Consider the following 258,856-nt stretch of genomic DNA (forward strand, 5'->3'; position numbering starts at 1 on the left):
GCAGGCGGGCAGGTGGTTCCAGTCTGAGCTGGTCTTGGGCAGGAAAGAATGAAAGTACTGGTTAGTTCTGCAACTTGGAACATTTACTTTGAATCGGTGATCAATACGGGATGATACATAACTTGGAGCAGTGAAAAGAATTTGTTTTAATGATTCATTTGTGCAATATATTTCGTGGAAAGTTAAAAGTTTGGAAAGATGACGCCGCAGTGAAAGGTCTGGAAGGTCTAGAGTTCGCTCCATGAGTGTGCCGCTAGACGAACGAGAGTAGTTAGACAAAATAAAACTGGCTGAACGATTCTGAACAGATTCTAAGGCATTAATCAGTGATTTGATGTTAGGGTCCCGTACGGAATGCGCATATTCTATGTTAGATAGAACGACCGTTTTATACAGAAGTAGTTTTAAACTAACCGGAGCAAGTGAAAAGTTACGGCAAAGGAAACCAAGCATGCGATTAGCATCGTTAGTTATGTGCTCGATATGCGTTTTCCATGAGAGGTCATTGGTAATGTATACGCCAAGATACTTATATGCAGAAACAAAAGCTAAGGGGGAGCCATTTAGAATATATGGATGCGGGTTAGCTTTGTAAGGTATTTGTGTTACTTTCATTGCTTTACATTTAGATGCACTAAGCTTCATTAGCCAAGTGTCGCACCAAGTAGAAATGTTATTAATGTCAGATGGAAGAACTAAGGTACCAGATGGGTTGGAAATTTCTCTGTAAATTACGCAGTCGTCAGCAAACAGCCTGATAGATGATGTTATGAGATCAGGAAGATCATTAATATAGATTAGGAAAAGGAGAGGCCCTAGAACAGATCCTTGAGGAATGCCCGATGTTACTGAAGAAAGATCAGAATTATGGTCATTAACTGTTACATACTGAGTACGACCGGCTAAAAACACTCAATCCATTTTAATACATTACTATCTATGTTTAGTTTGCCACGAGGATGAGAGACGGTATCGAAGGCATTAGCAAAGTCAATGAAAATGCAATCAATAATCGAAGAACGATCCAAAGCTGAAAAAAGGTCATTAGTAAATGCGATTAACTGCGTTTCACATGAATGATTTCTTCGAAAAGCATATTGATGGGTTGTAAAAAAAGAATTGGACTCAAGGTGACTCATGAGGGCAGAATAGATTACAATTTGCATGGAATAGAAGTTAATGATATTGGTCTGTAGTTTATAGGGCCGTGAATATCACCATACTTTTGTACTAGAACCACCTTGCCCACCTTCCAGTCGTCAGGGAGCGTGCCGGCCTGCAATGACTGAGTAAAAATTTCGGACAACATAAGTGAAGAATAAGTAATAGTGTTTTTCAACATCTTGTTGCTGATACCATCAGCACCTGCAGAAGATGACATTTTAGCATTATCAATAAGTTTGTAAATTCCCTCCCAGTCAATGGTGATGGCATCCATCATTTGGGAGTCAAATGTAGGCATGTCACAAAGAGTAACAGGTGTAGTTGTTACGAAACATAGAGAAAATGAACGATTTAATAATGTGCAACATTCGTTCAGTGGGATCAGGGCACCTTGGTTATTTTTCAGTATGAGATCATATTGCTCATATTTCAGTATCATATTACTCATGAATTTCACGTGGAGTTTATTTAATTTAAATAAAGTTAAACAATGATGTGCCTTGGGCAAAAAACTAACTAAACAAGAAGAAAAACTTCGTACTGGTTATTTCTTGATGCTTGATTAAAGTATAACTCATACACATTGTTCATGAAACTTAAAAGTGCAAAACAAAGAAAAAATTTTTGTAAATTTTTTAGAGACATAGTTCTGCACTAGACTGGAAAATTCAAGGGGTTGTCACATACAGAAAATTTTTTTCCTGAGAGATATTAGGGGAAACTGCTTCTGACAGCTCAATAAAGAGCCCCAAATTTTTTGGAAGAAATCGGAGAGGGTTGAGCGCAAACTCTGGTGCGTTTGGCATGGAATACCCTATGGTTAAGATGTTTACCTTATTTATGATGTCTGCCTACAACGGCATTATAGCGAAACCACATCTACATCTCAAAATGACATTTTTTTTAAATTTTGGTTCACATTCACTCAAACAGCCTATATATTCTAAGAGCCCTGAATTTGGGGTGTTTAAAAGGTGCGCTGCACACAGCTGTGACAAAAAACAAGCACATGTTGTGCAACTATGAAGCTAACAAGTAAAGCGTCCACACTTTTTGTAAAACCGACCAAATTAAATGAAGGTTCCTTAGTTTTAATCACCTAAAATACAGTGTAAGTTCACAGCAGAAAATTGCACACTCAACAACAACAACAACAAAAAAACACTCGTCAGTGCAAGTTCCACGAAAACACCCTCACTGTGGGAGATTTTTAAACGCACTGAGTAAGGTTTTCAGGAGAAATGCATGAGGAATGAACAATCGAAGGTGCTCACGCACACTGCACATGGCAGCAGACAGTGTGACCGGTCGCTGCCATGCACAGCATTCCAGCTAGAGCTCCTGGACGAGGCCTAGCAGCATTAACAAGCCACAGAAGTCAACATGTCACAAACTTATTGGTGCACCTTAGACCTACAACTTCACACGCAGGTGGTGAAAACAAGTGTCATTTAACGTACATGGAAACGACATGTCACCATAAAAGACAAAGATGGCACTGCCATTAACAACATGGATAAAATAATTAAGGCAGTGAAAGAATTCTTTATGAATAGTACAATACTCAAAATAACCAGAGAGCTGCACCTGTAACACCGAAGTCGCAGTTGCTGTGGTTGTAACTAAAGAAGTCAAAAAAGCTTAGGACCTAGTGTTTGTACATTTGATGAAAGAGAGCAGAGATACAGTGCTAAAAAAACTTGCACCCTGCCTTATGACTTTAGAGGTACCAGAGGCATGGAAGAATACAAATATACTACTAATTCACAAGAAAGGTGGTAATAAACACCTGGAAAACTACAGATCCACTAGCTCACTATATGCTGTGTACTAGGCATTTACCAAAGTAATAGCCAATAGGATCAGGGCACTACTAGATTCAACCGTCTCATGGAACATACAAATTTTCAGAAGAGGTAATCGACAATAGATCCCACACATCATCAATCAAGTCATAAAGAAATTATTACAATACAAGGCATCTTTATATAAAGCCTCCCTAAGTATGAACAAAAATTTCTGGAAACAGCAGCAGTCAAGCAAGTGTGGTGAAACTGAGGCATAAAGAAACCACATGTAAAGTTGTTGAAAATATGCACAAGGACCTTCGCTCTTCACAAGAGGACTGAGAGAGAGGACAACAGTCAAAAGGGGTGACGACAGGGGTACACAATTGCAGGGTGTGTGGTTTGTCTAGCGGCATGGGTAAGCTAAAAGCTAGGGCATTAGTGGGAGGGCTCTGGATGAATCTCAACTATATGGTGTTCTTTGATGTGCACCGAAATTTTAGAACAAAAATGTTTTTTTTTGTATTTTTAAAAAGCAGCGACCACACTCTGGAGTCAACCTGCGAATTGATGCTCAGCAGCACAATGCCACAGCCACAACACCTCAGCAGCAGGTTTACAGTTTCACATCACTCACAACAGTGGGCTGCCTCACACATGCCTCAACAAAGCTTTTAAACTTTTGCACAGCACTAGTCACCTGCAAAGGCTGGTGCTACTTATCCAAGATATTTGTATGTTACAGAGCAGTTACTTTTTCTGGTGACCATAATTAACATTAATGTTAACATTAATACACTGTTCCATCACAAATGCGTAACCAACATGCCCAAGCTGCTGTCCTGGCAGATAGCCCACAAGCTAGTTTTGGAACGTTAATCCTCACTTACCGTGCCAACCTAACAATTACTTGGAGAGCTAGGAGTGCAACATTAAAGTCCCAAAAAGTATACATACAATGATTTAAGTAGTTTATTCAATGAATTACAATGAATTATTCAGTTGTAAGCCTCGTCTGGCCTAGCTGTTATATGTGCAGCAACAATAAAGGGTAAACCATGCTGCCTGGAGTGAAATACAGAAGTGCACAACTGGTGCGAACAGTGCAATGCATGAGGTATGTGCAAATACAACAAGCTACAGCTGGTGAACTTGGCTCATTCCTCGTCTGGTAAAGAATGAACTCTCTTTTTCAGTTGGTTTCTTGCCTCGCTTCGGGTCGTGCTTGAAAAAGGACTGGATTGATGCCATGCCAAGCTTGGCTGCACCATTCTGATCTTCTTCATCCCTATTGTACAAGAAGCAAGCGTACTATTAGGCTTCATTAATAGGACACACGATTAGTATAAGTGATACTGCTAAATGATGCATCACCTGGAAAGACTAGTCATTCTAGGTACAGCAGCCACTAAAATTTTTATGTACCATTATTACAGATTGTTATGTCCTGCAATCAACAATATCATGTGTAAAAAGTTCTATTCATGCAACATTAGCACATCGAACGACACTGTATAATAAAGTGGAAGGTTTCTTTGCTTCCTCAAAGGAGCTCTGATGTAAGTGGTGGCATGACCTTCAGAAAATGCCATCCTGAAAGGAATTACCAAAATGTCATGTGCAGCTGTACGTAGCCGTTAGGGCAAATATTTCTACCATCCCTTCCTTAATTTGTGCCTCCAACAAAACCTCTGGATGGATCATCTGGATGGGACATGGTTCCAGGTTCAAATGTGTTACCTACATTTCAAATGTGGTTGGGACGGAGCAGATAGCTATGCTTGCCTCTTAGTTTGACCATGCACAGCAATATATTTCATAAGTGTTTCCAGGTAGCATTAGGCAGACGGTTTTAACAGCTCCACATGTGCTGTAGATGACATACTCGTGCAGAGCACAGCACAGACCACGAGAATGGCTTAAGGTGATCATAACCAGAAGCTGGAGAAGCCACTCAAGAGATGCAGAGAACAAAAAATCTTAATTAACGTGCAGAATCTAAAGGTGAGTGACAAAGAAGTGCCTTTTTCAGGTAATAAACTGACAAGCAAAGGACTTGTTGCAGATCGTTAAAAGGTCAAAGATGCCACCAACCACAGATGTCAAGAGAGTCCTTCAATTGCTTTGGTTTATAGGAGTTTGACATCCCAAAGCAACTCAGCTTATGAGGGATCCTTCAATTGTGGGGCATGTTGAACTGCTATGCCAGATTTTTACAAAGCATTTCTGAAGTCAAGGAGCCAATAAGGAGACTGAAGGCAAATGAATTAGCCAAGTGGGCATGGGAAATTGAGCAAGCACAAGAGTTTGAAGCTGTGAAACATCAGTTCACAGCTGCCCCAGTGCTAGCCTTCAACAATGAAGGAGACAATTTACCATACAGTGAGGTGAGATTGAAAGGGACTTCGAGCGGCATTGCTTCAAAAGGGATCATATGTCTTTTTTGCCAGCCGAGCACTTACCCCAAAAGAAACGATGTACAGTCAAGCCCACTTATAACAGCCGCTGTTATAACAAACACTCATTTATTACAAACGTGGTTGGTGCTACAGTCAAAATATGTGTTACAGCAATTGCACTGTGCCTCAGATACAATGAACAACTGTGATAGCGCAACTCGGTTAAAGCGAACAAGGAGGCGCCGTAAATTCAGCCCCACAGTAAAGAACATGTGCCTCACCCTGGCATGGAGACTGAAAACCCAGAAGCTACGAAACACACTATGAAATTTCCAACAGTATGCATTAGTCCAGCACATGAAAGTGATCACAGACCACAAACATTTTCTGAAAAACAAACATAAGAGACACGCAAAACAATCTGTTGACTGCAAAAATACAATAAAATTTTGCACTGAAACCGCTGGCCAAGCATGCAGCGATGGGCTGCTGTGTCATTCGGTGCATGCACATGAGCTAGTTGGTCTCAAGCGGAAGTAGAAGCAAGGTGCACGCAAAAGAGGGCCAGTGTTGAAAGCAAAACAAGCGCACGAGGTCAATGAAAAACCAATGGCAGCTATATGAGAAGTTTGACTGTCAGTCACATAGTATACCTTGCTGGCATGACCGGTCACATAGCGTGTGTTCTCCAATCGGTTCTCACTTCAATGCTCCTGCCAGCGAGACGCCGTGCGCATACTAATAACGCAATCGATACATTCTGCATGTACGTGCATTGCACTAGCTTCCTCGCTGCATCCGTACAACTTTGTCGAGGATTGAAGGCCGACCTACCGCCAGTTGCCATGACCGCTTATATCATAATTATGTAGTAATATTGCGTCCCTAAACAAGTTCATTGGCAGGATCGATTTTTGACGAGACGCGCATGACCACTCTGTACAGCTTGGAACACGCTATAGAACCTGCATGAAGAGGCAAGTGCGCATAAAGGAGCTTTGCCGGACTTTTCATTTTTTGCTATAATAGAGGAAGTTCACGTACTACAAACCTCATATACAAAGAATGCGATTGCCGTGACCATGAGGTTTGTTATAAGTGGGCTCAACTATATTCTCAGGCTGAATAATAAAAATGTTTAGAGCTGTTTTCACACTGTGAAAGTTCCACCAGTATGCATTTGTCCAGCACACGAAACGGACCACAAACAATTTCTGAACAGTAAACTTATGACCTGAGGATAGCAAGGCGAGCTAATTGCTACAACCAGAGTTGTACGACATTGAGCTTGAATAATGCCTGGGCATGGATACACAGAAGTAAGTACATAATGTTGCATGCCAACATGTAAAACAAGAAACTCTGACAAGATTAGAAGTTTCACTGGAAAGGATGTCACAATGTGCAAGCTGATGAGTGCTGTCCTAAAAGGTTGACTGAACAATACAAAAAGCCTTGCTTCTGATGCCAAACAGTACTTCACATTCAGAGATGAACTCGTAGTAAAAGATATAACAGTGTGCAAGTGCCAGTGTGTCATCATCCCTGTAAGCATGCATGCTGAAATCATTAGAAGACTGCAGTTTTCTCATACTGGAACTGAAAGTTACCTCAGAAGGCCATGGAATGCGTTTCCTGGCTACAAATGTACCAGGAAGTGAAGGAACAATTAGCTACATTTGTAGTATGTCTAGTACACAACAGGATGCAGCAGAAAAGAAAAAAAAACCATCAGCCACACCCAGCATTAACACAGCTGTGGAGTCGGCATCTATGTAGTGCAGATGTTACCATCGATGATTACTTTTGATATTTTACTCTAATGAATGCTTTTACTGGGTGGGTGGAGGTGGAGTGGGGAGGTGGGTCTAGGGTGGGGTTGAGAGGTGGCTGATGGGTGGTGCTTTTGGAAGGCAGCTGTCTTTTCCACTGCATCTTTAAATTCGATTTCACCATCGCCTTTTTGTTCCACTGCTGCGTGGGCTTCTAGAGGATGTCATTGTGTGAGTGGACATCCCCCTAACAATATATATAATAAGTGGTGCTCCTAGGGGGAGGCTTTACTCACTGAGGCTTCACAGAGATAATGTCAGAATTTTTGTTAAGTATCACTATTACTCCTATCGAAGTAAAACAAGCACTTCAAAGCACATCATATGTGATGAAAGAAAGCACAATGAAGGACTTGTGCCTTTTCAGTGAATGAGTATGAGCTGATAACAAGCACTGCATGAGCACCAGCAGAGCTCTGATCTCAGCAAGGAATCTTTCCTACAGACACATGACTGGAGACTCACCACACTATAGTTGCAGCATGGTCTTCAAGCAACTTTTCTGCTGTCGACCAGCTGAACCGCACAATACCAGGAAATCCAAATACCACATCCATATTATCTGTCAGGAACTTCTTCGTCAGAGGATCTGCATCAGACAAAGCATGAAGTCTGTCATAGCACAACAAGCATCTTAATTTTGGTTGTTTTATTTTATCATTTGTTTGAACACAGTTGAACCTTGCAGATACGTTCCTGGTTCATATGATGAAAATCGTGAGCAATGAAAATGTCTCATGGAGCTAAACTGATCTTCTTCTGACTAATACTATCTGGATAATACAATGTGCCAGTAAGTATGCTAAAAATTTCGCCAATTTGGATCGTATAATGCATTTAGTTCAGTTCGGTTCAGTTTTATAGGTTTTAACGTCCTAAAATGACTGAGGCTAAGAGAGACGCAGTAGTGAAGAGCTCCGGATAATTTCGGCCACTTGGGGTTTTTTAGCACGCACTGGCATTGCACAGTACATGGGTCTCTAGTATTTCGCCTCCATCGAAATGCGACCACTGCAGCTGGGATTGAACCGCGCCTTTTAATACAGCAGCCTAGCGCCATAACTACTGAGCCACCACAGTGGCTAATACGTTTAGTGGCCATGCGAACGTGTGTGAACATACGAGTGGCCCAAGCCTTGGCGCATGCGACATCAGCAGAAGCTCTATGGCAGGCAGCCGCCAGAGTGGCTTTTTCACAACACATTAATGCAATGGGGGGTGAAGCATCTGAAAATAACGATGCGCAGGAGCGGCCAACCAGGGGGCATGTGACACAATCACAAGTGTAGCGGCAGTCAGCTGAGAGAGTGGATTTAGCGCACAGCATACACGTAACAGGGTGATGCATCTGTAAATGACAACAGTGACAATGAAGAGGTCGCGGCTACTTTCACCTTTGCTGTAGGCCGGTTCGGATATGTTGCCAAACGTGTTTCACACATCAAACTCAAACATGATAGAAGTCTCTCAGCACTATAAAAGCTCTTCAGATCTTGTGCCAACAAGTGCTAAGAAACCTTTACAAGAAGTGAAAGTGCTTGAGTCACATTTTTCCAAACCTTGCTGGCTTTGGATCATACGTTTTACTGGAAAATACCCCCGCATATTTTAAAAATGTATCAATGACGTTCTACAGAATATACATGGCACTGTCCATGACACAGAACAAAACGAGGTTGTCAGTCATATGACAGGGCCCTGCTCCAACTGGGTGCAGCAGCCTCACTAGTAGAGACTATAAAGCACATCACACATCCGTAACTATAATACATCCCCCTACAAAATGTATGCACCTTAGAGAATGTGAGAAGAGAAGAACAAACTGTTTCTGTTGATGTGGTGTAAATATCTTTTTTTGTGTGTGTATTTTGCAAGCTCAATTTTCATAAAAATTTGGTCCACACTGAAATTTCAGAATAATTCACCGATACAATTTCGTGAGCTTCCTGGATATTACATGGCTGCTAGCCTTGATTAGGCAATGAATAATAGTTTAAAATGAAGCCCTCCAGATAACCAGAAAACATAGCATTTGCTATTTTATCCACACTAACAATAGAAGCTATGCTGCCAAAATGACAGAATCACTGGATGCACTCATAGTGGACATACACCATTTGGATCTAAATTTTGCATGTGCGACAGCATGCAATGCTTGTAGGACGAATTCTTCATGTACTGCTAGGATTCATAAAGATTATAAATACTAGCCAAATATTGGCCATCTACAATATTTCCCTGGTAATCAAATTAGTCACACAATAAAGATCATAAAGTGCAATTGTTATAGAGCACACTATTGCTAATTCAAGAGTCATACAGTACACACAAAAATTGATTTCTGCCATCCTGAATAATAATTGTTATCTGGATGCAGAAATACTTTTCAGCCCCTGGTGTCACTAGTACCCCCTCTGCACATAAAAAAGCCTGCTTTGTGGAATAAACCTCAGCTGAAGTCCGGTGTCCGTGGTGTCTACTTTCTTTGCCCGTGCGTTTTTGTGCACTGGAATGATGTCTCATAATGATAGACAAAAGCAAAACTCCCAAAACTGCATAGCCGCCTCTCACCATTTGGATATCCAGAGCCATAGTCCCCTGGTTTCACATTTATGCCTTCTGGAAACTGCCAAGATCGAACAGCTCGATCTCGAGCAACCTGAAACAGGAAGTTGTAACAATATCATCTGTGTCATCTAAAATGGCAAATAAAGAATAATACACAACTTTGTTAAATTCAAATAAGTGCCAAGAAAATGCCAGGCTTGCTTTTCATTTAATTCATGAAGGCTGCAAAGTAATGACAGTGAGAAGGGACACTATGGGAAGATGAAGCAACTTTAAATCACCCCAGTTTTCTCCTGTGTGTGACGACAAGAGTATTTCACAAGGAAGACCACCCTGGGCTCTTAAATACGAAAAAAATTTTGGTGCCTGCAAAGAAATTAAGCTCAAGGGAGGAACAAACTTCTCCAGTTTTATGGTTTATGGGGGATTTAACGTCCCAAAGCGACTCAGGCTATGAGGGACGCCGTAGTGAAGGGCTCCGGAAATTTCGACCACCTGGGGTTCTTTTACGTGCACTGACATCGCACAGCACACGGGCCTCTAGAATTTCGCCTCCATCGAAATTCGACCGCCACGGCCGGGATCGAACCCGTGTCTTTCGGGCCGGCAGCCGAGCGCCATAACCACTTAGCCACCGCGGCGGCTAACGAAACTTCTCCAGTTTTCTATCATAAAATGAACCAGCAAGAACTAATGCAATGACTTGCTATTGGCAGCAGCAGAGAACTGCAGCAAGTGTTGCATACGTGATGTCATGTACCACAAGCAACAGGTATCTTACCTTGGCACAGATGCTAGCTGCACTAACAATTGGGTATGTAGCATCTGCCTTCTTTGCCACAGTCACTTTTATTCCAGGAAAGAGAGCCTCAAGTTTCTTCTGATACTTCTCTGGTGGACCTACAGTGTCCACATACACCTAGAAGAATTACCATTTCAGCCAGAGAAAAATAAACAAATGATAAAAACAAAACTGAAAGGCAGGTCAAAAGGAGCATGAAAGCCTTTCTTCAGTATTGTGACTACGCACTGCAACTTCTGCAAGAGTGTACAAACAAATTATTAGATCTAAGCTTACCGGCTCAGCGCATTAATCAGCAAAAGGTGACTGGCATTAGCGACTGAGAGGTCTGGAGTGGCAGGCGCATTTTGATGTTTTACTGGTGACTGACCCATATGTATGCCGAAACTTCCGAAATTTAAAAAAATTAAATACTTTTGAATATAAAATGTTTATTTCACTTCACAATTCAGAATCATCCTTTTATTAATGGAAAAATTATTCTCAATGCCCACTTTTGAGCCGTCCTACAATTTAAGATGCTAGGCAAATCCGCTACTTGTGACGTATGGTAAACCGTCAAGCATATGACATGGACTTTAAAATCATAGTTCTCATCACATGCGGTGGTTTTCTGACGATAATGCACAAAAATTATTTGTTTTTCTTGCAGATTTAGAGTTACTGCGCAAAAAAAACGGTGTCCTACATGTTACATATAAGTGTGGAAGAATAAATATTGCTTATAAGCAAGTTCAATAATAGATTCTTCATTATAGTTGCACCTCAGTATTTGTAGTTAGATACTTGTTCGACAGGGAATGACTCTAATTCATATATTTAGCTATGTAATATGTTTTCCTGGGTTATTGGAAGATGCACACTTTTGTTAGCATTTAGAACCATACTCCATAGGTCACACCATTTGAAAACACTGTTCAATGCATTGTTCAGGTCATTCTGATCATCCTCATTCGTAACTTGAATGAGTTACATGTAAAGAGTTACATAACATAAAATTACATACAAAGAGTACTAGCAAAATGAAAGGATAACTTTTAAAGCTTTTATTTGATGCTGCCCTTGCCCTTGCAGAGAAAGAAACAATGTAATGTTCTAAAAGTGCATAAGTATTTAACTACGCAATGTTGACAAGACTGTTACCTCAAGTATACCTAGCATAAATCTGCAAAACTTTTCAAAGAAATTTTATGAAACTCACCACAATAAAGTACACAATGTCAAATTTAAGACGAAAATCTCATCTGCATTAAGAATTTTCAAAAATTCATTATTTGCATCATTAAATCTTGACACTGAGCATAATAAGAGGTACATTTTTCTCCAATGTCCTGCGTGCAATACAGAGGAAAGGCTACTTTCCAAATACAAGAAGGCATCGATATATAAACTATTACAGTCAGCCCCCTCATAACAAACCTGTTCATAATGCAAGCTGCATTTCTTATATCACAACATTTATAACAAGTTATACCAAGTAGACTTTTAAAAATAAAATGAGAAATACAACAAAAATTGTTGAAAAAAAAACTGGTATGCAGATTTGTTTTCTTAAAGTGTAATTAATAACTGCAGTTACTAGGTTGCTTACAACAAACAAGTGCTTAGCAGCACTTACATCGAGAATTGTGGTGCAAGCCACTTGTATCACGGATGTGATGTATGAAACTACATCTGACATATTCAGCCACCAACAGTAGATCCCAGTTTCCATCCCTTTCTTTATAAACTCCCTGTTCAAAAATACTCCAGCTTCAAAGAAAATGAGCACAGTTCTTTGATGTCAGTGCTATCGTCTGCATGTGTAAAGTCACCCCAAGGTCAGCAGCAGTGCAGGTCATCCATGAGGCAACAACATATAGTTGCAGCTGGCAATTCAAAAATAGTGCAAGAGAAATGAAAGCTGCAAGCTTTTCTCCAAATCAGCTGATCACAGAGCCTACACAATCCATGGCAAACACTGGTAATAGTTTTGATCTAGTCAACAAATAACCCTGACATTTGTACTGATATACTTCACGTGGATGGAATTTCTGATCATGATGCGATCACTAGTGACATTAATACATCAGTCGAAACAGAGATAATAACTAAAAAGAAAATAAGGTGTTATAATTGAGCTGATTATATCAGTATGAATTCAGAATGGTCTAAGTTCTCAAACCACCTACTCAAAGGTTTTCAGAAGCGCTCTGTAGAAGATAACTGGTCCCTGTTTAAAACTACTCTTAATAGCCTCATTGATAGTTTCATACCAATCACCATCATTTCAAGTAACAACAGTGCACATTAATATAATTGACAACTCTACCTTTTAAATAACAAGAAGAAATTATTTTACAGAAAGAAAAAATATATAATCTTCCAAATACATTTCAAAAGTACAAATCATGTGACAAAGCCTACCAGATTCTGCTCATATCCACTCACCGCCAGTTCTTTGCTCACTAATTATCGTCCTTTTTAAAAAAATCCTAGAAAATTTTGGCATGTCATAAACCCTAACACCCACCCAGACATAATTCTTTTTAATGCAGATAGCACTCCAGTTCCCGAATCTGAGTGCACCCAAAACCTTAACAATGCACTCATAGCTGTGTTTATCTATGAAAATACATCGGCACCTGCAAGAGACAAAACTATAAACACTAATATGCGCAAAGTCATCAGCGCGCCTGCAATTTTAAACTTGCTCAGCAACCTGAAAATTTCCACATGTTCCAATCATCTTGGTTTTAGTAATAAAGTTCTAAAGAATATTTCTGTTGCCTAATGTCTACCACAACCGCGATTTTAAATCAGTCATTATTCACTGGTAAAACCCCTCATGGCTGGCCTACGTACAGAAAAAGTAATTCCCATTTTCAAAAGTGGAGATCGCACTTCTCTCCTCAATTATCGTGCGATCGCCTTGAGAAGTATTGTTTGTAAACTTTTTTTTAAAACTTGTCCTGTACAATGAAATCATTATTTATCTTGAAGACCATAACAATTTTTAACTACCAGCATTGTTTTTGCAAGGGCTATTTATGTAAAACACAACTAGCAGGCTTTCTTAATGAACTACATTCATTACTAGATCTGGGTTTTCAAGCTGATACAATTTTTTTTAGATTTTCCTAAAGCATTTGATCATATACTTCACCATAGGCTCCTACTTAAACTCAAGCAACTCAACATTCATCCCAATGTCATTTCATAGGCAAAAAGATTTTCTATCATGCCAAAATAAGTTCACTTCTTCTAACAATTCTGATTCATCATCAGGAAATGTAACCTACGGATTCCCACGGGGTAGTGTATTAGGTCCCTTACTTTTTTTTAACCTATACTAAATACTTTCTCAAGTGTGTGGTGTCCAGTATCAGGTTATTTGATGATGATAGTGTGATCTACAGTAACAAAATTATCCACATCGACTGTCAAACTTTACAATCGAACCTCGATGCAACATGTTGGTGTTCTTCTCAGCTAATGTCCCTCAAGGTATCTAAAACTAACTGATGTCTTTCACTCGCTGCAACCACATATCTACTAGTTATTTCCTAAATGACACTGGCCTTGAACTTACAACCTCATATAAGTACTTTGGTGTTCACATTCAGTCCAACTTGTCATGGAACCATCACATCAATCTAACTCTGGCTTCTAACCGCTCGCTGGGCTTCGTAAAGCATGCTTTTAAACAGGCCCCCATCAACGAAAAACGACTAGCATAAACGAAACTAATACATCCCAAACTTCAATTTTAGTCAGCTATATGGGATTCTGAGCAGACAAACTTAATAACATCAAAGCCTTGCAGAACCATGCTGTGCACTCAGTTTGAAGACTTAGTGAACCACCACAAGATAGCCCATTCAACTCTTTTTCATAAGTTGTATCATCATCCACTTCTTCATGAGGAATTTTTAAGCTTGCGACTGCCATTCTGCATCATGACTATCCATGCAAGGTGCATCATGACCATCCATGACCATCCGTGCCATTTGTCATACCTATCATTTTGCAAGATCATTCATTCCCCACATAATCAAAGATTGGAATGACTTACCTTCATATATCATCACCGAAACTAATTTATCTAAATTGCAAGAGCTTTTACGGTTATCTATTTCTACCTAGAAAGTTTTTGATTTTTATTTTTTGAATAGAATCTTGCCTTATAAATTTCCCTATTGAATTATATGATTGCTTCTGGATGTTTTACTTTCTGTCCTGTTTGTATTTTGATTTTTTGTCCTTTTTATGTACCAGTTAATGCCTTTCTTTTAGTTGTTAACAATCACATCCCTCGCCTGCACACAATATTATGATGGCTGCACTGTCTCTTGTCTCTGTAATAGCCAAGCAATTATTATTAGTGCGCTCATTAAAAGCAAGACCGGCTTTCACAAGATTTTGTACATTATGGCTTATTCTGGTGCATGCCTCCCACCCCTGCATTCGAAATATATGATATGTTTCTCACAGTTCATGACGTACACTGCAGCCAAGCACATGCAACTGTTGTGATTAAAGACTGCATCTGACAATTAGCTACACTGGTTACACTTTGAAGGAACAACCACTGCTAAGAATACTACCGACACAAAACAGAATGCAAACACTGACGACTTCGTAACCAGTTTTGCAACATGCTGTAGCTCTATGCACATATGCCACTCAAACCTAAACTATGCCTTTGCAAAGCACTGACGAGGAATGAAATGTCATAGCTTATGTTTGCACATCACAGTATAACAGTATAAGACTACTCTCCGGAGTACTCTTAAGAGTACTTTGAAGACTTAAAATCACTTTTCATGAGGACATCAAAGAGAAGATAAACTGCTTACCTCTGCCACATTCACACCTTCCTCCAGAGCACGCCTTATGAGGTTAATAGCAGAATCGTGGCTGATTGAATTGAGGTTATGCTTGGACCTACAATGCAAAAACAACTCTGTTACCTGCTACACAGACTTTCCCCTCTTACATAGTACTACAGGCAGCGTAGTAGCAAAGTGCATGAATAAAATGAAGAGGATGACAAAGTGACTCACTTACAGACAGACTTAAACTTGCATGGCCATGCTAGAGGTTGCTTTATCTGAGAAATGCCTTCCTAAGTAACAGCACCTCTGGTTTACAAAAAAAGTAGCCATCATGAAGGATGCCTCTGTTGGTAATTGAAGGCCATAACACAAGTAGCAATTGTATTTTACAACAACAAATTAAGTAGCACATATCTTATACAGCCACGCTGAATATGGCCTTTTGATTTGGCCTATTAGATCCAACTCAGCAGTTATGCAACACGTGCGAGAAAATATGTAATGAAGGACTGAAGGCCAAAGGACGTTCTGTCACATGTTTTGTACAAAGGACGGCCCAAGCAATAACATTAAGAAAATAAATTTGGGCCCACTCCGACCTGACAACACAGCAAAAGGGAAAAAATGAAAAATAAACATGAAGTAAATAGAACAGATGTGTTAGTTATGCTCTTCATAGGTCCCACAGTAGAATGCACGACAGATCACAACACAATACATCCTCATTTCCCAAAGACGCGAGCAATTTCTGAGATTTTTATGTTGACTAACAAATGTGCCCGCAATGAAATTGAAAATCACTGACCAGAAATGCAGTTGCAATACTGCAAACAACTTATTTTTCACAAGCTCAGTATTTCGCTAATTTAGCTAAAGTCGCAGTTTCAGAATATTTCACCAGCACCAAATTTCGTGACGCAGAACATGCAGATCATTTAGAGCTTCCCTCTTAATGCTTCTATAGGTGTGCAAGCTTTCGAATACATGGTAGGCAGAAACATGGCTCAGCATTACATTGGGCCCTACTGTCACGGCACTGACTGTTATGGAAGTTCGGAAAGAGGACATTTTTTTTTAGCAATTAGAACACTAGCCAAATTCCACACTATTAATGATGACCTGTCCCTTCTTCCCTCCCCTTCCTTTTTTTTCACAGCTTTGCATCATTCAAAAGATGATGATGATTATCGATTTTTATGGTGCAAGGGCATTTAATTTATGGCCAAAGAGCGCCATGGCACAAGATATTTTCCCCTTCTCAAGGTGGGGTCAAAGACCCATTTCCCAAGCATTTGACCCTAAATAAGCCGAGCACCAGACCAGGGGAAAGCTTGTGCCCATTGTATCACCGGTGGGTACCTAGCAGCACTGGGGATTGAACCCCGCACCTCCCACATGCGAGGCGGATGCTCAACCACTTGGCCACCGCTGCGGTATCATCATTCAAAAGATGAATACACACTCTATCAAAAGCTGCCAAATGACCTGATGGCATTTTCGCCTGTCACTGGGCTCCAAAAATTTCACAGAGAGGACAGGGTCTCGATGTAAAGAAGCAAAGCAACAAAAATAAGCATAAAATTGAATGACACGTGGGGATGATTACCCTTCACATGCTTCCCATGTGACCAAATTAATTGGGAGCCCTCCAGTATGGTGACTCTATCTCCTTTATTGCTTCTCATGGAGTGGTTGGGATGTCCACCCTGAGCAGGACAGTTACTGTGCCTTCTTTTCCTCATAACGAACCATAATTACTAACTATCATTGTTCACCACCCATTGAACGAGTCAGACGTGAAGGACTGAGGATGGCCATTTCTAGAAACAAAGGCGCATTTGCTGTGGAAAGAGAACAGGCTAACAAGGAATGCAAGGAATAAGGAAGTCAGTGTAAGTCTTTTATGCATATCTTCTTATTCAAACTAGACACTTTTATGGCACTTTCCAAGCTCTTCAGTGCAATCACATGCTCCTCGCAGATACCCTTGCTACCACCAAGCTGGTTTAGGTTTGCGACTCAACTAATCGCGGTGGAAGCGCTCACAGTAGCAGCTGGCCAGTCAGCCTTCTCGTCAACGTCCTCATCAGATTCCTTGCACTGAGAGAGTTCTAGAACTTCGTGTACTTTTATTTTCGTCAGTGTATGGCTTTGCAATGTCACCGTCATCATCCGCACCAACGAAGTCATCCCAGCCCACATATTGTTGGGCCAGCTGCGGATAGAAGACACGTTGCCACAAATCCACATGCACCCAATAATGTGGTGCTTGACAACAACCTTCATCATTCCTGGGTCCCTAAACGCTGCCTTACGGAAGCAATTCTTGATGTATTCCGCAGTTAATTCCATTCACGGGACCTCTTCATTTCATGGCAGGGAGCAGTGAAATTCAAACTGGACGTCGGAGCACCTGGTTGGCCAACTGCTATCAGTATGCACTTTGACGTGCCGACAGGACACCTTGAGCACGTGAGTTACGCCCATGTCGAGCGCATATTCAGAACACTCTCCCGTTTCACTATGGATGATACGAACGCATGAGCCACGACCACACCATGGAGCACTAAGCGCTGCCAATACATCGCTGGCTGCGCTATCACGTTCCGTGGGGTTTAACGTTCCAAAGCGACTCGGACTATGAAGGACGCCGCAGTGGAGGTTCCGAGTAATTTCCACCACCTGGGGCTCTTTCATGTGCACTGACATCGCACAATACACGGGCCTCTAGCATTTCGCCTCCATTGAAATGCGACTGCCGCAGCTGGGATCGAACCCGCGTGTTTCGGGACAACAGCCGAGCACCATAACTACTGAGCCACCTTGGTGACTCCACTATCACTAGTCACTCTGTACACATAGGGCACACTGAGCATGAACACGTGGCCCGCGCATCCCCAACGTCATGATCACCGGTTGCATTGTACGCACCATGAGTGGTGAGTTGTGGCTGCACGGTCGTAAATAAATCTCATCAATAGTAAACACATCTACGTAAATTCATTTCCCATGCTTCTGCACATGGGTTTCATTAGTTTTGGATGATAGAAAATTTGGGATAATATAAATTTTTGCGCACCCCCGTGAGTTTCATATCAACGAGCTTCTAAACTGTAATGCACCTTGGTATACATGGCCACAAACCCTCATGATCAGCTTCTTTTTGCAATAAATATCGCCTGGTTTTATTTTATCTCAAGCATACTGTGCTAGCCTCTTAAGAAACTGTTCTCGGGTATTCGTTTCTATGGACGACCCACTTTATGGACACTTTATTAGGGACATAAGTGTCCATATTAACGGGGCACCACTGTATTCCAATTATTCTGACTTTCCCACAAGGCCAATAAAGCTAGTATTATGTTGATTATTCAATCCCTGCCATATTTTTCAAGCTCTGAGAAGCACAGTTAGTGCTTAGAGCACTGAAACTCAAGGACTATTTTGGCACTGCTTTTGGTCAGAAGCATCGGCCGTTGAGGGGTTAAACCAGTTGACAGAATTTATTCCATTGAATTCTACACACTAGTAGAATGTCCTTTGAGGCAAGCGGAGTGCTTCTTGCCTCACTTTTATTTCATGACAAACCCATGTCACCACATATGTCTACGATAAACATTCCCTGGCCACTCATCCTTTCAATTTGCACCTTATGTTTGCCCCTCAAGTTTCACACAACAGCACATCACGAAATGAAACCAAGGCAACCTCCCTTCCCATAGAATTTCACTATCATTACATGTGTATACAATCTGCACGGCCTTGCATCCAGCATTGCTAAAGAAAGGAACTGGCTGCCACGCCAGCATCTTGGGTCCCTGACAATACAAACAAAAAAGTGCTTAATCGCAATGACTGATCTCCCACCTAGGTATCCAAGATGACTCGGACAATTGATGAAAAGCACATAAGCTTAGTTTTTTTTGGCTTTCTGTTGAGTGAACAAGACTTCCCAAACCTGTGGTCAGCACTCCCATTTTCCGCTTTTCTTTTGGCATGCGAGCAAATGCCAGTTGAGAATAGTTTAGATGAAATTAGAAAAGAGGATGAGCAGAATGCATAGTGAAAAGAATTGATAACCAGAGGTCTCCTTATTTTAAAATAGTAAGCAAGTGGATACCAAAGAAAATGGAACTGAATGCAGCCGAGAGTAAGATGAAGTGACGTGATTAGGAAATTGGTGCGATCAACACACAGTAGTCCTGTAGTGGACTCAAATAGGCTGACATGACGATGAAATCTGACAAACTACAAAAAAATTTTTTTAAACTAAGGCTTGACTATACCAAACTGCTAGATACAGTAAACGAATTTATGAACACCTTATATTTTGCTACAAGCTGGTTTTATTGTACATGCAGAGATAGTCTTTTCACAGCAGTATACAAGTGAATACTCACACGTGAAGCATGAGTTCACTGATGACAACAGGAGATATAAGTTCCACCATAAAGCCAAGGAATGAAGAGTTCTTCTCAATAACACTTAGTAGCTCTTCTCTCTTTTCTTCAGTGAGGGTTTTGGAGTCTGGGGATACAAAAAGAAAAAGAATTACCCCTTGAACTTGAAAAGCATGTTCAGAGGTGTGTTTACCTGCAAATCCAAGCTCCTTTAGCTGATCTTTTGCTGAAAGTGGGCAGTAGGCAATCCCATAGACCATTGGGCCTGCAATAGGCAGAATACGTAGTTTTAATTCATTACAATACTTAAGCCACCCTGATTCAAGAGCTGGAATGACAACAAACAACATATCAGCAGTTATATAACGGTTTGTTTCATGCCTCACGTACCTGAACACCAACTACACATCACAGCCATCATTCGGCTGATGAAAACGAAAATGAAACACCATTAAGCAGAAATTCAATAAATTATTTAGCAGTTGTAGATGACCACCACGGGGTGGTCCATATATACTAACTTCTAATGCATCATTCGAAAGAAGGAAACATGCAAGCAAGAATTTGGTGTCTATAGTCCTTAATGTGCACTGACATCACACAGCGCGCACCCATTTTTATAATTTGCCTCCACTGAAATACAGCTGCCGCAGCTGGGATCAAATCTACTGTTTTGGGATCAGCAGCCGAATGCCAAAGCCATTTAGCTATTTAGCGCATAGCCTATCAAAAATGAATATGTACCAACTAGCCCATCAAAAAGCCTTACCAAAGCCACTGAGCCACCGCAGTGGCACAACTAAAAATATTTCAAAAATGAGAAAAAAACTACCTTCATGTACAGCGAAATGGACGCTTTAATGCAAATTAACACAACAAAACATGTAAATCAATGAAAATCCTTCTTTTTTACTGATAGTGCCGTTTCTTTGTTCACCTCTGATGCGTTCCTACTCCTCTCAGCAAAGGCTGTGTGCTGAAAATATAGTGCTGGAACAGCACAAAGTCTGCAATAAGGCAGTCATGCACACATGCGCTGTGTCTTCCCATCTCCATTTTGAAGATATGTATGCGGACACGCTGAGAGACAGGAACACAAAAACTGGTAAAAAATTGGCTGTGGTTCAACTCGGCTGAGCCAGGTTATTCAGAGCGAAAGCTCGACTAAGCATGGTTAGACACGATTTATTTGGCGCAGCGCAGCGGCAGTACTGCATAGGCAGCGAGCACTGCCCTTTACTCAGCAAGAGAGAATCATATGGTTAGTCACGTGACACAACTGGCGAGAAAGCGGTCGGAGCGGCGTTCGGCACAGCGGCAGAACGAGCAGTAACAGCTGCGACAAGTCACGTGGTATGACATCATAGCCACACCCGCGGTCAGCCTCCGGTTAAGAGGTCAAATCCAAGTGCCATTTGACCTTCAGCTTTGCATGCGAGAAGTGGAGCTTGCACTCCAAAAATTGTCTTTCAGAGCTCTTTAAGTAAGAAAGCAGTGCGATAAACAGCAATAACTTTTTCCGGTGTTTGCAGATGGCTTAATTCACAAAAAATTGGTTCTGGGAACAATTCCAGCAGTTGAAAAAGTGCAGTTGGGATATACAAGAGCTGTGGCTCCATGGGCAGATCTATGAGGAGGGGGGAGGGGGGGGGGGGGGGGGGGGGGGACAGTGGGATCGGTCACTTCCCCCACCAAGAGAGAAATTTTAAAAAGAACCATCTAAAACGGTAAATCTTTACAGAGTACAGCAATGAAAGGCACATTGATACACTGGCCTGCAGGCAAGTGTAGGATAGCAGCTGCCTAGTGTACAATTTCCTAATGCCACTTTTCGTTACCTTCTACAAGTAATTTCTGTACCAGTAATACTTTTGTTTGGGAATGGGTAATAAATCTACTCTGACATCAGCTGCGATTTGTCCCTCCTTCATGTCAACTAGCAAACACAATAAGTCATTCATTGTAGCTGTCTTGAACAGGCAGTTAATGTTGAGGTCATTTGGCTGCAAGTGACCTATACAGCTACCTACAATGATGAATTAGTTTAATTTAGCTGGTACCTCCCACAGTTTTCTGCTATCTCACAAAATTTAGCATCCATGAACTGTTTTGAAATATCAGAATCAAATCATGAAAAACTGAGCTCTGAATAAAAGGGATGTTCAACATGCACTAATCAAGACTTGATCTTTTTACCAAACGCAACGGGATCAGCACTGCAGGTGCTACACTAGCCAGCCATTGCATGTGCTAAAGAACACAGGTTAATGGAACTTTTTAAGACAAGCTAATTGTAGCACAGTGTACAGCAGGTGCCCTTACATCATACACCCCCAACACTTGCTTCTGTGTTTCTTGAAAACAACAATTCAGCTGTACTTAACTCCCAGTGGTAGCACCAGGGTAGCTCAAAACTATTTTTTTTCTGTATTTTTTGGTCTTGTGAAAAAAAGCAAGAATGTTAGTAGTCAAGTGCATGAAATAAAAGGACAACATATTGTTGTCCAAAACTAGGTCACTTCAGCACATGAAGGTTCCACAAATTTTTGTATAGCTAAGAGTCACACGAAGGCCTGAAATATTTTTAACAGCAAAATGTCTGGTACTGCACTCAGAATGAACAACATAGCAGCTGCTAGAGTTCTACTGGCACTACAGTTCTGTCCATACTGGACCTATTTCTTCTGACATGTGCCCCTTCGAGAGGGTACTAAACAGCACAAGGTATTCAGAGACTACTACCAGTACGTATTGTCTCAAAAAGTGTACGAACATTTTTTGCTGCGCTGTATCAATTTCATAACCACAGCGTCCTAAATGGTTAGGTTAGGCTCGGCTCATTTTCACAGAATTCAAGTGGCAGTTACTGTTCCATCTGCACATAATTTCAAGAGCGACTGATTTTTTTCAAGCCTGTGTAGTGTCATGCCCACACAGAACAACATAACTAGTGCGAAAGTTCTGTCCAGAAGTACCCGTACATGCATCAAGATTCGCTATGTGGATTGTTTTGCTGTGTCGTTTTGTCGGAAGTGGTCTGGTTAGGTTTGCTGTCTCTAGGGGACTTAAAGGGTTTCTGAAATGCCTTCCGAGGAGAGCCCATCAACTTGCTCAGTCGCTGCATGGTGTTGTCATGAACACATGAACACCTGACTTGTTATTGCAGCAGAAAAACCTTAGTCACGTCACACGCGAAAGTTGGCAAGCCCTTTCCGGCGACTTTTTCATGCTCGCACCCTCCTCCGTCGCACCGCTCCTGCGTGTACCAGTTCCGAGATGGCTATTCGTTAGAATCTTTCAGACATCAGCAGCTGCTATGACCGCGGCCAATAACCGGCATAGCTCCGACGAGCAAGGAAGCTGCGCCCCCGGCAGTGCGGCCGGCGGGCTAGCGCCGACCTTTCAGAGGGTAAAAAGTGACGAGAGGAGAGGGAAAGGCGCGTAGTCGCTGAAATTCAGATCTTGACTGCAGATAACTCAACTTCTACAAAGCGCATCGAAAAATTCTTCCTGGAGGATATTTGTGAAGCGGCGTCCTTTAACATCACAGCATACCGCAACTTCATTTTAGAGCCCCTTTCAGAGCCCCCTTAAGTAACAGTTATTGTTTCGTCTGGACGTAATTGAGAATGATTTTTGTTACGCCTGGACGAAACTGCTACTTTGATTCAGCACCCTTGTCGTAAGACCGAAACCTGTGCTGCCAGCTCATAACACGGTCATAACCCCAGTATGTATTGATGAGAGCAAGTCGCTGATGCTGTGAAACCAATGTGTGCGATATGCGCACTAAAGCCTGGCGTGGACAGCGATCTTCTCGCCAGAGTGCCACATTTGGCTACGGATGCCTGCACAAACGCTGCTTTACCCAAAACGTTTCTCGAAAGCAAGTTTCACCGACGTCATTCCCTAGCTACAATCTACGCTCCTTGGGCTTGACTTCCTTGGTTCAAAGGGGCATCAATACTGGGCGTTCGAAGAAAGCTCTTGAACCTATTGATCAAATTCTAGATTCCATTCGCCTAATAACTCGTCAAAGTCCGGGCCAAAACGGTGCTTCTAGCAAGGTTCTTTTTTCATTATTTCTACACACAATGACTACCCTCATATGAGCGAGCAAAGTAAAAAGTAAGGAGTTGGAACACAAATACCCAAAACTGGTCCTCTTCCTGCTTCGTCCACCCCTAGAATACAAGGCTCAGCTTTTGTAATATCGGGGACGATCGACTTAACTAATGCATTCTGCTTATTATTCTTATTAAACGAATCCAAATCCATATTGCTACTGACGCACAATTCTGCGGGAACCACAAGTACCAATCACTGCAGGCACCAGCTAACTTTTGGCGCCTTTCAAACAAGAACTGGATTGGATTGGTTTGGATTAGAATTGATTTTTTCTAGCGCGAAGAAAAGACGCATTAATCACAACACAGGACTTGCACAGGATAGCGCCTGTCCTGTGTTGTTTTTTTCTCGTGCCCTCGTTGCTACGCGCTAGATTAATGCATCAATGTGTGGTACTGTGTTTGAAGTTAAGAATTAACAGGAATGGCTGGCATAGTACACTGTGTAAGCTGGCAATAAAAGAAGCGAAAACGGGACTCTCCTGTACGGTACCACATAGGCAACGCTTTTTTTTTATTTGCTGCTTTCTCGGTGTAATTAAATAATTGTTACGTGCCGTAACCCGTGAAAAGATTACTATATGTAAGATCTCTATAGATGACCATTAGCCAAGCTTTTTTACTGAATGGTAATGGTAAAAACTGGGGGCTTCTTTAACAAAATATGGGTTGGATCGTCAGGAATTACGCACTTAATAAATTATTGCTTGCAGTAAAATCAGTAAAATGATAACGCTTACGGTATCATTTGCAATGAATCTTGGTCCATGTCTTGTGTACTTCTTTTACTTTTATCATTCCTCAAGTACGTCATCGTTGCGCACATCCGTCTTAACGCACCCGGAAGTTTTTCGGCAAAGCGCATCGCGCATGCGTCACTTTCTCTCTCGCACCCCTCGAGCTGCTCGAGCTGCGCAAGCTGTGCGGGCAGTGCGGGTGTCTGTCTGGTGCAGGCAGTGCGGGCGTACCCGTTGCTCGCGACGATTTAGGATCGGTTCAGGAGTTGACGTTGGCTGTGTTGATAGCTATTATGATTTCTAGAACACTGGCGGACTGAGTAAAGGTGGATCAACAAAGCACGTCGAGCCTCATGATGAACTCCCTGAGGAAATGGTTCTACAGACCAAAGGTGAGCGCTTAGGCTTAATTCTTGATGGACTTTATCGTCTGCAGTTGCGCTCCAGCCGCGTCTTTCTCTCATGATCTTGCAAACATTATGCATCGTTGCTTTTGTGAACGTGGTTACAGCACTGCTGAACTGGATCGGGATGCGGCATTTACTGCAGCTGCAATTGAACGCGCTTATTTCTGAAATTTATTGATGCATTATTAACGCTTGTGTTCTGCATGCGCGCTCGCTCGTACGCTGGCGCGCGGCATTTGTTTGCTCCTGCGGTTTCATCCGTGGGGCCAGGTCGCGGTGCTCGTTAGTAAGCGGCATGAATAATTTGACCCCGCACGAGCGCATCACATGTGGTTTAGCACTATTAGAGCGACTATTGTTTGTCGGCCGCACCGAATGCGTCATCCACACTCAGCTTTCGCAATCTCTTCGGCAAGGATCATGTCCGATTCGCTGGGCCGTGATATCCGGAAAGTGTAGGTAGCTTTCGGCCTCTGCCTGAGCGATGTGCCAATGCAGGATGCGCAGCAGCCTAATTCTCAGCGCCTCATTATCGCCCGTGGTTGAGCATTATGGTTACCAGTTTGTGCTGCTTGTGAGGGCCGCAGTCCGGTGCGTGTAGAAACCTCCACGCGAGAGCACTTGATTATCTGCCGTTGTGACTCTTTGCGACTGGAGCAGCGTTATCCCACTGAGTGGAAGTCTTTTATATGGAATTTGTAACTTCATTAATCGCAGTCGCGTTAATGGGCAGTGCGAGTTTAACGAGTTCAACTGTGTACGCATTTTGACAAATGAACTGTTCTGGCCTGATGCTCGAGCCGAAACGGTGATTTTAAGTAGAACGTGTTCATCTTCAGGTTGGCGCGCTAGAACGTGTTGTCGGGATTTTTGGTGCAATACTTCAGACATTAGCTGCGCGAAACACACTCTCACAAGACTGGGTACGGGACGAGCGCAAACTGACTTGTCCATTGTCCTGCATGTGTGTGTGTGTGTGTGTGTGTGTGTGTGTGTGTGTGTGTGTGTGTGTGTGTGTGTGTGTGTGTGTGTGTGTGTGTGTGTGTGTGTGTGTGTGTGTGTGTGTGTGTGTGTGTGTGTGTGTGTGTGTGTGTGTGTGTGTGTGTGTGTGTGTGTGTGTGTGTGTGTTTCGCGCAACTACCATGGCTGAAGTTGATTTTCAAGATACGTTCCACATCCAACGGGTTGTTCTTTCTTGGTTATTGATGCTCTCACGTAGTACATTTGAAAGAGGAATGCCTGACATGGCAGTTTGAATCCTGCCGATTTGTCACCGTGAGCGACCGTTAGTTTCCATCGGCTTACTTGTTTTTTTTCTCCCTCGTGCCATGTTTTTTTCCTTTTCACTGTGATGCTAGGAACTGTGCCTCTGAAGTTGTTTTTAAGTGGATTGGGCGAGTTCGCTGAACGATGGTCTGAAGTGCGCATTGTGTGCAAAGCCGTCAGTTTCTTGTCGCCGAAGTAATCGTCTGTGGCGGCGGCGACTAAACGAGCTAGCCGTCGTCTTCCGTGTTTTTTGAGGAAGTGGTCGCGAGGAAGCCCCCGCGGTCGGCGAGTGCGATCCGTCCTCAGTGAAGCTTGCAGTTGACTATCATCTTTTTTTTTTTTTCCGTCCCTAGTTCGACCGAATGCTCCGGTCATTAGCTGGTGCCGTTCGTCGCAGGTCGAATCGCTTGGTTGGAATGAATAGCGCGCAGCGTCAGTTCCCTAGGCTACTGCTGTCGTCTGGTCGGGCGCTGTTTTGCTCTCCGAAAGGAGCACTTGCTCCCAAAAGGAGCGAAGGCCTCGACTATTCGGCCCTCCTGCACTTGGCTCAGACGGTTCTTTCGAGCTGACCGCTCGTAAATATTCGTCTGGAGCATTGACCGCCGCGTTGTGTGTGACATTTATGACGCATTAGTGCCCTACAATTGCTGCTCGGAGGCGCGCTCGACGCTTGCGTACCGGCCGAGAGGAACCCAGCAGTGCCAGCAGGGTCGCGTAAAATTGATGCCGCTCGATCCTGCTGCGAACGTGCCGTTGAAAGGAGCCTCGTTTAGTCGCGCACCTGCAGGCAAACAATTCAGCTTCCGCGTGCAGAGTATCGATGGGGCTGGCACAGTTATAACTTTCGTCTACCGACGAGGGGGTAGGTTTCAAGAATGAAAGAAAAAAAATAAAATTGCTTGAGACTGGAACTGCCTGCGCATACAGTGGCCCGACGCTTTCTCTCAGGGACGATCGCGCGTCCGCGGTGTCAAAAATCCCTGTTTGTGCCTCGCACCATGCGCGTGAGGCCTCACACGCTGTATTGGTCGGCGAGTGCATTTCAGGGACACCCCGAAGTTTACGCTTACGAAACGCGTTCTTGCCATCTTGCGCTGTCAGCCAAGTGCGCGAGGCACACTTTCACTGTACCCCCCATTGACTAATTCATTGAGGGGCTTTAGCATGGATGGATGGATGGATGGATACGGCTGAACCCTTTACATCGGGCGGTGGCTCAAGCCACCTAGCCATGTCTTGTGAAATTTTACTCCTGTCTTGCTTTTAGCCACCAATCAGATAACCTTCGCTTGGTTACTTCTAACCTCTTAAAATCCACTTTCCCTTCACTATCCCTAAACCCCAATGCCTTGGGTAAGTCAGCCCCGCTGCCTTCCACTGTAGGGTGAAGCCCTTTACAGAAAAGTATCAAGTGTTCAGCTGTTTCCTCCTCCTCTCCGCACGCAACGTGTCTATCTGGTGGTACCTGACTCTATATGTCTTAGTCCGCAAAACTCCCGTCCTGGCCTCAAACAACAAAGAACTTCCCCTACATTTATCATAGATATTTTCTTTGACAATTTCCTGTTTAAAGGTACGGTATGTTTCTAGTGCCGATTTCGTCAGCATCCCTGTTTTCCACAAAGCTCTCTCTGTTCCTTTAACCTTTTTCTTAACCGATAATTGCTGATTTGCCCCCTTACTGCTGTCCAGATATTTGCTTGTCAATTTTCTAGTTCGCTTTCTCCATTTCGTGTCAACATTCTTTATATACAGGTATCTGAAAACTTTCCTAGCCCACCGCTTTTCCTCCATCCTTCTCAATCGTTCCTCAAATGCTATCTTACTGCTAGCCTCTCTGCTCTCAAAAGACGCCCATCCCATATCACCCTGTACCCCCTGATTTGGTGTATTGCCATGTGCTCCCAAAGCTAACCTCCCTACTCCCCGTTGCCTAATTTCCAGCCTTGCTTGAACATCTGGCCTCATACACAGGACCGCATTCCCGAAGGTCAGGCTAGGGACCATCACCCCTTTCCAGATCCCTCTTACCACCTCATACCTATTATAATTCCACAGTGCCCTATTTTTCATGACAGCTGCGTTCCTACTAGCTTTATTCATTACATATTTTTCATGCTCTGTGAGATACTCAACACTGTTATTTATCCACACCCCAGCATACTTGTACTCATTCACTACTTTTAGCACGAACTCCTGTATTCTATGCTCGCCGCCCTCTTCATTAAATGTCATGACTGCAGATTTTTCCTTACTATACTTGAAGCCTAATCTATCTCCCTCTGTACTGCATATGTCTAACAACTTCTGCAGGTTTTCCTTGTTGTCAGCCATTATCACTATATCGTCCGCATATATTAGTCCCGGTAATGTCTGTTTAATCAATTCCCCTTGCTTGAAAAAAGATAGGTTGAAACCTAGTCCGCTCCCCTCTAGCTTGGCCTCCAAACCTTGCAGGTACAACATGAACAACAAAGGGGACAGAGGACATCCTTGTCTAAGCCCCCGCTGTATCTCTACAGGCCCTGATACATTTTTTTCCCATTTTATGAGCACTCTGTTACCTCTATATATATCTTTTAAAAGATTAATTACTCCATTTTCCACATCCAATGTGCCCAGTATGTCCCACAAATGCTCCTGAGTAACGTTGTCATAGGCTCCCCTAATATCCAGAAATGCTAGCAATAAGGGCCTATGTTCCTTTTCCGCAATTTCTATACACTGTGTCAATGAAAATAGATTGTCCTCCAACCTCCTTTGTTTCCGGAACCCATTCTGTAGTTCCCCTAGCACCCCCTCGTTCTCCACTCAGGCTGCCGTAACTTCAGGGTCTCCTTTTTGATAAATTATAACGAGCACTTCAGGCTGCATAGCTGCTCCCGTGCCCAAGGGTGTTTCGCGCTGTCCGGAGTCGTCGCCAGCGCGGGCCGGTGCCTTATGCATGCAGAGTTTGGTTTGCTGAACATGAGCCGGTATTTGCGGCCCATTGTTTATTTTTTTTACCGTTACCGTGTCAGTTTCATCGTTTCTCTTTCACCTGAACGGTTGAAGAGTAGAAGGTGAAACTCGTTTTTTTTTTTTTTCGTAGGCAGGAGCACGACTCCTGATTTTTCAATTTTTTTGCATGAGCTAATTTTTAATTGTTTCCTTCATTTAGAGTGCTTAGGCTGTTTGTAGGTCCATACCGAAATGCAAAACCTATGTACTGACAGCGGCGACTACAGCCATTACCAAAAATATAGAGGCCACTTGGCGGCAGTGAGGCTCATTTTGGAACGCCAGAGATCCGTACTCTCGAGGCCGTAGGGAACTTTCGGCCCCCACCCCCCGACGCTGAAGAGTTGGGGGCACGAAAGCGGGCGCTGCGGGAGCCCCGCTAGTTGGGCAGTGACGAATCCGGCGGCCCTGCATTCAGTGCATTCGCGTATTTACAGCTCTCGCCGATGCTTTAAGCCGCCCTTAAGAACTCAAGGTTGCAGCTTGTCTTCCCGTCAAACTTTCATACCACTGCGAATTGACCCGTTATCGCAGTGCCTTTCTTTTTTTTTTTTTGCAAACAGTGGCGTTATCGATAATTCTGTTATCTTCCGTTGGTCTCCGCGCCAGTCTAAGCGGGGTTCTCCGGGCATGTAGACTACTCTACTCTGGTGTGGGCAGATTGCGCGTCGGGTCCCCAGCAAAAGCAAGGCTGTCTAATGGGCGGCGAGTGCCCCCTCGACCACACAGTACACCCCCTCCTTTCGCCGCTCGCTCGACGGCTGGCTACCCGGCGCGATGAGTGGACGGTGGGGGGGATGTTCCCGTGCGACGAGATACCGCGAAGGCGCCGCCAGCACTGCAAGCGTTCCGGGAACGTTCTCGTTTCGCCGCGACGCACCCCGAAGCTGCTTTTAGCCTGGCTCGCCCGAGTGCCGCAAAGCCGCCACGCACGTCTGGTGGGCGCAGTGACGTCATTATTTCTCACGAGTGGTCGAAGTAATTTCCCGCTAGCGGTGGCACATCTCGGCTCTGCGTTCTTGTGTGGTGTTTCTCGCCGCTTGGCCACCTTGTTCAGGGTAGCACCGCTTTGTCGCGAGCGTCGATATGTTATGACATGTGAGGTGCACTTGTCGAGCACAAATGACGGGCAGCGTGAGTTGCGAAATCATGCTCTCAGTGTGCTTGCGGCGGCTGACGATAGTTGGTGCCCAGTTCGATGGGGCTGTTTTTTCGCCTGGGCTCGGTGGTTAGGGCGCTCGGCTACTGAGCTGGATGGAGTTCCCGGGTTCGAACGCGGCCGCGTTTCGATGGCAGCGAAACGCAAAAGGCGCCCGTGTGCTGTGCGATGTCAGTGCACGTTAAAGATCCCCACGTGGTCGGAATTATTCCGGAGCCCTCCACTGTGGCACCTCTTTCTTCCTTCTGTCACCCTCACCTTCCTTCCACCCTTCCCTTACGGTGCGGTTCGGCTGTCCGCCGATATATGAGACAGATACTGCGCCATTTCCTTTCCTCTCTCGAACAGACGGGTGTTCTCGGCCAGGTAGTTACACGCAGTGACCGAACGCTCCGCGAGTTCTACCTTGGACGATTAACTGGACGCCCCACTTGTTGTCAACATAGTGCTCTGCGCGTGTGTTTATTGCTCCATCATGAACTAATCACGCGCACAACCTGGACACATTTCTTATTGTGTAAATAGTTTGTACCTATTACTTCTCCCCCTATCCTCTCTTCCTGTTCCCTCACCTCTTTCATTTCATTTCTCCATTCTGCCTGCTATCCTTTATTTCCGCTGCCCCAGCTCAGGTGCTTCCATATCGATGGCAGATGCCTGGGCTAGCAAAAATCTTTTCCTTCCTTTTTATTATTACTTTATTAAACCACTTACTACTACTACTACTTTCCTCAAAAACCAATTTTCGCGTCGCCGCGTACAGACAGCGCGCTCGTGAAGGGGGGCGTTTTTCTGCGTTTCGCTTTTTTCTTGCCTTGGCGCAGCACACTGCTCATATTTGTTTTGTTAAACCAGCAGCCTTGGATCCAAACTAGAAAGGCGCGTGAGCTTCGGCAGCTTCGCGCGCAATGTCTGGTTCCCGGGATAAGAAAACTGCAACGCGTTGCCTGGGCGCGGGAGGCTCCTATACCGCGAGCGAAACGCGGAAAAACGCCCCCTTCACGAGTGCGCTGTCTACGCGGCGAGTGAACGTACCAAAAACCAGTCAGATCGAACTGCGCAACAACTATCTGGAGCCGCCACAAACGTACTGAGAGCATGATCTCGCACCCGGCGGTTAACGTTTCATGGCGCTGGCGTCAGTCTAAAGGGCTCATTCACACTTGAGAGTCGCAGAGGTCGCGCGACTGTTTTGGTCGAAAAGCGACGGTCGCAAACGGTCGCGTTGGTTGAAAAGCGACAGTCGCGGGCCAGTCGCCAGCTGTTACATTTTGCAGCCCCGCGACTTCGAGTCGCAAACCGCTGAACCAGTCAGCGAGCGAGCCGAGCTTTCGGCAACGACGCCGGGCGACGAACTGCGCTATCTGCTCATTGGCTGCCCTATAGTCGTCGCTAAGCCTAGCCGGTTTCACATCCATGCCGCAGCTGAGGGCGTTTCGGAACTGACCAGCGCTGTAACCCCGATGCTAATTTCGTCACGGCTTTATTGTGAACCCCGTCTCATGATAATATAAGAACTTGCTCTATTTCCGCGACGCCTTCAGCAGCGGAGAAAGCAGACGCCAGGCGATCGAGCCGCTTTGGGCAACAGCAGCAAAGCGGCTATGAGAAGAAATTTGCTTGTATCCAGCAGCTCGGTATTGGCCAACGACCCTCAAATTTTTTTTTTTAAATTCGACTTCCCATAGCATGGTATGAACGCGAACAAACGATATACTAGCGCATTTTTCTTACGATAGCGGCTGGCTGGCAGGACGCTTGTACGGCCGCGGTGCACATTGCCGCTATATCTTCCTCTTCGCTCGCAGAACATTGCTAATATCGAGGGACCAAAGCACTTTCGAGGGCCAAGCGCGAGTGCAGGAGACGCGGCCAAAGCAGACGAAACTCTCGAAAGTTTCTCATTTCGAACGAGAAGGTCGCCTTTGGAAGTGTGAACATCGGTGTTGTCGAACTGCGGTGTAGTCGCAGGCGACTGCTGGTCGCGGGACCTCTTCGACTCTCAAGTGTGAATGAGCCCTAAGCCACGCTGTCCGTCGTTCGTGTTAAATGTGCGGGCGGCTGTACACAGCTGCTCTTGGGGGCCCACTGGTCAAGAGAACAGCCCACTGAGTGAATTACTCTTAGTCCGGGCGCGCAGACTGGAGAGGAAACGCTGACTGCGTACATACACGCAGTTCGTGGAACCATGCTGAGGCTGTGGGCGCTTTTGCGCTGCCTCCGTCCCGTTTCCATCTGCGTTTCCATCTCCTCTTGCCAACGTCGTTTTGCAGCCTACCGTGCATCTCTCTCGCGAAATGAAACATTCAACAGCAAATAGCGCCAACTTAGTACTACGAAGGTCCAAGTGCAGCCCGGAACGGGCGGTGGGTTTCGTGCTAGTTTGGGCCATAGTTAATGTCATGTGCCTTCTTGTGAGACCCGAGTGCTGTGAAAAGGCGGTCACAAGCGTCCCAGTTAACTCCGTGCATTGCTGCTGGTCGTTACTTTCGGACGTCCCGTCTGCACTTCTCCGCGGCCTGTCGGATACAGCAGCAACTCGGTTGAATGTTCGAGATAAGGTTTGTGGCTTTCCCTGCCTCTAAAAAATGAAGGAAAGTAATAGAAAGTAGAGTAGTTTGGGGCCGCATAGATGATTATCGCATTCTTGTCTTCTGACATTCTGGTTCAAAGTGCGCACGTTTTGTTCCCGGCGTAAATGCTAAGGAAGGAGATCTTGATGTTGCATTACTATTGAGACGTCCTGTTGAAGGCCCGCGAAATGTATGTTTGAATGTTAGGTGGTTGAGCAGCAATGCTCGCTAATATAAAACACGAGGGGTGAACGTGCGCGTAATGGGACGTCGCTTCGTGTACGCGTGATGGGGCGTTCCGTTCGAGCAGCTCCGCTGTGAAGGCGCTTCACAAACTGCAATTTCTCTCCGTCAAGACAGTCCAATACAGAGAGTCCGCAGGCCCGCGACGGAAGGCAGTGGCTTGGATGACACGGTTGGACGCATTGACAAATGCAAGGGGTGTGCGGCGAAATGGGGAGGAGATGCGGCTCGCAGGTTCTTCGGGAACTCATCTCCAACCGTTGTGCACACATACGTGTACATAAACATCTAAAGCACGCGTAAGCATGCTAGTTTGGGTATGAGCACTACACCGGTGGTTGGGAAGGGAGCGGACAGGTGGTACTAATTTATAAAGCCCTTGCAATTAAGTTTCGGGGGCTTTAATAGATCACGCCTTAATGCAGAGTAGTAGTCTTTCCTCACATGAACGCCATTGTTTCGGGTTTCCAGTCCCTACTGAGTCCGATGCGCGTGGGGAAGCTCTCTGTTAATCTCTAAATTCCGAAAAATAAAAGGGGGAAACTGATCAGGAGGCAAAAGCACATGTGTTGCTCGGTTTCGAAGAGTTGTCTGTGAAAGGGCAACTCTGGAGTTAAAAACAAAAATTATTAGTCCGGGACCGTGTCGTAGTTCTTGAGCTCCCTCTCTTTGCAACTAATCGTTTTTGAAACAAATAGGTCGAAGACGAACAATTTTGGTTGGCTTTTATTTTGAGTGTATTGGTACGTGAGCAATACGGCAATCATTCGTCGTACGCACGACTGAATTTCTATATTTTCGACGGCAGAAACTTGCTGTTTCAGTAATATTGTCGAAAAAGAATTGTACATTGTTATAGCACTATAAAAGGAACCAGGCTGCTCGTCCAAAAATGGCGCTTTTGGTGACGTAGGCATGAGGTCTCAAACATTAGCAGCACTTTCATCCGCAGGTAGAGTGGCTAAATTGGCAACTGTAATCGGTGACCCTGTTCCTAAAATGGCGATGATTGTCGAAAAAAACCTGTCATTTCTTCCTTGCGCAAGCGAAGAGTATGGGATGGTCGCATTGAAAAATAGGAGATGGCCCCAAAGTGGGAAGCAGAAAGAAGGCCCCAGCAGCGGGGACATCCACGCTGAGCCAAGGGTTGGATTAACTCGCTGTCCCGGCCGGAAGCTGCGGCTTCCTTCCTATGTCGACCACCACGACCACCAGAAAAACGGGCGAAGCTCTGCCCAAGCGACTGAGACGAAGGATTGGCGGGGCTTCCGGATACCAGTCGCTTTGCGAGATGCCCAAGCGAACAGACGTTCTCACAATCCCTTAGCTAATTAAAGTCGGTTGCTGGTGTTTGTCAGGATATCTTCATTGACCTGAAACGAACGAATGGAGTGGACATCAACTGAAGGGTAATGTCGCCCGACTGAGATCAGATTCTCGCAGAAACCAAACGCTACGTGGTTCCGGAATGTCGATTGCTGGACGGCCGTTTCGGGTGTCTGCTGAAACTATAGTTCTCATTTCTCCGTTTAAAATGTCGGATCTTTCTGGGTGCAGGACGTAGCAAATTCTCTGTAATGTAGCGCTGCCGACGCTCGAAAAAGGAAAAAAAGAACGCCGTGGGGGCAGCGGCACTCGTTTCTTAAATTCGAAGGATTAGAGAGGCGAGTGCGTATTCAGTTTTGGCTTCTTTTTATCTTTATTGCGGAAACTGTATGTATGTAAAGCGCCGCGCCATGACCATCGAACTGTGCGGCGGAGCCGATTAGTTGACGAGCGTACTTCGCACTCGCGCTGTTTGCTGAGCGGAGATACGGCCGTGGCTCTGCTGCCTCGTATCTCCGAGCCGTTCTTTTGTTTTCCGTGCGAGTGGACGGGAGATGATTCAGCGCTCGTGCTTCCCGCGAATCGCCGCGACGCCGATGCCTTCTTTAGGTTCTGCGCGGACGTGATTCGGGGCCCGTGGCGACCGTCTCGCCCGCATCCTGCGCGCGCCGTCGGCATGCGATGGAATGGGCCCCGTGCGTCGTTAGGCGCTGCTCGCGAGGAAGCATTGGCAGCCGAACCTGCAAAGCAGCCGCGCACATTCCAGCGTCCCGTCCGCACTGCCCCGCATTTCGTGCACACGAAGCCATCGAGGCCTAGCTAGCCGCGGTCTTGGTTATCTGCGCGTTTCGGATGAGCGCATGGCAGGATTGCAGGGAAGCCGGATTTATTGCGACAGAAACGGCACTTTCCATGTAATGGAGCGAACGCGCTGCGTCTCGTCCGTTTTTTTCCTCTTGGGCAATCCGTTCGTGAAATGTACATTTTGCTCCGTTGCCGGGCGAGAGAAGGAAGGACGTCGCTCCCAACGAGCTCGAAATACCCGGTGTCGCTGTGGGTGCGAAACCTCGTATTTCGACGAAAATCAGGCTGTAAGAAGCAGCTAGGCTGTAAATTGCGAAGGGTTCAATTTATCGAGTGACGAGGTCGTCGCGTGCGTTACCGCGACCGTGGTAAGCACAGCTTCCGCTAATCGAAATGATGCATGAGCTTCGTAGGCGGCCGGTTTTTGGACAGCTGTAGTCCTTGGCTCGATGACAGCTACTACGAAGACGAGTCATGGTCGCCATCGAAATTACAGGGGCAACTGCGTCGCCGAGTCCTCGCTGCACCCTTAGTAACAGCGGCCAAGTTCCACTGATGGGCTTTGGCGCAAGCTAATCTTGCACTTGCAACCGCCGCGGTGGCTCAGTGGTTATGGCGCTCGGCTGCTGGCCCGAAAGACGCGGGTTCGATCCCGGCCGCGGCGGTCGAATTTCGATGGAGGCGAAATTCTAGAGGCCCGTGTGCTGTGCGACGTCAGTGCACGTTAAAGAACCCCGGGTGGTCGAAATTTCCGGAGCCCTTCACTACGGCGTCCCCATAGCCTTAGTCGCTTTGGGACGTTAAGCCCCACACAAACCACATAATCTTGCACTTGCATGCGGCGACTCGCAAGTTTGCTGAACAGGCACATAGAAGGGGGTTGCTGCTGCGCGTTGCATGATAACCGTTTATGTCGACATGAGTGTAACAGAATTCCGTAGAAGATAGAATAGATGTCGCCGGAAGCTTATTTATGCTTGGCAGACTGCCCGTTACGCTTACTGTTACCGACTTCACGACTCGATCGCAGGGCTGTTGGCGTGAAAATCGTCATCGCTGCTGCTCGGCGCCGTCAACCCGTAGCGACCTAATCATGCACGCGCTTGCGTGTGCATATGCATGTGGATGGCCTCGGGCGGTTTAAATTTTCGGGTGCCTCGCAACCCTAAACGTGGCGCCGTCTGCAGTAGAATACGCAACACGAGCGCGGCGGGCTCTTTGTCGACTTGTGCGGTGCGTGGCCCGCCGCACAAAAAAAAAAAAAGCAGAGGAACCGTGCCATGCAGTAGACTGCTCCGCTCGAGCGTATAGACAAGCGTATACCGTAAACGAGACCACCTGTGTCGCCTGGTCTGGCGCGTGTTGACTGCCCGTTTTTCGCACAAAGCGAAGGCCTGCCGGACCCGTTGGGAGGAAGGCGTGTTATGAGGTATGACCGGAGTTTTGCAAAGGAATTCCGTATTGGCTGCAGGGGCACGAAGTGGATCAGCCGCTTTCTCTCTGCCCGAAAGGGAAGCGGCCAGTGCGGCACGATTTCAAGTCTGACAGCCGTAATGAGCCCCCCTTTCCACTTTCCGCGTCAGCTATACGAGGAATACCTGTGGCCTCGTTCGTCGCACCTGGGGGTACTATTTCGAGTGTGCACTTCCGGGGAGCTGGGGGGAGGGGGGTGCCCCTTTGAACCGCTGAACGCATCGGTGCTAGATCGGTGCATGCCGTGATCCCTTTGTAGCTGGAGCGCCTCCCAGAGCCGTTTTGCCTGCTCACGTGACGCCGTGTGCGTTGCGGGAAAGACGAGCTGTTGACTTTGGTAAGGAAGCGTCCGCTGCATTGGTCCTGTCGTGGTGGAGTCGTCGCGTTTGTCCGAACCTTTGTTCTCCCGTTTTTCAAGGCTGAAAATGCCAAGAATTGACCTTTTGAAGGCAAGCCTGTGAGCTCGATTGTCTGTTGGAGACAAACGTAGCCCTTTGGACGCGGCCTTCAAGCGAAAACGGCCGCGTAAATCGCCGAGGACGTTCTTTCTAGCTAGCTACAATGACATTGGAGACACGTGGGTTGGGGCGCCGTTCGATGGCTCCGGAAGGTGTTGGCTGCCTTCTCGTTTTTTCCGTTCTTCGGTGAAAAGATAGTCCGCACCTCGGTGGTCCGCACTGATTTGAGTGTCCAGTGTCCCTTAGGCACACGACAGTGTTATGTTTTGGCTTCGATCACCCGCGTCAGATTTTTTTTTCATTACCGTTGCCTGCATTGGTTCATGGGATGTATACATCGTTGGCGAGCGTGAACCACGATCGTCTGCGAACTGCATGTCGTTTACGGTACTGGCTTTGGTAGAGAAGTTCTTGCGCAGAGCAGTTGAGTCCGCAAGGACAACCATGCTCTGTTTAAGGTTATTGGCTTTCGCCAGTGAACCTGAAACTGAGCTGGGTTGACCCTGGAATGCAAGACAGCGCCAGTTGGGCGTCTCAAGCTGATTAACATTGAGAAGTATAGTTCTGGTGAAGATAGTAGTAGCGCCACCCGAAAACCTGGTTTCGTAGCGTTGATGTTCATACGCTAAGTGAGGCGTATGGCTGCACCGCCTCATTGTCATTTGCATTGCATTTTTGTGCTGCTTCCATTCATTTCTTGCTTAGGACACCCTACTGTTTTGGCGCTTTTTTTTTCCTAGTTAGCATTGAAAACCTCTACCCGGCAGCGTCATCTCGAGTTCGGAACGGAAGCTGGTGGCGTGCGTACAAGTGCTGACGCATGATACGACTTGCTTCCTCCGAGAAGGGCGCATTTGCGTAATCGGAACAGCTTTCCGCCCTTGAGAAGCAGCGCCGAAGGGAGCAGGCGACCCCGCGAGGCTGCGAAGCTTCCGGTGACGTCAAACCCACACCGTATGTCCTTCGCACGCTGCCGATCCGGAAGTCGCTTTCCCAGCAGTGGAAATTTAATGAATATTTGCGTCAATCACCGGCTACGGCGTCTTAGCGGGGAGAAAAGGGGGGGGGGGGGGGGGGGCTTGCTGTGGTCAGTTTGGTCAAAGGACCGGCGCATGTTTTTTTTCGCGAGGATCGTAAGTGGTACTTTCAGTTCGGGTGCATCTAAATTTTCACGAAGCCCGCTAAGACTGCGCCTTTCAGCCACCGCCCAGCTGTAAAAGCGGTCTGGCGCGTCGGACGGTGTGGTGGGGGGCTCTGTCTTTTTGCTGTCCGCCGGCTGGTATCGGGGTCTCCGCATTCCGGCCTGCTGGAGTGCTGCAGCGGGCGCCCAAGTCGAGCGGCTGCGTCGCGAGAAAGAAGCCGGCGGCATTGAATTGGCCGGTCTTATAAGCGCGGCGGCGGATTGGGGTTTCCGTCTCCCCACTCGCACCGTCTCCGCGGCTGCAAACAAGCGGCTTTTGCCCTCGGGCGTCATCGGCTGCACCTAATCTGCCGGCGGTAGCCCGCTCCATGCAGCGTCCGATAGGCGGCTCTCGCAAGGTTGGTGTAAACAGGCCCCTGCACCGGTTCACGCATTTCGCTGCCGACTCCTGTTTTGCCCGCGCGGTCTCTTCTATTCATGGCACGTACTTCTCGTCTCTCTCGGCTGCTGATTACGCGTGCCGGCGGGTGGGATTGGCATCTAGCGGGAGAGCCTATCTAGGAGTCGAACCAGGCGATTGTTTCGATCTGTCACGTGCAGCTACGCGCGTTTTTGTGTACGCAGCTTGTGGCGGTCATCGGACGCAGCTTCTCCTCGCTCTATTTTTCTCTCATCTTGAGTTGATGTGTGATCAGGGCAGCTGCTACCCTTGTTTCTCTTGCCAAAGGCTCCGGCTAAGGCGCGGTGTCGACGCGTGCTAAAAGCCGGAGAGGAGAGATGACTCATGTTGTTGTTGTCCCGAGCTTCGACATTAAGCTTCGCCTCGGGTTCAGTAGCCGTATGAAGGCTGCGTTACGCTAGGTTTTTACACCGGTTCCGACTCTCGGTGTGGAGCCACACGGCTCGTGTGTCGCAGTTGCTTTCCCGTTGGTACGTACTTTACAACTAAGCGGAATCGAGTACGTGTGGACGGGCGACGGCAATATTCACGCCCGGTCCATTTTATTCGCTGCTGCTGGTGCTAATAAAATAAAGGGGGAGGGGGGGGGGGGACGCAAGAACGAAGCGGATGGCGGCGTTTTCTCGGGCATTTAATCCCGTTGTTTCGCCTCATGGAACTTCGCACACATTATTCGTTTCATGGGTGTTAAAGTGAGAAAGGTTCCGTGTATGATACATGCGTGGCATGCCGATGCCAGTATACGCGGTCTTTAGGAAACGTCAGTATGCGAGAGCGTTCAACATTCGTCGTCTGGACACCTTCCTGTTTTTCTTTTTTTTTTCTTGCATCATGGCGTGCACTGTACGTGAACACGTGGGATGCTGTCGTAGACAAATAACTAAGCGTTAAAAAAGGCCAACAGGGGAGAGAGAGAGAGAGAAAAACAACTTTATTGCAACGCCAGTCAATGAACGCCAGCAGAGGAGTCCATCTCCCCCGTCGCCCCTAACCGTCGGCCGGAATCCCTTGGGGCACGGCAGCATCAAGGGCTTGACCGACGAAGGAAAATATTGCGAGCGCACTGACGCAACAGCTGTGTAATGTAAGCGTCCCTTTTGTAGGCGTCAGAACTTGTGCTTGTGCAGCTCCGATCTTTGTTCGGAGTAACCCCGAGTAATCCCGCAGCAGATTACAGCATGCCTCCCATCGGGTTGTGTGGCCTGCGCTTTATTACTGTGGCCTGCTTGACCAGAAGTTATTTTCGTCAGACGTACGTCGTAAGTTTTGTATTCTCCGGCGTGTGAACTATGACGAGGGCTGGGAATTAACGCCGTTATCGAGTAGCAACACTGAAATTCAGATCATGTAAACCACTCGGAACTGGGTTTCGTAGTCATTCCGCGGTTTGCTTTGTGGAATCTCAACGGAACGTACAGACGGCGGGTGTTTTCCGCCGTGAGTGTTCCCAGCTTCTCTACGGCGATGTTTCCTGGAGGTTATTTCCAGCGGCGCCCGCGACCCCCATTGCTTTCGCCGCCTGGCGCACTCGCAGCCGTTGCACTTATCCCTGGAAGATGCACGCTTATTCCCCTGAAATGTCCACATCGAACGCCGTTAGTCATCGCGCAGTTTATTTGGCGATACCTCATGGGTGTCGTTCTGTTTGCCGTGGTTCCTGCTCTGCATGCCGACGTTGCAAAGGCTAACTTTCGCGCGTCGTACGGTCGGCGTGGAACAAAAACACCCTTTCACTTCTCTCTGCTTTGACTGTCGGGCGAAACGAGGAAGTGAACTCTCGACGATCCGCCGCTACGGGGAAGGATATTGACCGATGTTTTTTTTTTTTCTAACAAACTGTCATCGGGGGCGCCGATATTTTTTCGTACTTGACTGGCAGGCCGGGTCAGTGCACAGCTGTGCTTCACGGTATCGGGAGCTGAACGTCACTGTGCCGGTGCGCCGTCGTTTGTGACAACGCTTCGAGCTGACAGTATTTTTTTTCTTGCCTCTCAACAAAGGCCTGGGCATGTCGTCATCAGCCGGAAGTGTTTTGCAAACAGTGAGGGGCTTCTGCGCGTATAATCGGATAAAACTCAAGAACGACTGTCGGGTGTAGCGTTGTTTTGACTGCGGCCTTTTTTTTTTTTTTTCCCCCGTGGTATGCGGCGTCGCTTATTGGCCGTGGACAATGTCCAATTTCGACGGCGGGTCTGCGCACAGCGTAAACGAAAGGACGCACTTACGAACTTTAGTATATTCGAGTTCGCCCTAGGAATTAAGTTGTAGCTTTATGCGAATTAGGGCAAGTGTTACGCACGCAGAAAAATGCACGACCCTCCGCCCGTGGGCATCGCGAGCCCCCGGCCTTTGCTTTTGGATTACTAGATGCTCCTGCGCGTTTTCTGTTTTTGTTGGGACGTTTTCCGTTTTTGTTCTGGGAATTATTTTAGGCCACGTAGTCGTGTAGTTTAGGTAACTGGGACATGAAGGGGAACGGCCATTTTGCGCGCAACGAATTCGGTCGTTTCTGCACTGAAGTTGGAAATGCGTTGTGCGTATTATTCGTCCAGAGGAAAACTGGTCAGAACACTTCATGGTTCTGGAGTAATCATTGGTTGAATGTCGAGCGTGTGCTTCCTTCCTTATTGTCGCTGTCTTTACCAGCGCTAGAGAGATCCGCGGGAGAACAGCAGCCGCCTGAACTCGAATTGGTTGGTTTGGTTTTTTTTTTTTGGGGGGGGGGGGGGGAGGAAATGGCGCAGTATCTGTCTCATATATCGTTGGACACCTGAACCGCGCCGTAAGGGAAGGGATAAAGGAGGGAGTGAAAGAAGAAAGGAAGAATAGGTACCGTAGTGGAGGGCTCCGGAATAATTTCGACCACCTGGGGATCTTTAACGTGCACTGACATCGCACAGCACACGGGCGCCTTAGCGTTTTTCCTCCATAAAAACGCAGCCGCCGCGGTCGGGTTCGAACCCGGGAACTCCGGATCAGTAGTCGAGCGCCCTAACCACTGAGCCACCGCGGCGGGGCAACTAGAATTCGACACATGGAGGCTTTGAGTTCGGGCGGCAGGTTGTACTCGTCATCTTTCAGTTACCTTCGCCTCAACACGGCATTTCTGTATGTTTCTGCGTTGCTTGGAAGTGATTGATCGGCCAGGCTGTAACCGAAGTGCCGCAACTAGTTAGCGTTACGAGGCGCATTACTATAGTCTGTCGGCACAGGCGGCGACATTGTGATCGCCAACGGCCAAGTTCGCTACTTGTTCAGCGCAGCATATGGCACTCGTTCGTTTTTTTGTTCCGTCACTTTATGTAGATGGTGGATGTCAGGAGCGTCCCCTTCCGTACTGGGTGCTGGCGGGTGCCCCCATTAAGGCATGGACAGCACCATCTGCCCGAAAAACGTTCTCTTGGAACAGAAGCCATGGGCGTAACTTTTCTTGCGCGCTGATTTTATTTACTTAGAGCGAAAGCTCTACTTCACGACCAAAGCTGCAAAAGCCGGGCCATCGCTGAAGCCTCGACCTTGAATTAATTAATTATGGCCGCGACTGGGATTAGAACCCGCGGCGGCGCGAACAGATCAGCTTCGCTGCCCACAGCTCTAGAGCACTGTGCTATCGCCGCAGCCTATCACGCCTCGTGTTAAACTGCAACGCTCTATCGCGCTGTGCATTGCACGTCGTCGTCTTCAAGGCCGCCGCGGTGGCTGAGTGGTTATGGTGCTCGGCTGCTGACACGAAAGACGCGGGTTCGATCCCGGCCGCGGCGGGCGAATTTCGATGGAGGCGAAATTCTAGAGGCCCGAGTACTGTGCGATGTCAGTGCACCCCAGGTGGTCGAAATCATCCGGAGCCCTTCTCTACGGCGTCCCTCATAGCCTGAGTCGCTTTGGGACGTTAAACCCCCGTAAATTTCCATAAACCGAACCGTCGTCTTCATCAGCTTCCATCTGCGGTGCGAACAGATCAGATCAGCTCAGAGCTTAACCTGAGTCAAATATCGTCGCCAGACGTGCCGACGACCCAGCCAGCGCCTCCTCTATTTTTACAAATAGAGGAGGCGCTGACCCAGCAAAGCAAAGCCGTGATCCAATTAGGCTGAACACACGCTTTCGCACGTCTACTCGGTTTAACTGTACGTTAAAACCCTACTATTTTTTTTTCGAACTGCTGCAACGTCTAACTTTAGGCATCGTAATCACGCATAATTCGTTATTAGTATTTGTAGTCTTGTTAAATCAGATCAGCTTAACCTCGGCCAGATTAACCCAAGTCTAATATATCGTCGCCAGACATGCCGACGACGTACCTTTTTGTTTCCTTGTCAGTTCGCGTATATTCTTCAGTTGTTGAAAAAAAAAAGAGAGAGAGAACGCGTGATTTCGCGTCGTGTGGGTGGCATTTTTTTTCTGTCCGGACACAGGGCCAAAAAACGCCCGAGTTATGGTTCCCGAGCTGGGCGCTCTTGGAGGCGTGCATCACGCGTGTGACGACAGGCCGTGATCAGTGTGATGGCCCCGAGTAAGGCGCGGTTTCACTCGGCACGTGCAGGTCGCGCTCTTGTCATCCGCTAGTGAAGCGAACCTTGACTCGTTGTTATGAGCGGCGGTTGTGCAGTTACCTCACCAAACTGTATGGGATGCGCTTGGTTAACGCGTTCCGCTGGCTTCGTTATTTGCAGTATGGGCGCGCAAGCTTCGTCGGATGTCGCAATAGGGTCGCGGGTTATCTGCCCTCCTACTGTAATGTTTGTAAAAGATTATTGCCTTTTATACGGTGAAGGAGAGGTGTTGTCCCGTTTGCTGAAGGCCGATCCAACAACACCGGGGTCAGGACTGCTGTGGCAGAATCGCTAAAGGGTGCGGACGACCTTCGCAGCTTCTAAAGGGCGGAGCGCTGACGTCCGCCACGGTTAGCCGCGCGGGCTTATTCTGCGCGGGCAAGTTATGACGGGCGTTGCTTTGCACGCGCTCTTGGTTGCAAGCTGATTTTGCCGCCGTTAATGTGCGTGTGTGCTCCATTCCTGTATTTATGCTGGCCGGGGCTTGAACCGCAAGCGTTTCTACCGGTCGAAATTAGAGCACGCTTTTTTTTTTTTACTAAAAGGTGAGTGCAAATCAAAGGCGAGCTTACAAATAATGGGACAGAGCCAGTAGTGACTGTTAAATGAGGTATCCCGACAAGAGGTTCAAGGAACTGATGCCGCAGCCATGCTTGTTTAGCTGGTGCAGCCGCGGTTTCTATGCGGCGGGCGCATTGTTTGGTCAGTTAGTGGACAGGCGTCGCTCTCATTTAGCGGCCATGAAGCGTGCAACGGTCCACCCTGCATCGGCTCTAAAAAAGTTGCGTGAGTCAGGCTTGGGCAGAATAGAGAAAAGGCTCGTCGTACGTCTCCACCTTCATTAGTCTCCCTGTATCTCTGGAGCTGCTCTTTCTTTTTTGTTGCAGTTGAGGTACCTCTTTGCCTCCATTGCACGCAGCGGCGCCGTCTGCTTCGCCTTAGGATTTTTTCTTTTTCTGCGCCCTGCGAATGAGTGTCGGAAAAAAATGCAGGCGACATATTCGGGGCGTAACAGCAGCCCCAGCTGCGCACTGATCAGAATCAGTGGGGACCCTTTTCTCTACTTCTTTCTGTCCTCATGTACTGTACTCAGTTTCCTTCAGTTTCCTTGTGCATGTGAATGTGTCGCCGCGGTCCCCAGTGTTCCAACTTAGCCCCACCGCCTGGCACAGCAGGAACCGGCGATCCGAAGCTGTTTCCGAGCTGCGCGCATTTACGTTGTCGGTGCATATGTGGAGCGGGGAGTCCTCCTCTGCAGGACCCATCTACTCTCTGACTTTCAATAGCGCCAACATTTGTAAGTGTCTGCTTCGTCGTGCTGCGATCCTAGATTGCACGGTGGCATGCACTGGAGACTGGGCCGAACTGTCGCATTTACCGGGTCGTTACACTGCGCGGATTGCAGCCCAACTTGATCTGCTGCGTTTCGCCGGTGTGGCCTGGTCTCGACGTGCCAGTAGTCGTGCAGCGACCAAGAATAAAATCGCTTGATGAGCTCGTTCTTGTTGTACGTCGATCGTTGCTAGTCTCTTCGCTTGTCAAGGTTCCCCCCCCCCCCCCCCCCCCATGTGCGAGCGGCCACGGGGGCAATGATAATTTTCGTTAACTTAGTCACTTTACGGGACCTCTTGTGATGCGTAAGCAAGTAATCGGCAACCAGCGACGCTGTGCAAGCGTATGTCAGTGAAAATGTAAAGAAAAGGAGAAAAGTCGTCAGTATATGAAATGTGTAGGAATGCGTGTTCCTTGACACGCATAGGGTATTCTTCCCCTTTTGCCATGTTTTAAATGTGATGCCGGCACTTGGAGTGCCTTCTTCAGACTGGAAAGGGCACCTGCAAAAGCGACCATAGCATATTTTCGAGAGGTTTGTTAAATCTGTTTTCGTTTGTATGGCCGCCCGCCGCGGTGGCTGAGTGACTAAGATCGCTCGGCTACTGAGCCGGAGGACCCGGGTTCAATCCCGGCCGCGTTTCGGCAGAGGCGAAACACCCGTGTGCTGTGCGATGTCGGCGCACGTTAGGGAACCCCGGGGGATGTAAACTGACCAGAGCTCTCCACTACGGCGTCGTTCATAGCTTCCCACGTGCCGCGTCGGGACGCTAAGCCCCGCAGTCTACCGGGCCGACCGAGTACCCCACCACGTCCGCGTCTTTGCATTGGCTCCCAAAGATGGCAAGAACCAACGAGGGCGCTGAATCGCGCGATCCCGGGCAGATGTGAGAAGGGGGAGAGCTGTTTTCGATTGTCTGTAGAGGTGGGTGCATTGTTCCCGTGCGGATAAGTTGCAGCCTGGTAGGTTGGTTTAATTTTTTTTAAAGTGAGCTTTGCTGTTAATTACCTGCGGAGTGTTGCGAGGAATCTTGATAGTTCAGAAAACACTTGTTCTAAAGCGCGCGGAGGGCAGCCTGCAATGCCCAGGCGATGCTGCCATTATTCCACTGCTCGCCTAAAAACTGCTTCGGCCGCGACAAACGCGCGAGGTCACATTCTGAATGATGAGAGGCCTGCTGATAGCATTCCTTGCCTAGGTGCTCTTGACGTCTCCCAGTTAGCTGACGCACGCCACCTGTGATTTGGGCAGAACGCGGAAGCTCATGCCAATAGGCTCAGGCAGATTGCATGGAAAACCACTACAGGCGCGCCTAAAAAATGCTTGCTCCTCTCGCTAGGCGGCGCTGCAATGGACACGAGAAAATATCTATGATAATTGTAAGGGAAGCTCTTTGTTGTTTGAGGCCAGGACGGGAGTTTTGCGGACTAAGACATATAGAGTCAGGTACCACCAGATAGACACGTTGCGGGCGGAGAGGAGGAGGAAACGGCTGAACACTTGATACTTTTCTGTAAAGGGCTTAACCCTACAGTGGAAAGCAGCGGGGTTGATTTATCCAAGGTATTGGGGTTTAAGCACAGTGAAGGGAAAGTAGATCTAAAGCGGGTAGAAGTAACCAGGCGAAGGTTATCTGACTGGTGGCTAAAATCAAGACAAGAGTAAAATTTCATAAATCATGGCTAGGTGGCTTGAGCCACCGCCCGATTTAAAGGGTTCAGCCGTATCCATCCATCCATCCATCCATCCATCCATCCATCCGTCCGTCCGTCCGTCCGTCCGTCCGTCCGTCCGTCCGTCCGTCCGTCCGTCCGTCCGTCCGTCCGTCCGTCGAGCTTCATCGTAGGTTGCCTGTGCAGGTCCCTCCCTCCAATACAAAGGTTGAGCATTCTATTAATGTTTACTCCGTAATTATATCTGACTAGCACACTTTTTCTGTTTTCTGACTAGGGTTTCCTTTCGGTGTATAACGTGCCCAGAACGGTAGAGAAATGCAAGCTTGTTGTTCTCGTCAATATTGTAGGGACCTGTACAAGCGTTCCAATTAGGAGCGCTGGCTCGCTGCAGCACCGGGAATCGACCGAATCGTTCCTACTCCTGGCACAGTACGTCCGCGATGTGCTGGGCAAGGAGGGGTAATCACCTTTCACTGGGACCATGAACTTGTTCTTTCTCCCTTTCTTTGCAATACCTACCCCCCCCCCCCCTTTCCCAATGCTATTTATGGCTCTGGCAGGTCGCCATAAAAGAGTGTAGACACCTGATTTTTGGCTGCGTGTTATCTTCTTTGTAATGATGCGCAAGACCGTAGTGTACATACATGGATCACCACTTGCTTGGAAGTTGCCTACGACCGCTAAATTTATAGTTAACTTTGTCTCGTGCTGTTTCCGTTTTATCAGCCGAAGGATGGCTGTGAAGTCAAAAGGTACACGCGAGGCGGTATACTCGCTGCCGGATCGTTTTAATTCACTAAACACGAAAGCTATAGTCGGATACAACTTAAGTCTGCAGTGAAGCTCCGCCCACATTCGGGACTGGCGCACAGGATTCTTCCACGACAAAAATGTAGGCCGTTGTTAAAACTTCTCTTGTCACCTAAACAAGAAGCTAACCATGAGAAAAAAGTTATAAGCTCTAGAATTTTGATACCTGGCTTGTTTAATAAAGTCAAATATTAAAAAAGCTGATTTCGTTCACTTTTGTGACTGGCTAGCGGAGTAATACAGTACGCCGCGGACCGTGCAGTTTTTTTAAGTTGTATCCTACTGTAGTCTGCCTCAAGAGCTCTAACGACAAAGAATGAAGCAGCAGCGATTATATTGCAGTTTTTTATGCCTCACGTGACCTAGACGGATCTTTGACGTCACCGTTCTGTTGAAGCCTAAGCCGAAAAATTGGATAACTTTTTTAGCGGTCGTAGGCGAATACCACGTGGTGATCCATGTGTAATTGTCTTACGCATCATTGAAAAGAAGAAAACATGCAACCAAGATTAGGAGTTCATACTCGTTTAACTACTGGTTTGAAAGACGTTGTTCGGGGCGTTATTGCGCGCGTCTTTGTCGAAAGTGAGGCAATTGGCGCGATTTTCTCTGTACGCCATGTTGAGCTCTGCTCGGCGTTCAGCCGTGACGCAGAGCTTTTCTCGCGAAACTTCGCACCTTGAACGGGCACGTTCGTCAGCACAGCGATCGCGCTCGCATGGCAACAGCGAGTGTGCGCCCTTCGGCCTGTAATTTTGCGCTGCACCTGGTCTGTTGCGAACCGCCTGACGCAGGAAGTACATTGTGTCGACGACCACAGAGTGCGTTGCCTCAGGCTGTTCATAAGGGCGAGTTGGTCGAGCTATGGCGAGGAACGGTGACGAACACCGGAAAGAAATGCGGAGCGCGGCGCCTATCCCAGCAGTTTTTTTTTCTCTCTCTCTCCTTGTCTCCGTGTTTAGCGCGGCGTTTTCGGTGAACGAGAGACTGCTTTGTTGCCTTCAAAGGAAATGCGTGCTGAATGTTGCGCCACATCAGCGCATTTCGTGGAGGGGGTCTTTGAGCATGCCTCTCCCTTTCGCGTCGACGATTGGGGCGATCTCGGCGTGTGGGCGCTTTTCTTTGGGCCGCGAACGTGGTGAGCATGAGCTCGTGGGATCGAATCTGTCCACGGCGGCCGCATTTGCGTAGAGGCCAAATGCACAAAACTGAACCCTGGTAGGTCGAAATTAATCCGGAGTCCCATACTGCGGAACTTTTTTTCCCCTCTGCGCCATTTCGCTCGCCACGGTGGGGAGTCCGTGTGGAACATGTGCAGCAGCCGCGGGGGTGGGTGTACCAGTCGCTGAAAACGGCCTGCTGCTTGGCTGGTACTTAGACGAGTCCGTTGTTCGCCAGTTGCGCTAAAACTGAAGGCACGCACGTATTTGCGCGTGTCGAAAACGCTGTTCGTTTGAATGCCAGAGAGGATATAGAAATTCAGCTGGAAGCTTGATTTCGGAACAGTCGCCCAGGTTCGCTCGACCCTCACGCTGCAGGGGAACGGGGAGCAGGGCCAACCGGTGCGGCGTTGGTGGCGCGCCGTTCCGTCGTACCTGCCGCTATTCAAATGCGCTCGCGCAATGCTGCGCTTCCTCATTGTGGCCCCGATGCTCTTTGCCACTAGTCCCCTATGGCACTCGCTTGTGCAAGAAGGGCCAACTCTGCAAATGGTACCGGCACTGACTCAGCGCGCATGCGTGCAGTTTCCTTCGTGGCCTTAAAGGGGGGAGGCCACTTATAAATTAAGTCTTTAAATCAAGTCAGGATTGTAAATTTTATTTTGTCTGATAGAGCAGGTTTTATTTACCTTGTCATGTTGTTTAAAATGCAAACAACTGTGCTGTTCATTTTTTAAATTCTGTTGTGAAAAAGTGCACTAAAATTGCTTCTCCCGCCAGCTGTGATAAGTAACCTCTGAAATGGTTTGGTTTATGCTTTATGGGGGTTTAAAGTCCCAAAGCGACTCAGGCTATGAGGGACGCCGGAGTGGAGGGCTCCGGAAATTTCGACCGCCTGGGGTTCTTTAACGTGCACTGACATCGCACAGTGCACGGGCCTCTAGAATTTAGCCTCCATCGAAATTCGACCGCCGCGGTCGGGATCGAACCCACGTCTTTCGGGTCAGCAGCCTAGCGCCATAACCACTGAGCCACCGCGGTGGCGTAAGCTTTGAAAACTAAAAAAGCTTTAGCATTTATGTAGCTGTATGTCTACACTATGCAGTGAACTGGGATAAATGTATTGCGATTACTATTAAGGATGTAATATTAGACAAGCTGAACACAATAAACAAAAATGACCTAGTTTGATTACACCTATTCAAACAGTGAGCTGTAATGTCAAAACTTTTGTATATATTTTATTTGTCCTAGTTCATTGCATGTCCCTCTTTGCTAGGAATAGGCGCATAAAAATAATTAAAAAATATTCATTCACAAAAAGTTGGCAGTGCTCGCCTTATATGTTCAGCAAAAAGCTGTTTTGAGAAAAACGAAGGTGAAGTTTTCAAACAATGTTAAAGGGATAAAAATAATTACGTGTAAGGAAGAAATGCACGATACTCAAATCTCTGGGGCACCCCTAAGTCGCAGGTCTGCGTTTGCTTGGATTACTGCTCGTCTCTTCTTTCTTTATTGCTTTAGGGGGTCACCCGATGGACATTAAGCCCTTTTTATCCATTGGTAATCTTTGGTGATGCAAGCCTTCTTGAATAATTCGGTGGTTCTATGCGAGCACTGTCCTTGCAGTATCCATATTATGACTACTTCCAAAGTTCGGTATAAGTGACCTAAAGCGTCATGCAAGTTGGGAGCGCGCTAAATGACCAGCACGTTCAAGCACTTATTCGCATGTCGTATTTTGCTGTGTAAACACTTAGGAGTCCGTCTGAGCACGGACCGCTGACTAAAGCTTTGACATTATTATTGATCTCGTTTCGGAAGGCCCCTTTTGTGCGCATAACTGCCTTGACCCAGTGCTTGAGATCTCTCTAATCCACATAAGCCATCTGAACCAAGTGGCGCGCAAGCCGTGCCTTTGATGCTCGCATGTAGAGGTACAGTGAAGGCGACTGGTTGGTGCGGCTTGATTATTTCATTGCAGTCCTTCCACGTTAGTTTGTATGACGATGCAGTAGCAGATCTGTAGCTGACCAACCAAGACGTCAGCTTTCCTTTTCCACTGACTTCACATACTGTTGTCAAGCTTCGCACATTCCGTTTGGGGCTGTTCTTAGGTAATATATGTACCTAAACAAGTGTAAGGATAGCAGATGGAATAAGACACGTTAAAAATATATAAGGAGAAATATTTACTCTAGCAAAGTTAAACTGCCAACATTAGAGACAAAAACCACTTAGTTCCGGTTTCAAAATACAGGCGTAAGGACGCTACAACTGGCTATAACTTCCAAATGAAACGAGGCACGGGTGTAATTTCTTTTTGCTACATATTTAAGGATGCTTATGGACCTTTAAAACAAAGTAGAAAATCGTTGTTTTGAAGAGAAAAAAAGAGAATGTCGCCTCCCGCCCTAAAGGGACTATGCAATAAATTAATTGAGATTACGTAAAGCAGACGAGAGCTAGGCATTCGATCACTCGTCACCCCAGTGCAAGAAATTTTGAGCTAGCATCAACAACAGTGAAGATATAGACGATTAAAAATTACGCTCCTCCTCTCCCCCCTCAACTCGTACGCGAGGATCACCAGAAAAAAAAATAAAGAAAACAGCTCTGGGACTGGACCCCGCCCATGAATACGTCATCCGCTGACGTTTTTTGCAACTTCCGGTTATCGCTCCTAGCCCCCCAGCAGCAGCGTCGGCGGCTTGGCGGCATCTCTCCGGTCTCTTCGCCTTCCTGGATTGCGGCGCGCGTCGGGTTTCTTTGCTCGTCATCTGCGGTAATTAGCAGTAATAAACCCGGACCTCGAGGTGCGACTGCTCGCTTTTACGGCCGCGATGGGCATCGAGCCCTATGCGTGCGCACGAAGAGCCGTGCGAGTGGCTCCGGAACTCCCTACAAGAGGAGGCGGCGGCAGAGGAAAATTGAAACCATATGCGCGAAGGCAATGCCCTGGCTCGCGCTTGCCAGAGAGGGTCGCGCGGAGGCACGAGCAGGCGATTTTCATGGCTACCGGAAGTGTGCCCGTGACGTCGTGGCTGCCGTGGCTCCAGCGAATGAGAGCGTGCAGTGGCCTGGCGACGTCATGGGTACAGTGACGTCTTTTTTTTCACGATTTTAGTTCCAAAATCGGTCGCTACGAGCACACCAATCGGCCCGCGAATTTAAAAAAAAAAAACGGTTGTTAAAAGTTCATAATAAATTGCCGGCTCAGTTCTGAAGACTCATACTTGGTGTGAATGCATCTCAACATCATTTCTAAGCATTGAAAACATTTACAAGTGACTTTTTATTCATTGCATAGTCCCTTTAAGGACAGTTCACTGGCCCGCCATCGCTTTGCTTCTGTCAAGTCCTTTTTTTATCTGTATGGATGGATGGACGGACGGACGGACAGGTGGGTGGATGGGTGACGGAAGCTGCTGTTTGAGTGGGTTTGTAGGCAGGCTACGGCCATTCATAGATTCGTCCATTTCAAATTCGTGGTAAGGCTGGTGTGAACAACTCTTAGCGTTGTGTGTTGGGTTATCTGGGCCTTACACCACTGCGGTGTGGTGTGGACTGCGCCGGATCGGGTCGGCGGGCGCCTTTTCTCCGCTCTTCAGTCTCGGGCGGCACGCGCGAAAGCGAGACGCGCTTTCTCGCAAAGTAGCAGATATGTCTCTAAATCTCTCCAACGGGCACTGAACAGGTCTCACTAGCCTTGGCACACGCAGTCCTCTCTCGGGGCGGCATGGAAGAAACCGTGACCGGCTCGGAAGAGGCCTCGTTGCGTCACGATGAGGTATTGCGCAGCCTCCGACATCCGTGCCCTTTATCCGGCTCGAATCGAAACGGGTCGCCTGCGCGGCACTGATCAGGCACGCGCGTGCGCTGCCAAGGTTGCGCCGGCCGGCACGGCGGCGCTGCTTTCATTCGGGGCTGCCTGCGCTGATCTCGGCCGGACGGCCGTTGGTGGCGCAGGCAGGATCGCGTGGTTATGTTTGACATTATGCGCGCAGTCATATCCGAGGCAGGGTGCCGAGGGTCAGCCGGTTGCGTCTGTTTCGGCCCCTCGTTGTTCGCCCGGGCGACTGCCACCCTGGCGGTGGCGACTTCTCGCGCGCTGGCCCCAGCAGGTCTGCTAGTTCATGGACTGGGCTGAAGATTTGGCGCTTTGAACGGCGTAATGCAATGAGCCGGCTGCGTGTGAACGGCCTCCGGTTGTGAACGTTGTACAGCGAAATAACATTGACGCAGATAAATCGGGCGTTCATGCTTGCGGAGAAATTGTGAAAATTCGTGTTAACGATAAATAACCTCGAGTAACAAACACAATGTACTGTACGCAGGTATGGGGCTGGGACTTGCCCACGCGGTGCGGTGTGCCGAACGGCGCCGGCGGGCCGCATGGGCGGCCTGTCGCAACGCCAGAGGTTCCGCCGCTCGCCGGCGATGGTCGGCCCAGGGGGACCGGTTGGCCTGCTTTTCAGAGTTCCACTGACCTGGCGCCACTTCCGCGCGTTCCGCAAGGTCGCACGGGTCCACTTTGTCACGCGCCCGTTTCGCGGTGCTACGGTCGGCGTTGCACTGTCCTCCGAAAATAAGAGGGGAGGAGAGCAGCCTGGGGGGAGGGACTTCGTTATCAGCAGGCCTGGAGCCGCGTGCTGTTCTTCCGCATAGCGTCGTCTGTGGCAGCGGCGATGGCACGGCTTAGCAACGCGTGTTTGCATTTCTTGCCCGATATGGCGACCCACAAACAAGTTACCAAAATCTGGCCCCTGTTCACTCCCTTACTAATTGCCCTGTCTTTGTAACTGAGCGCCAGAAGCTTTTACAGTAGTTCCAGCATATGGTTGAACCTATGCCTCACTGAAGTACTTCCGCCCCTCTTGCAGACTTTCTATTCTTTCTAAATGGAATCATTTTCCTACATGCTGTACATGTTGCAATGATTTGTTAGCCATGGCTCCGTTATGACGCATCTTGTGTAGTGGCACATTTTGCAACAGCACTCCATTCTTCATGAAAAAGGGTATTGTATAGCATGGTTTGTCTCCTTCAAGAGCGGAAGCATTTGTTTCTTGACAAATATATAGCCTAGCTATGGGATGTTAAACCCCCCATTAACCATAAACCATCTTCACCTAGTGCAGCAGAATTTGGATTATGCGGCTGCAAGCATATACCCTAACAGCTTCATGTCTTCCATTGCAAACATGAATTGGATTCCTCTTGCTTGGTTGCTGTTACTGTGCAATTTCTCTGGCATGTGTTGTTCAATGAATGAATATGGCTGAAGTGTGTTGGCAAATTCTGCTTTCCATTTGCAGAAGGAGGATAATTCAGCCCTAGCTCAGTTCTATTGGGCTGATCAGGAGCTTAATCTTGTGGCTACAGAATTGGACAGCTTTGACGGCCGGAAGGACCCAGATAGATGCTCCGCCCTGATCAACCAGCTTCGCGTCTGCCAAGACAGAGTAAGGCACTGTTGTCCTGTTCTATTTGAGTCATGTGCAATAATTTTTTTGCACTTAATTATCGCAGGTCTTGGGGATTTGCCATGATATCATGAATGAAGCTATCCCTGATACTCGGGCAGACCGAGATTTCCGTGCCAAGTTTCCTGATGATGTGCTGCAAGAAAACATGTCGGGCCTTCTGTGGTTTGGTGCTGAGGTATGAGAGTTTGCAAGGAAGGTTGTGTGATCAGGTTGTAAGGGCATTGTCTTAATCAATTGCAGTGTCTGGCTGCCGGCTCAAACATCATGAACAGAGAAGTGGAGAGCTCACAGATGCGACCATTGGCAAGGGCACTCACCAGGTCTTTGGACAATGTTCGTTGCCTTTTACGTGAACAGTGCCTTCGCAATCCACATGAGTATCCAGAGAAGGTAGGCATTGGCATGGCATGCCATATTACAATACAGTAGGAAATGTGATGCTTTAGCTTGCATGTAGAGCATCAAGCAAGGCAATTCATTAGTAAAGGTCAGTGCTGCATCATTGGTATTCTTCTGGTGCTTATGAAGCACATACTCCAAATGGTTGATGTACTGGTAACTACTTCGAAATTCTTTCTTGAAAAATTTTCTTGACAGGATGCCAAGCAGTGATAGCCGATAGGGTGCTTTCACTGTGTTAACAGTGTGTATGTAGGCATCTCTATGTGTTACCTCCTGGCCGATGAGAATAAGGCTCATAATCTGTGGTCTGTTGCACATTGGAGCAGTTGTGATGCTTTCGTTTGCTGTAAGCAAGCTTTTATTATAAGTGGACTGTTTTAAGTGGATCGGGTTGTAACGGCTAAAGAAGATTGCTATGGGGAACTTTGGAGCAAACTTAATAATAATGCCATTTCCTGAACTGTTCATAACAAATAGTAGAGCACTGTAGGTGCCCAAAAGAAATTTTTGTCTTTGTCATCTCTATGAATTGCACACACAAAGCATAGCAAAGTTTAACTGCATCGTCCCTGATATGAGCTCATTGTTCCAAAAACACTTGTTCAGTTTTATGTATTTTTGCATTAGTTTACGTATGTGAGGAAATTCCAGTGCCTCACAAGCTCAGTTCTTTCATACCTGTGCCACATTTTTCATTAACAACAAACAGTCTGTATGTACCTTCTCAGAAAAGTGATGACCAATTCAAAGCTGTTGAAGTCTGTTAGCCTTCTGTATGGAGCAGAGTGCGAAATTGTGTAGTAGTTCTTGTTTCATTGTAGCTTTTATCTGCAGGGTCATAAATGTGAGCATTAAACATGTTCTGATTAATCTGATGTTTCATGCAGGAAACTTTGCAAAAAAAAAAAAGCGATTCCCACCAGCTGGTTCACAACTTGTTTAAACATCTTATATTGTCACGTTTTAATTTTTGCTTTGATAATTTTTTTTTTCCACAGCTGAAAGAAGCACTGAAGACATTTGATAGACTTTTTGCTGAATTTGAATTGAGGTAACCATCTTCAGCATTTTTAAAATAATTTTCGTGGTCATTTCTTTGAATGCTTATTTTTTAAATCTTTACAGCTATGTGAGTGCTATGGTACCTGTGAAGTCTGCCAAGGAGTACCATTTGCAGCAGCAAGTTGTGGTGCTATTTTCTGAGACACTGCAAAGGTTTGTTTTTGTACAGCTTCATAGCATGGTGACGGGTTGCATGCACATAAGCAGGAAGCTGTACCCTGGAACTGTTCAGATTACAGAATTTAAAGTCTTAAATTTCATTAGGGTTTATACCCTTGCTTCTAAAAATTGTTAGGAGCTAATGTCGCAATTTGGAAAGTGCCCATGTCTTGTGCATTATGTACTACTTCACAAGTGTTCTGTGAAGGTGCGCTTGGCAATGCCTGCAAAGCATCTAATGGCTAATGCCATCATAATGCCATGATGTTGTGTTATATTCTTCTTCGTAGAAAAGTATGCTATTTTGTTTGCAAATGTTGGCAATATATTTACAAATTGTGCTTGAAATTTCAGAGCAATCAAGGTAAAGCTCGTGCCCCAGGAGATGGTGGACACTTACGACCCAGCACTCATGTTTACCATTCCCAGGCTAGCCATTGTTGCGTAAGTTTATGTCAAAGCAGAAAGGAAGCATAGGCATATTGCAAACAGGGTCCGTGTGAGTCCTTGAAAAATTTGGAAGACCCTCGAATATGAAAAATTTGTTTTCAAGAACCTAGAGAGTATTGAAATTTCTGTGGCTCCTCTAAAAAAACCCTTGAATTTCTAGTGCATTAAATGGTGCATCATTTTTTTCTTAATGATAGGTGTAACGTTAAGAAACACAAATAGAGCAGGAGTGGGTCAGGAAGCAAATACGAGTTCCATGTAATGCAAAGAGAAGATAATGAATGGTCCCTTGGGGTAACTAAGTGAATTCCTAGAGAAGGCAAGCGTAGCAGGGGGTGGCAGAAAGTCAGGTGGGCAGATGAAATTTGAAAGTTTGCAGCAATAAGCTAGCTGCAGCTGGCAGAGGGCAGGGTCAATTGGCGGGATATGTGATAGGCCTTTGTCGTGCATTTGACATGGTTTTTCATCTGGAAGTCATCCACAAGTCCACATAGGTCATTACAGATTGGTGATGATGAAAAAAAGCAAGCCGCAAAAGGACACTTCCGCCCAACTTTTTTTTTTTTCGTTTAAAAATAAAGGTGGTGCAAAGAATTCCTATGCTGGTACTTAGCAAGCTGTCGAATCTGTGTTAGTGGCTGAGTTCCAGTGCACGCGCATATAGGTATTAATACCTTTTCGCACTAATATTTATGTGCTGTGTTGTCAATGTAACCAGTGATTTTCAGCCATTTGCGGAATGATCCAGGAAACATTTCTTTAAATGTCTCCTAGCTAGGGTACTTAGGTTTCGGCATCATTGCTGCTACTACCCTCTGACCTACTTCAGCCGCATCCAATTTGGTCAGAATGAGTATAGCTACTCGATCTGGCGACACCCTATGAGCAGTAATGTAAACAAACCCCTGGGTTATCAAGCAATTTTTCAAACTGCTAAAACAGCAAACTTTATAAAGTGGTAGCATCACATCTTTTAGGGGTTGTAACAAAATCCGCCGCTGCTCAATGATTATGAACTCCTGGAGATAAGTTCTTAGTACAGAGAACTGTGGAGAGGTAAGTTGTTGTTCATTCTGAGCCAAGGGCATGAGAGCATGTCGCAAGGATTCAGCATTAATAAGGAATATACAGTGGACAATTTGAGAGGAATTTCTTGCATATCACAGCAGATTGTCTGATGTTGTGGACAGAGCAGATGGCATTCGTTCTCCAGATCACAAATGAATTGTGGTGTTCCGTGGCTTCTGCAAGGCATCATTATTGTGCTTTTTTGGGAGCTTGAAATAAGCAGGAGGCCAAGCGTGCAAAGAACCAGATGTATAAAAAGCATTGTCTAGGTGAAGTTGATTTGACGACCAAAAAAAAATGATGGCAGCTTTTCAGAGCTGGATGAGTTTTAGAGGCTTCTGTTACTGAACAGAAGCTACTAGTGATTTTACATGGATGATAAAGACCAACTGTTTGATGTACACTGTTAAGGGAATACAAGCACCAACTTTTTGGATGCATATATTTTTCTTTGGAGTGATGAGAAGGACAATGGTAGATAAGTTACGACATGGAATTCACCTATGGTAGCTGAATAATTTGTAATCGAATTCTTTTTCTCATGTCATTTCAGTGTTGTTTTCAAAAACCAAAATGCAGCTTTGACGTACAAGACATATTCAGGTTGCGTGAGGCATGCAAAAACATATAATCACTGCTTGTTAATTTTTGTCATTCCAACTCTTACAGCAGGCTTGCTTAAGAGGTGATGTGAATTAAAATGAAAAAAGCAGTGACCATACTGCAGTTATTGCATGTCTCGCATGACCTAAACGCATCTTGTATGTCGTAGCTGTCGTTTGACCGTTGAAACCGAAACGGAAACATCATGAGAGAGATAACTAAGTTATAATTTACCACTTGTTGATGCAATCTACGTGACCTTTTATCTGCTGTGCATCATTCTAAATAGAGAAAACACAACTAAAATTTGCTGTCGACATCAATGTTGAGCTGGAAAAAGAGGAAGCTGAGCTTTCATGAAAGCTCCGGCTCAAGAGCAGCTTAGCTTGTGTGGTTTGGTAAAAGTGCCTTGTGCACTTGTGCAAGTTACATTTGTGATATGTAGAAAATAGTTTTGATAAGCCGCTATGTTTTTTCATCCTTGAAAAAAATATAGCTGAATTTCGTAGCTCAGAACCAGCATGAACCCTGAGTCAATTGATAATGCTAATTTGACTGGAATATTACTTATTACTGCAACTGGAGTCAGTTCATAAAATGTAGCCATACTATGCAACGTTTGTGTATGCTTGAGCTGTATATTGCAAATTTTAAAAATTTGCCTTCCATGTTACTCATGACGCAACCTTTTTTACCAGTGGGTTGCTGCTGTTTCCTGATGGTCCCTTGAATGTCGACAAGGATTCCTCAAGCCTTTCGGAGTTATTTCGGCCATTCTACAGTCTTCTATGCAAAATCCGGTTGGTGTCTAGTTATTCGTGTTGCTGTGTGCTTACTTGGAACCTTGATATATTGTTTGCTTCATGATAATTGCAGATGAGATGGTGCTCATATGAATTAATATAGTCTTGTTCATGCAAAACTGCTGTTAGGTAGGTTCTTTAAAGGGGCTCTGAAAGGGGGCTCTCAATAAAGTTGCGGTATCTCTAGGATCTTAAAGGACGCCACTTCACAAATATCCTCTTGCAAGAATTTTTTAAATGCGTTTTGTGGAAGCTGAGTTATCTGTAGTTAAAAGTTGAATTTCCATGTATGGAAATATTGGCGCTGCTCTGGAGCCTTCCCCTATGGCATCGGCCGCCGTGGTGGCTGAGTGGTTACGGCACTCGGCTGCCGGCCCGAATGACGCGGGTTCGATCCTGGCCGCGGCGGTTGAATTTCGATGGAGGCGAAATTCTAGAGGCCCGTTTACTGTGCAATGTCAGTGCACGTTAAAGAACCCCAGGTGGTCGGAATTTCCGGAGCCCTTCACTACGGCGTCTCTTATAGCCCGAGTCGCTTTGGGGCGTTAAACCCCCATAAACCAAACCAATCCCCTATGGCATCGCTTATAGCTCATTTGCAGCTTTAGGATCTTAAAGGACGCCACTTCACAAATATCCTCTTGCAAGAATTTTTTAAATGCGTTTTGTGGAAGCTGAGTTATCTGTAGTTAAAAGTTGAATTTCCATGTATTTGCGCCTTTCCCTCTCCTCATCAGTTTGCACGCTGAAATATTGGCGCTGCTCTGGAGCCTTCCCCTATGGCATCGGCCGCCGTGGTGGCTGAGTGGTTACGGCACTCGGCTGCCGGCCCGAATGACGCGGGTTCGATCCTGGCCGCGGCGGTTGAATTTCGATGGAGGCGAAATTCTAGAGGCCCGTTTACTGTGCAATGTCAGTGCACGTTAAAGAACCCCAGGTGGTCGGAATTTCCGGAGCCCTTCACTACGGCGTCTCTTATAGCCCGAGTCGCTTTGGGGCGTTAAACCCCCATAAACCAAACCAATCCCCTATGGCATCGCTTATAGCTCATTTGCAGCTTTAGGGCTTTAGACCTCGCATACCACACTAGATGTACTGCACTACATAGAAGTCATCTATTTATGATATTTTACTAATTATTGAATGGGTTTTCTGTCATTTAATTGTAGACTGACATGCTGCGAGTATTACAAATGATGCCCTCAAGTGGTAGTACTGGAACTTTTGATAAGGATAAAGAGGATATATTAATTTTTTTTAATTGGCTGTTAGACATGCTTGGCTGCTTCGTCAGTTCATTTAGTCTTCATTTCCTTTCAGTGAGCTGCTGTGGACTTTGTCAAGAGAAGAGCTTTGGCTTTTAGAAAAAACGTTGTGCCAGCTGGAAGAACCTAGAACATCTGTCACCTCGGAGCAGTGCTCATTTGGTGTGGACGATTATGCTGCACTGGACTCTGATGTCTATATCAACCTTTTTTATCGAAATTACAACAGCTGTAAACAGTTTATTGAAGACTTCTACAACCACAACTTTGCTGCACCCTCAGAGAGTGCGCCAATCTTGCAATTCCAAAAGCGCATCCGCAGCCTTGGTCTGGAGTCTAAGGAGCTCCCAGCTGTGAAGCGTTGCAGTCCATTGGCTCCAAAAGTTGTGGCAGCTTCACAAAGCCCATCACTGAATGCCACTTTATCCCCACTGTGCAAACAACCAAGTGCAGCTGACAGTGAAAGTAGTGAGAGCTATGATTCGGACGACAGTGTGCTGTCGGAGAGCTGGTGGCCTCTCTTCAGTGACACCCTGCAGGCGGGGGCATCGGGAGGCCAACCTGTGGAGCAGCCACAACAGCAGCCAAGACAGAGCCCTTGCTTCAGCAGGCCTTCTAAGGCACCCAGTTTCTCTGACCGAATGCCAGTAGTGCCACAAATACGACGGCTGCAGAACGAGGAGCATTCCCTGCCGTCCCCATGCTCAAGTTGCAAAAGCCTCTCAAGCCTCTCCAGTGCCGAATGGGAATGCATGAGGTATGCTTTTCTTGAGGTTGCACCAGAGATGAACCTGATTGTGTTCTTTCCCCTTTTCACTCTTTAGTTACCAAAGCACAGACACCAGTTCCTACAACTCTGATTGCCATGATGATGAAGAAATAGCACTGGCTCTACAGGCTGTGGAGATTGCATTTCGTAATGAAGCTCGTTCTCGGTTCAAGAGCAGCGATGACCTTATTCATAGGCTCTTCGTGGGCATTTCTGGTGAGTTAATCATGTTCTGTTATTGCGGCACTGTATGTACTTTAATTATAAGCGTGCAAGAAGTAATAAATGTGATTGGTTTTCAAGTTCTCTTGATTCAGGCTCAGAATAACCACTCATCCATTATAATTTTATTTCATCTTTCAAGCATGACAATGTACCTAGAGCCTGTCATTCATGGGTAAAACTTGATTGGTACTCGAAAATATGGGTCCGAGAAAATATTTTGCTAGCTCGAAACACTGTGCACAGTGCACGGAAACTAGCAGATATCTAGAGCATATTGTAGAGAGCTGCTTTCTGAGGGGGCTTAAGCCATCTTTAATGTAGTGGGTTTCAGGTGGCTGCTGTGATGTTGAACGGATACAGTGGAGACCACTTATAACTTAACCGCTTATAGTGCAGGACCGGATATAATGCAGTTCTTGTCAGCCACCAGTCTGCCTCCCATAGGACTCAATGTAAAGTCGTACAACTTAATATGCTGTCACTCGAAGTGAAATACTGGTTTTAATGCAGTTTTGAAATCCGCTCGGTGACCGCACGAAACTGCGAGTGCGCTTCCCTGCGTGCTAACCAGGGGGGCTTCGGAGGCGTGCTTCCGCTTACTCCGTTAACAAACGCAACAAAAAATTACGCGGTGGTTGATGGTGCCTCAAAAAACTATGCTTTAGCATACCGCGCGCAGCGCAACCACCTTCACAGAGTTGCGCATGCGCTGGTAATAAGCGCATGTGCAGTTCCGCGGCAATGGTTGCAGTATGCTAAACCTAATCTAAGCATGCAGTGGGCTTGGTGGGTTGCTTTTTGTTAAGTGATAAATACGCTTCTGAAGGGAAAGCTACCCATCTGGCGTGTATTTTGAAATGAAAAAAAAATTGCTTTAGTTGCCGTGAGGAACCGCTTATATTGCGGATTTTCGCGGTCCCCGCAACATACGTTATAAGCGGTCTACACTGTATTTTCATACTGTACACGCAGAGACAGGCAGCTGTAGTGTAGGCACATAGCGATGTAATGTATGCAAGGAAATACCAGCATTGAACTAAAAAAAAGTGCCTGATTTAATAAAGAAATGATAAGGAGAAAAGTATTTTATGACCTGCATCACAGCAGACGTATTAATGATTATTTTCACTGGCAAAAACAATGCAAAAAACCCGAATAATTAAATCATTTTTCAGAAAACCTGATTTGTACCAGATTTACACTTTTAGAAACTGTGCCTGGTTTCGGCGCTGTTCGGAATTCCGACAAAAAATGAAATCCGAAAACTAAGTGCCCTAACTATACCTAACAGGTGATGCAGTTGATAAATGAGATAGTTGCAGAGCAGTTGCTAATCGTATGACCTAGGTTTTGCTGTTGGTAAGCGAACTAGTGCATTTGGCTTGGTTGGGTGACATCACTTGTTGGATAAGTCTGCTTGCAACAGGCATTTCCTCCTGAAGCTAGCGTTTCATTCAATGTCTTTTGCCCCGCTAAAACCAGCAATGGATGTAATGGATGTGGCCAGCATTTGTTTGGCTTTGTGTGATTAGAACTGTTTACAGTGCAGCCTGTAGATTTCTTTGCCCATTACTGCAAAGCATTGAAGTATTGCAAGTTGTTTGCCTGCTTGCACATGATAAATCGCAACTCATGCTGCAAGAAATTGCATGTGCCCATTGTCAGTAACCAGGCCGAGTAGTGTATGAAAGAAATACTGGTCACCAGCATATTCAGCTGTGCAAAGGTGGTTTATAGGCATTGTCAGCATTGAATGAAACACAGACAGGAAAACACAAGAAAACAAAATATCAGCTGCTGGAGAGGAAACACGGGGAGGGTCCACTGCCACTTTTATGCAGCAGCCTTTGTGCCACAGAAGTGAAAATCAAATGCTCTGGGATTCAGTCTCCCTAAAATAAAGTATTGCTTGCCTCATTTTACCTGTCTTGTTCAAATTTGATTGAGAGAAGGAAGGACGTCGCTTCCAAAGAGCTTGAAAAACCCAGTGTCGCTATGGGTGCGAAACCTCGTATTTCGACGAAAATCAGGCTGTAAGAAGCAGCTAGGCTGTACATTGCGAAGGGTTCAATTTATCGAGTGACGAGGTCGTCGCGTGCGTTACCGCGACCGTGGTAAGCACAGCTTCTGCTAATCGAAATGATGCATGAGCTTCGTAGGCTGGTTTTTGGACAGCTGTAGTCCTTGGCTCGATGACAGCTACTACGAAGACGAGTCGTGGTCGCCATCGATACTGCAGGAGCAACGGCGCGCCGTGTCCTCGCTGCACTCTTAGTACTAAAACAGCGGCCAAGTTCCACTGATGGGCTTTGGCGCAAGCTAATCTTGCACTTGCAGCCGCCGCGGTGGCTCAGTGGTTATGGCGCTCGGCTGCTGGCCCGAAAGACGCGGGTTCGATCCCGGCCGTGGCGGTCGAATTTCGGTGGGGGCGAAATTCTAGAGGCCCATGTACTGTGTGACGTCAGTGCACGTTAAAGAACCCCGGGTGGTCAAAATTTCCGGAGCCCTTCACTACGGCGTCCCTCATAGCCCGAGTCGCTTTGGGACGTTAAACAGCCATCAACCAACCGATGCTGACAGTACATGCAACTCGTACCTCACATAGCTAATGCAGCTGCATTAGTTGCAGGGTTGGCTGTTCAAATAAAGATTGATTTCGTCAGTTTTCGTCCTGGTTCATAGTATTGCAGCTTGTTATTAAGCAAAAGAAGAACTTTTGTGAGGATCTTGATGATTAAGCCTTTTAGTCTTTCTAAAAACACTCACAGTGAAACTAGAACGTATGGTTTCAAATGGCTAGATTGAAACCGCATCATAAGGGTAATTCAGACGATTTTCTTCTTTCTTTTTTTTTTCATGTTCACAAACAGTGGCATACCGGCAAGACTGTAGTGGCGAATTAAAGCTTCTATAACAGTCTACAAGATTCCTTGAGAAAGTGGAATTTTCTGAATTTACTCAATGAAAATCCTCTTTTATTAGAGAGATATCAAAATTAGGAGAGCTGTGTTTCAGGTTTGTTTGGCCTCCAAACATTGTTGTGTTCTTAGTAAAACATCAGATAGGGCAAATTAAAGAAGTGTTGTTTTCAAAAAGTTTCCCCTGTGTGTATGCTTTTTCTTGCTCATTAGGTGTGGCTGACCAACTGCAGACGAATTTTGCTGGTGAAATGAGGAACATTCTGAAGTGTGTCTTTGAAATGAACAGCTCATCCAAGCAGGATTCCCCTGCCAAGGCACTGGAAGCAGAGGTAGGCTGTCAGTAGAATGCACCAATTACTGTGCTTTAGTGCTGCATTCTAGATCGTCTTTTGATCATATTTTGCTGCTGAAGTATGGGTAGCTTGATTGTATTGAAAGTAACTGTAGTTGGAAGATGTAAAGGTCAGCTGCACAAATAGAGAAGAAAGTTGGGCTAGTTAATGCTGCATGGTAGACTTAATAACTATAGTCGGATACAACTGAAGTCTGCAGTGAAGCTCCGCCCACATTCAGGACTGGCGCACAGGATTCCTCCACGACAAAAATGTAGGCCGTTGTTAAAACTTCTCTTGTCACCTAAACAAGAAGCTAACCATGAGAAAAAAGTTATAAGCTCTAGAATTTTGATACCTGGCTTGTTTAATAAAGTCAGATATTAAAAAGCTGATTTCGTTCACTTTTGTGACTGGCTAGCGGAGTAATACAGTATGCCGCGGACCATGGCCCAGTGTTAACAACTGCTGTTTTTTTTAAGTTGTATCCTACTATAGTGTGAAAACACACAAAAGTTAAGGAAGAGGGGTTGTCACAAGGTACAATTGTCCCATAGAAAGGTGAAAGGAAGCACTAACGAAATACACGCCACTGGTGAGAACCACAGTCACGAAAGTAGGGGAGGGGAGTTCAGTTGAGCACTGCATTCTACATGCAGAAGTTGCACGTATGGTTTGATGGTGGCATACTTTTCTCCTTTCTTTCAACCTCTCTGTGGAAAACATGCTTTTAATTTGTCGTCAAGTCTAAACACTGCTGCTTGGTTCATTTATTGACCGAGAGGGGCTTCAACAGTGACTTACATCGTGTATTTGCTTCCATTCTGGAGTTTAATGTGCTTCTCTTCAGTAAGACTCTACATGCAGTATGTTTCACTCTGCTGTTTATTTGCTCTGTGTGAATTCCCGTACACACTGTTTAATATAGTGTAGTGTGCTGGCAGGGTGGTGCGGCCCCACAGCCGACAGCGGTGGAAAATGTGGCAGTGCATACGTACTTTGTTACAAATTTGTTGTGGCTGTAACAGCATGCAGTTTCTTTTGCCTTGGATAGTTTGTGCTACAAAATAGTTCTCTTCAAACCCTAAGACTGAATCCCCCTGCCTGCTCAGCTACTGTGAAACCTCGTTGATATGTTTTAAAAAAAAATAGTGAAAAAAAAACCCTATCATCTGGGAATGGGAAAACATGATTCAAACAGTGTAATTTTGAAAAATGTAACTGTTGTTTGAGGTGCAAACACATTTATTGACAGCGCCACTTCATGAAAATGTCAATTAGCATTTCTCGGCACAAGAGCTAAACAGAATTTAGTCTGCGTTTGCACTGTCTTAAGTTCCAAAGGAAGTTAGTAACGAGTCTGGTCTGGCGGCGGCAACGACGAAGGTAGCCAAAATCTGTTTGCGATTTTCGGATGCTTCGCCTCTTTGCACCGAAGCATGCGGAAAAGCCACTGCAGCGGCTGACTCTCGCAGCGTTTCTGCTTAAGCTACATCCTCCAGACCCGGCCTGCTCATATATGTAAGCACATCGCTGTAATTCATAGATGCTTTGCCCCCTTGCCCTTATGCAGCACGAAGAAGCCTCAGCGTCTCTCTTCATGTCGCGTCCCCACAAAAACTGCTCTCAAATGCTAGTACGCAGTTTCTTTTTTTGGTGGTGGCGCTTCACCTCCATGCACTTAGGCGCAGCAGAGAAGCCACTAAGGCGGGTGATTGCTGCTGAATTTCAGCTTTTCACATCACGTGCCCCCACTTGTATGTTTACACGTGTGCTTGGTCAGTGAAAATATTATACGACCATATTTTGTCACAATTTTAAACATAGTAGCCGGGAAACCGTGTTATCCGGGGACGTATTAACCGGGAGAAATACTGTGCAACTCTATGGGACATTTGTAATGTCCGCAATTTTGTGTACAAACCTCGAAATCGTATGAAACTGGGAACGTATCAACAAGGTTTTACTGCAGTTTCTCTAATCACTTCAGTGGACTCAAAAGGCACCTTGCTTGCCTTGCAGAGCCCAGCAGAGCGAAGCGGCGTGGCTGAGCGCACCCTCTTTTCACTGTCATTCCTGGATGCGGTGGAAAGGGAAGAGGAAGGGGAGCAGCGTGGCAGTTCTGGCCGCCGCTCAGTAGACAGTGCTCAGGAGGTTTTGCCTGATGACCTCTCGCTAGAGCTCTCCTCAGAGTCTGGTCATGGAGGTAAGCCCACAGAAGGCTCTGTGCTGTTGGCACATCCCAACAGCGTACCAGTACCACCAGAATTGCTGTTTTAAATTCCACTGTTATGCGTAAACCTGACTGCAGCACTCTATGATAGCTAAACATGCTTGTGTCAGTCAGAGGTCCATGAGATACTTTGCTGTATGCACGTTGGCCATAACACTGTGTACTAAGCATTGCAGCGACAAAACTTGCATAACTGTACGTGGGTTACCGATGTCCACGTCAATTTTCGATAGCACAGTGGTACAGGCCAAATAATGTGAAAGGGAACACTTTATTTATATGTAGTCCTCAAACTCCAAAAATATGTGTGAAAAGCAAATTTTTCTTTCTAGACAGTTTTCTTCTGTATGCTCAATTCCTTTACTGCTTGTTCGAGCTTGATCTAAAGGTAAAATAAATTTGGACCTTGACTGCGAACCGAGTGTTCCGTTTTGTATTGTATTGCTCACACGTGTGCTGCCATCTGCCTTCAGTGACGCAGTCATTATGAGTTCACCTGTAGGACACTGCGCACCTTTAGATACTGCAAAGACAGGGCAAAGTTTGGACACGTTTGTTTCCTACAGGCACAGTGGAAGTGTAAAATAAAGTCTGTCTAGTATGAACCATCCAACTTATGCACATCAGCTAACACCATCAGGGCTGCCACAGCAACTAGAATCCTAAAGTTACAAGTTGCTAACAAGTGTCTGACTTCGTTGCATTGCATAAGGGAAGAGAATGCTACAAAGGGGCCAGCTATAAAAGAAAAGCTCGGTGCATAATTCGGCAGTGAATGGCAGCTGGCCTTGCATGTGATATAAGCAGAGGCATGGAGCATAGAAAGCTGCTCCTTTGAACAGCCTTGTTTACAAAATTCTCATTCATGCTTGTTTCCTTAAGGGGGGACACTGGTCTTAAAGCTATTTTTGTTGTTTTTTGACCAATCTTAATAAAAATGCATAGACTTATTCAAATTTTTATGCTGATTTCAAATATGCATTTATTTTAAGTGTAGGCCAATTAGTTTTCAAGATAATTAACAATTAATGCCCATTGTTTGAGGCCCAAATAGCAAAATAATGATTTCATCTAAAATTAATTTTAAGGCATGGTTAGATAGCCAGAATAGTGAATTATGAAATGTTGAGAGCAGATTTTTGATAAGTCAATTATTACTCATTTTACAACCTTCTGAATTTCAGTATAAAAAATGTGTGTACCAAGTAATGGTAAATTAACGAAAATAATTATTTTTTTAAGGTAAAATGAAAAAATCTGCTCCCAACATTTCACACAGCATACATTAGGCTTTCCATTGCCACCAAAATTTCAGCTCTATGTGACTTGGTTGCTGAGATATCAAGGCCTCATGACTGCTAGCAGTCAACCATATGCATTTTGAGAAAAGCCCCAAAAACAAGCAGGGGACAGTTTAATAAATATTTACAAGTGCAGTAATATATTTACAATAGGAAATGGCTAGTAGCCACCAGGAATGTAGTCCTTTTGATTGCCAGTAGTATCCAGGTGCCGCTTCTTGAGCACTCCTTGAATATTTTCCGCAATGGAGTGCTTTCGAGCGCACTTTTGCTCTCGGCGCTCATCCTTCTCTCGCATTCTTTTTGCGCTCATAGCATTCGTATTGAGGCCCAGTTCCTGTAATATTGCTGCAGAAGTTCTTTTGCTGCCTGCGTTGAACCGCATTACTGCCTCAGCCACGGCAGCCTCAACAGTAAACAATGATGCGTGGCGCTCTTTGGGTGCCAAGGCCCATATCAAAGAGTGTAGGCTTTCATTACTGTTTTGGGTTTTACCGCTATGGCACCGCTCTAAGAGCTTCCTATCCGACAGTCGCTCATAGACAGGGAGCAATGCTTTAGCAACATGGGGTGGAATGTTGTACCGATGCTTTGGAGCAGATTCGCCTCGGGCTGCTGCCGCATTTTGCTGGCACCAAGAGTCCAGTCCCGATGGGCAGAAGCTATGGTTTGATGCCTCATCAGTAGAGGTAATGTGGTGGTAGGTGGCCATCACAGCCTTCTGCGTAGCCTCTACATCCCCATTATGGGATTTTAAAGCCCAGGCATAATAGGAGCTTAACTTTGTTATGAGGCTGCCTGTCAGTTTGCCTTTTCCTCCAAGGTTTTCGGCACCTTTGTGTTTGAACAACAAAGTCCGCAATGCTGTTCCCATACGTTTCTGCACGTGGTTTATGCAGTCTTCTTTTTTTACTTTGATGTATCCATACACATCTGCCTCTTGCACAGCTAGAAAAGCCCGACTATCACCGTCCGAAAGCATTGTGGTATAGCGAAGGCCACACTTCTTCAACGACCTTTCAAAAAGAATAAGGGCTGCCTCAACTTCCATCTCTCCAGCCTTTTTTTCTGAGTTTTTTTGGCATAGGTGCCCAGCCCTCCAGGACTGGTATGATGGGTCACCTATTGGGCCTCGCTCGCAGCCGGCACAGAAGTTGCACAATACAACATAGTCCAGCACAAGCCCGGTAAACAGTTCGATGACGGTTCCCACACCAATGTGGGATGTGTGGCCGCGTGTCATCCAAGTGCCGTCGTATGATACTGCAATATTGCCGGGGTTCCCAAGGTCCAATTCATTATAAAGTTCTCGAACCGACCGCGCACACTCTTGTGCAACTTCTTCGGCTGCACGAGCTGCTGCAGGTGTCAACTTTTTTTTCACATAGTCTTGCCACGTTTTATTGTGGAGACCGCGGTGCGAAACGTTCAGCGATGAAAAAATGTCATTTAGAGCTGTCTGCTGGTTGCCAGTGCTCTGCATTGCACGAGCAGCGAGCACATTCACCACAAAAGGGTTGATCTTCTGATCGCCACGTACCCGCGGCGAACTCCATGTAGACGATGCGTCTCCACAGCTCGCACATTGAAGAGAAAGTTTAACGGCAAGGCCGTATTCTCGCTCATCTTTTACGAAGCTCAAGTCATTGCCGCCACACGTTTTACACTTCACAAGTTTCAACAAACTGTTGAGCGATTCCAAACAAACGATCGTGAAGCTTGCCTCGTCGAGCAGACAGTCCGACGCGCTGCCGTCACGTAAACAACGAGACTTCCGCTCCGTTGCTGGAGTTGAGGCGAGTTCTCGCAGTTTTTGTTCAGTCTTCGTCTTATTTTGGAGCACATCTGAGGGCTCCAGCATCACTGTATCACGGCGGATGCGGGCGCTGCCGCTTACAGCTTCCCGTGCTGCGGAGCGCGTTAGGCCTACCTGCGCGGCCTCGCCGACACGATCGTTCAGCGCAGGAGTTTCATCATTGTCGGGGCGCACAGCAGGGCGTCTCTTGAGGTTATCGACCAGCGACTTCTTCCTTTTCTTGCCGAATTTATGCCTTGAGTGCACCTTGCGCGCTGAACCAGGCATCGCTGCGCGTTTCTTGCACTGCACGGTCCGGCACAAAGAGTCGCGTCTCCCCGCGGCTCGGGTGCGTCAAGCAGACGCTGCCAGCCCGCTCCACCAATCGGATGACGACCTGCTGTCACGTGATCCGCGGCAGCCAATAGGATTTTGAATACTACCTTTTCTTTTTTGCTATTTTCTCGGCAACCAATGGGCGAACGGAAGTCGTAGTGGCGGGAAATTGAAGGCGAAAGGCGGCTTTTTCAAATGAGACCAAGATGGCTGCGGTGCCGCGCATGGAACGGGAGCTACGCTTTGCGAAATACTGCTGTTTCGGCGCCGATTTCAGCTCAAATTCGGGCGACATGGATTATATAAATTGGTATTGTGAGTAAAATACTGACCTTAGAGGCGAGAAATTTAACAGAGAGGTAGATAAATGGCTGCTGATTTCGAAAATAACATTTTCTAAAAACTGATTTTTTCGAGATTTTTCGGCCCGAAAGACCCGTGTCCCCCCTTAACACCATAATGTCATTGCTTATATGCTTTTATGCAGTGCACCATTTCAGCCACTTCTGTTTTCATGAGTGAAACAGATTTCAAAGGTCCTGTAATTTTTGTCTTAAACCAGAGCATAAGGTACAGTGTGCGTTCAGAACATGTCACTAAGTTACATCTGTATGCACTGTGATTAGCGGGCTAACACTGGACATTTGTTTGGAGTGGAATTGCACATTCTTTCGATGTTTAGGCTGTTTTCTCTTCGAGGCAAATATTTTGAATACTTCTGGCAGACAAACAAAACGTGAACAGCATAATAGGCATTTTCAAAATCATGTATGTTTCGAACACACATGGCCATTACATGAAAAAAATTGGCAGACGATTACGGTTGTTAGTAATGCGAAATTTAAGTGCAGCTCTTCTCGTGACACCTGCCACCGGTGGCAGGTGGCATGTTGCGCGCTGGTAGCTACCTTCCGGTTGTCCATTCCACCGCCCTCAACATGGCAGGCGGCGCTTCCTTCTGCTACTGCCTGGCAACACGCCACGTGTCAGCTGCCTTGTTACGACGTGGAATGCAGGAACGGCCGCCTTAGAGCTGCACTCTAAAGGAGAGAATGCATTGAGGCTGGCACATTGATTGAAGCTGTGTTGACTCTCTGCAAGACTGGCCATCGGAAATTGGGGGAGCTGATCTACGTGCAGTGCCGACGTATCTTAGGGGCCTCCAACTACTGCTTTTAACTGCAATTGCATCATTGCACAGCTGTTGCATTTAAGCGGTGCAAGGCGTGCACAATGCTCGACCAGCACTACTCAGTGTCTAACATGGAAAAGGGGCACCCATTTTCAAGTGTGTCGTGCTAGCTCCCCTTCATGTTCGCGCCGTCACGCTTGTTTAGCTAATTTCACGTGGTGAAGAGCGGCTGCGGCAGCTGAGACTCATTCCACGGAAGTCAAGGGAGCCACGCGTCTTCCAGTTAGATTTAGCATAGCACGATCCGCTCCCATGGGGAACCATTGCACACGCGCAGGTCTAAAGTTTATTTAAATGAGTAGCAGATTGACAAGGTCCTGGTTCTTAGAGTTGGCAATCATCTGCGGGTGTCAATTACACTAGAATGTGTTAAGGTAATAAAAGCTCTGGCATCAAACATATAGCCAAAGTTAGAAATGTTGTGAACACACGTCATGCAACAGAATACTATTACATAAAAAAAAAGAGCGAATTAGCAAGCTATAATAAACAATAAAACCCCCTGTTTTATTGTTTATTATGAATGCATTGCTTATTTTGAATGGTCACAAAACGAACAGTATGTTGAATGCAGCATCAAATGATAATCCTTCCTACATGAGACCTTTTCTGCTCTGATTTGTTTATTAATGATGGTAATGTGTACTTGAGCGATCTGAGGCCATAGTTGCTATATGGGGTAGGTACATGCCACGTTTCAGGTAAGCGCGTGTTATAAAAGTTGTATTTTTGTCCAAACCAGCGAGCTGAAATAAACAGTTGCTAGAACTTTTACGGGCAACTTGGTATGAAATGTATGAAGGCTGGTTACTCGAACAATGCGAAGTCGTGTAAATATGAAGTCTATGGCTAAAATAAGGAACTCCAGCAATTACTCTTGTGGTTGTTTTTGTAAGATAAGAAGCATGTTAAGATTTTATGCTGTGGTGGTACCCCAAATAAGGTGACAGCAAGGAATATGCAATTGAACTAAACCATTATATATCATAAGCTTCACTTGTTGAGGAGATTGAGCAATGTTTACAAAGTATTCCCACTGCTTTCCTACATTTACGTTGAATATAGTCTACATGCTCATTCCTCCTGCACAAGGCACCGACCAGCTGTTTGTATGCCTGTCCCGTCGGGACCAGTGAGTGGATCATGCTATGCTAAATCTCTGTTGATGCACACTGCCATGCCGGTTATAGCACATACGCACTGCAGATAGCGCGGCCACAAGCATGCGCAGACTGGCTCCGGCATATGCGCAGGCACGTGGTGCGAAATCAGGTCTTTGGTTGCGCATAACTGAAGCCACACGCAGCAAGAGTTTCAGAAACATTATATGCTTGAGACGAATACTTAAAAATTCTGAATGCCAAACATTTGGATCGAGTCGAATATTCGCACATGCCTACTTTTCACTAATATACACTGTGCATTACACTGCACCAAGTATTTGTTCCCTCAGACATGCACACAGATGCAGAATGATACCGTGGCATTGTAGCAAAGCTTGGTTCCGCACTTCGGGGGCATTACATAATGGATGGGGTCTCATGAAGAACATAAAAATTGCAACATGAATTGTCTGGGAAAAAAATTACTTTCCAGTAATGTTGGTAAACACATGTTAGCAGTTTTGTCATGGGAAAGACAATTCCAGTCTGCAACAGTGTTGGAGAGGAAATGAAGCAAAAAAAAAAGAGTTGAAAGTGAGGTCAGATGCACATGTTGGTGGGGCGATGTAAGGTGGGTAATCAAGCGAGCTGTAACAGAACTTGTGAAACTACTATTTGTAGTGCCGTGACACCGGGAAAGGCTTATCGGACCAGATTTTTGCCTTCTATGAGCGGTTCTATGGCGAAGTGTACAGCTACATATTGTACTATAATACCATCATACTACTGCTACTATGATTGCAATATAATAAGTAATGGCAAGGAAGTCCTTGGGTAGTGAAAGAAAACTTGGGGAAAACCTTTTTTAAAACCTTCAATTTTTTAAAATGTTTTTAGGCTTGTTAGAGTGTTTCAGTTAGTTTAGAAGCACTATATGTAGTGCTTATTACTACAGTATGAACTGCTTTAGAAGTAAAAGCAGCTTTAGGAACTGCCATTATGCTTATTAAAAAAGCTTAAACCATGTAAGGTCTGCTACATCTATGAATTCATTATATATAGCTAGTTGTATGCCTGTAAAGAGTAAAAGGACAAAATAGCCACGGGAAACATTTTAACTCATGAACTGCCTCTCGTTGGTATATTTTCTTGCGAATGTGGATTTGATCTTATCAGACATTCTTTGGAGAAAGACTGTATGTCCCACATACTTGATGCCTGTGCCTATTGCAATGCCGTTTGGTGCATTCTTTGTTATGTAAGCTATGATGGAGGAGCTGAGGTTTCACTAGGCAACCCTGCTCGGTTTTGTTGGGTGCTGCAGGCTCTCACATGCAAGCATTTAATTTCAGGCAACCCAGTATGGATGCCTGATGAATTGACTGCCAACTGCATGGACTGCAATGCCCATTTCACACTACTGCGCCGGAGGCATCACTGTCGCAGGTGTGGAAAGGTGAGAGCAATATGCCGTGATCTGCCTTTGCTGTGTGGAGTTAAGACGGGAACTTTGTCTGTGCAGATCTTCTGCTCACGATGTAGCGCCCATTCAATCACACTGCCCCGGTATGGCCACTACAAGCCAGTGCGTGTCTGCAACTCGTGCTTCATCTGTCGCGTGACATCTGTGGTGGAAGAACTGGTCCATGGCTGTTGACCTAGTGCTTTCACACCAGAAAGGACAGAAGGCAGTGGCAAAGCCTTCTTGAACTAGAGCAACCTGCCACAGCTTGCTGTGGTGTGCAACTACAGGGCCTGCAGCTGCCTGTGATGAGAACCTGCCAATTACTGCTATACATCTGCCATTAGCCGTGGTTGAGTTGGTGTGTCAAACATATGTTCATACTGCAGTCGTGGACGTTTTCTAGTCTTATATTAACTGTGTACTAACGCTAGTGCTGATACAATTGACACCCTGTGTAGCTAAAAGGCAGTGTGCGTTTTGTGTGTGTGATATGTTTGCCTTCCACCTACCCCCACCATATTTTTTTTCATTTGCCAAAAGAAGTGGAAAACTTTTATTTTCTCAGTAAATTTTGTGCCAAAGCTTTACATTGCATTCCCCATTTATAAAAATAAGCATGAGTTTGGTGCTTGCTGTTGTAAAATATCAGACAGAAGTTTATTTTTTGCTTATAAAACAATAAAAAAATTCAGGTCTGAATTAGGTGGGATTTAAACCCGGTTGCTTTTGTAGACGAAATCAAGTTACATAAAATATGTTATGCAATTTGTCAGCCCTTGCGTGCACTGTTGGTGACTTGGCATGCCATGTAATGTACTGGTCGAAACATGAAGTCATACACCTGATGGCTCTCCAACCATGTGCCTGCAAAATGAAAGACCAAGTATACAACAGATGAAGTTTCTAAACCCACTGATTAGTTCATATTCTTGGTTGCATTCTCTTGCTGTATAAAATATGAGCATTTGAAGAGTATTCATCACTTCATTATCCCCAAGATGTGGTTTCCTGGACCTCCAAACAAGACTGACTCTACCATCTACACAAATCAAGGCCAAATTCCTAGTATTTCAGTAGCGACGTGAAAACTGTGTATATAAACCCAATGACATGCAAATTTTTCCATAGGCCTTTGTGCTAATTTTAAAAGGAAATAACTGAAGAATAATGCAAGTTCTGTTACCTAATTCATGTGTTGTTAGAGTTTTTGATTCATACACAGTATTCACCACTGTTTGTTAATATGGAAGTGCTGCATGTGAGGCAGATGCTTTAAGACTAGGCAAATTATTGCAGGTGAACATTTCATGTGAAATGAAATATTCAGCAGGAGCTTAACACCGCTGTTATTGTGGAGCAACGTTGCGGCACATTTTCCTCATATTTACCACAATGATGATGCCTGGGCAGCCACCTGCCGCACTATGCGCTTGCGGTCAGCCAAGCACGGCGTCAGACCCTGGAGCACCTCTTGTTTGTAGAGCATCACGTTCTCTTTGATGGTGGACAACCGAAGCAAGCACTGCAAAGCTGACCGGCGAACGTCCTGCAGCCAATGTAGCATATGAAAGCTACTGTCTACTAGTGCTGCATAATACCATTCACAAGTCTATTCTAAATGTGTGAAAACGTGGTAAAACAAACTGTTCATATAATGCTGCTAAATGTTTGCTGCATAACCACAAGCATGAATCAATCTAAAATCCCAAGTCAGCCAAAAGGCTTCCTTCAAAACTGAATATAATTTTAAATTTCATAGCCCACCAGTTGGTTTACATCCACAGCGTGATCACAATTATTCCGCAACAGAGCATTCATAAGCACGTAGCCAGCATGGCAGCTGGGCTCTGAACCATTACCACTTCAGAGTGCATCTCTGGAAAACTAAATCTGCAACTGCTACCCAGTTCTACTACAAAACTCTTCACCATTTCTTAAATACTTTCACAAACTTCCTTCACAGATTTCGAAGTTTGGTATCGATGGAGCCTTGTTCTAAGCTTCAGATGTTTCTGGACAATCTCATGCTGAATTCATTAGCGATCAGAACCTTTGTCTGCATGCTATAAGAAAGCCAAACTTGGCCACATGCATTTTGGACATGTTCTCACCATGGGAAAAGGCTTCTTTGCAAGCCGCAAGAGTTGTTCCAGGACAGAGTCAAGATGCGAAGCCATCAGACCTACATTTTCAGTGAGGCATGGTAGCACACACTCTGCTACCACAGATTCCTCTGCGCTGCTCAATGCGGTCACCAAGATTGGTAAAATCTGCGTGTATAAAGAGCAGTGGCATGCTTTATCTCAATTTGAACCGACTTTTGAATAGAGTGCACTTTTCAGGAAGTGCGCATTTAAATTAAGCTAGTGGGCTTAATATCTGTGCTGCTATGCGAGACTGTACCCTGCTGGTTTGGAGAAAAATTTTTATCCATATGCCAGACAATGCCGAAGCTTCCATCCGACACCACCACTGTGCCCTTATGTCTGCCTCTTGCTAATAGATACCTGCAGCAAAGTCAACCTTTATGTCACACATGCTGAACTTCCATATGGCGCTGCACATGCCCTTATTAAAGCTTTGCTTTCATTTTGGCACAATTTTTACAAACCTCCTCCTTACCTTGTCAATATAGGTATTCACAACTGGCTTAGGAACATAGGCAAGCTGGCAGCAGAGGGCCATGAGAAAGTTGTCCTTCACGGCTGTTAACCACAACAAAAATGAACAGATTTCAGTGTTTAGCCATGGTGCTTGAAACAAAACAAGTGAACTAATTTGGTTCTTACCTTCAGCCGTGACACTGTTAAAGCCTTCAATGAGGAAATCAACAGTTTCCACGAAGAATCGCTGCGGATGCATAAGCTTCACTATGCAGTGTCCATCCATTGTCAAGACCTTCCAAGAAAGAAAAACTTCTTGTTAAACTTTTTGAAGTAACTAGATTGTAGCTCTACCGGATATGTATTAAATTCAGTGTTGAATTGAGGATATGTATTTTTGCTGCCAACGTATGTTATTGGTTGGGTAGACACTAAAAACTGATCAAGAAAAGGCACTGGACTGGCTGATCTTCACGAATGCTTCCAGCATTTTACTCAAAAAGGTGACTGCATTGCTGATAAAAGCGCAAAGGATTTCCTCTCCCATTTACAGTTGCTACAACCTGCCCAATAGGTCACTCTTATGATGTGCGTGGGACCAGCAAATCAGTGAAAGTGGTGAATCTCTGTAAATCTAAGGAAAAGAACAAATATAAAGCCGCTTTCCCCCATCTACCCCATGGTACTTATCACAAACCTCCTCCTCTCAGCTTTATCAACTGTACACTCTCCTGATACAGTGGTTTCCACTGCAATAAAGCTGCACGTGAAAGCAAAGAGCCAATCTTCGCTGGCTTGAGAGGTGTACTGCATGTATTTCTTTCTTGCAATTTCCCGGCTTGTCCGAACTCTGTTCTCTGCAAAAACGACATACTTATCCGGAATCTTTAATCCCTCAATCAGACTGAATTCTGTAATCCCCTCTAGTGTCTTTTTAAGATGCACACTTCCCATCCTTTGTAAATGCCAAGGTGAATACTTAAGACAATGTCTACATTGTACAGTATTTAGGTTTTGTATAACCACTATGGGAATGTGGAAAAGTTTCAAAGAAAAAGCATAGGATATATTGTATGCACAGTAACCTAAATGTAATGCCAGCCCCTTTCATACCTAAAATAGTAGACTGACTTAAGAAAATTGGTTAAGCCTGCTCGGTTCGGGTTCCATATGCACAGGATAGCTGCTTGATATGTTTAATTCAACACTTAGCTGCAGCTGGTAATATTGGCTAAACAGGTGTTTATGGTGAAGAGAAAATCTATGGATTGCAAAAGAAAAAAAAGCTGCGTTCCAGTGATCAAGACTAAGCAATACGAGCAGCTACATATGTTAGCAAAGGTGAATGCAGGTGATCATAAGAAAAAAGAACGGCACTCAAGCACAAAGACAGGAACATTGCAGCAGTGTTCTCTTGCTTTAGTGTTCAAAGTTTCCTTGTATGCTTTACTTTGTTACATGTTACCCTGTTCATAGTGTGCTGATGTAAATAAATTACTTTTGGAAAAAATGATAGCGTGAACTTATTGTTTCAGAAGTTGCTGCAATCTTGGTGACCCACACCACCTGCTGCACAAATTCACAGTGGATGCAGGGTACACAACCACACGGCGATTTCTGCCACTGACTGGCTTTGCAATTAAAATGTAGCTAGCAAAGTTCTGATATCACTCTCGAGGTAATGAAAACTAATCACTGTAGCCATTTCACCAAGACCTGCAGTTCCATTTGGCTGCAGGTGTGTTGGGGAGAAGTGTTTGGCTACAGGTGCAATTCATTTATCGCTTACTGGCACTCCTGTGCCAAAGAGTGTCTAGATTCAAATACAATGAAGCAACATGGTGACATGTGGGGGTTAACAAACCAAAGCAGCACATGGAATACGGGAGAGACCATAGAGGAGGGCGCCAGATTAATTTCAACCACCTGGGGTTCTTTAATGAGCACCGACATCGCACAGGCGAGTTTGCATCTCGCCTCCATCGAAATACGGCCACAACAGCCAGGATTCAATCCCGTGACCTTGTGCTCAGCAGCTGAACGCCATAGCCACTAAGCCAGCATGGCAGGTACAATGAAACAAAAGTAGCATTACTTTCCCTTTGAACAAGTGATGCAAGATATGTTGAACAATTAGGCAGCAGTAGCCACTTCACTGGCAAAAAGCCTGTGAGAGCTGGAGTACATTTTAGCTAGGAATGCAATGCGGAACTATTGTAAAACACATTTACCAGAATTGAGAGGCTCTCTGAAAATTTTAACAGCACTGAAAGTGCTAGCCTAGTCAAATGTTCCCGCCTGAGTGTTTATGTGAACAAAGCAGTTGCCTAACCATATTGTGCTTTGCTAGGGCTCGGGAGGCTGAGAAGTCTGCCTGGGACGCCCCATCACACGACCTAGCTACAACTCTAGTCTTGATGCGTAAACACATCCTGAAAAATTCTGAAAATATGATGCACAAGCATTTAGTTTTTCTATCTGCCTGGAAGCGAACCCAGCCTTTTCCGAAGGCGTTTGCAATGAAGTTGAACCCCCACTACAACCAAATGCCCACCGTTCTCAGTCAGGGCCCTATAGGCCTCCTGTGCTGGAGTACAGGAGTACCATGGCTCTTTCAGATGGCATGCTGTGGAGGAACAGATAAAGGTTTCTGCACATGTCCTCATACGACATGACTCTTCTGCACAGAAATACGGAAGGAGTTGCAAGCAGTCTGCCACTAATCGCACTGCAACAAATTCACTGCATCAGCCTAAAAGCGAATGAGAGGGTGACTTTGTAGCAGCTGTCAAACGGTCAACATGGACCAAAGGTGTCCTGACAGACACCTTGTGACAACAGGACTGCCTGCTCCTTGCCTTGCCCTTTCTCAATGGTGTTCAGCACTTGACCATGTCACTTCATTTGGAATGCAGTCTGTGTGCAAGCAGAAGAGACAACGTGAGTGCTGACTAAAGTAGTAGTAGTTGTGTTGGGTTTAATGGCGCACAAGCATCTCAGGCTATCTTGTGCCATGACTAAAGTAGCGTTGTGTCAACCAAGCATGCTAGTGCAACGAAAAAAGGCCGGTTAAGCTACGGCTTCACATGGTTAATTCAGCGAGGAGTTATCATAGGTACCTAAACTTGGTTTTTACGGTGGCTGTGCTTGGGTTTTTGCGTTGGACGACCTACGTGTCTACTGAAAGTAAATGCAAGTAGCTTCCCAGCTTCTTCTTCATACTGAGCAATTGATTACACTGACAGTTATCTCAGATGATTCATCGCAAATCATACTAATCCCCAAGTGCCACTCAAAGTGGACTATGTTAGGTCCTTTAGGCTGCTACACACAGCAGCGACGCGCAATGATATTCTTATTTGATTATAGGGCCATACTGATAGTAAATGCAAGTGGCTTCCCTCCTTCTCATGAAGCGATTGATTAAACTGACAGTTATCCCAGATGACGTCTCTCAAACAGCTCTTCACCATAAAAAAAAATGGTCGACGGTTTAGCAATGCTAAGCATGAAATATTGTGCAAAAGCACGGTTTTTCGCAGGTGGATACCTCAAAACGCGATTGAGGAGTCCACTGACCCACGAAGCCAGTTATATTCCTTTCCTTTCCTCAAAATCAACAAAGTATAAACCACTGGTTTTGAGGCAAGGAAAGGGGCATAACTGTCTCAATGTGTAGGTGGACACCACAGCCTACTCGCATCATGATTGAGGTGTCCACTGCTGGTTTTCTGTCAGTTTCTGCAGCACATCTCACACGCTACCGTTCTCCATTTACTTGTTGGCGGTGCTGGAGTTATTCCTCAATTTCACTCGACCGGGCTTCACACACACAGACACCGCTGAAACCCGAGGAGTCAGCTAGAAGTGCTTTTGCTCTAAAAAGTCCATTATTGCTCATACTGAAAGTAAATGCAAGTGGCTTCCTGCCTTCTTCTCACGAAGCAAGTGATTACACTGACAGCTATCCCAGATGATGCCCCTTAAGCAGCTCCTCGATATAAAAAAAATCCATTATGGGGCCAAGCTGACAGAACAATATTCCTGATGCATTCCATTCCGAATGCAAACATAGATAATGCAAAAATGCTATCCGCATCAAAAATATGCCGGAGCGTGGAATGAGCTGACAGCACTGTCCGAAGTGTGGAATGAGCTGACAGCAATTGGTCAGCTCATTCCACACTTCGGACAGCAATTGGTCAGCTCATTCCAGCTTCATACTGTTTTATCAGTCAATGCTTAGATTTTGTACTCTCCAAAATTGGTAAACAGAGTAGAGGCCACTGCTGACAAAGATCATTACATTGCCCTTAGCACTACACAGTTAATACTGTACAACAATTCTTTCCACAACAAATCATTTTCGTATGCTATTCCACTTTGATGAATTTGTTATGAAACTAAACCGAATTTTGTCATCATCATCATCAGCCTGACTACACTCACTGCAGGGCAAAATCCTCTCCCATATCTCTCCAATTAACCCAGTCCTTTGTCAGCTGCACCCACCCTATGCCTGCAAACTTCTTAATCTCACCCGCCCACCTAACCTTCTGCTGGTCGCTGCTACACTTGCCTTCTCTTGGAATCCACTCCGTTACCCTTAAGGACCAGCGGTTGTCGTGCCTTCGTATCACATGCCCTGCCCAAGCCCATTTCTTCCTCTTGATTTCGACTAGGATGTCATTAACCTACGTTTGTTCCCTCACCCACTCTGCCCGTTTCCGGTCTCTTAACATTACACCTATAATTTTTCTTTCCACGGCTCGCTGCGTTGCCCTTAACTTAAGCTGAACCCTTTTCATTAGCCTCCACGTTTCTGCCCCGTAGGTGAGTACCAGCAAGATACAGCTGTTGTATACTATTCTCTTGAATATTGGTAAACTGCTATTCATGATCTGAGAGAACCTGCCAAATGTGCACCACCCCATTCTTATCTTTCTAGTTATTTCCTTCTCATGATCCGGATCAGCTGTCACTACCTGCTCTAAGTAGACAAATTCCTTTACCACTTCCAGCACCTCACTGCCATTTGTGAATTGCTGTTCCCTTGGTAGACTGTTGAACATTACTTTGGTTTTCTGCATGTTCATTTTTAAACCCACCGTTTTGCTCTGCCTGTCTAAATCATTGATGCTTTGCAATTCATCTCGTGACTGACTCAGCAAGGCAATGTCATCAGTGATTCGCAGATTATTTAGCTATTCTCCATTAACTCTTATCCCCAACTGTTCTCAATTCAGGCCTCAGAATACCTCCTGTAAACAGGCGATGAATAGCATTGGCGAGATAGTATCTCCTTACCTGACGCTCTTCTCTATTGCCGACTTTATGGAGGACTATGGTAGCTGTGCAGTTGCTATTCTACTCAATATTTCACAATAAAACCAGCATAAATCGGGAAATTTATTTTAAACAGCCCTTTTACGTTTCAAAACTACATGATAATTCTTGCAAAATTCAAGAGTACCGCGCCAGGACAAACTTGCTTGCCAATTCATTTTTTGTCAAGACTGCAACAGTGGAATCGCTTATCGGAAGTGCAAGTGTGCTCTGTAAATGAAGATGTCTTTTTTGCAAATTTGTAACCCCCCTGCTGTAACGCCTTCGGGCAATGCAGGGTAATTATTGAATAAAGAATAGATATCTTCCAGTATTTTCACATAAGGCTCTTTTACACCCTGATTCCGCAACGCCTGTATGACAGCTGAGGTTTCCACTGAGCCTAATGTTTTTTCGTAATCAATGAAGGTTATATATAGAGGCTGGTTATATTCTGCGCATTTCTCTATCACCTGACTGATAGTGTGAATATGAAATATGAATACGAAGAATTGTAGAAATTGTGTGTTTGCCAAGCTGGTAAAATGAGTAGTGCTGTAATTTCACTTGTAACCTGATATGACCACCGTGTCAACAGATGACCCGTGCAGGCACCAGCGCTACAGAAAAACACCACTAATGATGACTGATGGTGATTATCAAATGGGCATCATTACCAAATTTGGTAACGATGATTACCAAATGACAAATTGGCAACATGCAGAAACAGTGCTGCGACCTGTACCAATATGAAGCATTGCTGAACATCTGACCAAAGGACTTGTTTTGGGCTATAGTAAGAGGTGTGTGGATAGTACTTTTTGTACCCAATCGAATATGAATAGTGTAGCTTTGCTACTGAATCGAATATGAATAGTTTAGCTAAAAACAGAATCAAATGTGAATTGAATAGTGAGAGAACAGTGTCCAGCTAGGCCAATGAACGTGCACACTATGAACAATGCATGCAGTCCATCACGCAAGGGCCACTCAAAGTGGACTCTATATTAGGTCCTTTAGGCTGCTACAGGCAGCAGCGACGTGCAATGATATTCTTATTTGCCTATTTAGGCGCTACTGGTGTTTTAGACAAACCCTAAATTGCCCGAACACTTGATCACCCTGCTGTACATGCACAGAACCTGACTTCGGTCTCATTCAAAGAAGCCATCATGCAGTGAACTAGTGCTTTACAACTCATTTCAATCACCGCACACTTTTCTAGCACCCTTCTTCCATCTTTACTCCCCCGCCCCAATTCTCTCCCCTATGCAGAGTAGCATGTTAGCGATTATTCACGCCCGCTAAAATCTGTTTTTCATTAAAGAGCTCTCTCTCTCTCTAATATTTGCTACTTGTGGGAATATTCAATGAGCAATTGTGTGCAACAGTGAAGCGCCGCTTTTCCAGTTGTAGCTGTATCTGTTAAAGGATGGAACTCTGATCTCCATTAGGGGGTCACAACACGAAGTCAGTGTATTAACTTTATCATTATCAAGTTATGCGCATAAAAGAAGTACCTTTTGCTGTTGATAACAGAAGAGAATAAACTAGCATCACATCTCAGTACATGAGACGGATGAGACATGGCCTCCGAGGTCAGGCTTAAAGGCCAGGTTTGCTGAATCTACCTGGGCCCTGCCACGTCGTCTAATCTCTAGGGCCATGTATGAGGATTATTAACACCGCCACGCAAATGGACCGCACCGCGGCACTGAACCCTCCATTCTGTGCATGCCAATCATGGTAGCATGAAACACAGCATGTATGGCCCCTGTTTTTGGGATAGTCATTTCTTCAGTAATGACACCACGATATCGCTGCCATCACGCATCCGACTGTACTTTCAGATGCTGTAAGCACTTACTTCAAGACAATGACTTGTACTTGTTGATGAATATATAACCCACCCCTTATGTAATGCCCCCCCGAAGGGGGTCTTTAAGGTGAATAAAGTGAAGTGAAGTGCAAGTAACGCAGGCCTGCAGCACTTCATGTACGCTGCTGACCATATCGCACATTGCGATATTCAGTAGATAAACTTTATTGACAGACATGTGCATTCCTTGGAATGGACACTTTGCAGAATGCTTACAGTTAGGTTCTTTGGCTGTGTGGACTGTCCTTATGGAGAAATAATAGACAGCAGTGCTGGTAAGTTGCCTAGCTGCAGGCATGTATAAAGGAGGTGTATATGCAACCTAGCAGAGGTCTCAGTGCTGCACTGCCTTGAAAAAGGAATCCACATTGTGCAGGAAAAAAAGGCCGATTGCAAGGTTTTGCAAATGCGCAGCAGTTGCTACAAGCTCACTGTTTGCAGATTGTGTAAGCTATCCATTTGTATCAATGCTGTTTTCAACAACAGGGAATGGGTAAAACACTGAAGGATATTTTATGTGCAACCAGGCTTGAAATTTTGACGTATAGTATTAAACTGCACAAGCAGAGCAAGGACGACATTGCTAAACAGTAAGTGAAGACCGCTCTTACCAGTTTGCATTAGAGTTGGATCACTTACTTCTAGCATGCAACTTTCTTAACACTCTTTCCTTAAAACCATTTTCCTTGCTTTCCAACCGAAATTACTAAAACTTAGGATGCTTATGCAGTATTTTGAGCAGATTTCAAAAATACTGTTATTTTTTGTGATGGACCATATAACCACATATTTTTAATTGCCCAAACAGCACACAGTTTTAGGTACACTCAATACCATGCATCCAAATCTCGTACAAACTACGGGTTCCAAAAACTAACGCACGTGATTCCCCATACATTAAACACCTACCCTTACTTAACTGAACTGTCGCTACGAAATATGTCCGAGGCCAGATATAGCAAAACTGTTCACGAATATTTCTGCGTAGATAATTGTGGTGCATTCTCGACTTAACCAGGTTAGTTGTGTTGTGCTTAGCATCATGCACGACTGATCTCATCGTTTTGCAGTCACTATGTCAGCTATATTGTACTTTGTGTTACTAATGGAAATTTTGTACCATTGCCATGTGCCACTTTGTTTTATTTTACATGGGGAGGGCAGGCCTCTGTCAGACATTTCTAGACTCCTTTAGCTTGATCTCCCTCGATTTGCAGTCTGTATACTGTCAAAACGAAAAACAATAAATCAAATCAAGGTGAAAAGTATTAACACATTTGCACTTGGAAATGGCTAACAAGCCCCAAGCATTTAATTTGACTGAATTTTCACCCACATGGCCCTTTTTCCACACCTGCTGGCTGCGCTGACACCTTGCTTCAGCTCAGGTACTTTTCCAGACTGCATTAACTTTCTTATTTTTGGCTGAATCTTGATGAAACAGCAGTCACATCCAATTTTTTTTAGCTGATTCCCCTCGCAAATTAGACTGCTCTGTTCTGTTCCAGTAAAAGTGGAAAGGTTCTCGCTTCAGATGTATGGCAAGGTTCATGTGTACTTATTATGTACGAAAAACAATAAATCAAATCAAGGTGAAAGTATTAACACATTTGCACTTGGAAATGGCTAACAAGCCCCAAGCATGTAATTTGACTGAATTTTCACCCACATGGCCCTTTTTCCACACCTGCTGGCTGCGCTGACACCTTGCTTCAGCTCAGGTACTTTTCCAGACTGCATTAACTTTCTTATTTTTGGCTGAATCTTGATGAAACAGCAGTCATATCCAATTTTTTTTAGCTGATTCCCCTCGCAAATTAGACTGCTCTGTTCTGTTCCAGTAAAAGTGGAAAGGTTCTCGCTTCAGATGTATGGCAAGGTTCATGTGTACTTATTATGTACGAAAAACAATAAATCAAATCAAGGTGAAAAGTATTAACACATTTGCACTTGGAAATGGCTAACAAGCCCCAAGCATGTAATTTGACTGAATTTTCACCCACATGGCCCTTTTTCCACACCTGCTGGCTGCGCTGACACCTTGCTTCAGCTCAGGTACTTTTCCAGACTGCATTAACTTTCTTATTTTTGGCTGAATCTTGATGAAACAGCAGTCATATCCAATTTTTTTTAGCTGATTCCCCTCGCAAATTAGACTGCTCTGTTCTGTTCCAGTAAAAGTGGAAAGGTTCTCGCTTCAGATGTATGGCAAGGTTCATGTGTACTTATTATGTACGAAAAACAATAAATCAAATCAAGGTGAAAAGTATTAACACATTTGCACTTGGAAATGGCTAACAAGCCCCAAGCATGTAATTTGACTGAATTTTCACACACATGGCCCTTTTTCCACACCTGCTGGCTGCGCTGACACCTTGCTTCAGCTCAGGTACTTTTCCAGACTGCATTAACTTTCTTATTTTTGGCTGAATCTTGATGAAACAGCAGTCATATCCAATTTTTTTTAGCTGATTTCAAATATGTAAGTTTTCAGCTAAATGGCAAATTCATAGGATAATTTAAAAATTATTTGTTATATCTTGTAGCCACAATAGGAAAAAACGGTCACCTAATTTAAATGTAATGCCATGTTCCTAATCACAGGCATCTCTGCTCAAAGTCCACCACGCGGTCCTTCGAGGGTTTCGCGTATTCCGGATAGCATCAACAGGGAGCTATAGCATAGCGCGATCCGCTACCATGACCGCTTTCGTGAAGTGCCACTGAGCGTGCACAGAACACCCCAAGGGCGCCAGATGGCACCATGTGCCCACCAGCTGCGTGCGCACCTGCCGCGTCGGGACCAATCAGCACGTACGCAGTGGTACCCCGCGGAAGCATATCACGGGAGCGGATCGCTGTCAGCGAGCGTTGCGCGCGGTTGGAAGCTTCCTGTCCACACCGCTTGCTCGCGCGCAGATGCCACCGAGAAACTGGTGACCTTCCTGTCAGCTTTTGAAGTGATAGCTTCACTATGCCATGTAAAGCCGATTTCGCTGGCACAGCCCTCTACTGCGCATGTGCCACGCAACAGGTGCAAGTAATACTTGGGGGCTGCGTAAAAATCAGAGGGCGCGCACACTCAATTACTAAAAAACCGGTGTCCAAGCCGGGAATCGCACCAGGGCCTTTGACTTTTGAGACAGGGACGCTTCCACTCCGCCACGACGGCTCAATGTTTGAACATGAATAAAGGCGCATCTAGTGATACGTTTCTTAGAAACGTATCTTTGAGATCAATACTGAGGCATACATAAGTAATTATGAGCATGTAAATCACAGATGTCGGAATTAAGCGAGTACCATACGTTTCCAGTAAAATTCCTCTGTGCTTGGCGTGCAGCTATAGCACCATCCTGTACCAACCGCTGAAGCCCCCCCCCCGCCCTGCTACTGCCACCTGCCACAATAGGCAGTTTGGTGACAATCCTGGGGGCGAGTTGTGATGACATCACAAGGTCACGTTACCTAGTAGGTGGCACACCTGCTACCTAGCCACCCTACCCCATCCCATTTTTCTCTCACGACGCTGCCGCTGATGACAATGCCAGATTTTCGACAGAATGGGAGCCTTAACGCTATCGTGTTAAAATGATGTAGTACCGTTTCAAGCGCCAGGCAGTTCACAGGATGCATGATACTATCTCATGCCATGATATGCCTCTCCTATCACAACTTTTGAGATCCCATGAATATCACTAGTTCACATCCGTACACAGTCAGCTGACAGCTGCTGAGGGTGGCTTTCAATGCAACAGAAATTACAGAAAGCTTTCTACAGCCATTCATGCAATATGGCAAATGGAAAGGCGCATTGACTGGCACCTTGCCACCGTAAAGCAGGAAACTAGAGGAGTGCAAATATCAAATTTTTGGTTGTGAAGCGAATACAAATAAAAATCGGTTGCGAACAGAATAGAATATTTTCACATAGTTTTGAATGCTAATACACGTTATTTTCGAATAGATTGAAATATCTGTACAGGTGGTTTAAACTATAAACGGATGCTTTTCAACAAAGCACATCTATAAAAAGAAATAGATGTATCGCAAATTTTGCTTTGACCTATCACGAGCACAATTTACTGCCGAATCCATAAACACTCCTCGACTCAAACTTCTATACTCCTAGCAGCCCTCGAGCCCTGTTTTGCTTTTCAGAAACCAATTTCCACTCAAATCGCTCCTGAAGTGGAGGAGAAACTCGAGGATTTCCTCCAGAACCTAGAGGTAGCACCGAAGCTACCTTGATGGCTGCTCAACAGCCAGTTATGGCAGACATAACGTTGTTCACTTCGCTGTGTGGACTTCGTTCTAACCGTAGACCGAGCTTGTCATGAAAGGGGATACAATATGGATGCAGAGAACTGTGCACCAAAGCGTCAGCTGAGTGATGGCGGCTGAGTGATGGGTTCAGTCCATTCGACCCGGAATGTCTGCCATCTTACCGTGTTACGAGTAGAACAGCGGATAGCCTACTGAGATCCCTGCCGCTGATGCCGAGTACGCACAATTGTGGTCAGTCGCTAACTCTAGCGCTGTAACTAATCATCACACTGCGGGCACATTTCAAGTTGTTGGAAACATGAGCAATGTTTCTCACCCTACCATGTGCCAAGTTGCAGAGCGAATCTGAATTAATACTAAATCCATGATTATGAAGGAAGCCAACAGCCACTGACACCAAGGTGCATAGGAAAATGTTTCTATTTTTTTTTTGTGGCGCTGATCAATGGGAGATTAGTTGTGTACTTACTAATTATTTTATCACTTAAAGATAAAAGATTAGAAAGCAGAAGAAAAAACAACCACATGCCGCCAGCGGGATTCGACCCAACAACCTAATTTCACATCCAGTGCTCTTCCAACTGAGCTGCATCGACAGCTATCCAATCTTCTGCTTACGGGGGTATTTATGAAGTGTGTAACCTAACATTGAGGGTGTTCATCAGTGCCACCCTTGTCCATAGCGGTGGACGTAGTTACGTCCTGTATTACCATGACTGAGATGTGGGACATCATCGAACGGTGAGGGTGGAAGCTGTGGGAGAACCCTCTTCATTTGTGCCACATAAAAGCGCCAATTTTACTCTCTTGCATTCACAGTTGTAAATATTGCCAAAATAGGAAAGTCTTCAGCAAATCAATAAAGTCAGTATTCAGATATTTATGCTTTGCCTTCTTCTAGCCTCTTCATTGAAGGGAGTGCATACTGCATGTGTGGCAGAGTGTGGAATGGGATGTAACTGTGGTGTCTTGTAGTATCGCTTCCACAAGAGAAAAATAATTACTCACCAATGGCTGCAAAATCTGCTGAAAGCCTTTGGCAGCATGCCTCCCCAGCTTTTCATCCTTCAGTAGTTCCTTCAGCTAAATGACAAAGGAAAGCATTGTATCACAGCACTATACACAATGTATTGAGCATATGTGCGGAATGAATCCTCATTTCAATAGATTCTAAAAATATCTGAAACATATGACACTGCGATTTGTTTATTATAGCTGTTGCTTCGTTATGGCAGCATGTGACTGGTAGCAACTGCCACATGCCAACGGGCTTACTGGCCACTGTGTATACCAAGAAAAACATCGCCGGTGTTTAGTGTGCTGCCGATGAACGTTGCGGGACCTTTCAAAACGTGCACAGAGCGCCCGCCACATGGCCGAATATACGTACACCAACCAAATATGTCATCCTTGCCATCATGCGCTCGTGTCTTCTGCAGCCCACATGGGCTTCACAGTGCAGTCAATACGAGCTGCTGGGCGCGCGACGGCGATTTTCCCGCAAGTAGTACCCGCTTTGGTTGGTTTTTCCACACAGCTCACAAGCATGCGGGCCGCAACACTTCCCCACATGACAGGAGTGCCTTATAAAGAATGCGTACACGAGACTGAAGGCTTTGATAATGGCCGCCTTCTGGTGAACGGAAGTCGTTTCCTATCGGTTGGCCCTCTGAAATGGGCGGGACCTTGCAACCATCAAGCATGCCAAGTGCACTGTCAAATGGTTTTAACCATGCAACTGTGCTGCGAAAATAGAAACTAAACTACACATGGAACCGGAGAAGCAGAGTGCAGTCAAATGGATTATGTGTAGCGAGGAGGTTGGAGAATGGGAAAACTGCAATTAGCGATATCAAATCGGTACAGAAGTGTTGGGTACCTTTAGAAATTGACATGCTCAGCACAAAGTGATCATTGGGGTTCATTGCAAATCTGTTACATCCCGTTGTAGGAAAATTTTACTTCGAAAAATTAGATATAAAATATATGAGAGCCATTCCGAGAGGAATGGCTATTCCTTCATCACATCCATTAGTTTGTTATAGACCATTCTGTTATAGCAATGTTAGACTATACATGGTGAAAACACTTTACTGAAATGACGTAAAGATATTGCGGCTTTCTTTGCCCAACCTGCAAGGAGTGTGCACAGCTAAGCTTGAGAAACAATGGAATAAGACAAGCACATTTTTGAAGCAAGCCAAACTCACCAATTTAGTATACGGAGCCAAATTTGGGTAGCCTCTAAGCAGAAGTCCTTTGATCACCCATAGAAGCAGCTCAGTCTTGAGCAGTGTCCAGTCAGGCTCAAGGCTTGGCTGTATGCAGCCCAAGGTCTTCTCTAGGTCAGCGTCTGGCAGCTTGTTCACGTAGCCAGCCAAGCACTGAGCCACAAGCTGTGTGGGGCACCGGCAGTGGGCACCAGTCAGCAGCTCCACAAGACGCTGGTTGGCACTCAGCAGCTCCGGCCGCACATGGCACACAATGCACTTGAGCAAAAGGAGAGAGCTGGTGGCCTGCAGTTGATATGAACAAGAGGGGTTGCGGATGGAAGGTGCTAAGTCGTACTATTTTCAGACTGCAATTTCAAGGACACAAAGTTTAACATCCAAAAACTGTGAACTGCTGATAAAGCACATGAAATTACAAAACGAACATAATTTCACAGGTAACTACATCTACACGTTAACTACAGTGGCAGCTCCAGGATGCAAAATCTGAATACCACAAAGGTGCTGAAATTTTTAAATTTTTTTTTTTTCATTTCTAGAATAGGAAAAAAAAAAACTAGCCTAAGCAAGTAGGCTGGAAATGAAAGGCATTTACATTACTGAGGCAACTAACAGTCTACCTCTGAATTCTATCCTGAGCGCCTATGACTGGAGGAAATTTCATTTTTAAGAGCGTTAGCTCTTACTCGTCACGTTTCAAGATTTCGTGGGGTCTGCTACAGCCTTCGATCACAGCGCCATCTGTGGCAGCAACTACTCACCACGTTTCGAGATTTCGTGAGGTATCCTACCACCCCGAGATCAAAGCGCCATCTGTGGCTGCAACTAAAAAACAGCTCATCTCGCATTGAGACTTGTGGCGCCATCTACAATAGCATTATAGAAACAACCACCTGCCGCGTGCCAATGATGACGTCACGGTCCAATATGGTGGATAGAGGTGGAACTATGTGAGCATGACATCAGTTGATGAAATGGCGGCATAGTTTCGGTTTCTTGACTCCAAATTGGCAGCCATTAAAAATTGGTAGTGCCCTCTCATCCCTTTCTCCCCCCCACCAAAAAATATCCTAAAACGGGTAGGAAAACTGTCCCGTTACCGGACCGCTATACATGTATACATTTGTTCCGCTATATATACTCCGACAACAACGGGCACCCATCCGGGGACAGTTGTATACCGAATTTGGTTGGCAAATAAAATGCTATGGGTTCTGGTATAGAAATAAAACCATAATTAAATAATAGGTAAGCAATGTATACATGCAATTACTAACTGAAGCGTTACTATATCGCACCGCAAGCCGAATTCTAAGCACACCTTGACCCCCCCAAACGAAGCAAATTCCGTTTGGGACTTATCTTGAGGGGGTGCCACTAGACAAGGGGTAGATGTGCATCGTAATTTCTCTGATAGATGGCGCTAGGCGGTGATTGTTCCGCTAGGCGGCGTGCGTGCATGTGTAGCCGAGCATGGTGGCAATCCACACCGTTTCAAAGGGTACTACATTCCGTTTCTCAAGATGAGCAGTACGTTCTTCTTCACTTTCTTCATCTAGTAAACCAAACAGCTAACGCTCGTTACTTCAACGTCTTCCAGACGGTGGCGGCCTTCTTTATTTCACAGCACATGTGTTCTCCAGACATTTGCTCCTGAGTGTACACAAGACACAATATGCATTATCCACAATGTATTTTTACGAAGACGAAGAAGAGGGCAGTTGCGCGGGACGGAGCGCTCGCGCTAGGCCCACACCCATTAAATAATATTTTCATCTGTCATCATGTCTACCTGTTCTTCGGCCTGCCACCTCGTAGCAGTATTATAATTATCAGTAACCTGCTGCTTTGTAATAAAAAAATTAGCGGGACACTTAAGCTTTGCCTTAAAGTTATGGCACGATAGTGTCGAAGGTTTCCTTCAGCGGGCTCTCCAAATACAGACATGGATACTGAATGAAGATGACGCACACTTTATACTGCTTGCGTGCCATCTTTTGTGCCAGCGCGCACATCATATCACAGGGTTTTCCGCCGGCCATTGCATGCCGGCAACACTGTGCCACGTGCTAACATACACATTGCTACTCGCTTAGTTACTACTTTGGTAATTAGGACCTCTTCAATTACACACATACTCATTAGTATACAGTTTTAAGATACCACTTTACGTGAAGGACCACATGACATACATATAAACCCCCCTTGTACCCAAGCTGTACAAGTGTGCCTGCATTTTTTTTTTTTTGCTATGAGGGATGCCATAGTGGAGAGCTCCGGTTGATTTCAAGCGCCTGGGGTTGTTTGAAGTCCACTGAGATGAACACAGGCCTCTAGCATTTCTCTTCCATCGAAATGCGACTGCCGCCACTGAAACTGAACTTGCATCTTTCAGGCCAGAAGCCAAGCACCATAACCACTGAGCCTCTGCAGCAGTTATATCCGGGGTCAACTGTACAGAGAGCTATTCATTTAAAAACAGATTCCATAATTAATTTCATACGCCTGAATCGATATCTTTCTATACAAGTGTTTCAGACTTCAGTGCATATTCTGCACTCAGATTTGTGCAAACTGTGCCCTGCAGACTCACTGAGATATGATACCACTCAGGTCACATCCACATACTATATGCACACAGTGCCTGAAGGGGATAATGGCAAAATATACTGCCACTGTCATCCACAAAGCACTCAACTCTGCAGTGCAACAGTCTTGGATCATACTAATTTTTTTTACATCAAAATATTGTTTCCCATATTAAGTACTGCTTCATTTAACCTTTGAACAGTCAGTTTCTTAAGCTTGGAGCAAATTATTGGCGGCATGTTATAATTATAGTCAAAATGTTACTAACCAAAGATGTGTCCACACAAAATTCTTCAACATGGGAAATAATGTCTCTCATATCTCTGCAGCAAGAAAAAAAACCGTTTCAGTACCAATTCTGCAAACTTGGGAAGAAATTCAAACTCACCTGCCGCTGGAAATTTCAGAGAGCTTCTGCACTAGAACTGATACTTCATGAAACGTTTCAATGCTTTCATTTTCATGCCCACGTTTCATGGCATCCATCCAAGCAAACACAACCTTTCTGAGCAGTGACACATGGCAAAGCTTCATTCCGTACTTTTCTGCTTGGCAAGTAATTCCTACAAGGCATTTGGCCAGTAGGTTCCAGTAGACTGTTTGGTTATCTAGCAGATTAAAAGCATAAAAATTCATGAATAAAACACCAAGATCTAGAGACCTGTGCATAAATGTCTGCTTGTGACAGGAGATTCATGGCAGGCTTCACAGAACATTCTTGGAAGCAATTTAGATCCCACTGCAATAATGAAGTGCTGCATGCACACTAATAAAGGGGCTCTGAAACACCCTCTAAGGAGAGTACATCAACTCGCTTAATCAGTGCATTGTGTTGTGATCACGCAGCAGAGAACCAACAAACACACGAAAGTTCCCATTCCGGCAAATTTTTAATGCTTGCACCCTCCCCCGTTGCACTGCTAATTTGTATACCAGTTCACAGATGGCTATTGGATGGATTATTTCAGACGTCAGGCAGCTACAATGGCCATGGCCAATAAGCGGCGTAGCTCCGGTGGGGCTGGCAGAGTGCCGACCTTCCAGCGTGCAAAAATTGATGAGAGGAGAGGGAAAGGTGCAAAGATGCTGAAATTCAAACTTTGAATACAGATAACTCAGCTTCTATAGAGCGCTTAAAAAAATATATATCTGAAGGATAGTTGTGAAGCGGCGTCCTTTGACACCCCCGGCATTCCACAGCTTTATAGAGCCCCTTTCAGAGCCCCTTTAAGCAGCACCTGTGACGGCACACATTTTCACTTTGTTGAATGACCTTAAAAAAAGTGAGCGAACACTGACACAACACTGCATAGCATTTAGGCACTGCCACACGTCACAGCAAGGTTGCATAACCATAGTAACAATGGCATATAGTGTTACTAGCTCAAAAAAAGAGATTTCATGCTTACAGCTTGAGAAAAAAAGACAGCAAAGTAAAGTACCAGAAGAACATTCACTTCCTTTTATAAAAAAATTAAGAATAATTAAAGGTGGGCGATTTCGTGTGCTCAAAGCAAAAAGGTTTAAAGTTGACCAAAATACATGTCAAAGGACAGACTAACAACCTTTTCAGTTGTGAATGTTTAGGTATCAGATGCTCTGTCAATATGTACTACCACTGAATATTGACACAGAGCTTTGCCAATGATGCTGTTGACATGCTAAAGCCCTAGAATAGCTTTGTGGTTTACAAATGCCACACTATCATCTAGTTCTCTGCCAACAATGCTGTCCAGGGCAGCAGGAAGTCAACATAATTTGAAATACTGCACAGTACTTGCAAGTGGGGCCCCATGCCTGGTTCAAGAGAATATGCATGCTCTGCTGGCTGGCCCAGCCCATACCTCCAGCAGATTCTTTGTTTGTTTTTTTCATTTACATATGCTGCTGTTTCCCATAGCAAGACATGACAGGAATGAGTACATATAGAAATAAATCAAGTTAGAGCAATCAACTACATTGCAATTCTACATATCAAGAAAAAAAGAGCAAAGAAATCAACACACATGGTTATATGTGTACTGAAATGGTTTTGTTCTTCACAAACAACATGACAGCTGTTTTCTTGAAGTTAATGGGCATCTGCCATTTCTTGCTCAAGTCACAGAACATTTAAAATGCTTTGTTTAACTACTCTTGATCAAGAGTTGAAGAGGTACCAGAATAAAGAATGCAGTCGTCAGCATATAATTTAATTTTAACCGAAAGTCACCAAACGCTATAATAACATTGCTGATATAGATAATAAATAAAAGTGGTTGTAAAGCAAACCCTTGTGGCATTATTATCGTTGTCTTTATTTGCATGCGCACCCTTGGTCATGGCTGCTTTTTGCCGGGTTGTTGATGTGGGGCCGTTTTTGTGATATCAAGCCAAATGCTATTTATAGCATTCCCCTCGCAAATTAGACTGCTCTGCTCTGTTCCAGTAAAAGTGGAAAGGTTCTCGCTTCAGATGTATGGCAAGGTTCATGTGTTCATGTGTACTTATTATGTTAGTCTTTCACGAATACCTCAAAACTTCAAATTAATGCTAGGTACCACCAGGTCTATGTGGCTTCTTACTCTACGCTAAACTAATACACCACTGCGGCAGGTGAGGTTTGTCCACACAGCACTGCATTGTATTTTGTAGCGACAGATACATTCCGGTAGCATTTCGAGTTTTCAGCGTGGCAGCACCGCCATGCTGTCACGTGGTGCGGAGCAGCTGCTGCTGCCGGTGGCGCGGCGCACCAGCGAAACCGAGCTGCCACAGCTGTGCGCATGCGCCGTGTCAAGTGGGACGAAGATGAAGAAGGAATGCCCAGCGAAACGGAGCAGCGAAAGACTGACTTTGCAATTCAACTGAGCAAGTTCCACTCGGCCAGCTGTAGCTATCGCGTCACTCCAGGTTTAACCAGAGCGAAACCACCGCCAACTTTTTTATCTTCTTTGAACTACTTCCTACTAGTATAGCCAAAAACCATTATTCCTTTGTGGCTGCCTTACTTTTAACAACTGCCAGCTTTGGTGGATGTGATTGCATATGAATTAGCCCATTTCAAGACGGCAATTCACCATCCTCGCTTTAAAATATTCGCTTTATATATGCATCAACAAATGGCGCCAGATGCATGGCTGCTAGTTTTTAGATAGCAGTTTTCATGCCAGATGACACTAGCTGCTCAATAGTTCTGATTATGTTTTGCAGGAAAAAAATTCTTTCCTTGCCACTTGTTTTGAACATGACCATGGCGTCGTGAGGAGACTGAAGTTTCAGGGGCGCTAAAATCCATGCGCTAATTTTTGGCAGTGAGGGGGATACAGACTTGCAAATACCTAAACTTTTAGATGACAGTGAAAGCAATGAGTGTGGCCTGATCCACAAGGCAAGGATTACTACTCGGACTGTGAGCCTGGTACTTCAGATGTAGCTTGAGGCCTGACATAGAAATCCAAGAGTGTGCAAAGAAATATTCGTCAATGCTATGTATTTGGCTGTCTACATAAGCTATATATTCTACCAAAAGCAACTGAAAAAGAATGTGCTGCACCCAGAGAAAATTGTCTTGTCGAAAAGATTGTTCCCGTGGCTGTGTTGGCCCCGATACAAGAGCAAAGAAAACCAGCTGCAGCTCCATCCAAAATGAGCCTGGAGGCTCATCAATGGCACCATTTTGATCACCAAATGCCTCCGAATGACAGCATGCAGAAAACGTCACACAAATGTTTACTGTACAAAGTCCAGGAAAAAAGAGCGAAGGCTGTTGGGACACATTGCAGTTCACACCTGACTGCTTTAATATTTTTTACAAACAAGAAAAATTTTACTTGCTGTAGATTTTCGATTGTCTTGAGAGCCGAATAATATAAAAATTTCTCATATCAACCTTTTCAGTGCGAGTTATTGCTAATTATTTCCGGCAACCCAGGGCATGCAGTGTGTCATAGATGGCCTAAGGAAGCGAATCTCTGCCCCTAATTATCATGTAAAAGAAAAAATAAAGCAATACAGTGCACAAGGACCTAGAATGCAGCCACAACTTTCTTTTTTTCTCCTGTCAACTACGCAATGAAAGTGCGGTGTTAAAAAGACTCCAGAAAAAAAGTGTATGCAACTGTGGACTATAAGCTCACATGGCCACATGCTGAAGACAGCTCCCCAGTGAGTTGACTAGCCTTCCCCTCTTTGTGCCACATATTTATGCACTATAGCACAGCACAATAACCCATATATGTCGAAACTTTATAAATTTGAAAAAAAAAAAAAAATGAAATTTTTTTTATATAAAATGCTTAATTCACTCCAAAATTCAGAAATATTTTTCTCAACACAGACTTTTGAGCCATCCTATAATGCAGGATACTAAGCAAATTTGCTACCTGCTACGTGTTATAAAGGTTCAAATATTTGACAACCACTTCAAAATCACATTTCTCATCACGTGTGGTGGTTTCCTGATGACAATGCACAAAAATTTTGTTTTTGCAGAATTACACTGTAGTCGATGGGATCGAATTTCAAAAATGCTGTCCACACTGGTCCAGACTGGTGGATCTTTCTGAGTGCACACAACACAACACTTGTACAGGATAAGTTTAGACCTTCTTGAGCCTATGCTAGCAGTCGCCAGCTTTTAGATAATATTTTAGAGTTACTGCGCAAAAAAACAGTTTCCTACATGTAGGATGCTAGGTACATATTGGTTAATTACCATGCCCACAATAAATGACCCCACACTTTTTGTGATAAACACTCACCTTTAGTTGCGCACACAAAGCTAGCCACAACACATGGCAGCACAATGGCCATAGATATTCCACTGCCAGGACACGCAGTCGCCATACTCAAGATCCTTTCAGATTTCCCAGGGCAATAACCTAGGTCATCAAAAAGTAGCATAAAAAACCTGTGCGTTAAAAAAATGTAACTATCAATGGATATGAAAGTCTTCCTTTGTACCTTTTGCAATTTCTTGCTTCAGTATGTGCCACAGGTCATGTCCTAAGCAATTCGTTCTTGCAGCTTCTGCCAGCAACAAAATATGTTCATCCCTGAAAAAGGTGCCGTTTCAGTTAAAATCCTCACAAAGCATAGAAAGAAAAAAAGATCAGCGCTTAATTTATTCAGAATGATTGAATAACAGCTACCCATTTAATTATAGCATCTTGCATATGCCACTTTTCTGCTTAAGATTTTCACATCTTGGAGGCATGCAATTATTACAGACACCAAAAACACCACTGAAACACACACACACAAAAGATACTGCATATACTCATGTATAAGCCGCATTTTTATGCATAAAATTTTCTCAGGTGCAATTATACACGGATCAGGCCTATAGCTACACAGTAACACACTGTGGTGCCACTGCGGCTATTGTGTCAGATGATTAAACAGGTGGCGACAGATACGAACATTTTATTTCACCATTCATCGCCGCTTTCGCACTAATCGCCGTCGAACGAGCTCGCCTCACTGGTGTGCTCCCAAAGCTGATTGTCCTCTGTGCCGTCCATGCGCTTGACAGCCCCGCAATTATAAAACTCTTTGAGATGGTGTCCACTGACAACGAACACTGACACGCAACACAACAGATTCTGCAAGCACTCCACACACTTCCGAACGAAGCAGCGGATAGCAAGATCAAATGGCGCTGGGCAAGGCACTGCGAAAACCGGAAACAGAAAGCTGCGGAAACGCCGTGTTGCGCAACGATGATGATAATGGATGCGATGTGGGAGAAACTACTTGGTGCCATCTTGTAGCACTTTGCTGGACTAGGCACGTTTCTGACACGTTTTAATTTTTTTTTCTAATTTTTGCGGCCGAAAGTGGGGGGGGGGGGGGGGGGGGGGGGCTATACACGAGGACAGCTTATACACGAGTATATATGGTACTTATGAGAAACACTCAGAATAAAGCATAATTACTGACATTAAATAATGAGAATCATGTAAAGAACCTATGTTTAAGACTGGAGCTTTGCAATTAGCCACAAAAACCTCAATGTGCCATGGAAAGAAAATCCCACTGTGTTTTGCAAAGTCATATGCCAGGCTCAAGAGCTGATTGCAGAGGCATTGTATTAGCTCTCATTTTTAACATATAATAATGAAAATGGCCATTTAAGTGGATTATTATTAATAAGTTTAAAAACTCACAAAAATGACAAATAATTATAACACAGCAATCTCAGATGCTTCAATAATATGCAATGCAATGAAATTTCATGGTTACATATTCAAAATAATGAAGAAAGCACACTGAATTCGTATGCTATACTTATTCGAATCTAAGTCACAGCCTGTTTTCTACACACTAGTCCTCTCACAAAGCACTAGGGGATATGATATCACAAAGAATTTGCATTTTAATTCATGTCTAGTCATACCTACTCGTCCTACTCACTTCATACTTGTACGGGATATAGATTCAGTGTCCAGAACTCATACTGCACCACTTGTTTCCTGATGCTGGCAGAGGTATGGCCCACTGTCAGATGTGAGCAGCTACATTACATTACACAAGAAAATAAAAAAACCTGAAATGGGTGTTTGCCCACATACTTTGAATAAAAATAATTGCACGACAGCTGAAGAGACTAACAGTTAATAGATTTTTACATGCCAAAGAAACACTGCAGGATATGCAGCATACCACTGTGGAGAACTCAAGATAAATTTCAGCCCCTTGGGCTTCTTCAGCATACACTAAAAATCTGAGTGGTACATAGGCACTTGTACATTCCACCTCAATCAATATGCAGCTGCTGCAACTAGGAATGAGCCCATGAACTTGTGCTGAGCAGCCAAACACCGCAGCCACAACATCCACAAGACATAACCACTCAGTTTACCATAAGGCCTTTTTATCCCTTTCAGGCGCTGTGTTCACATGTGTGGACGACACCTAAGCCTGCTCATATTTTCGTACACGAGGCGAATTTCCACCTTTGAATTCTGCGCTCTTACCATTTTGACCCTCCCTGTCAAGTGTGTGGTTCCAGCAGCTACAGTGAAATGCGTTTGTAAGATATTAGAAAAAATGGGCATCGTGACGTTTTTTTTTTTTTTTGGCGGGACGAGTGAATAGCTTTTATTATTGCATGCTATCTTTTGTGTAGAACGACACACTAACTTTCATTGTCATAGACGAAAAAAAAGTACAGGGGTGGACGTTCAGAGTGGCACGTCTACAAATGTGGACATGGCGCCTTAATGCCGAAAATATCAGTGGCATTTTCTGCCCACTGTGTGCTGTTTTTTTGGGGCAAGTGTGATACAAAATGGGCTTATTGCTTATAGGTGTTGAAAACTGTGCTTCCACAAGGAGAACGTTGTACGACTCCTGTGCTGAAGCACTGTTCATGAAAACAGCCAATGGAGAACCACCTCCAAAGAAGCGTGGCTGCCCGAGGAAATGAAGACCCGCAGATGGTCACAAAGAACCGCCACTACGCTAAGCCACTGCCGACAAACACAGCGCGCTATGATCAGTGCTTAAAGTCACAAGGGGTCTCGAAGGGTTTTAAGCCCCCTACCAATATTGAAAAGAGATCTGAGACCCCCCCCATGACAGAATGTACACCGCATGAATCCGAAGCAAAAAACCATTTTTTATGCTTCTTTTCAGTGGTGGTCAGAACATTTCTTCTCTATCGTTTTGAAAATTTCGCAGTGGTTTTTGCAAGAATCGTTAACATTTTGTATAAAACTCAAGACAGAGAAAAATACCAAGTGGACGCTGCACAAGGGGGTTGAAAAAGGGGAACCCGTACCTTCACACCATGAGTCACTTCAGAGCTGGCCGCTTAGCTCCAAGGCTACAAAATGTCAGCGCACTGGCAAAGCGTGGGAATCGTTTGTTTAAGGTCTCTGACGTAAATCGAGCAAACGATGACCTTTAAAAATGATTTTGACTCTTTGTAAAAACCATGTGTAAAACAGGCCACAAACTGCTTTCTCTCTCTCGATCTCCACCTGTGCTCAGACAACTCACAACCCCTTCAATGGAGCCAGACTTTAAGCACTGCCTATGATGGAAGCAACGATTGGCTCCAACTTCTGAACTCATGATTGCACAACGGTGCCGACATGAAGGCTGCACATCTAAAAGCCACGTTCAACACCAGAAATGCCAAATTTTCATCTGCCTGTCGTCACAGAACATCTGTTTTTATCTGTTTCATAGGTCATGAATGAAAGAATAATAATCTGAAGCGTACATCCTCATAGCTACACATTTATTCATGTCTAGCGATCAGTTAGAGAAGGCAAGCAAATGTTGCAGTGTTTATATTCATGTAGCAGCTTTGAGGCGCTGTGTCCACATATGTGGACGCGAATAAAATATGCTCAAATATGAATATTTTTGCGTAATTTTTTGCACATCAGTTCTATTTGGTCTACTGATTGCGATTTATGCAAAAAAAAAAGATTTTTCCTTTCAACAGATTTAACTGGCACCTGAAGGGGTTATACTCAGTAGTACTGTGGGACATCCGAATGTACAGATGGTATGACACTCTTAATGCAGCAAGAACAGATACACAATGAGCCTTCTTTTGCTCCGTCACATGAATGATCACTGTAGCGCTATCCTCCAATACGTGCACTGCTAAAAACAAAAACAAGTCATCCCTAGCTGGGAGCTTCAGTTATGACTCACAAAGACAAACTCTACCCACTGCAGTTGCTCAGTGCCTATGGTGTCCTGCTTTTAAAGCGATAGTGAACGAAAAGTCTGCCGCGGAGTATTCTGGTCCAAATGACAGCTATGGCACTGACAGTGACCAAAACAACACTTTTTGAAATAAAAATGAGCAGAAAGTAGTTATATTAATATTTTTCAAACCTCCGCACCTAGCGGCCGCCTGTGAAAGCTCTCACAATACGGGATGTGACGTCAGCCTTACCCATCGCAGGCCAGCACGGACCACACGAAAGTGAACGCATTTGGGGTACTTTTGCTTCATTGTGCAGTTCATTTCATTCAGCTTCCTCGTGCCTATGCTTCAAGATTCTCTGCCTGCATCTCGTGGTTTTATACTCTGAGTGACTACTTGCCTGATTCGGTCAGAATTACCTAATCGGAAATCTCCATCGTCTGCAGTGGTGAACCAAAAAAGCAACACTTCACAGAGATGGTACCGGTAGCGGCATCTCGCGCCAGCAAGAGGAACAAGTGGGTGAGGATTCCTGAACTGTGCACTGCCAAAACTAAAATATATAACTACAGCACTTCTGACGGTAAGCGTGATGTCATGTCCGCCAGCTTGTAGGCAGGCGCTTGCTGACTGTCACATGCGATAGGAAGTTTGAAACAGAAGTATGAACTAAAGAAGTTTGGAGAAGATGACAAGGATGACGATAAGCATGACGTGTGTTAACCAAGAAAAAAGAAGACGAAGAAGGATTCGGTGAGGTGGGAAGAGGTGATTGGTGGAGAAGAGAAGACGAAGACGACAAGGATTATGTGTCCCAACGTCAAGGTTATAAAAGCTCGAGGGATAGCGTGACACGTGGGGGGAGGAAGAACAGAGAAGCAGAGGTTCCAGCGGTCAGGAGCACCTCGGATAGAAGATAGCAACGCCAGCTACTGCTCCGGTGATCTCGAGTTCTATGGCGCCGCACCGTGGACTTCCTGCCGTTCCTGAGCCTGTTCCGGGCAGTCAACGGCTGACGCAACCACCTGCTATGGCCAGGGGTGCCTCCAGCGCTGTTTCCACCCATCCGGGTGGCGCCCACAATGCCAACATCACCAGCATCACCTTTACGGGCACTTGGACCAGGAGCTCGTACAACGCCGCCGACGCCGCCAGCGACGCCAGCCTGAGCACTTCGAACTCCACCTCGACGCCGGCTACCTGGATGCCATTGACTGGACCCATGCAATGCTTCATCAGCACCGAACCGTGAGCACGAATGCCAAACGCTAGTAGACTGGGTGTCCCCAGGTCGTGTGTATTGGTAGTTTTTATGTTTTGTGTTAGTTCTGTTAGTCAGTTCTGTGTGCTAGGGTTTGTGTCACGTAGGGTGTATTAAATGTGCGTCTGTGTGGGTACACCTTCCGCCTAGTCCATTCTCTCAGGCTGAGTGTACTCCGGGAATCCGTGACACTGACTGCAGCCCGACTGCCGCTCACAAAACGTTCAACATACAGCTATTCGCTCAAAAATCCACTGAGTAATTGCATCTTGAGTAATTGCATCTTAAAATTGAAAATCTAGCAATCTAGCATTTCTCAGTATTTCCAGATATTTATTCAGTATCCCTTTAAACACTACCTCACAGGTCCGGCCCTAGTTGTGGCAACCACACTATGATGGAAGCTTGCATATAAAAAATTTGGTATATAATAAAAAAAACAAAGAAAGTACACCTCCTTGTACAGGTGCAGCTTTGAAGTATAAAAAAGAATTAATTTTAGGAAGATAAAATGATAGCCTAGTGCACACAATGTAGTGAACAGCAAAATATACACAATTGCTAGATGCTGTCAATAAAGTTTTGACCTTTACGGCTGTCACAGAAGTAAAAAGTGCCTGCTGCTCCTTACCCTACTGCAGGGGCATCCACACTTGTTGCCACTTGAAGCAACACCTCCTTTAAGATCTGCAGCTGTGAACCTGTTAAGAAGCCCTTAACTGGAAGGGTAGCGACAACTGCTGCTTGTGCTCGCAGAGCTAGCTCATGGTCATTGCCAGTCACCAAAGTGCACAACAGGTCAGCCAGCTGGCCAAGCAGTCGATTCAATTCCTGAGTGGCTGCAGAATTGAAAAAAATCATTGTAGGCACTTAGATATCTCTTAACTGCGGGAAGGCGAAAGCCGTTTGCAATTTTTACCCAAATTATAGATCTTTTAGTGATGTGACCTTAAGATCACGTGACATCACAAGGTCACGTGACCTAGGTGGCGATGTAACAGATGGACAGTCCCCATGAGTATGAGCCATTAAAGGCTGTTGCCTTAAAATGCACCGTGCAATAAACTAGCTTGCAAGCTAGTTTATTGCACGGTGAAAAGACATGCCAATGATACCGAATAAGACATCCGAATTTGTAATATAAACCACATTCAAACAAGAGCATGCCTATGTGGCAACCACTTCTCATACAGAAGGCATGAGAATACTGACTTAAAATTGTCAACTCTGTCGTAACACCATAAATGTGAAAATTTTTTAACCGTTTTACACGCTATGTAAAGAACTGTGTACAAAGCGAACTCGCAGCTCTTTTTGGGAGTGAGTTGCACCTAGCAGTGATCTCTTTGCTTCAAGTGAATTTTGCATCCTTCATGTCGTAAATAAGACATTTCTTCATGCCATATAAAGAGCACAGTCTGCCATTTTTTGTGCAGACATATTCTGCCACCAGTAGTAAGACCACTTTCATTTTGCAATTTCAAGCGCAATGTGCACCTTCAAAATAGAAATTATTTCCACAATCCTTCGGGTGTTTACTTGATAAGTCACGGCATTTCGATGTTGCTATTTTCATTATGGCACTTTGCACGCAATTTTGCACATCCCTGCAATAAAATAGCCATTAGCATTTTGCACTAGGAAACTAATGAATTGCCTTTCTTAGAGCCTAAATATACTACATAGGCGAGAAATATTTCTTTTTGATGGAAACAAAGAACGGCATGTGCCTGGATACTTTGAGCATGCTACCCCATTCAGCACCAGCTGTCAAATAGATGAGAGGCATTTCATGAGTGCTGCCGTCACATACAAAGCAGACCTATAGAAAATATTCCATACAAACAGAAAGTATAATTCTTTCAGTACATTCTCCTTAGCCACACTGAAACTGAGTTGTGTTTAGACATGTGCATGTCAACGCTGTTCAATACAAACTCATAAAAACAAAATCAGCAATGTGGCCAAGCTGCCTCAGGTGGCGTTTTACAACATCAGCCTTCCTAAAGAGATGGTCAAATCCCACTGCAACCATGAACATCTTTTGCATTTACAGTATGATGCCTCAAGCAAAATGTTGGCTTTGGCACACAATCTGAGCAATGCCAGCCAGTGCCAGATGTGGTATCAGCATTACACAAGCACTTGTTACTGTCACCTCTAGTCACCATAGCTAATACCGGGGCCAGTTGGTTGATCATTATGCGAACTTATGCGCTATAAGTGACACAAGAAGACAACACACACACGACACAAGCGCAAATTGCACTTGTGTCGTGTGTGTTGTCTTTTTATGTCGCTTATAGCGCATACATTCGCATAACCTCTAGTCACACATTTATTAGCCTTATCCCAACGCATATCGGCAAGAGTAGACAAGTGCTAATACTGCCAACTTTTTCTTCGCATAAATTCTATTGAACACCAACCAGAGCTAATGGATGCATTTTTTAGATCATGGAATTTCAGAAGCCAGCTCACTAACAGCACACTTGTAGACAGCAGTGTACATCTGAAAACAGGACAAAATAAGAGAGAAATGCAACTGCAAGCACTGTCATATACACTAACAGCAGCATGACACTTATACTGCATTCACCTCAGCTGATTAGCTGTAGTCTACATCATGCTTGCATTTGAGAGGACGTACATTCTCTTTCCAGTCAGAATAACATAGTGCTAGAAGTTTGCCCAGATTCTGAGTCTCATCAGAATGGTAATGGACACGGTTGGACCTGCTGGTAAGACATGATTTAGTACTTAAATTGGGCAAATTATATGCTCCTTGAGCTGCATTCAAGCTAGTTTACCTGGAAATTCATTTCATTTATCTGATCCAGGTAGCTGCCACTATAGTCATTTAATTTTGAAAATGGTGCATTGAATCTTCAATTTCAAGCTTTGAAAACCACAGCACTACTATCTTTCATTTAGCGCAAAATCTGTTGGCAAGTACGAAAAAAAACACATAACACAATAAAGAAAGCTTTGAAAGGATTCTTGGACCACTGTAACTGAAAAAAGGGGCTCAAAGATTGTCAAACACCATATTTTCTCCTGAATGCCCTCTTCACATTGTTCTCTGAGCAATTGTCTAAAGCTGAGTGTTCTACCTAGCACATTTATCAGGCAATGTGCACTTTTCATACACAGCCAAGAGGTTCACTGAGGCAAAGTGACAATTAGAAGTGATGCTCTCACCACTTACCCTCCTCATGCTTGCAGAGGTTAGCATAGAACGACAAGACATTGGTGGTGCTTTCCAGCACCAGCATTGGTCTCAGGCCCTGTAAAATATTACATGTTTACTAAGCACCAGACAGCCATAAAAAAGTTCTTGGCCCAATGATTGCTCAGTATGCTTTTGAGCCTGATAATAACTGTTTATAAGCACTACTGTCATCTTATCATGTCAAAGCATGGCAACTCAGTGTGTACTGAACAGCCACTTTCAAAACCACTGATTTTTCATCTGATGGAAAACAAAGCAGCAATTAGGCATGGTAGCATGCACCATACCAGCTTGCCATTTTTGTGTTTTTCCTGAATGAGCGCACTATTGACTTAAAAGGGCAATTCTGATCAGTTTAACGACCAATTTTACAAAACAAAAGCTGTCAAGACATTCGCTGCAATTTTGTTTGCTCATTTCTTCATTTGTTTGCTTGCGTCTGTCTACTGACACAGCTTACCGTAAAGAACTGAGGAGGCACCCACCCTCAAATAGCTTGAATAAATACCTGTACTGAACCTGTACGCAATTTTAAACATCATTACATACCATAGCAAGCACCCATGTCCACATATAAAGTAATGACACATCAAGCTACCATGAAAGATATCCATGAAAGATATCAATGAAAAAGAAAGAGAGGGAGGAAGCCATCACAGCATCTTCTAAACTATGTCACAAGACTACTCTGCTCTGAACACAGGAATGATTTACCAATTTTTTTATAACACTAACAAAGCCGACATCTACCAACAACCTTCAGTTGTTTTATCTTCATTGCTCTTCATGACAAGACATTGCAGTGCCCTTCCCAAACTGTGCAAGAATATAAACATTTGTTCAACCTCTGAATGGCTCCAATGACAAAGGGGAGGGCTAATTAGGAGGAGTGCAAAGATTTGAAATTTCGAATATGAATCGAATATGCTTGATATTTGGTTCATATTCGATTCGAGAAATTAATATTTGAGAATTTCTGAACATTTGCCAGCAATCAAATACCACACTGACTTTCAGAAATTCGACCACGGAAGAACCACACTATTTGGGCAAATTGTCCAAAGATCCGAGTTTAAAATTGCAGGAAAACAGTACAAAGGCATCTGCTTGGCTTCCATTCCATTGTTTATCGCATGCATCGATCACGTTCAGGAGCTGCTAGGCTTAGAAGTTGGACCTCATGCGAAATTCCGCAAGTGGGCTTTCCCACATATGACACTTGATAAGAACATGGCCAACCACACACTTCCAACAATCACGAGAAAGCACGCAGTTTTTTTCTTTGATCCTTCCATAATGTGTTACTACTTGACTTCCACTGGTCCTGTCGCCTTTACAACTCTCCAAGCATGAGCTCTGCCATCACATTTTGGTCGCCTATGATATGTGGGGAAGCCCACTTGCAGAACTTTGCATGATGCTCCCGAAGGGGCGAGTCGAAGTGTCACAGCACGGCAAGCGATCATGTAAAAGTCCCACGTATTGTATGGTGCATTGTAACCCACACACCTCTTAAGGTGTATCCAAGTGACGGACCACGGACCTGTTTTGGCCCGCGGACTAGCGATCACGTGGGGTTTCGCTTCCGGTCTACGAGGTCCGCACATGGTCCGCGGGTCGGATCGCGCGAGAAATGCGAGAGCATTTTTTCTGGCGGTGGACCACGGACTTTTTAGCCTGCTCGCACACATCGAGTCTGGCAACTACACCACACTGGTCTTTTCCGGCTCGGTGCTCCCGGCAGTCGAGGCGACACCAGCGAAAGTAGTTTTGTTTTCACTGTTAACATGTCAACGTGGTCGGACGACGCTACGTTTCACTTTTTAGCCTTAGTACAGCTTGATGGCTCGTTCATAATCGGGCATTCTGCGGCGACAGCGAGCGAAATTAGTAGCAACGTCGGCGCTCGCGACGTACACAGATATGGTTAGAAAAGAACAATTGACGCGGTCTACGTGCCATAAGCGTATGCACTATCATGTACGCTAAACGCAGGTATTTTTCGGCACGCTACAGCACTTCTCACATTTCCCACTTTTAGTTCAGCGTATGCAAACACACATGGAAGGATACGCTCAGCCTTGTGGCGCCATCTAGTTTTTAGGACGGGTAACTATTTCTGTCAACAAACATACGCTCCGCTTAAGCCTAGAAGGGGCACAATAGTCACTCTAAATAAAAAATAAAGCAAATATTTCACTCATACGTCTTCATATAGGCGAGGTGAGACCAAGTGAGAAATGGGTGCGCCATTTATTGCCAGTGAACGCAACAAAAAAGGCAGTAACAACGAGGAATCCAGTCCAAAGCGAGTGGTCCAGCTTGGAAGCGCGCCGCCATATTTGCCTCCGTGGGAATGCTACCTCCTCCTCACCGCGGCATAAATCTGTCCCGTACCGATCGAGCTTTCCGCTGGGTATTTAGGCGGGATCTCTGCCGCGGCCGCGGATTCCGCTTGTTCTCGCCGCCGAATGTCGAAGCGTGAGACGAGCGTTGCTGCAGGGTGATCACAGAGGCTTGGCCTGCCTTGTCGTCTGCTCTTTTGGTCCGTCGTGTGGATGCTGTCGCCGGCCAGACCCGGCTGGGCCACGCACGGTCGACCCCACGTGACCGGTCCGCAGGCCAGTCCGTGGCCCGCCATCTGGATACACCTTTAAGTGTGCGTAACGGTAGGTGTGATGACAATATGAGGGCCCCTGTAGCTTGGTTAAAAAATAGCCTGGCCACGTAGTTTCAGTTTCTCAGCTTTGCCACTAGCCCTCAGCAATGCTGGCTGTCGGTCTGCGTGTTTGCCAGTCCTCTGAACACAGCTGCACACCGCTTTCAGACCACACCACAGCTGCACACCGCTCTTCCAGCACGCGGAAACTATGCTCGTCATGGGCTTTTCAGTGTTTGTGCAAAATTCTTGGTTTTTCGGAAACTTTTTTTAGGGGGATGGGGTGATGGGGGGGTGGGGAGGGGGCGTTATAAATAGACCTTCAGAATATGAGGCATTTTTCCCAGTCCCTTATCCGAATTAAAGAGGTTTACTAGCCATCATGTTCTTTTTAGTTGCTAGTCGTGTCAATTCATGAATTTCAATTTGTTACTCATTTTGCATGACCACTTTACAGATTTTATACTGTTATGCTGTCTACTGAAAATAAAACCCCGTTAATTTGAAGTCATTGGGACTGCAAAAAAATTCAAATTAAAAAAATGAACCGAGGCAAATATTTGTTGGCGGAACACGCCACCTTTACTGGAGTGAACTTTGTAATCAGCATATATTGTTGCGCCATCCTAGTCGTAGGCCTTGCTGGCCAAAAAGAAAGTTGACACCAAATACAAGTCGACGCATAGCCTCCCCCACCCCTCTCAACACTTTGTGTGCTTTGTCCTGCCACCACATTTTGCAGCAGTCTAAAGCCAATGGAGATCAAAAGCGAAAAAGCGGCATTCCACCCAGCCTCCACACTTGCGTGTGGCCCGACTGCCTTAGCGGAAAACTAAACACTGTAACGATTCTCTAGTTTTGGATTTCGACGCGATGCATGCCCTGAATACTTTCGGAACCGGAATTTTGCCCTTGCACTACCTATCGTCCGTCCGAGTAAGTCACCGCCAGCGCGAACGAGCCGGGTAAATGGCGCGCAATTCGAATTTCCTTCAGCGGAACCGATTTGTATACAAATTGACGACTTTTGCTGACACATGGGCCCCATGCGTCTTGCCGGGAATGCGCATCACCACGGGGCGCGTGATACCTGGCCGCATGCTCACTCGTGTAAGTGCTACCATGCTACTGTGCGTACGTACTATGCTACCGTGCTACTGTGCATGCGAGCTACTTGGGCGCGTGGGCGCAAAGGCACAGAGCGCGTGCTCATCTAAAATACCTTATACCGCGCAAAAAGTCGGCTCCACTTATAGGTCGACCCCAAATTTTCGGATGACCATTTGTTTTTTACGAAGAGAGGTTGACCTAACCCTCTACCTATGGCAAACTACTCAAAGAAATGGCGCAGGCCCTCATTGCAAGCAGTCAACCAATCGCGGGCATGTAGCAAGAATGGTCGTGTCGCGGAATATGCACTGATGCTGCTAGGGGTGGGATGTGCTTCAATGCTGCAGCACCTCCGACAGACGCTGCTTTGACCGTGGCCAGGCTGGAGAGGATTGGCAAGCGCGCACACCGCTGCCTCCAGTCCGGCCGTGCCTTGACAAATCGCTGAGAGCATGTTACTTTGAAACTGGCATCCACGCAGGCATTGCAGTGAAGCACGTCTTCTCCTCTGCACGCGTGTGTTTTGGCAGTCTGCAAGCAGACTGGTTTTTGTGCTGAGAGTACTGGGGCTGAGGCGCTCCACACATCGGGCATCGGAACTACTATTCAGCATCGTTCTGCAGCACCGCTAGCAGCCCCACGGGGCCATCACTTCATCAGTGTGCGGCAGAATTGGGATCAGATATCTCGGCATAGCACCTCAGATCTTCAAATTAACTGGAATGGTGCACACCGCCGCTTCAAATTATCCGGCTAAATCTACATCAGTAATTACGGTACCACAAAAATCCTTCGAATTATCCATGATTTTGAATTATAGAGGTTTTAATGTAGTATACATATCTGTGCACATGTTTTTTTTACGGTGCTGAGTCAGTCTAGTTTTGTTATTTCATTTGCAAAGACCATGCACTACACTGAAAAAAAAAAAAAGGTTCCACAACATTTGCCTGTTTAACTTTTTTGGAGTATTTTTCATACTGAACAGATATTTGATATTTGAAAGCATTCTTTATTCACATTCGTATTCGATTCGTGTTAGAAAATTTTTTAATTCACATTCGTATTAGAAAATTTTGATGTTCGTGCACCCGTACTACTAATTAGCCATGAACACCTTTCATGTATCTTTCATAGGGTGTGCAAACATTCGAAATTTCGAATGTGAATTTCAAATTTTATAACTTAGTATTCACATCTGATTTCAAGCTCAACCTCCTCTACTCATTTCGAATATTTACAGAGTGTCAGATGTTCAAGACAATTCAAATATCCAGAAGTGCATGCACAAGCATTATCTTTCTTGTTAGCAGGCAAAGCTTCACAAGGCTCAGCGACAGTCACATAGCAACATGGCAGCATCACACAATGCCCTGTTGTCCATGCAGTGGTGGATACTAATAGCGTTCTGTCATGAACAACCTGAGACTGTGCCTTCAATTTTTTAGTACTATTCTGCCCTCTCGTGTCATGCACAACAGGCAGTTGCAGTGAGCCGTCAGAAAAGTGGAGATGTATGGCCCAGACACTTTTTCAGAACCCTCCGTAGAAGATGTTAGCACTGATGGCACAGTGAGTGAAGTACACTCCTCTAATGCATGATGGGCACTGTGAGGTTTCTGTGAAAAAAAAAAAAAAGGGACACTAGAACGAAAGAAAGTCACTGCTACATTAGTGTTTGATCTGTAACTTTATAGTTTTGCCATGTAGAAGCACAGCATAGCAGAACCTGCGACAGAAGCTGTTCCAATCACCTGCCATGCAGCTCTATACTTCTTCATTTGCTTATGCTGCACATGTAAGGTGACATGCAAAGAAATATAAGTGGAGATAAGCAGGGCCTCTGAAGGCAGCACTACACTGTTGCTTTCACTAGCAATACATAGACATGTCACGATAGAAAAAGTTACATAACCTTCACCCAGTGTCTTCACACTGCAGACTTAAGATGCTGTTCACACTAAATTTTTGTCACATGGTAGTAAGCCATTTCACTGTTAACACTATGATTATGCTTGACAAACTATGCAGCAATTGGCAAAACAGGCCTATGCAGCAGACAGTAGGATTTTGACTAGTGCAGACATCTTTGCACATATAGTTGTGAACTGTGCTTTGCTAAAAACATGCCAAATTGGCAAAAAACTGGGAGCAATACTAACCAAGTACCAGGCAATCCAGCATTTTCATTGGCAAGAAAAACTGTCAGTGCTCGAACAGAACGCCTCCTACTAAGCCACACAAAGCAGTTGGTTTTTTCACATGATAGCATGCAACGTTGTGCATGTCTTTTATCTGCAGAATACTATTGCAAGCACAGTTGTGGTACTCCAACTTGCACTACAGTGCAGACCGCTTATAAAAAATGTCACGGGGGCCGCGAAAATCCGCACTATAAGTAGTACCGCACTACAACAAAAAAAAAAGGTTTTTTTAGGTCTAAACACATGCCAGATGAGTAGCTTCCCTTTCAAAAACGCTTTATTTACCATTGAAAAAAAAGCAACCCACTAAGTCCGCCGCACGTTTATATTAGTTTTAGCATACTGTATGCAGCGCGACCGCAGACGAGTACGATAAAAATGATTTCATATCGGAGTGGGGTGAGGGGTAAACAGACGTGTGGCGCAAACTACGTGGCGACTGCTGTTCCTTCAAGAAGTGGCAGTGTAACCAGTTAGGTGATTATGGAAGACAACATGCTTGAAGCAGTGTCTTTGACCGGTGAAAGCAGTCTCTGTGTGAACTGCAAAGCAAAATTGAAAAAGCGTAACATAAGCGGCAGAGTGTCAGCGATCATGGAAACAATTCATGCTCTCGAATTTTCATCGGACCGACCATCGATTGCCAGAAATTTTTTTTGTGCTTGCTTTGCGGAGTAAACGGCAGCGTACCTCAGAACCCCCCAGTGCCGTGTAGGGAAGCGCACTTGATGTTCCGTGCGGTCACAGCGTGGATTTCAAAACCACACTATAACCACTATTTCGCTTCGCGCGACCACATATTAAGTGGTATGACTTTATACTGAGCTCTATGGGAGGCAGACAGGTAGCCGGCCAAAACCGCATTTTATCTGAACACAATAAGCAGTTACATTACAAGTGGTCGCCCCTGTATTTTTTTCTAAACTGCATTAGGGCCTCTCCCACTAGGTCAATATACAGGGTGTTTCACATAAGACTGTCAGCAATTTTTAAAAATAGGGTTTTTGAGTTATAAGTGCAATTTTTCTGGCATAGCATTATCAGTGGTGTAGTGCACCAGAATACAGTTAAGACGTGCTAACTAGCAGGCTGGTTAACTAATATTGAAAAGCTACCTTTTCAACTATTGCTGTTAGACTTCTTATTTATTGAAAGGACTGTAGCACATTGTAAGTAATATCCAGACCAGTTTTGGGACTTATAGGAACGAAACAGCGCAACTAAAACGAAGGACCAGGAAAAGAGATACACGTACATGCGCTATAAGATGCAATACCAACTCGCCCACTATGCTATGTTGCTACAAGTTATTTCTTGTACACAGGGCTCTTTTATGTGGGATAATCTTGAGCTTTCTAATCCCGCCGTACTGACTCCGCTCATTGCAGTCTACATTTGTAGAGCCCGGACTATGTCTAGGTGTGCTCGAAGTTCACTGTGCCCAACAGACATCGACTATCTGCGGACTTCTTAAACCTTCCTCAGGACACCTCAGGCGGATGTGCAAAATTATTTCTGCTGAATGCTGGAGACAAGCAAGATTTCTCAAGGACTGCCTCTGGGTACATTGCGGCATCAGGGAAGGTAAGAGTAGGCAAGTGCCTGTGTACCAAGATTGGAGTGCGATGGCTGAACAGCTTACTGAATGCATTTGGAATTCACACTGCGTACCTTGCCGAAGAAAGAGAAGAAGAGGGCAGAAAAAAGGGACGTCCTGCTGCTCGGAGGTGCAAGACTGGACAAAAAATATGAAAAGGTGCTTAGCCTTGGACCAAAGTTCTCAGCTGATCCAGGACTGAGCATACCAGAAAAAATAGCTCTTACGAGAGCTATCTCTCGGCGAGTAAAAACAGCGTGTGTACGTGTATCTCTTTTCCTGGTCCTCCGTTTTAGTTGCGCTGTTTCGTTCCTATAAGATGCAATACCAACACGCCCACTATGCTATGTTGCTACAAGTTTTGGGAATTTTGAAAAAACCATTCTCATTACCCCTGCTGCACATTGAATTTTGGGGGCACAGAGGGCTGTAACGAACACTATGCTATCAGAAAACACTAGCCACGCTTACAAGCGTGCATCAAATACATCAGCATGTTAGCCACATGCCCTCTACCCACTCGCCACTCCCAGCCGTGCACTGCAAAAGGAGCATGCGACACCTGCACTGCTATGTGATGCATGCTTGTAGGCATGGCTAGCGCTCTATCTGGCCACACAGTTTCACTTTCACCTGTGTGCGGCCCCAAAATTCCTTGTGCTGCAGTGGCGACAAGAATGGCATTTTCATAATTACAAAAACTGATATGGATATTACGTAAGGTGGGCTACAGGCCTCTCAATAAGGAGCCCACAAGTAATAGTTAAAATTCTATATTAGTTAACCACACTGCTAGTTAGCACGTCTTAGCTGTTTTTGATGCACTACGCCACTGACAATGCTATGGCAAAAAAAAAAGCTCAAAAGAGCCTATTTTCAAAAATTGCCGACAGCCTTAGCCAAAGCACCTTGCATAGTCATTTCATTGCCATGAACATGGCTATGATGTTGCTACCTGAGGTTTTACGGGTGAGAAGCATGCCTTTAGTGTCATGGCTTACTGGCCCATTTATCAATCAAGTTCAATGCTGCAACATGTAAAATTAATAATTTCAGCATATATAAAATGCATCTGCTCATTATTCAATACCTGATTCAATGTTCAAAGCTGATTATTTCTTTTCAATTTGTATACTTAAAACAAAAAATTTTGGAGTGCTTTTAAAGGCAAGACTCCCATCTCTTTGACATGTTGGCACAATGGGTGAACAGTAAGCAATTTGCAACACTACTTTGATGCTGACCACAGTGAAACCAATTCTTAGACCAAGCAAGCAGCCACTCTACCAATTAGTTCATCTGCCTTTCAGATGTTTCAAAAAACAAACACCCTTTCCAATTCATCCTGGTAATATGCACCAATTTTGGTAATCATCGACTCTGTATTTTGCACTTTACACCATGCACAATGAGATTTAAAATATGCTGTCACTAATGCTGCACTGACAGCCAAATTTCTTGGGATCAAATATTCTAAATATGTGCTAGTTTGTCCAGTACACGAATAAAGTAGAAAGCCCATGCTACATTCAAAGTTATCATTAACATTTTAGCAGCTGCTATTGAAGACAAACAAATATTTTTTAAATAGTGCTAAGCACAAAGCACTTAGCACTATTATAAACACATTTACTATTTTGTACTATTTTAAAAATGCAACAACATGAACTGATTGGCGAGTTGGTCTGACATGATGGTGAAGTGGTGCAACGGCACACAGACAAAAGAAGAAATGAAGAAAGGACAAACACAGAGCTGTGTTACCTCCCTTCATATTTTGTCCCATACGCTGTAGCAATGCTTCACTGTCACAACCGATTTCAAGAAAATAGGCTTTTTAGCAGTGTGTACTAATTGTAAAAAAGCTTAGAGATTTAAACTTTTTCATTTACAAGACTGGAAATTCCACAACTCGGATACCACCCCCTCTGGCGTCACGTCTTGTCTACCTACACACAACCCTTTTGGTCTCTTGCATTCGTACTCACTTCATCCTTGGCGAGGAGCTGAAGAATACTGGGCAATGCTTCAACAAGGGCGACAGAACAGGCTTCTGCCGAGGCACTTGCAAAGGCTTCTAACACCTTGCCCATGCCTGGGGCTTCACCTCGTTGTAAGTCTGCACAGAAACATAGGCTTTTACCACAAAATCAGAGGGCAGAGATTAAACTTACCTTTCCAAACAACCCTGAACAGTGCTGTCAGTGCCTGCAAGAAAACAGAGTAGACCCTCATTATTCCAACTTTAAGGGGCCAGAGATTTTTGTCTGAATTACCAAAAGTTTGAGTTATCAGAACTGCACCTTAATAAGATCCAAGACTAAACGCGATTTGCTTAATGGATATCTAGGCATACAAATACTATTTAGGAACTATCTTTCCATGCAAATGTAGCTAAAAGCATAAGCATAACCTAAAATATCTGTGAAAGGCGCTCATAAGTTTACTCAACCAGCAGTTTCCAGCTCGTTGTGCGGGTGAAAACAGTTATCAATTAAACGTCCAAATTACCCGAAGGTCATGTCATCAAATAGCTACAAAAATCTTTCAAAAACCGTTTCACACTGCGGCAAATTTAACTGATGAAAAAGTAGGCAATGGTCATCTGCAAAACTGCATGACCATGACGATTTTTCGCAATTCCGTCATGTTTTATCGTTGGGAATGCTGCCCACTGTCAGAAATATCAAAGCAGAACTGCACCAAAATAGTAAAGCCTTCCGCGGCCTCCTTCACAAGTGCGATGTGGTAGCTTTGGAGCCTCCTGACAAGCAGCGGGGTCTATGTAAGGAGGCTTCGCCACATAATGAGCACCTTGGGATGAACGCGAATTTTCGGCGCACAGGACTAGGCGGACAAAACTGAGGGGAATGCACATTTGTGCTAGAGCAGCGAGATGCCTCACAAAAAAGAAAAAAAAAAAAGCCAGCGACGTGCCAATCAGCTGCGCTGATGCGCAGCTGACAGCCACCATCGCCGCAGGCTGGTAACGAAGCTCAGTGAACGAAACTATGCGGCGATGGGGTGCCTCCAATCATTTTGAGCGCTGACCAGACCTTGACATGCTCCCCCTTCAAACCGAGTCCGAGTTAACCAGCTGGAGGGCCGGAATTTCAGCTCAAGCGACGCCGCAAGCCTGATGTATCTGCCCTTGGCTGCCACTCTTTCGCATGCCGGGGACGTTGGAGCAAGACAAAAAGTTTGAACGAAAAGATACTGCGGTACAAATTAAGTGACTTTAATATGCAATGAGAATACAGCTAGCCAACCAAAATTTTGAAATCTGTTTGAATTAACCAAGAGTGCAAATTATCAAAGTTTGAATTATCACAAGTCTACTGTACGTGTGATTTCTCATTACAAGGCTCTCATCAGCAGCAAGTGACTGTTAAAATACTAACTAAAATACACACATCAATGGTGGTAGCAGCCCTGTTTTTGTCTCGTTTCACAATACAGATATGACAGCCATGTTGAAAACACACATCATAACTTAAGAACATGACATTGTGGGCTTTCATATGTGTCACTGCAAATAATTCTGCACTCCGATGCTTTTACTAAAGCTTCTGCCAAGCTATCAAAGATATTATGCTTGAAAAAAATGAAGTATTAGAAAAAAAGGAATAAAAGCGTTGCATGGCCCTCAATCACAACCAAGTCAATGTTGCATAACAGGCTACATACTGCTATCTAGAAGGCTGTACTGTTATCGCTGAAATATAACAGACAAATACTATGTATACTTGCGTAACGAACCCACTTTTTTTCCAGAAAAGTAGAGATCAAGTTGGGGGGAGGGTTCATTACACGGGAAAAAAGTTTTAACAGGTTTTCTGGGGAAAGTTGAAATTTCATATCATACATCCGTCCGCCTTCTTCTCCCTCCCCCCACCAAAAAAAAAGTTGAAATTTCATACCATATGTTCGCCTGTTACCCGCTGCGGTGGCTCAGTGGCTAATAAGGCGCTCGTCTACTGAGCCAGAGTACCTGGGTTCGAACCCAGCTGCGGCGGACACCCGAGATATGCGAGACAGTTACTGGGTCATTTCTTATCCTCAAAGCCAATTTTGCCAATTTTAAATTTTCCCCCTGCCAGACCGCCGGCCTGCCCGCCCATCCATCCATCCATCCATCCACCATCAACAAAAGCACATGGTCAGGCATGTTTGTGTTGCCAGTGTTTAGTATTTTCACTTCGAAAGATATTTGCTGTATTATGGCACGATTAAACACTTTTGTGACAGCCGGTGGCACCGGCCAATCGTGGTGAGATGAAGTGAACATGCTGCACACCAGCCCTGAAGGTCAGGTGTGTGTTTTTTACGCGAGGTTAAAAAAACTCACAGGATGGTTACAAGAGTGTAATACGAAGGTTAAGGTTTAGCCGTGGTGAGGGGATAGGCATTTTTGCTCTCAATTTCAAGCTCACCAAATTGCTTGGGGGTCTGAACGTCCTGCTTCCTTCATAGCATTTCAGTGTAGAGGATGGTTTATAGCATTCTGGTTTAAAGTGCTATGGTCCTCCCAATGCCCAAGCACTCGCTGGCTTTCTAAGCAAACAGCAGCGCAGTTGGGCGCGCAGCAGCGCACCGAACAAGCCACCGCCGCTGCCGCTTGTCAAGGGCGCACACGTTTTGGCGCTCTGCCAAGTTCGCCGAGCCCCCCCGCCCCTGAGCGATGCCAAGGTCTATGGCCTGGACAGCACATATACTAAGGAATGCACTGTGAAAAACAAACGATTAAAAAAAAAGTAAATTCTCAACGACAAAAGAGGGGGGTGGGGGGTGGGTCCATTATGCGAGTGGGTTCATTACGCGAATATATATGATATATGAAAGTAAGGTACTTCAAAATCCAAACGATATCAACATTTAAAGCTTAAAGTGACTCACATTCTTGTCATACCCCGAGATAGCCTTAGAAATACTTGTGAGACAACTCAGGGCTGTGGGAATAAGAGCCTCATGTCTATTTACAAATACCTGCAAAAGAAATGCGGCTGAAGTTAAATATAAATACTCAGTATTTAGCTTTCACTCAAATGAGGACAGAGGTGATTTACACATTACCACATTGTGTATCTGCTTCCAAATAAGTATCATCTTGTCAACAAAACAGACAGGAGGAAACACTTCAGCTCCACGAATCTGTGAAAGACAAAAAAATTGAGCAGGTATAAACCCACATTCTGGACCATATGCAAAGCGACTGTTCTGTCGTTTTTCTTTCCTTTTAGTTTTACTGAGCTTAGTGCCAATTGTGCCAGCCAGAAAACATTAGACATTTTTAGTATGGCAGGTTTTGCATGATTGCGTGCCTAGAATAGCGAGTCCAGAGCACGCATGCACACAACACTAATGGGGAAATAGCATTAGCACATGCACGCAATTTTCAGAAGTTCGCGTAGCAGCAGTTGCGGCTTTTGCGCACATTAGTGTGGAAAAAAATTTCAAGAGGATACTTAAGCTCTGCCCTAACGGTATGATGCAATATCGTAATTCCCATATATGCAGAATGTCATTCTCCACTTTACATTCATAGGTCCCTGGGAGTCCTCATGACCCCTCCTGGTGCAGTGGTGCAGCGGTTAAGCGATGGGCCACTGCCCTGCGATGGCAGGTGCTCCCAGCAGTGGGCCTTGTGTGGCCCAGGTTGGTCTTCCCGAGTGACCAATCATTAATTTAACTGCCACCTGCCACAGTGGGCAGTTTGCTCACTATCCGGTTGGCAGGTTGTGATGACGTCGCAAGGTCATGTGACCTAGGTGGAACACCTGCCTCCTAGATTGCTCTCTGGGCACCACCTGCCAGAGTCATGCGCGTGATTTTTCGCTCACAACACCGATGCTGGCAAGACCTTGCTTTGACAATGAAGTTTAAGCTGCAGTTCAGCCCAATTTTGAAGATACGCTCTCGATTCTGGCGTGCTCAAGCCTAATGGGGCCTCTCGCTGCGCTGCAACCATCTGCAACTGCTCGGAATGTAACAGAAAAAGGTTTCGAGTATTGCCACAGTGTTTTATGTATTTCAGTAATTTAACATGGCAAACATTATTAGATTTGCACATGTATTTTGAGCATTGCATGCCTTGTAAATGGAAATATTTTTGCTGGAGCAGCTGGTACTTAGTACTTCCATAACTAGACGACACCACAAGTTTACATTTCTTAATTCACATATTTTTAATTACCAAGGCATTTTCTTCGGCATTTTGGTGGCAGAAATAAGTGTTACTGTATCAATAGGCTGTAAAAGACTCCGATATATATTCTTTTGGCGAATTAGCGGCTGTGGTCACAAGTTTAGAAGCGCCTTTCACCTCCATGTAATGTAAATAGCATTTAATGTTTTTTTTGGAGCACTATACTAAAACTTTCAGTCGGGATAAGTTGCTTACAGCACGCTTAACGTAATTTCCCTTAGGTCTGCTATCACGCTAATGTTATACTAAAACTATCTATTAACTAAATTTTCCCATTCTTTTAATTATCTACGGCACACCTCTGGCAGCAAAGAAAGAGCTAAAATAGGAAGTTGCACATAGCATCAAAAAAAGGTTTCAAAGTGCCTCGACCTTTTGCAAGAATGAAGGTGGAAGTATCACTAGGACATTCCAACAGTGAGCAGGAGATTGATTATTTAAATAATTTATTGGTTCAGACTAATCAACTAAATTTTGAGCAGGTAAACACAATTTAAGTGTTTCAATAAAGAACTTGCACAGCACCACAAAAATCTACTAGAGGCACTACTTCACAGCTGTGTGCAGGCCAAGCCAAGCTACTTACCAAAACTTTTAAGGAGTCTAGCTTTGCAACAGTAAGGTCAGAGTCCAGCTTTTCCACAGCCAATGGTACACAATACTTCCCAAAACCAGCTGAACCTGTCATACATGTTAACAATGCTTCAGCCAGCTCTTCACGGGTAATTCTGCCGACGTCCTCTCCAGGCTGCAAAAAGGCAATGAGCAAGCTATTGATTCCCGTGAGAGAAAGTTCTGACATGCCATTTAGAGAAACACCACAGGTTCACATGCAAATTGTGGCTTCTTTATCAGCAATTTTTATCTGATTTTCACCCCCCAAGGTAGTCAAATAATATACTTTAGAAGCTTATAGAACATATCAACAAACCTAATGCATATGCAGTGCTACTCCCAATTAGGTATCATACTGAATTGACATCACAAGCCTAAGATTATGACAAGCCAAACTGCAACTCACCTCACAAGGCTGAACTGAAATCACAATCTACAAGACACCATCTGCAGTTGTGTTTTGAATAGCCAACAATTACAAAATGGCAATGCACTCCTTGAAATATAGTTCACAAATTCAAAATCTTGTGTAGCTCAGAATACTATGCTAACCACTAGCTCATTCTCAACAAATCTCTTGAGCAACAAAAATTTAAGCTGTTCTTCTGTCTTAACAAAGTTTAGCCATGTCACTTAACACAGGTTTGTCTACACAATGCATAACAACACAAGACAAGCTGCGGTAAGAAAAGTAATGTTACAGGCACTTAATCGGGTATTACACAGGTTCCTAAGAGCATACCTGCCAACTTGCCCCAGTAAAAATTCGGGAGGTAAAGATTAAAGATAATGGGGGGGAGGCACTTAACATCAAATGCATTCATCCAGAAGTGGCACTTTTAAGAGTGACTTTGCCATTAAAAGTTTTTCTCACTTAAAAAATTTTTCCGCAACACACTTTCTAAAGGCATTCTGAAATGTGTTGGTGCTTCAGCAACAGAAGTTTTGAGTTTGAAGTTACTCCCCAGCTGTTTATTGCCCGTTTTTATTTTTCCCGAGCTATGTGTCGCGCAAGGCTGAAATGACAGCGAGCGTCTAAAGATAATTTGTTCGAAAGATTTCTAAAAAACTGACCTTCTCTGATCGTGCTGCCATACCTTCATGGACGATTCATGCAACAACACGGGCCACCTACGAGCACTGTCGTCCTTGTTCTGCACTTTAACTTGCGTGACAGAACCTCGCGTTTAGTAATTAGCAAGGTTAACAGGCCTCGAAAATGGCAGCCCAGCCTGCAGCATGCATGTGCGTAACATCGGCAGTTTCAACCACGCTTATCTGTAGCGTAGTTGGTACTGCAGACCACATACTGCATCATTCATTTTACCCAATAACACTGATGGTTTTGGATGACCATTATATCTTCGAAGTCAAACCCTCTCCGCCTGCCTTTCATTTTCTTGTAACACATGCCAACAATTGCTAGAAAACCAGCGAAGAGCCCGAAAACGAGGAATAAAAACTCATAGAAACGCACTAAACCAAAGAGCATATTTAACATGGTAGCTCCCGTACCTTGAGATCAGTGCCGTAAAAACGCAATTTAATTCAAAAAAACAAAACTTTCGGACTTAACTGCTTTCAGAAAATTGGTCACAAACATGCATTAGTCCCTCGGGAAAGCTGGCGGCTCATCATAAAAGCAGGAATAAGTCCAAATTTTCGAAGTCCGAAAAATTTTTCGGCAGGTGTAGTAGTTGCAGTCACGTTAACTTCGGCCAGATAAAAGCACGTGCCAGCAAGTACGGTTCACCTACACTACATGCAGCAAGTTTTTTTTTAATGATTCCCAACAATGCCGAGGACAATTTTCAGGAGATATATAAGAGAACATTTGTACAAATGGAATGGTCAGTCGAAATTCAAGAGTCTACAAGGAAATTTGAGAGAGTTGGTAGGTATGTAACAGTAAAAAATTTGCCTTTGCCACAGCAGCATCATGCTCTTGAAATGATATTGCCATAGACAACATAACGCCAAGTGTGGATAAGTACAAGCACTGTCTCATACAAAGCAAATCACACTACCCCCTGCACATTACTGCGTAATGCAAAGGCCCACTACTTTTAGTGGATCTAGGTACCTAATAGCATATAACCCCTCCCTTCTGCCGCAAGAACTGAAGCAACATCACACCAAAGGCAGATTAGACTGTGCTAAGAACAAGCATTGTTTTTCATGCAGTAACAGACAATGATTTTGCCTTCCATTCCTCCTTATTTTTTCCTCGCTCAGTCGCTTCTTAAGGTCATCCTTTTCTTCTCTTTTTACTGCTATAATGCGTCAAGCCTGTACACAGCCTGTCAATGCTCCTCCGCTTTTCCTTCTTGGGAGCGGGAACAATGCCATCTAGTAACCCCAGATGGGGTATAGAGATGAGGAAGCTGAAGTGGCATATGTACTCTAGGAGATGAAAAGCTGGCAACGAAAAAAGCCCTTTGCCCGTTTTTTGCGACAACATGAAAGAGACAGTAATATCATACCTAGAGCGCAAGGCCCCAGCATTTTCACTGAATTCATACCATGAAATAAATGCAGTGCAATCACACAGTGATGAGAAGCAATTGTACACGTTGAAACTGAAAGGGCCTTCATAAAAACAATGGCTTTGAAATCTTCATTCCTAAGCACCAATGTGAAATTTATGTTATTGAGCTTCACGCCAACTGTTTATCCTGCTGTACTCAACTGCCGCACTCCATTCTTAACATCTCACTGTCCACCACTATGATCACATTTTGGGAACATCAAAGCCAATCCAGTTAAAGAGGTTGAAACTCACAGGATTGAAGTCCACAGGAAAGTAGCACGCACACACATCAAACACTGACTCTTCAAGTTCATCTGGAAGGGAATAGGGTTCACCAGTTCAAATACAGGTACAGTTTACAGTTTATGATTACTTAGTAGCCTGCAATGTTTAAAAAGGAATGTAACACTGCAACGTAAAACAACAAGTAACAAATCAAGTTATACTCCTCACACTTTCTAAATGTAACCAAAAACAGAACACTTTTGAGAAGGCAACACCTGCAAAATAAAAAGTCTAGGTTTAAGTTTAGGTTTATGGGGCTTTAACGTCCCAAAGCGACTCTGGCTATGAGGGACGCCATAGTGGAGGACTCCAGATAAATTCGACCACCAGGGGTTCTTTATGTGCACTGACATCGCACAGTACTCGGGCCTCTAGAATTTCGCCTCCATCGAAATTCGACCGCTGCGGCTGGGATCGACCCCGCGTCTTTCGGGTCAGCAGCCGAGCGCCATAACCACAAAGCCACCGTGGCGAGTCCAAAATCAAAGGTGGAAAAAAAAAACGGTCTTAGTGAAACATGTTCCTTTGGAATCGGAGAACATTTTACCCTTCAACAGCTTCAGAAAGGCAAGTATTCAGGAATGCAAAGTAATACAGAGATAAGTACTAAACGCAATGGTTTGCAAAAGAAAGTTAAAGACTAATCAATGAAAATTAAGAAACATGACAAAAAGCTGCTAAAATATTTTGCACTCATGCAGAAATACAGAATTCTGCCAGCACCTTGCCAAGCACAGTGACTCTGATGCCGAATTAAACCTTGTAGCAGTACACTTTAAATAATAATAATAATTGGTTTTGGGGGAAAGGAAATGGTGCAGTATCTGTCTCATATATCATTGGACACCTGAACTGCGCCGTAAGGGAAGGGATAAAAAAGGGAGTGAAAGAAGAAAGGAAGAATAGGTGCCATAGTGGAGGGCTCCGGAATAATTTCGACCACCTGGGGATCTTTAACGTGCACTGACATCGTACAGCACACGGGCGCCTTAGCGTTTTTCCTCCATAAAAACGCAGCCGCCGCGGTCGGGTTCGAACCCGGGAACTCCGGATCAGTAGTCGAGCGCCCTAACCACTGAGCCACCGCGGCGGGGAACACTTTAAATGCCATTTCAGAAATTGACAAGGATTAGAAGAACTTTACAAAAAACTACACATTTATTTTCTAGCAGATAGGTTACTTCACCTTGTCTGCTTGCAACCAAACGCACTGCGCAGTCCTCATAGCTCGCCAGAGCAATCAGGACTTCCACTCTTACCTGAAACCCAGAAAACTGCCCCGAGGTCAACAGCACCCACAGCCTTACTGGTTCTTGGTGCACAACCCACGGTAGCGCCCAAATTGTTATCTTTTATCTCTTCCTTGCAGCAAGAAGCTTCAGAAGTCTCTGTACCATCCACATCTGAACTGACATGACTTCTTATGAAGTCACCGTAGCTCACATGTAATGGGACGCAGTCAAGGTAGTGAAACTCCTTATGGGGCCTGGAGGTGGCCTCTTTGAGCAGCTATTCAAGGCTACGTAAGCAAAACCTAGCTTTACCATGGAATGTTCTGGACCCACCATTCTTAAAGCAGTTCAAGATTACAAATTGCTGTGGTTATTTCCACTCTCCAACCACCGTCTCAAGAGCCATAAGAGCTCGTGTAAGACCAAGGCTCGCATGTATGAAGATTACATCACTGACCCAGCTTGGTTTCTTGGGCAACTGCTCTCTTGCAAACTCTTTACATAAGCAAAAAGGGGTGATGTGACCTTTAACGTGCTCACTTTTGATCCCTAGGAGCATGTCTATGGAGCTTCATCTACGGCATTCTTTCACTCCTTTTCCTACTAATTTTCTCTCGGAATGTACTGAAAAACTAAGGTCAGTGGACAATCTCAGTTTGTAAAGCCCAAATAGTTTTTTCATACATTAAACCTGATGATGATGACGATGGATTTTTATGGCGCAAGGGCAACTATGGCCAAAGAGCGCCATGGCACAAGGTGCTCTCGATTACTCAAGGTGAGGTCAAAGACCCATTTCCCAAGCATTTCATCTTAAAGAAGCTGAGCACCAGGCCAGGAGAAGCTTGTACCCATTGTATCACCGGTGGGTACCTTAAACCTAATGACAAATGGTTTGGCTAATAAAATCAAGAAATTCATAATTAAAATTATATTCCACAAAACCAAGTTTCAACTGCAGTTTATAGACTAACTTTTAAATGCTGGTGTTTTGTTCTGGGTTTAGTATCAAAGTATTATCCAAGCAGGACCAAACTTCCAAAAATGAAAATGAATGACGTTCTGTGCAAACTAAGATAATTCAGCACTGCTGATGGTCATTTTGCACAAGCAGGAGCATTTTGTTGTTATATAAATATATAATCTTTGCTCCAGTTAATAAGCCTGTTGAAACAAACACTACTATATTATTTAATAATATTAAAATAGAACAAATAGCGACAGAAATTTTTGGGTGTGTGGTTTGAAAACGATCTATCATGGAACACACATGTAGACAAGCTATGTTCAGAATTAAGTAAAGTTGCCGGGTGCCTTTGTAGGCTAACAAACTTGATACCTCTCTAGTTGAAGAAAACATAACATTATACTACAGTTTATTTTATTCCCGACTATCATATTGCAGCCTGGTATAGGGTACTACAAGTAAAAAAAATTATACCCGGTTAACCATATTACAGCAAAAATTTTTTAAGAATGTTTGAAAGCTACAGAGGTAGACCTCAAGATTTACCAACTGAACCCCTCCTCCTAAAACATGAAATCCTTAAACCAAGTCAAATATATGTATTACAAGCTTGCACAATTCATCAAAAAAAAAAAAATACGCTATATGAGAATGTTGGGCCTAAGACACCAAGTCGGCACTGCTTACGCAAAGAAACACTTAGAACACCACACATACGTAAAAACTATGGCACACAGCACGTAAAGTACCAAGTACCCCTACTTTTAAATAATCTAGGAAACAGGAGTGATTTCAGGGCACGTACTTCAAAGAAGTCACTAAGAAAAGAAGATTCCTGCTGGAGAGTGAAATAACAAATACATAATTTTATAGGTTCCCTTAATGTTCCTTTGTTAGAATACAATCATTTAACTTTCTGTTTGAGCGTGTACTATGTGCATTGGATGTATTTTATATGCTTCTTCGTGCTTTTACAATTTTCTTTTCTGTTCAGTTTCAATGCTTATTGTCTGTACATGATGTATTGTATATGCTTGTTAGTTTTGTGTGAAACTGTATCCTGTCTGCCGTTACTGCTTTATAGGGCAGGACCCCTTGTCAGGCTACGGCTTTAGCTCCTACTTTATTGCCGTTTGTTACCTGTATAACAAACCAATGAATAAACTTCAAACAATAAACAACTATGAATTAGTCAAACTATAGTTTAAATATTATTCAGTGTTGAATCTATAGTTTAACTGTCAATTGTTTATTATTAATAATGAATTTTTGCAATCAATAACCCACAAAAAAGCTTACAGCTGGGTGGTTAGAGAGTTATATAAAACATCAGATGACCGTTTTCGAAAGGTAATGCTATCTTGAAAGCATTTTCAAAGCACAGAGACAAGCAGCTTTAATATAATAAGGGCCTAGACTGTAGATGCAGTAAATTTCAAAGAAGGCAACAAACTAAATTTAACTGCAGCGGTAATTTTCAAGTGAAAATGTTCTTGTTTACACAACGTGGTATAAAGCAACAGCATACTACTGTTTTGTTTTTTTTTGTAGAATGCAGTTTTCCTTTCTAGATTTTTCATAACTGGGTACTACATTTAAGTGGAATACACCGGAGTTTTCCTTACATGCTATAGACGAGTATTAGGACACTGCACCAACATGTTAGGTTCATAGCAAATAGTGCAGCAGTGAGACAATCTATGCACTCATGTGTTCCCGGGGCAGCATTCTTTGGGCTCAAGTGAAGACATTTACACATGTAAACAGTTGCATGAGCATAAGCACATACCAAAAAACATGCCTCAAAATCTAAATCTGGTCCACTAAAAAGGGGAAAGAAAGTATACATAATATACATAACCTAACTCGTTGCTAGTGAAGGATATCTACATGCATAAATGAGCATGTGGCTGAATCTCTTCATGTAACGCAACCCTTTCTTACCTCGCATGCATGTCAGGCCTTATCACTTAAATATGCAAGATGATGATGAGCAAGACCCCAAAACCCAGGACTGCACAACCAGCTCTTGATATGGTACTTCAAACAAATGCTAACAAAAGTATACCATTTATACATCATATTGCATACCAAAGTTAGCTTTGTGCACCATACCAGTGCCACAAGGCTTAAGATTATTGCAATTTTGTGCAATGTGCTTTACCCCTTTACCCTTGGAAATATTTTGCTTCCAGTTTAGTTTTGTGGTCCGACAGCTGTTCCAGCACATCAGTTTCTGCGCACATGTTTTTGAGTCTTTGCAACTGACACTTAATCAGCAGTCAGTGCTCATCCTGGTCCAATGTTTTCTTTTGTCCTCATGTAATGAAACATAGTGCTGATTAACTCAACCAGCTTATCAGCCAACACCACCACCAAGAAACGCCAAAAGAAAGATGTACCCAGAATGAACTCATTGCAGAGCATCGGAATGATGGCAAACACTTGGAGGAGGCACCTTGGGTCCCGTTCACCTTCAAGAGCTTGAATGCAGGCGTGCACAAACTTGCTGCCCATTTTGTGCAGACCTGTGACAAAGAAAAAGAGGACAGGCATTTTACCTTCTTTTCACTTCAGGGAATAGTGCCACCTGAATGTGCAAAATGTGGGCTAACAGGCTTTTGTGAAAAATGTCTTTACAGTCCCGTAAGCATGTTTCACTGACATGGAATAGCCTCCATATAGTACTGTCAAACAACTTTGTCAAATTAATGCACAAGCATGCACTCCATTAACAACGGCTCATGCTTGCATCCCTATTGCTGTTAGCATATTTTGCCCCGACACAACTTGGCACATAGTTTGTTTTTTTACCTTTCCTAAATTATGTTCATTACTTTCAGGTTATGCACTGTCGCATCGAGAACCTTCGGTGTTTAGGCACAGACTGAAAATGGTCTGCAACAATAAAGCTTTTTTTTTCCCTCTTGGGCATGCACTGAACCACTCACCTGATGTGTAATTAAGTAGCATGTAAGCTAGCATCCTGTACACAACATATCGCTCAGCCTGAAGCAGCCCAGGCATTTGAACCTCGCAGAGAATGGCCTGAAGCAGTTGGTCAATTTCGTCATCATCAACAGGGCCCTGGCTGACCTGCAATAATAACCATAAATTAGTGAAAAGCAGCAGACAACTACAATTTCTTAAGCCAGTGTCCAGTATGCAACACTTTAATGAGAGCATGCCATCACTCCCACTGCACAGCAATGAAATTGCATTCCATCTGTCAGGTTTGTAAGGCCCCAATTCTGGACTATTATACTGTTTCTGCTGCACAGCAATGAAGTTTCATTCCATTTGTCGTGTTTGTAAGGCGCCCAATTCTGGACTATTATACTGTTTCTGCTAGCAATGCTTTCTTTTACTGCTTATTTCACTGGTTCAGGTATGTTGTTCTATGCTTGATAAAACTTGGTTAAGTTATGAAAGCCTTTTGCATTCATATGAATGGCAATAAATGTTGGTATGCCATCAGTACCACTGCACAGCAGTGAAACCGCATTTCTTTAAAATGAGTGCCCAAGTTCAGACTGAGATCCTGCGATACTGCTTCTGCAATCAATGTCTTTTTTGGCGTTTATTTGTAGCTCATTATACATGTCTTTTTTGTCGTTTATTCACAATTCATGATATATTTTGTCATGAAAAAAAGACTTGGTTAACTTTCAGCATTTCTGAGCTGTTTCTTTATCTTAAAAACTATGTACCAACCAACTCGTCTGAATGCAGTATCTGAAAACATAGAGCCTTGTTTTGAAAGTAAGTAAACGCACATTGAAAATTGTGCTGACTAATGTACTGAAACTTGTGCTGACTAATGTAGGCAGTTCATTAAACCTGGACAGCTATGCCAATGACTCAACCTTAGGAGGGGTTACACTGTTTGAGCAACGATTATGCAGCTGATGGGGAGCTTGACGACAAGAACAAGGGATGATGGGGAGCTTGACCACATGACAAGTTAATTGCCGAATTCATCAGCGTAGCTGACTACGTCTACACCTGTGTACAAGTGGTAGCCAATGTAAACGCATCACCTGTCGCCACAAAACACATCTTCAACAGGTCATAACATGCACAGTGAAAGATGCTATTCATAATGCAAAGGAAAGTTATTCCAGTTCCACGCACTCTAGATAAAAGAAAAATCTGAAAGAATTTTGGAAGCACGTTAAACGGAATGGTAAAGATAAAGTAGCTGTTTCATTGTTGGTGATTGGCAGTGATGAAGTACATGACGAATCAAGGCCGAAGGTTCCAATCAATACTTCAGCTGTCTTCACCACAGAGATAAGAAATGATGGGAAAAGACCAGTCCATCGAGGCACGATAGGCAAGATGGAAAACGTCAGCATTTCCACACGTGACATTGAGGCATTACTGCAAGGGTTAAATGCGTCAAAGGCTTGTGTCCTGATGACCTTTGCACTGTATCTAAAGATAATTTATGATAAATCTTTAGAACAGTCCTGTCTTCAAGATGAATGGAAAATTAGGAGCGTTGTACCAATCAACAAGTCGGGCGCCCGCAGTGATATTGCAAATTATTGACTCGTGTCTTTGACATGCGTTGCCTGTACATACACTACTGTTGTCGCGCATATTAATGAACAGTGTTTAATCCAGCTCAACATTGTTTTTGGAAACATCTTTCTTGCATTACACAATCAACAGAATTTATGCACGATCACGGGTGACCAGAAAGGCATATGCAAAGAGCCATTAAAAAATAATCTTTTTAGTGAGGAGCCGCAATATAAAGGAGAGCGTGGCAATTTTTTTATTTCTTGCAACAAAGCTGGTGGTAAGAGTGAATCCCACCCATGCATCGATTACCCACTGTGCCTCTGCACTGAGACGCCCCATTCATGAAGCAAGCACCTTGAAGTTTGGCTGTCTTTAGAGTCATAAATGGGAGGGGAGGGGAGGGGGTAGTACAGATGCCAGTGAGTCGCAAAACTCGCGCTGTCCGGCGAGGAGCTGCAGTTTGGTCACCCCTGCTCTAGGTCACCATCGTGCACTGTGCATTTTTGGATTTCTGAAAGGCATTTGATACTGCACCACATGCTTTATTAATTCAAAAACTTGCAGCTTATAACATTAATCCATAGGTTATTCCTCAGATACAGTTGTATCTTGCGTAACGAAAGTGGTTCATGGTTGTTAATGGGGCTCAACCTCGGATCGCAAGTGTCACGTCTAACAACCCTCAAGGATTGGTGCTGGGTCCACTATTCCTGCTGCATATAAATGACATAACTGAAGGTATCCAATCTCAAATGCGTTAATTCGCCGATGATTGTGTACTCTACAAGAAAATAAAAGGCGCGGGTAATGTGCACGTTCTCCAACAAGACCTAGACAGAATTGGCGAATGGTGTGAAAAATGGCACAGAAACTTGAATTTAAACAAAACTGTCTGCATGGCACTTAACAGAAAGAAGAACCCACACATGAGTAGTTATAGTTTAAATACCATAACTTTCAATCAAATTTCAGAGTATAAATGCTCAGGCTCTTATTTTACATCTAAGCTAAGGCTGGTTATGTTGCAGTGAGAACTGGGAAAGCTTGGGGCTGCATAAAAATTCCAGAACTTTTCCTTTTGCTTTTCTTTTTCCTTCTTTCTTCCTTTTTTCTGTTGCTGACACTGCTTATGTCATCTTTTTGTACATCCCCCCCGGTAATGCCTGTTGGTCTTCCCTCTATCCCGGTCACGGCACCAGTTAATCTTCCCACAATCCTGGTCATGGCACTTGCTTCGTGGCAGCAGCAGGTCACGTCCCGAGTAGCAGAGGTGTGGCCGGCCCTTCACGTCCTCCCGGCCGAAGCTGCCAGCCGCAGGTGCCACGGAGTCGCAGCTCTTCGCTCCGTCAGTCTCGCCTCGCTGGCTCCTCAGCGCTGACGTGACTCCAAGGCCAGCCTCTCACGAAGATATCGCCTCACTTGGACCTTGGTCCCCGGGGCTTCTCACCAAGATGTTGCCCCGCAAATCTTCCGCAAGGTACTGCCTCCAACGAGCCACCGGCGCCGTGGGCTTGACAGTGAGTAAATAAATAAATAACAACAGCTGCTCACTCACCACTAACTCGTACAAGCCACGTATGACGAACGGGACCATAGATGGTTGGTCTTCCAGCTTGTTGACATAGTAACGAACCAGAGCTGTAGCTGCGAATAAGAAACCGCCAGGCCCGCATTAGACAGCTCAGCATCTAACCATGCACATTAAAATGAACCTCACCTTGACTGTTTGAAAGACACCTTTGGGGAAGCCCTTGTATGATAAGTGTGATAAATTTCACACCAGCAACCCTTTCCTCGGGGTTTTCATGAGTCAAGATGCCTCTACGAGAGAGTAATCTTAACAGTACAGCAATGCCATTTACGTTCACGACATATATACTTACTCCATGTTTTCAACCGTGCGCAACAGCTCATCTCCATCTCCTTTGATGACTGCGAGAAAGAATTAAGGGCGACACTACTTAACTTGCGGCCAATTGTGATTCAAACGTCTTTTGAGGCTGCTCATAAGATCACATAAAAGAGCTATGCTAATGTTTTCGTAAAGCTCAAATGTAAACTTTAAACGCGAGGGTTTTTAAGCATTTTAAGCATATGAGGAAGGAGTACAGCCAAGTTACATGAAAGCGCCTGGGTGGGATATAATCAGTTAATAGTCACAAATGCCAACAAAAATCACTATAGCTAGTTACGTTGTCCTGAAAGCGCCTAAATTGTCATACCATTTACATAACTGGCGACTTTTTCTTGAAATTTGGCGTCATCCTCGTACAAAACAGTGGCAGCCATGGCAGCAGACGCTCCCGCTACAAAGCGTGCATGTGCCTCAGCCGCGGGCACTGGGCCGCACAAAATGTGCAGAAAAAAGCAAACTAAGTTGAAAACATTTACTAATAATTATTATTACAAATTTAATTTATATTGAAGTAATTGCGAATTTTATTAATAATGAAATAAAGGTGTTTTACTTGTCATTGTGAAAAAAAACAAAAGAGGGCAAGAGGGAAAATGTTTCGGCTGCGGTGCGCGGTGGTGTCCCTTGGGTCAGCTGCGCAAGATTGAGGGGATGGCGTTTGCTGGGAAAACTAAGCTTCTATGAATGTTAAAAGTAACAATGTTTGTTGGAGTAAAGTATTACGATGGGCGGTTGCATTGGCACCAGAAACAGTAGACCATCGTCCGGTATAGAATCCACCGATGAAACTAACTTGCAACAAACTGGTATGGACTTCATTGTTTGCAAGTTATGGTAGTGGTAAAAGAGGTAGTAAATCACAGAAAATGTTGTTTGATGTCTGTTTTGTGGACCTTATTGTGTACTAAAAGAAAACACCTAGCTCAAACTTGAGAGGAGGTGTTCGGAATGCAACACACAGCATTATATAGAAAGTGCAAACGGAGGTTATATCGCCAGTAGTTTAGTTTAACCCTAAATATTGAACTTCGGCAGATATCAGGTCGATTTCCGTGCTGTTGGTTACCTTATACGTGATCTCACATTGCCCCGCAGTTGTAACGGGAAGTGGCGTCACCTCGTTGGTGCGCCTAATCTTTGTGTTGGCTTTGAATGCTTCAGGTGCACTGTCTTTCTGCATGAAAAACTCGCGTTTTGCTTGCGCATTCGTCTTGCCTGCCTTGTGCATTTAGATCATGTTGTTAGCCTTCCGCAGAAACTTCATGAGCCGAGGACATGAGTGAACACTTAGTTGCCCGTGTGGATTGTATGTTTTGCCGCAATCATTGAAAAGAAGAAAAAGTAATCATCCTGGGAAACCTTTCAACTCTTGGGAGCTCCCAGTGTACGCAGTGGGCGGAGTGGTTCATTAGTATCGCCTTTTGTCAAAGTGCGAAATGTAGTACATTCAGCTTTACTTAGAAGTGCATTAATTCTTGTAGTTTCTATAGGGAAGAACCAACCGCTCCGACATGAGAAGCCACGGTGGAAAAGCGATGTGCCGCTCATGGAAGGCCAGCTGCGCAGTAAGCGAGACGAGTTCTGGGACACCGCACCAGCCTTCGAAGGCCGCAAGGAAATTTGGGATGCCCTCAAGGCGGCCGCTTATGCCGCTGAGACCAATGACTTCACACTCGCGCAAGCCATCATTGACGGAGCCAACATCTCGCTCCCAAACGGTACTTACTGATCGTGGTCCCCGCGGACACTTTCGATCTCGGTTTGCATGCAGAGCGAAAGAAGTAAATACGGTTATAACGGCTATAACGACGTATTAACCGCGGCTCAACGCACAGTGAGGCAGGGGCTCACTATGCTCACTATAACCTGGTTATGACAGATTGCATCTGTGCACAACAGAAGTTGCAGCGAAAGAGCCGACACTGTGGTCAGCCTTGTATCTGTTTGCAGAGACTTTAGTGAGAGATAGCTTGGGCATTTCGAAAGTGCTAGGGCTGGATTATTAATTTACAAAGTTTCTTCTCTTTATAGAAGTGACCTCATGGGTGTGGAGATTCAAAGCAAACATACACAACAAATTATGGGAGCCATAATTTGCTAAAGGAAATAAAAGTGCCTTGGGAAGGCTGGCTGATGCCTTTATGAAAAATCCTTCTTTTGTCAACTTACTTGACAAAGTTTGGTCCTCCTTTAGAAACACCAACCTGTCCTTTTGACTCTTTTACTTCCTTGAGCCTTACTTTGTGTAAAGTAAATACTGTCTTAGTATTTCATGTAACGACCTTTATTCCCATATTATTTCACTTTGAGTGCATTGTGGGTACAATGTTTAACCCATTATATTCCAGTGGCTTTGGAAGCTGGTCGCGCAAACGTGTTTCACTTCTATTCAGTATGGCACATGTTCTCTGCTTCGTGTGTTGTACTTGTAAATACTTATAGTTGTGCAGTATACAGCTTTTTCTAGCCTCCATTGTCAGTTCTTGTATTGGAAGTTTTCCCATTTCATTTTGCTCCACATATTTTTAAAAGCAAGATGTTCATTGCAGGTGGGGGCAGCCATGGCAGTAGTCAGGCCGCAGCTGATCTTTCACATTCTTTAGTCTTTCTTTTCTTTGCAAATGCAAATCTGTTATGGCAGTACTGATGTCACCAGTGACAACTGATGAAATTGGTGTGCATGGCCTTTATTCAAACACATGGGCTTTGCACAGTACATACAAGAGTAATACTTGGCTATGGTAGTTGCAGACTGTGTGCCTTACACAGTCTGCTCATTGTTAGTTTCCAAGCCTGTTAGAAAGCCTCTTGGCTCCTGCGTGTTTCGAATGTTTGTCTGGGTGAAGATGTTGAGAATATTTGCAGACTTGGAAGAATTGAACTCTAGAATATTGGATTTTGATTACTAGATAACCTCATGACTTAGCAACTTATACATGGCTGTAGCTCTGAGTATTGGCTTGGCTCCATGCTTGCAGGGACCCTCCTTGACTGTTATGACGAGCTTGGCAACCGGTACCAGCTGCCTGTGTACTGTCTAAGTGCACCAGGAAACCTGGTGGAGGATGCAAGCGATGCAGAGTCACCGTCCCCGGAGAGCGAGCCATGCGCAGGCCATGAGATACTTCTCAAGCTCCGTCTCTCCACCACAGGCAAGGACACCAAAATGGCTGTGCGCACGGGTGAGACCATCCTGGCAGCTAAGCGGCGTTTGGAGGACCTTGAGGGCATCCCGGCCAGCCACCAGCGCTGGTTCTTTGGGGGCAAGCTGCTCTCAGATCGGACGCGCGTTGACGAGGCCAAGCTGCAGATGGGCTTTGTTGTCCAGGTAGCCGTGGCCACTCCCAGCTAGCGCCCTCTCCCCTGCGACCAAAGTGCCCTGCTGCACAAGACTGACAGAGCACTGCACTCCAGCACATTGGCAGATGCATCATTGCCCAGCGTGTGTTGCACCAGCACCTCTGCTGCTATGTGTGGAGAAGTGGTATGCCCAGCACCCTCCCTGTGCAGTGGTTTGGGGCTAGACCCAAGGAAATGGACAGACGGAGCCTTGTTCTTGAATGAACATGTAGTCCGTTTTTTAACTTAATGCTGCGAGTAGCTCTGCGTAAAGGTAATTCGGCTTGTATGGAGACTTGAGTAAGCACTTCTCGTCGTACTTGACCTGCAGGATGCAGCCATTTTCGCTGTATGCAAGTCTAGCAGTGTTCTCCCAATGTGTGCGTTGCCCTGGGCTATGGTGGTGAGGAGTCAAGTGGTGCTCACAGCACAACGGACGCCTTAGTGCACTGATTTAGCCAAGGCATGCAATCTGGGCAGAATGAAGCTTGCTATCTGAATTTTTAGCACCTTTTAGTTTGCCATGTCCTGCTTTGGATTGAACCTGTTCAACCTTGCCAAGGACTGCAATCAGCACTGTAGCACATGGAAGCCTGAAAGATGCATTCCTTCAGTGTTGCAAGTGCATCAGTGCAATGGCCCAGGCCAGGAAAGAAAATGAGCATTACACTTATTTTAACTCCTGCTTTTTAAGATTTTTAAGATTTTACAGCACATCTAGTTGTGAATCAAGTCCATTCAGCCTCGCTGATTGAAACAAGCATATAGTCAAGGCAGTCAGGGGATGCCTAGCAACCATGTGGCCCTCGTCTGTAGGAGGCCACAGTTGGCTCCCAGTGCCAGGTTGTGCTCAGGCAGGCCTCTCAAATGAATCATTTCTGATAATCATTTTGTGCGTGAATTTGTGCCCATGTCGACTAGTGGCACATCTGTGCTGAAAAGTGATATAATAGTTTTTTTTTCCTTGTTTTTCCTGCTCTTTTAAGAATGCATTTATGGAGTCATTTTTGTTTGCTGTACATATGTATATGTATATATCATATACAAATAATGCCATTTGTATTTGCGTATACAAGCACACAGTCTGCTTTTGATATCGCCTTTATTTGAAGGAGCCTACCATGCAGGCATAGGATGATATAAATTTGGTTTGTTTTATGCATGTGTACTTTTGTGTTTGCCTGTTGAGACACAAATAAAAGATCATCCTATCTTTGTGCAATGCCTCTCATGTTGTATAGTCTAAAGCTCTCGTAACAGGGCTGCTGCATTTTACTGCCTTGCTCCTCAGGCGGAGCAGGTGGCCATTGCTAAACATATAAGTGGACTCTCGTTAATTAATCGATCGATGCTTTGGTCCGCAGTAGCTCACTGGTTAGAGCGCTTGGCTGTGGACCCTGAGTTCCTGGGTTTGAACCCGGCCACAGAGGCTGCGTTTCGATGGAGGCGAAACGGCAAAGGTGCCCCTGTGTTGAGCGATGTCGGTGCATGTTAAAGATCCCCAGGTGGTCGAAATTATTCCGAAGCCCTCCACTACGGCACCTCTTTCACCCCCACCTCTCCCCCTTCCCTTACTGCATGGTTTGGGTGCCCACCAAGATGGGAGACAATTATTGTGCCATATCCTTTCCTCAAAAACCAATTTTCATTTTTTTGGTCCCATCAACACAGGTGGGACAGCAGTGCCAATTGTGCCATCTTGATACAAACAAGATTTTCTGCGCCATGCTGCACCAACAGTATTAAATTAGCCGAAATGGCGCCAAAGGCCAGGCGAACCCAATTTCTTCCCTATATTGTCACGGCCGGCTTTGAGGTTCTCTCAGGGGTGTGTGAACATATATTCGAGATTTTGAATGGTTTGTGTGAACAGCGCTTACTGTTCAGTTAGATTCGTACCACGTTTTTTTTGTTATACATTCGTCCGATAAAAATATTCGGATATCCTGAAAGTTCGTGTTGATTTGAACTCGCAGACAACTATCACGGCGTTTTCAAACGGCACTCACTCTACGTAGCGTCTCGCTCTTGTCACAGTTAACCTCATCATCGCAGTACCTGCTGCCAGCACACTACAGAAGCGCTTGGGCGATAATTCTAAGCCTTCCATAAGAACCAATGCGATGACCATCGGCTTGTGCGCTCACAGGTTGGATCACAAGATGTAGCACCACGCGCAGCATGCCATCACGATGGGCGACGACACGGTCTGAGTTTGGCACTGGACGCACCGGCGAAGAAAGCGAATGAGCGAGCGCCAGTGCAGCTGACGCCTCCAATCGTTAATGACCTGAAGTGATTCGACATGCTCGGAGATGGTCGTGGGAGGACAGCGGAACGGGCAAAGCTGTGGCATGTATGCATTCCTGCGGTCGCTTCGCGGAAACCAATTCTAGGCTGCACGATTAAAAAAATTAAAAGCGGATAAAGAAACAAAAGTGCCTGAAGCAGCCCGCGCAGCTGCGTCTCGTGCAGCGCAACTGGCGTAGTTGGGTATTTGTGTTTTCACGCCTTCGGTTTGCGGCAGCACTTGGGGCCCCTCCCGCCGTCTGCCGTGCGGCGAAACTGATACGCAAGGGATAAGCAGTTGTAACGCCCTGTTCAGATCAGGGACAGCGTTATGCAGTCTGCACTATACCTACAGGTTGCGCACTGAGAAGTGAAATGGTATTTGTACATAGTGTTATAATTACCCCCTACCCCTGTCCTTTCTCACTATCGCTCCTCCATTTCTTTCCTTCTCCCTGTCCTTTTATTCTCGCTAGCCACAGCTCAGGTTTCGATGGTAGATGCCGCGGCTAGCAACATCTTTTCCTTCCATTGTTATTTTATCAATAAATAGCCACTAAAAACAACAACGCGCCTCAGACGCTGATTCCAGAAACGTCCGAGTGAAACATGGTTCCTGGGACCCCGGAATGGGTGCGGGAAGGGGGAAGAAGGGAGCTGCGGTCGCCCCCCCGTCAACTGCTTGCCTTTCGATCAGATTTTCGACAATTGAAACACTTCAGTAATAGGACTCTCTTATGCAAAGCACAGTGGGGCTGAGCTACTTAGCTTCGTAGTCAGTTGTAAATCATTTTGTATATGAGTAACCTAACCAGTCGGGTCCCAACAGAAGTCGACTTTCTGACCCGTGTACATGATCAATCATGATTATCAGAATTTAAACAAATTATGCACAAACTTTTTAAATGCAACTTATCACTCCTCGTGCGTAAAGCTTCCCATTTCAATTCTTTTTATATTGCCCTGAATCTTTCCACCGCTCGTTCGTTCGCACTCAAAACCGCCGGCACCAGGCTTTATCATTTTGTTTTGTAATGCGAAATGCGACCAGACTTTTCTCATATTGATCGTGGCCACGTACAAATGCTTCCACATTTTTCCACATTGCTATAGTTTCTGTTGGTTCAGTACCTCGAAGATTCCTTGCCAGCTTTAAATTGAGCGCGGCCGAGTACTGCAGGCATTCAGTTCGATGACCTCCGAGCACGCTTATGGCTATTGCCGCCGCCGAGTCATTCAGTTCCTAGTGGGCGCGAGTCAGCTGATTAAGCACTTTATTCTTCTTCTTCTCCTCAAGTAATATGGCACATACCCACGTGGGGGGGATTGGCCAAGGTATAGGGTAGAATGCCAATGAAGCATTTGCGCGGGGAAGGAAACGTCAGAAGACTGAATCAAGATAAAAAAATTGGGAAAAATAAAATGAATTCAAGAGGTATAGAAGCCTTTTCGTTGTCTTCCTGACTGCTGGAGTGTCGTCGCCACAACGTGACAGTTGGCATCAACCTTTGAACATTGAATTTTTTAAAATAAAAATATTAAATTTTTAAGCTAACTGGCAGTAAATAAATAAATAACAAGCTCCAAGTCTTGCCCGCCCCCCCGCCTCAAAAAAAAAAAAAGTTCCAGAGTCTCAGCTCGGTTCGAATACCTGTCGCGAGCTAGCCTCGGTCCAACCCGATCAAGAGACGTATGCTATATAGGAGAATCCGTATGACACCACCCGCAACGGTGTACGACAAACAGGCGTCACAATTTTAATATGAAAATTGATTTTGAGGAAAGGCATTAATTGGCGCACTAATCCTCACATCTCGATGGACATCTCAACAGCGCCTTAAAGCACAAACTCCAAGGGCCCTTCCTAGGTGTAGGCGCTCTTGGCGTACGCCAAAACCGGTCTGCGCATGAGCACTGCAGAAGACGCCAGCGAGCCTCTGCGAGGCGCCGATATCTGTACGTGCTAGATATCGGCGTCAGCGCACGGGCGCTCGCGTACACGTCGGAAGAGGGGTCCAGTTTATAACAATGGGAGGATCGCGGGGCCCTCGCTGACTTTTTTCTTCATGGCTTGAAGCTCTTTAAGCCCCCCAACCCCGTCTCTTCACGGCTTGAAATTCTTTCCGTCGGCTCGAGAGGGGAAGCGAGCCAGCGCCAGGAACATGGAGATGCATGCCCCTTTTCGACGCCCGTTCCGGTGTACGCCAAGAGCGTCGACGCTGCACGCGTACGCCCAGGAAGGGCCTTTGGAGTTGGCACTTAAAGGGGCTATGCAATAAATTAATTGAGATTACGTAAAGCAGACGAGAGATAAGCATTTCATCACTCGTCACCCCAACTCAAGAATTTTTAAGCTAGCATCAATAACACCGAAGATATAGACGAGATTAAAAATTACGCTCCTCCTCTCCCCCTCAACTCGTACACGCGGGGCACCAGACAAAAACAAAGAAAACAGCTCTGGGACTGGGCCCTGCCCATGGGTACGCCATCCGCTGACGTTCCCTTTGCAACTTCCGGTTGTTGCTCCTAGCACCCCAGCTAGGGCTCTACCCCAGCAGCAGCGTCGGCGGCGTGATTGCGGCGCGCGTCGGGTTTCTTAGCTTGCAGTCTGTTGTAGTTAGCAGTAATGGACCCGGACCTCGAGGCGTGTCTGCTCGCTCCTACGTCCGCGATGGTCATCGAGCCCTATGCGTTCACGCCGTACCGGCCAGCGACGACAGTACATGACAGCGACGACAGTAGCGCGACTCGGCGAGCCACTACGAGTGGCTCCGGAACTCCCGACAGAAGGAGGCGGCAGAGGAAAACTGAAACCACATGCGCGAAGTCAATGCCCTGGCTCGCGCTTGCCCGAGAGGGTCGCGCGGCGGCACGAGCAGACGATTTTCACGTCTACCGGAAGTGTGCCCGTGACGTCTGGCTGCCGTGGCTCCAGCGAATGAGAGCGTGCAGTGGCCTGGCGACGTCATGGGTACAGTGACGTCTTTTTTTTTTTTTCACGATTTTAGTTCCAAAATCGGTCACTACGAGCACACCAATCGGCCCGCGAATTTTAAAAAACACGGTTTTTAAAAATTCATACCTTGCCGGCTCAGTTCCGAAGACTCATACTTGGTGTGAATGCTTCTTAGCATCATTTATAAGCATTGAAAACATTTACAAGCGACTTTTTATTCACTGCATAGTCCTTTTAAGGGAAGAGGTAAAGTCTGGCACCACCCGCTGTACGACGAACGCTTGCTCACATGTTTGGTACGAATGTACTCGGGGAATACTGGCATAACATTCAGGTCAGCCAATGGGGGGTGTATAAGATGGATCAAAGTTATATGATTGTCTGAAATTGCGGCGCTCGGCTTTGCTGTGTGCGTCATAGGGCCACTTGATGACATCACCCTATTTTTCTTGCCATCGCTGGGATTTTTTGTACCATCTGCGAGCATAGGTCGGCGAACTCATGAGTGGACTCACCCGGGCTCATTTCAGATCATAATCTGAGTCGTGAGTGAGTCCAGGTTCACATTCAGATCACGGTCTGAGTGGTGAATGAGTCTGGACTCACGTTCAGATCATGATCTGAGTCGTGAGTGAGTCCGAACTCACATTCAGATCGTGATCTGAGTCGTGAGTCCGGGCTCACATTCAGATCATGATCTGAGTCGTGAGTCCGGGCTCACATTCAGATCGCAATCTGAGTCATGAGTCCGGGCTCACATTGAAATCATGATCTGAGTTCTGGTGAGTTTGGAGTCACATTCAGATCATCATCAGTCATGGTCAGTCCGGTCGAGTTTCCTGTGCACTCGTAATACTTATTAACCTTCTAATCCAGATGATGATGCAAAGCAATTTCATTGTTTCCTGATATGTAATTTCTGTGGCTGTTGTACTCTAGGTTATCAAAACACGAGAAATGTTTATTGGCCGCCGCGCTTGGTCTCGGTGGATGTTACCTGTGTCTGGCTGTAACGCGCTTGCTGTGGTTCTTCTTTTGCTGTTTCTTAATTATTTGCAAAACGCATGGAGCGGCCCCAGATCTTTGCAGCTCCTGAGGGGCAGCTACTGGCCTCTAGGCCTCTCAGGGAGGCCTCCCTACAGGCTAGCTGCAGTTAAGAGCTCATGGAATCACAGTGCTAGCATTTTTTTTTTTGCATTTTAACCTTAAATAGGTCACTACGTCTGAACTTCACTCAGTTTTGTTACCCATAGCACCACATTTTTACATTTAATTCTTTATTTTTTATACATACAATGTCACAATACATACTCCGTCTGAATGCACGGTCGAAAGGCTAGACCTTATCTAGAAAAAAGGAATTCATACATGCGAATGTCGAGACTAAATGCGGATCTCTTTTTTGTTTAATTATTCCGCGCCATACCGTAGTAATGGAAACGCGAAAATTAGCCTTACGTTTACAGCGTGGCACGGAATTGACAAAACGCTGCACCAAACGGAGAGAGACGACATGAAGACAAGCACGGGCAAATATTTCTTGCGAACCATTTATTCGCTCACTTCTCCTGTTCCTCAGTGACTGGCATACCTTTAAATTGCCACGGTAGGGCGCAAGGTGGCTGAAAGAAGGAAAGCGATGATATGAAAGGTGCGAGTCGATGGCAGGTTTTTTTTAAATTCTGATTAGGGATCGTTGGAATGTGCCAAGATTTGAGTAAGAGCCTTTTTTGGTAATTTGCTACGGTCCCGAGGATGATGCTTTCCTCAAAGTTGATTCTATGGTCTGAGTCCTCGGAATGTTCGGCTATCCGACTGTGCTCACTTGTGGAGTCGCGAACGTCGTTTTTGTGTTGCCGCATGGACAAGTTGCAGAATATTGAGCGCGCTCCAAGTGAAAACCCTCGTTCGCAGACGAAATGCTCACAGTCTTGTTCGAAAAGAAAGGGGGGAGGTGCCTCTCTAGCTGTTCAAAAGGGGAGTTGTGGAAAGTACACAGGAGAGAAGTCCAGAAATATTTCCAGTGAATATCACTTTACGGGGTCCAGTGATATTCAACACACGTACCGCGCCTTGCGAGAGAGATAACAGCATTGTCGCGTGGAGCTCTGCTACGGCGGCGTCGCTGCCCATGTCACCCTGAGCGCGCCGTGGCGCCTTGCTTGGTACGCGTCCCCGGAACACGGTGATTGCCTGTTTCGCTCGAGGAAGACTGCAATAAACGTGTCTTTTGAAGATAGAGCATTACTTCGCTTGTGCGGAAACCAGGTCGTAGCCAGAAAGCCGGAGTAGGCACACGTGGCAGAAATTCGTGGCAGAGACGCCGCACGTGCGCGAGTGACGTCACCGCCATTATTGCGACTTTCTCCTTCCGAGAAGGGCAAGACGGCTTCTGCGATGAATGGAAACAGGTCTGGAGGCGCCCCTCCTCCTGCCTGGGGTACAATACTCCCTCACTCAGATAACAAAACAGACAAAGCTCAAGCAAAGTTCTCCAGAGGGTGTTGGATCAAGATGGGAGCGGCTGACCCCCTCCGCCGCATGGATGAGATATCACTGTCGCGCTTGACTTAATGTACAGGAAAACAGTGACGTGTCGCCTCAGCGAGATACACTAGGAAGTACTATGCGCCCCTGTCATATGCATGTATTCATGTAAACATGGCTAGAGATTACACAAAAGTGAAAGTATACTCGCCGCCGCGGTGATTTGGCCTTCAGCTGAATCGCTCGCGTCTACACCATCAGGCGGGACAGCGAAGCGCGACCGGAGACAGCAGTTCATTGCCGAGTAAGTACGCGACCAACGCAGCGAAACGTACGAAGTGAGCTGCTGCAGCCAAACAACGTTCACCTCCCAAGCCCCAGTGCTCTCGCTTTTACGCATAGTAAGAATTGCTTAGGTGCCCGCATAACTTTTGTGAACTAGGGGCCTGTTTTCGGAGGCGAGCCTCGCCCCTCTCCTACCTGCAGATGTGTGCGAGCCGCACCGCTGCACAAGCGCTTGTGTGTCCGTGGTGAATCGGTGAAGCTTGGACCCAAGGTGTTTGGTGGGCTTATCCCTCCCTAGAAGGCACAATTTTTATTCACCTCCATGAAGTGCGGATAAGAAAGAAAACGGCAGAGGACGCAACTATGACAACGAGGCTAAACATTGCATTCGTGAAGGGATAATAAGGGAGAAGGGTTGCAGAGGAGAAAAGCTGTACGACAGGAAAACTAGTTTATAACAAGTATATAGCAATAATGTAAATAACAGTAACGTAGCAGCTCTAAAGTCCTTACGGGAGGCTCTCGCCGCCCTTGAGAGGGGCGTAATATATGGTTCAAACAGAGAAACAGCCCGATTTAAAGGCTTGATAATGGGATTAATTCTGGAGAAAGGGCAGCACAGCATAAAAACAAAAGGACAATACAGGTAAAAATACTGAAACACCAAAAGCAGTGTTTATCTAAGTTCTGAAGGTTGCCCAAATTCGTCAGTGAACTCTAGAGCACAAAACCATAAAAATGGCTGTGGCTTAGCTCTGGTTAAACCTGCAGTGACGCGATAGCTATAGCTGGCCGAGTGGAACTCGCTCAGTAGAATTGCAAAGTCAGTCTTTCGCCGCTCTGTTTCTTCTTCTTCTTCTCCTCAAGTTCCTTCCTCTTCGTCCCTGGACGTGCATTCCTCCCCCCCCCCCCCCCCACCCTCCCCCCAGCTCGGTTTCGCGCCGTGTGCAGAGCCGTGTATTCTCTTCGAAGGAAATATACGGCTTTGGCCGTGTCGGTTTCGAACGGCGGCGGCGTGGCGGTCGTTTCTATGTCTGTTACTGCCAGGAAGAAGGAAATGAAAGTGCACAGGCCTGCTCACTGGCTCAAGCCGTGCCACAATCGCTACCACGTGCAGATAGTAGGAGAGTTGAAAGAGGGGATAGAAAGACAGGATAGTAAAGACGCGCTAAAGACAAGGCCGATCCCGGAGGTAGTGCAATACCGGGCTGACCAGTGGCGGGAGTGAAGCATCCTGCAAACTCTCCGCCACATTTCCAAAAATAAGTCCAATTTGGACCCGTAACAGATACTCCAAGGGTCCGGACAATGGCTCACCATGTAGTCGGCGGCGGCGGCGTCGGCGGCGCCTGGTAATTATCGGCGGCGGCGGCGTGGAAAGCTAAACCACAAATTTAAAAAGCTATTTTGCTAAAGCCTTCTTTGCTAAACTGGTTAAAATTTTAGGGCTTTTCGTACTAAGGGCTCAGAACACAGAATACAGAGGGGTTGGAGGGTGAGAGAAATGCAAAATTTTCTGTAAATATTATGTTTTTGATTCGAAAAAAAAAAACATTTACCTATGTACGCATGCAATGGTTACCGGATACATTGACTTTCACAAGTAGATATGACGCTAAGCATGTAAGGCGAGCCAATTATAAAGGTACCATAAGCATCTTTGAGCAACTAATAGGAATTGCTTGTGAGTGATTTAAGACGGGATAGCATAGCTACTCACTGAAGAGTGAAACAGCAATAATCTGACACGAAAAAAAAACAAAAAAACTCCTTAGCGCCAGTTTGGTCTAAAGACCAGAACAGGACGATCGTCGTTAACAGAAATGAATGGGCACGACCACTGCCGTAGAAACTCTTCCCCTCTCAAGAAAAAGCTTCCCTCCGAAAAGAAACTGCTCAGCTCCCTTCGAAGACGGCCAAGCATTGGCCACACAGCGCGGCGTCGAAAGCCACCGGCGACCGCTGTGCATCGATTGCGCCATAAACTAAAAAATTAACCTGGATTAGCTCTGCTAATCCAGGATATACAAAGCGAAAGATGTCGGCGTTCACTGTGTTCATTGGCGTTGGCGTTGACAATGTTCTAGGCGGCGACGGACTTGAGCAAAGGGAGGGCGCATAACTGGCCCCCTGGATATGCGGACGCCTCATTCGTGCTTTGATACATGTGGCGGTGGTGAGAGAGAGATGTGGCCTGAATGCATAAGCGATGACAGCGTTGTGGATGACATGCGGCACTGCAGCGTTCATTCGGTGATCAATCTCTTGCGATCAAGCATTAACTGCATGCCACCTCCCAGGGTGGCAGGGAGGGCGCGCTGACTATCCAGTGTGTGGAACGCAATCAAAGCAGGCTTTTCGCAGTTGGACACCAACGAGTTATGATCCTCCGCGCGCGCATTGGCTGCGTGTGGCCCGGGGAACGACGGGAGCGTCACGGAATCGCGACGAGTGATGTGTGTGACGGATGCGGTGCAGTGGAAACACTAGAACACCTCCTCCTTCACTGTGCCGCGTTCGCCGATGCTCGTCGCGATATTCTCGCGGCCTATAGGGCGCTGGGCATACATACTACCAGACTCCATCAAGACGCTATTGTGGCCGCAGGGCAGTGCGCGCACTCGTGAGCGAACCTTGGTGAGCCTCTGTGCATTCCTCGAACACACGGGCTTGACGTCCCGTCTGTTCTCTGTCAGGTAGTTACACAGTTACACGCAGTGACCGAACGCTCCGCGAGTTCTACCTTGAACGATTAATAACTGGACGCCCCACTCCAGTTGTAGCCAACACAGTGCTGTGCGCTGTGTTTAATTCCTCCAACATAAACTAATCACGCGCGGAACCTTGCCACATTTCTTATTGTGTAAATAGTTTGTATATATTACTTATCCTCCTACCCTCCCTTGTTGCCCCTCACCTCTTTCATTTCATTTCTCCATTCTGCCTGCTGTCCTTTATTTCCGCTGCCCCAGCTCAGGTGCTTCAGTATCGATGGCAGATGCCGGGGTTTGCAAAAATCTTTTCCTTCCTTTTTACTATTATTTTAATAAAAAAACCACTACTACCACCACACCAACGCCACGTACATGAAAGCGAGATTGAGGTTTCCACTGACCCACGGAGCCGGTTGTGCGCCTTTCATTTAGTGGAAATGAACGGCCTTTGCAAAGTTGTCAACGCCAATGAGCTCTATGAACGCGGTGGCCTGACTTGTTTTGTTTGGTTTTTGAGGAAAGGAAATGACACAGTAGCCGTCTCACATATCTCGGTGGACACCGGAGCCGCGCAGTAAAGGAAGAGATAAAGGAGGGAGGGAAAGAAGAAACAGAAAATAATAATAATAATTGGTTTTTTGGGGAAAGGAAATGGCGCAGTATCTGTCTCATATATCGTTGGACACCTGAACCGCGCCGTAAGGGAAGGGTAAAGGAGGGAGTGAAAGAAGAAAGGAAGAGAGAGGTGCCGTAGTGGAGGGCTCCGGAATAATTTCGACCACCTGGGGTTCTTTAACGTGCACTGACATCGCACAGCACACGGGCGCCTTAGCGTTTTTCCTCCATAAAAACGCAGCCGCCGCGGTCTGGTTCGAACCCGGGAACTCCGGATCAGTAGTCGAGAAACAGAAAATTGAAAGTTGGATTTTGAGGAACGACGCCCGCGGAGCTGAGCAGCGACGGAACAACTGTGGCTCGGTGCTACTAGTGGCGCATGCGCAGCAGTGACTATGAAGCGAGAGAGAGAAATATCCGCGGCGAGGCGCGCGTTATGACGTCATGTGCCTCATCGGAGTACCGCCAAGGCGAAATCGCAAGTTCGCGGCCAGTAAAGCTTTCGCTTTAAAAGACCCGAAACAATTAACAGGCGAGCAAAACGGCCACTGGGGAAGCGGCCGCGGGAGACAAAGCTCGAAATGCCCTGCCCACGGAAACCGCGCATGAACCGCTCGCCAAAAGTCACGCGCTACCACGCAGGTGACTGTACCGTAGCGATTAGGTTCCGGAAGCGGGCAATTCGGACAGGTACTGGAGCGTGAAACACCCAACCGCTCGAGCTGATCACAAGTATGCAGCACTGCCCAACCAAGTTTCCAAACAAAGTCGCATAGATGGTCTGGGACCTGCCGCGGCTACTGATCCGGAGTTCCCGGGTTCGAACCCGACCGCGGCGGCTGCGTTTTTATGGAGGCAAAACGCTAAGAAGCCCGTGTGCTGTGTGATGTCAGTGCACGTTAAAGATCCCCAGGTGGTCGAAATTATTCCGGAGCCCTCCACTACGGCACCTCTTTCTTCCTTTCTTCTTTCACTCCCTCCTTTATTCCTTCCCTTACGGCGCGGTTCCGGATATATGAGAGATACTGTGCCACTTCCTTTCCCCAAAAACCAATTATTATTAGGTGGTCTGAAAGAGGTGTCGACGCTATGCGCGCCCATTGAACGCGGCGCATCGGTGAGCGGCGAGCTGCCAGCACAACAGGTGCTACTGTTGATGATGTCAACGATGTTGACATCAGGTGCTACTGCGCTTACATGTCTGAAAAAGGCCACTGACGTAGCATAAAAAGCGGTAGGCTGCTCTGATTGAAATCCATGATTAACAGGGGCGGAGGGATTCAAAAGCGCAAAGAAGGGCCCAAAAAGTACCGCACCAGGGTTCGCGCACGAGACGAGTCCCCCGACAGGATACGCAGAATGCACTTCAAAGCTAACAACGAGGACGTGACGGAGAAAGTTGGAAAGCAAAACCTCCTCTCTCCCGTGGTTGTCCAAGAACAGCACGAGCCACAAGCTCGGTTCCGCCCAAGAAAGAAAAGAAAAGAAAAAAACTAGTCTGCACCCGCCTTATGACGCGCAGGGGTGGTTTAACAATGTGGCAAAAGTACCAGAAGGCACTCAGCACGACCGACTGAACCAGGTAGCGCCTCTCAAGCAGAGGCAGATCAAATGTCTGCGCCCTCCGCATACGATCTGTAATGCCCTCTACGACCGAAGACCACATACCATCCCATATTAAAGTACAGTCATAGGTCACGCCTGAAATGTGCATCTGCGCGCACCACTGCAAAGCTATCGCACATGTAATACGTGTCTGAGGAGACCCAACAAAAAGTAACGAATCTTTGAATAATTAATAGCAGCCCTCGACACGGAGGCGTACTCACGAAAACGTTTAAAGCTTCGAGCATACTGCGTTCATCAGCTAAGTAGGATGTGATGTCACTTGCATAAGCGGCGACGCGTACTGCCTCACTGCGTGACAAGGCCAGAACTCTAATATTAAACAAAGTGGTGATTGACTGCCAAGAGGAAAGGCTCTAATGCTAACAAAAACAAAAGGGGGAGAGCGGACAACCTTGACGGATGCCGCGGCCAACACCACATGCGGCACTTTCGCGACCATCGAGGAGCAGAGTGCTTGAAATCTCTCTGTACTTCTCTTTAATGAGAAGCACGAAAGAAGGTATGAAACCGAAAGCATCCAGTGTACCGTAAATACACTCATGCTCTAAAAAGTCGAACGCGTCTTCTCTTGATCGAGGGAAACAAGACGACCCTGTGCGCGCCTTATAGTATACTCTCTCGCGTGACGGAAGATAAACTATGTATTTCACGACCCGGGATGGAGCAAACCTGGTGGCAGGAAATGAGGGACGGGAGAAGAGACCGTAGACAGCGAACGAGTAATTTTGCTAATACTCTGTAATCTGAATTTAGTAGGGTGATAGGGCGCCAATCTGCCGGACATGTCGAGAAAGGAGACTTGTTAGGAGTAAGGACAATGCGGCCTCTTTTAAATGAATCAGGAAAGGCATGCCGATTGAAGCAGATTTTTGACTCATATGAGAAAACGTGGCCTACAATATGCCAGAATTGTATATAGAACTCCACAGGAAGACCATCTGGCCCAGGCACTGAGCCTCGTTTCATGGAATCTAACACCTCCCTGATTTAACCTGTTGTTGGCGGAGGCATGAGGCCGTCATGAAGTTCAGCGGCAAGCCTGCAAAAAATTGGTGTGCGGAAACTTCATCGCGATCAACCAGAAGGAGCGACTGAGCAATATCTCATAAATGGACGAAAAACGCTGTGAAATTCTTGCCAACTGGCTGGGATGCAGCCCTGGAGGAAGATGTAAAAGCAGGGGAATTTTGAGGGCACAAGAGCTCCTGGCGCTCAAACCGAAGCACCTCAGGATGAGCAGTTGGACGCCGTCGACAACGCCATGCAGCCGCTGTCAAAGAGGATGATCGTAAAAGACGCTGTAGACGCTCCGAAAGCTCCTCTTTCCATGCGCAGATAAGCGACGATGGCGACTGGGTGCGCTGAGTTATACGCAGCTTCGCCGTCACCACGCGCACCTCATCTGAGACGCGAGTCCTAAGGACTCGACCAGAAGAGGCGCAATGGCGACGTCACTGCTCCTTCAGACGGTCCCAGTCACCATGCGCAGCCCGAACAACCGAATAAACGCAAGGCCCGTGTTAGCCCTTCTCTCCGAAATTATTCCGGAGCCCTCCACTATGGTACCTTTCTTCCTATCTTCTTACACGCCCTCCTTAGACCCTTCCCTTACGGCGCGGTTCAGGTGTCCACCGATATGTGATAGAGATACCGCGCCATTTCATTTCCCCAAAAATCATATTAAAAATCATTTTTTTTTCATTCAATTGAAAAAAGCTTGAAGACAGGTCGCTGCTGATTGCATGGTCGCTGCCCCGCGTGCAACTTGATTTCGTTGCAAGGTGCGAACACATCTAACACCTAATTTATTTTGTTTCTTGTTGTTAAAATCATTTATTAGGTTAACTTCAGTTACTCCTTCCTGTCTGCGGTACCTCCCCGTCCCGCCGTAGCTTTTTTAACAAAATTTCGCCTAATGCGGAAAAAGGAACTCCGTAAGAAGTAATCCCGCCGAGGATAAGGTGGGCTCGGTAGCTGTGCCATGACACAGCCTCCTCATCCACTGATTTTCGCTATGCAGGTGCTCGTGCCTACCTTCGCATACGTCTTGCCAGCACTCTTCAACTTTTCGTGGGTCGTCCTACCAGAGCTGGAAATGTCATTCTACAATGGGAACAACCGAACCTTTGCTTTGGGCGCCTCGGAAGCGTCGATAAAAGCCGCGCCCCCTCACTGGATCCTCGACACCGGATGGAAAGCACAAGCGGCAGCGACAACATCGTTCCTGCCAGCGCATAAGAAGCACCGCTTCCCGCCCGCGCTTTGTGGGCTCGGTAGCTGTGCCATGACACAGCCTCCTCATCCACTGATTTTCGCTATGCAGGTCAGTAAACCATATTGCCTTTTTGCAAAAAAAACTAGTAACTACTGTCTGCTACAGCTGCCGAGCCTGCAGTGTTGCATTTTTGTCGCTGATGAATGTTTTGGTGTCATAAAATCCCTCCTGCTCATGTCGGGCGATATTGAGACGAATCCTGGTCCTGATAAATTGGACCGTATTCTTGCTAAGCTGGAGACATTGTCAACTGGTCAAGACCAAATAATAACCGATGTACAGGACCTTAAGCGTCAGATGCGTTCTATTGACATAACAATTTCTGATTTGAGTAAGCGCGTAGCTGACCTAGAAAGTGTTTTCCAGGGTTTCTCTACTCTCAAAACCGATCTACAATCTGCCCAATCTGTCTCCGCTAAGACTGCTGCTCTTGTTACTAACCTTGAAGCTCGGTTAGATGACACCGAAAATAGGTCACGCCGTAACAATTTGATATTCTATGGCCTTTCGGATTCTAATTCACGCAAAACGCTCGTTGAATCAGAAGAATTAATAATCCACCATTGTCAGGACAAATTACAGATAACCTTGGACACAAGTCAAATTGAGCGTGCACATCGTTTGGGCCGCTATGAGGAAGGCCGTCGACGGCCGATTATAGTAAAATTTTTGTCCTCTAAAACAAAAGAAACTATCCTCTCAGAGGGACCCAAGTTGAAGGGCACCGATTTTAGCATCGGAGAAGACTTTTCCCTTCCTGTTCGAAAAGCACGCAAACACCTTGTCGCGTTTGCAAAAGCAGAAACCGGACCGTTCTCCCTGCGGTACAAGACACTTTTTCTCGGAAAAAAACGCTACACCTTTGATGCTGCCACAGAAACGGTTACAGAAATAGCATAGCGCTTATCTCGCCACCGTCACAAATCTAATATTTGCTATACCACCCCTCGAGAGAATATTTGTCTGTCGGTTATCTATACCAATATACGCAGCCTGCTTTCAAAGACCGATCTTCTGTCCAGTCTCGTGTCTTCAACGGGCAGCAATCTGCTCGTTTTGACAGAGACATGGCTGACTGATAGTATAAGCGACGCTGAAGTTCTTGCAACTTACCAAATTTTAATCTTTTTCGTGCTTATCGCACTAGCTCTCGGGGGGGGGGGGGGGTGGCGTCCTTATTGCTACAAGCAATCAGTTACAGTGTTCCCACATCAACATCACATCAGACCTCGAAATACTATGGCTCCTTTGCCGAGCCACACCAGTATCTATATTAATTGGAGTTTGTTACAGACCCCCTCATAATAGTCCCGAATTCCCCCGTAAACTGCAGAACATTTTAAACGAACTTAAAACTAGACACCCTAAGGCACACATCCTCCTTTTTGGAGATTTCAACTATCCTGGCATAAATTGGTCTACTCCTCATCAACCTGTTTTTAGACAGGATGAATCCCGTGCATTTATGGATGTCTGCCTAAACTTTAACCTAGCGCAACTAGTAACACAGCCTACACGCATCGCCGGAGATACTGCTAACATTCTTGACCTCATACTATCTAGCTACCCCGACAAGCTCAACGCTATCACTTACCTCCGTGAAATCAGCGATCATAAAGTTATTCATGCATGCTTTAACTTCTCTCCAATGACAAAAGAAACTTCCCAAAAAACAATTTCTCTTTACAACAAAGGAAACTATGAGGCCTTAAACGCGGAATTGGAGGCCTTTTTTCCATCTTATCAGGAATCATTTGACGAACAAGACATCCACACAAACTGGTCAATGTTTAAGCACAAAATGAATGAATTGACTAACAAATATATCCCCAAATGCAGCTTCCGCGCTAACCACCACAAACCATGGTTCACCAAGACTCTTGGAAGATTAGAAAATAAAAAGAAACGCCTCTTCAGAAGTGCCAAACTGAGCAGAGCAGACTGCGCATGGGAAAAATATTACGGTGCTGAAAAGGCGTATTTGGTCGCACTAAAAAACGATAAACGTTCCTTTTATCATATCGACTTGCCAAATATACTTACAAATAACCCGACTAAATTCTGGCAGCTTCTAAATCCCCAATCTTCGCGCGTTGTTACCCTGACTGACTATTCTGGACATGTTATTTCGGACTTTGAGTGCGCTAGCATATTTAATTCTGCCTTCGCATCTGTATTCACTAATGAACAAGAACCACCACCCCTCATGACAACCAATGACCCCACAACTGCAATGCCAACCGTTACGTTCGCAGAAACCGGCATATCCCTTCTAATAGATAAATTAAAATTTTCTTCATCCACCGGCATTGATGGAATTAACGCAAAAGTCCTAAAGAACACTCGCCATGCATCTGCCAAGTTCTTATGCTTACTGTTCGCGCAGTCCATTTCAACGGGTATCATACCCCACGACTGGAAAGTGGGGAAGGTCGTTCCAGTCCACAAGTCGGGTAAAAAAGATTCGCCACTTAACTACCGCCCCATATCACTAACCAGCATACCCTGTAAGCTCATGGAACACGTCATTTACTCTTTAACAATGCAGTTTCTGGACTCAAATAATTTCCATTCATCACAACACGGATTTCGTAAAGGATACTCCTGTGAAACGCAATTAACTATCTTCGTTCATGACCTGCATGCCAACCTTGACGCTAACCTCCAAACCGACGCAATCTTCCTCGACTTTGCTAAGGCTTTTGACAAGGTACCCCACAACCGCCTATTTCTGAAACTTTCCTGCCTAAGCTTGCATCCTGACATACTAGCATGGATAAAAGAATTTTTGACTCACCGTTCCCAATCAGTCGTCATTAATAATCAAATGTCTAACTTATTACCAGTTTCCTATGGGGTGCCCCAAGGATCCGTCCTAGGGCCTCTTTTGTTTCTAATTTATATTAACGACCTACCTCAGAAATTAGATTGCCATATTCGGATGTTTGCCGACGATTGCGTTATTTACAAAACAGTTACTGACTCCGTTAACCAGCAATCCCTGTGACGCAGCGGAGGGTGCTAAGAATCTCTGGCTCCGGACAGGCCGCCATTGGAATCTGAACCTGGCAACGTTTAACGCTAGAACTTTAGCTAGTGAGGCTAGCCTAGCAGTGCTGTTCGAGGAACTAGCGGGAATTAAATGGGATGTGACAGGGCTTAGCGAAGTTAGGAGGACAGGTGAGGCGTATACAGTACTAAAGGACGGATACATACTGTGCTATCGCGGGTTAAAGGATAGACGAGAACTAGGTGTGGGTTTCCTCATTAATAAGGATATAGCTGGCAACGTAGAGGAGTTCTACAGTATTAACGAGAGGGTAGCAGCAATAGTAATTAGGCTGAATAGGAGGTACAAGCTGAAAGTGGTGCAGGCCTACGCACCCACATCCAGCCATGATGACCAGACCGTTGAAAGCTTCTATGAGGACGTAGAATCAGCAATGAATAGAGCAAAATCGCAGTACACTGTACTGATGGGCGACTTCAATGCGAAGGTGGGCAAGAAGCAGGCTGACGACCACGCGGTAGGTGACTATGGGATAGGCTCTAGAAATAGCAGAGGAGAGTTATTAGTCGAATTCGCGGATAGAAATAATTTACGGATCATGAATACCTTCTTCCGCAAACGAGAAAACAGGAAGTGGACCTGGAAGAGCCCCAATGGTGAGATTAAAAATGAAATCGACTTCATACTATGCGCTAGACCTGGCATCATTCAGGATGTGGCCGTCCTCGGAAGGGTGCGTTGCAGCGACCATAGAATGGTAAGGTCTAGAATTAGCTTAGACTTGAAGAGGGAACGGAAGAAGCCAGCGAAGAAGAAGACCATTAACGAGTTAGCCGTAAGAGGGAAAGCACAGGAGTTTAGGATAGCGCTGCAAAAACAGATACTCGGCTTTAACTGAGGAAGATGATCTTGATGTTCATTCAATGCACGAAAACCTGACATCAATAATTACGGAGTGCGCAGTAGAAGTAGGCGGTAGGACAGTTCGAAAAGATACCGGGAAGCTATCTCAGGTGACGAAAGATCTGATTAAGAAGCGCCAAAACATGAAGGCATCTAACACTACCGATAGAATAGAACTAACGGATCTATCAAAGTTAATAAATAAGCGCAAGGTGGCCGACATAAGGAAGTTTAATATGGAGAGAATCGAGCATGCTATAAAGAACGGAGGTAGCCTAAAAACAGTGAAGAGGAAACTAGGCATAGGTAAAAACCAGATGTATGCATTAAGAGACAAGCAGGGCAATGTCATTAGCAATATGGATAAGATAGTTAACGTAGCCGAAGAGTTCTACACAGACCTGTACAGTAGCCAATGTAATCAGAGCGCTAATGAGAAAGACAGCAGTGCACAGCAATGCGTCATCCCGCCAGTAACGAAAGATGAAGTAAAGAAAGCCTTAGAAGCAATGAAAAGGGGAAAAGCAGCTGGGGAGGATCAGGTAACAGCAGATCTGTTGAAGGATGGAGGGGACATCGTGCTAGAAAAACTAGCCACCCTGTATACGCAATGCCTTATGACCTCGACTGTACCAGAAGCTTGGAAGAATGCAAACATTATCTTAATTCATAAGAAGGGAGACGCCAAGGACTTGAAAAATTACAGGCCGATCAGCTTACTATCCGTTGCCTACAAAGTATTTACTAAGGTAATCGCTAATAGAGTCAGGGCAACCTTAGACTTTAATCAACCAAATGATCAGGCAGGCTTTCGTAAAGGATATTCCACAATAGATCATATTCACACTATCAATCAGGTGATAGAGAAATGCGCAGAATATAACCAACCTCTATATATAGCTTTCATTGATTACGAGAAAGCATTCGACTCAGTGGAAACCTCAGCAGTCATACAGGCATTGCGTAATCAGGGGGTAGAAGAGCCTTATGTCAAAATACTGGAAGATATATATAGCAACTGCACAGCTACTATAGTTCTCCATAAAGTCAGCAATAAAATTCCAATAAGGAAGGGCGTCAGGCAAGGAGACACGATATCGTCAATGCTGTTCACCGCATGTTTGCAGGAGGTATTTCGAGGCCTGAATTGGGAACAGTTGGGAATAAGAATAAATGGAGAATACCTAAATAATCTGAGATTTGCTGATGACATTGCCTTGCTGAGTCACTCAGGCGGTGAACTGCAAATCATGATCAACGAGTTAGACAGGCAGAGCAGATCGATGGGTCTAAAAATTAACATGCAGAAAACCAAGGTAATGTTCAACAGTCTAGCAAGGGAACAACAGTTCACAATTGGCAGCGAGAGCCTAGAAATTGTGCCGGAATACGTGTACTTAGGGCAGGTAGTGACAGCTGATCCGGATCATGAGAGGGAGATAACTAGAAGGATAAGAATGGGATGGAGCGCATATGGCAAATTCTCGCAGATCATGAGTGGCAGTTTACCAATTTCCCTCAAGAGGAAAGTGTACAACAGCATAATCTTACCGGTACTCACCTACGGGGCAGAAACGTGGAGGCTAACGAAAAGAGTTCAGCTTAAGTTAAGGACAACGCAGCGAGCCATGGAAAGAAAAATGATAGGTGTAACGTTAAGAGATCGGAAGTGGGCAGAGTGGGTGAGGGAACAAACACGGGTTAATGACATCCTAGTCTAAATCAAGAGAAAGAAATGGGCTTGGGCAGGGCATGTAATGCGAAGGCAAGATAACCGCTGGTCTTTAAGGGTAACGGAGTGGGTTCCAAGAGAAAGTAAGCGTAGCAGGGGGCGGCAGAAGGTTAGATGGGCGGATGAGATTAAGAAGTTTGCAGGCAAAGGGTGGATGCAGCTGGCAAAGGATAGGGTTAATTGGAGAGACATGGGAGAGGCCTTTGCCCTGCAGTGGGTGTAGTAAGGCTGATGATGCTGATGATGATAAACAAATGCAAGTATATATATTTCAACCGTCGCAGTAATCCTCTCCTGTTCCCCTACTCTATCTCTAACGTTCCTATCGACCCTGTCCAATCATATAAATATCTCGGTGTTCATCCTAGTCATGACCTCGCGTGGAATAGCCATATCGCGAACATTAATTCATCTGCTAACAAAACGCTTGGCTTCTTAAAGCGTCATCTCCACTCTGCCCCCCAGCATGTTAAGCTACTCGCATACAAATCACTAGTTCGATCAAAATTAGAATACGCATCGCCCATCTGGTCTCCGAAACAAGTATACCTTACTAACTCACTTGAATCAGTTCAAAATAGGGCAACTAGATTCATTCATTCCTCATACTCTTTTGATATCAGCATATCAGCTCTGAAATCGCAGTCCAATCTACCTACTCTTGCACTTCGTCGCCACATTGCTAGTTTATCCCTATTTCATAAATTCTTTTATTCCGAGCTATCACAGGAACCCTATATCTGCCCTCCCACACCGCGCTTTTCTCTTCGCACCGGACATCAGCAGCAGGTATCTCGGCCACGAGCACGCACAACTTTTTCTTCATTCTTTCCCCGGACTGCTAGCGACTGGAACGGCCTTCCCCATGAACTTGCTGCCATCACATGCCAAACTATGTTTCTTGACCAAATTACGCGTTTGCTTGCATCACGATAATCATTTTTCTTTGTATAACTCGTTCAAGTTTTGTGTACTTTTTCTGTTGTTAATCTATGTGTGTCCCACCCCTTATGTAATACCCTCACACGAGGCTCTTTAAGGAAATAAAGTGAAGTGAAGTGAAGTGAAATTGGCCACTGGTACTGAACAGAAGTATGAATCGCATGACATCCGATTTCAGTCAGTCTTCCGCATACTTACCTGGTGTTGTGTCCCCGGCGATCACTAAGGTCGGGGCTCCGTGCCGAGGCCTGCCATTGCACAGCGGAAGGCTGAAGCACGCCACTACTCCAATATGGAGTAGATGGGCCATGTAATTTTTGGTAGTTGGGGCTCGGCGTTCGCGCCAGCCCCCTTTATGAAATTCCAAAATCAGAATGGTACCACACATTGGTGTACTCCTCCCTTCATTTCTCGCGTGGTTCGTGTGCCGACGGGTACGTGAGAAACAAAAATTCAGGGGGCACTTTGTTGACCTAAAATGCGGTGAGGCGAAAGTATTCAGCGCGGTGTTGCTGCTTGTGTCACTGATGTGTGGTTGAGATGTGAACTAAGTACACAATTGTTTGTGAATCTTGGAGAGCATTTGGGAGGCATCCATCATCAGTGATTCGACGCCTTTCTGCAAACACACTCCAGCGTCCTAGACAATAATAATAGTAATAATTGGTTTTGGGGGGAAAGGAAATGGCGCAGTATCTGTCTCATATTAAAGGAGGGAAGAAAGAGGTGCCGTAGTGGAGGGCTCCGGAATAATTTCGACCACCTGGGGATCTTTAACGTGCACTGACATCGCACAGCACACGGGCGCCTTAGCGTTTTTCCTCCATAAAAACGCAGCCGCCGCGGTCGGGTTCGAACCCGGGAACTCCGGAACTGTAGTCGAGCCGGAGTTTAATTGAAATTAAAGTTTTAAAAAATTAAAATAAAATTTAAGTGTCCCGTATTTAAAAAAATCCCAAGTGCGTATGTTGATAGTGTTTATACATTTCTTGCTCACGAACGTGCAGAACCTTTCTTGTTTTCTGCGTCGTAGTCGAAATTCTTTTTTTTTCTATCCTTCGGTTGTGCAGGCATTTTTCCATTGCGCAGTCAGTGAATTCGTCTAGAGTTGTTAAGCCGGCACTGACGCACGTGAAACTCGATATGTTAATCGTACTTCCACTTGTTCTAAATGAAATTGTATTTATACAGTATTCTTTACGTAAAAAGAAACATACCTCCTGTATGACCAACTTTCGCTTGGTTCAGCCCTTTACCTGCCAACCAATCAGTAGATGTTATAACATAAACATTTTCGTCTGGACAGTTTGTGAAATCACTTGTTCTGAATATTAATCATCATTTGTTTAAAGTAACTATCGGAAGTAACTATCGTTGTGATGAATAAATCTCTATTATTATGTTATTATTATGTTATTATAAAATGCTTTTTTTTTGCAGCCTGTGAACATTTTTGTAGCTGAGATATGTTACGATGCGTTGAAGCCGTGTTGGGACATATCGTTGATTCCACCCGCAGCCACAGTGCCCGCGACCCTCAAGTCGTGATTCCGATATTCCGAAACCGTTGTTTCTTCTTGTTGCTCCATGTTGCGCTTTTGAAAGAGTTTCGGAATGCAACGTTGCGTTGTCTGGTGACGACGCGCATGCGTAGAAGACCGGAGAGCAGGGTTGCTTTTGTTTGTTTTGTGTTCATTCATTACAACACGTACACGTGATATATGTTGACTCCTTGATTTGATTATATGCCTCAGACAGAGTAAAGAATTAAACAAGACCAAATCAAATCTCAAACGCAGCTAGATTTGCGGAGGAAAATATATTCATATTTAGAGGGCGCGCCATCGCGCCGAGTGAAAACGTCAGGAACACTAGCGGCGCACAGCTCTAGTTTCGCCGGCGCGCCCCGCCGCCGGCAGCTGCTCCGCAACACGTGACCAACCACGTGACCAGCCACGGAGGCCACGACGCCCCTACGCTGAAAGCTCGAAATGCTAGCGTAATGTAACTATCGCTACAAAAGTACTAGTACAGGCGCTCTATTTGCCACGTGTAAATGTTCTTTCAGGCACGTAGCATGGGCCGTTGGGCGTAAGGCAGATTTATCTGTCAGATGAGTGAGCTCATAGGAGTCTTAAATCAAGGAAATACTGCCTAAGTCATGAGTTGGAATGGGCGAGTGAGCCCGATTGAGTGAGCGCAGATGAGTCAAGAATTGTGAGACGAAATGAATGAGTCCAGATGAGTCGTGAGTCGAAATGAGTCAGTAAACATGAGTCGTGAGTCGAAATGAGTGAGCCCAGATGAGTCGTGAGTCAAAATGAGTGAGGCCAAATTAGTCGTGAGCTGAAATGAGTGAGGAGCCTAGATGAGATGACGCAGCGAGATGACGCAGGCCTACAAAGCCTCGCGCCAGCTCTACTCCCCGCCCCACCCCTCCCTAGATAACAAACACGCAACACTCTGGCGCAAACTACAGACACACACACTCCCCTCACCCCTGACCCTAGCCCACTATCACCCCTCCTTCCCCACTCCTGCCTGCACCTTGTGCCCAGAACCATTCGCCTCTTCCCTCCACATCCTCTCCCTCTGCCCGGCGGACCCTCCCCCGCGCGGCCTAAAGGACCTCAAGACCTGGGAGGACTGGGAGACCCTGCTGCGCTTGGAGGACCCGGCAGTGCAGACAATCGCCACCGGCCGGGCTGCCAGTGTTATGGACCTTAAAACACTTGAGTGCAGTGGGGTCGTGCAGAGACCCAGGGGCATGCCCCGACTTCCTCTCCAACAATAAAGTTTTTCTCTCTCTCTCTCTAGATGAGTTGTGAGTGAGACGTCTGTCGCTACGAGCGGTTGACCCCGAATGAGTGGTGAGTCTGAGTGAGCCCAAGTGAGTTTTCATCATAAATGAGTTTGAGTTCATGAGTTCGAGTGAGCCCAGCTCTCTACGAGTGTATGAGTGAGCTCGTAGGTTGATCAAACTTTTGTGAGTGAGCCTGAGTGAGCACTCGTTATTTTGTCGAGGTACGTCTGCGAGCACACACTAACGCCGCCGCCGGCTTTTCTCGTAATGTGGCTAGTAAGTAAGGCTTTCGCTTTAAAAGCACGTAAAAATGGTCCTGTTCACAATGTATAGCGCAAGGGACCGCTCTGTGTTTAGCGAGGCGTCTTGTTGCCTTTTGCCAGCAGTGCGCCAACGGTGACTTGTTCCAAAACAAAGCGGAGGCGACGAGATACCAACGGTCGAGAAGATCACTACCGAGTTCTTGGAACGTATGGAACTCCCATCACTAAGGCGGTGGACTGTGCGTCGCCTGCTTGCCGAGATCGGCTTCAAGCACGAAAAGAGAAGCCGCAACTCGCTGCTTATCGACCGGGATGACATCACCGATTGGCGGAATCGCTACCTCCGTGACGTGGAGCGCTACCGAGCGGAAGGCCGAAAGATCTTCTACCTGGACAAGACATGGGTGACGGCGGGACACACTCGGTCGATCGTGTGGACAGACACCGTGGTGCAGAAGCGCGGACGCCTGTTCGCTCGAGCAAATGGCCTAACGACGGGTCTAAAACAACCTTCTGGGAAAGGTCAGCGCCTGATCGTCACGCACATCGGCAGCGAGGATGGCTTCGTCGACGGCTGCTTGGATGTATTCCGAGGCCAAAAGACAGGAGACTACCACGAGGAAATGGACGGCAATCGCTTTGAGGGCTGGTTTAATGGTGTTCTGCAGAAGTTGCCAGCTGGTAGCGTCATTGTTTTAGACAATGCACCTTACCATAGCCGGCGAGAAGAGAAATTGCCAACGACGGCCTGGAAGAAGGAGAAGATACAGGAGTGCCTCACAAGCAAGAAGATCACCTACGCTGAAAGGATGATAAAGCAGCAGCTGCTTGAGCTGGTGGCATCTGTAAAGTCACGCTTTCTGAGCTACATTGTAGACAATGCAGCTGTAAGCGCCGGTTGCATTGTACTCAGGCTCCCGCCGTACCACTCCGGATTTAATCCCATTGAGCTTGTTTGGGCCAAGGTCAAAAATGGCATCGCTGCGGAGAACAGAGACTTCAAGCTCTCAACGGTCGACGTCATCTTGAGGGAGAAAATCAAGCACGTAGCGGCGGAAGACTGGGCGAAGAGCATTCAGCACGTGATGGACTTGGAGGCAAAGTTCAGACTTGACACGTCTGGGAGTGAGCACATTCAACCCATCATCAGCCAGCTGGGTGAAGATGACACTGAAGAAAGCGACTCCGAGTGCAAGCTGTCTGGCATTGAGCCACTCGACAAAGCATAACGGCTTCTTTTAACGAAAGAACAGCCTTTATTAGGGCTACCAAAATTTTTCCCGTTGGTTCGCAACAGACAACCATCCATTCCGTGACCTCTGAAATAAATAAGCAGTTCCATTTATGGCGTATTCCTTATAATAGAAGCTCAATTCTGATAAGCAACGTCCAGCACACATGACGCTCGATTTAAGAAGTGGCATAGAAACATGTTTAAATGCTGGTATATCTGAATTGAAACACAACTGTTAACTGATTATCTTTGGCGGGCTCAAAATGCTCATTCAGGCAGCCACCATCTAGTTTGACGGTCCCCATGTTGAAATAACAGTATTCAAGGCACGCTTTATAGCTCTGTTAGCAGTCTGCACTAGAAATCGCAGTCATGTCATAGCCAGTGCTGCTGCGATACCAGTAGTGAACACGAAACTGACAGCCACTGTTAGCAGCTTGCACGCCAAAGCACATTCATGTGGTTGCATTGTTTATTTTGGTTATCTGGCTCACACAAGTAATGAGAATAAGAGAATAAATATAAAGCATCATTAGCTTATTGAGGCTCAAAATGCTCATTCAGGCAGCCACCATCTAGTTTGACGGGCCCCATGTTGAAATAACAGTATTCAAGGCACGCTTTATAGCCGTGTTAGCAGTCTGCACTGGAAATCGCAGTCATGTCATAGCCAGTGCTGCTGCGATACCAGTAGTCAACACAAAACTGACAGCCACTGTTAGCAGCTTGCACGCCAAAGCACATTCATGTGGTTGCATTGTTTATTTTGGTTATCTGGCTCACACAAGTAATGAGATTAAGAGAATAAATATAAAGCATCATTAGCTTATTGAGGCCAAAAATGCTCATTCAGGCAGCCATCGTCGAGTTTGACGGGCCCCATGTTGAAATAACAGTAGTCAGAGCACGCTTTATGGCTGTTAGCAGTATGCACTGGAAATTGCAGTCATGTCATAGCCAGTGCTGCTGCGATACCAGTAGTCAACAGGAAACTGACAGCCACTGTTAGCAGCTTGCACGCCAAAGCACATTCATGTGGTTGCATTGTTTATTTTGGCTATCTGGCTCACACAAGTAATGAGAATAAGAGAATAAATATAAAGCACCATTAGCTTATTGAGGCCCAAAATGCTCATTCAGGCAGCCATCGTCGAGTTTGACGGGCCCCATGTTGAAAAAACAGTAGTCAGAGCACGCTTTATGGCTCTGTTAGCAGTATGCACTGGAAATCGCAGTCATGTCATAGCCAGTGCTGCTGCGATACCAGTAGTCAACACAAAACTGACAGCCACTGTTAGCAGCTTGCATGCCAAAGCACATTCATGTGGTTGCATTGTTTATTTTGGTTATCTGGCTCACACAAGTAATGAGATTAAGAGAATAATTATAAAGCATCATTAGCTTATTGAGGCCAAAAATGCTCATTCAGGCAGCCATCGTCGAGTTTGACGGGCCCCATGTTGAAATAACAGTAGTCAGAGCACGCTTTATGGCTCTGTTAGCAGTATGCACTGGAAATCGCAGTCATGTCATAGGCAGTGCTGCTGCGATACCAGTAGTCAACACGAAACTGACAGCCACTGTTAGCAGCTTGCACGCCAAAGCACATTCATGTGGTTGCATTGTTTATTTTGGCTATCTGGCTCACACAAGTAATGAGAATAAGAGAATAAATATAAAGCATCATTAGCTTATTGAGGCCCAAAATGCTCATTCAGGCAGCCATCGTCGTGTTTGACGGGCCCCATGTTGAAATAACAGTAGTCAGAGCACGCTTGATGGCTCTGTTAGCAGTATACACTGGAAATCGCAGTCATGTCATAGCCAGTGCTGCTGCGATACCAGTAGTCAACACGAAACTGACAGCCACTGTTAGCAGCTTGCACGCCAAAGCACATTCATGTGGTTGCATTGTTTATTTTGGCTATCTGGCTCACACAAGTAATGAGAATAAGAGAATAAATATAAAGCATCATTAGCTTATTGAGGCCCAAAATGCTCATTCAGGCAGCCATCGTCGAGTTTGACGGGCCCCATGTTGAAATAACAGTAGTCAGAGCACGCTTTATGGCTCTGTTAGCAGTATGCACTGGAAATCGCAGTCATGTCATAGCCAGTGCTGCTGCGATACCAGTAGTCAACACAAAACTGACAGCCACTGTTAGCAGCTTGCACGCCAAAGCACATTCATGTGGTTGCATTGTTTATTTTGGTTATCTGGCTCACACAAGTAATGAGATTAAGAGAATAAATATAAAGCATCATTAGCTTATTGAGGCCAAAAATGCTCATTCAGGCAGCCATCGTCGAGTTTGACGGGCCCCATGTTGAAATAACAGTAGTTAGAGCACGCTTTATGGCTCTGTTAGCAGTATGCACTGGAAATCGCAGTCATGTCATAGCCAGTGCTGCTGCGATACCAGTAGTCAACACGAAACTGACAGCCACTGTTAGCAGCTTGCACGCCAAAGCACATTCATGTGGTTGCATTGTTTATTTTGGCTATCTGGCTCACACAAGTAATGAAAATAAGAGAATAAATATAAAGCATCATTAGCTTATTGAGGCCCAAAATGCTCATTCAGGCAGCCATCGTCGTGTTTGACGGGCCCCATTTTGAAATAACAGTAGTCAGAGCACGCTTTATGGCTCTGTTAGCAGTATGCACTGGAAATCGCAGTCATGTCATAGCCAATGCTGCTGCGATACCAGTAGTCAACACGAAACTGACAGCCACTGTTAGCAGCTTGCACGCCAAAGCACATTCATGTGGTTGCATTGTTTATTTTGGTTATCTGGCTCACACAAGTAATGAGAATAAGAGAATAAATATAAAGCATCATTAGCTTATTGAGGCCCAAAATGCTCATTCAGGCAGCCATCGTCGTGTTTGACGGGCCCCATGTTGAAATAACAGTAGTCAGAGCACGCTTTATGGCTCTGTTAGCAGTATGCACTGGAAATCGCAGTCATGTCATAGCCAATGCTGCTGCGATACCAGTAGTCAACACGAAACTGACAGCCACTGTTAGCAGCTTGCACGCCAAAGCACATTCATGTGGTTGCATTGTTTATTTTGGTTATCTGGCTCACACAAGTAATGAGAATAAGAGAATAAATATAAAACATCATTAGCTTATTGAGGCCCAAAATGCTTATTCAGGCAGCCATCGTCGAGTTTGTCGGGCCCCATGTTGAATAGTCAGAGCACGCTTTATGGCTCTGTTAGCAGTATGCACTAAAAAGCGCAGCCTTGTCATAGCCAATTTTTAATTTATTTATCTGACTCTGGCATTAACGCGAATGCAGCACAATTATTAACGTGAATAACTTTGCTAGCATTTTTTTGTCATATTTACGTACCGGAAAAATGCTCAGCAAGGTTGAACGTGTTTTAGTGAGTCACTTTGTTCATTACAAGCCGTAGGCAAAATGAAGACCAGATTCAGACAGTGATATTATTATTATTATTATTATTATTTATTAGTACCTCACAGGCCCCGAAGAGCATTGGGTGAGGGGGGCAAATACAGATGTACATACAGATGAAAAAAAAAAAAAACATAATATCGGTGCAAGAACGCGGTACAAGTCAAATACAAGAAAGGAACACGAAATTTATACAAAACCGAGTTAAAATAACATCAGACACGAAACAACGTTAAGAACAAATGAAACTGTTGTACATTTCGAACATCACTATGGCAATAAATGTATACATAGATGTTTTTTAAACTCACCAGGATCAATGAAAGAGATTATGTTGTCAGGAAGATCATTCCAGAGTTTTATTGCTCTAGGTAATGCAGAGGAATTAAACGACAGGGTCTTCCCATATATCCGGTTGAAGTTGAGTTGATTGTGTAAGCGTTGTGAAGAGCGGAAAGGTGATGCCAGAGGTAACAATGAAGGACGGGTGTGAACATATTTATGGAATAAACACAGAAGTGAAATGGAGCGACGAATTTCAAGTATCTGTATGTCATTAAGGTATTTAAGCTGGGATACACTTGCGAGGGGACTATAATTGCTAAAAATGTACCGGGCAGCTCTGCTTTGAATGGACTCGAGCATATCTATGAGATATTTTTGATGAGGAGACCATATAGGTGAGATAAATTCCAGCTGTGGGCGAACAAATGTAAAATATGCAAGTTTTCGAACGGAGCTAGGTGAGTTTCGAAGGTTCCGGCGTATGAAACCTAATGTCCTCGACGCTTTGTTGCAGACTGCAGAAATATGAGAAGACCATGAAAGATTTGGTGTGAACTGAATTCCAAGGTATTTGTACGACGTAACCCTTGATAGAGAGGTATTATTTATAGAGTATATGAAGTTAGAAACAACATGCTTGCGGCTAGAAGTCATTGATTTACATTTATTAGGGTTAAGAATCATTTGCCAGTTTTGACACCAATCAACAATAGTGTCAAGGTCATTTTGAAGGGTCAGGTGGTCAGTCTCAGAAGCGATCTTACGGTAAACAACACAGTTGTCTGCGAAAAGGCGTAAACGGGATGAAATGTTAGTGGGAAGGTCGTTAATGTAGATTAGAAAAAGTAAGGGTCCAAGTACGCTTCCCTGTGGTACGCCTGAGGTTACGTCACATAGGGATGAGGAAGAGCCGTTGACAACTGTGAATTGCTGACGTAATGAGAGCAAGTTTCGAAGCCAAGATAATGTGAGGGAATCAAGGGAAAGGGTAGATAATTTTGTAAAAAGCCGGCCATGTGCAACTCTGTCAAATGCTTTTGAGAAACCTAAAAAAATGCAATCTGTTTGCTGGTTATCATCCATGTTGAAATGCAGGTCAGTAGTAAATTCAAATATCTGGGTATCACATGAGTAGCCTTTCCTAAAACCATGCTGATTTGAAAAGAAGAAGTCATTTCGTTCCAGATGGTTGTAAATGTGAGAAGCGATAATATGCTTAAGTAATTTACAGCATATGCATGTTAACGAAATAGGCCGATAGTTATCAGGAGAGTTTTTGTTACCCGTTTTGAAGACAGGGATGACTTTGGCTTTTTTCCAGTCAGTGGGCGAGGTGAGGTGATAAATGGTGAAAGCTGAAAAAGCTCTCACAGCACTGCTTTGCTGGACTCCATTCACTAGAAAACTGCATTTGTAAAGATGAAAGCGTCAAGACAGGAAATGATAATCCACTGCACAATGTTATGTGTACCCCCCCACATGTGATGGGCAGCGAAACCATATATTAAGACTGAATGCAACAACATCGCAAGATGCTGTTGCACAATATGGCACCCTTTCATGTGCACTCCTGGCGAGCTGCTGTATGCACTGATGCATAAACACATTAACAGGGGTAAGATACGAAGTTATTGCGCAAGCCACGTGATGCTTTTAACACTCTGTATCGGTCAATGTTTCTGTCGTCACAGCTGATAGAAGTTTCTTTAGTGCAAGCTGGTTAATCACGTTGCGACAACAGCACAAGAAGCAAGGTCAGAATAGTAGGAGAAAACACAGCAAGATGGCAGACTGAGGAGGCAAGGTAGACAAGAATGTAAGGATTTAATGACATCGAAGAGGCCAGCCCTGCTATTCACAGGACTTGGTGCTTTGAATGAGACGAGTTAATGAAATTGTAAAGGAAGAGGTGGATGCAGCATGCTTACAAGAACAAACACAAAAATAAAAGGACACAAAAAGGAATAATAAACACATACACGCACAGAAGCACTCACATATTCACACACATGCACACAAACGCTAGCACGAAAACTAAGATTTAAAATGCAAAAAAGGGGAAAATAACAAATATAAACAAACACGCAAGAAAACATGCACACACATTTAATGTAGACGCGAGTAGAGGCATTAGGAGCCAGTTCACAAGCAGCTGTGCCTACTTTGTCGTAGTTTTATTTGATGTACATAATGGCTCTGTTGCCTTCACTGTCTTGGAATTGTTTTAGTAGCAACATATCATAACAATCGAAAAGTAGCGCAAAGCTGTGTTGTGGGAAAGCAAGTCGAGCGCTGGCAGCACAACTGATGAGCGATTGTGTCACAGCAGGCATTCTACAGCTGGCGCGTGCAGTGAGTGAAGAATTCTAAGCCATACAGAGACGCGAATTCATGCCAAGCTCCCTTGTAAAGGCACCAGTGTATCGGTCATAATTTTATATTAGTACTAAGGCTGACATTAAGGAAACAAACACTGCTCCCACACGCCTGGCCGTTAATAATCCAATGACATTCGCTCAAGCAGCGCGTGTCAGTCACTGATTGTTAGCACTGGTGGAAAGTGATCAATCGACGGTGCTACACAACAATCGAATGACGCCCTGCTAGACGCTCGGCTATCTTATCATACTGCTGCCAACGATCGATCGTTTGCGCGCTGAGCTGGCAGCAACAAATCTTTGCGTTGGAGGTTGCTTCCGCAAATCTTTTCAGTTGAGGAACTCGTAGGTTGGTTTCATCCGCGCACGCTTTCTCATTTATCCTGAGAATGGTTTTGCTCCATCACTTCGCCACGTCGGACGTGAAACGCAGGGGCACAGTACACTATCACACCTGCCGCTCACAGTAGGTACCAGACTTTGGCAAATTCTCCTCGTCGTAACTTCACTTAGGAGCAAAACAAAACACCATAGAACAATCACGCATGATGTTTGCTTGCAGCGGTGTGCCGCTGCGGGATCCTGTTTCCAGACGAAGCGCAGCGCAGTCACCGATGTTCGCTGTAACCTTTTTTCGTCGCCTCACGGCTCGGAACAAACGCACGCGGCACAAGTTGTGCATCGTAAGCTTGCAATAATATTTCCGGCATGACAGACGCCCACAAACAATTCGAATTCACTCTGACGAAGGGAGACGCACACAGCCGACGCGACTCGGCCCAGTTCGAAGCGAGGGCGGACATGTTAGGCATGTTCTCCGTCGGCGGGGTCACCGGCCGTCCGGCTCATGACGTCACCTGAAGTGCGCGCCTATTGGCGGAGGCTCGTGTGCATCCGCCTTTGAGGGGCAAATGCCGCTGCCTTCTTAAGTTGTACCCGACTATAGACTGTTGTGGCCACAATGAATTCCCTATAATTGTACCCTCCAAATTTTATTATACCCGACTGTGAGTCGCTGCTTCACAAACAGTCACAGTCAATTTGGCCGAAATGTTCTTTATGCACACCTTCTTGCGCCAGCATTCTAATTCCAATCACTTCAAGGCACCTCCAACCCTCACCGCCTGGGATCTGGCATCCCGATATTGGATGTAGTCCGCTCCAGGTAGGCAAGTGGACCTGGAAGGCCCTGTGCTGAGCCGCCCATTGGCATAGACTGCTGGCCCTGAGTGGGCATGCCTTGTGGCGTGCTTCCAGGCGGGGCTTGTTGCTGTGGCTGAGGCTGCTGTCCTGGTGTGTTGCTTGTATCATTCAACAGGCTCTGCCAGTAAAGGATCTTCTCGTTATACTTCTGCAGCAGCTGCTCTTTGCGAGCCAACTCATTCTTAAGCTCTGTGTTGTCCTGCAGAAGAGGAGTACCAGACAGGTTACCTTCAGTTATTAGAGACACTACTTGGCATGGAATAGCGCCACCAACCCTTCACCAATGCCCTATTCTAGGGCTAAGAGTGGCTCGGAAGAAAAAGTTTTCTAGAACAGCAAAAAAAAAAAAAATTAATTTTCCTTGCTGTCAAGGTCACAAAAGAAAAGAAATAAAAGTTTATTGCATTACTATGCTACAGCAGGGTACTACGACAGGGCACTACAGCAGGGTGCTACAGCAGGGTAAAGAGCAGCCGGGTGCAACCAAGAGGTACTAGTTTCAAGCTAGTGGGTTTTCTGTCAAAGGATCCCATCCTTACATTACATGTGTCAATGGTACTCTAGGCCTCAACAGACTTCTATGAACTTTACTGAAATAATTAATGGAGAGATTGAAAAGTAGTTTTACTGCAGCAAGCTGCTAGTGAGCTCGAAAAACCGTGACTTGGGACATCAACGCTCACTGATAGTGCCTGGGCTAGGGGGATTACTATTTTTAAATCAGATCTCAAAAAACACCAAGGAAAACATTATGCTCTGAGGTACATAGGTATGTGCGGTTCTAGAGCTGAAAGCTACACCTGGACTATGAGAGATGAATATGAGAGATGCCATAGTGAAGGGCTCCAGACTATTCTGGATCCCCTCGAGTTCTTTAGCATGCACTGACATCAGACGACATTTCACGTGCATTGAAACGCAGCGGCTATGGCACTAATTCTATCCCACAACCTTGGGTTCAGCAGCCAAAAACCATAACCATGGCAGGTGCTCTGCAGTAAAACATTTTGATTGCTGCACATGCTCCAGTGTATGTAGCTTTTGTAAAAAGTGTACTTTCAACTATAGTATGCTGAAAACCTGAAATTTGACATCTGGCAGTGAATAATTCTCGTGCGATGCAGAGATAGCAGCAGAGTAGCAGTTCACTGCACTATGCGAAAACAAAACTCGCCCTTTTTCTCACGTATAATAGCTAACAAATTTTAAAGCACCTAACGGAAAGTGCACTGCTCATCTTATAGTGTGCATATTTACAACTGCAGTAATCTTTGAACGCTACTTCACAATAAGCACTCAGAGTGAACCAGCTTTAACAATACATTTACAAACCATGACAGCAATGCTCATAAGAACACAAAAGGACAACGAAAACCACCATACATACAGACACATGGGCTTATTGTTCCGGGTTCTCTGCCAAATCATGCAGGAGTAGAAAGAAGCCTCTGCAAATTGTCTAAGAAGTGCTTTTTTACGTTAAGTAAATGTAAGAAATGCCTCAACAGCAAATATCCATTAAGTAAAACAGTTGCAACCAATCATTTTGTTCTCAAAGCCCCAAGCCAATGATGCACCAGAACCACCAAGACACACCAAAGGCATGCACAGCAACAATAAAGACAACTAATTCAAAGTTGTGCCTTGAAAGTCTTGCAATACCTGCCCAAAAGTAGCACAATTATTTTAGAGCTAACACCTAAATAACTAACAGTCTTTAATCCCATTTGACACACAGCCTGCACCATTTCTTTGCAAAAAGCCGCCGCGGTGGCTGAGTGGTTATGGCACTCGGCTGCTGGCCCGAAAGACGTGGGTTCGATCCTGGCCACGGCAGCCGAATTTCGATGGAGGCGAAATTCTAGAGGCCCGTGTATTGTGCGATGTCAGTGCTTGTTAAAGGGGCTGTGAAGGGGGCTCTAAAAAAGTTGCGGCATGCCTGGGATATTGAAGCACGCCGCTTCACGAATAGTATCCAGCAAGGATTTTTTAAATGCGCTTTGTAGAAGCTGAGTTATCTGTAGTTAAAATTTGAATTTCAGCTTCTTCGCGCCTTTCCCTATCCTCTCGTCACTTTTTGCACGCTGGAAGGTAGGCGCTTCTTCGCCGACCCCCCTCTAGGAGCGGAGCTTCCCGACCCGCCGGAGATAAGCCGCTTATTGGCCGCGGCCACGGTAGCTGCCTGACGTATGAAAGAATCTAACCAATGGCCACCTCTCACCTTGTCTACGCAGATGCGGGAGACGGAGGAGGCTACGAGCATGAAAAAGTCGCCGGGAAGGGCTCGCCAACTTTGACGTGCGATTGTGGGTCGTCTGCTGCGTGCAGAAGAGTATATTTGGCTCCGGTTTTCATGGCAACACAGTGCAGTGATTAAGTGAGTCAATGTGCTCTCCTCGGAAGGCATTTCAGAGCCCCTTTAAAGAACCCCAAGTGGCCAAAATTTCCGGAGCCCTTCACCATGGCATCCCTCATAGCCTGAGTTGCTTTGGGACGTCAAACCCCCATAAATCAAACAATTCCTTTGCAAAACCATCCCGACAGCGAAGAAACATTATGGGTAATCAGAAGTTTTTATATCAAGATCATTGTTATACTCAGTTTAGACTCCTGCTGCAATAAATAGTTGGACCGTTACCAAGCTGTAAGCATTGCTGACAACAGCCGAGTGCACAGAAAAATTCCTGCAAGACACTGTGACCCATTATGGTTTTGTAAGAAAGACTTGCCTCCACGACAATTTGCTCCGACTTCTGTGCCGACAGCACCAGCCTCTTTTGGAGGAAGAAACTCTCCATCTGTTTTGCAACATCCAGAAACCGTTGTACTGTCTGCTCCACTCCTAAGAGCGAATGAACCAAGAATAAATTTACATGGTCAGATCTTCACACATAACACACACATGTACACAAGAGTGCATTTATAGGCAACCTATGAATAGAATGGCTGGGAGGGGAAAGGGAGCTATTTGTATTTATGTAATATATTTTTAAAAATTCTTCGCACACGAAACAAAAAAAGTAAGGAGGGGGTGAGGAGTACAGTTGTTTCCATGGAAGATGTCTTGCTTACGGGGGATGGTCACCTCCCTTCCCCCTTACGCCTGCACACCTGCTCCTGCATTCACACTGAACTTACAGGCCACACTGACCTAAAATATCTACTGCAAGACGAGAAAAAAAGATATATGTACACCTGTCAGTGCTGCAGGACTTGCAATTAGTAACTGCAGCCTGACCTCCTTGTCTTCCGCGCTGCCCTTTCATTTACACAGGCTGCAGAGCAGGTGCTTGAGTAAATATACAGCAGCTCCCATGGCGGGCACCCATCCTTTCCTTCATTATTGTTTTACGAGCAAACCCCTAAGAACAACTGCTGCCCGTGAACACAGCTAAATGTAACAAAAAGTCTAAAACAATTGAATACCAGTGCCAGGAAACACCAAAACAAAACTCCAGCAGTTAACATCTGTTGCAAGTATTCCTTATGATTTTTTTTTCTTTATGCACAAAATCATGAAACTGCAGCAGTATGCAGTGAGCTACAATGCTGCAAGTGCAACAAGGAAGTCATGAACAGCAACGTGCCTTCCAGTTGCCCTGGAGTGTCTGCAGACCAGAAGCACCTATGCAATGATTTGCAATTCTGTCTTTGAGTGGATGTTGCGATGTTGAAAGTGAGCGTGTTGAAATTTCTTTGCAGCAGACATCTTAAAATTGCAAGCTGCTCACAAAAGCCACTAATAATGAAAATAAATATTTCTCGGCAACTGACATACCTGTCTTTACCTCTTCCGAGTCGCGAACGTAAAAATAGTCCGGATTGGTGACTGCAGCCAAACATGCCTGAAATTGAAAGGTTTGTTAGTGACTTGAACATGAACACCTTTCCTCCTCCCACACTCCCTCTTCCTTCTATGCTTGCTAGTGATTTTCTCCACTAATAACAGCAACGCACAAAAATTTCAACTCGTCTTCGAAGACATCACAACCAATGACACATAAGGATAAATCAATGAAAAAACAAAGTTGTGTGCTCACAACTGCAATGCTTCACAGTTAAAACTTCTGGCATATGCATCAACTAAATCATACGAGCGCAACAAAGCAAGACACACACAGATATGAAGGCTGCAAAGAAAGATGGTCATCTAGGCAAATAATCACGTCTACAACCACACTTAAGCAAAGCTTCGTCGAATTGAGCGCACGTGCGTCGACAAACGCTCGCCGAGCTACTCTGACAACAGCCGGAAAGGCGAGCACAGATCGATTTCAGCGCGCCCGCCTATATGCTCATAAAGGAGCGCTAGGCTACAAGCACTTGCGCTCCGAGGAACTCGTGCTCGGTGCAGTGGCGGTTCAGTGCCCTCCTTCGACGTCTTGCATCGGAACACAACACACACGAGCTTAGCCTGTGCCAAGTCACCGCCAAACAACTTCATTTGCATGGTATGACGGAAGCTGAGCTTTTTTTATTATTATTATTCAAAGCGCCCCTGCTCACTGTAACACTAGCGCGCGGTGATTGGCTTGAGTAGTGAAATAAACATTTCGTAATGTGCTAACAGCCACGCTCATAGAGGCGAGCTGCATTTAAAGGGACGCTTGTCACAAACCGTCGTTTGCAAGCAACAAGAAGTGCGACCCATGCGTGCATGAACATATTGAATTAGCCGCGCAAAGACACCGAGCCTGCTAGAGCGACTTTATCGCGAGGAAGGTCTCTAACAGTCGAAAAGCAATGAAATTACGGAGATCATACCTGAAACGAGTTCTCAAAGTCGTCCACGATGTGGTTGGACGAAGCCATACCCAACCTTGCCTTCCGCCGGCAAGTCACAAATTGTTGTTCAGTATCAACGCTGCCAACTTGACCAGCACACCCGCAGAAGATTCTACGCTTCGAATCCAGAATCAGCGCACAGCTCAACAGACGACATTGTCATGGTAGTGATATATACCTTCCACAATTCTCGGCTTTCGAGTACAGCGTATACTAGGATATCGGACGGGTCGCCGAAGAAGCCACACCAGCCAATCCTAGAATATGCCTAGCACAACTGTCGCACAGCCGCGCGACCGCTGAAGCCGAAGGACCGAAGCGAGCTGGGGCAATGCCTTCTGAACGATATGCCTGAAGCTACAGTGTACTAGAATATTCTAGTACACTGTACTGAAGCGTCTCTAGGTGGCGTCTCCTCGATCGGGAGGCCCTAGATCAAGACCTACGGAACAAGAGACCTGCACATTTGGCGGGGTGCTATGGGATTGCGTGCGCCAAGTTTCGTTAACCTTTTGGCCGTTTAGGGCGCTTAGTAAACCTGTTCGTCTGTCATTGTCATCATCATCGTCTGCTTTCGACAAATGATTTCTCTCCTCTCACTGCCTCCTTATGCATTTGTCATGTCTTATTATTATGAAACCTAGTAATGAACGATGCAAATATGACATTTCTTCAAATGCTAGAGGTGAATATTTAGTTTGCGCGCATGCCAGGCGTGAGACTTTCTGGCATCTTTGCTAGGCAATGGATGAATGATGAATACTCACAACGTTGACAAATAACAAAACACTTACATCCTTGAAGTAAAATAATGACGCCAACTTGATCAACACGTTAATTGTAGCGCAAAGCCACCCGTAGCTGTCGTTCTCTAGCGGCAAATGCATGAACTAGAACATGCGCGCTGGAGAAGTGCGAAATGCGCAGTTCTCTAGTTCAGTAGGTATTGCCCTAGATCGCCTTGACATTGCGCTGACTGGCCGCTAGGCGGCGCTAAAAGAAGACACTCAATTTCGGTTTCAATGGCTTAGAGTCTGTGATGCGCGGCGCCCGATCATGTTGTTTCATCTTTTTATCGGGTTTTGAGCAAAATTTTTTACCTTTATAAAGACAAAAACATGTTTTTGAATGTATCAAAGTGCAGTAAAATCTTCCATATAATACTGAAAGAGGCTCATCAGTTTCGATTTCGAAATCTGAAAGCGTGACGTGCGCGGCGTTCTATTATGCCGTTAGGACCTTTTGTCTTATGCATAACCAGTAACTTTTGGACGGTTTACAACAAAAGGAACATGTTCGAAACATCCATATTGCAACAAGTGCTTGAAGTGGCTAGAAATGCCTCAAAATAAGTATTTACACTGCATGATGGATGGTTGTATTTGCGTGGCCCAACAAAGTATATGCAGCGTTCAGCAGAATCAATGATGCGGCTGTTGTGACTTACCTTGCACATGAATACAATGATTGTTATAATTTATACATCCAAGGAAGCCCCGGTACTGATGCATTGTGGGTACAGTTTCAAGCCCATGTCATGTATTGCACAATAACATTTGTTTCTTTGATAATTAAGGAAATCCACAAGAAAGAACAATCTGTGGATTACCCGGGAAACAATGCACATGAAACGTAAAATTAAGAGATTAAGGCAAATAAACGGGCAGCATGCCATTCAATACTGAGGGTTAGCATAAGCCCCGGAACAAGAAAGGTGAAAAAGAAAGTACTTGAGGCCGAAAGACGATTTTCTAGCACTACGCTTAGTGACCTCATCAAAGCATGATTGACCGCTCTCAGTGGCCCACCCGAACAGCATTTTCATTGAATAGCAGGGCCACGTTATGTTACTACATATCGCGACACCGACAGTGCTTATCGCTGCAGATGTTATGCTTCAAATCCAAGGCTTCTTCGGACAGAGTCCAAGTATATATAGTGGCTCATTCGATGGGGTAGAGTCTTCCGGCCTGCTCTCTACAGCGTAAATAAAGCTGATGTGCAAACGGGTGTTCCGTGACAGCCCCATTTCCGCACATGAATGGTTCTTCGAACTTGTGACCTTGGCTCAATTTCTTTGCTTCATCTAGGACAAAGTACACTCTTCATTACCAGTGCATGCAGGCTGGCAGCTACGTCTGTGCACTTCCTGAGCTACTTCAGTGAAAACTGCAAAACGTTAGTAGCCTCATTTTCACAGGCTAGCATCAGCTGAGTAACCAGGGGCGTTGGTCATTGCATCGATTGCTCGTATTGACCCGCTAAGTCGGGCCTGTGGCGCAGTTGTCCTTAATACCGTTTTCCTGCATGCTGACCTTAAGGGTCGCCCGTACCGAGCACCCGACTTCCGTGAAGCACTCGCACAGATATTGGATCTCCGGGAAATTTTGTGCATTGGTCAATACCAAATGAGCCACGTGTGGATGGTTACCTGCGAGAGTAGTTCTTCCAAACAGAAGCTTGTTAACAAAGCGGAGTTTCCTGTCAAAGGACTGCGGTGCATGGTGTTTGACCCGGATACTAAGAACGTCAAGGTTAAGCTCCTTTGGCTTCCCCGCTATATGGAACACCGGAGGATTGTGGAAGCATTAGAGCCTTATGGCACGGTCCAGTCTGTGGAGCGTGAAAAGTGGCGGTGCCCAGGGATGGAGCATATGGAAACGGCGAACCGTGAACTCTCCCTCACACTCAAGGATGGAGTGTCAGCTAGCACCATTCCACACACACTTAATGTTTATGGAGTGCAGGCATTAGTCCTTATCCCAGGGAGACCTCCACTGTGCCTCCGATGTAGCCGGGTTGGACATGTCCGGCGCCAGTGTCGCACGCCTCGATGCACTCAGTGCCGACGCTTTGGCCATACTGCGGAGAACTGTGTCTTGAGTTACGCTGACAGGCTGCGTCAAGGCCAGTGGTCGCGGGAAGATGACGTGGCATCAGAACACATTATGGATGTGTCTGAGGTTGTGGACGCGACCGGAGAACTAAGTCATGAGCATCGAATAGATGGGGAACAGAAGACTTCAACACCTCAAAACAACACGGAATATGAAGCGACTGGCCATCTAGCATCCACGCCTCCAGGACGAAAACCGCCGGACCCGGGCCCCCCCGTGAGTGTTACAGAGACTGCTGTGCTTGCTGCACAGGAACACCTCGTTGCCACAGGTCAACGTCCGGATATGCCTCCTGTGGAGTCAGTCGAGGCGATACAGCCAGTGAATGCTCGCCGATCCTCCTCTGATGCTGATTCTGCTTCGTCGTTGGAGGGTAACGGTGAGACGTGTGTGGCGTCGATCTCTGGCGTGTCAGGTTCTCTGTCGGCTGTCAGTGTGGCAGCGAGTGATGTGCTCCCCTTGGGTTCGTGGGCCGAGGCCTTGGCTGTCTCAGAGGAAGACATGGACAGCACCGTACCTTTGAAACGTCCTGCAGATGCTGACGAGGTGTGTATCGATGGCGCTGACCAGAAGGCACAATGTGTAGAGGCCACGGCAAGGGTGGTGTTAAAGAGGAGGGCGATGTCTGCCCGAGAGGCCGCCAATTTGGCGGCGGGTCACCACATTCCAGGGGATGGCGTTTGTTAAGACTGGCACCAAAATGGCGAGCGTCGCAGCATATCAAGTCGCTACCCTTAACGTTAGGGGTATGCGTAATCGTAGGAGGCAACAGCAGGTACGGCATCTCTTAAAGAAATGGAGTGTGTGTGTAGCCGCTATCCAGGAAACAAAGTTGTCCTCTGATGAAGAGACAGCAGCTGCTCTTGAGCCTTTTTTGTCGGAATACAGCATTATTGTTAGCCACGCGAGAGGCTTATCCGGAGGTTGTATGCCATTCCTGGCGAACACGCTAGAGATGACAGCCATGTCTTATTGCATAGATGACGAGGGGCGACTTATATGCTGTGATCTCACTATTTCAGGTGTACAGTGGCGGATTATTTGTGTTTATGCCCCCACAAAGCAGCGCGATAGAAGGCTTTTTTTTCTGTCATTAGTTGAATATTTGTGCACGGACCGCAAAATTATATTGTTGGGAGATTTTAATTGCGTTTGTAGGGATGAGGACCGTTCAGTGGTATGTAAGAGATACGACCATAGTGCTGCATTACTTACCGATTTGGTTTCTGAATATAGTCTTGTGGATGTGGGGCAGGAAGAAGGCGACAGTATACATTTCACTCATTTTCAGTTTTCCTCTAATGCTCGCCTTGACAGAATTTACGTTTCTGTTGACGCATTAGCAAGTGTGTTTGGCTACTGGGTGCGGCCCATTTTCTTCAGTGACCACTGTATGGTTTCTCTTCAGATAGGAAAGTACACTTGGCATGTACTTCACCCTCGATGGGAGTTGTGGAAGATGAATAACTGTCTGCTCTCAGACGAAATCTTTCAGCGTGCTGTACCTACTTGTTTGAAGGACGTATTGTCACGCCATGATCTTTCCATTTTTCAAAAGTGGGACTTGTTTAAACAGGAGATCAAAAACTTGGCAATTGAGGCCTCAGCAAGAATTGCTTTCCTGAAGAGACACCACCTTCGTGAGCTTGGCCGCACCCTAACGGAGCTACATGAGCTAGAGAGGGTAAGCCCGGGTGCCTATCTCGAAGAGATTAATAACGTAAAAGCACAGCTTCAACAATTTGCGACAGACAGATATAAGGGGGCCTTGATACGATCTAGGTCCCGAAGGTTTCTTGATGAGCAACCTTCTCGTCGGGCCCTGAGTGATGAAAGAGAGAATGCTCTTGCGAAGGAAATATTGGAAATTCAGTATGGTGGTTGCACATACAGTGATGCGCCTGGTATTCTTGCTGCTTTCTTCGACTATTATCGGAAGCTGTTTGGCAGTTGCGAAGATCCAAGTCAGGGTTTCGATTACAGTTCCTTGCTCGGAAACTTCCCTCGACTTGATGATGAGAAGTGTGCTATAGTGAAGGGACCTATCACTTTGGATGAAATTCAATCAGCTATTTCTGCCCTGCAGAGCCAGAAATCTCCTGGGCCAGATGGTATTACTAGCGAATTCTATAAAACATTTTCGCCTTGCCTAGTGCCTGTTTTGATGGAAGTTTTCAAAGCATCTTATGATGTGGGTGTCCTGCCTCCCACTTTTTATTCTGGGCACACAATATTAATTCCCAAAAGCAAAGATACTAATCGGTTGAAAACTGTTGAGGGATATCGTCCAATTTCCCTTTGCAATGTTGATTACAAAATTTTTGCCAAGGTTCTTAGCAGTCGTCTGCAGCTCGTCATTATGGACTTGATAGGTCCGCATCAGGTCTGTGGTATTAGAGGCCGCAGTATTCAAACACATATCCATATTGCACGTTCAGTATTAGAGACAGTATCAGATGAGATAGGCCAAGTAGCTCTGATTCAAATTGACTTGGCTAAGGCGTTTGATAAAGTTCGGCACGATTTCTTGTTCGCGGTCTTGGAGTATGCAAATATTGGTGACGTCTTGCTCAAAGGCATAAGGCTGTGCTATAAGAACTCCTATACAAGGGTTATTGTTAATCAGGAGCTAACGAAACCAGTACCACTAGAAGCATCTGTTCGTCAAGGATGTCCACTGTCTCCATTGTTGTTTGCCCTATATCTGGAACCCCTCTGTCTCAGTATAATTAACAGCGCAGCTATCCGCGGTTTCTCTCTGGCTCAATGTGAAGTTAAAGTTTTAGCTTACGCTGATGATGTCACCCTCTTTTGTTCTGACAAAAAGAGTGTACTCGAGGCTCTAAACTTGACTAAACAGTTCTGCGATGTATCAGGCGCGGCTCTTAATTTAGAGAAATCCAAAGGCTTTTGGTTGGGTCATTGGGGAACTAGGCCAAGCCAGTTCGGTGGTATATGCTGGAACTGTAGCCCTCTTGAGTACCTAGGCGTTCCGCTGCACCAAGTTCGCAACAGTACAGCCTACTGGGATTCACAAACTGTAACTCTACGGCGGCAAACACAGGCTTGGATGGGTAGGGAACTCTCAGTGTTTGCGAGGGCACAGGTCTGTAACATTTTTTTGTTTGCAAAGCTCGCGTATGTCCTTCAAGTCTTGCATTGTGCGAGGAGGAAGGTGCAAGCAATACATAGAATATTTGCAGCATTCGTTTGGCGCTCTCAATGGGAGCCGATGAGGCGTGACAATTTGTTCCTTCCCTTAGAGGATGGTGGAGTGGGCCTTGTTCACCTGTTCGTGCATCAACTCGTTTCCCGTTTTTTCTTTTTCAAATCGGCAAACGACCCGTTTCTGGTAGCTGTGCTCATTAGGCGGCTTAGTTTTCATTTGCCTTAATTATTCGCACCGACTGTGCAGGCTCGTGAGGGGACTTTATGGGGATTTCTTAAGGAGGTTGCTGACACTTTCAATTTTCTCACTGTGCGCTTCTCTTTAGATTACCTGTATAGCCTCTCGAGAAAGCAGATGACCCAGGCTCTCACTGAGTCTTTGTTCCCTACACCATTGTATCGGCAGCCTTATTTGGGGTCTTTGGACATCAGTGTTCTAAAGCGTGTTAGGCGGATGTGCATTCAGGCAGCCGCTAAAACGTTCTTTTTCAAACTACACACAGCGACGCTGCCTGTCAAGACATTTCTTAATGACAAGGGGATGTTTGTACCCTGGAATGTGAATTGTCGTCTGTGTAACGTGCCTGAGACAATTGATCATTGCTTCATCCTGTGCCGTGATGCCGTGTTCTTTTGGGACATACTACAACGAACTCTTAAGAAGGACATTGAAATTACACCATACACTATTAGATTTCTGCCTGTTGACAAAAACTCTGTTGTGCCTTATGACGTGTTTGTGTTGATGGGACTATTCAGTCTTTGGAAAAGCCGTATGATGGACAGACATGCCGAGCCACCAAGATCGTCCAAATCTGTGTTTCGGGAACAGTGTGCGTTGGTGAGGAGTGCATATGCTGCTCGCGACGAACCTCCAAGCTGGCTGCCGTGCCTAGATGCTTGTGTGTGCCTCCCTGAATTTTGATGTTTTGATGGGGATGCAGTGGTGAGTTAGGGCTATGGGGGGCTCATATTAAGCAGCCCGGTAACTTGAGACGCGAACTAGTCTGATTGAAGTTTCCTCCTTTCTACAGAAGTTCTTCCATGCAATAAAGAAAAAAAAAAAAATCGGGCCTGTGGCGCAACGGATAACAGGTCTGACTACGGATCAGAAGATTCCAGGTTCGAATCTTGGCAGGCTCGTTAGTTTATTTTTTCCTTTTCGCTTCTAAGTGCTCGAAACTGCGATCCCATGGAGCACGTAGAAAGAAAACAGAAGCTTTGGCCATGAAGACAAAAATCAACCTTTCTGGCTTTTTTGCGCGCCTTCTAATACATTTCTTTCTGTGCGCAGGGCGTTGAATCGCGGTTCACAAATTAGGCTCGATTTAGAGATCCCAGAAGGTTTCAACAAGTGCTGCGTTTCGAAGCAGATTGTTCAATGTTTATGTAAGCAGCGGCGGTCAGTCCTGGTCTGCGCAGAGGGCCAACTGGCTTCTCGCCTGCGCATGTGCCAGTCGTTTAGTTCAATCAATCAATCAATCAATCAATCAATCAATCAATCAATCAATCATGTTTATTTAACATCATGACGATGTTGGGTGCGCCGACAAAAAGCCATTGGGAAGGCTTGACGAGGCCGACGCACCCCACAAGGGCATTGCAGTGGTACACAACATGTTAGCACTTCGAGGGATAAAAAAAAAAGGAAATGAAACAAAAGTAACATATTTGGCATTAGCTGTACATCAATTCGGACTTCTTATTTAGTTGATGTGGGAGAGTGTAGCTCAACATTTGATAACCATAATTTGTTCGCATCCTAGGCACATACCATTTGGGTGTCGCACGTGTAGTGTAATTTGGCTCATTGCATTGTAATCTTGACAGATTTAGCATATTACAATTATTGTGATTAATACCGGTTTTATACCGTTGTAGAAGTAAAACATCGTACAGCTGTGGCAAACGGATGATTCGAAGTTCATTGAAAAACGGTTCGGTGTGTTCTAGTCGAGGAGCATTCATAATATTTCGAACAGCTTTCTTTTGAAGAAGATACAAGCGGTTAATATTTGTAAAAGACGTGGTACCCCACACCAAAAAACAATATTTTATAACAGAGGAAAAAAGTGCACTATACAACATTTTCTTGATACTCTTCGGCATGAAATATCTCAGTCGACACAAAATACCGACAACCTTTGACAGCTTGTTCATCACCATGTCAACGTGATCATTCCAACTCAAATGCTCATTAAAAATAACACCTAAACTTTTGACCGCAGGGACCGTTTCGATGAGCGACTTACCGATCCTCAAACAGAGTGGTGGCATATTTGTCAACTTGTTACGAGGCCGGAAAAGCACGGCCTTCGTTTTTGCAGTGTTTATGTTTAATAAATTATTTTGAGACCATTCTTGGAGTAACTGTAAACATTTTGTGGCTTGTTTCTCAAGATCTGGCAGCTGTGCAGCTCTAAAGAATAAAGTGGTGTCATCAGCGTAAATCACAAAGGTTGGAAGATTACTAATACAGACGATGTCATTAACATAAAGAAGAAACAGCAATGGTCCCAAGACGCTACCTTGCGGGACACCAGAAACGATGTGTCTAATATCAGATAGATCATTGTTTATTTTTACTTGTTGCGATCGAGCACTTAAGTAAGACTGAATTATGTCAAGAAACTGTCCGCGGAAACCGTAATGCTCGAGCTTAGTTAACATTATTTTGTGGTTAATGCGGTCAAACGCTTTTGAAAAATCGATGAATATGCCAAGAGTGAGAAGTTTCTGCTCGAAGGACTCTAAAATTAGCTCTTTTTGTGTCAGCAGCGCGGTTTCCGTCGAAAGGTTCTTCCTAAACCCATGCTGACTGGGCGTTATGTTATTTTTGTCACAAAAACTAGATATCTGGTTGAACAAGATCTTTTCAAAGCACTTTGAAAAAACAGGTAGAATAGATATTGGACGATAATTTGACAGACTGTTTTTGTCTCCACCTTTGTGAATAACTGTGACCTTAGCAAACTGCATTTTCTTAGGGAACACTGCGTGTTCAATACAGCTATTGAAAATACATTCTAACACAGGACTAATTACATCAGCGACATATTTTACTGGTGAAATTTTCAGGTCATCAATATCACACGACTTGCTGTTACGCAAAGCTAGAAGACAATTTTTGATTTCGTTCGCATCAGAAGGAGACAAGAAAGCACTGCAAACAACCCGCGAGTCAAGACACTTCATATTCATAAAATTGTAGCTCACGTCTGCCTGAGACACAAAATAGTTATTGAAATCATCTGCTAGTCGTTTCCCACTCACTGTTTCGTTGTTGACTAAAATTTCAAGTGTACTAGGAACAGTTGTACCGCGATTTAAAATTTTGTTGACGTTTTTCCACACAAGATCGCTCCTTTTTAATAAGTCTTGGTTGAACAGATTTTCCATGTACTCTTTTTTCGCCTGTCGAAGAAAATACGTAACTTTGTTCCGGTATGTTTTAAATTGCTGAAGGTCATCTAGTGACCTGGTTTGGATAAAACGGTTGTAAAGGTCTGTTTTTGTTTTTATCATTTTGAGGCATTCGGCGGTTACCCATGGTTTGCGAGCTTTGCAGGGTTTCTTTGAGGTTACGAGAGGAAAGCTTTGTTCATATATGGATTTAAATATGGTAATAAAGACATTGTAAGCATCTTCTGGGTCCTTGTTTTGCACAACACTCCAGTCAAAATTTGATAGGGCTGCCCTAAAGTGATTTAGTGTGTCATGATTAATGCGTCGGTGTGTAATACTTGGAGGCATACGATTTTTAGTAGAGGGGGGGGGGGGGCTCTCGACGACCAGGTATATTGGAAGATGGTCACTTATGTGGCCATTAATTACTCCAGAGTTCAGGCGATTCGGTGGGGAGTTAGTAAAAAAGACATCGATTGCTGTCGCTGCTTGTAATCGTGTGGGGACATTTATAACGTTAATGAAGCCATTGCATTCCAATATCGACTCAACCTCTAACTTATTAACTGATTGTGGTAGAAAATCTATGTTAATGTCACCCCCTAAAACAAGGTTAAGGTTGTTCTCTGTGACCCATTGGAGGTATTCATCAAGGAAGCAGGCAAAATTCGACGAGTTGCTTTTTGGAGGTCGGTAAAATGCAGAAAAGACGTTTCTACCACTTTGTAAGGAGAGTATTTCATAGTCATCATGAGTTAACATGAAATCGACAAGAAGGCGGCATTTAAATTTGTTTTCTATCGCTATCATCACGCCCCCACCTCGTTTATCAATACGATTTTGCACATATGTGGTGTAGTTCGGCAAATGTAAGGCTTCACCGCTATCTTGGTACCAAGTTTCAGTAACCATTATTATGTTGAAGTGGAAGTTAAGTGCAGAAAGGAAAGATTCGAACTCGTCACCTTTGTTGCGCAGGGACTGTGCGTTGACGTGAAAAAAAGACATGCGGATCTTTTTATGAGCAGACGCAGTGTTTACAGCAGATGGCAGGAAGAACTGAGACTTTGTTTGGTTTAATGGGGGGGGGGGGCGGCAGGTCCATCAGGGGTGCGAAAAGTGCATTTCTGAGCAAGGGCCTAGCCCCTAAAGCAGTGTGTCAAGTGTAGTTTCCTTTGAAATGACTATCGCTGATGCGCCATCAGATTTCCTTACCAGTATTTTTCCATTTGTGTGCCAGACATATTTGAAGTCCTGTTGTTTTGCCCATTCCTTCATTTTTTTCAGCAGTTCGCGGCTCCTTTTGGTCAGGTTCTCAAGCACATGCACTTTGCTACCTTGATTTGCTATCTTATTCCTGTTTGCCCACCACAGGTCCCGGGTTTTTTGTCTTGTGAACCGGCAAATAATAGTTGGAATCTTATCTGATTTCGAGGGCAGCCGATGTATAGTGTCCACGTCATCACAGGTTAGCTCTGGGAGCTCAATCATAGCAGCGATGGCATTAATTTTTTTCATTAAGTCTTCTTTCTCAGATTGAGGTATTCCATGAAACTGTAGGTTTGCTCGCCTATTCCGCCATTCCAACTCGTCAAGCTGAGTTACCAGGGATTCAGTAGGTTCTATTCCTTCTAGTTTCTCAACTATCTTTCTGATTTCCGTGATATCTTGCTCGTTTTTTTTGTACACGGTTAACTAAACCAGTCAGTTGATCAGACATAAATTGCACAGCTGTTTCCATATCGTCAACGGTACGTTTCAGCGGCAATAACACTTCAAGTTTTTTGTCAATGGCTTGCAGCATATGCCACATGTTCTGTATGTTTGGCTCTTCTGCAGCTTTCACAGGCGCATGCGTGCTGGATTTTAGTCCTCGGCATTTAGGACACCTCCAGGTTTTCCGATAATCTTTTTTAGATTTCAGTGTCGCTTCAGACACACCTGCACTTTTGCCTACATGAAACACAGTGTGGCATACGCTGCAAGACACGCCATTTTGATCATCTACCCCTGACTGACACTCCGGGCATTCATTATCATCACCAGCCATTGTAACACACTTGGCAGCAGCAGCGGTCAGACAGCTGACTAACAATAGGCATGCAAGGAAAACTAAAAGGGGCGCACCAACCTGCGATGGTACAGGAAGACAGGAAGAATATATTAAATCGATGTCGCCGTGACCACTGCCGCTGCCAATGTGCCCCGAGATGCCACAGCGCCGCTTTTTATCCACGGTCTGGTGGTGGTAGCGCCGCCAAACGGGTCTATTTCTTCTTCGTCGCTGACTGTGATGCAGCTTGCGTCGGCAATCTCGGCGGGAGCGTCGGCGGAAATCTCGGCGGAATTCTGCGATGGTACAGGAAGACAGGAAGAATATATTAAATCGATGTCGCCGTGACCACTGCCGCTGCCAATGTGCCCCGAGATGCCACAGCGCCGCTTTTTATCCACGGTCTGGTGGTGGTAGCGCCGCCAAACGGGTCTATTTCTTCTTCGTCGCTGACGGTGATGCAGCTTGCGTCGGCAATCTCGGCGGGAGCGTCGGCGGAAATCTCGGCGGAATTCTGCGATGGTACAGGAAGACAGGAAGAATATATTAAATCGATGTCGCCGTGACCACTGCCGCTGCCAATGTGCCCCGAGATGCCACAGCGCCGCTTTTTATCCACGGTCTGGTGGTGGTAGCGCCGCCAAACGGGTCTATTTCTTCTTCGTCGCTGACGGTGATGCAGCTTGCGTCGGCAATCTCGGCGGGAGCGTCGGCGGAAATCTCGGCGGAATTCTGCGATGGTACAGGAAGACAGGAAGAATATATTAAATCGATGTCGCCGTGACCACTGCCGCTGCCAATGTGCCCCGAGATGCCACAGCGCCGCTTTTTATCCACGGTCTGGTGGTGGTAGCGCCGCCAAACGGGTCTATTTCTTCTTCGTCGCTGACGGTGATGCAGCTTGCGTCGGCAATCTCGGCGGGAGCGTCGGCGGAAATCTCGGCGGAATTCTGCGATGGTACAGGAAGACAGGAAGAATATATTAAATCGATGTCGCCGTGACCACTGCCGCTGCCAATGTGCCCCGAGATGCCACAGCGCCGCTTTTTATCCACGGTCTGGTGGTGGTAGCGCCGCCAAACGGGTCTATTTCTTCTTCGTCGCTGACGGTGATGCAGCTTGCGTCGGCAATCTCGGCGGGAGCGTCGGCGGAAATCTCGGCGGAATTCTGCGATGGTACAGGAAGACAGGAAGAATATATTAAATCGATGTCGCCGTGACCACTGCCGCTGCCAATGTGCCCCGAGATGCCACAGCGCCGCTTTTTATCCACGGTCTGGTGGTGGTAGCGCCGCCGAACGGGTCTATTTCTTCTTCGTCGCTGACGGTGATGCAGCTTGCGTCGGCAATCTCGGCGGGAGCGTCGGCGGAAATCTCGGCGGAATTCTGCGATGGTACAGGAAGACAGGAAGAATATATTAAATCGATGTCGCCGTGACCACTGCCGCTGCCAATGTGCCCCGAGATGCCACAGCGCCGCTTTTTATCCACGGTCTGGTGGTGGTAGCGCCGCCAAACGGGTCTATTTCTTCTTCGTCGCTGACGGTGATGCAGCTTGCGTCGGCAATCTCGGCGGGAGCGTCGGCGGAAATCTCGGCGGAATTCTGCGATGGTACAGGAAGACAGGAAGAATATATTAAATCGATGTCGCCGTGACCACTGCCGCTGCCAATGTGCCCCGAGATGCCACAGCGCCGCTTTTTATCCACGGTCTGGTGGTGGTAGCGCCGCCAAACGGGTCTATTTCTTCTTCGTCGCTGACGGTGATGCAGCTTGCGTCGGCAATCTCGGCGGGAGCGTCGGCGGAAATCTCGGCGGAATTCTGCGATGGTACAGGAAGACAGGAAGAATATATTAAATCGATGTCGCCGTGACCACTGCCGCTGCCAATGTGCCCCGAGATGCCACAGCGCCGCTTTTTATCCACGGTCTGGTGGTGGTAGCGCCGCCAAACGGGTCTATTTCTTCTTCGTCGCTGACGGTGATGCAGCTTGCGTCGGCAATCTCGGCGGGAGCGTCGGCGGAAATCTCGGCGGAATTCTGCGATGGTACAGGAAGACAGGAAGAATATATTAAATCGATGTCGCCGTGACCACTGCCGCTGCCAATGTGCCCCGAGATGCCACAGCGCCGCTTTTTATCCACGGTCTGGTGGTGGTAGCGCCGCCGAACGGGTCTATTTCTTCTTCGTCGCTGACGGTGATGCAGCTTGCGTCGGCAATCTCGGCGGGAGCGTCGGCGGAAATCTCGGCGGAATTCTGCGATGGTACAGGAAGACAGGAAGAATATATTAAATCGATGTCGCCGTGACCACTGCCGCTGCCAATGTTGTTGGCACCGCCAGGGTCCCAATCGTTGAGCCGTCGCGCAGAAGTCGTCTTCATCTCACAGGTAGAAACACTTGCCCAGACTTTATGGTAGCGTCTGGTGCAGCCATTGAAGTTGACTCTTCCGCATTCGCCGACGCCTGTGCAGACTTTTGTCCTTCCTGCCGCTGAAGCTTCTCGGAAGGTATATATAGACGGCGGTTAGGAAGGAAGGAAGGAAGGAAGGAATGAGCATTTATTGAGAGGGAAGAAGAAGGTGGTTGAAGCAAAACACGTGGAGTCTTCAGTACAAGACCTCAGTGGCTCAGTCCGACGCCGTGGAGATTTCCAAGAAGACAGCTTATGGGATTCGCAAGGCGACACTCTGACACGTGTGTCGTCTAAGGCGCCGACCGGAGTCGCGAACCGTCCATATACACCTTTTCACAGTTGCCCTTTTGAGCGCAGTCAAATTTCCTCCGGGCTGTGCCAGCATCGATCTGATTTGCGGATTTCACACAGGCATCTACTGCGCATGCGCATCACAGCGCAAGGCGCACGCGCGCTCGATCAAGCTGTGAACAGGGAAAAATGTCTATATGCTAATTACCACAACCCGATTACATTTGACAGCACTGGGTCTTCTGAATTTGACTGCTTCTAATCTTCCACCATTTCGCGTGGTCTGCAGCATGCTATCCTGATGACGCTTTCATGCGCACGGATGGAAGATCACGAAGACCACGCTCTCTAACTACAGCGTGACAGACTGGCAGTTTAACACGCGTGAACGCGGGTAAGTGACGAAGACGACGACATTGCACACACAGCTCGAGAGCTCGGCAGTTCTTGCAGGCAGGATGATAAGATTTGATTTATCCCAACTGATTGTTCATCTGAGGAGAGTGTATGAACCGACCGACTTCAAGCCGGAGTGGCACTCCCTCTTGATGTGCTCAGCCATACCTTGCTGTGTCTTTTAGAGCGTTAAGCTAGCGTTTCGGGTCTCAGCGTTATGCGTTAGAGCGCCAACCGTAACTCAGTGGTTGCCATAGTAACCGAGGTGGTTACATAACGGAATAAAATAATAACAGGCGGCAGCGTGATGCCCGAGCACCACAACTCAATAGGGGTATGCGAATAGTACTTTTTCCAAACCGAATCGAATACGAGTAGTGTGGCGTTGCTACCGAATCGAATACGAATATTTTGAGGAATATTCGCTACTTGTGCGAATATGCAATGAGCAATCGTGAAGAACAGCGACGCGCTGCCTTCGCAGTTATAGCTTATCTTTTAAAAGAAGCAACATTGATCTCAGTCTGGGGGTTCGCAGCACAAAGTAAGTGTATCAACTTTGTCACTGACACGTTTTTCGCATAGAAAAAGTACCTGTTGCTCTTCTTAACGGAAGATAATAAACTAGTGTCACATCTGAGTGCATGAGATGGGCGAGGGCTTACGTATGAGGCATGACTTCCGAGGTTAGGCATTAAGGCTGGATTTGCTGAACCTCTGAGGCCATGTATGAGGATTACGAACACCGCCACGCGAACTGACCGCACCGTGGAACTGAACCCTCCATCCCGAGCATACCGATCGCGACAGCATGGTAATGCGGCGTGTATGGTCCCTGTTTTTGGAAAAGTCAAGGAAGAAAAATACAGTTGGCCTTATTCGAACTTAGCGCCAATCATTCAAAAAGTATTCGAAAACTTGTACACATTTCATTACTTTCGAATAGTGTTGAACATACACTGTTTGATTCGTTCGAATAATGGAATGCGAGGATATTCGATTCGGTATTCGAAATTTCCGAATATTCGCACACTCCTCCAACTCAAAACTAAACTATGTCGATCCGGTATATATACCCCGTTCGTCTTTTCCTTCGTCCTTCGTGCCATCTCCGTTGCGCTGTGAGCAATATGAGTGTCAGGTCGGGCCACACAGACCTCGACATTCGTGTAAAATTTGAGGGCCAACCGTTTGCCACAGAATGTTCCGGGTGGTGTCAAACGATTCATCGTTTTGTACAACAAAAACTGACTAGTTAATTTAGAGCCTAGCTAGCGGCAGGGATTCGAACAGGAAAACCTAGGTACCCCCAATTCCACATCTTTAGGAATCTTCTTATAGCCATTGCGGCCCAACCGTCTGCCACAGAGCGTTTGGGGTAGTGGCATACGATTTGACGTTTCGCGCGGCATAAATTTACAAGTTAGGGTCTAGCTGGCGGCAGCGATTCGAACAGGCGACCTATGTTAGGTGTCTTAAAGCCCGATATTCGATCGCTGCCTCAGCAGCGGCTAATTTTTTTTTTTGCGATGTGTTTCGTGTACTTTCATAAAACCTTTGTAAATAATTTAATGTAAATAGAATATATTTTGAATGTAATAAATGCCATGCTTAAAAAAAAACTGATGATAGCGTAGTTGGCGTAGTGATCAGAGGCAGCGGCCAGCGGAATTGATTTTTTAGCGCCGCCGCGGGTTCGGATTCCGCTCCCTCAGCTATGAAGTTTTTTTTTTATTTCTTTAGTGTCTTCACTTATATCGACGACAGCTTTCAGCTGCAGTGAAGCTCTTACGCTACTTCTTAAACTAAAAATTATTCAGGCCACTTGAAAATCAAACGTGTCGCTAAAATGCAGGATATGGGCTGATTAATAATAATCACTAACTCAACGTGGCTGGCGTGAACGATTCCTGTGGTTGCCATTGTAGTGCCCTAGCGCTTTCACCCCGTCGAAAAGCGGATCTATGTCTGTGGGCCACCTTGGTCACGTGACGTTGTGAAGTCATCACAAGCTGCCCACCTGATTGTGACCAAGCTGCCCACTGTGGCGGTTCAATTAATGATTAGACGCGAGAGATTCCTCAGGGTCAACATGGGTCTCACAAGCCCCACCAATGGCAGCACCTGCCATCGCAGGGCAGTAGCGCGTAGCACCTCTGCTCAGGAGCGGAATAAGTTCTCCCAGAGATCTGTGATTGTAGACAGTGACCCATTATACCCCAGTATTTTTCTAAAATGATGCAATATCACGCAAACTTACATAATATGATATATCAACAAAAGTAAGCCAGTTCAGGCCAAGCAAAAGCATAGAAAGTCAAGATAAACCATGAAAAACCAGATCTGATGGTGTTAGCGCCCGATAATTCGTGGTTAACCCTAGGCTAAACTGCCCGTGATTTTTTTTGCTTGCATGTCTACGCATTACCCAAACGCTGAGTGCAAATTCCTAACCATGCCTGCAAGAAATTTGGTTCATAAAATCAGGAGCGTGATTACGTGGTCACACGTCCCGCCGGGGACAGAAATGAACCAAGAGATGTTCCAGTTATTTGGAGAGAAGTACAACTTTTTCCTTTTTAGCACATCGTACAATGCAAGGCCAAGCGAGCGATGATTGAGACCAAGGTTGTTAAGCTGCTGCTTTATTTCCATGGCAAGGATATCTACACTGGTTGGCTTTGCCCACCACATTGCGGCAACGCTTTCCTATACCGCAATTCTAGCAAAAATCAAAAGAAGATACGACTGTACTGAACTACTCACAGTGTGAATGAAAAAAATCCACAACAACGCTGCCAACTGGCTTTGATTTGACATTGGAATTTCGTAGCAGTATTTTTTGCGCTGCAGCCAATTCCATGAAACCTCACTGAGCTGAAATCGGACTTCGTTCCGAGAAACAAGGCTTAGAACTTGGGAATTCAACAGCCTTGCTAGGTATGATTTTTACACGTTTTACTCTACGCTCTGATAATCTGACAGACTCGGGGCAGATAATGAAAATGTTGACTGCGGTACCACGGATCTCATTGAACTAGCTGCCACCCGCACGGCCCGGCCAGTGCCCCCTTGTTAGCCACTATGAAGGGTGTTTACCCAAGTGTTTACACTGTTTCTAAAAAAAAGAAGAAGAAAGCTTTTAGAGTTAGAAGAGCGCCTTTTCGGCATAGTATTCGCAGCGGTGTAGTACATCGCGGCGACGGAGAAGGCGTGCGGCTCCCCGCCTTTCGTGTTCGCCTCGTACGTGTATCTATCTCCAGACTGCAGAAACTACGTCTTCCACAGCAACCTTCACCCAAAGGAACAGCGTTCTAAAACGAGCATTCATAACGGGCTGCACAGGAAAAAAATATTAGCCCTGATTACGGTGCGGGCCTCCACCCTCTCCCTCAGACAATGTATCTTGCCCTCCCTCACCTCATGATATCTTCCCTCCGTCACCCTCACCTCACCATGTCTTTCCTCCCTCACCCTCGTCCTCACGAATTTTCACGCGCCCATCCAACACCCTCTAAATACTTTCTTCAGGCCTCTCCAGGCCCTCCTTTCCACACGCGCTACGTCACGCCAAGTGTCCGGTCAGGCTGCTCACCAAGCGCGGCTCCGCTCCGCTCGGTTGTCTCCCTCGATGTGCTCGCGCTTGCCCGGGCAAGCACAGACACGAACGCAGTCTTGCAGTGAGCGTCTAGCTGCTGCTTGAGTCTTTCAGCCTGGCGTTGGGTGCATTTCCGTTCGCTCCTCGCACGGCTGTGTCTGTTTCGTGTGGCCGTTTCTTGTGTGGCGTGCGTACCTGTGCTAGCGCACGAATGGGAAACTGATTGCCTGCCGTGTAGCGAGTGCAACTTCGTGAAACATGGGCCGGTGCTGTGTTCCCGGGTGCCGCGGGAACTACCAGAATGGTCCCAAAGTACGTGTTTATTGCTTCCCAAGAGACGAAGTACGAAGAAAAGCCTGGTTGCGAGCCATTCCACGGAAGGATTTCACACCTACAGAGCATTCGAGGGTAAGACTCTGAAATATTGCTTAATAGGCGCTGGTAATTATCTTAGTTGTGAGCTGTCGCTCCCGGAAAGGCATGCTGTCTTTGTAGGCAATGATATCACTTCTTACACTTATGTATGAATTGTCCAGGAAGCATTTAGTTCTGTGGATGTGCATAAGGCTTGTGTAAAAGCTGTGTAAATATGTAAAAGCTGTTCACTATTCAGACTCTTTTTACTTAGTGTTTTAGGCAATGGAGAGTCATGGCGAATGGCCTTGCTTCATTTTCTCGTGCAGGTGTGTGAACTGCACTTCCACGCAGGCGACTTCATTACGACGTTGTCACACCAAGATGAACTGACAGGGAAAATAATAGAGGTGAAGCGTGACAGGCTACAGTTGAAGATTGATGCTGCGCCTTCTGTTTTTCCAAACTGCCCAAAATACTTGTCCTCAACGCCTGGACGGAGTGAATCGCCAGAGACGAAAAAAGCAAGAAGGGAAAACGCTGCTTTGCAGGAGGCTATGAGGAAGTCACTTCAGTCTAATGAGCTTGAACAGAAAAGAAACAAAGTTTCATCTTACGAGGAGTTCAAATCTAAGTTGCCTGGAATCTGCAACACGAAATTCTGGACCGTTTCTGTCGATGAGCAGTGCGTTAGGTTCCTTCTCATCGAGAATGATCCTTCACCTAATGTGAAATGCGCCTTGGTAGTTCTCCCTGATCTGTCACTTTCTGTTTTCTTGAATGGAGTGAAGCTTCTGTCGCTTCCTTCAGGCAGGATTCTGCCAGCTCAAGTATGCGACACCTCCAGCCTGTCCTTGCTGCTAGAAGAACTCGAGATAGGCTTGCATAATATACCTGAGGTGACGAAAGAGTCGAAACATACTAAAGTATTGCAGTTTGTCGGTTCACTGCTTGCAGACCTCATTGAGGACAGTGATACGACGAAAGAACAGTCTTCTTTGCTGAAATTTCTGGTTGAGCAGATAGAGCTTCTCCTCGCGAAACAGCATGTGTATAGCGCAGAGCTGCTGGTATTCGCCAGTATTTTGAATTCAATTTCTCCTCACGCATATCACTTCACAAGAGCTGCATCAAGAATCATTCTGCCCCATCCTTCCACACTGCGCCGTGTTTGCTCAAATTACAAAGCTGACCCTCTTGTGGAGCAAAATCAACCGCACTGTCTCTCCTACATCCGAGAACGAGTCAAATCAATGAAAGACCACGAGAAGACAGTGACCCTGATGATCGATGAGATCCACATAAAACCATACTTCGACTACAAAGGGGGCACAATAGTAGGATCGTCGGTTCATTCAACGGAACCAGCAACAACAGCCCATGTGTTCATGGTACAATCACTCCTTTCTGCAAACAAGGACGTCATTCACATATTACCTGTGAGCAAACTGAGCGCAGAAATTTTGCACGAGCATGCTAAGAACATAATCATTAATGTTGAGAAAATGGGGCTCAAAATTATCGCTGTGATAACGGACAACAATGCTCTGAACCGCAAGATGATGTCGTTATTTGCTACAAGTCCTCAGGTGAGCATTGTCTATCCCCATCCAGCCGATAACGCTCGCCCTCTTTTCTACGTGGTCGATCCTGTGCATCTCTTGAAGTGCATTAGGAACAATTGGATTAACCAGAAAAACCCTGGAACATGCCTCTATTTCCCTGAAATGGACTTGAGTGGAGCAATGCCCGAAGGGCCTCCTCGTATGAAAGCTGCTTCTTTCGCAGCTGTGCGGCAGCTTTATTCTTCAGAGAAGACGTCGCTTGTGAAGGCTGCTTACAGACTGAACGCAAAAGCCGTGAATCCAACCTCAATGGAGCGGCAAAATGTAAAGCTCGCTCTCGACGTCATTAATCAGTTTGTTTCAAATGCCCTCAGGACACATGGTTCCGCGTTCAAGATTCCTCAAGCTGAGTCGACTGCTCTTTTCATTGACGTTATCCTCACATGGTGGCAAATAGTCAATGTTAAGACCCCTTGCAAAGGCCAGAGGCTAAGGGACAGCATGCAAGACCCTGTAAGGTCTGTTGATGACACACAGTTAGCTTTCCTGAGCGGCGTTGTGGACTGGTTGGACGCTTGGGCAAGAATAAACATCACCAGTGGCTCGCTGACGAAAGAGACTCACAGTGCTTTGCGACTGACATGCTATTCTCTGGTAGAACTCTCGCGCTACTGCTTAGAAGAACTTCACTTCAAGTACGTACTGCTGGGCAAATTTCAGACGGATGCGCTAGAAGACCGGTTCGGCCGTTACCGCCAGCTGGCAGGATCACAGTACCACATTTCCGTGCGTCAGCTCTACGAATGTGAGAAGAAGCTTCGTCTTCAAAAACTTTTGACATTTCCACGCGAGGAAACAGAGTTTGAAGACGTAAGTGAGGATCTTGTCCCATGCAACTTTTCTGTGGCTGTCAGCGACGACGATATTACACACGCCCACTCTGACATGGATGCTATTGTCTACATTGCAGGATACGCTGCTCATGCTGCTTTAAAGAAGCTTTCATGTTCTGATTGCTTCAGCACATTGGTGATTGAAAATCGAGAGATCGAAGCGGAAAATACTGCCATGATAGCTAACCTGTCGAGAGGAGGGCTGAAGTTTCCCCAGCCATGCACAGTTCACATGGTACTGATGACTAAACTAGTTGCAGAGAAGTTGTCTTTTGGAGCAACCGCGGAAGATTTTCTCTCCTGTAGAAATCAACGTGGTGTCGTGATTTCACAGACGATTTCCCTCCTGGACGAACACGACATTGAGACATGTGAAAATGGCCACACTGCACAAACTCTCCTGCGCTTGGTAGTACGCGTTGCAACCAACGTTGTTCTAAACAACTTTTGCAAACTAAGAAATGATGCCATACAAGACAATGCGCAGCAGAAGGCCGCAGCCCGGAAAGCAGCAACGCTTAAGAAGAAGTAAGTTTTATTCCCAAGCAATAAAAATGCTTTGCGCACACTTCATTGCTGGTGTCTCGTCGTTTTTTATTGTAAGGGTCAGATTAGCTGTACAAATACTCAACAGCGCAACATTATTGTGAGTGTCATTATTGCTGTGTGTGAAAGATTTAAGCAAAACACAATACAGAATAAAACTAACACAATGCGCAGTAGACGGTGTTTTTTTTTTCAATGCTCACGAACTTCTACTTTAACAACTAGATATACGCATGTGCGGTCTGTGCGGATGGATTTTACCGCACGGCAGACATCATGTACGTGATAGAACCTAATAATTAGATGATTAATTGAAATTAACTAATCAATTTTTTATTATAATGACCAATAATGCGAAATTGGCGGCCGTATGCTAAATTGTTTATTATAAAAAACTGTATTAGCAGCTCGAACTTTCTTGACAATAAGGTGTTCTGCAATAAAAAAAATATATAAAGCAGATAAAATGATAGCCTAAGGCGCGCACAAACTAGCGAATTTCTTTTCTGCAGCAACGACAAAAATGAAAATGAAGGAATCACTTATAAGGCAGCTACGTACGGCAGTACCCGAATAGTGCAGACGGGCGCGGCGCGCTGAAATCGCGGAGCGCGGGGCCTGCACGGTCCCTTGGCGTGACGTCACGCGGCCGGTGGAGAGGCCTTAGCATTGAGAGGGTGTTGGCCCATCCTCCCTCACCCTCACCTCACTGAGTGAAATCCGACACAATACTGGAGCATCTTTAGGCCGCCATTTCGCAGCGACACGTCCCTATTTTCCGTTATCCTGGAGCATGAATTTGTGCCGCAACAAAGTCTTCGATCCTGGAGGCATCCTGCAACACGAATGCGCTCTTCGAGCCGGCGCTAGCAGCTGGCACCTACTTACTGCTGCTGCAGGCCCGCTTAGCACACCCCGGCCCTCTGCTCCTCAATCGCGTGCCCGCAGCCCACCGCCCTGACCGTCGTCCGCGCAGCGGGTGGCGTGCACGTCGCGTCCCTTCCGCCGGGCAGCTCGCGCCCGATCGGCCGACCGAGCGCGGTGATCGCCCCCGCTCGCCTCGCTTGTCTGCGACCGGTGCAGGCGACCGGACACACGTTCTCTCCGCGGGGCAGCTAACAGCCGTCGCGTGGAGAAACGGCGAAGCTGATGGCTGCGCGGCGCTCTACCGGAAAAACGGCTGCGTTTCGCCGGTCGCTCGCCTTGCGCTGCAACTGTTTGCTCTCCTTTATTTTTTGTCAGTGGCGTTTTTCCATTTCTCTTTTTTTTTCTCCTGCCTTTGCGTAGCACTTTCCTCCTTTGTGTCTTGCTCTTTCGTTCTCCGTTTTTTGAAGGCGGAGCAGGGGAGGGAGTGAAAGAAAGAGAAGATAAAATGACAGAGCGCGGGGGTTTCCTTTCTTCGGTTTGTGCTCTTCTCTTCCCGGACGCCCCTGTTTCGTTCTTCCCGCTACGCGTTGGTTCGACAGGACGACGCTGTCGTCCGCTCCTCGATGCCGCAGCAGAAGAGAGGTCGAAATAATGCGATTACGCTCGGCGTATTCGGACCCATTTTCATAAAACCGCGTCAGCCCACTGGTCGCTTTGCGTCCGCAGATCACTTTGGTTGGCAGGCTATGTGGAGACCGTCTCCCAGCTAGCATCCGATTCTCCTTTTCCTTTATGCGAGGAGAGGTTCAGTCTCGGTGTTCTTTCTTTCTTTCTTTCTTTCTTTCTTTCTTTCTTTCTTACGTGTGTCGTGAAATATAAACGAACTAAGAAGTAATTTGCATTTATCGGAACGGGCGGGCGGCATATGTTCTTCCATCATTTTGCGGCTTTAGCGTCCGCCCTTTTTTATGCGGCTCGTGAAAATCTGCGTGCTGATCAAAAGCGCCTGTGCTGCTTCAGCACGTCCCGTAGTTTACTCCTGTTTGCTTTGCACTTCACGTGACTTCTTAACTAATATCGCTGTCGTATTTTTTGTACCGCTATTAGCAGTCTTTTTCGCTTTGTCCAGCTCCAGCGTTTTATTATAACTTTTTTCTTTATTCTATTTCACTTGCTCACAAATGCCGCATAGAGACGAGCGTTCAGATTCATGTGCGGAAGTGCGTCTGCTAAATTTGCAGGATAAAAATTAAAACAGGACCTTCTTAGTGAAGGAAAGAGAAATAGAAAGGCCTCTTTAAGGAAAAAAAAAATTGCTCGGGGGAAAACGACCGCAGCGCCGTCTGCAAAGCAGGCTGACTCCTCAGTGCCGTAGGGAGGCGCCGTCCGTGGAAGCCATTCGTCAGTGCAGCGACGAAAGTGTCGGCGGCCGCAGGATAGGCATTGACGGCTGCCGCAGCGCACCCGGCCGCGGATCGTCTGAAGGAGGGACACGGGCGTAAGCGGGGTAGTGGCTTCGGAACGCTGCTCGAATCGACCGCCGCCTGGGCTGAAAGCAGGAAACCGCGCCGTCGTCCCCCCACGGCGAGATTAAGGTCGGCCCCCCGATGTGAGTGTATCCGTGGGCGGATTAAGATCAACGGGGCCACTTGTAGGGAAGTCTTCGTTCTGATCTATCGACGGGAGACCCGCACAGGACGTGTCGAGAAGCGATCGCTTCGTGCGTGAAACCCACGGACAGCGCATGTGCAGTTTTGAGGAAAGGAAACGCGCGTGTATATATGCTCTGGCAGAGTTACGTAGTGACGCTTGTGCAAGCCCCGGGGCCTAGTGCTTGGCACGCCAGTGCGTGAGGAGGTGATGAGCTATAGAATACCTGCATGGCCTCCTACTGTCCTTTGGTTTCGTTCAAGGTGTAATATTCCGACAATGTCCGTTCATTTTATGGGACACACAAAAGAAAAAGTGTTTCAGGGAAGCCAGACACTAATTTTTAAAAATACCCTTTTTGAGTTATGAAGAGGGCTTCTGCGTTAGACATAAAAAAACAGGTAAGTAAAGTTAACTAGTTATCCGGTTAACTAATTTTTGATAATAACTTTTTAGTTAATACAGTTAGACACCTAGTTGCAATTAGAGATTTGCACCGGGTCGTTAGTAATAGCCATATCAGTTTTTTTAGAATTTCGAAAATGCAATTACCCTCGGTGCTGTGGCTCGACATAATTCGGCATAATTTGGCCGCGGTCTCTTCCGCACTGAACGCCGCCCTGTCACAGGTGCTGCTTTCAATTTCCCCTCCAGAGCCCCCTTGATTGTTTCCGCCTCGTCACATTCGCGGCATGATCGAATGATGCTACGTTCACGAATTCTGCATTTGAGAGCGCTGCTGTCGCGGCGTGTAAGAGCTTGGTCACGTGGGATTTTTTCATATTTCGCGCGTTTTCTTTTCAACGCGAAAAAAAAAGCTTATCTACAGCGCACATCAAAATAAAAAAAAAGTGATCGAATAGACGTTCTTTGGCCCGCTCTGCAGTTTGGTGCCAGAATTGTCACCGGAAACACAATAGTTAAAATGCTGATTTTCTATTTTTTTTTCATTATTAAAATTTACAAAAGGTTCGATCCTGGCAGCGGCGGTCGCATTTAGATGGAGGCGAAATGCTAAAGTCCCATGTGCTGTGCGATGTCAGTGCACGATAAAGAATCCCAGGTGCTCGAAATTATCCGGAGCGCCTACGGCGTCACCGGAAGAGCCAACGAATGAACGCCGTGAGCGGACGCACTTCACCTCGGCTCCATGGATGTTTACTTGGGACGGCGAATTTTCGACCTGAAATGGACTGATACCACCCGTAATCGGTCAGTGAAGGTGTTCGGCAACCGTTTCCACCATTTACTGTGCAATTCCGACCACTTTTGCCTGAAATAGACTAACGCTCCGAGCCAGGCGCGGAACGCTAGGCCTCGCGTTGTGCCTAGCACAACAAGAACGGTCCTCCAGCCCACGCCTCGCCCCGCGCCACGCTGCGCGGCGCTGAAAATGAGCTCGGAGGCGTCCCTGCCACCCACAACAAATGAAGTCTTGGATTCCGACATGGACTTAAACGACTCTCAAGACCGAACGGAGAACGGTCCGACGACCAGTTCGTCTCCGGCCTCGCCACCGCCTACTACCCGTCTGCCCAACGGCTGGAAGATAGCCTTGAGCAGACATCAAGAAAGGAAGCTTCGCAAAGCAGCCCGGACTGAAACCAACAGCCAAGTGCAGGGCAGCACCGACTCCCAGGACCCCCCACCAAATCACAACCATCCTACGCCAAAGAAACGCGGTCTTCGAGTCCGCCTCCCGCCTCTACCGCAAACGGACATAAAAATCCGGATTCGACCTCGCCGAGGACTCGCTTTAAAGAACTCAAATCTCAATCTTGCCCAAGCAGTAAGCAACGCCTGTCGAGAACCGCAGCAGGTGGTAGGAAGGTACCTCCTCCGCCCCCACTACTGATCAAATATCCTCGTAGCGAGCACTCCGCACGCAGAAGTTGCCAACGAACTTCGACAAATCAAGACACTGTCCCTTGGAGACCTCACTCATGACGTGAACGCCTACATACCTTTCACAGAGCACGACAGACGGGGCGTAATCCAGGGAACTCCGGACCACGTGACACCGGAAACTCTCCAGACGGGCCTCTACATCCGCTCACGCGGGACCACCGTACCCGACGTACGACGCATGGGCAAAACATCGTCAATGCTGATCACTTTCAATGGCCCGACCACCCCCAAGGTTGTGTACTTCAAGAGCGCGGAGTTTCGTTGCCATCTGTACCACCCAGCACGACAATCTGCTATGTGTGCATGTAGCCGGGTTATCGCTCCGATGTGTGCCCCACACCAGACCTGGCGGCCTGCAGGAAATGCGGGGCCCAGAATCCTCCTCACGGGCATCAGTGCCTGCCGAAGTGTGCTCTGTGCGGAGGAACACACGAAACCGGCAGCAAGGAGTGCCCCAATTGGTTCAAACCACTCAAGCAAAAGCCACCATCCGTCCGATCCTCCACCCCACCCATCAAGGAACAACACCGGTCCAGGAAAGACAACCAGGCCCGAACTCGGACGCCGCGCTGGTTCAGCACGGACGACGAGTCATCGAGCCAAAGCTGCAGCAGTAGGAGCAGATCGAGATCCGTCTCCACCAACCGGTCAACCCCTCCTCCCCCTGCACCCAAGCAAAAAAAGGAAATTAGCCGGCCACACCAGGGGCAAGCCAAGGCCACGGACAAAAAGGTGAGCTGGGCAGAGCTCGTTAAGAACTCTCCCACTGTTCACTCGAACACAACCACTCCACACAAATGCTCAGACTACGCAAAAATGGCACACACTATCGACAAGCTACGATCCCAGGTAGCGGAGCTAGCCCGCAAGTGCACTCCCCTCACCTTCCTCCACGTTCAACCTCCCCCACCTCCCGCGCCCCGGGACGTTGAGACTTCCCCCAAGCCACTGGTACCACCAATGGCGACACCCACTCCCACACCTCGCCAACCAACAACCACCCCCCTCCCAAACACATATGAAGAAATAGAGGGACGTCTCTTGAATAGCATTATGAACAACAACATAAACCCCATTCTCACAACATTCACCTCCCAGCTCTCAGCCCAAATCGCACAAATAGGCGCGCGCCTGGACGCACATGACGCCAAATGTGTTACCCTACAAGCAGGATACATCTAACTTACATCCTCCCAGCTCTCAGCCCAAATCGCACAAATAGGCGCGCGCCTGGACGCACATGATGCCAAATGTGTTACCCTACAAGCAGGATACATCTTGCTAAGTATATGTAAGTTAGATGTATCCTGCTTGTAGGGTAACACATTTGGCGTCATGTGCGTCCAGGCGCGCGCCTATCTGTGCGATTTGGGCTGAGAGCTGGGAGGTGAATGTTGTGAGAAGGGGGTTTATGTTGTTCATAATGCTATTCAAGAGACGTCCCTTTATTTCTTCATATGTATTGGGGAGGGGGGTGGTTGTCGGTTGGCGAGGTGTGGGAGTGGGTGTCGCCACTGGTGGTAGCAGTGGCTTGGGGGAAGTCTCAACGTCCCGGGGTGCGGGAGGTGGGGGAGGTTGAACGGGGGGGGTGGTGAGGGGAGTGCACTTGCGGGCTAGCTCCGCTACCTGGGATCGTAGGTTGTCGATAGTGTGTGCCATTTTTGGGGCACACATGCCCGTGGTGCGGGGCAACCCCCACGCTTTACCATATAACCTGGGAGTGTAAGCGAAACTACTCGTTCTACCAACACAAAACCCCGAGTGCGGAGCAGTGGGACAGCCGGCTCACCAGCTGCGAGCTCGCCGCCCAAAGGGCAATGGTGCAGCACGCAAGCGAAGCAGTGCGACTCAGTGGAGCCCTGGACTAGGGGCCCAACCCTGCTTTGAAGGTCAAGAGTCTGCAGCGATGCAGACGAAGACCGAATGCTAAACACTTAATGGACCAAATAAAGTTTTTCTCTCTCTCTCTACCCTACAAGCACTGATAAACGCCAAAGCCCCTAGCAGAAAACCTGTTACCAGCTCTGACAACCCTCGAGCAAAAACCTACCGGTCCGCGACCGCGGCGGTCGCTATGAGTAGCGACAACGAATCTGTCAGGAGCTTTACCAGCCACCAGGATGGCTCCGCCCTCTAAATCAGGCACTCCTGACCGCCTAGAGATCTGGCAATGGAATTGCCGAAGTTTCAGGAGAAAACAAAGCCTCTTGAAACAACACATCAATGTCACCCCCATTCGACCCGATATAATCTGCCTGCAAGAGGTAGGAGCGGACCCGGCGCCGACTCTCCCAGGATATTACACAGTCCACAACGCGAGCTCGCCAAATGTTGCCACCTTTGTTTCTAAGGACATCACGGTGGTCGAACACTCATTGAGAGAACAGGAGATCAACTACAATATGATCGAGGTCATTCCCAACAAGAGGGGCCGCAAAGTACCTTCGTTCTGAACGTGTATCACCCCCCACGAGCAACCAAGGCCGATTTCTCTGACACACTTCAAGAGGCAGATCAGCTTGCTGTTTCGCATCAGCTTATCGCACTCGGTGACTTTAACGCCCTCCCCGCAGGGAATGGGGCTACAAAACGAACTCGCTGCGTGGTCTGAGCGTGGTACGAGCTCGGGATGCCCTGGGCCTGGAAATACTTACTGATCCTTTATACCCAACCCGCGAAGGAAGCAGCGTCACGCGCGATTCATGCCCTGACCTTACAATCGTCAAGAACATCCATAACGCTACGTGGACAAATCTCGGAGAGAGCTTAGGTAGCGACCACTACATCGTAAGCACGTCTATCACCTCCGCAAACATTCGTCGCACCCTGGGAACAGCCAAAATCATGGACTGGACTAAATACCGTGCACAGCCCGTTCCGGAAGACCCCATTCAATCAATGAGTAAATGGAGTGAACAGATTCGGAAAGCACACAAGGAGGCCACCACCGAAGTAAAATGCACACCCTATAATCCCGCGGTCGATCGTCACCTTCTGAAGTTGTGGCAGACCCGACGAACTCTGGTTCGCGGATGGAAACGCCAACGCCTCAATCGTCCCCTGAGACTCCGCATATCACAGATCACGGCAGAAGCACAAGAGTATGCACAACACCTCTATCAACAGAATTGGCAGGAACTTTTCGAGTCACTACGCATCACGCTGGGGACCTCCCGCACCTGGGCGATCCTCCGCAGCCTCGTCGATCCGCAAACATCGCGGTCTGCCACTAACCGTACACTCAAGAAAATCGGCCATCTGTACCCCGGAGACGACGCGGCCCTCCTCACCGCCCTCAAAACCAAATACATCGGCACCTCCCATCCTCCCAGCACAATCTCGTACACGGGAGGCCCAAATGAGAGGCTGGACGCCCCCATCACCACTGCCGAGGTTTACGCCGCGGCTCGATCTGCCACACGCAACACGGCGGCTGGCGCGGGCAAGATCACAAATGGGATGATTCGAAACCTGGGCAAGTCGAGGTCCTCACGACCTACATAAATGACACCCTATGGGAGGCGGGAGAACTCCCTGCAGATTGGAAACACTCCAAAATCGTGACTATCCCAAAACCAGGCAAACCACCAAGCCTGGAAGCATTACGACCCATCTCACTCACCTCTTTCCTGGGCAAACTATACGAGCGCGTTATCCAGACCCGCCTCCAAAACTACATAGAGGACAACAACCTCTTTCCACCCACTATGATCGGCTTCAGGAAAGGTCTTTCTACGCAAGACGCTTTCCTCCTTCTCAAGGAAGAAGTACTCAGTAACATCCCGAGAGGCGGCGAGCACCTAATTATGGCACTTGATCTGAAAGGCGCTTTTGACAACGTTTTTCACGACGCCATCTTGAAAGAGCTCAACGCCCTCGATTGCGGACCCAAGACCTTCAACTACATCAAAAACTTTCTCAGCAACCGCACGGCCACGATTGGCACGGGAGATGTCCGCTCCGGCAAAGAGTTGTAAACGTACGCCATGGTTTCTCAAGAATAATGGGTGTTACAACATCTCTAGTGCACTAGTTCGAAAGGAATTGGTCTAGGACATCAGGATCGATCCTAAAAAATTGTATTGAACGATGACTTGTGAACGAGGTACCTGAAATCGCCGCCATTTGGGGCTCTTGCCTCTCTTTACCGCTCAAATTGCTTATATAATGCAATACAAAGCATTTTATTACAAACCATTGCATAAGCGCATACAAATATATAAGCATTTAAGACTGCTGCGACAAATAGTCGTCGCTACTGTGCCACAATATACGGTACAGTTGGCAACCGTATTTATATATACCTGGCGAGGATGACTTCAATTAGCTTCTGCTCGGGACTGTGGTGCCGCACTTCACTTCGCCTGCACAGCTGACGCTTCTGCCGATCGAGTCAGCCATGTTCTGATCTTGTCCATAAGCGGCTCTATTTTTTTCTCTTAAATATTGCACCGACAACATGTGTTCGGCGTTAACGGACACAATGCGGCTGAAAAAAAGTTTGATATATTACGATGTGCAACGAAACGGAAGTTACCTATATCGCCATTGAAATCCAGCTTGTTGCTGCAGCCATTCCTCTATGCCGGGCTTTTGAACACACAAAAGCGAGCTCCATTGTGAGCTTAACTACTCCTTAACTACACTTTTTATTTGAATTACGCATATTAGCCCGCACACATAAGAGATTGGCTTGTAAACGAACACATTAGCCTGTTAATTTAGCTGTTAGGTAGAACATCTGAAAAGCAAGCTTAATAAAAATGATCTACGGATTTTGGAGTGAACACTTACCGAGGTATGGTGTTTGCTGTCTGACGCACGCTCTGTCTACACCAATGCCGCGAGACATCGGCTTTAACAGGGGTTGCATAATTCCTCACGCGCATCATGAGCCAAGCACGCACGTTTAGTTGCCTTCGCCTTGAATTCGTGGCAACACTCGAGTAAAGAAAAGCCGCAATAACTGTCCCACTTCGCGCTGAAGGCCAGAACCGCGCCTTAAAGGGACACTGAGGAGAACAACATGAAATTTTTGTTATCAAAATCTGATAGTTCAGCATTTCATGGCGTTGTTGCCGCTGGACCGGGAGCGAAAGATGCATTTATTTCAAAGAAATTTGGATTCGAAGTCGAAAAGGTTTTCCCGCCGCTCCGATTCAAACTCGAGAACTCTTATGACGCCACGGAGAACTATTATGACGTCACAGGACGGATTGACATGAAACGTGACGTAAGCGGAGACTCCGTGATTTCTGGTGGCTAGAGGTGCGGTCCAGCAGCTGCCGAAATGAAAGCTACCGCCGCCGCACGTTGAAGGCATCTATCGGGGGTCGCTACCGTCGCTTCGTTTACGTATGCACCGGCGTCTTGCCAGCGTTACGCTGGATCCCGTTCCCGAACCCGACGACGAAGTTCTCGCAAAAACTCTGGCCTGCATTTCGCGACCTCAGCCCCACAGAGCATGCGATGCTTTTGAGGAAGCATGGTTAGGTTAGACGCCGGCGGGTCGTTTCCCCCTTCCGCCGTGAGCAGCCGTTGCAAACTAAATGTCATAACCCCAGTGCGAGGAGTCGCGAGGGGCCAGGACAAAGTCGGCGCGTTGCGCCCATCGGAAGCTGGCCGGGGCTTTGGGGCCAACGGATTGTGATTCCTTGAACGGCGCGGTTGCACGGCGCAGCAGGCGGCGTCGAGGTCTCCCACGATTGCAAGGGCCAAGTTATTTATTTATTTTTTTTGCCACAAAAAACGGATAGATGCTCAAGGGCGGTCGCGTTTAAAGTTGGCGGCTTGAAACTAAAGCCGGCGCATGACGCTTCAGCGGCTTCCGCTAGATCCAACGGGTCCACTGGATCGGGCTCTCTCGCCCACTTGCATGTACATACCTTCAGATATGTACTGTGAATGGACTAAATTAGCCGAGCTCGAAAAGAACAGCTCCGCCCAACTGCCGAAGCTATTGAATTACGTCACAACGCGCACCTCGCCGCGGAGCCGTATCAGTCTGCCCGTGCCGGCGGCGGCTGGCGCACTCGGCGCGAAATAGACATGCTCCCTGCCAGTGCGGTCGGAGTGCGCCGAAGCCGCCGAAGCCGCAAGCTTCCGTCAAGCGCAGTTTGAGTATAGAGGGTCTCGCTTCGGCCGACGTGACGTCGCCGTGCAGCGCGCGCGCGTTACGCCGGAGCATTAATGCGCCTGCGCTTAACCGCTAACCAACGTATTCGGTGGCGGCATCTTTGGGAGCAACTGAAACCCCCCGCTCACTCACTCACTGAATAAAAAAAGAAAATCCTGTGCCGAGGTCCTGAATCGAACCAGGGCCTTTGGCGTTTGAGGCGGAGACGCTACCACTCCGCCACGACGGCTTTTTTTCATTCCTGCCTTTGGCATTGCACAAGAATGACTAGAACAAAATTACAGGACACAATGAACACATGCTATTGATGCAGTCAGCCTGCCAAGGGCTGGCTTCGTCACATTAAAATTCTTTTAGCGCCATCAAAGGCTCCACCCTTGACAACCACTCGGGAACATAGCCATCAGCTCTGACCCTCTCATAAAACCGATGCTCAAGTTGCAACTATCAATAAAGGCGCACCTAGTGAATGCACTCTTCTGATGCAGAAATATCCGCGCTTTCGCTTTGTATATCCTGGCCTAGCAGAGCCAGGCCATCAGCAATTTTTCTGAAATGCCTTGTACCTTGTCTCCCGTCCCTAATAAACCATTTATGTTAAGTAGTTTGAAGTTGACTGGCACAGCCGGGAATGTTTCGCCGGGCAAGCGTGCGAATACACAAGTGCTGCCTTGTACGATCACCGACCATCGTGCCATCATAGCTTTTCATCGACCGTGGCGATCATCTGATAAGTAACAGGCTCCTTCAAAGTTTAACTAGCACTTGAAGCGGTACTTGGAGTTTCTCTGCTGTTCGGCGCTTGTAAACCGAGGCGTCTCAAAAAACAAAACCACAGAGCACGCAAAGCTCATAGACACGAAGCGCCATAACAAATCGAAACTCTCCTGGCCACCTGTGGCAACGCCAAGCATCGGTTTTCTTTGCTTCCAATATTCAGGTTGTCTTTTGTCTGCCTTTCTTGTGTGATAAAAGTGCACTATCGGTTTTAAAACAAAACTTACTGCAATATTGGACCGCGCAACCTTCCTTTGTCAGCCTCAGAGATTCGCGCAACCATGTAGGAAGGAAAATTCCTCCAAGTTGGCGTCTCTTGTCCTATGGCGTCACCGCGCTTGTACTTGCGAGATTGGCCTGTGGCGGCGATACCTGTATTTTGGTTCTTGCTATCTTCTTCCTTACAAGAGCTTTGTTTTCAGTAAGAGCGGTGTTTTCGTGATCAGGAGCTGGTATTCTATTGATACAAGCCAACTTCAATTTCTCCTCAGTGTCCCTTTAAGGGCGGGGTGAAGGAGGGAGAGAAAAAGAAAGGGAGGAAGAGGGCTTCGGTTTAACTTGAATGAGCTGGGCCTCTTCAGCGTGCACTGATATCGCACAGCACAAAGCGGTCTTATGTGTTTGAAAAAAAATGAAAATTGGTCTTTGAGGAAAGGAAATGGCGCAGTATCTGTCTCACATCTCTGCGGACACCTGAACCGGGCCGTAAGGGAAGGGATAAAGGAGGGAGTGAAAGAAGAAAGTAAGAAAGAGGTGCCGTAGTGGAGGGCTCCGGAATAATTTCGACCACTTGGGGATCTTTAACGTGCACCGACATCGCACAGCACACGGGCTCCTTGGCGTTTCGCCTTCATCGAAACGCGGCCGCCGCGGTCGGGTTCGAACCCGGGAACTCCGTATCCGTAGTCGAGCGCCCTAACCACTGAGCCAACGCGGCGCGTTGTTATGTATTTCACCTCCACCGAAATTCGGCCGCCGCGCCCTCGTAGGTGTTGCTGTAGTGCGGCGACGTAGTGCAAAGTTGCGAAGCAGTGGGAAGGGGAACATATGCGGTGGAGAGGGGGCGACGGTTAAATTTGATTACCGTTTAACGGAGCCAGGTGCGTGCGAACGCGGGCCTCTGTCTACCTTTTCGCCACTGGCGATCCTATCGTTTGATGTGACGACATGACGTCCTAGAAATAATAATCGTGGTGACCAATGCACCGCTTGGGTGACTGCTTCAGGCGATAACGGGCTAAGTGGTCGCATAAGCTTTGCGGCGTGCAGGAGATTGCGAAAGGAAACGCAGAGTTCGCGAACACCCAGCTCGTCGCGCAGCCGCGGCCGGAAGTGAGTGTGGAGACAAGACAAAGACTCATGGACGAAGAGACCCAGTACAAGGACGAGAGCCAATACTCGTCCTCGTGTGCCCGCGTCAGATCACTGAATGGGTGTACGCGCACCTCAAGAACCCCAGATCTGAGGCCACCGGTGCCCGGTTGGGAGAACCGTGGCGACCTCATTTCCGGGATTCCCGGAGTGGTTAGGCCCCATACCAGCTCCATGTGGCGGGGCGGGTGTGCGGCGAGGGAGTTCAGTATGTGAACTGCAGGGAAGTGAACTATCCCGCTCACATGCTCCCTCTGTGTTGGCGGCACCAGAGAACTCACGCAGTGATGTTTAGCGGCTCCTGTATGCTGTTAGCGCGCGCACATCCCTGCAACAGAGATTCTAAGATATATGTTTAGGGCAAAGCTCTGATAAGTCCAGCAACGGCATCGCGTGGTCGCGATCCGGTCGAATGTTGTACGCCTTCGACGCGGAAATGACCATCTTCCGGCTTAACCGCGCGTGGGCACTTCTCGCTGGCTGGCCCTATAGGGTGCCTGGATGCCCGCTCCGAGGCCCCGAGGTCCTACTTCTAGGACGCAAGGAACGCCATCTACCTCATGGATTTTGCACTCCTATTGAGCGACTTACAGCCAACTTCGCTACATCCGGTATACTTCTTCATTATATCAGCTAATAAATTTCACAAACGTGTGCATCACAACGCACGAATACTTTGAACCATCCGGAACCCCTGCGACAAACGGTTCGGTCGTATACAATGCCCGTCTGAAGGTCCTCGGAATGCACGGCCGTAATTACCTAACGTAATTTGTGTTCGTTGTTGTCATTATTGCTGACCAGCTTCGAGCAAAGTTTTAAGCCAGTTCTTTGCAGAGACAGATAGCAATGCATAGGAAGTACATTAGACGTGAAACTGTCCCTCTGTGCACATCTACTAGATGTGCTACATGTGCGCAGCCGTGACATCTGGACTACATCCTATTTTAGAGGTACGGATGCATTTAAGATAATCCAGTATATATCCCCGCAATGTTATGTGGGTAAATCTGGATATCTACTGGACATACACAATGCCGTATTTGAGCTGTCGAATGGCTGTATGGGGTTATCTGGGGTCAAGCTGGCGCCAGTGTAGTGGGCAAAACTTTATTAGCGGGAGCGTATACACGATACGAGCTGAAGCACTCACCTCATATAAGCGGCGAGGGAGAGAAAGAGTACTTCCCTCGCCTAGAGCAAGGAGGCGTCTCGCGTATGAGGCGGTGCGCTTGTACTCGCTCAGCAGCGTCTGCACTGCAGAGGCCCAGTTGATTTTATAATCGATGGTGTTACCCAGGTATATACCGCTACTTTTCCAGGTGGTGGTAGTGGTTTTATTAAAAATGATAGTAAAAAGGAAGGAAAAGATTTTTGCTAGCCCCGGCATCTGCCATCGATACTGAAGCACCTGAGCTGGGGCAGCGGAAATGAAGGATAGCAGGCAGAATGGAGAAATGAAATGAAAGAGGCGAGGGGACAAGAAGAGAGGATAGGGGGAGAAGTAATAAGTACAAACTATTTCCACAATAAGGAATGTGTGCAGGTTGTGCGCGTGATTAGTTCATTTTAGGGGAATTAAAGCACACACGCGCACAGCACTGTGTTGGTTACAACTGGAGTGGGGCGCTCACCTCCCGCGATGCGTGGGTCGGGGTGCTGCTTTCGGAGATGGTCGTGGATGGCCGCACGCACGTCTTCCAGCGCAAGGGGCCGATTTCTTTTCAAGTCAAGTCCGAAGCGCTCTCGCAGCCACCCAACGAGCAGAGGTAAGGGCAGGGCAGCCCACACCTGATATGAAGCTGCTCAATCTGCGCGAGAAGAGAGATCGCGCAGAGCGACGGGCGCGACGGACTGACAGAGCCGCCGACTGGACTGTCTACAACCGCTTGGACGCAGCAGCGCGCCGCCACGCCAACAAGTTAAACCGCCGGCAGTGGGCTTCACTATGCCAAAGAATGGAGGAAGATGTCAGCTCGCGGAGGCTGTTTGACACCCTGCGGCGCATCACCGAATCATAGGCAAACCGTCAACCGCTGGCCGCTTCTTTTCCAGGGGAGTGCGATTCCGTGGTGGTGGAGAGTGGGCATGATTAAAATATTGTATGGCCGAGGGCGTACCATCGAGGCCACTGTTTTTTTTAGATGATATGGATAGATTCATATCATTGAGACAGGCAACTGCAGCATTGAGTGCTGTCTGAAGTGTCGTCTTCTTTCTTGTGTGTGTTGTTTTGGCGGAAAAATCTTCTTACTATGTAAAACAAAAACGGTGTGCTGTGCGATGTCAGCGCACGCCAAAGAGCCCTATTGTGATGGTTCAGTGGTTAAGGCGCTCGTCTTCTGAGCCGGAGTATCCGGGTTCGAACCCGACCGCGGCAGCCGCGTTTCGATCGAGGCGAAACGCATGCAAAAGGCGCCCGTGTGCTGTGTGATGTCAGTGCACGATACAGATCCTTCCTCCCTTCTCTTGCGGCGCAGTTCCGGTGTCCACCGATGTATGAGACAATTACTGCTCTATTTCCTTTCCTAGAAAAGCGATTTTTATTTTCATTTCACGTGAAAGATCCCCAGGTTGTCGAAATTATTTCCGGAGACCTCCACCACGGCAGCTCTTTCCTCCTTTCTTCTTTCACTCCCTCCTTTATGCCTTCTCTTAAGGCGCGGTTTAGGTGTCCACCGAAATATGTGGTGGTCGAAATTATTCCGGAGACCTCCACTACGGCACTGCGTCAGTTACTGTATGATTACCTTTCCTCGAAAACAAATTTTTCATTTCGCCAAAACAGCTTCAGTGTTCGACTTAAGTGCGTTAAATACGGGAGCTTCAAGTGTTTACTTTGGTGCGCTCAGCAAACGTGGAGACGAAATGGAAACATCCGTGGATGTTTGTTTTCCGGAAACATGCCTTCTAAGTAGGGTGCCTGGATGCCCGCTCGCCTCGGCTTTCAGGGTGGGGACGCCTTTAGTACTACCCCGCGCAGCCGTTTCATTCTCGCAGCGGCAGTGATTGATTGAACAACTTTAATTTCCACCAGAAAAGACGTTTCTCCCCGCCCCCGGCACGCAGGCCTGGGAGACAGGGAGTTGCGCGTCCGCGGTTAGAGGCTGGCTGGCATTCCTTGACTGGCAGCGGCCCCTTCTGCCAGATGATGATGATGAATCAACATTTATTGAGCCCGAAATAAATCGGTGGTGCACGCAGGCACCAGACGGGGTGGTTGCCTATTTACGGGACCCATATGTTTCCAGCAGCTCCTGGCCCCTGTCCGTCACTGCGAGCTGAATCGGTAGGGCGGGGCTGGATAACAAGGTCTCTCATCGCTCAAGGGTTTGGGGATTGGGGGTGTTGGCGGGAAGGGGAGGAGGGGGTGTCTTGGGTTTTGTGCACTCTGCCAAGACGTGCGGCAGGGTGCCCTTTTCTCGTTTGCAAAAAGGACAGAGCATATCGTGTTCGATCCGCAGGATACATGCGGTTCATCAGGACGGGATGCGCAAGCGATCCCGCCTGCGCTCGACGCAGGATCGTCTGTTGTTGCCTGGTGAGTTTGGGGTGTGGTTCTGGCAGTCTGCATCTTTCCTCGCTGTACATACGGGTAATGTCCCGAAAGCTGGTGACCGGGTGCGGTAGCTCTTCCGGCTCGTGCTCGGCCCGGATTGACATTTCTCGGGCATGGTAGTCGGCGATGATGTTGCCTGCTACCTGCGAGTGAGCCGGGACCCACACGAGCTCTGTAGCTCTTCCCGGAGGCTTGCACTTGGATAGAATGGCTCGGGCCGCGGAGGAGATTAACCCCCTGCGGAAGCTTCCGTAGGCTGTCTTTGAGTCGATGACCACAGTGTCCATGCTCGTCTGTGCGAGTGCAAGGGCCACGGCCGCTTCTTCGGCAACTGCGGGGTCTGTTGTCTTCAGGGACGCGCTAACGATCAGCCTGTCTTTTGACGTAACCACCACCGCTGCACGGTAACTGTGTTTTCGGAGCGGGGCGTCCGCGTAGAGGGCCCTGGGGTTCTCTTCCAGCTTCCGGGCTATGGCTCTGGCCCGCGCCGGGTGCCTCTCGTCGTCCTTGCCCGGCGTCATGTTCCGGGGAAGGGATTTGGTCTGAATGGTCGTCTTCCAGTCTTCCGGAAGGGCCGCCTTAATGGGTACTGGCTCGATCTGCCATCCTATCTTGCGTAGGACGGCTCGTCCGTGTTCCGTGTGACTGAGCCAGATTCTCTGATGGGCTTCGATGAGCTCTGATGGGCTTCGATGAGAAGTGGGCTTCGATGAGCTCCTCCACCGTGTTGTGGGCGCCCATGTCTAGCAGTCTTTGCGTGGACGAGTATATAGGCATGTCCAGTGCTTGCTTCGTTGCCTTATGAAGCATCGTGTTTAGGGTGTCCCTATTCGCCTTCATCAGCCGGAGATACAGGGCGGAGTAGGTAACCCGCGACACGACAAACGTGCGTACCAGGCGCATGGCATCGTTTTCTTTAAGGCCTCGGTTTCTGTTAGATACCCTCCGAAGCATGCTAAGTATCTGTTCGGTTGTAGTCTTGATCTTTGTGACGGCGGCGTGTGCCTTCCAGTCGCTGTGAAGTAGTAGGCCGAGAATCCTAATCTGCTGTGTTGGCGTGATGACCGTTCCGTCGATGGTAATGATCACGTTCGGCGGTAGCTCCTTGGATTTTCCCGGTTGGATCATGAGCAGCTGTGATTTCTTGGAAGCGAAGCTCCGTCCGCTCGACTTTGCGTATTTGTGCACGGTCGTTGCCGCCCGCTGCAAGGCTTCCTCTGTCCATGCATCAGACAAAGCTCAGGCCGTCCACACCGCAATATCGTCGGCGTAGAACGCGTGGCCCACGCCTTCGAATTGCTTGAATAGATCGGGCAGGGGCAGGAGGGCCAGATTGAAGAGCAGCGGCGACAAGACCGATCCCTGAGGGGCGCCTCTATCGCCGAGCACTACAGGGTCCGAATTCTCCCCTATCCTGATGGTCGCCGTTCGGTTTGACAGAAAATATTTTATGTAGCCGAATGTCTTTCGGCCACACCTGGTCTTGTTCAGACTCTGCGACACGATCGCGTGGGACACGTTGTCAAACGCTCCCTTCAGGTCGAGGGCGAGTATCCCGCGCGGCGCGTGCCTCGTTCCCGACTTGACGACCAGTTCTTGGAGTAGGATCATCACGTCTTAGGTGCTGAGATGTTGCCTGAAGCCGTACATCGACTCCGGCATCTGATTCGTTTTTTCGAGGTGCTCCTGCAGCCGGCGAAGGACCATGCGCTCCATCACCTTCCCCACGCAGGACGTGAGGGAGATGGGCCGCATGTTGTCTATCGTGAGGGCCTTTCCGGGCTTTGAAATGAAGTGGACCTCGGCATCCTTCCATTCCTTCGGCAGCCGTGAGCTCTCCCAGGCTTCGTTGATGTGCTATAGGAGGCCGCGGGCCGCTGTACCGCTCATGTTACCGAGAAGTTTGTAAGGTATGGCGTCCCTGCCGGGTGCACTTCTCTTGTTACTGTCATCTATCGCTGTCCACAGTTCCGTCATGGTAAACGGCTAGTCCAGCTCTTCGTTGTCGGGTCCTTCGTACCTCTCGGGCACCGGGTACTGACCTTCCTCTGCCTTTAGGTACTTCGCCTTCAGGTCTTCCAGGAGCTTGCGGCCGTCTCCCTTATACGTGTTCAATACTTTGGTGAGGTTGCGATTGGTCAGTTTTACTACTCAGCGGGTCGATTAGATGCCTCAAGAGACACCACGTCTTCCCCGTCGAGAGCTTGCCCTGCAGGCCGTCGCAGGTCTTCTGCCAATTTCCCGTACATAGTTTGGCCGCATACTCGGCGATCCGCCAGATGGATGGTGTTGCGCTGGAGCTCAGGGTTCGGGCTTCTTAGCAGGGTCTCCCAGGCTTCTCTGGTATCATTATTTTTGCCCGAGAATTTCCGCGCTCCCAAATTATGTGGTCGAGGGTCCCTCTCGCCCCACAGTGTGTGCATCGATCATGAGACCTCAGCTCTGGGTGCACGTAGTAAGGCCATACCGGGTTCATAAATGTATTGGTTTGTGGTCGCCTCCACGCAACAGCTTCTCTATTGTTTAATTTTGGGTCTGATAGGGGCACCAGCTTACGTCCCAATTTGTAATGGTTAACAATTTTCCCGTAATTTTGCAGGCGCTCCTTTTCCCCCAGTGCTCGGGGGGCTCTACGGCTTCCCGGAAATAGAGGATTTGGGCTATAGCTTGTGAGCCGCCTATATACCGGGCCGGCGGCGTGTGCGGGTGTCCAAATTAAATGAATTTTCCTAAGGATCTTGGCTGCTTTCGGTGAGATCCTGCCTCTTCCAAAATTTTGAATTGCAGTTTTACTGTCGCTTACTACGAATTTTGCTTTTGTTCCTACGCAGGCGAGCGCTATAGCAACTTCCTCCGCAGTCCCTATGTTGCGCCCCCGGATGGGTGCCGCGGAGACTAGAGCCCCTTGGCCGTTGACGACCGAAGCTACTGCCACTCGCGTCCAGCCACCCGCCGCATCAACATACGCTACGTCCGCTTTCTCCATATTGCCGAACTTCAGCTCTAGAGCCTCGGCTCTCCTGGCCCTGCGTTCTACGCAGCAGCATGTTGGGTCCCACGCGTCAGTTGCGTGCAGTGCGCTATAAGTATGGCCCCTTATCTGTGCGGTCGCGTGGCGACATTAATAATTCTACTGACCTGGAAATAGACAGCACATACTTGTTTCACTCGTGGCAGTGTTTTTTTCTTCCAGTTTTCAGCGTATTTTATGCGTGATGCACTCGCCCCGACTACACGATAATAGAAAAGTTATGACGGGCTGCTGTTTTTCCCAGTCAACGGCTGCACTTGATAGTGATAATATGGACTTCATTTGGGTCACTGAATTCCATAGAATTATGCTGTTTTTGTTGTTTTCGACGTAAAGTCTGTTCACAAGGCCCCATTCTCTTATATACAAGTAGCGCGGAGCATGAATGACCTGCCAAATATAATCTTTTTGCGTAGTCAACATCCACTTTTCCAACATTATCTGAAGTACCTTTGTCTTGTTGCTGAATCGTATGCGAAAAAAATTGGCTGTGGTTTAGCTCTGGCTAACCCTAGCTGAATTGCGAAAGCTTCGTTTCCTCGGCACGTCGTCTACGCAGCCTCTCATTCCGATGCTCCCGAGAACTCAAAACGGCCTCTTCTGCAGTTGAAGAGTCACTCCGGGACGTGGCACGACTTCTTCTGGCCGCATCTTCGTTATGACGTTTCTCGAGTTGTGCGGTGCGTTCTTTTGGCGTCTCTTGAGTGCGCTGTCTCTTCCTCGCTTTGTTCTGTCGTTGTTGCGTCTCTTTCGCGCTCTCCATAACGACTACAATACACTGCTGCTGCTGCTATTGCTGATAGGAAGAAAGAAAAGGAAAGTGCGCGGACCTGCCTATTGGCTCAAGCCTAACCACGCTCGCTGCCGCGTGCTGAAAGTAGGAAGTTAAAGGATAGGAGAGCAAAGATAGAAAGAAAAGGCGCGCACTAATACGCCTCGGGCCGATCCCGGAGGCAGAGGGATTCAAGCCAAGCACTCCGCCATATTCCAAAAATAAGTTTAATATCTTGGGTCCAAGGACCCGCAGCAAATATTAAATCAGGTATCAGATATCACGGTGGTATCACAATACAGAGGCGAAGCGCATATCTATATATAGCCCCCGCTCTCTCCAGACCGTTCGTCAGTCATCCAGGGCCTGGCGCCTGTTCCGCTCCCTCTTGCAGGTGGTCACCAGCCGTCACCCTGTACTGGGTGCAGCCATCTCCCGGGGCGTGTCCTACCAGGCCCTGGCCGAGCAGCTGGCTGACCACTTCTCTGTGGCGAGCCTCGCTGGTCCCATCCTTGCACTGGGTCCCCCTGCCCAGGCCTCTCCCGGACGACCCTCCCTTCCGGCAGGCCTATCCAGTTCTTTCGCAGCCCTGTGTGATGCACCAATCACCCCCACGAGCTCCACCGAGCCCTCCACCGCTCTAAGCAGAAGAGCGCTCTGGGGCAGGTGGGCTCACTTTGCGGATGCTGCGAAACCTGGATGCCCCTGAGCAGGCCCGCCTCCTGGATGCCTTCAGTAGCATCTGGGACAGCTGGATCTTGCCAGAGAGCTGGTCCACGGCCTTCGTGGTCCCGATCCGGAAGACGAGGAAACCCCCCAGGGCTCTTTCCTCCTACCGGCCTTTCTCGCTGACCTCGGCGGCCTGCAAATCTATGGAGTTCGTGGCCCTTCAACGCCTCTCCTGGATGGCCAGCGCCTGCGGCTTCCTCTCCGAGTGCCAGACAGGCTTCCGCAGGCATCGCTGCACGGCAGATTCCATCGCCGACGTGGTCTCCTGCCTGAAGGAGGCCAAGCAGCAAGGAGACGTCGCCCTCTTGGTCCTCTTGGACGTCCAGGCAGCCTTCGACAGCCTGCGCCACTCCACCATCGAGCAGGCCCTGGACGAACTCGGAGTGACCGGGCGGGTGCGTCAATTCGTAACCGCATTCCTTTCCAACCGCTCCATGCAGGTTCGGGTTGGGGGCACCCTGAGCTCTCCGCGGTCCATCACCACCGGGGTCCCTCAGGGTTCAGTTCTCAGCCCCTTCCTCTTCAACCTGGTCATGGCTGGCCTCCGGTCCGCCATCCAGCAGGGTCTTCGCCACAGGGTCTTCTGCTTCGTGTATGCGGACGACGTCGCCCTCTGGGTCCGGGCCTCCCGGAGGCCCATCACCTCTGCCAGACAGGCCCTCCAGCGAGCCCTCGACGAGGTGCAGTGCTTCCTGGCAGACAGGGGCCTGGTGCTCTCTGCCACCAAGTCAGAGGCACTCTTCGTCCATCCGCGGGTTGCACGGGCCACGTCGCGAATACGTACCCTGGGGATTGACGGCACCGACCTACCCTGGAGGCAGCAAGTGAGGTACCTCGGTCTCACCATCGACCATCGCCTCACTTGGATCCCAGTGGACAAGCCCCTCCTGCTCCACCAGGACCGCGTCGGCCGAGCAGCCGAACGCCTCCTGGCACGCGGGAACGGCTGTTGCTCTCCCTGGGCCATCCGGGTGTTTGAGGAAGCTGGGACATCAGCGGTGCTCTACGCCCTTCCTCTGGTGACTCAGGACCACCCGGCTCCGCCGCCTCGAGACCTTTCGGCGGAAATGGATCCGCCGTCTCCTGGGTGTCCCACAGAGCTCCCAGATCGCAGCCACCTTAGCCGAGGCGGGAGTGCTCCCACTAAATATCCTTCTCTTACAGAGAGGCCTCACACACACGGACCGGCTCCACCATGTTCCTGACGGCAGAGCCCTCCGTGCACGCCTCTCGGGACGCCCCCACTCCAGGATAAGCATGCTCTCCGCTGCCTACATGGAGTCCCTGGGCCTTCCCACCAGCCATCCTGCCCTCCCCCCACCACCTACGCGTCCTCCCCAGCAGGTCTCCCTGGACTTCGGAGGCACTTCCAAGCACCACACGCCAGCTGCGGCCCTCAATCAGACCGCTGCTGCTTTCCTGGATGAGATGAATGGGCCCACCCTTCTCTTCACCGATGGCTTGGTGCTACCAGCCACAGGACAGAGGGCAGCGGCACTCGTGGCTCCGCAGCTGAACGCGACAAGGACGTGCAGGCTGCCCTTCCCGGGAAGTTCCACTGCGGCTGAGCTGGCCGGACTCCACCTAGCAGCGGACATGATTGCGAACATCCAACCTGGTCCAGTCGCGGTCCTCTGTGACTTCTGGCCAGCCCTCCAGCTGCTGTCCAGGTCTCATGACAACGTGGCCACTACCTACCTGTTAAGGGCCCGCCTGCAGACCCTGGAGGATGCGGGCCACCAGATCTCCCTGCATTGGGGGCTTGTCTAGCCTTGCACTTTTCATATCTTCGCTGCTTTTGAGCCAAGTCCCACGCTACCAGTTCTGGGTCTTCTCCTTCCATGGCGAAAGGTCAGACGACGGATGGCGCTTTCACGCTTGAACATTCGGCGGCGAGAGGAAGCGGAATCCACGGCCGCCGAAATGCTGTCTCGTTCACACTTCCCGGCCACCGCGTCGCCGCTCATCGCCTGTGTGTTGTCTGCTCACGGCGTACACAGAAGTGGTAAGAGGTTAATCGATGCTGTCTACATAACAAAACCGTATGCACGCTTTCGTACGCTAAATGCAGCTATTTTGTCGGATGTTACGCCATTTATAACTTTCTCACATAGATAGATAGATAGATAGATAGATAGATAGATAGATAGATAGATAGATAGATAGATAGATAGATACTTGAGGCCTTGCCCTTTGTAACGGGTGGGCACCACTAGGTTGGGCTAAACGCGTAGTGGCGCCATCTGGTGGTTAGGCGAGGAACCATTGTTGTCAACAAACCGACGCCCTTTTTAAGTCTAAAGGGCGAAGAATCGTCACCCGAAATAAAAATTAAAGCAAATTTATCGCTCAAACGTTTTCTTATGGGCGAGATAAGACAAATCGAAAGAGCGCTAGCTCTTTTATGACCAGTAAACGCGCTAAGAAAGGCAGTAACAGCGACGAATTCAGTCCGAAGCGAGGCGTCCTGCATCGAAAGGCGCCGGCATGTTTGTCGCCGCGGGTACTCGCCTTCGTATTGGCTGACGAGATTCGGCGGATTTTTTTCTGGCGGGAGAATTAGGTCCTGGACCGATCGGCCTTTCCGCTGGGTATTCCGACGGAATCTCTGCCGCGGCAGCGGATTCCGCTCGCTCTCGCCGCCGAATGTCCAAGTGTGAACGCGCCAGGAGGCAGCGCGCGGCGGTGACGACGGCTGCGGCAGCAGCGGCCACCTGCGCTCCGCGTGACGTCACTCGGTTTCGCGCATGCGCAGCTGTGGCATATTTGTAGTGTGGCTCACGCGAAGCCCGGTGTTGACGAGCCCAGTGAAGCTTTTCGCTTAAAAGTTTTTCGCTTAAAAGCTTTTCGCTTCAAAAGTCGACGTCGTTCCCGTTATACCAAACCCAAGTGCGGAGCAATGGGAGGGTATGCTCTCCAGCGACTGCCGCGATGACCAGATCGGTCTGATACGGCGAGCTCAGCTGACGGCAGAATCCAGCGGAGCGCTGGAATAGGGGCAACCGACCGTTGCGGAGATGGGCTCACCTAAACCGCATAAAAGCACTTAAGCAAGAGCTCAATAAAGTTATCCTATCCTATCCAATCAGCAGAAGTTAAGCCGCAGCTATTTTTTTAAACGAAAAGCTTCACAACGCTAGTTAACAACGCGCTTCGCGAAGCCGGCGTATGTCGGAGCACGAGTGACGTCACGCACGGCGCAGGTGGCCGCCGCCGACTCCGTCGCCTGGATCCATCCGTTTGTTTCTCTCTCTCTCTCGCTCCCTAGTCACTACTGCGCATGCGCCACTAGTAGCACCGAGCCACAGGTGTTCCGCCGCTGCGCAGCGCCACGCCTTTCCTCAAAATCCAACTTTCAATTTTCAGTTTTCTCTTTCCTCTTTGCCTCCCTCCTTTATATCTTCATTTACGACGCGGTTCGGTTGTCCCCGGAGATATGTGAGACGGTTAGTGTGCAATTTCCTTTTCTCGAAAACCAAACAAAACAAGTGATCCGACGGCGTTTATAGCGTTCATTGACGTTGACAACAGATTTTCACTGAAAGAAAGGCGCACAACCGGCTCCGTGGGTCAGTGGAGACCTCAATATCGCTTTCGCTTTGTATATCCGGGATTAGCTGGGCTAATCCACATTAATTTTTTAATGGATTTCCCAGACTCTCTGTCTACTGATGTCAGGCCGGTGCATCATAGCTTAGCGTTATTAGGGAAGGCACCCGCACCTCCGCTACGGCACCATCGCTACGATACAACCACTTTCCTGGCTTTTTTCACTCCCTCCTTTATCCCTTCCCTTGCGGCGCGATTCAGGTGTGCACCGAGATAGGTGAGACAGTTACTGCGCCATTTCCTTTCCTCAAAAACCAATTTTCAATCTCCAGGCGCCAGCAATACGTTCAATTTACGTGGCTGCCACCACACTAATCGATTAACAGCCGGATGCTGGTGTGCGGCTTAACTGCATTCTTCTAATAACGATTTCATGCAATGCTTTAAGTGCACTGCCAATAATGAAAGCAACAGCGGCCTTTACAAAGCTGCAATAAATGCATAACCTAATTATGACAGGCAAGCCTTCACTAATTTGAGCGCTAAATAAGAATAGCTAATGTAGCGTGCGTTGAGTCCACCGGCTCCAAATGCAGTCAACACTCGCAGTCTCTTCGTTTCGTTGTACATGACTGGTTTCAACTGTTACGCGTACAAGAATCCAACGCGAACTCAGCGCGCACTCCATTCCGCGATAAGAAGATACTTTATTACACCCCCAAAAAAAGAAAAAAGTTATGTGGATTAGCTCAGCTAATCCAGGATATACAAAGCGAAAGATATCGGCGCTGACAATGTTCCAGACGACGATGGCTTTGAGCCCTGTGGCTGGCTCACGAGAGCACGACCGCGTTCCGGTTCGTTACATGACCATGACGCAGCCAGTGGCGTGCAAATGGGCCTGCTGCTTTCACCGCGAGCACTCGGAGCCACATCGCCCATTTCTTCGCTGCTGACTTCGATCACGATCTTCAGCTTGAACGTCTTCACGATGCTCAAGAACGATTGCAGTCGATCAAGCAGCACGGTCGCCTCTCTCTACGGTACATCGGTACAGTTCAGCGAAGTCCGCGTGATGCCCGCCCGCCAAGATCACGATGGGGTGCGGACAGGGATGTCCAACGAAAAGATCTTGAAACACAGGAGCTGCAAGCGTAGAGGACCAACATGTAGGCTTTCAGCTTGTGGCCCCCCTCGCACACAAACGTGACGTCCCTCAGTTCTTGCTCACTGAGGAGCTGGTCGAACTTGGCAGACTGGTCCGCGTTATCACCGGCCCACCTAAAGCGAACTTTCCGAAGACGTCATATCTATATCCTTTTCTTGCTTTGACGATCGGGCGCTTCCCTTGGCTCAGCAGGTCGACAATTACGCCCGGGTTTACTATGCGTATTTGGTAACGGTTAAGTTACCCACGAGGTACTTCGGATTGGAGTCTCATAAACACTGCGCAGAGTTTGCGATGCAGTCCAGCACAGCTCACCTCACCCGAAGCACGCTCAACAGCTCAACACGATTAGAACGACCCAACGCTGCACTGCGAAATTAAACCAGTGTTGCCATCGTTCTTGTGTGCGACCCCCACCCGGACCGTTTAAGGAAAGGAAACATATCTTGGTGGACCCGAACCGCACCGTAAAGGAAGGAAATTGAAATGAAAATTGGTGGACACACGAACCGCGCCGTAAGAGAAGGAAATTGAAAGTAAAATTGGTTTTAAGCAAAGGAAATGATGACTGTCTCACAATTTTCACTGGACACCCGTACCGCGCCGTAAGGGAAGGAAAATTCCTTCCCTTACGGCGTGGTTCGTCTGTCCACCGAGATGAGCAATTTTTCGCTCACGGCCAAAGACGCCGACGACACCGGCTTTTCTACGACACGAGCTTCTTAACGCTATTGCGTTAAAAATTGCATAGGCAGACGTTCGCAATTTCTAGAACGGTGGGGAGACGGACGCCGGCGTCGAGGAGAGTGCACGCATCCCATGTGCGCTCCGCAAATTTTCTTGTTTTAATCGATTTGTTCGTTTGTGCGTTTGTGCTCACAAACTACTGCGCCATATGGGAGACCTTACTACTGAGCTCCGACCCAGCGATTCAGCTACAACTCGTCCGACTGGCCGAAGCCGCCGCCGACAGTAAAGACCTTTCGGCCGTCCTCTAGGCGGGTGGCACTCTGGCTACCCACTTTCTGTTGGACATTAAAAGTTTTCCTATCCTGTCCTATCCTATCTAGAACAGTGCAGCATTGGAAGAGATAGTTTGTTGTAAAAGACATGGCGGCGTAGAAGTGGGTGTTTAAATGAATTAGTTGTTTTCGAGGAAAGGTAGTGGCGCAGTAACTGTCTCACTACGGGGTGGATACCTCAACTGCGCCTTAACAGGAAGGAGGGAGGTGGGAGTTAAAGAGGAAAGAAAGGTGTACTGTACGTACTGGAGGGCTGCGGAATAATTTCTACCACCAGGGGATCTTTAACGTGCACTGACAACGCAAAGCACACGGGCCCCTTTTGCGTTTCGCCTCCATCGAAGCGCGGCTGCCGGGGTAGGGTTCGAACCCGGGTATTCTGGCTCAGTAGCCGAGCGCGCTTTAAATTAGCATTTAACTGCTGGCATGTGCTACAGCTGGAATCGAGGCCGGAAGAACGTTGCAGGGAGCACGCAGAGTTCGTCCATGCATAAAGACTTTCCAAATTCCAATATAGGGAGCGAGTGACAATTAATCAACTGAAATCATTCTGGAAGCCAGCAAGCGCTTCCGTAAGGGCGCAAAAGACCGCTGTCACACTGCTCTTCAAATAGGTGACGGCTGCATTCGAACGCAAAGCCCAATGCGAGTACTCAACTCTGTTGCCTACCCAGGCAGAACAGCATTGGGCGAACACTGGGCGATCAATGGCAAAAAATGGCATGAACGGATGTCCTACATTCGCATTTAGGGAAAACACTACCACTTTGACACATTGGCCCCACTTCCAGGCCAGTTTTGGGCCAACTTTCGGCCGATCGAGGGGCCAACGCAGGTCTGGCGTTCGTAAAGGCCTCGGATCGGCTTTCCGGCTTTCGAACACTGGCATTCAGCTATCGAACATTGGTATCCAGCTATCGAACATTGGTATCCAGCTTTCAAACACTGGTATCCTGCTTTCGAAAATTGGCACATGCAACATAACGTACCCACTGCCCAATGACTGGAACTGTGGATTTACCATTCAAACTAACAAATATTCATAAATGAGGGTGCCTAATAATTCAGGAAAAACACCGGTTTATTGCATCGAGTTACAAGGATCACGCTTCTAGCGCACGCAGAATGGCTTGCACTGCTACCAGTTATCCTGGGAATTAAAGAAAAGGAGGACCCAGGAGCATGGTGGCAGAGGCTGTGGGAAAATCATTTCTTTTCAGGTTTGCTGCGTGCCGATGATTCAGGCTGGACAACACAGCTGCTGTAGCACGGCTAAGACATCCATAAACTGCTTAACAGAGCTGTCCTCCTGTTATCCGATCAGTCATATCTGGAGTAATCGGTGCACTCCTCTTGCAAGAGTACTCTTCCACTGCACTCAAATTCCTCGTCCAGCTTTTGCGCGATTACCTCACAATGCGTCGAGCCTGCAAAGATAGGCGTGATGTCATGATGAACCTAAATATCGCCGTCACAGGACAAAAACAGAAATGATTAAAAAACACTGAATTTTGCGAGGCACAGTCGGCGTGAAAGCACTCGACACACATTTTACAGGATACTTTGTAAGAACTAGCGCCACATTTCTTGCACAAAGTGAAATTTAATTTTCCTTGTACCAATTTGGGGATCTTTAGTTTAATGCGCCGTTTCGCACCTCCAGTAATATATTCAATGTGAAAAAAACTAATGTGATATTGAAAGGAAAGTAATGTATTATTTTGTTTTAATATCATAACTACGTATCTCTAAATTGAGAGCGCATTTTTTATTCGGGTAAAGATGCACAGGTTGTAGCACCTCCTCAACTTTGAGTCGAAACAACAGTTTTGAACAAAGCTTGTTTGTTTGGATGGGGTTAAAAATAAATGCGCTGGACAAAAAGCTGAGAACACCTTTGACTTTTTTTAAATCCAACAGTTTATCTTAGTCGCTTCCAATGCATGTAATGCAGACTCGAAACTCACTTGAAAACCACACAAAACACCGGTCTGACAGTCTAGAGTAATGCCTTTTTTTTTCATTGAGAGATAACTTGGCAGATACTTTTGCCTTAAATTGCGAATTTTCCATTGCACTTTCAAGTGTGTTAACCACATAGAGCGCAGAAGTAGTACACATATCCTTACCGACTGGTCTGTAGTGGAACACAAAACAGTTCCGATTCCTATCCTGCATAAGCTGTACATGACAAACGTATTCCTTAATGCATCGGATGTCCGGTCCCATGAATTCAAACCTGCTGTTCGACAAAGTAGTGAATGTTTGGTGAATTCATTGCACCAAAGACGAAAAATAAAGTTCTTACCATTCGGGCAGATCTGCACTGCGCACGACGTCAAGTCAGACATTTGGCAATGAGAGTAGGTACATAGAAGTCGTCCTCGTGCTTTGTCTCGTTCCCTATTCCTGCCGGAAAAAGTAAAGTCGCATGTAGTCAAAGCCACACTTACTCCCAAAATCACATTCATTTCCGAACGTATCTCAAGATAAAATGTTTGTAGTACTTACAAATAAGAAATTGCAGGCCAGGGTAGCGAACCACGTCGGAGCTCTCATATAGTGTCAGGTGTGGGTTTTCGCTTGTCCAGACTACGAACGGAGCCAGCTCGAGTGTGTATGCTCTTTCGTCGCGCTGGTCGTGCGCTTGGGCGCCGCCGAGCGAGACAAGGCAAGTCTCGTCCAGTCAAGAATGTGTCGTGGCGATGCACTGTGAAGAATGACAGGGGAGACGACGGTGATAGGGGAAGGAGGGGGTGGTGGCTGTAGGAGAGAGAGCCATTTTTTTACACAGCTTTTGTGGTCGCAAAAAAGGTTCCAGCTGAAAGGAAGAGGAAAGAAGATCTTGGGCGAGGGCTTGGGGAGGGGGAGGGGGAGCACGAACAGCGCAGCGTGTAGCTGCGCACGGGAGAAACAGCTAGGATAAAGTGAGTAAAAAAATTAATATGGATTATCCCAGCTAATCCAGGATATACAAAGCGAAAAGCGAGATTGAGGTCTCCACTGACCCTTGGAGCCGGTTATGCGCCTTTCACTTCGAGAAAATGAACGGAGTTTGGAAAGTTGTCAACGGCAATGAACTCCATGAACGCCGTCGGCTCACGTGCTTGGTTTTTGATCCTTTTGCCGCCGTTTAGCAAAGCGTGCCTCTCGTGATTCTGGCGTTTCAGCCGCTTGTCTAGCCTTGCACTTTTCATATCTTCGCTGCTTTTGAGCCAACTCCAACGCTACCACTTCTGGGTCTTCTTCTCCTCCTTCCATTGCGAAAGGTCAGACGACGGAGGCAGCGGGTGGCGGCGACGACAGCTGCGGCAGCAGCGGCCACCTGCGCCCCGCGTGACGTCACTCGGTTTCGCGCATGCGCAGCTGTGGCAAATCTGTAGTGTGGCTCACGCGAAGGCCGGTGTTGACGAGCCTATACTTCGTCTCACAAGATGTTTGCAGCACTACGGAAGGTAGAGCTCTCTCGTCCAATCAGGGCTGCAGAAACGCAGAAAATAGTCCCTCGAATATTTGAGGAGTGTATGACTATTAATCAAAACAATAAGCATTGCAACTAAAAACATGATTTGGACAGGTATATTTAAATGGTAGGGAGTGTTTCAATCACTGGTGAAATTACCAGACAAAGCCCGTACGGACACAGCTCTGCGGAGGCCTGCTGCGAGGTAGTGATGCGTCGCCACTTTCCAACATGGCGTCGGACGAGTCTGTTGTGTCTCCTGTGTGCTCTACACCGACAGTGCGCTGTTTCCCCAAGCAGGCGAAGCAGGTGGCTTTAAATGTTCTTGAAGCGCTTCGCGTCGAGTGCGGGGGCAGTTGGAGTACAAATGCGCTCATCAAGAGGACGGCGAAACTCACGCAGGTGAGCGAGCGAACGCTTTACAAGTGGACAACGGAGACGTTGAACGCGGGTCGAGTGTTGTCACCGAAGAAGCGTGCTGGCGGAAGAGGCCGCGAGCGGACGAAGAAGCTGGACGATTTTGACCTGAGCGTGTTGCGAAGGGTGGTACACACCTTTTTCCAGAGAGGGGAAATTCCAACTATCGCGAAGGTGGTTGCGCATTTCGAAGAGGACGAAACGCTACCGACCGTGTCCGCAGCGACAATGCAGAGGATGTTGAAGAAACTTGGCTTCCGATATAAGAAGCGCTCTCGGAATGCGATGTTAATCGAAGCGACGCACATTGTGCAGTGTCGCCGCCGGTACCTGCGCCATATCTGATAGCGGAGCTGCGACGCCAGGGTAGGCCTATTTTCTTCACCGACGAGACGTGGGTTAACGCCGGCCACACGCGAAGTCGAGTGTGGACTGACTGCACCATCCAATCTGCACACCAAGCGCATCGATCCGGACTGTCGACTGGTCTACAAAACCCCAGTGGCAAAGGTGGCAGGCTTATTGTGACGCATTGCGGTAGTGAGCAAGGTTTTGTCGAAGGCGCAGCGGAAGTTTTCCGAGCGAAGAAAAACTCGGGCGATTACCACGAGGAAATGAACGGGGAACACTACGAAAACTGGTTCTCCAGGAAACTTCTCCCACTACTTCCACCCGGCAGCGTTATAGTGATGGACAACGCGCCATATCATTCTGTGAAGCAGGATAAAGTGCCGCGGATGAGTAGCCTCAAAAAGGACATACAGGCTTGGCTGTCCGGAAAAGGTGTCGCGTGGAGCAGCGGCATGGTGAAGGCCGAGCTCATGCAGCTTGTCAGCAATGTGAACACAGGTGGGGAGCAATACCGTGTCGACTGCATTGCTAAAGCTGCTGGCCATCTCGTTGTGCGCCTGCCACCGTACCACTGCCAACTGAACCCGATAGAGCTTGTCTGGAGCGACGTCAAGGGTTTCGTGGCCAGCCAAAACAAGACGTTTAAGCTCCAAGACGTCGAGCCTCTGGTTTGGCAATGCATCACGCAAGTGACTGTTGAGAAATGGAAGAATTACGTGCAGCATATTATCAGTGAAGAAGATGTGATGAGAAAACTGTACCACATCATCGACGATGTTGTTGACCAGGGACCGGCCATTGTTGTCAACCTGGAGGACGACACAACCAGCAGTGCTGAATTCAGTTGTTATGAGGACGATGAGATAATCGAACCCGTTTAACGTGCGTTGCCTCTCGCGCAGCACATGGGCTTGTTTTGCATTTCGCCACCATCGACACTCGGCTGCCTCGGCACGCTGGAGTAAATAAATTTATATGCACATGACACGATTACTGAAATTTACTGCGACGCGACAACAGAGGAACTGATGAGAACAGTACCCTGGTTGTCTCACATATATCGGTGGACACCCGAACCGCGCAGTAAAGGAAGGGATAAATGAGGGAGGGAAAGAAGAAAGACAATATCTAGGTGGACACCCGAACCGCATCGTAAACGAAGAGATAAAGGAGGGAAAGAAGCGAGAGAAAACTGAAAATTGAAAGTTGGATTTTGAGGAAAGGCGCGGCGCTGCGCGGTGGAACACCTGTGGCTCGGTGCTACTATAAATAGAGGTAGAAAGAAGCCACCTGGACATCAGGTGAATCGAGCCACATGCGCGTAGGAACACACTAATGTAGTGCGCGCCATCCTGATTGGACGAGAGAGCTGTACCTTTCGTAGTGCTGCAAACATCTTGTGAGACGGAGTATAGTGAAGCCTGTCGCTTCAAAAGTCGACGTCGTTCCCGTTATACCAAACCCAAGTGCGGAGCAATGGGAGGGTATGCTCTCCAGCGACTGCCGCGATGACCACATCGGTCTGATACGGCGAGCTCAGCTGACGGCAGCATCCAGCGGAGCGCTGGAATAGGGGCAACCGACCGTTGCGGAGATTGGCTCACCTAAACCGCATATAAGCACTTACGCTAGAGCTCAATAAAGTTATCATATCCTATCCAATCAGCAGTAGTTAAGCCGCAGCTATTTTTTTAAACGAAAAGCTTCCCAACGCTAGTTAACAACGCGCTTCGCGAAGCCGGCGTATGTCGGAGCACGAGTGACGTCACGCACGGCGCCGGTGGCCGCCGCCGACTCCGTCGCCTGGTTCCATCCCTTTGTTTCTCTCGCTGTCTCTCGCTCCCTAGTCACTACTGCGCATGCGCGACTAGAAGCACCGAGCCACAGGTGTTCCGGCGCTGCGAAGCGCCGCGCTTTTCTTCAAAATCCAACTTTCAATTTTCAGTTTTCTCTTTCCTCTTTCCCTCCCTCCTTTATCTCTTCATTTACGACGCGGTGCGGGTGTCCACCGAGATATGTGAGACGGTTAGTGTGCAATTTCCTTTTCTCGATAACCAAACAAAACAAGTGATCCGACGGCGTTCATAGCGTTCATTGACGTTGACAATTCATTTTCACTAAAAGAAATGCGCACAACCGGCTCCGTGGGTCAGTGGAGACCTCAATTTCGCTTTCGCTTTGTATATATATATATATATATATATATATATATATATATATATATATATATATATATATATATATATATATATATATATATATATATATATCCGGGATTATAGTTGGGCTAATCCACATTAATATTTTAATGGATTTCCCAGACGCTCTGTCTACTGATGTCAGGCCGGTGCATCATAGCTTAGCGTTATTAGGGAAGGCACCCGCACCTCCGCTACGGCATCATCGCTACGATACCACCACTTTCCTGGCTTTTTTCACTCCCTCCTTTATCCCTTCCCTTGCGGCGCGATTCGGGTGTGCACCGAGATGGGTGAGACAGTTACTGCGCCATTTACTTTGCTCAAAAACCAATTTTCAATCTCCAGGCACCCGCAATACGTTCAATTTACGTGGCTGCCACCACACTAATCGCATAACAACAGGAATGCTGGTTTGCGGTTTAACTGAATTCTGATAAATATTTCATGCAATGCTTTAAGTGCACTGCCAGTAATGAAAGCAACAGCGCAATAAATGCATAACCTAATTATGACAGGCAAGCCTTCACTAATTTGAGCGCTAAATACGAATAGCTATTGTAGCGTGCGTTGAGTCCACCGGCTCCAAATGCTGTCCATACTGCGTCCCTCTTCATTTCGTTGTACATGACTGATTTCAACTGTTAGACAGACGCGTACAAAAATCCAACGCGAACTCAGCGCGCACTCCATTCCGCGATAAGAAGAACTTTATTACACCCCAAAAAAAGAAAAATTTATGTGGATTAGCTCAGCTAATCCAGGATATAAAAGCGAAAGATATCGGCGCTGACAATGTTCCAGACGACGATGGCTTTGAGCCCTGTGGCTGGCTCACGAGAGCACGACCGCGTTCCGGTTCGTTACATGACCATGACGCAGCCAGTGGCGTGCAAATGGGCCTGCTGCTTTCACCGCGAGCACTCGGAGCCACATCGCCCATTTCTTCGCTGCTGACTTCGATCACGATCTTCAGCTTGAACGTCTTCACGATGCTCAAGAACGATTGCAGTCGATCAAGCAGCACGGTCGCCTCTCTCTACGGTACATGACGCCAGTAAGTTCAGCGAAGTCCGCGTGATGCCCGCCCGCCAAGATCACGATGGGGTGCGGACAGGGATGTCCAACGAAAAGATCTTGAAACACAGGAGCTGCAAGCGGAGAGGACCAGCATGTGGGCTTTCAGCTTGTGGCCCCCCTCGCACACAAACGTGACGTCCCTCAGTCCTTGCTCACTGAGGAGCTGGTCGAACTTGGCAGACAAGTCCGCGTTATCACCGGCCCACCTAAAGCGAACTCTCCGAGACGCCATATCTATATCCTTTTCTCGCTTCGACGATCGGGCGCTTCCCTTGGCTCAGCAGGTCGACAATTACGCCCGGGGTTACGATGCGTATTGGGTAACGGTTAAGTTACCCACGAGGTACTTCGGATTGGAGTCTCATAAACACTGCGCAGAGTTTGCGATGCAGTCCAGCACAGCTCACCTCAACCGAAGCACGCTCAACAGCTCAACACGATCAGAACGACCCAACGCTGCACTGCGAAATTAAACCAGTGTTGCCATCGTTCTTGGGTGCCACCCCCCGCCCAGACCGTTTAAGGAAAGGAAACATATCTTGGTGGACCCGAACTGCACCATTAAGGAAGGAAATTGAAATGAAAATTGGTGGACACCCGAACCGCACCGTAAGAGAATAATAATAACTGGTTTTGGGGGAAAGGAAATGGCGTAGTATCTGTCGCATATATCTTTGGACACCTGAACCGCGCCGTTTTTATTCGGGTAACGATGCACAGGTTGTACCACATTGAGTCGAAACAACAGTTTTGAACAAAGCTCGTTTTTTTGGATGGGGTTCAAAATAAATACGCTGGATGGAAAAAACTCAGAACACTTTTGCTTTTTTAAATCCAGCAGTTTATCTTTGTCGCTTCCATTGCATGTAATACAGATTCGAAACTGACTTGAAAACAACACAAAACACCTGTATGACAGTCCAGAGTAATGCTTTTTTTTTCATTGAGATCTTGGCAAAAGCTCTAACCATAAATTGCTAGTTTTCTATTGAACCTGCAAGGGTGTTAGCGGAAGAGTAACAGCGCGGAAGTAGTTAGTACACATATCCTTACCGACTGGTCTGTAGTGGAACACAAAACAGTTCCGATTCCTATCCTGCATAACTGTACATGACAAACGTATTCCTTAATACATCGGATGTCCGGTCACATGAATTCAAACCTGTTGTTCGACAAAGTAGTGAATGTTCGGTGAATTCATTGCACCAAAGACGAAAAGTAAATTTCTTACCATTCGGGCAGATCTGCACTGCGCACGACGTCAAGTAAGACATTTGGCAATGAGAGTAGGTACATAGAAGTCGTCCTCGTGCTTTGTCTCGTTCTCTGTTCCTGCCGGAAAAAGTAAAGTCGCATGTAGTCAAAGCAACACTTACTCCCAAAATCACATTCATTTCCGAACGTATCTCAAGATAAAATGTTTGCAGTACTTACAAATAAGATATTGCAGGTCAGGGTAGCGAACCACGTCGGAGCTCTCATATAGTGTCAGGTGTGGGTTTTCGCTTGCCCAGACTACGAACGGAGCCAGCTCGAGTGTGTATGCTCTTTCGTCGCGCTGGTCGTGCGGTTGGGCGCCGCCGAGCGAGACAACGCAAGACTCGTCCAGTCAAGAATTTGTCGTGGCGATGCACTGTGAAGAATGACAGGGGAGACGACGGTAACAGGGGAAGGAGGGGGTGGTGGCTGCAGTGGGGAGAGCCATTTTTTTACACAGCTTTTGTGGTCGCAAAAAAGTTTCCAGCTGAAAGGAAGAGGAAAGAAGATCTTGGGCGAGGGCTTGGGGAGGGGGGGGGGGAGCACGAACGGCGCAGCGTGTAGCTGCACACGGGAGAAACAGCTAAGATAAAGTAAAAAAAATAATATGGATTATCCCAGCTAATCCAGGATATACAAAGCGAAAAGCGAGATTGAGGTCTCCACTGACCCTTGGAGCCGGTTATGCGCCTTTCATTTCGACAAAATGAACGGAGTTTGGAAAGTTGTCAACGGCAATGAACTCTATGAACGCCGTCGGCTCACGTGTTTGGTTTTTGATCCTTTTGCCGCCGTTTAGCAAAGCGTGCCTCTCGTGATTCTGGCGTTTCAGCCGCTTGTCTAGCCTTGCACTTTTCATATCTTCGCTGCTTTTGAGCCAACTCCCACGCTACCACTTCTGGGTCTTCTTCTCCTCCTTCCATGGCGAAAGGTCAGAGACGGAGGCAGCGCGCGGCGGCGACGACGGCTGCGGCAGCAGCGGCCACCTGCGCCCCGCGTGACGTCACTCGGTTCCGCGGTTGCGCAGCTGTGGCAAATCTGTAGTGTGGCTCACGCGAAGCCCGGTGTTGACGAGCCTATGGGCTCCGTGCGCTGGTATGGTGGCGCCAGCAGCGACCACATCGCCAGCGCCGCCTCGTGGCACTCGCCGCGTTAACCGGACGCTCAGTCACGGCCGATCTCTCGAATGGAGAGCACGCGCGCCCCCCTCGAGACTGGCCGTGGGGGCCCTGCGCCGCATAGCAGATGCGCACTGACCGCGATGCCATTCTAAGTCAACGCCTTCTTCTCTGCGGATTTCAACGCTTTGAAAGCCTTGACGCCACCACTGCTGCATTTCGTTTCAATTGCTTTCAGGTTGGGCTGATCACCGATTCCGAGCAACCATGATTGTGTTGCAGTCCCGGCGGCACTGCAATATCTGGCAGCGCAGTTGAGCTTATTGAGATTAATTAAGTACCTTTACAGTTTGAGAAACAAGGCTCTGATCCAAATAATGAAATCAGCTATGTAATTTACATCCACTGTGACATCGACTATGTGAATGCTCGGCTAGAAATGCGAAAAACGCAAACTTACTACACATATATATCAGATGATAGTGCTCTACATCCTGCAGGATCGACACTTCTTTACTTTGTGTATTCCTCTCAGAGAAGCATAGCTCTAAGCATACAGAAAGACGATGGGTTTCTTGCTAAGTATCTTCCACAGGACTTCCATTTCAGGAATTTCATGAAAACACCAATTACATGAATTATTTTGGTCGTATTTCTCTTTTGGTAAGTACTTAACTATAGAAAGGCCGCCGCGGTGGCTCAGTGGTTATGATGCTCAGCTGCTGGCCCAAATGACTCGTGTTCGATCCTGGTTGCGGCGGTCGCATTTCGGTGAAGACAAAATTCTCGAGGCCCGCGTACTGCGCGATGTCAGTGCACGTTAAAGAACTCCAAGTGGTTGCAATTATCTGGAACCTCCTACTATGGCGCCCCTTATAGTCTTCGTTGCATTGGGACGATAAACCCAGTTAAAATCAAAAGATTAATTCCTGAAATTAAGGTTTTAGTAATGTGAAATCCAAGAAATATATATAGAGAGAAATTTGAACCACTCTCTATATTTCTTTTTATTCGTCTAGGACAGGATTTGAGATGTCATAAATGCAATAAATAAAGATACAAAATTTTAAACCACTGAAGGAAATAAAATGATGCAAATAAATACACAAAAGCTTAGGTGAAACAATGTGAAAAACGACATAAGCACTCTCAGAAGTACGACGTCGCTCCCACTGCATACACACACGCACGAAAAAAAACTAGAAACAAAATTGACACGCTGAACCACAGATGAGCATAACAAACGAAGACTTAAAATTCAGATGCTAGCTCCAAAAACTTCACCGTGGACCATTTCCTGTGATTGACTGAACGCATTCCTTCGCTCTACATAAAGACATAAAGCAGCTCCTACCAATGATGTCACGTTCGAAACACCCCAGTCAGTGTAAACCCTTTCCCAGTTCACTCTCATGAATTTAATTCCACAGTGCACTCATTTCTAGCATACCCTCTGAGCATGAGCGAGCATGCACGATGTCCAAGAAAAGCGTTTAAATATGTTCGGTACTTTGACTGCAGTGTTTTTATAGCTGTTATGACATTGAGTAAACACAGCAGTAGGTAGAACACCCATAATTATCCAAGTTTGTTTTCTCCTTCGGACGAAACACCTCACCGCTCGCCTCGCTCACTGCAAACTGAACCAGAGAGCAGCGTTGGCTGCGTCCGCCTTTCGCCACCGCTGTTAACCAGGTGGCGCCACTCGCGCGCGCCAAACTGCAGCGCACGGAGCCCATAGTGAAGCTTTTCGCTTCAAAAGTCGACGTCGTTCCCGTTATACCAAACCCAAGTGCGGAGCAATGGGAGGGTATGCTCTCCAGCGACTGCCGTGATGACCACATCGGTCTGATACGGCGAGCTCAGCTGACGGCAGCATCCAGCGGAGCGCTGGAATAGGGGCAGCCGACCGTTGCGGAGATTGGCTCACCTATACCGCATAAAAGCACTTACGCTAGAGCTCAATAAAGTTATCATATCCTATCCAATCAGCAGTAGTTAAGGCGCAGCTATTTTTTTAAACGAAAAGCTTCACAACGCTAGTTAACAACGCGCTTCGCGAAGCCGGCGTATGTCGGAGCACGAGTGACGTCACGCACGGCGCAGGTGGCCGCCGCCGACTCCGTCGCCTGGTTCCATCCGTTTCTTTCTCTCGCTGTCTCTCGCTCCCTAGTCACAACTGCGCATGCGCCACTAGTAGCACCGAGCCACAGGTGTTCCGGCGCTGCAAAGCGCCACGCTTTTCTTCAAAATCCAACTTTCAATTTTCAGTTTTCTCTTTCCTCTTTCCCTTCCGCCTTTATCTCTTCATTTACGACGCGGTTCAGGTGTCCACCGAGATATGTGAGACGGTTAGTGTGCAATTTCCTTTTCTCGATAACCAAACAAAACAAGTGATCCTACGGCGTTCATAGCGTTCATTGACGTTGACAACTCATTTTCACTAAAAGAAAGGCGCACAACCGGCTCCGTGGGTCAGTAGAGACTTCAATTTCGCTATCGCTTTATATATATATATATATATATATATATATATATATATATATATATATATATATATATATAAATATATATATATATATATATATATATATATATATATATATATATATATATATATATATATATATATATATATATATATATATATATATATATATATATATATATATCCGGGATTCGTTGTGCTACTCCACATTAATATTTTAATGGATTTCCCAGACGCTCTGTCTACTGATGTCAGGCCGGTGCATAATAGCTTAGCGTTATTAGGGAAGGCACCCGCAGCTCCGCTACGGCACCATCGCTACGATACCACCACTTTCCTGGCTTTTTTCACTCCCTCCTTTATCCCTTCCCTTGCGGCGCTATTCGGGTGTGCACCGAGATGGGTGAGACCGTTACTGCGCCATTTCCTTTCCTCAAAAACCAATTTCAATCTCCAGGCTCCCGCAATACGGTCCATTCACGTGGCTGCCACCACACTAATCGCATAACAGCCGGAATGCTGGTTTGCGGCTTAACTGAATTCTAATAACGATTTCATGCAATCCTTTAAGTGCACTGCCAGTAATGAAAGCAACAGTGGCCTTTACAAAGCTGCAATAAATGCATAACCTAATTATGACAGGCAAGCCTTCACTAATTTGAGCGCTAAATACGAATAGCTTTTGTAGCGTGCGTTGAGTCCATCGGCTCCGAATGCAGTCAAAATTTGCTTCTCTTCGTCTCGTTGTATATGACTGGTTTGAACTGTTAGACAGACGCGTACAAGAATCCAACGCGAACTCAGCGCGCACTCCATTCCGCGATAAGAAGAACTTTTATTACAGCCCCAAAAAAAAGAAAAAAGTTATTTGGATTAGCTCAGCTAATCCAGGATATACAAGGCGAAAGATATCGGCGCTGGCAATGTTCCAGACGACGATGGCTTTGAGCCCTGTGGCTGGCTCACGAGAGCACGACCGCGTTCCGGTTCGTTAAATGACCAGGACGCAGCCAGTGGCGTGCAAATGGGCCTGCTGCTTTCGCCGCGCTCTCGGAGCCACGCCGCCCATTTCTTCGCTGCTGACTTCGATCACGATCTTCAGCTTGAACGTCTTCACGATGCTCAAGAACGATTGCAGTCGATCAAGCAGCACGGTCGCCTCTCTCTACGGTATATGACGCCAGTAAGTTCAGCGAAGTCCGCGTGATGCCCGCCCGCCAAGATCACGATGGGGTCGGACAGGGATGTCCAACGAAAAGATCTTGAAACACAGGAGCTGCAAGCGGAGAGGACCAACATGTGGGCTTTCAGCTTGTGGCCCCCCTCGCACACAAACGTGACGTCCCTCAGTTCTTGCTCACTGAGGAGCTGGTCGAACTTGGCAGACTGGTCCGCGTTATCACCGGCCCACCTAAACGAACTCTCCGAGACGCCATATCTATATCCTTTTCTTGCTTCGACGATCGGGTGCTTCTTTTGGCTCAGCAGGTCGACAATTACGACCGGGGTTACGATGCGTATTTGGTAACGGTTAAGTTACCCACGAGGTACTTCGGATTGGAGTCCCATAAACACTGCGCAGAGTTTGCGATGCAGTCCAGCACAGCTCACCTCACCCGAAGCACGCTCAACAGCTTAACACGATCAGAACGACCCAACGCTGCACTGCGAAATTAAACCAGTGTTGCCATCGTTCTTGGGTGCGACCCCTTGCCCGGACCGTTTAAGGAAAGGAAACATATCTTGGTGGACCCGAACAGCACCGTAAAGGAAGGAAAATGAAATGAAAATTGGTGGACACACGAACCGCGCCGTTAGAGAAGGAAATTGAAATTAAAATTGGTTTTAAGCAAAGGAAATGATGTCTGTCTCACAATTTTCACTGGACACCCGTACCGCGCCGTAAGGGAAGGAAAATTCCTTCCCTTACGGCGTGGTTCGTCTGCCCACCGAGATGAGCAATTTTTCGCTCACGGCCAAAGACGCCGACGACACCGGCTTTTCTACGACATGAGCTCCTTAATGCTATCGTGTTAAAAATTGCATAGACAGACGTACGCAATTTCTAGAACGGTGAGAAGACGGACGCCGGCGTCGAGGAGAGTGCACGCATCCCATGTGCACTCCGCAAATTTTACTGTTTTCATCGGTTTGTTCGTTTGTGCGTTTGTGCTCACAAACTACTGCGCCATATGGGAGGCCTTACTACTGAGCTCCAACCCGGCGATTCAGCTACAACTCGTCCGACTGGCCGAAGCCGCCCTCCGAGAGTCAAGACCTTTCGGCCGTCCTCTAGGCGGGTGGCACTCTGGCTACCCACTTTCTGTTGGACATTAAAAGTTTTCCTATCCTGTCCTTCCCTATCCTATCCAGAACAGTGCAGCATTGGAAGCGATAGATTGTTGTAAAAGACATGGCGGCGTAGAAGTGGGTATTTAAATGAATTAGTTGTTTTCGAGGAAAGGTAGTGGCGCAGTAACTGTCTCACTACGGGGTGGATACCTCAACTCCGTCGTAAGGGGAAGGAGAGAGGTGGGAGTGAAAGAGGGAAGAAAGGTGTACTGTACGTACTGGAGGGCTCCGGAATAATTTCTACCACCAGGGGATCTTTAACGTGCACTGACAACGCGAAGCACACGGGCCCCTTTTGCGTTTCGCCTCCATCGAAGCGCGGCTGCCGCGGTAGGGTTCGAACCTGGGTATTCTGGCTCAGTAGCCGACCGCGCTTTAAATTAGCATTTAACTGCTGGCATGTGCTACAGCTGGAATCGAGGCCGGAAGAACGTTGCAGGGAGCACGCAGAGTTCGTCCATGCATAAAGACTTTCCAATTTCCAATATAGAGAGCGAGTGACAATTAAGCAACTGAAATCATTCTGGAAGCCAGCAAGCGCTTCCGTAAGGGCGCAAAAGACCGCTGTCACACTGCTCTTCAAATAGGTGACGGCTGCATTCGAACGCAAAGCCCAATGCGAGTACTCAACTCTGTTGCCTACCCAGGCAGAACAGCATTGGGCGAACACTGGGTGATCAGTGGCAAAAAATGACATGAACGGCGGTCCTACATTGGAATTTTAGGAAAACGCTACCACTTTGACACATTGGCCCCACTTTCAGGCCAGTTTTGGGCCAACGTTCGGCCGATCGAGGGGCCAACGCAGGTCTGGCGTTCGTAAAGGCCTCGGATTGGCTTTCCGGCTTTCGAACACTGGCATCCAGCTATCGAACATTGGTATCCAGCTTTCAAACATTAATATCCAGCTTTCAAACACTGGTATCCTGCTTTCGAAAATTGGCACATGCAACATAACGTACCCACTGCCCAATGACTGGAACTGTGGATTTACCAAACTAACAAATATTCATAAATGATGGTGCCTAATAATCCAGGAAAAACACCGGTTTATTGCATCGAGTTACAAGGATCACGCTTCTAGCGCACGCACAATGGCTTGCGCTGCTACCAGTCATCCTGGGAATTAAGGAAAAGGAGGACCCAGGAGCATGGTGGCAGAGGCTGTGGTAAAATCATTTATTTCCAGGTTTGCTGCGTGCCGATGATTCAGGCTGGACAACACAGCTGGGCAAGCTGCTGTAGCACGGCTAAGACATCCATAAACTGCTTAACGGAGCTGTCCTCCTGTGAACTGATCAGTCATATCTGAAGTAATCGGTGCACTCCTCTTGCAAGAGTACTCTTCCACTGTACTCAAATTCCTCGTCCAGCTCTTGCGCGATTACCTCACAATGCGTCGAGCCTGCAAAGATAGGCATGATGTCATGATGAACCTAAATATGGCCGTCACAGGACAAAAACAGAAATGATTAAATAACACTGAATTTTGTGAGGCACAGTCGGCGTGAAAGCAATCGACACACATTTGACAGGATAATTTGTAAGAACTAGCACCACATTTCTTGCACAAAGTGAAATTTAATTTGCCTTGTACCAATTTGGGGATTTTTAGTTTAATGCGCCGTTTCGCACCTCCAGTAAGATATTCAATGTGAAAAAAACATAGTAATGTGATATTGAAAGGAAAGTAATGTATTATTTTGTTTTAATATCATAACTACATATCTCTAAATTGAGAGCGCATTTTTTGTTCGGGTAAAGATGCACAGGTTGTAGCACCTCCTCCACATATAGTCGAAACAACAGTTTTGAACAAAGGTCGTTTTTTGGATGGGGTTCAAAATAAATACGCTGGATGGAAAAAACTCAGAACACTTTTGCTTTTTTAAATCCAGCAGTTTATCTTTGTCGCTTCCATTGCATGTAATACAGATTCGAAACTGACTTGAAAACAACACAAAACACCTGTATGACAGTCCAGAGTAATGCTTTTTTTTTCATTGAGATCTTGGCAAAAGCTCTGACCATAAATTGCTAATTTTCTATTGAACCTGCAAGGGTGTTAGCCGAAGACGAACAGCGCGGAAGTAGTTAGTACACATATCCTTACCGACTGGTCTGTAGTGGAACACAAAACAGTTCCGATTCCTATCCTGCATAATCTGTACATGACAAACGTATTCCTTAATGCATCGGATGTCCGGTCACATGAATTCAAACCTGCTGTTCGACAAAGTAGTGAATGTTTGGTGAATTCATTGCACCAAAAAAGAAAAATAAAGTTCTTACCATTCGGGCAGATCTGCACTGCGCACGACGTCAAGTCAGACATTTGGCAATGAGAGTAGGTACATAGAAGTCGTCCTCGTGCTTTGTCTCGTTCCCTATTCCTGCCGGAAAAAGTAAAGTCGCATGTAGTCAAAGCCACACTTACTCCCAAAATCACATTCATTTCCGAACGTATCTCAAGATAAAATGTTTGTAGTACTTACAAATAAGAAATTGCAGGTCAGGGTAGCGAACCGCGTCGGAGCTCTTATATAGTGTCAGGTGTGGGTTTTCGCTTGCCCAGACTACGAACGGAGCCAGCTCGAGTGTGTATGCTCTTTCGTCGCGCTGGTCGTGCGCTTGGGCGCCGCCGAGCGAGACAAGGCAAGACTCGTCCAGTCAAGAATGTGTCGTGGCGATGCATAGCACTGTGAAGAATGGCATGGGAAACAACGGTGATAGGGGAAGGAGGGGGGGGCTGGCTGTAGGGGGGAGAGCCATTTTTGTTTTACACAGCTTTTGTGGTCGCAAAAAAGTTTCCAGCTGAAAGGAAGAGGAAAGAATATCTTGGGCGAGGGCTTGGGGAGGGGGGGGGGGGAGCACGAACGGCGCAGCGTGGAGCTGCGCACGGGAGAAACAGCTAGGATAAAGTGAGTAAAAAAAATAATATGAATTATCCCAACTAATCCAGGATATACAATGCGAAAAGCGAGATTGAGGTCTCCACTGACCCATGGAGCCGGTTATACGCCTTTCATTTCGAGAAAATGGACGGAGTTTGCAAAGTTGTCAACGCCAATGAACTCTATGAACGCCGTCGGCTCACGTGTTTTGTTTGGTTTTTGATCCTTTTGCCGCCGTTTAGCAAGGCGTGCCTCTCGTAATTCTGGCATTTAAGCCGCTTGTCTAGCTTTGCACTTTTCATATCTTCGCTGCCTTTGGGCCAACTCCCACGCTACCACTTCTGGGTCTTCTTCTCCTTCCATGGCGAAAGGTCAGACGACGGAGGCAGCGGGTGGCGGCGACGACAGCTGCGGCAGCAGCGGCCACCTGCGCCCCGCGTGACGTCACTCGGTTTCGCGCATGCGCAGCTGTGGCAAATCTGTAGTGTGGCTCACGCGAAGGCCGGTGTTGACGAGCCTAGTGAAGCCTGTCGCTTCAAAAGTCGACGTCGTTCCCGTTATACCAAACCCAAGTGCGGAGCAATGGGAGGGTATGCTCTCCAGCGACTGCAGCGATGACCAGATCGGTCTGATACGGCGAGCTCAGCTGACGGCAGCATCCAGCGGAGCGCTGGAATAGGGGCAACCGACCGTTGCGGAGATGGGCTCACCTAAACCGCATAAAAGCACTTACGCTAGAGCTCAATAAAGTTATCCTATCCTATCAGCAGTAGTTAAGCCGCAGCTATTTTTTTAAACGAAAAGCTTCACAACGCTAGTTAACAACGCGCTTCGCGAAGCCGGCGTATGTTGTAGCAGGAGTGACGTCACGCACGGCGCAGGTGGCCGCCGCCGACTCCGTCGCCTGGTTCCATCCATTTGTTTCGCTCTCTCTCGCTCCCTAGTCACTAATGCGCATGCGCCACTAGTAGCACCGAGCCACAGGTGTTCCGGCGCTGCGAAGCGCCGCGCTTTTCTTCAAAATCCAACTTTCAATTTTCAGTGTTCTCTTTCTTCTTTCCCTCCCTCCTTTATCTCTTCATTTACGACGCGGTTCGGTTGTCCACCGAGATATGTGAGACGGTTAGTGTGCAATTTCCATTTCTCGATAACCAAACAAAACAAGTGATCCGACGGCGTTCATAGCGTTCATGGACGTTGACAACTCATTTTCACTAAAAGAAAGGCGCACAACCGGCTCCGTGGGTCAGTGGAGACCTCAATATCGCTTTCGCTTTGTATATCCGGGATTAGCTGGGCTAATCCACATTAATTTTTGAATGGATTTCCCAGACTCTCTGTCTATTGATGCCAGGCCGGTGCATCATAGCTTAGCGTTATTAGGGAAGACACCCGCACCTCCGCTTTTCGGGAACCCCGTCGCGCGAGTAGCACTCCTCCCAATAAGGAGCGGGTTTATTCATTTAACAACTTTTACTAAACGGACAAGGGAAGGGAAAGGAGGGGCTCGTTATGACATACATGACGGAACCCGCCGCGGTGGCTCAGTGGTCAGGGCGCTCGACTACTGATCCGGAGTTCCCGGGTTCGAACCCGACCGCGGCGGCTGCGTTTTTATGGAGGAAAAACGCTAAGGCGCCCGTGTGCTGTGCGATGTAAGCGCAGGTTAAAGATCCCCAAGTGGTCGAAATTATTCCGGAGCCCTCCACTACGGCACCTCTTCTTCCTTTCTTCTTTCACTCCCTCCTTTATCCCTTCCCTTACGGCGCGGTTCAGGTGTGCAACGATATATGAGACAGATACTGCGCCAATTCCTTTCCCCAAAAAATCAATTATTATTATTATTATTATTATTATTATTATTATTAATACCATCGCTACGATCTACCACCACTTTCCTGTCTTCTTTCACTCCCTCCTTTATCCCTTCCCTTGCGGCGCGATTAGGGTGTACACCGAGATGGGTGAGACAGTTACTGCGCCATTTACTTTCCTCAAAAACCAATTTTCAATCTCCAGGCACCCGCAATACGTTCAATTTACGTGGCTGCCACCACACTAATCGCTTAACACCCGGAATGCTGGTTTGCGGCTTAACTGAATTCTGATAAATATTTCATGCAATGATTTAAGTGCACTGCCAATAATGAAAGCAACAGCGGCCTTTACAAAGCTGCAATAAATGCATAACCTAATCATAACAGGCAAGCCTTCACTAATTCCAGCGCTAGATACGAATAGCTATTGTAGCGTGCGTTGAGTCCACCGGCTCCTAATGCAGTCGATATTGACGTCTTGTGCGTTCCGTTGTACATGACTGGTTTCAACTGTTAGACAGACGCGTACAAGAATCCAACGCTACTCAGCGCGCACTTCATTCCGCGATAAGGAGAACTTTTGTTACACCTCATAAAAAGAAAAAAAAGTTATGTGGATTAGCTCAGCTAATCCAGGATATACAAAGCGAAAGATATCGCCGTTCACTGTGTTCATTGTCGCTGGCGTTGACAATGTTCTAGACGGCGATGGATTTGAGCAAAGGATGGGCGCATAACTGTCTCCCTGTATATGCGGACTCCTCATTCGTGCTTTGATACATGTGGTGAGAGAGAGAGAGATGTGGCCTGAATGCATTAGCGCTGACAGCGTTGTGGCTGACATGCGGCACTGCAGCAATAGCTAGGCCGCAGCGTTCATTTGGTGATCAATCTCTCGCGACCAACCATTCACTGCGTACCACCACCCAGGGTGGCAGGGAGGGCGCGCTCCTTATAGAGCGTGCGGAACGCAATCAAAGCAGGCTTTTGACACCAACGCCATGTACATGAAAGCGAGATTGAGGTCTCCACTGACCCACGGAGCCGGTTGTGCGCCTTTCCTTTCGTGAAAATGAACGTCTTTTGCAAAGTTGTCAGCGGAGTTCCCGGGTTCGAACCCGACCGCGGCGGCTGCGTTTTTACGGAGGAATACGCTAAGGCGCCCGTGTGCTGTGCGATGTCAGTGCACGTTAAAGATCCCCAGGTGGTCGAAATTATTCCGGAGCCCTCCACTACGGCACCTAATTCTTCCTTTCTTCTTTCACCCCCTAACTCCCTCTCTTATCCCTCCCCTTACGGCGCGGTTCAGGTGTCCAACGATATATGAGACAGATACTGCGCCATTTCCTTTCCCCAAAAACCAATTATTAAAGTTGTCAACGCCAATGAACTATAAGAATGTCGTCGGCTCACTTGTTTTGTTTGGTTTTTGAGGAAAGGAAATGGCACAGTAACCTTCTCGCATATCTGAGTGGACGCCGGAACCGCGCCGTAAAGGAAGGGATAAAGGAGGGAGGGAATAATAATAAAAGAAGAAAGAGAAAACTGATAATTGAAAGTAGGATTCCGAGGATAGGCGCGGCGCTGCGCAGCGGCGGTACACCTGTGGTTCGGTGCTACTAGTGGCGCATGCGCAGTAGTGACTAGGGAGCGAGAGAGAGAGAGAAACAAACGGATGGATCCAGGCGACGGAGTCGGCGGCGGCCACCTCGCCGTGCGTGACGTCACTCGTGCTCCGACATACGCCGGCTCGCGCGAAGCGCGGTTTTGACTAGCGTAGTGAAGCTTTTCGCTTCAAAAGCGCTTCGCGGAGTAGGGGTTAGCACGCTGCCTTGAAAAGGGCATGTCCGAGAGATGAGTTGGGGAGATACGGGACTTCAAAAGAGAGAGGGGACGGGAACATGTGAAAGAGGTTTGGAATTCTCGGAGAATGAGTCATGAGCAGTTTTGAAGGCAAGGGTGTGGAAAACGCGGACGCGTCAAAGTATTCTTGCAAAGCCCGAGGAGAAGCATCATAAAACAACAAATAAAATATTATGCAAGCAAATTCGAATACGGGACATGCGGCAAACAAGCTAGGTTAACATTCGTCTTACTCCATTTGTCAGTAGATTTATTCGCTGGTCACCGAAGAATCCTCCAACTTTTTGTTGGTGTGGAAATTTGACGCAGAAAGCTAAAACAAACAGAACCGTGTTGAACTGTGGCTCGAAACTATTTCCGATGCTTTTCATCAATAAAGGTAATGTTTAAAAGCAAAAAAAAAAAATCAATTTTCGCCAAAAATAAGTAAAGACGTCAGCAAGAACTATAGCCCTCAATGCAAATTAAGCAACAGAACAATAAAATACACAAAAAAAACAACATTTCGAGACATTACGATCTGCAGAAAAGGAAGGAAAAAGCAAATCGAAAAACACAGGGCAAGGCACGATCACAGGGAACGACGTACGGAAGTGTAGGAATCTCTTACCGCGTGATCGCGTGCGTTTATGAAGCGGCGGCCTAATATTTCCCGCGTGCGCAACTTATAATTGTAAATTACGAGGCCACTGCTTCGTTTCTGAACGTTACCATTATTGCGCGCAAAGTGGCTTAGGGAATGCACTTGCACTAAGTTATTACGTTTGGTTTAGGATCTCCATTAAGCAGACACCCACTGCTCGGTGTGGCAGTGAATTCTCTAGTGTGAAGCAAAAAAGCGCTTTTTTAATTGAAAATATTATGAAATGATTTTTTGATTTTTTTATAATAAAGCCCTTTTTTGCTGGTTTTGAGATACTCGCGCATGCAGAGCGTGCAAAAACGCTTTGAAATACATAAATTCCATAAAAATAGGCGGGTTATTATGCCCAGAAATCGGACAAAGGCGACAGCGTGAGCTCTGTCGGTGCACTTCTAAAGAGGTATATTTTTTTATTAGCGGCTTTGCTAAGCCATACATAGTTACTCGAATCATTAAAACTGGTTCCTGCCAACGCGCATTCGTTAATTACTAAATTTATGAGACACTCTAAAAGGAATTTTAGTGGTTATAGTTGCAGCGAACGGACAGAACAAAAGTCGATGGCAGCAGCATCATTACCATACAGCGAGCGAATGCGCTTGGAATGCTTCCGAACACGTTTGGAAATTGTTGCGAAGCACCATAGAACTCAATTGATGAGCGACGGAGCCCGCGGCAGACGTCGCCGCGTCTCGACGGCGTCGACATATACTCCTCCTTTAGTTTCTCCTGTACGAGAGCTCCCTCTGACTAAAGCCCCTCCATGACGCTACCGCTTTTTTAAGTACCGCCAAGCTTTGAAGTGTGCCGCCGCCTTTTTTCCGTATCCGCATAAGGCTTTTCCGGTTCCGGTTTCCGTTTTTTTGCCGGAAGTTGGCGTCCATTTTGTATCTGCTCGCGCGGAGGCAAAACAAATGGCGGTTCGTACTTCAACGTTCGATCTTGTGTCATCACGCTGATACGCTGCTACGCTGCCCCGCTTCTAGAAGACTAATCGACTTTTTCTGCGCTTGGCGTTGATCTAGTGAATATAAATCTGTGATGCAAGCACATAATTCGAGAGCACCGGTGTTTGCGAGGTGCGAAAGCGTCCCACGGCATCAACAAGCAGCGGCTCCGATCCCTGACCCTCGGCGTCGGTCAACTTCGTGGCTTGAACGCTCAGAAATTTCGACGCTCTTCCCACAGTGTAATCATCGTATGCGGACACAAACCACTAGCGCGATGTGCCTCTTTTTGCGACACTGTTTAAAAAAATAGCACCAAAACAGCAGTACGACGATGGATGAAAACAGCAGCGATGCAACGCAGCCACAGCCTCCAAGCACAACATCGCACCGAGAACCGAAAAACAAAATGGCAGCGCTTCCGTTCTAGACCGGAAGTCGGAAGGCTGTGTGAGAAGGAAGAGCCGTGGGGGAGGGGAAGTTGGCGGTACTTAAACTGGTCGGAAAAAAACGTCATGGAGGGGCTTTACCTCTGACCGGCGCGATCTGCCGACAGCTTCGGTTTCATTGAGTTTTTTTTTTCTCATAACTATCCTCTCTCTCCGACTGCGCAGTCGGAAAATATTCGTTGTTTATCCAACTTCACACATATACTGCGAAAGTATTTGATAAGAAAAAGATGAATAGGCTTCAAATTTTTGAACTCGGAGTGCACGTCCCCAGGTGGTCGAAATTATTCCGGAGCTCTCCACTACGGCACCTCTCTCTTCCTTTCTTCTTTAACTCCCTCCTTTCCCCTTCCTTTACGGCGCGGTTCAGGTGTCCAACGATATATGAGACAGATACTGCGCCATTTCCTTTCCACCAAAAATCAATTATTATTATTATTGAACTCGCACAAGCCCAGCCCAGGATAATAATAATAATAATAATAATAATAATAATAATAATAATAATAATAATAATAATAATAATAATAATAATAATAATAATAATAATAATAATAATAATAATAATAATAATAATAATAATATTAATTGGTTTTAGAGGGAAAGGAAATGGCGCAGTATCTGTCTCATATATCGTTGGACACCTGAACCGCGCCGTAAGGGAAGGGTAAAGGAGGGAGTGAAAGAAGAAAGGAAGAGAGAGGTGCCGTAGTGGTGGGCTCCGGAATAATTTCGACCACCTGGGGATCTTTAACGTGCACTGGCATCGCACAGCGCACGGGCGCCTTAGCGTTTTTCCTCCATAAAAACGCAGCCGCCGCGGTCGGGTTCGAACCCGGGAACCAGCCCAGGAGCTCAAACGAGTTTTAGCGCGTTCGAAAATTATAAACTGCCGAGATGGTACTCAACAAAAAATAAATCTTCTACCCAGTATAATAGATGGCACAATGTTCACCAACATCCGCCATATACTTTTAACGTTGGATAAGGGGTGGCAAGCCAAGGCCAATATAGCCAGGTTTCGAAAATGGCTTAGCCAAATCTGGCAAAGACTGGGAGAACTCTGGCTAACATGACCCATGATAGCCAGGTTTTGAAAATGGCTTAGCCAATTCTGGCAAAGAGTGGCAGAACTCTGGCTAACATGGCCCATGATAGCCATGATTTGATGACGGCACGGCCAATATCAGATGCTCATTGGCAACTCTGGGCCTACTTAGGGCCACGCTTTGCCAGTGGCTTTCTAATATTGGCCCGCTGTCATGTGCTTCCTGGGTAGCAGTTCTTCGTGCTACCATGTTGAAAATGGCTCACAAGCGCAGGAATGATGTGAATGAAGCGCGAAATGAACTCCCAAAACGATTACGAGTCCGCAACGCGAATGTCCAGCGTTAGCCGGCGTGGAAAAGGCGAGGAATTTCAGCACACAGGGTTTAGTTGACGGAGAGTGCGTTCAAGCCATACATACGAGAGATGACTTTGGCAATTTTCAGAAGGAGGGGGCCACGAATTTTTCCCCTTCTCTCGTCTATGTTGTTGGATCCAGATGTTGACGTGGAGTGGTAGAGGGCTGGTCTCGTAAGTGACCCGGGGGACGTACTTCGCGATTGGTGAGTTCAGGCAGGTGTGCAGGTCTTCTGACGGTGAGACACTTGGAAGGCTTTCCTGGAGAAGTTGTTTATTACAATATGTACACAACTGGTTTACATCTACCGGAACATTTCGGCCTCTCTGCTTTAACTAAAAAGAAAACATCAAACATCCACGACTCCGAACCACCGCCGGCCACCACACTGCCAACCTGTCCGGCCGCCGCTCAACGAACTGCTGTCTCCAACTCGTCGGCCCCGGGACCACCACCGGCCGCACTCGACCGACCTGTCCGACTGCCACACACTCAACTTCCCGCGCTGTCCTTAGTGTGCACCCATGCTGTTGCATTTCCGCCAAAACTCCATCCTCAGGCAATAGACTATTCTCCCGCCAAAACTGATGCTTTCGTCAATAGATGATTTTCCCGCCAACTTTCAGACTTAAGATGTCACAGCGAAAAAGAAAAGTACACAATATAAAACACACGCCTCGCTGTAAGCCACTTTGGCTAGCTAGCCGGGAAGGGTAAAAAACAAAACGCACCGCGCCGATCTACCCGAGCCGTCCTGTCGTCGTCTCGTGTTTGGGACCGATTCCGAAAAACGAACCATTCCTCACTCGCTTCGGCCGAGGAACATGAAACTAGCTCGTGGCGCCATTCTGGGAGTATTTTCCCCCTTTGTCGGCGCATTTCCGTGCTCCCCTTCGGTGGCGCTGTGAGCGCGCGAAGCGAGTGGACATACAGCGCATCGTCTCCACCAACTTTTGGCTGGAGCCACGGTTCCTCGGCCGGAACCCAGTCAACACAGCCGCGTCTGTGTTCGCGAAGTCGACAGCTACCTGTGGACACCACTCACACACAGGTGGGGCAACATTTACGCATTTTAGGGCCGATCCTCACTTGCGTTTCGTGGCGATGGCGCTAGGCCTAACGCCTACGCCGACGCTCGGCCGTGAGTGAGTCGCCCACCCGTGTCAAGATGGCTGCCCAAAAAGTACAACGCGGCTACGACCCGGACGCCATGGCCTGGTCCGAGGTTCCTTCAGCTCCAACGCCTGAGAGTCCGGATTCTGCGCCCATCGAGAACCCCAGGCTCTTCAAACTAGTGGAACGCCGCTCCCGCAAGCGGGACGCCGCCTCCAAGAAAGCGGACGCCACGTCGGCAGGCCGCTCAACACGGCACAGCGCTGCTGCGCGCGCTGCAGCGCTTCACGGAGGGGCCCAGTCTAAGACCGGACCCTCTTGGAAACCAAAGCCACTGCCGCGTCTTCATCCAGAAGACATCGTCCTCATCCTGAAGCCCCGGGTGACCGTCGCTCTCAGGGATGTCTACCAACATGGCGAGCTGGGAGCAGCTTTCGCGGACTACCTGGGCGCCAAGGCCGCAGCATCCCTCAGCCTGCTCCCCACATGGGAGCAAAATCTGATCGTCGCAGGCACCAGAGAGCCGCACGTCGCGGACAAGCTTCTGCGGGATTTTCAACTAACATCACCGAAGGGCCAGCTCTCCATGTACGGCCAGTTGAAAATCACTGGAGACGTGTGCCGCGGCGTCATCACCGTGGCCAAGCACGAGACCAGTGAGTCCCTCCAAAACAAGATCCAGTGGCGTGCTGGAGAGCTTGCCGATATCCGCAAGCTTGGCAAATCCGACGTCGCGTCGCTCACCTTCGTGGGAAAAGTGGTGCCGCGATATGTGCATTACAACTCTGAGGTGACCCTTGTGCGTCCGTACAAGAGAACCATTCCGGCCTGCGTGCGGTGCGGCACTGTGGGCCACCGAGCAGACACCTGCCCCTGCCCGGATGAAAAGTGCGGCCTGTGTGGCCAAACGGCGCCGACCGTCGACGGAGTCAAGGCGCAGCATGGATGCAGTCTGTCCTGTGCAGTCTGTGGGCAAGCCCACGCTACCAACTCCCGCGACTGCACGGGAAAATTCCGGCAGCTCAAGGTGCATGGCCCCAAGGCTAAGCGCCCAGAGGTGCCAAAAAACCAGCGACCTGGCAAGCAGCCAAGTCATTCAAAACCAGGTGCCGGTGGCGGAACGCCGCGTGGTGCTCACGGCACCGACCACAAGACATCGTCACCTTCTTCACCGTCGGTGAAACCAGCGCCCGGGAAGAAGACGGCGCCTCCACCGCCCAGCGGCAGAGACACTGGGCACTTCCCGGCACTCAAGACAATTGGCGCTGCCGACGCCCGGGCATCAGCGCCTCAACACCACAAACAGGTGAGCAGCTGGGCTGAGATCGCCTCCTCTTCCTCCCATCCCTCACCCTCCCCCGTAACCGTCTCCGCACTCGACGCGGAATACAAAAAACAGATAGACGTGCTCCGGGCGCAGAATGAGCTTTTGCTCAACAAAATTCAAAATTTAGAATCAAAATTGGCGTCCGCCGCACCGACGCAATGGACGCAATGGAGAGCGACGCGGAGATCTCGCCTGCCCTCGTGACAGCCATCTCTGCGATGGAGGAGCGCTTAACCTCTAAATTGCGATATATGATCGAGACCGCCATGGACCAGATCTTGACAAAGGTCAAATCTGTCGTCCCCGCGGTGGTCTCAAAACACATCTCAAACAACCCACGCCTCCTCCGTCGGACGGGACCCATTAGGGACGTATCCCGCCCTTCAAAATTCACCCGTCTGATTATTGATTCGGACAATGAGGACAACTGCCCCGCTCCTTCCGTCATCACCCCCTTGATGGCGCAAGTAGCTGGCTCTGAGGCAGCCAATCCCTCCTCCTGCCCCCAAGAATTTTAAATCATGGCGAGACACCTTAATCAAAGGAAGTCCGCCATCTCCAATTCGGCCATGTCAACTTCAATAACACAGTGGAACTGTAGAGGCTTTAAGGACCGCACTAAGCGGGCCAATTTCCGCCTCTACCTTGAAAATTTCGAGTCCTTACCAGCCGTGGTTGCCCTCCAAGAGCCAGGCCTGGGCGCCACAATTTCAAATTACACGACGTTCCAACAGGACCCCGCGTCTTGTCTTCTTGTCCACAAAGACTACACAGCAAATCTAGTGGATCTCGACCTCCCACTAGAGTACTCTTATGTAATGGTGACCCTCCTACCAGTCCGCCGCAGGGACCCACCGTTGCATATACTCAACGTGTACTGCTCTCCCAAACTAAAGCGAGTGACTTTTGCGGACCTCTTTAGCCGCGCGCTAAGAGTAGCGGGCCGCGATCCCCTGCTTATTGTGAACGACTTTAACGCTCCCAGTCAGCAATGGGGGTATCGCAAGGAGGAGTCACGCGGGCGTAAGCTGGCGGAGCTTGCGTCCACGTTGGGCCTCACCCTCCACACGGACCCTGTCCACCCAACCCGGCTAGGAAATTCCGTGACACGGGATACGTGTCCGGACTTAACCTTCACTCGCAACATACAACACGCAGACTGGCTCAACACCGAGGAACCCCTCGGTAGCGACCACTGCATCATTAACACTACACTACGCACACGCCCCCTCAAGCGTCCCAGAACACAAGCCCATATCCCAGATTGGACGAAATTCAGGCAAAATTTTAACTCACTTGATAATACACCCATTTCCGCGCAGGGCTACACAGCATGGTCCCAACAGCTGCTGGCACACCTTTCCTCGCATGAAACACACATCCAGCTCTCAGAGGCGGTCACGGACGTGGATAACCACCTTCTACACCTCTGGGAAGCCCGTCGCAGCCTCGTCCGCCGTTGGCGACGCCAGAAACACAACAGAAAGCTTAAAGCTCGAATTGCCGAGCTTACCCAGAAAGCGGCAGAGTACGCGGCCCAACTCGCCGACTCCAACTGGGTAGATAGATGCAACACGGCCGCGCGACAAATGTCCAGCCGAAATACTTGGCGTCTCTTTCGAGCCCTACTCGACCCAACCCAAACACGAACCGAAACACAAAAACATTTGCAGCGAGCCATGCACCATTTTCCTGGCAACACGACTCAACTGGCACAGAAACTTCGGGACCAGTATCTGTGTACAGCCCAAGACCCCCGTGGATCTGCGTACTCTTATGCAGGCAGAGAGAACACGGAGCTGGATCAACCTTTCCAGCTCCATGATCTGCGGGCGGCTCTCGCCAAAATGAAACGGGGCACTGCGCCAGGACGGGATAAGGTCACCGTCAAGCTTTTGACGAACCTGCCCGACTTGGCATACCAGTCCCTCCTGGAATACGTCAATGCGATTTGGCGCGGGGACACCCCCCTGCCAATCGAATGGAAAACGGCTTTGGTGACTTTTATTCCTAAAGCTGGCAAACCAATTGACACAGATAACCTCCGCCCCATCTCTCTCACCTCATGTGTGGGCAAACTAATGGAGACGATGGTGCGGGATCGGTTATCTACATATCTTGAACACAAACAAGTCTTTGCGAGCACCATGTTCGGATTCCGCCCACACAGATCCGCACAGGATGTCCTCCTGCAACTCAATCTGGAAGTCCTTGACCCCCTCGAATGCCCCCATAATGACCGGGTAGTACTCGCCCTGGATCTTAAAGGGGCATTTGACAATGTAACACATGAGATCATACTCACTAACCTAAGTCACACCGACTGTGGCCTCAACACATCCCAATACATAAGCCAATTTTAATGGATCGTCAATCCTACATTCGAATTCAAGATAGAGACCATGGTCCTTACCTACTCGGCACGCGGGGAACCCCTCAAGGCGCGGTACTTTCCCCGCTGCTCTTTAATCTGGCCATGATGCACCTGCCGGCCCAGCTGAGTGGTGTCGCCGGCGTGCAGCACGCCCTGTACGCCGATGACATCACTCTGTGGGCCACACAGGGCAGCACAGGAGACATTGAAGCCAGCCTGCAAACAGCGGCGACGATAGTAGACCGCTACGCCCGCCGCTGCGGTCTTCAATGTTCCCCTCAAAAATCGGAATTTGTGCACCTCCGCCCCTCACAGAAGTGCACAACTAAAATATCTCTCTCTCTTGAGAGCGGTCCCATACGCGAAAGTGATGAGATACGGGTACTCGGACTGTACATCCACAAACACAGGCGGCCAGACACTACATTGGCCAAACTCCGTAAGGTGGGGGACCAGGTGGGCCGCATGGTCCGCCGGGTTTCCAACAAACGCGGAGGGTTACGAAGTAAGGATGCCTTGCGGCTGGCAAACGCCTTCGTAACTAGTCGAATTCTCTATTCGACTCCTTATCTCCACCTACGGAAAGAAGAGGAGGACGCCCTTGAGGTCATCCTTCGCAAAATTGTTAAACGTGCCCTTGACCTCCCCATCACTACTTCAAACAGCCGGCTTATGGCTCTTGGGGTGGTGAACACTTTCCGGGAGCTCCGGGAGGCGCACCTTACAAACCAGTACACGCGCCTGTCGCTAACGGAGTCGGGTCGCCGCCTTCTTGCTCGACTCCATATCCAACACACCCCTCCAATGGAAGAGAGGTTTCGCATCCCGGAACTGTGGAGACGCGCCCTCCACGTGCGGCCTCTTCCAGCAAACATGTCACACGAAGACCATAATGGTCGGCGCCTGGCACGAGCGGAAGCGCTAGCCCGATATTATGGCAACAAAACAGGTGTCTACTACGTGGACGCCTCCGGCCCTCACCACGGGGGATGGTACACGGCCGCGGTAGTTCACAACAGCAACACAGTTAACGGCCTAACTTTCAGAGCCCGCAGTGTAACACAAGCAGAAGAGGTCGCGATTGCTCTCGCGGCCTCACATTCCAATTCAAAATACATAATCACCGACTCGCGAGGGGCCTGTCGGAACGTCGAACAAGGCTGCACTCCCTTCCTAGCCTATCGAATATACCAAAATTGCATACGGGATACGGACCCCGCACACCGTTACCTCATATGGGCCCCTGCTCATCAGGGGTTGGCAGGAAACGAGGCAGCAGACGCAGCCGCCCGCGCGCTCTCTCACCGGGCTGTTTTCTCCTCCCCATCCGATCAGGAACCCGATTTTAATCCGGTCTATACATTCAAAGATATTACAACATATTATCAAAATTGTCATCGCCTTTACCCTAGTCCATGTAAAGGCCTGAAGAAGGCGGATGAGCGGCTCCTTCTCCGCCTTCTCACCAATACATTGCTGTGCCCGGCAGCGCTAAAACATTTTGACCCCTCCTTTAGTGGCAGCTGCCCACACTGTAGTGCAGTGTCCTCTGACACCTATCACATGGTTTGGGCCTGCCCCTCCAACCCCGCTATTCCCCCCATCCCCAACCCAACCCGGGAGGACTGGGAGGCGAGCCTGCTCGGCTGCCACGACTTACAGGCCCAACAAGCCTTAGTCGGGCGCGCCCGGGCGGCGGCAACCGCCACTGGGGTCCCATACTAGGGACCTCCACCTAGTGCTTGTACGGATCGGTCCCTTACGGGCTGATCCAAACATACCTCCTATTCATCCGTAATAAATGTTTTCACCACCACCACCACCCACTTTAAAAATTAAGCCTACACACCACCAAGCATTGGACACTGCTACCGTGAACTACGCTATAGTTTTCTGTCCGGCAGTATATACGTGGGCCGGGATTGGATGTGTGGTACATGCTAAGGCGACTCAGCAGATCCTATCTACCGGGAGGAATCCGCAGCGCAATTCGATGCTTTCATGACGTTAAAAGTCCTCTGAATTCGGGGCACATACGGCTTCACCGCAGTGGACGACCCTACTTATTTATAGGTTGCCGAAACGTGCACAGATGCGTCTGCGAAGGCATAGAAAACGTTCGTCTTAAAGAGTCTGCGTGCATGTGCAGCGAAACACATACACTCCAAGTAAAAAACACGCCAACTGTTGGCTAAAACAAGCCTGTTGCTGCAGCTGCTCCACAATCCCATTCTGTAGAATTCGCAAAGGCGCGCTGGTTCCCAGCTAAGTTGAGCTTAACTACGTGTGGTATTTAAAGTCCACGTATCCTGACCACTTAACGGAATCGCTTTAAAAAAAGGCCTTCGTCTTCTAATCCAGAGGCTAAGCAGAGAATCTCACAACGGCACAAAATTAATATAGGCTGTCGCTTTCGCAGTACTTTGAAGATTGACGTTTCATTGAGACTTCATGTCTGTGCAGAGCGCGAGAGTGAAAAAAAAGAACATTGGTTTAGAGGAAAGGAAATGGCGCAGTAAATGTCTCACAAGTCTTCGTGGACACCCGAACCGCGCCGTAAGAGAAGGGATAAAGGAGGGAGTGAAAGAAGAAAGGAAGAAAAAAAAATTAGCTGCTCCGTCTGTTCTCCGTCAGGTAGGTACACGCAGTGACCGAACGCTCCGCGAGTTCTACCTTGAACGATTAATAACTGGACGCCCCATTCCAGTTGTAACCAACACAGTGCTGTGCGCGTGTGTGATTTAATTCCTCTAAAATAAACTAATAACGCGCACAACCTGGACACATTTCTTATTGTGTAAATAGTTTGTACATATTACTTCTCCCCCTATCCTCTCTTCCTGTCCCCTCACCTCTCTCATTTCATTTCTCCATTCTGCCTGCTACCCTTTATTTCCGCTGCCCCAGCAGGTGCTTCAGTATCGATGGCAGATGCCGGGGCTAGCAAAAATCTATTCCTTCCTTTCTACTATTATTTTTAATAAAACCACTACCACTACCTGCGGTTCAACTACTGCTGAACCGGGATAGCGCGGTTACCGGGCGGCTGCGTTTTTATGCAGGAAAAACGTTAAGGCGCCCGTGTGCTGTGCGATGTCAGTGCGATGTCATGCGCCTTCCTTTGCTCAATATCATCGGAGTCTAGTGTTGTCAACGCTAACGCCAATGAACAAAGAACGCCGATGGTCTAAAACTTGAGTGCCACGTTTCTGCTACAACATTGTGAGTGGCAACGCATTCAGCGCACATCTGTAACTACCGCCACGTAGCTTAAAGTGCGACTGAGGTGTCAACCGTCCCAGGCGGCCAATTATTCGCCTTTCTTTTGCCTTCGAAGAAAACTGAGGATTGATTCGGTGGACACCCGAACCATGCCACAAGAAATTTGACCTCTGGCTCACTTGAAAGCCAAAACCAGAAGCAATGCGAAGTCGTTACGAGGTAGCGTAGTGAAGCTTTCGCAAAAACCGATGGCTTGTACAGAATGATCTTTTTATTTACGAGCTACAAATACGAGGGCAAGGAAGTCATAAAAGTGAGGCAATGCGAATATATGTCAAACGGGGTATTTTATTTTAAAGAAGTCTCGATGAGCATTTAGACTTTTGTCCCACAGACTAAAGAGTCACGTGATTCCCGTCTCATAAGATTCCTTTGGTTGCTGGTGCAAAAAGTCTGACTCTTTCACGTCATCGTCCGGCACGATCTTCTGGTTCCGCTGAGCAGTTTTTTCAAGCGTCGGAAAATGTGGAAGTCGGAAGGCGACAGGTCTGGGCCGCATGGCGGATGTTGCAGCGTTTCTCACTTGACTTTTCCAGTTTTGTGGTAACTACATCAGCGATGTGGGGACGGGCATTGTCGTGGAGCAAGATGAACCCATTCGTCAATTTTCCACATCGTTTGTTCTTGATTCCGACATGCAGCCGATCCAGCTCTTCACAATATCGGTAAAGATTGGTAGTCTCTCCATGTTTACAAAATTCGACCAGGAATGGTCCCTGACGATCGAAATAAAAATTGTGTCTTGGGTGATTGCACGGTGGCATTGGCATAGCCTTGGATTGTCTTTGCAACTTTCACGTTCTTTTCTGAACCGTTTACCCCAACGCTTCACAGTGGCCAATGAAATGCAATGTTCGCCGTACACGGCAGCACCACGGCGACTAATCACTTGTTGGGAAACATCTTCAGCTGTCAAAAACCTCACGACACCCTGCTGCTCAACTTATGGAGCATTCATTATGTCGCACAACCGTGTTCAACCATGTGTATATGTGAGCATTAAAGAACACTGATCCTCAAGCCTGCGTATAGATTTCGTAAATGAGAGATGCCTGTGTACTACCCGCATGCCCGCAGGTAATGGACCGAACCGTTATTGCGCGAGGTGGGTTGGCTCACTTTCATCTGACTCGCCCCCGTATTTGTAAAATAAACAAAACAGAGTACGCAAAAAGTGCCGATATAGCTGCTCTTAGCGGTTCGACTTTTTATTTCCACTGCCTGGGCATTTTGCGCTTGCAGTAGTAACTCTTTATTTTATTTTCTAGCATTTTACGAAGAAATAAATCAAACGAGACATAGTTGCCATAATGAACAAAGTGCATCCGACACTCGCAATGGCAGTTGGGTAACGACAGTAAAGGCAACGACTTCCACGGATGCTGCTAAATCCCTACCCGATGGCTTAGAGACACCTCTAACCCCCCTCCCCTTCTCCCCACTCCCCGGGCTCTAAACTTTTGAGAAAAACTGCCCGCCCACCTACTATAGAGCCCCTCAATGTTCTTCGGCTCGTGCTTTTCGTGACTGTCGATTTCTGCGGTCAAATCATGCACATGCTCTGGTCTTGCGATTATGCAGCGCTGTCGGTAATGTTGCAGAACGAATAAATTTGTAAATGCATCTGTAAATAAATTCTTCCAGCATGTACAGCGACTTCGATGACAGAGGCAAGCAGTGAAAGAAAACTGCAAGGAAGTAACAAGCAGCCTATTTCCTCATTATCCTTTGCGCATTCTTGGAAAACGCCCCTCGCCCATTTAGTCACTCGAATTTGCTAATCACAAATTAAGACAGCAAAAGAAGCGAGCCGGAGCCAAAGGGAAAAAGATGGAGCCAAATAAAAGTAAGCATAACCTCAAAATTAATCACATGGGTGTCTTACAAAGGTAAGAGTTTACGTGCTATGTTGGACAGGCATGGTTCCAGGAAGGGAACGCATCAATGATTTGAAGGGAAATAGTAGTCGTTGCCATGCTGCGACATACGCTTTAATGTACTGTATTTTTTACATTCCTTTTAAGTTTGGTTTTAGATTCGTACTCTACGTATGCCTGTGGATTGCAAAACAGCGGCTCTGTCAGTCTGTACTATGTGTACTGAAGATTAACTTAATTACTTTGCAGGATTTAACAGTGCACTCAGGACGAGGACACTAGGAGAGAAACCGCGAGACACGAGCGCCGTCGCTGCCTTCACCTTCGCTCTGGTCCTAAAAAACAATGGCGCTCGCGCTTTCCCGGTGGCATCAGTGTATGATGAATAATGAATCGCAGCGTTGCCCTGTAAAGAGCGCGATTCGTTATAACGAACTGTTTATAATTTGCGTTCTGATGAAAATAAAGCTTCCGTAGCAGCTTTATCAGCATATCACTATACGTACAATTGGTCTTTCTACATCACTCCTGGAACACCACTTGTAAGACCTAGCCTTGGGACAAACATTGACGAAGTCTTGAGACTGGGTTCAGTGTAGCCACAAATCCGCTTAGACCTTTCTTTTGTTTTCTTATATATAGAGACGCCTCAGTCTCATCGTGGAGGCTTGGGTAGGGTCCACGGCTGCGCGATGCTGTGCAGCATCGTGGATGGCAAAAGTAGTGCCCAGCCTCCACGCTTCTTCTTCACATGCAGGACCGCATGTCGCCTCCTTATATACCCGCCGGAAAGGTCACGTCACGATGGGCCACGCGAAGCACAAGCTACCACGCGCCCCTGCGCGCTCGGCTCCGCCTTTTCTTCTTGGTCACGTGGGAGACGAATTTCTTTCGGCATCGAACCCGACCGCGGCTGCAGCGTTTTCTATGGAGGAAAAACAGCTAAGGCGCCTGTGTGCTGTGCGATGTCAGTGCAGTAAGATCCCCAGGTGGTCGAAATTATTCCGGAGCCCTCCACAACAGGCTACCTATTCTTCCTTTCTTCTTTCACTTCCCTCTCTTATCCCTCCCTTACGGCGCGGTTCAGGATGCTCGCCGATATGTGAGAAGATACTGCAGCACCCTTTCCTTTCCTCAAAAGCAATTATTGATTATTCAAAATTGCTTTTGGGGAAAGGAAAGGGTGCTGCGTCTCTATCACATATCGGCGAGCATATGAACCGCGCCGTAAGGGAAGGAATAACGGAGGGAGTGAAAGAAGAAAGGAAATAGGTGCTGTAGTGGAGGGCTCCGGAATAATTTCGACCACCTGGGGATCTTGCACTGACATCGCACAGCACACAGACGCCTTTGTGTTTCTCCTCCATCGAAACGCTGCCGCCGCGGTCGGGTTCGAACCCGGGTACTCCGGATCAGTAGCCGAGCGCCCTAACTTCTTTCGGCATTACTGTCATTTTCAGTACGGATTTAGGCTCACCTTCCTGCGGCCCAACAAATTTCAAAGCAGCAGGAATAAAAGCGTACACATCGGTAGCCAAGTCCCTCGGCGGTTTGTCAGTGCCCTTCTCGAGCTACATTGAGAAGCAATCTTGCACCCACGTGGCCGGGAACCGCTGTCGAAAAAATATTGACGAATTCAATTTGGGTTAGAGCGCATAAAGCGTGTGTCGTCACAGCATTCCTGTTGAAACCCGGCGCGCAGCGAATAAGGTGTGCAAAAGGGAATTGAGTGATGCCTATCTCAATTCCTATTTTACATTGGAAATTTATGAAAGTTTGAGTGCTGTGAATCAGTACAGTTAGGGAGTAGTTTAGGCTAACAATTAGCATAACCATGAACACTATCTCGTCAGCTGTGCCCCGAGCACAACTCAGACGAAGTGAAGGCAGCATTCACGTAACCAGCAGCGTTATTTGTTTTTTATAAAGCTGCGGAGATTAAGAAGAATCATTCGTTATATTTTTAAATATTAACCATTCCGCATTCCTTTCTTACCATCCCTCTAACCTTGTTTCAAGTGCCTATTTTCTACGCAACCTTTTCAGCCGGCTACAGGTCAAGTGCATGAGGAATTATGGCCGTTTCCGCTGTCGGCATCCCAATATTTCTGGTTGGAATTGAAATGAATTGTTTTTGGGGAAAGGAAATGGCGCAGTACCTGTCTCATATATCATTGTGCACCTGAACTGCGCCGTACTAGAAGGGATAAAGGAGGGAGAGACAGAAGAAAGGAAGAAAGAGGTGCCGTAGTGGAGGGCTCTGGAATAATTTTGACCACCTGGGGATCTTTAACGTGCACTGACATGGCACAGCACACGGGCGCCTCAGCGTGTTGCCTCCATAAAAACGCAATGAATGAAATTGGTTTCTGGGGAAAGGAAACGGCGCAGTATCTGTCTCACACTTCGTCGGACACCTGAACCGCGCCGTAAGAGAAAGGATAAAGGACTGAAAAAAGGAAGGAAGAAAGAGGTGCCGTAGTGGAGGGCTCCGGAAAGGTTGGCAGTAGCTTAGCTCGGCTATGCCAGGATATACGTAGCGGAACTAAGACATAGCATGGTTAGCATTGGTTAATCTTGATTGCAAGTCCAGGTTAGTCTGGTTGTCTAGCTATGTTGTCGCATTAAAGACGACACAACTGTGATTGCGGCGCACGCAAGCTCTCCTTTTCAATCCTCCGACATGTTATCAGGCGTGCGAGGCAGCTGGAAAGGAAATGGCGCAGTATCTCATATATCGTTGGGCACCTGAACCGCGCCGTAAAGGAAGACATAAAGGAGAGAGTGAAAGAAGAAAGAGGTGCTGTAGTGGAGGGCTCCGGAATAATTTCAACCACGTGAGGATCTTTAACGTGTACTGATATCGCACAGCACACGGGCGCTTTGCGTTTCGCCTCCATCGAAACGCGGCCACCGCGGTCGTGATCGAACGCCTTGCTCGCTTCTGCTGAACCGTCTGCTCCAGTTGCTAAGAGACGCTTGGTTGCAGTCTCACTCGATAGTCGTCGGGCAAGGCAATAGATCTCTAATTAAGGAATGAGTATGGGCTAGTTGTAAAACCACGTTTTAGGCAAAGCACGCAGGAAGACGCGGGGTAGTGAAC

General features: G+C 46.8%; 5 protein-coding genes, 2 long non-coding RNA genes and 1 other non-coding gene across 18 annotated transcripts; 3 read left to right on the top strand and 5 right to left on the bottom strand.

Annotated features, from left to right (window-relative positions):
* Window positions 1–2,219: 2,219 nt before the first annotated feature.
* On the bottom strand, window positions 2,220–24,131 carry LOC144112971 (ribonuclease H2 subunit A). Its single transcript, XM_077645819.1, has 8 exons — window positions 23,921–24,131; window positions 19,963–20,034; window positions 19,770–19,896; window positions 15,391–15,478; window positions 10,532–10,669; window positions 9,754–9,841; window positions 7,648–7,771; window positions 2,220–4,239 (listed from the first exon to the last, which is right to left on the bottom strand). Exons 1-8 carry the CDS (start codon window positions 24,045–24,047, stop codon window positions 4,089–4,091), a joined length of 915 nt encoding a protein of 304 aa, XP_077501945.1. The 5' UTR covers window positions 24,048–24,131; the 3' UTR covers window positions 2,220–4,088.
* Window positions 24,132–24,785: 654 nt separating this feature from the next.
* On the top strand, window positions 24,786–74,220 carry LOC144112973 (lateral signaling target protein 2 homolog). Its single transcript, XM_077645827.1, has 14 exons — window positions 24,786–25,025; window positions 53,794–53,940; window positions 54,008–54,139; window positions 54,205–54,354; window positions 55,365–55,417; window positions 55,492–55,581; window positions 55,942–56,031; window positions 58,407–58,508; window positions 59,832–60,533; window positions 60,601–60,761; window positions 63,902–64,020; window positions 66,046–66,229; window positions 73,336–73,439; window positions 73,506–74,220. Exons 1-14 carry the CDS (start codon window positions 24,987–24,989, stop codon window positions 73,638–73,640), a joined length of 2,208 nt encoding a protein of 735 aa, XP_077501953.1. The 5' UTR covers window positions 24,786–24,986; the 3' UTR covers window positions 73,641–74,220.
* On the bottom strand, window positions 74,082–131,762 carry Mms19 (MMS19 nucleotide excision repair protein). 6 transcript variants are annotated; one of them, XM_077645826.1, is made up of 26 exons: window positions 131,665–131,752; window positions 131,326–131,374; window positions 131,160–131,263; window positions 130,998–131,086; window positions 130,676–130,922; window positions 127,864–128,008; window positions 127,315–127,440; window positions 122,681–122,742; window positions 119,870–120,031; window positions 118,152–118,229; window positions 117,975–118,064; window positions 115,253–115,286; window positions 115,067–115,197; window positions 105,485–105,563; window positions 102,908–103,115; window positions 97,307–97,398; window positions 97,105–97,224; window positions 92,751–92,970; window positions 92,631–92,685; window positions 89,753–90,058; window positions 88,551–88,625; window positions 76,238–76,346; window positions 76,071–76,153; window positions 75,560–75,718; window positions 74,837–74,994; window positions 74,082–74,312 (listed from the first exon to the last, which is right to left on the bottom strand). In XM_077645826.1, the coding sequence occupies exons 6-26, from the start codon at window positions 127,937–127,939 to the stop codon at window positions 74,282–74,284; spliced, it is 2,454 nt and encodes an 817-aa protein (XP_077501952.1). In that variant the 5' UTR covers window positions 127,940–128,008; window positions 130,676–130,922; window positions 130,998–131,086; window positions 131,160–131,263; window positions 131,326–131,374; window positions 131,665–131,752; the 3' UTR covers window positions 74,082–74,281. The 6 variants fall into 6 exon arrangements, with proteins under 6 accessions (XP_077501952.1, XP_077501950.1, XP_077501948.1 ...); XM_077645824.1 differs by lacking the exon at window positions 130,676–130,922 and having other exon boundaries at window positions 131,665–131,762; XM_077645822.1 differs by lacking the exon at window positions 130,676–130,922 and having other exon boundaries at window positions 131,160–131,278; window positions 131,665–131,762.
* Window positions 98,762–102,394, bottom strand: LOC144112974 (uncharacterized). 2 transcript variants are annotated; one of them, XR_013310563.1, is made up of 2 exons: window positions 101,920–102,394; window positions 98,762–98,859 (listed from the first exon to the last, which is right to left on the bottom strand). It is a non-coding gene; the product is annotated as an uncharacterized LOC144112974 (long non-coding RNA). The 2 variants fall into 2 exon arrangements; XR_013310562.1 differs by having other exon boundaries at window positions 98,772–98,842.
* A 174-nt stretch (window positions 131,763–131,936) lies between the features above and the next one.
* Window positions 131,937–135,918, top strand: LOC144112975 (ubiquitin domain-containing protein 1). Of its 2 annotated transcripts, none has more exons than XM_077645828.1 (3): window positions 131,937–132,163; window positions 132,839–133,075; window positions 134,336–135,918. In XM_077645828.1, the coding sequence occupies exons 1-3, from the start codon at window positions 132,082–132,084 to the stop codon at window positions 134,707–134,709; spliced, it is 693 nt and encodes a 230-aa protein (XP_077501954.1). In that variant the 5' UTR covers window positions 131,937–132,081; the 3' UTR covers window positions 134,710–135,918. The 2 variants fall into 2 exon arrangements, with proteins under 2 accessions (XP_077501954.1, XP_077501955.1); XM_077645829.1 differs by having other exon boundaries at window positions 132,848–133,075.
* Window positions 135,919–156,726: 20,808 nt separating this feature from the next.
* On the top strand, window positions 156,727–156,889 carry LOC144116528 (U1 spliceosomal RNA). The gene has a single exon (XR_013311863.1). It is a non-coding gene; the product is annotated as a U1 spliceosomal RNA (small nuclear RNA).
* Window positions 156,890–167,965: 11,076 nt separating this feature from the next.
* Window positions 167,966–173,323, bottom strand: MED28 (mediator complex subunit 28). 2 transcript variants are annotated; one of them, XM_077645831.1, is made up of 5 exons: window positions 173,308–173,323; window positions 172,896–173,267; window positions 171,910–171,976; window positions 170,861–170,973; window positions 167,966–168,330 (listed from the first exon to the last, which is right to left on the bottom strand). In XM_077645831.1, the coding sequence occupies exons 2-5, from the start codon at window positions 172,941–172,943 to the stop codon at window positions 168,046–168,048; spliced, it is 513 nt and encodes a 170-aa protein (XP_077501957.1). In that variant the 5' UTR covers window positions 172,944–173,267; window positions 173,308–173,323; the 3' UTR covers window positions 167,966–168,045. The 2 variants fall into 2 exon arrangements, with proteins under 2 accessions (XP_077501957.1, XP_077501956.1); XM_077645830.1 differs by lacking the exon at window positions 173,308–173,323 and having other exon boundaries at window positions 172,896–173,274.
* A 48,984-nt stretch (window positions 173,324–222,307) lies between these two features.
* On the bottom strand, window positions 222,308–230,757 carry LOC144133282 (uncharacterized). Of its 3 annotated transcripts, none has more exons than XR_013315024.1 (6): window positions 230,570–230,757; window positions 229,982–230,180; window positions 229,779–229,879; window positions 223,550–223,748; window positions 223,347–223,447; window positions 222,308–222,465 (listed from the first exon to the last, which is right to left on the bottom strand). It is a non-coding gene; the product is annotated as an uncharacterized LOC144133282 (long non-coding RNA). The 3 variants fall into 3 exon arrangements; XR_013315026.1 differs by having other exon boundaries at window positions 229,982–230,291; XR_013315025.1 differs by having other exon boundaries at window positions 230,475–230,757.
* Window positions 230,758–258,856: the final 28,099 nt, after the last annotated feature.

Source organism: Amblyomma americanum, chromosome 1 (genome assembly GCF_052857255.1).
Source record: "Amblyomma americanum isolate KBUSLIRL-KWMA chromosome 1, ASM5285725v1, whole genome shotgun sequence".
In the NCBI taxonomy this organism is placed as follows: Eukaryota; Metazoa; Arthropoda; class Arachnida; order Ixodida; family Ixodidae; genus Amblyomma; species Amblyomma americanum.

What these genes read in the sequence shown, in the direction of transcription:
- LOC144112971 (XM_077645819.1), bottom strand. Translation starts at nt 24,047, where the DNA reads ATGGATTTGGATTCGTTTAATAAGAATAATAAGCAGAATGCATTAGTT. An exon ending in AGTGAACTCATGCTTCACGT is followed by an intron (nt 15,479 to 19,769) that starts GTGAGTATTCAC and finishes TTTGCATTGTAG; the next exon opens with GTCCAAGCATAACCTCAATT. An exon ending in CATGCTGCAACTATAGTGTG is followed by an intron (nt 4,240 to 7,647) that starts GTGAGTCTCCAG and finishes CTTGTACAATAG; the next exon opens with GGATGAAGAAGATCAGAATG.
- LOC144112973 (XM_077645827.1), top strand. Translation starts at nt 24,987, where the DNA reads ATGATGAACTCCCTGAGGAAATGGTTCTACAGACCAAAG. An exon ending in TTTGCTGAATTTGAATTGAG is followed by an intron (nt 55,418 to 55,491) that starts GTAACCATCTTC and finishes AAATCTTTACAG; the next exon opens with CTATGTGAGTGCTATGGTAC. An exon ending in CCCAGGCTAGCCATTGTTGC is followed by an intron (nt 56,032 to 58,406) that starts GTAAGTTTATGT and finishes CTTTTTTACCAG; the next exon opens with TGGGTTGCTGCTGTTTCCTG.
- Mms19 (XM_077645820.1), bottom strand. Translation starts at nt 131,731, where the DNA reads ATGGCTGCCACTGTTTTGTACGAGGATGACGCCAAATTTCAAGAAAAA. An exon ending in GTGTCTTTCAAACAGTCAAG is followed by an intron (nt 131,087 to 131,159) that starts GTGAGGTTCATT and finishes TCTTATTCGCAG; the next exon opens with CTACAGCTCTGGTTCGTTAC. An exon ending in AGCTCCTCGCCAAGGATGAA is followed by an intron (nt 105,564 to 115,066) that starts GTGAGTACGAAT and finishes AATATTTTACAG; the next exon opens with GGCCTGAGACCAATGCTGGT.
- LOC144112975 (XM_077645828.1), top strand. Translation starts at nt 132,082, where the DNA reads ATGGGCGGTTGCATTGGCACCAGAAACAGTAGACCATCGTCCGGTATA. An exon ending in AACTAACTTGCAACAAACTG is followed by an intron (nt 132,164 to 132,838) that starts GTATGGACTTCA and finishes TAATTCTTGTAG; the next exon opens with TTTCTATAGGGAAGAACCAA. An exon ending in CAACATCTCGCTCCCAAACG is followed by an intron (nt 133,076 to 134,335) that starts GTACTTACTGAT and finishes CCATGCTTGCAG; the next exon opens with GGACCCTCCTTGACTGTTAT.
- MED28 (XM_077645831.1), bottom strand. Translation starts at nt 172,943, where the DNA reads ATGGCTTCGTCCAACCACATCGTGGACGACTTTGAGAACTCGTTTCAG. An exon ending in ACTTTGAGAACTCGTTTCAG is followed by an intron (nt 171,977 to 172,895) that starts GTATGATCTCCG and finishes TTTCAATTTCAG; the next exon opens with GCATGTTTGGCTGCAGTCAC. An exon ending in CTCGGAAGAGGTAAAGACAG is followed by an intron (nt 170,974 to 171,909) that starts GTATGTCAGTTG and finishes ATTCGCTCTTAG; the next exon opens with GAGTGGAGCAGACAGTACAA.